The sequence below is a fragment of the Stegostoma tigrinum genome, chromosome 37 (genome assembly GCF_030684315.1).
Source record: "Stegostoma tigrinum isolate sSteTig4 chromosome 37, sSteTig4.hap1, whole genome shotgun sequence".
Taxonomy (NCBI): Eukaryota; Metazoa; Chordata; class Chondrichthyes; order Orectolobiformes; family Stegostomatidae; genus Stegostoma; species Stegostoma tigrinum.
Genome location: NC_081390.1, coordinates 1,299,018 through 1,587,375, shown reverse-complemented (window position 1 = coordinate 1,587,375; position 288,358 = coordinate 1,299,018). Strand labels below are relative to the sequence as shown.

Here is a 288,358-nt window from a genome sequence, read left to right as displayed (position 1 = left end):
CCTGAAAGATGGATGGTGAATAGTGGACAGTCAATTTAGCATTCTGATCTGAAGTAAAGAAACAATGCGCAGAAACTGTCCTGCCATGGAAATATGTGGTTATACTATCCACATCTCAATATAAGTCACTATTCCAAATTAACCATTATCCAGTGTTAATAGTCTGTAAAACTTCCGGTAAGTTAAGCTTTGGTGTACAAGACAAATCTTTTGCAGTTAATACCTTTTTATTCTGTTGTTTAAAATCACAGGATGTGAAATATTGATAATAACATAAACTATTTTGTGTACTTTATCCTCTTACGAAGTGACACTAGCAAAAGAGGGTGGAACATCTATTTTGGCACTCGCTATTGCCATTACGCTCTGTCAGGTCAAGTAACTGCAAGAGTACTGTTCCCTTCTGTTTCATCCAAACCTCAGTGTTATCTCTTTGCCTCATTGCAATATTGTTTTATATCCAAATCAGTCCTGTGGCCAAGTGAGATTGCTGATTTAGTACTGAGGTGTGAATTTTTCTGTAGACCTATATCCACAGGAAACTGGATTGATAGTTTCCCAAAGGCATTCTAAATAGAAACTTTTCAACCAGCTAACGGAAAACTTGCTATTCATCCATTTGGGTTGAGCTTAAAACTTGATAATATGCCTAATTGTGCAAACGTGGAGCCACGTTCACCCTCCTGTTACAGTTGTGATCCAGTACCTGGATCAGGCCGGTCCGCTGTATTCCAGAACACTAACTGAGTAGAAAGTCTGATTTGTTGAAACCTGAAGTTGGAAACTAATTGTGGTGTGGTCTTGGGATTCTTTGGAAACTATACTGTACACTATTGTATGTTATTATATTCTGTAAGAAGTGGTAGAGATAACTCAAGTTGTTGAGCATATGATCACTTGATTACAAGTAAAAATATAATGCTGAAAACTATGTTGGATCAAGGGGAATTTCATGGCTGGGCTGCTCAGTGTTCGCTAGATGTCTGGTTTTATTTCAAAATTGTACTTTTATCTAATCTTTTTTATGAAAGTATTTCAGGGAAGGTTACATTCTCACAGCAGTAACTCAGGGAACTAATGATAATTACCCAGTCCTGGTCTATTTGATGTTTTTATTGTGTGTAGAATGATTCTGATGTAATTATGGTGGAATATATTGGTAAATGTTATTTCACTATTTAGCTCTTGGTTTTTGTACCAGAGCTTAGAACTGCTTGCTAATAAAATAAAACAGCACGACAGATCTAGAGCTAGACTGAGCTGGTACTTATGAACTATCAGAGGTGTACACCAGTGGTGCGCACCCAATTGATAATGCATGCAAAACCTTGAAATGTCTGTTTACTTGTCATTCCTGTTCTGTTTACATTGAAGGTATTCGATAAATTGTTACATTTCGTCTTGCAAATTATATGTTTAGAAGCAATTTATTTTGAACCAGCCACTGTTTAGTAGAGGTGCTGGGTGGGTGATTATAAGAAGGTCTTTTGCTCACCTAAAAAGCAGAGCAATAAACATTGTAATAGCTGTATAGTGTATTGCAGAATGTTAGTTTGTAGTCGAGGTAAATTGGAAGGCAGAGGGGGTTATTGAGAGGAGTTACAGGGAGGTAGTTACCTCAGGTACAATAAAAAGGCAGATGGGTTACGGTCAAGGGACGGAAAGGGAACCGGCAGGCAGTGCGGGGATCCCTATGGCCATTCCCCTCAACAATAAGTATACCGTTTTGGATACTGTTGGGGGGGGGGGGGGACTTACCGGGGAAAGCAGTGGGGCACAGGTCTCTGGCACAGAGTCTGCCCCTGCTGCTCAGAAGGGGACAGGGATGAGGAGCAGAGCAGTAGTCTTTGGGGACTCCATTGTTAGGGGGACAGATAGGAGGTTCTGTGGGGACGAGAGAGACTCACGGTTGGTGTGTTGCCTTCCAGGTGCCAGGGTGCGTGATGTCTCTGATCGTGTTTTTGGGATCCTTAAGCGGGAGGGGGAGCAGCCCCAAGTCATGGTCCACATTGGCACCAACGACATAGGTAGGAAGAGAGTTGGGGATTTAAGACAGAAATTCAGGGAGCGAGGATGGAAGCTGAGAGCTAGGACGAACAGAGTTGTTGTCTCTGGTTTGTTGCCCGTGCCACGCGCTAGTGAGGCGAGGAATAGGGGGAGAGAGAGGAGTTGAACACATGGCTACAGGGATGGTGCAGGAAGGAGGGTTTTGGATTCTTGGGTAATTGGGGCTCTTTCTGGGGTACATGGGACCTCTGCAAGCAGGATGGTCTTCACCTGAACCAGAGGGGTACCGATATCCTGGGGGGGACGTTTGCTAAGGTTATTTGGGTGGGTTTAAACTAATTCAGCAGGGGGATCGGAACCAAAATTGTAGAAAAAGTTGAAAGTAGGGAGATCCGAAATAAAGTTTCAGGGACGCAAGATGGCTCCGGCAAGCAAGACACTTGGTTTGAAGTGTCTACTTCAACGCATGGAGCTTCCGGAATAAGGTGGGTGAACTTGCAGCATGGGTTAGTACCTGGGACTTCGATGTTGTGGCCATTTCGGAGACCGGGATAGAGCAGGGACAGGAATGGTTGTTGCAGGTTCCGGGATTTAGATGTTTCAGTAAGAACAGAGAAGATAGTAAAAGGCGGGGAGGTGTGGCATTGTTGGTCAAGGACAGTATTACAGTTGCAGAAAGGATGTTTGGGGACTCGCCGGCTGAGGTGAGAAACTCTCCAGGAAAGGAGAGGTCACCCTGTTGGGAGTTTTCTATAGGCCTCCGAATAGTTCCAGAGATGTAGAGGAAACGATAGTAAAGATGATTCTCGATAGGAGTGAGAGAGAGACAGGGTAGTTGTCATGGGGGTCTTCAACTTTCCAAATATTGACTGGGGACACTATAGTTCGAGTACTATAGATGGGTCAGTTTTTGTCCAGAGTGTGCAGGAGGGCTTCCTGACACAGTATGTAGATAGGCCAACAAGGGGCGAAGCCACATTAGATTTGGTACTGGGTAATGAGCCCGGCCAGGTGTTAGATTTGGAAGTAGGTGAGCACTTTGGTGATAGCGATCACAATTCTGTCATGTTTACTTTAGTGATGGAAAGGGATAGGTGTATACCACTGGGCAAGAGTTATAGCTGGGGGAAAGGCAATTACGATGAGATTAGGCAAGATTTAGGGAGCATAGGATGGGGAAGGAAATGGCAGGGGATGGGCACATTAGAAATGTGGAGCCTATTCAAGGAAAAGCTCCTGTGTGTCCTAGATAAGTACGTACCTGTCAGGCAGGGAGGAAGCTGTAGAGCGCGGGAGCCGTGGTTTACGAAGGAAGTGGAATCTCTGGTCAAGAGGAAGAAGAAGGTTTATGTTAGGATGAGACGTGAAGGCTCAGTTAGGGCACTTGAGGGCTACGAGGTAGCCAGGAAAGACCTAAAGAGAGAGCTCAGAAGAGCCAGGAGGAGACATGAGAAGTTGTTGGCGGATAGAATCATGGTAAACCCTAAGGCTTTCTATAGGTATTTAAGGAATAAAAGAATGATGAAAGTAAGGTTAGGGTCAATCAAGGATAGTGGTGGGAAGTTGTTTGTGGAGTCAGAGGAGATAGGGGAAGCACTAAATGAATATTTTTCGACAGTATTCGCTCTAGAAAACGACAATGTTGTCGAGGAGAATACTGAGATACAGGCTACTAGACTAGGTGGGATTGAGGTTCACAAGGAAGAGGTATTAGAAATCCTTCAGAAGGTGAAGATAGATAAGTCCCCTGGGCCGGATGGGATTTATCCTCGGATCCTCTGGGAAGCCAGGGAGGAGATTGCCAAGCCTTTGGCATTGATCTTTAACTCGTCATTGTCTACAAGATTAGTGCCAGATGACTGGAGGATAGCAAATGTGGTTCCCCTGTTCAAGAAGGGGAGTAGAGACAACCCTGGTGATTATAGACCAGTGAGCCTTACCTCAGTTGTTGGTAAAGTGTTGGAAAAGGTTATAAGAGAGAGGATTTATAATCACCTAGAAAAGAATAAATTGATTAGGGATAGTCAGCACGGTTTTGTGAAGGGTAGCTCGTGCCTCACAAACCTTTATTGAGTTCTTTGAGAAGATGACCAAACAGGTAGATGAGAGTAAACCTAGTGAATGGACGCTAGGATGCTAGGAAGTTGTTTCTGTTAGGCGGGGAGACTAGGACCCATGGGCGCAGCCTTAAAATTAGAGGCGGTAAATTTAAAACTGAAATGAGATGACATTTTTTCAGCCAGAGAGTGGTGGGCTTGTGGAATTCATTGCCGCAGAGTGCAGTGGAGGCAGGGACGTTGGATGCCTTCAAGGCAGAGATCGACAAATTCTTGATCTGAAAAGGAATCACCGGCTACTGGGAGAGTGCAGGGAAGTGGTGTTGAAATGCCCATCAGCCATGATTTAAATGGCAGAGTGGACTTGATGGGCCGAATGGCCTTACTTCCACTCCTATGTCTTATGGTCTTATGGTCTTATGGTCTAAACCAGTTGATGTGGCGTATATGGATTTCAGCAAGGCGTTCGTTAAGGTTCCCCACAGTAGGCTATTGTATAAAATGTGGAGGAATGGAATTGTGGGAGATATCGCAGTTTGGATCAGAAATTGGCTTGCTGAAAGAAGACAGAGGGTGGTAGTTGATGGGAAATGTTCATCCTGGAGACCAGTTACTAGTGGTGTACTACAAGGGTCGGTGTTGGGTCCATTTGTCATTTCGTCATTTTGTCATTTGTGCTGTTTGTCATTTTTCTAAATGACCTGGATGAGGGCGTAGAAGGATGGGTTAGTAAATTTGCAGATGACACTAAGGCCAGTGGAGTTGTGGATAGTGACGAAGGATGCTGTAGGTTGCAGAGGGACATAGATAAGCTGCAGAGCTGGGCTGAGAGGTGGCAAATGGAGTTTAATGCAGACAAGTGTGAGGTGATGCACTTTGGTAGGAGTAACCGGAAGGCAAAGTACAGGGCTAATGGTAAGATTCTGGGTAGTGTTGATGAGCAGAGAGATCTTGGTGTCCATGTACACAGATCCTTAAGTTGCCACCCAGATTGACAGGGCTGTTAAGAAGGCATACAGTGTTTTAGCTTTTATTAATAGAGGGATCGAGTTCCGGAACCAAGAGGTTATGCTGCAGCTGGTCAAAACTCTGGTGCGGCCGCACTTGGAGCATTGCGTACAGTTCTGGTCACTGCATTATAAGAAGGATGTGGAAGCTTTGGAAAGGGTGCGTAGGAGATTTACTAGGATGTTGCCTGGTATGGAGGGAAGGTCTTACAAGGAAAGGCTGAGGGACTTGATGCTGTTTTCATTAGAGAGAAGAAGGTTGAGAGGTGACTTAATTGAGACATATAAAACAATCAGAGGGTTAGATAGGGAGAGCCTTTGTCCTAGGATGGTGACAGCGAGCACGAGGGGGCATAGCTTTAAAGTGAGGGGTGAAAGATATAGGACAGATGTCAGAGGTAGTTTCTTTACTCAGAGAGTAGTAAGGGAATGGAACGCTTTGCCTGCAACGGTAGTAGATTCGCCAACTTTAAGTACATTTAAGTTATCATTGGACAAGCATATGGACGTACTTGGAATAGTGTAGGTTAGATGGGCTTCAGATTGGTATGACAGGTCGGCACAACATCGAGGGCCGAAGGGCCTGTACTGTGCTGTAATGTTCTATGTAAATGATGTCAAGTTCAGCATAAATAAATTGATGGAATGTGGAAAAGAGGGAGTATTTTTTGAGCTAGCTGAGCTAACATCTGCATAGTTTAGGACTGTAACTGAAATGTGCTGAAAAGACCAGGTTAAATCAGGAATTTCTTCTGGGCAAAGTTGGGCAAGAGAGTTTCATAATTTGCGATCCTGGACTGAAGAAAACCACAGTGGGAAAATATTAAGTGAACCTTAATTTCGGAAGAGATTTGAAACACTTTGAAAGTCTGACAAAAAAGAGAGAATACAAAACTCACACTTGGGAAAGATCTTATTGTGTCCCAAATGTTTAAATATTTATCAGTTTTGTGTAGGTAGATACAGCATTATCATTTTGAACACAAGAAGTCCTGCAAATAATTTGTCATCAGTTGGTGTCTACTTATGTTAAATCTGGGCAGATCAAACAGCATATCTCAAACATAAAAGCAAGTGCTCCAGATATAACTCACTTGAGTGGAAGATATTACAATGAAGAGCTTCAATGAGAAAATAGAACAAGAGAAGAGAACTGTGAAAACCATCTCTTTTTTAAATAAGTTAAAATGAAAAATGTGAGGTGATTAGAGTGGGGGAATCATGATACAAGACCTTTTCTGTTTTTTCAGATTTCAAGTAGCTGCGCTATTTATGATGGAGATGATTGCGGAAAGAATGTTGATTCAAAAAATGTCCTGCTTTTGGTACGAGTGTGAAAATTTAAAAACCAATTTGAACCTCTTGAACAGCTGATAAGCCTTGGTTGAACATTGTCTTCAGGAAAACACTTCTACCAGCTCCCTGAGTGCTTTGTTGCAGTTTCAGTTTGAATTATACAGAGGGGGGCAAGAAATGAGAGAAATCACGTTTGACTTGGAAATAATCCAGTGACCTATTACTTAGAACAGAGGGTTGCTTTTAATCTGCATTTTAATTCAGGTGGATTTCATTTTTTTTGGAGATTGGTGTAAGTAAAATGTGTGACTTGAGTAGAGTGCAACTGTTTTAAGGAGAGGTGGAATGCAAGAAACCCTGTTTATAGAATAAATAATTTCTAAAATTGAACAAGGGTATGGAGCAGGATATTTAAACTAGTCCATTGGAAACAACAGAATTTTCCCTTTTAATTTTATTCACTATGTTTCTTTCTGTTTAAAATATTACAGAGCTGGAGGTTTAGATGGGCTTCTTTTGACTGTGATGTGACAATGGTGAATTAGAAAGTCAGTCCACAGCCTTAATTCTGTTAAATGCAAAATTCAAGATGGCAATTAATCAAGCATTGACTTCAAGTTCATTGATCCCAACATTGAGAATGGGATATTTTTCAAGCCTCCACCGCCAGTGAATTGTTTAATTCTCCACCACCATTGATGACAGGATGTGACAGGACGGCTGGACCTAATATGCCATGTTTATTGCGTGTTGCGTCTGCTGTTTGGCATGCAGGTAGTCTTGTTATAGCTTTACCAAGTTATTGCCTCAATTTTAGATACCTTTGATGTGCTCTTCATTGAACTGGGGTTGAACTCCTGGCTTGGTGCTAATAGTAGATTGTGGGGATATGCTGAGCCGTGAGACTGTAAAATGTGGTTAAAAATAGTTTTATTGTTGATGGTGCACTGTGCCTCATGAATGTGGTGTTCTGTGTTGGTAGATCTGTTCAAAGTCTGTGCCATTTAATGCTGTGTCAGTGCCACACAGCACAATGTAGGACATCCACAATATGACTTTGTCTCTGCATTCTGACCATATGGACAGGCACGTCAGCAATAGGTAAATTAGTGGGGACAAGGTCAAATGTTTTTGCCGACTTGTTGAGTGAAGGATCACAGAGTAGCTTATACTCAGCAGGATGTTGCCTTGTCTATGTTTGACCTGATGCTGAGAGAATTTGTGGAGTCCTGAGTCAATGTTGAGTCCCATCCTACTGACTATAAACCATTGAGCCAACACCTCTGGTGCAGATGGGACAGATGAAAACCAGAAGTGGTGGTGTCTAGGACATTGTCAGGTATGATTCAGTGAGTATGACTGCCACGCTGTTGCATGACTAATCTGTCAGACAACTCCGAATTTTTGGGCAAGCTCTCAGGTGTGAGAAAGGGAGACTTCACAGGATTAACAGGACCAAGGTCAGTGCAGTGGTCTGTGAGATTTTCATTCCTTTCTTTAGACCTTCTAACAGTTTTGACAACTCAGCGGATGGCAAGGCTGTTTCAGAGGGCAGTTAAGAATCAGCCGTATTATCGAAGATCTAATGCCAAAAGTAGGCCAGGTGAAGGAAACATGATGTCTTTCCTAACTAGAAAATTAGCGAACCATATAGGTTTTACAACAATCCACAATGTTTACGTGGTAATTTCGTCATCAGCCATGGTAGAATTTGACCCCATGTCCTCAACATTAGCCTCGGTTTCTGTAGACTGTTAGTTCTGCTTCATCACCACCTTACACACGTTCTGGGAATTGTCTGAAAGAATTCAATTTAAGGACCTGAAAGAACTATCAAATTAATTCCAACGCTCTTGTGGTTTGCTCCATATCAGAATTATTTTCTTTTTCAAATGGACGCTCAGGCTCATTTTTGAAAGTTATGAATGGATCTATTTCTGCCACTGTTTTAGACAGTGCAATTCATATCACAACAACTCACTGTGTAAAATCGTTACTCCTAATTTTTGTACTTGTTCTTCTGTTACGGACCAGTGTGCCCACTGCGTTGCAATCTTTTTGCTGCTGAAATAAACCTCCTAACATTTGACAACTTTGAACACCTCAGTTAAATTTCTTTTCTGCTATAATGAGAGCGAATTCTGCTTCTCTATCCCTTTGATTAACTAAAATCCCTCATCACTGATACAATTGAGGTATATTTACAACGCACCCTCACAATTGAATGATGTCCAGATTTGTGCACTTAACTATGAAGCATAAGCAGTGATTTACAGAAGTTTACAAGAACAACTTGTATTTATAAAACACCTTTATACTGTCAAAATGCCCCAAGACACATTATCAAGCAAAATCAGAGGCTGAGCCATTTGGGATATAACAGCATGTGACTAATGTCTTCACCAAAGGGGTTTTTTTATATACGATGTATCTTCAAGCAGGGGGGAGAGAGAGAGAGAGAGAGAGAGAGAGAGAGAGAGAGAGGCAAAGAAGTGTTACACTTTCTTGCTTTTGTATTCCCTGCTTGAGGATCCCTTTTGCTGTTTCAGCAGCCTCATTAGCTTATCCCACTGCTTTTAAACCTGTATACCATTTAGTTTTGAGGCAAGCCTTTCTGCTTTGGATACAGTGAAGTTCAGCATAGCTGGAGCCGCTAGAAGAGACTGCTCTGCTTTCACAGTTCAGGATTTTTCCTAGTGTTTATATCTGGTACTGTTAACAAAGAATGGTGTTCTAATGCAGATAGGTCTCCTGTGTCTCAGATAATGCCTCTGACCCAGAAATTATCTAATATTTTTAAATCATTTTATTGAAATAATGTTGGATACCCATCAGCGCCTTTACTCTTTTCAATAGAAGACTTGTAGTCAACAATAGGTAAGACAAGTAAACTTTTGTACAAGTGGAATTTGGAGAAACAACGGGACAAAACATGTTACTGGAAATACAAAACTGTGATAAAGCTGCAGTGATGTTAAGGGTCAGTATGTATTTTCAAAACCTATTTCTTGCCATTTAATCAACTTTGTGTAAATCTTAACAGTGCAAGGTTGCACAGGGAAATTGCCATTTATATTCCATTGAGTTCAAATTTTCAAGTAGAAATGAATCTCTGTGATTAGAACACCCAAGAAACTTGACAGCAAATTAGAAGTCTGGTGTGGATGACTATTAATTTTAAGTACTAGTTAATCAGTGTAGAGGATTATTGAAGCAGCATCTGACCTGTACATTTTGTGATGTGGAACTGCTCCACTGGCAAGCGTTTTCCCCAGTATTGACATGTGCTTGTGAACTGATGATAATTTGTTTTGAAATGTGAGAGGGAGATGAGCATTTTTTATTTGTCATGACATAGGACTGAGGCTCATAGTACAGGTGCCAAAGATTGAAAGTCAAAAGTTTAGAGTTGGTCTGAATTCGGAACTTGAGTAGGCCATTCGGTCTCTTAAGACTGTTCCACCATTTAGTAAGTTCTTAGCTAATTTGATCACTTCACGTTTCTGTTTGCCCAAATAAAAGTTCTACCTGACTTATCAAAAATCTATCTATATACAATATATTCGAAATATTCACTCTGCTTTCAGGGAAGGAAATTCCAGAAATGCTCAATCCTTTGAGAGAAAATACTTATTCTAGCCCCTTGATTTAAATGGTGTAATTTATTGTTAAACTGTGAAGCTTCTGTTTATTTTTCTATAATTTTGATTGTGTGCTGAAATTGAATGAACTGGTTTAAAAGCCAAGGATTGTTGAAAGATTTTTAAAAAACAGGTTTCCTGGCATTAATTGGTAAATGCCATTTACACAACGGCTTGTTTGAGCAGTGAGGGAAGGTCAGTTGCAGATTAGCTGGAGCCAAGGAATGTTTTATGTATCAAAGTATCTGATAGCTGATAGGCCTGTGGGCCAGTCATCAATAGCAAACTTGTCATTGACTCCCAGATAGCCGAATAGTTCAGCGTGTGAATGTTCAGAAATTATTTGAACTCTGGAAGAGGAAGAAAACTGTTTTTGCTCTGCGATTTTAAAAAAAATAATCTCAAACCCAAAGATAGCCCGTTTATTTTCCCTCGTCAGTGGCTGTAAGCTGTTCATGAATGCATTAAAGAATTTTGTAAATATGAATCAGTCACCCTGTGCCTCTTGCAAATAAGTAATGTAATCAGAGAAGGAAGATTGAGAAGGAGCATTCTGTTCGACAAAAGGATCATCTTGGCAAACCCTGTGGACAGGCACCACTTAAATGCTTTCCCAGTCTTTTACTTCGTACATAATAACAATTTCTTGGATCTATCTATATACATGTTTCAAAGTGGAGTTAAGTGGGTGGGGGGGTGGTGGGAATAGATTTTTAACTGGTACAGTGGTAGTTAATAAACTGTTTATCTATTGATGGAAACTAGTTCCTTGAAATGTGTAGTAACTTTTTCTAAATAGAGAGCAGCCCTATTGTCTGCTAAAGTTATGGTGACTTTGCCTTCATTTTAACCTGTGTTCCTCTTGCCAAAGTGCTTTACCTTACATTTGCAGAGTTATTTTCCTTCTGTTATAACTGTCCTATTAATATAATGAAATTCCTTCATCCTCACTTCTCTAATCTTCTTGTAATTTCCTGCAGATTTGCTGTTCTTGTCTCTTTTCCAGTACAGTGGCCATTACCCAGAAGTGAAATGGCTCCTCTATTATTTCTTAGTTATAACCAATATATTCTGCCTATATGCTGGAGTGTGTGATCTACCAGTGCTGTAACGATTTCTTCTACAGAAAATGCCAAAGTCTCCCACCTTTCTTTCCTTCCTTGCCATTCCTGAATACCTTATCGGGAAAGTAAGTTCACATTCCTCTCCTGATTTCAGCCAGGGCTTTGTTAGTTTTGATATATCACAGTTCCAATGTGTCTGCTCAGTAGCAACGTTATCATCATGTTGTATGTGTTTAAGCAGACTGAGCCCGAACCTTACACAAACACTGGCCCTCAACAATATGCAAAGCACAACTATAATACTGACTCACCGAGTGTTCCCGATATGACGTCTATTTTGTGATTCCTTCCACTCTCCAATCCTAGGTTTACATAGACCAACAGCATATATACTTCATCGACATACTGGTGAGCAACATTGCAGAATTCCACTGGACAGGTGCCTCCTAGATTATATGATGTGGGTAGTTTAATGATTGATTTAGTACAGTAGGTATAGTGACATGGTGAACGATCCTTACCTGGAATAGATATTGATTCTGGACAGTTACATCATGAGTGACCCTGGCTATGAGTAACCAGTGGTTCTGTACAGTTATACAGTGAATGACCCGAAACAGGAACAAGTCACCTGATTCAAAACATATCACTGTTTCTTCATTGTTGTTTAGTCAAAATTCTGGAATTCCTTTCCCAACGACATTGTGGGTCTACCTACAGCATATGGAGTGCAGGAACTCAAGACACAGCTCTTCATGAGAACAACAGTGGCTCTTAGTTATCAAACTCCTACATGAGGGATAGATGTGAACATACAAATAAGCTACAAGAGTAGGCAACTACTCTTGAACCCTGTGAGCCTGCTCCATCATTCAAAAAGAGCAGGGCTGATCTGATTTTAACTTCAATTTTATGTTCCTGCATATACCTAACACTGTTTTGTTTGCATGGTAATCGAGAATCTATCTTCTACTTCTGTAGATATATTTAAGGATTCTGCATCTGCTGCCTTTTGAGGAAGGGAATTTCAAAGACAGTCAACCTTCAGGAAAGTTGTTTTCTCACATTTGTTTTGTTTTAAATGGTTACCTCTTGTGGTTAAGCTATAACCTCTAGTTCTGGATTGTCCCATAAGAGAATCCATGTTTTCAACATGCACCCAAGTCAAGTTTTCTTGTGATCTTAATTATTTCAATTAATTCACATCTGACTACTAAACTGTAGAGGATACAGGTCTAGCTGTCTAATTTGCTCATTCCAGTTACTAGTCTAGTAAACTTTGTCTGAACTGCTACCAATGCATTAACATTTGTTCTGTAAATGTGGTGACCACTACTGTGAATAGTATTCCAGTTGTGATCTCAACAATGCCTTGTATAACTGAAATGTAACCTCCATACTCTGGCATTCAATTCCTCTTGGAATAAACCATTACATTGTATTAGCTTAGCTGGTTATTTGCATTCTTTCCATTCATTCTTTTCTCAGAACTGAGGGAGGGTCACCAGACCCGAAACGTTAACTTTAACTTTAATTTTTCCTTCACAGATGTTGCCAGACCTGCTGAGCTTTTCCAGCAGTTCCTGATTTACAGCATCCATAGTTCTTTCAGTTTTATTTTTACGTGCATCCCAAATCCTGGACCAAAGCAAGCAACACAATTTTCTGGATTCTTGCTCTTCTCTGCAGGAAACAGTATCAGTCCGCTTCACTACACTATCTTCCCCTAACACTATAATGTTCCTTTTTGCAAAACTCACTGAAATGCGTTCCTGTACCACTGTGCCATAGTTGGGTATCTCGTCCTCCCTGCAGTCCCCCACTCACATCCAAATAGCCCAAAATAGTGTCAAACCTGTTGAATAATTGCTGGGGTTCCCCCAGTTGTTGCCATTTGGGTCCCATTAACTGCCTCACCTGCAGCCACACTTCCTTAGCCCTGACCACTGATTAAATCAAAAGAGCCCCTCCTATGTAGTATGACCATCTCCTGGTTTTTAAAAAAAATCCAGAGACACAACATTCAGAATTAACATGGGAAGGACACTGTGATTGTACAGCCCTCGGCACACCAAAAAGCTAATGAAATCAGGACAGATCCCACAGACACCTGGGAATCACAGGCCCGAGTCTGTCCAAAGTGGAGGACGGCCATCCAGGAAGGCAGTGAGCACCTCTATACTTGCCACCGCGGTAAAGCAGAAGCCAGGTGAAAACAACAAAAGAAGCGCGCTTCCGTACCAGTGCCCCACCCACCCCTTTCCGCACCCACCTTCTGCAGTAAGTGTCACAGAGCCTGCAGAAGCTGCATCAGACTGAATGGCCACCTACGGATTCGCCCTGAGTGGAACAGAGTCGTCGTCTGGAAGGGACCGCCAGTGATGATGATGAGATCTTACTGTAATGCAGGAAAAAGGAAATGACAACTAACATCACTGCATAGCTAACTTCACAGCTCAGGCAATCAAATGAATTACTGAAGCAGCGAACAAGTTGCTTACGAGCAGTGTCCCATTTTAAATGCAAACAGAATTGTTAAACAGCAACGTAAAGGAAAATGAAATGCAACAACCAATGCTGAAAGGAGACACATTAAAGGGAGCTTGGGTGATAACTGCTCAGCACAGTTGGACTTCCACTGACTTAGAGAAGACTGTCAAAATCTTGCCCTTTGAAGCTTGTAAATGGTTGACATGATGCAGTGATCCTTAAGATGCAGGAACGGAAGCAGACCATTCAACTCATCAATTGCACCACCATTTAATGAGATTATCTGATTAGGTAAGATAATCATCAACTCCACTTTCTTGCCGCCTCCTCCCCATCCCCCAACCCTCAATTCCCTTACTGGTGAAAATCAGTCTCTAACTTCATGGTCTCTTGAGAGAAATACATTCTCAGGCAGAGAAAGTGTTCAGTATAATCCAGAACAGAGAAGCTGAGTTTCCTATAACAAACAGTGAGAATGTTACAGAAACTGGCCAGCATATGTGAGGAGAGGAACAAAATTAACATTGAGTCTAGTATGCTGCTGCTTCAGAATGAGTTTCCAACGTGCAAGATTGAAAAGATCAAGGCCGACGTGCAAATCTGGTGCAGAGTGAACAATAACACTGCAGCCACTGCAACCGGATGGCTCAAGGGAGAATATTGAAAAAGCTGGCCCTGAAAGTAAAGATTATAAGGTGTAGAGCAGGCCAAGCAGCATCAGACAAGCAAGAAGGCTGTCGTTTCAGGCCTAGACCCTTCAGAAAAGTTTTTTTTTTAATCAGCACTTCGATTATTTGGATACTGAACAAACTTGGCCCAGATGTGGTCTGTATTGCTCAAGTTGCTGACGAAACAAAATCAGCCATCAATACAATAGAGTTTTCTAAAGTTGATTGGGAGCAGATATTTGCAGGTAAAGGGACAGCTGGAAAACAGGAAGTATTCAAAAATGAGATAACAAGAGTCTGGAGACAGTGCCTTCCTGTTGGGGTGAAGGGTAAGGCTGGTAGAAGTAGGGAATGCTGGATAATGAGAAAAGTTGAGGGTTTTGATCAAGAAAAAGAAGGAAGCATATGTCAGGTATCGACTACAGGGATCAAGTGAATCCCTAGGAGAATGTAAAAGCAGTAGGAGTATACTTTTTTTTTAAGATTCCCTACAGTGTGGAAACAGGCCCTTTGGCCCAACAAGTCCACACCGCCCCTTGGATCAACCCACCCAGACCCAACCCTATAACCCACACACCCCTGAACACTATAGGCAATTTAGCATGGCTAATCTACCTAGCCTGCACATCTTTGGTCTGTGGGACGAAACCAGAGCACCTGGAGGAAGCCCACGCAGACATGGGGAGAATGTGCAAACTCTGCACAGTCGTCCGAGGTTGGAATTGAACCCAGGTCCCCGGTGCTGTGAGACTGCAGTGCTAACCAGTGAGCCACCGTGCCGCCCCAAAAAGGGAAAAAAATAGCTTTATCAAATAGGGTAACTGAGAGTATAGGGCCCCTGCAAGACTGACTAAGTGTGGAAATGCAGGAGTATGGTGAGAACCTAAACGAGTATTTTCCATCAGCATTTACCATGGAGAAGTTTACGGAAGATTTAGAACATGGAGAAACAAATAGCGACATTTTTTTAAAAATCCATATTATAGAGAAAGACGTGGTGCAGGACGTCTTAAAATACATTAAGTTAGATAAAACCCCGGGACTTGATCAAGCATACCCTAGAACCCTGTGTGAAGCGAGTGAAGAGATTGCTGAGCACCTTGCTGAGATACTTGTATCATCGATAGCCACAACTGAGGTGCCAGAAGACTTGGAGGTTGGTTAGCATGATGCCACTATTTAAGAAAGGTAGTAAGGAAAAGCCAAGGACTAGGCCAGTGAGCCTGACGTCGGTGGGTTACACGTTGTTGGAGAGAATCCTGAGGGACAAGATTTACATATATTTGGAAAGGCAAGGACTGATTATGGATAGTCAACATGGCTTTGTGAGTGGGAAGTCATGTCTCACTAACTTGAGTTTTTTGAAGAAGCAGTGAAAGGCATTGATGAGGGCAGAGTCATCTAGATGGACTTCAGAAAGGTGTTCGACAAGGTTCTTCATGGTAGACTGCTTAGCAAGTTTAGAGCCTGTGGATACAGAACTGGATCAAAGGTAGAAAACAGGGCGGTGGTAGTGGGGGGTTACATTTCAGTCTGGACTCCTATGACCAGCGGAGTGCCACAAGGATCAGTTTTGGGTCCACTGCTTTTTGTCATTTAGATAACTGATTTGGATGTGAACTTAGGAGGTGTGGTTAATAAGTTTGCAGGTGACACCAAAATTGGAGCATTATTAGCAAAGAAGGTTACCTCAGAGTACAGCAAGACCTTGATCAGGCCAGTGGGCTAAGGAGTGGTGGTTGGATTTTAATTTCGATAAATGAGGTGCTGCATTTTGGAAAGGCAAATCAGGGCAGGACTTGTACAATTATTGATAAGTTCCTGGTGAGTGTTGCTGAACAGAGACCTTGGCGTGCAGGTTCATAGTTCCTTGAAAGTGGAGTCGCAGGTAGATAGGATAGTGGAGAAGACATTTGGCCCATAAAGGCAAGCATACCAGTACGTTTAGTATATGAGTTGGGAGGTCATGTTGCGGTTGTACAGGACATTGGTTAGGCCACTTTTGCAGTATTCCGTGTAGTTCTGGTCTCCCTTCTATAGGAAGGATGCTGTGAAACTTGAAAGAGTTCAGAAAAGATTTACAAGGATGTCGCCAGGGCCGGAGGGTTTTTAACTACAGGGAAACACTGAATAGGCTGGGGCTATTTTCTCTGGAGTGTTGGAAGCTGAGGAGTGACCTTTATAGTGGCTTTTAAAATCATGACTGGCCTGAGATGGTGTTGTCATGTGGTGACTAAACATTTCACTCATTTGGGTACATGTGATGAAAAAACTAATTCAATTCAATCCAATCCAATCTCCCCTCACCACCTTAGAATTATGCCGTCTTGTTTTGAACTCCCCTACCCTAGGAAAAAGACATCTGTTATTCACCTTATCTATGCCTCTCTGATTTTATAAACTTCTTATAAGGTCAACCCTTAACTTCTTATACTTCAAGGAGAAAAAGGTCCCTACCTATCCAGCCTCTCCTCATAATTCAAACCCTCCAGTCCCAGTATTGTACTTGTAAATCTCTTTTGCACGCTGAAATAACTGCGCAGAAGCCAGTCTCCAGTCCCAAAGTCACCCTTTATTTCCATGAGCTGAGTACATAGGTTCTAACCAGCCACCTCAGAGCCTGTCCCTAGAATGAAGATAGTTTCTGAATCTCCTGTTCATACGTTAGCCAGGACTCCCTGATTGGCCCAGGTTAACAACCTCAGTCAAGGATCTCATTATCAACAGGATCCACGTGGCCTTCAGTCCAATCACTTCTTACACTTCATAATTTAATAACATCCTTCCTATAGCAGGGCAACCAGAACTGTACACAGTACTCCAAAAGTGGCCTGTCCCAACACCTATACTCACTGTTTGGAGCAATGCCAAATGCTGCCTTTACCACCCTGTCTACCTTTGACACAACTTTGAAGGAACTATATACCTGAACCCTAAGGTCTCTGTTTGACAATACTCTTCAGGCCCTACCACTAACTTTCTAAGTCCTGCCCTTGTTTGCCTTTGCAAAATCCGACATCTCGTATTTATTTAAGTTAAACTCCATCTGCCACTTCTCAGCCCACTGGCCCAGTTGGTCAAGATTGCTTTGAACTCTTAGATAACCTTCACTGTCTACTATACCAGCAATTTTGGTGTCATCCTCAAACTTGGTATCCATGCCTCCTTTATTTTCATTCAAATTGATTTATACGAATGTCAAACAACAGCGGACACAACATCAATCCCTGCAGAACACCACTGGCCACGGGCCCCAGCCGACAAACAACCTTCCACCACCACCCTCCGTCTCTTAAGGTCAAGCTGATTTTTGTATGCTGTTGGCAAACTCTCCTTGAATCCCACGTGATCTAAATTTGCTAGCCAGTTTTCCATGTGGAACCTTGTCAAAGGCCTTGCTGAAGTTCATGCAGACAACATCTATCGCTCTGCCCTCGTGAAACAGCTTGATCACATCCTCAAAAAAACTGAGTCAGGCTTGAGGTGCAATTTCCCAAGCACAAAGCCATGCTGATTATCCTTAATCTGTCATTGCCTCTCCAAATGCTCAACTTATCCAGCACTCACTTCACATTCACTGGTCTGTTGTATATGATTAATACTTTAGAGAGAATAAAATGAAGCCAGTCTGAAAACTGCAAAATGTTACATAAAAAGTGCTACCTGATATAAATAATCCTTTCCACTTGTTGGCTTAATGGTGATGTTTGTTGTTCTATGATTCTGTCTCAGTCTTGCGTTGTTACCGGGTCCAGATGAAGATTTGCTGTATGAAACTTAAATAGATTTGTTCTGAGGAACACAAAACAATGGAACTTAAATTCTTCTCTGCTCAGTCTCTCCCTTAACCAGTTTTACTCTTCTAAAACACAAACTTGTCTGATTTGCAGCTTTGAATAGACTGTCGAGAATTGGGCAAGGTAAATCTTCATTCTTCTAATAAATTAGTTTGTTTATACTTCATATTTAACTGAAATTTAGTACTTAAAATCAGGTTCAAGTCCCACCTGTTCCAGGGACGCATAGTAACATCTCCAAACTCGTTGATTGGAAAATATCAATAAACTCAGCACCCCAGTGCAACTTTAAATTTAGTAGAGTTGGGCAAGCAAGGGGAAGAGATACTGCTTGCTTCTCCTAGCTTTTTCATACTGTAGGAATTGGTTCTTAATTAGCTTTCTTACCTGTAGTAGATTATTTAGTGAGCATCTGGTTAAAGTGAATTATAGTTTTAAGGAAAGGTCGCTATTGTCAGGTCCTGCTTTTGTTTGTTACCATTTGTTTAGCATATTGATGACATGTCTTTCACCCTGCAATACCCACAGTACATTGCTAAAAGGAAATGTTTGAGGAGGAAGAATCAAATATCTGCCAAGTACTGTACTGTACAATACTGCCAAGTCTATTATGAAGACAAAATAAAATGTCTGGAAATGAAAAAAACTGAGCCTGTGAAAAGCTAGCATGCAATTTAACCAGTGTTCTAAACTTCTAAAATGTTGCAAGAATTAAATCAGTAACCCAGCATTCTGTCAGTGAAGACTGAAAGCAGAAGGATATTCAAATTCTGTTTCAAGGATAGGACAAATAGTCGAGGTCTTGTCTTCTGTGGTAGAGGAGTCCAAGATTAGATTGCATAGGTTTAAGGTGAGAGGAGAAAGATTTAAAAGGCACCTGAGGCATAACTTTTTCAGAGTGTTGCACGTGTGGAACGAGCTGCCAAAGGAAGAGGTCAGGATAGCTGCAATTACAGCATTTAAAAGGCATTTGGATGGGTATCTACAACATATGCTCTAAGCAAATGAAGTAATTTAAACTAAAAATGTTCAAAAGGCCAGCATTAGAAAAGTGCAAGTACCTGAGGGTTTGGGGGCTGCAGTCGGGTGTAGAGAAAAGGTGGAATGATGCCATAAGTTAGAACCTTGGAAATTGAACATACCTTAATCAGAAGCCATTGTAGTTCAGAAAACGTAGGGGTAACGTTTGAGCAAGATTTGATTTGGTGTGAGTCAGGACATGGATAGTAGAGCACTGAATGAACAAGTTTATCTATGTTAAAATATGGAAATATGTTGAATCGGTTGAAGAGTGATAAAATGGGATGAGGGGTTTTAGCAGCAGACTTGCCTTCATTGCCCAGTCCTTTTAAGTATAGGAGTTGGGAAGTCATGTTGACGTTGTGCAGGACAGATTTATATTTTAAAGTGGAATACGGTGTCCACTCTCGTTGCCCAGTTATAGGATATTGTTAAGCTGGAGAGGGTTCAGAAGAGATTTATCAGGTTGTTGCTGGGTATGGAAGGTTTGAGTTATAAAAGAAGTGCTGGACAAGTTAGGACTTTTTTTTTCTCTCTGTAGCATTATAGGTTGAGTGGTGACTCGATAGAAGTTTATAAAATAATGAGGGGTATAGATGGAGTTAATGGTGGCTATCTTTTCCGTAGGATGGTGGGGGTGGGGTTTCAAGACTATGGGCATATTTTCAAGCTGAGAGGAGAAAGATTTTAAAGACATGAGGGGCAGATCTTTTACATAAAGGGTAGTTCACATGTGGAATGAACTTTTTGAGGAAGTGGTGGATAAGGGTACCATTAAATCATTTAAAAGACAATTGGATAAGTGCATGAAAAGGAAATGTTTGGAGGGATGAGAGTCAGAAACTGGCAGGTGGGATTGGTACAGTTTGGGATTGTGTTCGGCATGGACTGTTTAGACCAAAGAGTCTTGTTCCCATGCTCTGTGACTCTGATTGTATACGGATTGAATTGAGCATGTGGATTTTTGTTTCTGCCTTGAATGTGCAGTCAAATATTACTGAGGTTAAGAACAGACTAGTTTCAGTTGCCAGTATTAAGATCCTAGCTTATGGTATTACTTGGTTAGGTTAGATCCCAGATTGAAATCTGGTTTCATAGATCATAATTTGTTTTGTTTTGATTTTAATGGGATGGCTGCTCATTAAAACATCAGCATGCAGTGTGGCAGATATTTGATTTTCACAGTAAAATAAGTTGATTTCATGAAATTAAAACATAAAATAGATTAAACCCAAACTATGTACATAGAGAACATGGGGTCAGTTAGCTCAGTTCTCTGGATGGCCAGTTTGCAGTGCAGAGTTATGCCATCTGGGCGGGTTCGATTCCCTCACAGCTGAGGTTGCCATGAATGACTCCCCTCCTTAACCTCTGTCCTTACCTGAAGCATTGTTTCTCTATCCAAAGAGAGAACAATGCTCTGGTAAGACTATTTTGGCTTTACTTTCATACGTCATACAATTTTAGAGATTTCAAACATGGTAAAATATAATCCCATTTATCCCAAAATATTCCTTTAGATTCTAAAAGCACTCCTTTTCACAGATTCCAAAAGCATTTCTGAACAGTACCCCAAAATGCCCATTGTACAGTACCTTTTCCAAATGCCTCAATGGGTTTAATTAAAATGTGTCTACGCTTTGGAAAATCTAATTGCCTAGTGACTGAGGGGATTAGCAGAGGTTTAATATCGCTGTCTCGGTCAGCTGGGGTTCAGACATGGTTCTGAACCTGGCTTTTCCTGCCTAGAAGAGAAATAGTGGATGTTTCGTCGAGGAGGGAGGGACATCAGGATTCGCTGCATTGAAAAGTTTTTTGTTTAGGCGACGCTTTCCTCCTCCATGAGGTGACAAGTAGTGTGGCATCCTGAATCGCTGTCTATTTCTTTCAAAATCGCTAAAACCCTTTACCAGCTTCCCAGTGGCAGCCTGGTTTGCCCCCTAGGGGGAAGGGCAGCATCGATGTATAGAGGGTTCAAAAAAAAGTGCATCTTTTGAGCCAAATGTGACCCTCTCTTTCACCTGAAGAGTATTCCTAGCATTCTTTTAATGTTTTAAATTTCAGCTTTCTAGCATCTATAGTATTTTTTGCTTCTTTTCTTTGTAGAAAATTTATCCTCAGACCCAGAAAGGAAGTGGATCAAAGCTGAAATTTCCCAGACTTGGTGATACAATGTCATCTACCCATTCTGTTTTGTCTAATCAGTCTGTTAGAGATGTTATTGCACCTCTGGAGCAGGTGGGACTTAAACCTAGCTACCTTTATAAGGACTGCCTGACAGTTGTTTAATGCAAATTAATTTACCTTCTAAACAACTTTCGAGATGCCCTTCAGGGCCATTAGTTTCTGATAGATTTTGAATACCACAAAATTGAACAAGCTGTAGATTACTGAGAATTATGTGACATTTTAGATCTGAAAGTGAATAGAATACTTATTAATTCATTGTGCAGTCTACTTTTAAACAATACATTTCAGTATTTATTAGTTACAATAATCATGAGTTTTGAAGTTTGATTTTTGTCTTGTTAAAAGAAATAGGATTAACATACTGGTACTGGTGAGAGTTTTTATATAGTGGGGCATGGCATTGCTATTACCCTGAGCATCAGGTATGGGAAGAAAGTGAATAAATACTTCATTAATGTTGCTGTGATTTGATGGTTTAGTCTTTATTGCAAGTTGATCTAAGTAGATCCACGATTGTTTACTCCTGTAAATTTATATCCTGAAATGGAACCTAGCCCAACAGCAGGCCTGTATACTGTGGACTTTCGGGAAGGGATTTGCTTGCTTCCAATTTCTCTTAGGCTCTCATGGGTTTATTCTGTTAGCTCTGAGCTGATTGAAATTGAAAGGAACATGAAAGCAGCAGCATGCAAATCTGTCAAGTGCATGATTACAACTTTTGCTGAGCAACACGTGCCTGCAGATACGTCTTTGTTTTTGTATGTTCTTATTTGCTGTATGTAGTCAGGGCAATATTCTCTTCAAGTGTTACATCCTGGATTGAACTTTCAACAAACTTCTTGGTTTTAAACCTTTGCCAGTGTTGATTTTCTCTGAATAAAACCTCAGCAAACTGATGGACATCAGTTACAAGCTGGTTGCCTGAGATGGAGACTGAGAGGTCCAGGAAGGTGAGGGATGTGCTGGAGATGGCTCAGGTGAACTGAAGGTTGGGGTGGAAGGTGTTGAAGTGGATGAACTGTTCGAGCTCCTCTGGGGAGCAAGAGGCGGCGCCGATACAGTCATCAATGTACCGGAGGAAGAGGTGGGGTTTGGGGCCTGTGTAGGTGCGGAAGAGCGACCTTCCTGGACCTCTGTCTCCATCTCAGGCAACCAGCTTGTAACTGATGTCCATTTCAAGCCCACCGACTCCCACAGCTACCTAGAATACACCTCCTCCCACCCACCCTCCTGCAAAAATTCCATCCCCTATTCCCACTTCCTCCGCCTCCGCCGCATCTGCTCCCACGACAAGACATTCCACTCCCGCACATCCCAGATGTCCAAGTTCTTCAAGGACCGCAACTTTCCCCCCACAGTGATCGAGAACGCCCTTGACAGCGTCTCCCGTGTCTCCCGTATTTCCCGCAACATGTCCCTCAAACCCCGCCCCCGCCACAACCGCCAAAAGAGGATCCCCCTCGTTCTCACACACCACCCCACCAACCTCCGGATACAACGCATCATCCTCCGACGCTTCCGCCATCTACAATCCGACCCCACCACCCAAGACACTTTTCCATCCCCACCCCTGTCTGCTTTCCGGAGAGACCACTCTCTCCGTGACTCCCTTGTTCGCTCCACACTGCCCTCCAACCCCACCACAGCCGGCACCTTCCCCTGCAACCGCAGGAAATGCTACACTTGCCCCCACACCACCTCCCTCAACCATATCCCAGGCCCCAAGATGACATTCCACATTAAGCAGAGGTTCACCTGCACATCTGCCAATGTGGTATACTGCATCCACTGTACCCGGTGTGGCCTCCTCTACATTGGGGAAACCAAGCGGAGACTTGGAGACCGCTTTGCAGAACACCTCTGCTCAGTTCACAACAAACCACTGCACCTCCCAGTCGCAAACCATTTCCACTCCCCCTCCCATTCTTTAGATGACATGTCCATCATGGGCCTCCTGCAGTGCCACAATGATGCCACCCGAAGGTTGCAGGAACAGCAACTCCTATTCCGCCTGGGAACCCTGCAGCCTAATGGTATCAATGTGGACTTCACCAGTTTCAAAATCTCCCCTTCCCCCACCGCATCCCTAAACCAGCCCAGTTCGTCCCCTCCCCCACTGCACCACACAACCAGCCCAGCTCTTCCCCTCCACCCACTGCATCCCAAAACCAGTCCAACCTGTCTCTGCCTCCCTAACCTGTTCTTCCTCTCACCCATCCCTTCCTCCCACCCCAAGCCGCACCCCCATCTACCTACTAACCTCATCCCACCTCCTTGACCTGTCCGTCTTCCCTGAACTGACCTATCCCGTCCCTACCTCCCCACCTATACTCTCTCCACCTATCTTCTTTTCTCTCCATCTTCGGTCCGCCTCCCCCTCTCTCCCTATTTATTCCAGAACCCTCACCCCATCCCCCTCTCTGATGAAGGGTCTAGGCCCGAAATGTCAGCTTTTGTGCTCCTGAGATGCTGCTGGGCCTGCTGTGTTCATCCAGCCTCACATTTTATTATCTTGGATTCTCCAGCATCTGCAGTTCCCATTATCTTAGATATGATGAGAACACATTTGTGGGTATTTTTGTTTTGTTTGGTTACAGACTATGTGGAGTCATATAATATGTCAGTTTCTTGCCAATTCCTAATTCCCCCTTGAGAAGACTGGCTGCTGCTTTGAATTGCTGCAGTCCATAGTGGAGTTGAAACAGGCATAGTACTGTTAGGATGGCAACTCCAATATTTTGACAATGAACAAATGGTAATGTAATTGGTTCGGCCACATTTAGAGTACTGTGTACAGTTCTGTTCGCCACATTACCAAAAGGGTGTGGACGCTTTGGAGAGGATGCAGAGGAGGTTCACCAGGATGTTGCCTGGTATGGAAGGTGCTAGCTACAAAGAGAGGTTGAGTAGATTCGGATTATTTTCATTAGAAAGACGGAGATTGAGGGGGAACCTGATTGAGGTCTACAAAATCATGAGGGGTATAGACAGGGTGGATAGCCAGAAGCTTTTTCCCAGAGTGGGGGACTCAATTACTAAGGGTCATGCGTTCAAAGTGAGAGGAGGAAAGTTTAAGGGAGATATGCATGAAAAGTTCTTTACGCAGAGGGTGGTGGGTGCCTGGAACGTGTTGCCAGTGGACGTGTTAGACGCAGACATTTTAAGATGTATCTGGACAGGTACGTGGATGGGCGGGGAGCAAATGGACACAGACCCTTAGAAAACAGATGACAGGTTAGACAGAGGATCTTGATTGGCGCATGCTTGGAGGGCCGAAGGGCCTGTTCCTGTGCTGTAATTTTCTTTGTTAATCCACATCAGAATGGCTTGTGACTTGAATGTGAACTTGCAGGTGGTGGTGTTCCGAATGCATCTCCTGCCACTGCCCTTTTAGGTGATAGAAGTTGATAGTTTGGAATGTGCTGGCAAAGGAGCCTTCATGAGTTCCTGCAGTGCATCTTACAGATAACTCACACTGACCACAATGGCAGTAAAACAATAAATGTTGAAGATGGTGGAAGGGGCACCAATCAAGTGGGCTGCTTTTCTTGGATGGTGTCAAGCTTCTTGAGTGGTGTATGAGCTATATCCTGCCAGGCAGTGAATAGTATTTCATCAAACACACCAACACCAGCATCCTCAACCAGGCCAACATCCCCAGCATCAAGGCACTGACCACGTGTGGTCGGCTACAGTGGGCTGGGCACGCCATAGAACATGGAACAGTACGGCACAGTACAGGACCTTTGGCCCACGATGTTGTGCCAAACTTTTACCCTAAGTCTAAGGTCTATGTAATCTCCACCCCTATGTTATACTACCATCCATATGCCTATCTAATAGCAGCTTAAATGCCCCTAATGAGGCTGACTCTACTACCCTCCCCGGCAATGCATTCCATGCCCCGACCACTCTCTTTAATAAAGAATCTACCTCTGTCTCCCCTATATCTACCTCCACTCACATTAAAACTATGCCCCTTCATACAGGAAAGATATGGAGGCATTGGAAAAGGTGCAGAGATTATATACCTGGATGTTGCCTGGAATGGTCTATTAATGAAAGCTAATACACCATATGCCTCTTACCTCTCTCCACCTGGGAGGCAGCTTTCAGGTAACTGTGGACATGAACACCAAGATCCCTCTGCTCCTCTGCACTGCCAGGAATCTTTCTGTTAACCCTGTATTCTGCTTTCAAGTTTGTCCTTCCAAAACAAACCACCGCACACTTTTCAGGGTTAAAATCTGTCTGCACTTCTCAACCCAGCTTTGCATCCTATCAATGTCCCTTTGTAACCTAGAACAGCCCTCCACACTATCACAACTTCACCCACCTTCGTACTGTCCACGAACTTAGTAATCTACCCTTCCACTCCTTCATCCAAATCATTTACAAAAGTCACAAATAGAAGTGGACCCAGAACAGATCCTTGTGGTACACCACTCGTAACTGAGTACCCTGTTGAATATTTTCCATCCACTACCACCCTTTGTCTTCTAAGGTTAAGCAATTCTGCAGGAGTGACATGAGACTCCCCAACCAGGTGCTGTACTCTAGCTTTGAAACAGCAGGTGACCCCCAGATGGACGGAGGAAGCAAATCAGTGAATTAAGGCCTCGCTGGCAAAGTGCAACATCCCCACAGACACATGGGAGTCATTGGCCTGAGGCTGTCCAACTTGGAGGAGGGGCATCTGGGAAAGTGGAAAGAACCTTATGACTTCGCGAAAAAACAGAAACCAGCCAAAAACAGCATTAGGAGCTTGCTGCTGCACCAATGCCCCACCCACCCTTTCCCACGACCACCTTCTGCACCAAGTGTAACGGAGTCTGTGAAAGCTGTGTCAGTTTATGCAGTCATCTACGGACTTGCCCTGAGAGTGGGAGAGAATCTCCTTCACATGCAAGGGACCGCTGATGATGATGACTATTACATTGTGCGGCTGGCTTGCTGGACAGGCATTGGGAAGTCAGGTGGTGAGTTACTGATTGCAGAGTAACTACTAGAAACAATTTAGAAAGGTAGAGGATGATATTAAACAGGAAATTGAAACATGTAACAAGGATGCTACAGTAGTCAGAGATAGTAGGAACTGCAGATGCTGGAGAGTCTGAGATAATAAGGGTCTTTCTGAAGAAGGGTCTAGGCCCAAAACGTCAGCTTTCTTACTCCTATGATGCTGCTTGGCCTGCTGTGTTCATCCAGCTCTACACCTTGCTACAGTACTCATATGGTTTGCGCAGAGTCAGACTTTAGCAATAAGACAGTGACAGATTTTTTTGCTTAATACCTGCCTGGCCCGGAAGTCCCCAGCATCACTGATACCAGTCTTCAGCCAGTTCAATTCATTCCATATGATATCAAAACAAAGTTGGAGGCACAGGATACTGCTAATGTTATGGGTCCTGACAACATTCTGGCAATAATACTGAAGACTTGTGCTTTAGAACTTGCATCCCCTTGCTAAGCTCTTCCAGCACAGTTACAATGCTGGCATCAATCCAGTTATATGGAAAATTGCTCAGGTTTATTTTGTGCACAAAAAGCAAGAAAAATCCAACCTGGCCAATTACCACTCCATCGGTGTATTCTTAATCATCAGTAAAGTGATGGAAGGTGGCATCAACAGTGCTAACAAGCAGCAGTTGCTTCCCCAAACATCATGGCCACATTCAACCAAGTGTGGTATCAGTGAGCCTTATTCAAACTGGAGTCAATGGGAATCAAGGAACAAACCCTCTACTGCATATAGGCAGATGGTTGTGGTTGTCGAAGGTCAGTCATCTCAGCTCCAGGACATCTCTGCAGGAGTTCCTCGGGGTACTGCCCTAGGCCTCTTCAGCTGCTTCATCAATAACCTTTCCTCCATTATAAGGTCAAAAGAATGGACATTTGATGACCAATGCATAATATTCAGCATTATTTCCGACTTCTTAGATACTGAAGCTGTCCATTTTCAACTGCAACAAGACCTGGACAGTATCCAGGCTTGGGTGACAACTGGCATGTGACATTCATCTTACTCAAATGCCAGGCAAAGACTACTTCCAATAAGAGACAATCTACCCACCACCCTTGAACATTCAATGGCATTACCATTTATATGGCTGGTCTAGTTCAGTTTTGATTCAGTGCCCATCCCCCTGCACTATCCCATCATCATCCATATGCTTACCCAGGGACTGTATAAATGCCCCTAATGTGACTGAGTTAACTACTTTGGCAGGCAGGGCGTTCCATGCCCTTACCACTCTCTGGGTAAAGAACCTGCCTCTGACATCTGTCTCAAATCTATCACCCCCCACTTTGTAGCTATGCCCCCTTGTACAAGCTGAAGTCATCATCCTTGGAAAAAGACTCTCACTGCCCACCCTATCTAATCCTCTGATCATCTTGTATGTCTCTATTAAATCGCCAGGTTGGCGCAACATTGAGAGCCGAAGGGCTGTTCTGCGCTGTATTGTTCTATGTTCTATGACTCCCAAGTTGTATTTGAGCTGTTTAATGAAAGGCGGCAGTAATGGAACAAAGAGATAGTCAGAGCAAAGAAATGACAACTGGCAGGTGGATGACACTCTGCCTACCCTGAAGGTTATATCGCTAAGGCTTGGTAGTATACATATAGATGTATTTTGGCATTAGAAGCTGTTTGATATATTTGTGTAAATGTTGGAAATCTGTTTTCTGAGGTAACAGTAATTGAATGGAATGGTAAGTTGCAAGATTTTGCTCCCAATTAATATTCTAAATAGTACTCCAATTGTTATCCAAGGTACATGGACCAAAAGGTCTGCAACTTGGAGAAACCCTTCTTGCTTGTTTCTCTCCTACCAACCGTAGTGATGATACCTCACGGTCCTAACTTAGCTTCTTTACAGCTTATTGGCAAATGCCACCTCTAAAAGACATTCCCTTTAAAGTGGTTAATTTACCTTTCTCCACTAGATAACACTTATTTGAGGAATTTTATTTTTCAAAATTTCCTGCAGTGTTTTAGTCAAAATGTCCACTGTAATTGAATCTTTGAATTGGCGAATCTATTTGTTGGATTAGCCTACATTACGTCTGAACTGTTGCTAACTTTAATCTTCTGACTTTATTTTTTTTTCCCAGTATGCAGATAAAGAGGAAGTAGTCTTATGGATGAACACTGTTGGACCCTACCATAATCGACAAGAAACGTACAAGTACTTTTCCCTACCTTTTTGTGCTGGGAAAAAAAAGACGATTAACCATTACCATGAAACCTTAGGAGAAGCTCTTCAAGGAGTAGAGCTGGAGTTCAGTGGTCTTGAAATTAAATTTAAAGGTAGGATTATGAACTCGCTGCTTTTTATTCTAATGTGTGATTGTAAAATACCAGTTAAACCAATTATGACAATAGAGCATGTGATTACATACTTAATCCTGATCCTGGAAGGGAGGCTGTCGTTGAGGCAGAAAATGACCAAAGAACCCACAGATAGGGAGAATATCTTGTAGTTTTGTACCTGACCTTACTAAATGGCTGGAGGAAAGGCTGTATGGCTGATGGAACTGAGTACAGTCCCCACCAATCAGGAGGAGGAAAGGTTGACAATTTGTGTTTGCAGAGTACTGGCCTGTGACCTGGACCCATATCATCTAGGTCTTTGATGTTATTAATTCTGTGCCCTTTTACACTTCCCTTAGAAACAGTAAGCATCTCTTTCAAACATCTGTTAACTCATTGTATCTAGCTTTTCTGGTGTGGACAGTTCAGCGTTCTTAAACATTGTGAAGAATTGGCTTGGCAGTCTTCTGTGTTAATTTAAATTACATATTTCCTTCTCCATAACCCATGAGCCATGATCGTTTACACCACAAAAGGAGGCCATTCCATGCCTGCCCACAAAAGCCTGTCTACACTAATTCCATTTTCTTGCTGTTGTTTCATTGGAGGATAAGGGAACACCAGTACATACCTAAAAACAACTAACATGTTACAAGAGTTTCTGATTCATCTAACTGTTCAGGCGGAGATATTCAGACTTCCAGCATTCTTTGGGGAGAGAGGACTTTTTTTTCTCTTACAATCTCTTGACCTTCTACCTAGTACCTTAGTATCCAAACTGTCCATGCTCTGCAAAATCTTCTCTATCAAATCTTCTCATCTCTCAACCTTTGCTACTGCAAGGAAAACAACCTCTGATATCTCATCTTTCCTTAACCCGCAGGCCGTCTAGCCCAGCCATCACCCTGAGCAATGTCCTTTGTACCTCCTCCAGTGTAATCACATTCTTCCAACAATGTGTTGACCAGAATTGCGCTCACTGCTCCAGTTGTAGCCTAACCAGTGTTTGATTCAGTTCCAGTGTAAAATCCCTGCTCTTATATTCTGACGCTCAGCTAATAAAAGCAAGTGCCCCATATGCCTTAACCCACTTCTTTATTTGCCCTGCTATTGTCAGGAATCTGTAGATATGTGCATCAAGGTCCCTTTCTGATCCTCAGTACTTTTCAAGGCCATATGACAGGTGTAAACCTTTTTCTTGTTAGTTCTGTCAAATACATTCTTACACTTTTTGAGGTTGAATTGCATCTGTCACTGTTCTCCCCTGCTGACCATTCCATTAATATTCTCCTATAGCTATCCTCTTTTACTATTAATAATTTAGAGTTAATGGTAATTGCAAACTTTTTGACCATGTCTCCACTTTTACATCCAAGCCATGAATGTACACTACAAAAAAGAAGGGGCCCAGCGCGGAGTGCTGTGGAATACCACTGGAAACCGTTAGAGAAACACCCCTCTGCCATCACCCTGTTTCCTTCAGCCAATTTTCCATCTATCATGAATATTTTGTATCTATTTTGTGTATTTTTTTTACAGCTGTCATTCTTGCTCATATTCTTTGACCTTGTGTTTGCTGTTGCTTTGTATTTGATATTGATTCCAGCCATTCTTCTGTACCATAATTGTATTCAGTTATTACCGCTTTTTAGCATTCCAAGGCTGTGTACTTGATTTGTAATCCACTTGTTGAATGGGATCCACTTTGACCTGCAAATTTACATAATAACAGTTTCTTCCACCCTACATCTGTTGCTTCTTTGTCAGTTCAAAATAACCACTTGAGCATTGATCCCAAATGGCATCAAGAAACAGCACATAAATTGTGTATTTCATTGCCTTCTGGATGATGCCAAACACTTACACTACAGAAGTATTTCTGAAATGTAGTCACAGTAGTAATGCAAGGACTAACTGAAGCAGTAAGATCATGATCAAATAATTAGTTTTTAATCTTATTTATTATGGAATAAATACTCACTAGGATGCTGGAGAGATCTACTCTTTTGAGTATGAACATAGTGCCATGAGATCCTTCCATTTCACCTGAAAGAGCAGGTGTAGCCTCAGCATTCACTCAAAAGATCATGCAGTATTTCAATACTGTAATGGAGTGTAATCCTAAACATTTATGATTAATTCTCTGGAGTGCTACTTGAAAGCCAAACCATCCTGTTGTTCAGAAACAGGTTATTTTAACAGGTAATTGTGCACATTTTGAAATGTGTGGAATGAATGAGTTGCTCATCAGTATAGAATGGAAGACTTAATTAATTTTTGACATGTAAGCTGTTGTTTGCATTTACAGACCAGTGGGAATGTTACTAAACTAGTAACCCAGAGACCAGTATAATACTCTGGGGACGCAGGTTCAAATCATATCATGGTCGCTGTAGAATTTAAAACTAATGAATGAACCTGGAATATAAAGTTAGTCTTAGCACTGGTGACCAGGGAGCTATCATTGTTGTAGATCAGACTTGGTAAGGATGCTTTTTTTACATGTGATTCCAGATGCACAGCAATTTAGATCTCTGTTAACTGCCCGTTGAAATGGCTGTCTCAAATTAACTCAGTTCAAGGACAATTAAGGATGTACCACAAATTCTGGCCTTTCTTGAAGTGCCTATATTTAATGAAGGAATAAAGAAAAATTGCATACTGCTAGTTACTGGTAGAGATTGTAGTGGTCTGTTATCTTGAACTGTGATAGTTAGTAGAATGAGATCCTAATGTGATGCAGGAATGGTGTCTAGCTATGTTGGACCTCCCCATACCAGCTGCTGATACCTTATGAAAGGACTGAAGAAACGTTCAGATGTAAAATGGAGTGTGTAACAATAGGTTATGATGAAAGTATATCTGTAATACTAAACTGTGAAACTACAAGAGCAGGGCAGAAATCCCCAAATTCAAACTAATAAATGGCAAATTTAGGAGATATTGGCAATTTTCTCTAACATCACTAAATTGAATATATTGAGTTCTAAATTCATGCTTTTTCAAAGCAAGCTACCATGTTAATGTTGCATTCATGTGGTGTATTTACAAAGCTCCTGGAATTATGCATTAAATTCCGGTCAAATTTGTAGAAGAATCTTCATCTTGGTGCTGCAAAACTGCCTCAGGAAGTGCAGCTCAATTCCCTAATGTCACTATCCTTGATCAGCGGCAGTTGATATGTGTGCATGACTCTTTGAATTAGATTTAAAATTAATCAGGTAAGCACTTCAGATGGAGGGTAGCTAAATGGCTTTCGGAAGAGGAAAGGCAATGGTAGCCTTAATGGAATATTTGAAAATATAGACGCCAGTGCTTTTTATGAGCTGCATCATGGGTTGCTGAAGGATAGAACTTGTGAAGATTCTGGCAACAAAATGCCAATCCTCAAATCCTCAAATACTCGAATGGCAGCAGAGGACAACTGTGGACCAATAAGAGTTCTAGAGATGTGACCACTGCTGTTCTTGATGTTTCTTGATGGCTTAGATTTAACAGCATAGGGTACAAATTTAAAATTTGTAGATGATGCAAATCATGGGAAGTATAATCTGCAGTAAGAGAAAGAGTTTTGGAGGGTATAGTCTGGTGCAAGAGATGGGCATATGGATGCAGTTTGAAAAGCACGATGTGATTGCCTTTTGTCCAAAGGATGGTGCGATACCATCCAAACTGATTGGAACAATCTTAAAGGACTGCAAAAATAGTGAAGTTATTGAGTGTGCACAGATTTTGTGAAGAATGAAAAGTCTTGATTTACTTCATACCAAACTTTGTGGCCATACCTGAGTACTCTGTGCACTTTTCATACTGGAAAGGCATCCATGCTTGGAAGGAGTGAAATGAAAGTTCACTAGATTGATTCCCTGGTATGAGTGTCTTTCAGAAGAGAAATGGAATAAATTAGGCTGGTATTTCCTGAAGTTTAGTAGAACAAGAGATGATCTCATTGGCATGAAGTATTCTTGTAAAGTTTAAACAGGAGAGATGGGGAGAGAGTTTTGAAAAGGTGAGCATCAGGCTGAATATTCTGGAATGCAGGATCACAGTCTCAGAAGAAAAAGTTAGCCATTTGGGATTTAAATGTGTTCAAGACTTAAATTTTAATTAGATTAGATTGATTCCCTACAGTGTGGAAACAGGCCCTTCGGCCCAACAAGTCCACACTGCCTCTTGGAGCATCCCACTGACCTATCCCCCTATAACCCACACACCCCTGAACACTATGGACAACTTAGCATGGCCAATCCACCTAGTCTGCATATCTTTGGACTGTGGGAGGAAACTGGAGCACCTGGAGGAAACCCACGCAGACACAGGGAGAATGTGCAAACTCCGCACAGACAGTTGCCCGAGGCTGGAATCGAACACGGGTCCCTGGTGCTGTGAGGCTGCAGTGCTAGCCACTGAGCCACTGTGCCGCCCAAGTTGCCAAATTTTTTGGCATTAAGAAAGTACAGAAGAGGTTGAGGGTTGACTGGTCTGAGGACAGTTATTATGTTAGTAATTTGATGAAATTGGGATTAGGGCAGTGAGGGATTACAAGGTTTAACAGCTATATATTATATATAACATGATCGTTAAAAATTAATCCATGTCAATACCAGTATTTCAGGCTGCATTGGTGTAATAGCACCATGTTGTCCCTCTCAGCAGCTTTACAGTCACTCCATTCTCCATGCCCTCTCCTCTGTCACTTATTTCTGTGGTGCAGACTCTCCTTTCGTTCTTTCCAGTCAGTCAATAAATGTAGCCAGTAACTACATGTAATTCTACATGTGCATGTGCATGTGCAGGAGGAGAAGGTAGTCAGCTCAACGTAATTGAGGTTCAGTTCTAATGTCACCATGATTTGATTCATAAAATTTTCATTTACTCAAGCTTCAATGCATGTTGACAACATTTAGTGTTGGAGATCAGAGGATGGTGAGGGATATGGAGGCTCTGGTCAGGTAAAAGAAGGCAGCATACATTGAGTTTAAGCTATTGGGCTCAAGTGGATCCTTTGATTATAAAAAATGGAGGAGCACACTTAAGAGGGAAATCAGAAGACCGAAAAGGTATGAGATGAAACTGGCAGATAAGATTAAAGATAACTCCAAGAGGTTATGTAGCTATGGTAAGAGTAAAAGGGTGGCTGGGGAGAGAATAGGCCCCCTTATAGATCAGTATGGCTGTCTTATGTGTGGAGCTACAGGAGCTGGGGGAGACTTTCAATGAATATTTCTCTCAGTGTTTGCAGAGGAGAGAATCATGGATTCTAAGGAAATAAGGGAAATAAGCGGGGATGTTTTAGACTGCATACACATTACCAATGAGAAGGTACTTGTAGCCTTAAAGCGCCTTATGTAGATAAATCCCCTGGGCCTGATCAAGTCCATCCTTGGATGGCATGGGTGACTAGGGACAGGATCAACCAACATTTGGATAGTCAAGATCTGATTAGGGATAGTCAGCATGGATTTGTTTGTGGGAGGTCATGTCTGACAAATCTTTTAGAGTTTTTCAAAGAGGTAAACAAGAGGATGGATGAGGGTAGGGCATTTGATGTTGTCTATACAGACTTCAAGGTCCCACATGGCAGGCTAGTTGTGAAGGTTAGGTGGCATGGAATCCAGTGAAAGCTGGCTAATTGGATTCAAAATTGGCTCAGTGGTAGGAAGAAGAGGGTGATGGTTAAGTTTGTTTCTCAGACTGGAGAAGTGGTGTGCCAAATTGGTCAGTTCTGGGACCTTTGTTATTTGTTATGAATGTACAAGGCATGGTTAGTAAGTTTTGTGGATGATACAAAATCCGAAGGTATCGTTGAGAGTGAGGAAGGTTAGCAAAGAATACAGAGGGATCTTGATCAGATGGGGAAATGTGCTGAGGATTGGCAAATGCAGCTCAATCCAGGTAAGTGTGAGGTGTTGCACTTCAGAAAGTCAAACCAAGGACTTTTAAAGTAAATGGTAATGTCCTGAGGAGTGCTGTGAAACACAGGGACCTTGGAGCACAAGCACATAGTTTATTGAAAGCAGTGTCTCAGGAAGCTGATGTTTCGGGCCTAGACCCTTCATCAGAGAGGGGGATGGGGAGAGGGAACTGGAATAAATAGGGAGAGAGGGGGAGGTGGAGCGAAGATGGAGAGAAGAAGATAGGTGGGGAGGTAGGGAGGGGATAGGTCAGTCCAGGGAAGACGGACAGGTCAAGGAGGTGGGATGAGGTTAGTAGGTAGGAGATGGGGGTGCGGCTTGGGGTGGGAGGAAGGGATGGGTGAGAGGAAGAACCGGTTAGGGAGGCAGAGACAGGTTGGACTGGTTTTGGGATGCAGTGGGTGGGGGGGAAGAGCTGGGCTGGTTGTGTGGTGCAGTGGGGGGAGGGGACGAACTGGGCTGGTTTAGGAATGCAGTAGGGGAAGGGGAGATTTTGAAAGTGAAGTAGTCCACATTGATACCATTAGGCTGCAGGGTTCCCAGGCGGAATATGAGTTGCTGTTGCTGCAACCTTCGGGTGGTATCATTGTGGCACTGCAGGAGGCCCATGATGGACGTGTCATCTAGAGAACGGGAGGGGGAGTGGAAATGGTTTGCGACTGGGAGGTGCAGTTGTTTGTTGCGAACTGAGCGGAGGTGTTCTGCAAAGCGGTCCCCAAGCCTCCGCTTGGTTTCCCCAATGTAGAGGAAGCCACACCGGGTACAGTGGATGCAGTATACCACATTGGCAGATGTGCAGGTGAACCTCTGCTTAATGTGGAATGTCATCTTGGGGCCTGGGATAGGGGTGAGGGAGGAGGTGTGGGGGCAAGTGTAGCATTTCCTGCGGTTGCAGGGGAAGGTGCCGGGTGTGGTGGGGTTGGAGGGCAGTGTGGAGCGAACAAGGGAGTCACGGAGAGAGTGGTCTCTCCGGAAAGCAGACAGGGGTGGGAATGGAAAAATGTCTTGGGTGGTGGGGTCGGATTGTAAATGGCGGAAGTGTCGGAGGATGATGCGTTGTATCCGGAGGTTGGTAGGGTGCTATGTGAGAACAAGGGGGATCCTCTTGGGGCGGTTGTGGCAGGGGACATCTGGGATGTGCGGGAGTGGAATGTCTTATCGTGGGAGCAGATGCGGCGGAGGAATTGGGAATAGGGGATAGAATTTTTGTAGGTGGGTGGGTGGGAGGAGGTGTATTCTAGGTAGCTGTGGGAGTCGGTGGGCTTGAAATGGACATCAGTTACAAGCTGGTTGCCAAAGATGGAGACTGAGAGGTCTAGGAAGGTGAGGATGTGCTGGAGATGGCCCAGGTGAACTGAAGGTTGGGGTGGAAGGTGTTGGTGAAGTGGATGAACTGTTTGAGCTTCTCTGGGGAGCAAGAGGCGGCGCTGATACAGTCATCAATGTACCGGAGGAAGAGGTGGGGTTTGGGGCCTGTGTAGGTGCGGAAGAGGGACTGTTCCACGTAACCTACAAAGAGGCAGGCATAGCTGGGGCCCGTGCGGGTGCCCATGGCCACCCCTTTAGTCTGTAGGAAGTGGTCCGCCATTTACAATCCGACCCCACCACCCAAGACATTTTTCCATCCCCACCCCTGTCTGCTTTCCGGAGAGACCACTCTCTCCGTGACTCCCTTGCTCACTCCACACTGCCCTCCAACCCCACCACACCCGGCACCTTCCCCTGCAACCGCAGGTAATGCTACACTTGCCCCCACACCTCCTCCCTCACCCCTATCCCAGGCCCCAAGATGACATTCCACATTAAGCAGAGGTTCACCTGCACATCTGCCAATGTGGTATACTACATCCACTGTACCCGGTGTGGCGCCCCCTACATTGGGGAAACCAAGCGGAGGCTTGGAGACCGCTTTGCAGAACACCTCCGCTCAGTTCGCAACAAACAACTGCACCTCCCAGTCGCAAACCATTTCCACTCCCCCTCCCATTCTCTAGATGACATGTCCATCATGGGCCTCCTGCAGTGCCACAATGATGCCACCCGAAGGTTGCAGGAACAGCAACTCATATTCCGCCTGGGAACCCTGCAGCCTAATGGTATCAATGTGGACTTCACCAGTTTCAAAATCTCCCCTTCCCCTACTGCGTCCCTAAACCAGCCCAGTTCGTCCTCTCCCCCCACTGCACCACACAACCAGCCCAGCTCTTCCCCCCTCCCCCGCCACCCACTGCATCCCAAAACCAGTCCAACCTGTCTCTGCCTCCCTAACCGGTTCTTCCTCTCACCCATCCCTTCCTCCCACCCCAAGCCGCACCCCCATCTACCTACTAACCTCATCCCACCTCCTTGGCCTGTCCGTCTTCCCTGGACTGACCTATCCCCTCTCTACGTCCCCACCTATACTCTCTCCACCTATCTTCTTTTCTCTCCATCTTCGGTCCGCCTCCCCCTCTCTCCCTATTTGTTCCAGTTCCCTCTCCCCATCCCCCTCTCTGATGAAGGGTCTAGGCCTGAAACATCAGCTTTTGTGCTCCTGAGATGCTGCTTGGCCTGCTGTGTTCATCCAGCCTCACATTTTATTATCTTGGAATTCTCCAGCATCTGCAGTTCCCATTATCTCTTATTGAAAGCATTGTCAGGTGGGCAGGGTGGTAAAGATGGCATTTAGCCTGCTGGCCTTCATCAGCCGAGACATTGAGTATAGGAGTTGGAGTGTTATGTTACAGTTATGTGAGTTGTTGGTGAGACTGCACTTGGAGTATTGTGTACAGTTTTGGTTACGCTGATAAACGAAAGTCACATTTAAGCTGGAAAGTGTGCAAAGAAGATTTACGAGAACGTTGCCAGGACTAGTAGACCTGAGTTGTAGGGAGAGATTCGTCCGGATAGGACTTTATTCCTTGGAATGTAGGAGAATGAGAGGTGACGTTATTGAGGTGTATAAAATCTTGAAGGGCTTAGATTAAATGAATGCAAGGGATGGGTACTTGAAAACTAGAGGGCATAGGTTTAAGGTGAGAGGGGTATAGGTTTAGAAGGACCTGAGGGATGACAACTTCACATACACAGTGGTGATTATGTGGAATGGGCTGCCAGAGAAAGTGGTTGAGGTAGATGTAATAGCAACATTTAAAAAATTTGGATGGGTACATGGATGGGAAGGGATTAAAGGGATATGGACCAAATGCGGGCAATTGGCATTAGCTGAGTGGGCACCTTGGTCAGAATGGATGAGTTTAGACCGAAGGGCTCCATACTATATTATTCTGACTGTATAATGTTCATTGTAACCCTGCAGCTGCCGCCCTTAAGCAAGTGCTGTACCAACTAAACACTTCACTATCTGACTATATAATATTGTGGTTAAGCCAGAACACACTCCAGTCCAATTGTCAAGAACAAAATTACCGTGTATCGTCGTCATCAGACATTCCACACCATTGCAACGACTCCATTCCCTTTGGCTGCTGAGACTGAATCCAGTAGTACATCATAATTATAGAGATGTACAGCACAGAAACATACTCTTCCGTGAAACTCATCCATTCTGACCAGACGTCCTCAATTAATCTAGTCCCATTTGCCAGCATTTGGCAAAGATCCCTCAACCCTTCCTATTCATATACGCATCCGGGTGCCTTTTAAATGTTGTAATTGTACCAGCCTCCACCACTTCTTCTGACCACTCATTCCATACACCCGCTATCCTCTGCAAGAAAAAAGTTGCCGCTTAGGTACCTTTTAAATATTTTCCTCTCACCTCAAACCTATGCCCCCTCGTTTTAGAATTTCCCACCCCAGGGAAAAGACCTTGCCTATATAACCTATGTGTGCCCCTCATGATTTTGAAACTCTGTAAGGTCACCCAACAGCCTCTGTTCCAGTAAAGTAGCCCCAGCCTATTTTGCCTCCCCTTTATAGCATGAACCGTCCTACCTTGGCAACACGCTTGTAAATCTTTTGTGTACCCTTCCAAGTTTCATAACATCCTTTCTATAGCAGGGAAACCAGAATTGTACTCAGTGTTCCAAAAGTGGCCGAACCAATATCTTGTACAGCCACTACATAACCTCCCAACTACTATACTCAATGCACTGACCAATAATGGCAAGTGTACCAATGGCTTCTTCACTCTCCTATCTACCTGTGACTCATATGTGACCTTGTCCTGAACCGTTTTGGTCAGTGCTTAAAACCCTGTCAATGCAAACACTAAAGCACTCCACTCAGCCCCAAAACATTTTTCATTTACATCTTAGTTTGTGATTGCTACTGATTTAATCCAGTGTGTAACTACCCCTACAATCAATACTGAATGAATGCTAAGAGGTTGTAGCCCTTGGACTGCAATTTCTTTCTGAAATCTTCTGGCCTTTATCCTATCCTAACTTTGAAGAGTACCCTAAGTTCCATCATTTTGCGAATCTTATGGTCACCTTCCTTTTGTATTCGATATTCCTGCCCATGACCAATCAACCCTACTTGTTAAGCAACAGCGATGCTGTTAATGGAAGTGTTCGTAGTTTTTTTCTGCTGTAGATGTTTATTTTGAAGCATAGAGTTACATGAATGAACATTTTATTTTAAGTTAGATGTGAATTCAGATCCCAGAGGTGAAAAGCAGCAGCACAGATCAATTGCAGCTAGCTTTTGATCTTCAAAATCAAAATCAAAAAGTTAGTGCTGGAAATCTGAAATAAAAGAAGCAACTGCTGGAACAAGTCTGGTCATGCAGCATCTGTTGAGGGAGAAATAGTTAATGTTCACTTAGGTGAACTTGCAAGTTTTGAGGAAGAAGATCATGGTCTCAGAATGAGGGATCAGGCTTTCAGGATTATCATGAGAAATTTATGACTGATTTTTTTTCGTGGTCAATCAAACTTGTATTTGGAATCATGGAGGAACCTGTTAGGTCCAGAATGTTGAAAATGAAACTCTGGTATATGAGGATCATAAAGATAAAAACATAGAAAGTGCTAAAAGTGTATAAAGTCATCCAGTTTAATATTTCTGTCCTGCTATGTTTGCGATAGTATTTAATCTTGCATTGTTTTTATCTAGAGGATGTCATGCAGAGTACTTACTGTGAAATTGAGCTGGATAAGCAAAAACGGGATGCTTTTGTTTATGCCATCAAGAACCACTACTGGTACCAGATGTACATCGATGATTTACCAATTTGGGGTAAGTGACTATTGGAGTTGAGTTTAATAAATGATGTTTCACAAGGCATGCTGAAGATTGATTGATTTTTCCATTTTGCAACCCCCCATTCTTCATGACTTGCCATCTACTTCAACCCCACCTTCCTCTCTCCTCACTTTTCCCTTTAAATATGTCTTCTCATTGTTCAGCTACTTTCCCCCAGTCTATCTCCTGTGTCCTTGCTCCATTCACTCATGGATGGATGGATGTATGGATAGGAATGGCTTAGAAGGATGTGGGTGCAAACACTGGACTCAAGGGTTTGTTTCCATGCTGTATGATTCTGACTTTCGGATGCGTTGATGAATTTTCAATGGCAATATCTCTGCTAGAGTCCACTTGCCAACCAATCAACACCCTTCCTCTGAACAGTAAATTGATGTTCTGTTTGAAGAGTTTTTTTTGTTTTTGCAGCCTGTCCTAGTGAATGCAAGATAAAGAAATTTTATGGATTTTAATTTTTTTCAGTAATACTTATCTATAACTCCCTTTATCAACAAATTTTGACTCTATCCACTCAGCCTATATTCTGTAAGTTACATACGGAACACAAGTAAATATAGATTTGAACATGGGTGGACAGCACTTCCAACTATTTTGAAGATTCACCCCTGACACTTCCCACCACCTCTTAGTTGTTTGCTCCCCTCATTATAAATTCCCTGTTTTGTAACTTTAACCAAAAAGCCACCTTATTTGTCAAAGATTTTTCTACAGTCCAGGTAGACATCATTCACTGCTGTCACCCCATTTTATGTTACTTCTTCAAAGAATTCTTTAACATTTATGGAACAAGATCATTCCCAATGAATTTTATGCTGACTGTTTCTAGTTGTTTTTTTTTGCTGTATGCATGGTAATTTAATTAATTAAATACATTGCAGGATGTGGTACAGGATATGACGAATGGCAGCCAGCTGAGAGACTGGATTAGTCTCAGTGGGAAGAATAGTCTGTTGGGTGTATAGTGCCATTGCAATTATGGTAATTTCACTTGCTGCCTCCTGATACATCTTTAATTGTTGGAAATCTCAAATATTCATGCATAACGTCTCATCTTTCTAAGCATTTCAGTATTTGAAATAGTGGTTTGGTGGATGCCATTCTGCATGCAAAATGAAAAGCAGTTCATTGATTTAGATTGTTGGTGTCAGCTTTATCTTTTGACTAAGCCACTTGTTTGTGAACACAACATTAGTTAAAAATGTTACATTTGAATGCAGAAGAGGCATTGGATAAGTGTACACAATGCACCAATCTGCTGTGATCTATTGTTAGTATTAACTTGCTGCAGTTGGGTTCAATGAGTATTGAAAAGCTTTTGATTCATAGTTAAGCCCACCCTGATCTTCAATTATCCACTTGTGCCACTGACCAGCAAGTAGGCTGGAAATTTGTTGTATTTTGTTTGATTTTGATTTTTCTATCCATTGCCTATTGTAATGAAACCACTTCTGGTTGTCCAGCAGCTGTCTGCACTCAGGTGTATTATCATAACATATGCTGCTGGACTTTGTATTTATTGTCTGTAAGCTTCGTGTTATGCTAGGAGGTTCCCTTGCTCACTTAACATTGTGCATTGGTTATACATGAGAAAGCACTATTAAATGTTGATGAAATTCCAAAGTTTCCAGAAAAGAAGGTACTTTTTTGTTAAGCTATATGATACAACGCATTTCACGTTGCGTGCAGGAATCGTTGGTGAAGCCGATGAAAACGGAGAGGATCATTTCCTCTGGACTTACAAAAAACTTGAGATTGGCTATAATGGCAATCGAATTGTAGATGTGAACTTGACCAGTGAGGGAAAAGTCAAGTTGGTGCCAAACACAAAAATCGCAATGTCGTATTCCGTAAGTATTGTTTATTTTATTTTTTACAATTACAGCTAGAAAATACTGGGAATACAATTAAATCAAAAGGCAAGTTAGCACTTTGGGTGGAAATCATTTGTTAATGCTGACCATTCATGCCATGGTCTCTGTCTTTGCATTTTAGCAACACACAGTCAGTTTCTCTTTATTTGTATGTTTTTTCAGAGTAAAATAAAACAAACAAAATTACTTTTATTTTGTAGTTTGTGATTTTGACTGAAGTTAAGCATGGTCCTCCGAAATCAAAACCGATGGTTAAATCACCCAAAGAATATACCAATATCATCTTGTGTATGAGCAATCTACCCACATTCCATTTATTTGCTCTGCTTTTAGTTATTTTAATAACTTTCTTTCATGCAATTAACATCTAATCTTTCTCTACCTTTATGGTTATTAGTTCAATAATTGTCCTATCTGAGAAATCCACATTGAGGACTTTGTTAAAAATGATTTTCTTTAAAAGCATTGGATAGCTTCAGTGTTCTTGCTTATAAACTCTGGGATGAAAATTATCCAGTTCTGGAGATTTGCCAGTGTTTAGAACTGGTATTTTCTATTCTACTATAGATACACATTAATTTTGATAATTCCCTTTCACTGACTTATTATTAATTTCCTTGATGACAGCATGCTGCTATCCTCTTTCCCATCTGGAAGTACTAATACTAATATAATTATTTACTGTGCCTGTCATTTCATTGTTTTCATTTGTAATATTGTCATTCACAGTTTTAAACTGTCCACATTACTCTTAATAAATTTGTCCTTGCAAACTGATATTCATAACTCCCTTTCAGAGCATGTAGTCAGTAGGTAAATTAGCCTCCATAACCTACGAAAATTCCCAGAGTAAATTAAATCGGTGTGCATATGAGAGGATATGTCAGCACACTGAAGGGAGAGTGGACAGAATGTGTCGAGAGGTTCTCCTGCATCACAGGCTTGTTCTGTCCTGGGCTTCATGATAACTTGCTCATACCAAAACAAGCTGATGACAGTGAGGCAATCACCAAGGGACTGGAGCCATCTTGTAGTCCCAAAGTCTTGAATTTATACTCCGAGCATCTGCAAGCCTTTCCTACCTGTGTTTCCTTCATCGAGATGAATTTTAACACACTTTGTTAGGCCAGCATTTATTATCCATTCCTAGTTGCCCCTGAGGAAACGGTGATGTGCTGCTACCTTGAACTGCTGCAGTCCGTTTGGTGCAGGTACACCACTGGGGAGGGAGTTCCACAATTTTGATCCAGCAACATTGAAGTAACAACAGTGCATTTCCATATCTGATGCTGGGATGCTTGGAAACTTGCAGGTGTTGGTGTTCCCATGTATGTGCCCTCATCCTCCTATGTCTGGAAAGTGCTGTCTAAGGAATCTTTTGACCTTCTGCTGTGCATCTTATGGAATTCACTACTTCTGCTGAGCATTGGTAGTTTAGGTTAGATTCGTAACAGTGTGGAAACAGGTGCTTCGGCCCAACAAGTCCACACTGCCCTTTGGCGCATCCCACGCAGACCCATCCCCGTCCCCCTATAACCGACACACCCTTGAATACTACAGGCAATTTAGCATGGCCAATCCACCTAGCCTGCACATCTTTGGACTGTGGGAGGAAACCGGCGCACCCGGAGGAAACCCACGCTGATGGGGAGAATGTGCAAACTGCACAGACAGTTGCCCGAGGCTGGAATTGAACCCAGGTCCCTAGTGTTGTGAGGCTGCAATGCTAACCACTGAGCCACCGTGCCGCAGTTGAGGGTGTTAATGTTTGAGGACGTTGTGCCCGTCAGGTGGCAGCTGCTTTAGTCCTGGGTGCTGTCAAGCTTAAGTGCTTCTAGGAATTATGGTATTCTAGGAAACTAGGGAGTACTCCATCACTGTCCTGACATAAGCTTTGTAAGTGGTGCACTGGCTTTGGGAAGGCAGGTGATGAGTTGCTGCAGAATTCTGAGCTTCTGATATGTCTCTGTTGCTGCAACTTATGTATGGCTAGTCCAGTTGAGTTTCTGGTCAGTGGTAACCCCCAGTGTGTTGATAGTTGAAGATTTAATGATGACTTTTAATAGCAACACCAAGGCACAATGCTAAGAGTATCCCTTAATGGAGATGGTTATTGTTTTGCACTTGTGACCTGAATATATCTTGTTATTGGTCATCCCAAATGCGGATATTGTCTAGGTTTGTAACATTGGATATGGAGTTCTGTGGTATCTGTAGAATCACTAGTGGTGCTAAACACTGCGCAGGATTCAGCAATTGTCCCACTTCTGACATAGTGTTGATGAGAGGTCATTGAAGCAGTTGAAAATGACTGGGCCTAGGATATTCCCTCCAGGAAATCCAGTAGGGATGGCCAAGAGCAGAGATGACCGACCTCCAATGACTCGAGCCATTGAAGACTTCTCCCGCGATTGCCATTGACGCCAGTTTTCCACAGGTTCCTTGTAGTTAGACGCAGTCAAATGCAGCCTTGATGTCAATGACAGTCACTCACTCTCAGCTCTGGAATTAAGCTTTTGTCTGCAAGTTTGAACCAAGTCAATAATGAGGTCAGGAGCTAGTAGTCTTGCGGAGCCTAAACTAGGCATCAGTGAGCAGGCTATTGCTGAGCAAGTGCTGCTTGATAGCAGTGTTGATGATGCCCTCCATCTCTTTACTGATCAAGAGTAGATTGCTGGGGCAGTAATTGGCCAAGTTAGATTTAACCTGAAATGAAAACAGAAATAGCTGGGGAAGCTCACCAGGTCTGGTAGCATCTTTGAAGAGAAAGCAGAATTAACATTAAAGCAGAGTTAAGGGTCCAGTGACTCCTCTTCAGACTCTTGGCCTGAATATTAGGTGTCATTCTCTCCACAGACGCTGCTGGACCTGTTTTTGTTTCTGTTTCAAATTCCTAGTATCTGCGGTTCTTTGTTTGTTTAGATTTATCCAACTTCTTGTCCTGACGCATCTGGGCAATTCTCCACAGTAGATGCCAGAGTTGTAGCTCAGCTTGTTCAAGTTGGCTAGGGGCATGGTAAATTCAGGAGCCAAAGTCTTTAAGACTCTTGGCCTGAATGTTGCCTTTGTAGTACCCAGGTGCCTCCATCACTACTTCATATTCTAGGTAGTCTTCAGCCAATTCCAAATACTATGATGTCAGAGACTACCAAATTGGACCAAGATGGATCATCTACTCAGCACTTCTTGCTGGAGATAGTTTTAAATGCTTCAGCCTTCTCTTCTGCCCTAATGTGATGAGTTCCCCCCATCATTTGTGGAACTACCTCTTCCAGTGAGTTGTTTAATTGTCTGTGCAAGTGGCAGGGCAGCAAAACTCGGACCTGATCAACGGTTTTGGAATTGCATGCATGTGGTCTTGTTCTGTAGCTTCACCAAGCTAATGCCCAGTATGCAGGCGGCTGCTGCTGTACTCTTCTTTGAAGCATGGTTGACCCCGTGACTTGATGGTGATGGTAATGTTGTTGTGAGTGCTATGCTGTGCCATGAGGCTGGAAATTGTTTTGGACTACAACACTGCTACTGATGGCCCACTCTGCCTCATGGATACCCAGCCTTGTGTTTCTAGAACTGTTTGAAGTCATAGTGCCATAAAACATGACGGAGGGCATCTTCAATGTGAAGATGACACCTTGTCTCCACGTCTGTGTGGCGGTCATATTTACTGATACTATATGAACAGATGCAACTGGAGAAAGCAAATTGTTGAGAATGAGGTCAAATATATTTTTCTCTTATCACCTACTATAAGCCCAGTCGAGCAGCTATGTCCTTTAGTGCTAGAACAGCTCGATCAGTAGTGCTGCTGTGAGCCACTGTTAGTGATAGACATTGAAATGCACCATCCAGAGTGTATTGTGCACAGTACGGTTAAATGGCAGAGCAGTGAAGCAGTCGGTCTATGTTTGGTGGTGACAGTGATGTGTTGCTCACTGAAACTCCCTGCAATCTCACTGCGCTGATTTACCCATTGCTAGATGGTTATGTTACTCTGATACTTCGAAAGATTGAATGGCTGTAAAGATTAAGAAGGTGCATACTTTGCCCCAAATTACCCTTACTGTTTGAATCGTTTTTTTGGCCAGAAATCCCAACCACATTCAGTCCAATTCTGCCAATTAACCAAGCAAGCATGTCACTCCAGGGGAACAAAATGTCATGAAATTAAATGATCTGACTTTCTGACAATGTAGCAACATTTTAAATGTTAGAAAAGTCTATTCCGTTTAAGATTTATATGTACATACAATGTGGATTAACTGAAACTGTAAGTCCTCATGACCAGATAAATCAAATTATACAGTCATGCTGAAACAAAGTTGATAATATTTCAGCCATTTGAACTTTATGTTCCACAGTGTATTGTCTGAAACTAAATTATCTCTGTTTTGTTTTGCTTAAATTTGTCTTTTCTGCCTCTTAGATGAAATGGAAGAAATCTGATGTGAAGTTTGAGGATCGATTTGACAAGTACCTTGACCCATCCTTCTTCCAGCACAGAGTATGTTGCATCTTTAAAATAACTATATTGTAACTTGCTGTGGATTAGAATTTGAATCTGATTATTTGTATAGCCATTGTTATGTTGTATCAAGTTTTTTTAACTAATGGAGTGACTAGATTGTCAAGAGTTGTTGATATTCTGCACGTGATCTTGGTTCATATAAGTTTTAATAATAGTCTATCTATCACAGCATTGTTTGTAATGAGCCAGAGACAATGTCTGAAGGTAATTTACTGTGTGAAAGACGTATATTTGCAAAGCACTGTTCACATCCTCAGAACATCCCAAAATACTTTACAGACAGTGAATTTTCTTTTGAAGTGTTGGAATTGCAGCAGCTAATTTTTACAAAGCAAGTTTCCACAAACAATGATGTGAAGGTCAACAATTGCCAATTCAGGACACGGGATAAAAATTGGCAGGACATGGTAGAGAACTCATCTACCCTTCTACAAAGTTATGCCATGGGATTTTTTTATGTTCAGCTGAGGAAGTAGACAATGCTTTGTCTTAGTGTCTCACTTTAGAGACAGGATCTCGAATGATGCAATGGAGTGTCAGTTTTGATATTTTCGCACAGATCTCAGGCATAAGACTTGAAATCACAACTCTTTGAGATGAGAGTGCTACCAACTGAACCACAGTTGACACAATTGTGCAATGTAGGATTCGGTGGATAATAGTTTGATTGGCAGAATTCATCTTACTGGAGCATTATAGTGTAGGCATATTCTAATGCTATTCACAGCTTTGAACATTAGCTCTTCTGTGGAGTTTCTCACAGTTAGTTGAAGAGATATTATATCTGGCAGCTAAAGCTTAAATCACTAAACCAGTACTTTTTGGTTGAATAGTAAAATATATTTGAAGTGTTGATATCATACATTAAAAGCATTATAAGCATATTGTGGGCCTCCTTTTTTGTTTCTTGTTATAACAGAGCTAGACTGAAACATTGTGTATTGCAAAATAAAATTGATGCATTAGTTCTCAGTTAATTAAAGTTCATGCTGAACAATAAATGTTCTTATTACATAATCAAGTATCTTTTATTTCCCGTGATACTTGGTAAAAATTTGCCCAGTAGCCACAGTTCACCGTGAATCATATGGTTCACATTAAGTAAAATTATTCAATAGTTAAGTTAGCGCATAAATTTCTAGTGCTAACTGTAAATCAGCAAAATGCTGTGTAACTGTTTTGTTAGTCATCTAATGTTTTTTCGTTAATGTTTCCACTTTCCTTCTCCTGAAGCTGTTGACTTCTAGCCAGATTGACTCTGAAGGTTGGTTGTCCTCATCTCTTCTGTGTCCAGTTTTTGGGTATTGGCATGATTTTTAATCATGATGGTTGTCATTGCTGAGCCTGCCCCAGGAGCACAGTTTCCAGTAGAAGCCTTTGAAATTTCTTTTCCTGTCTCTCCCTAACACAGAGGTCCCACAGACAATTGTACTTTGCTGAATTGAACTTCACACAGGCTAAAAATTTAATTTAGGACCTCTGGTCAATTGCTTGGCCTGGCAGCTCCAAGCCAATGCCACAAGTTGTTCTGTAAAAACTAGATAGTAATCTTATTGAATAGTGGTATTGAGTAGTGAAATTCAGCTTTGCAACATTAGCCGTTCTGTGGAGTTTCCCTTAGTTATTTGAAGAGGACATTGAATCACTAAACAGATATTTAGATTCTGTCAATTTTGTAAAGTGAAATTATCACTGCAATTTCTTAACATGCCACTTTTTTTGTGCTAACAGATTCATTGGTTTTCTATCTTCAACTCTTTCATGATGGTTATTTTCCTGGTTGGATTGGTCTCCATGATTTTAATGCGCACTTTAAGAAAGGATTATGCTAGGTATAGTAAGGAAGAAGAAATGGATGACATGGTAAGGATCTTCAATGATGGTCATTTTGGCAATAATCTTTCATACTAATGATCACTTTGATCTCTTGGGATATGGGAATAGCTTGATACTTGTGAGAACCATGAGCCATCTTCTGCCTTGTGCTATTCTGGTAACAGTTCCTTTAGACAGCACCTAGTAAACACGCTTTTTTAAAACAAATCTGTACAGCTTCTGCCTGTGTGGTTTCATGCTACAAGGTTTGTCCTCATGAGTGATCTGCACCTTACTGATAACTGGGAACCGTAACACTTTATTTTCCAAGAGATAGTAAGAACTGCAGATGCTGGAGTCGGAGATAAGTGTGGAGCTGGAGGACCACAGCGGACCAGGATACATCAAAGGAACAGGAAAGTTGACGTTTCAGGTCGGGACCCTTCTTTGGAAATGGGGGAGAGGAAGGGAGCTCCAAAATAAATAGAGAGAGGAGGGGTGGGGCTGGGAAGGTAGGTGTGTGCAAGTAGGGAGGGGTGGGGCTGGAGAAGGGAGGTGAGTGCAGGTAGGGAGCGATGGGGATTGGTCAGTGAGGTGGGAGAGAAAATGGACTGGTTGCGTAAGGTCAAAGAGAGGGAAGGTTGATCATGGTGTACAGGCCAGGGATGGGGAGATTTTGAAACTGGTAAAACCCACATTTAGGCCATTGGGTTGTAGGCTTCCGAGGCAGAATGAGATGTTGTGGGTGGAGTCTGGAGGAAGCCCAGGATGGACATGTCACTCAGGGAGTCTGTGTGGGTTGGGGGTTAAAATGGTTTGCGACTAGAAGATGTTGTTTGTTGTGAACAGAGCACAGGGTCTCAACAAAATGGTCTCCAAGCCTCTACTTGGTCTCTCCAATGTAGAGGACGCCACATTGGGAGTAGTGGGTGGATGCAGTAGACCAAGTTGACGGATGTGCAGGTGAGCCCCTGTCTAATGTGAAAGTTTTGTTTTGTGCCTTGAATGGAGGTGGTGAGTTGAGGAGAGGAGGTTGGAGAGACGTGGGGGCAGGTGTAGCACTTTGTGTGGTTGCAGGGAAAGGTGCCAGGGGTGGTGGTGAAGTGAGTGTGGAGCAGATAAGGGAGTTGTCAGATAGGGCAGAGTAAAAGCGTTGGTTGAAAGTTGGGGATCCCGCACAGAATGAAAAACATAAGAGGTCCTTTGCAGGTCTGGGACGCCCTCATCTGGGCTAGGGTTGATTGCAGTGCCAGAAGATGCTTGGTGCATTGCTGAGAGTGTGTGCTTGAGGATCTGTGGAGAAAACCGTTTTTGGAGGCTCTGGATATTGTGTATGTAGAGGTTACACAGAACCTGATCTTCCCCAATGGACTGTACAGGTCCCAACCGGAAACTTCAACCTTCCTGCTCTGCTGATGCTGCCTGGCCTGCTGTATTTCTCCAGCTCCACACGGTTATCTCTGACTTCAGAATCTGCAGTTCTTATTATCTGAGTTATAACTCCCACTGTGAAGCCTTTTTCAAGGATGCCCACCTTGAAGAAGTTGTCCTCCTCCCTCCAGGAAGACCTCAGTGGGTCTCTCTCCTGCTGCAACCCTCTGGTAATCTCTTCGGCCCTGAAACTGCTTGACCACATACAGAAGCAAACCAGGTACTACAGTCACACTGCCTTTGAGTGCCTGCCTACAGAACTGGATCATTCTCAATGGACTCCAATATATATTCAGGCCATCCTGATATGGCCCTGACCACGACAACCTCTACATACACAACACCCTCAAGCACACACACTCAGCAATGCGCCAGCATCTTCTGACACTACAATCAACCCTACCCTAGCTTAGAGACTTCCTCTCCCAGACCTGCAAAGGAGCTTTTCCGTTTTTCATTCTGCACAAGATCCACAACCTCAGTTATAACTTTTACTCTGCCCTATCTGATGACTCCCTCAACCACTCCACACTCCCCACTCCCCACTAACCCCACCACTCCCCTTGCATCTTTCCCTGCAACTGCACAAAAGTGCTACACCTGTCCCTACACCTCTCCCCCCACCCACCTCTCCTCCATTCAAGGCACAAAAGAAACCTTTCACGTTAGACAGGGGCTCACCTGCACCTCCATTAACTCGGTCAACTGCATTCGCTGCTCCCAATGTTGTCTCCTCTACATCAGTGAGGCCAAGCAGAGGCTCGGAGACTGTTCTGTGGCACATCCGTGCTCCATTCACAACAAAGGACAACACCTTCCAGTTGTGAACCATTTTAACTCCCCCTCCCATTCCCTGGGTGACATGTTTGCTTTGATTAGATTAGATTCCCTACAGTGTGGAAACAGGCCCTTTTGGCTCAACAAGTCACACCACCCTTTGAAATAACCCACACACCCCTGAATACTACGGTCAATTTAGCATGGCCAATCCACCTAGTCTACACATCTTTGGACTGTGGGAGGAAACCGGAGCACCCGGAGGAAACCCACACAGACACGGGGAGAATGTGCAAACACAGACAGTCACCCGAGGCTGGTATCGAACCCGGGTCCCTGGCAGTGTGAGGCTGCAGTGCTAACCACTGAGCCTCCGTGCCACCCTGATGTTCATCCTAGGCCTCTCCAGTGTCACAATGACAACTCCTGCAAACTGGAGGAGCAGCACCTAATATTTGACTTAAGGAGCCTAGAGCCCAATGGCCTAAATATGGATTTTACCAGTTTCAAAATCTCCCTAATACCGGCTCCATCTCTTGACCAACTCTGCCACCTTGACCTGACACAACCTGTCCATCCTCTCTCCCAACTATTCATCCCCACTACCTGCAGTCGCCTGTCGCTATCCCACCTACCCTCCTCAGCCCTACCCCTCCTCTTTATTTATTTCAGAGCTCCCCTTCTTCTCCCCTATTTCTGATGAAGGGGTCGACGCGCAACGTCAGCTTTCCAGCTGCTCTGATGCTGTCTGGCCTGCTGTTTTCCTTCAGCTCCACACTGTTATCTCTACTTGATTTTCCAAGACACAATTTTTCGGTCATGGATTCATGATGTGAAAATGCTGGCGTTGGGCTGGGGTAGACAAAGTCAAAAGTCACACAACGCCAGGTTGTAATCCAACAGGTCTTTTTGAAATCACAAGCTTTTGGAGTGTAGCCCCTTTGTCAGGTGAAGGGTCCAGCTTCCAAAAGCTTATGATTTCAAATAAACCTGTTGGACTATAACCTGTTGTCAGAGCCTTTAGTTCTTTGGGAAGGTGACCACATAGGTGGATGAGGGTAAGGTGGTTGATGTGGTGTATATGTATTTCAGTAAAATGTTTGATAAGGTTCCCCATGGTAGGCTATTGCAGAAAATACGGAGGCATGGGATTGAGGGTGATTTAGCGGTTTAGATCAGAAATTGGCTATCTGTAAGAAGACAGAGGGTGGTGATTTTTGGGAAATGTTCATCCTGGAGTTCAGTTACTAGTGGTGTACTGCAAGGATCTGTTTTGGAGCTGCTGCTGTTTGTCATTTTCATAAATGACCTGGATGAAGGTGTAGAAGGATATGTTAGTAAATTTGCGGATGACACTAAAGTCGATGGAGTTGTGGATAGTGCGGAAGGATGTTGCCGGTTACAAAGGGACATGGATAAGCTGCAGAGCTGTGCTGAGGGGTGGCAAATGGAGTTTAATGCAGAAAAGTGTGAGGTGATTCACTTTGGAAGGAGTAACAGGAGTACAGAGTACTGGGCTAATGGTAAGATTCTTGGTAGTGTGGATGAGCAGAGCGATCTGTGTCCATGTGCATAGATCCCTGAAAGTTGCCACCCAGGTTGATAGGGTTGTTAAGAAGGAGTACAGTGTGTTAGGTTTTATTGGTAGAGGGATTGAGTTTCGGAGCTATGAGGTCATTTTGCAGCTGTACAAAACTTTGGTGCGGCTGCACTTGGAGTGTTGCGTACAGCTCTGGTCGCTGCATTATAGGATGGATGTGAAAGTTTTGGGAAGGGTGCAGAGGAGATTACCAGGATGTTGCCTGGTATGGTGGATGGTCTTATGAGGAAAGGCTGAGGGACTTGAGGCTGTTTTAGTTAGAGAGAAGAAGGTTAAGAGGTGACTTGATAGAGACATACAAGATGATCGGAGGATTAGGTAGGGTAGACAGTGAGAGCCTTTTTCCTTGGATGGTGATGGCTAGTATGAGGGACATAGCTTTAAATTGAGGGATGATAGGTATAGGACAGATGTCAGAGGTAGGTTCTTTACTCGGAGAGTAGTAAGGATGTGGAATGCCCGGCCTGCAACAGTAGTAGACTCGCCAAGTTTAAGGGCATTTAAATGGTCATTGGATAAACATATGGATGATGATGGAATAGTGTAGGTTAGATGGGCTTCAGATTGGTTTCACAAGTCGGCGCAACATTGAGGGCGGAAGGGCCCGTACTGTGCTGTTATGTTCTATGTGACTTCCGACTTTGTCATGGACTTAGCAACTTTTCAAGTGAACTTTTATTTTCGTACTTAGAAATTAGTGTATGTTTTGTTCTGCCAAAGCACTTGTTCATTGCTCTAAAATAAATCACTAGTTCAACAGTTTGGTTGTGATGTTGTTTATAACTGGAGAGATGGTATAGGAGGTACATGTTTGACGGAGGCTTTTGTAGGAGTCGTGTGGTACTATGTTGCATAGATAGTAAGATTAATTAAAAGCCTTTCAAAGACATGATCACCTAGAAGACCCCATGAACCAATAGCGAAAAATAAAGACCAAGCTAAAGCTAAAACAGATTATGTCAAAAGAATTTCAGCCTCAGTTAGGTGTGTACATTGGTATAGTGGACTCATACTTTCACTAGGAACCCAGGGGTCTTGATTAATAATTAGAAAAGTTAGTTAAATGTTAATATGATAGCTAATGAATTTAAATTCAGTTCCCACTTTTGTTCTTTCATGGGTATGGGTATTGCTGGCAAGACAAGTATTTATTGTCCATCCTGAATTGCCTTTGAGCTGAGTGGTTAACTGTGCCATATCAGAGGGCATTTAAGAGTATTTCACATGGCTGTGGGTCTAAAAGCCTGGGTTAGCATGACAGATTTCCTTCACTAAAGTATATTGGTGAACCAGATGGGTCTCTATGGCAATCAGTACTGGTTCTATGGACACTATTACTGAATGTGGTTTCCACCTGCAGTTTTTTGTTTAGAATTTTAAGCTAATTCTTGACCAGTTCATAGAATTATAGAATCCCTACAGTTTGGAAGCAGGCGATTTGGCCTGTTGAGTCCACACCAACCTTCTGAAGAGCATTCCATCCAGACACTCCCCATTCCCCACCCTTTCCCTGTAATCCTGCATTTCCCATGGCTAACCCACCTAGCCTGCACACTGTGGCCAATTTAACATGGCCAATCCCTACCTAACCTGAACATCTTTGGTTGAACCCAAATGTTTGCATATGGTTCTAAAATTCTGAAACAGTGAGATTATCACCTGGTCACACTTCCTCTATTCAAAATTCTGGAATTAAAAAGCTGGTATGTAAGGGTGGCTGTGAAATTTCCACATTGTCGTATAACCTATCTGGTTCACTAATTTGCCTTAGGTTAGCAGATTTGCATTCTTACCTGGTGTGATCTATCTGCAAATACAGGCGCATAGCAATGTGCTTGACTTTTAATTATCCTCTGAAATAACCTAATAAGCCCTTCCAGTTATGTCAAAAAACTTGAAAAGGCCTGATATGAATAAAACTGTAATGACCATCTTATATTGACTGATATGCCCAGCCCAGCCAGCTGTGCGTAATTCCCCTCATTAAAGTCTGTAGAATTGTTGTACAAGAGGATAGTTGAAGAGCAATCTGATAGTGGTGGTCTCAAAACTGTACCTTTCCTGCCAGTGCGCCAGACTCTTCCATTCACCTTGTTATATTCATTGGAAACTGAAGCATGAGAGCCGACAGTGTCAGCTCTCTGATGTAGCCAAGAGTAAATAAAGTCTTAAAGTTATACAGTATAGAAACAGATTCTTCGGTCCAACTTCTCTGCAGCGACCAGATCTCCTCAATGCAGTCCCACTTGCCAGCATTTGGCTGATATCCCTCTAAACTTGTCGTATTCATGTACCCGTCTCGGTGCCTTTTATATGTTGTAATTATACCAGCCTTCACCTCCTCTGGCAATTTGCTCCATACATGCAACATCTGCTGCATGAGAAAGTTCCTCCTTAGAGCCCTTTTAAAGCTTTCCACTCTCACCTTAAACCTATGCTGTCTATTTTTGGATTCTCATGTCCCGGGAAAAAGATCTTGGCTATCCACCCTATCAGTGCCCTTCATGATTTCAGAAACCTCTATAAGGGCACTTCTCATTTTCCAACACCCCAAAGAAAAATATCCCAGTCTATTCAACCTTTCTCTATAGCTCAAACCCTCCAATCCTAGCTACATCCTTTTAAGGCTTTTCGGAAGAATCATAGAATTCCTACAGTTTGGAAGCAGGCCATTTGGCCCATTGAGTTACGCTGGCCCTCCAAAGAGCATCCCATCCAGGTGCACCCTCCTACCCAGTCCCCATAAACTTGCATTTCTCATGGCTGACCTACCCATCCCTGAATACTTGGGCAATTTAACATGGCCAATCCACCTAATCTGCATATGTTTGGACTCTGGGAAGAAACCAGAGCACCTGGAGGAAACCCACACAGAAGCAGGGAGAATATGCAGCCTCCACACAGACAGTTGCCCAAGGGTAGAATCGAACCTGGATCCTTTCCACTGTGAGGCAGCAGTGCCACTATGCTGTCCTCATTTTTCCTGTAGCAGGGAGACCAGAATTGCATACTTTCCTTCTCTGGGTTAATTTCAATAACTTTCTACTTCACTGCACCTACCCCTCACTACTGCCTGACTTAAGATGATTATTGTACGCCCTGCTGGCCAATGTAGTTAACTCAGCCACATTAGGGGCATTTAAACAGTCCTTGGATAAGCATATGGATGATAATGGGATAGTGTGGGGCCGTGGACTTAGATTAGGTCACAGGTCGGCGCAGCATCGAGGGCCGAAGGGCCTGTTCTGCGCTGTATTGTTCTGTGTTCTATTAACGCACTCCTAAACAATGTTCTCTGGTGTTCCCAACATTGATTGAAGGTCACACACACGTCAGATCACACATACCATATCTAGCGTTAGCAAGGAAATCTTGCCACCTACCTCTTCTTCCTTAGTTGATAAATGAGCACTCTTCCATGTGAACACTGACTAGAGTGGCACTGAGTGTAGCAAGGACAGAGAATGTTTGGATGCTACAATGCAGATGATCAAGGGTAGGTTATAGCACTTTGTGAACAGGCTGACCACGTCCTGAATGGCATATCTACCAAACTAAGCCTGTCACACATTGGTGAGAGGGCATGAGGGAAAACCCCACTTGGTTTTGTCCTTATCACTTTACCTATCGTAGATGCATCTTGTCTATCACAGTACTGGTGAGTGCGATCACGAAACAGTAGTTGCAAAGATGTTGTCTCATCTGCGGAAAACTGCTGAGCTACATCCTCTGAACAAAGTTGAGGTGAATCCAAACCAGTCAGTGTTCCAAAATCTGATGCTCCGCTCCTAGGAAAAAGATCTTGTTGAAATGGCGAATGGGCTGAAAAATGGCAGATGGAGTACAATTTGAATAAATGCAAGGCATTGCATATTGGTACAACAAACAAGAGTAGGGATTATACAGTTAAAGGTACAGCTTTGGGTAGTGTTGTAGAACAGTGGGGCCTATGGCTACAGGCACATAATTCTTTGAAGTTTACATTGCATTTAGGCAGGAGTGTTTAAAAAGGTGTTTGACACGCTTGCCTTTGAATATAGGAGTTCGGAAGTCATGTTGCGGTTGTACAGAGCATTGGTACAGCATCTTCTGGAACACTGTGGCCAGTCGTGGTCGCCCAGTTATAGGAAGGATATTATTAAGCTAGAGAGGGTTCAGACGAGATTTACCAGGGTGTTGCCGGGTATAGAAAGTGTGAATTATAAAGAAAGGCTGGATAGGCTGGAACTTTTTTCACTGGAGTGGAGTAGGTTGAGAGGTGACTTGATAGAAGTTTATTCAATAATGAGGCATGTAGACAAAGTTAATAGTTATCTTTTCCATTGGGTGGGGAGGGGTTTCAAGAGTACAAGCATATTTTTAAGTGAGAGGAGAAAGATTTTGAAAAGACAAGATGCGCATCTTTTACGCAAAGGGTGGATCACATATGGAATGACCTTCCTGCAGAAGTGGTGGGTGTGGATGCAATTAAAATGTTTAAGAGAAATTTGGATAAGTACATGAATAGGAAAGGTTGAGGGAAATGGGCCAGGAGTTAGCAGGTGGGACTAATTTAGTTTGGGATTATGTTGGGATTATGGGTTGCTCCGGGAAGCGAGAAAGGAGGTTGCTAAGCCGCTGGTGAAGGTCTTTGCTTCCTCACTCTCCATGGGAGTCGTACTGGAAGATTGGAGGGAGGCACATGTTGTTCCTCTTTTCAAGAAAGGGAATAGGGAAATCCCTGGAAATTACAAACCAGTCAGTCTTACGTCTGTGGTCAGCAAGGTTTTGGAAAGAATTCTGAGGGATAGGATTTATGACTCTTTGGAAAAGCACAGCATGATTAAAGGGAGTCAGCATGGCTTTGAGGGGCAGGCCATGCCTCACAAATCTTACTGAGTTCTTTTGAGGAGATCACGAGACAGGTTGACGAGGGTCAAGCAGTGGATGTGGTGTACATGGACTTCAGCAAGGCATTTGATAAGGTTCCCCATGGCAGGCTCATTCATAAAGTCAGGAGGTATGGGATACAGGGTGATTTGGCTGTCTGGATTCAGAATTGGTTGGCTGACAGGAGGCAGAGAGTGGTTGTAGATGGTAAGTATTCTGCCTGGAGGTCAGTGCTGAGTGGTGTCCCGCAGGGCTCTGTTCTTGGGCCTCTGCTCTTTGTAGTTTTTACAAATGACTTGGATGAGGAGGTTGAGGGGTGGGTTAGTATGTTTGCTGATGACACAACGGTTGGAGGTGCTGTTGATAGTATCGAGGGCTATTGCAGGCTTCAGCAAGACTTTGACAGAACGCAGAGCTGGGCTGAGAAATGGCAGATGGAGTTCAACCTGGATAAATGCGAAGTGATGCATTTTGGAAGGTCGAACTTAAATGCTGAATATAGGATTAAAGGCAGGATTCTTGGCAGTGTGGAGGAACAGCAGGATCTTGGTGTTCAAGTGCATAGCTCTCTCAAAGTTTTCACCCAAGTGGATAAGGTTGTTAAGAAAGCATATGGTGTTTTGGCTTTCATTAACAGGGGGATCGAGTTTAAGAGCCCTGAGGTTTTACTGCAGCTCTACAAAACCCTGGTGAGACCACACTTGGAATATTGTGTCCAGTTCTGGTCGCCCTATTATAGGAAGGATGTGAAGGCTTTGGAGCGGGTGCAAAGGAGGTTTACCAGGATGCTGCCTGGACTGGAGGGCTTGTCTTTCGAGGAGAGGTTGAGTGAGCTCCGTCTTTTCTCTCTGGGGAGGAGGAGGAAGAGAGGTGACCTGATCGAGGCGTACAAGGTAATGAGAGGCATGGATAGAGTCGATAGCCAGACTTTTTCCCCAGGGCAGGATTGACTGCCATGAGGGGTCATAGTTTTAAGGTGTTTGGAGGAAGGTATAGAGGAGACATCAGAGGGTGTTTCTTCACCCAGAGAGTTGTGAGCGCATGGAATAGTTTGCCAGTGGTAGTCGTGGAAGCGGAGTCATTAGTGACATTTAAGCGACTGCTGGACATGCACATGGACAGCAGTGAATTGAGGGGAATGTATGTTAGGTTATTTTATTTTTGGATTAGGATTATTCCACGGCACAATGTTGTGGGCCGAAGGGCCTATACCGTGCTGTACTTTTCTATGTTCTGTGTTTAGCAAGGGTTGGTTGGACCGAAGAGCCTGTTTTCATGCTGCATGACCCTGACCCTGACTCTGATTGCATGTCTCCAGACCTCTCAGCTTCTCTACCAGCTACAGGTTGAGTCTGGTGGAATATTCTCCATTCAGATGGATGTTTGTTACTCTAAAAGCGGCACTCAGACACCTTGTGGAACAATGCAGACTACTTGAACATAACCACATCTATCACACTCGTTCCTTCCGCTATTGGTGCACTGATTACCATCTATAAAATGCATGAGACAAATTGCCTATGTTGCTTCCACAGCAAATTTTAACCTGACGAACTGTACTGCCTAAAAGGCCACACGTAGCAGGTACAGGGAACTATCATCCGTGTTTCCCCCCAACACACTCAAATTTTAATGGGGAAGTATACTCCTATGCTTCATAATGTTGCTGGGTCAAATTTTTAGAACTCCCTCTACAACAGCATTTTAGGTGTACTATATGAACTGCAGAGGTTCACTACCTTCTCGAGCTGTTAAAGAGCTTGGTAATAAAGGCCTGCATCTTATGAACAGATTTTTATCTTTCAGAATTTTTGCTCTGTGCTATCAGAGATAGAATTTTTTTTTTTCCCTGCGGTTGTAGAGCTTTGGAACTCTGTCTTAGAAGACATTGTCAGTGAGATCATTGAATTGAGGCCTTCAACCAAAGTGTACACCAGGCACTACTTGCCCACTTTGCTGTCTAAGAGTTTGAATTATTCATGGAGTGTCTGCTCCCAACTCTAACATGACTGCAGTTATCCATCTGCATTTGTGTAGTTGCTGACACAATATAAAATTCTAAACTGGTTGTAAGATCTGGGCAAATGTAGCAATAATTATAATCCATCTGTAAATTTGTTTTGTACTATTGGTGAAGGTTAAAATAGCAGTGTCTCTATGTAGTGTTAAAATGGTAACTCCAACTGTTTTTGATTGGTTAATTTGCTCTTGGCATTTTCTCTGGAGTCAATAAGAATATCCTTCATTTTAGTTGTAGTTTGTATGTTTTATTCCGTCCTTTTCTTTCTTTAGCAGAGAATGTAGTGCCTAGAAAATAATTGCACTCAGGAAAACAGCTGTGCTTTTTTTAGGATTAGATTAAGGTTCAGATGGTCCTAAGCATTTACAAAATCACAGCATTTATATTGTCCCAGTTTTGCATTTGAGTTATTACTATCTTCAAGATCAAAATATTCTTATTGTGGCTGGTCAAATCTGATCCACTGACTGATACAACATTTGGATTTAATCAACATCAAACAAAAAGGTTTTGTGCTTTACGTCAAAAGGGCCATTTAAGTTTTCACACTATAGGAGGGACAAACACAAAAACAATTCACCCCGTGAGTGATGTCTCTTCAAAGTAATCTTGAAAATGGCTCACACCCCTCTCCAGTATTGACATTGGATCTTTAATATTTCTTAATACTTTTTTACTTTTGCCCAGCTTATTGAAATGCAGAGATCTAACCCATTGTGAAATTATATTTTACAGGACAGAGATCTGGGAGATGAGTATGGCTGGAAACAAGTTCATGGTGATGTATTCAGACCATCTAGCCACCCGCTAATATTTTCATCACTCATAGGATCTGGTTGCCAGATATTCTTTGTATCCTTCATTGTCATTGTTGTGGCAATGGTTGAAGACCTATATACAGAGTAAGATTTTTTTTTTGTTTTAGTCATGAGTGCAGTGTGTATTTTAGAAAAAGAACGTGCAGTGTTTTGTTTAATATGAGAAAGTGGAAGTTCCGACTGAGGGGGAAAAGTTAGTCTTCGAAGATGTTAAATGGATTTGTAGCTTTCTTCTGGCTGAGTAGGTGATTGTATTATGTGGTATTCTGTTGTTGTGACACTTGACCTCGGACGAGCTAGGCCAATAAGGCATGTAGTACTTTTCTTAATCTCCTAATTTAGGAGCCACTTTGGGTTGGTGCGGGGAAATGAGCTTTTGTTCCTCACTGTCCCATTATGTTAAAAAGTTACAAGCAAATGTTGCCCATTCAGCTCTGCAACCCTCTTCTGCCACTCATCAAGATCATGGCAGATCTGTCTTTATCGTGAATTCCTCATTCCCATCTATTTTCAATAACTTTTGATTGCCCTGCCTAACAAGAATTTATTTAGCTGTACCTTAAAAATATTCAATGATCTCACCAACAATGTCTTCTGAGACAGAGTTCCAAAATTCGATAACCTCAGGGAAAAAAAAGCCTTTACACTTACTTTACACTTTACACTAAAGGGGCTAACGTAAATTTTTAAATTATCTGTTAGCTCTGGACTCGGGTACAAGACACAACATTCTTTCCACAACCACCTTGTTGAGACATTCATTTTTGTATACTTCAGTATGAAAATTTTCCCCTTATTCTTCTAAACTGCAATGAAAAAGTGACACTCTGCCCAACCTTTTCCTCAAAATATCTGCTCATTTGGACTATCAAACACACAAACTCCTCTGAGCATTGCATGCACAGTCTTCTTCAGAAAACCAAAATTTCATAGTGTTTGAGACGTAGACTCACCAATGTCCTGCATAACTGAAATAAAACTTGCTTAATTTTTTAAAATTTCATCCACCTCTCAACACTGTATATTAAGTATTCATGCATGTAGATCACATAGGAATGGACTGAGCACAGCAGTAACAAACCTGAGATAGTAAGAACTGCCGATGTTGGAGTCAGTGTGGAGCTGGAGAAGCACAGCAGACCAGGCAGCATCAGAGGAGCAGGAAAGTTGGTCAGGACCCTTCTCCAGAAATGGGGAGGGGGAAATGAACACCGAAATACATGGAGAGAGGAGGGGTGGGGCTTCGGAAGGTGGATGGGATGGTGATAGCTGTGTGCAGGTATGAAATGAGGATTGTTCAGTGAGGTGGGAGGAGCGGATAGGTGGGAGAGAAGACGGACAGGTGTGTCAGGTTAAGGAGGTGGGATGAGAGGGAGGGTTGGTTATGCGATGAGGCTGGGATGGGAGATTTTAAAATTGGTAAAGTCCATGGTCTCAAAGTGTTGTGAATCTGTGGTTGTTGGGACTTCGAGTAGATTTAAAGAGGTTATAGTTTTTTTTATATTGGTAATGGGTTGAAGGGTTATGGAGAGCAGGCAAGAAAATGGAATTGAAACCAAGATGAGATTAACCATGAGTGTATTAAGTTCGAATGGCTGAATTGTCAACACACTGTAGGCTTTCACAATTTTACCTCTGATTTTCCTGTGCGACCCAGGATCCTGAAACTTCACACTCTATCTCCCACCTGACTGTTCTGTGGACTTGAGGAATGGTAGGATGTGCCTTCACTTTCCTGGTTCCAAGCTGCATTTAATTTCTCAGTAAACAATTTGGTCTCAGATGTTGCTGCTGGTGTCTGCCAGCAGAGGGCAACATTATCATGTGAATACAATTGAACTTTTTACTCAGAAGAATCTTCAGGTTGCATCAAGCAAACTCATCTGGCCAGGGTTCCTGTTCTTGATTACAGTCCACTCTGTGCATAAGCACACAATTTCACACAAGGATGTCAGGTGATAATATGATCAGACTTGGTTGTAACAGCACCTGTACCTGGGCAATCTGCAACTAAGCCTTCTCATATGAAGATTTTTTTCTTGGGTGAGGTGCTCCCAGCATCATCAGAGAGATGTGGAGAAAAATAATTTTTTAAACTATTTTGAAATATTTTTAGTGACTAAGTCACTGTTTTCAGACTGTCTTTAAGGGGTGTACTTAAGGCCCCCTGCTCAACATTTATAATTCAAAGCTTATGAAATGTTGTGGTTTTCTTGTTATAAAGTTCTGTATGCCATTGCTATTGGCATTTTGGATCTGAAACTTGCTGTAGATCCACTTTCAAAGTTAACTTCTGAGGAAGGGTCACTGGGCCCGAAACGTTAACTCTGTTTCCTCCTCCACAGATGCTGCCAGACCTGCTGAGCTTTTCCAGCAACTTTGTTTTTGTTCAGAGTTAACTTGTCAGTTGTTTATACTATGATCATATTCCTTTCCTCACTAAACAGCTGATTTTTTACAATGTCCTATTGCGTTACGTATTGCCCAAGTTAGTGAGAAGACAAGTCATCAATTTCCAATCTGGTTGCCTTCTGATCGTCCAAGCTGGAAATACATTTATCTGAATAGGATTCGGCTTAGCAATGATGGCGTGTCATGTTGAATAGCGTGACTTTTCTGTTGGGGTTGATATGAAGACTGGCCACTAGGATAATGTATCAAACATTATTGTAGATGTTTCTGTTTCCTCCAGAGGATTTTGGGGGTTTTATAGAAATAATATTTATTTATAAGCCATATTTTGCAAGTTCTTGGTATGCTGACACATTCACAGCTAACTTTTGAATGTCGGGAGAAAGCAGTGAGATTATGTACATTGTCTGTAAACAACAATGACCCAATAATTGAAGAGTAGCTGCTAATGATTCAGACTTCACTTAACAGAATCATCTGGTAATGGCAAAGGTAATTTTGGTTGATAAATGCTTGGCCAGAAATGGGGCCGACAACTGTTTTGCTTCCTGTTTTTCTTGGGCGATGTATCGTTCATTCCATTTCGTAAACGTACAATAGAAGGTTTTTGGCATGAAAAGTATGATTTCTAATCTGCTGTAATTCAGCTTCAGTGATGTAGAATATTTCTGACCTATTAGCTTGATTCAGTCACACTGATCTTGTTTCTTGAGTCAGAGGAACTTTGAACAAACATTCATGATGTTCTTAACAGCAAGTCATGGCATTTTAATATTTGGTAAAGGCATGACCTCACATCTTATGTGGTTTGTGATGCCTGCTTTGCCACAAACTAAATTTGCCATTGACAATTCAGATTTACTTAGTGTAATTGTAGACACTTCCTATGGTATAATATTTAATGTAAGTTAGGCTACTTCCTTCTATAAGACTGGACTATTATGGTTTGAAGCAAGAGAGAAGTTCATAGTTGCTGTGCTGAGTCTCTATGATTCTGTGAACTGCCTGTGAAAGTGCTGTTGAATTTTTAGTTATGATGTCACTTCTGTTTTCCTCTTTTTGTTCTTCCAGGAGAGGATCAATGCTGAGTACAGCCATATTTGTGTTTGCAGCAACATCTCCTCTGAATGGTTACTTTGGAGGAAGTCTGTATGCACGACAAGGAGGTATTTTATGCATTTCATTATGTATTTTGCGCTTATGATTTCTTGCCTCACTTCCTGAGTGGTAGGGTCCAGTATAACAGCTGATTATCACCTTGTAGTGTTTTACCAGTGTGCAGTATTGATATGTGAAACTGACTGCTGAATGTTAGTGCTCCTTGACTTTGGGGCATGGCATGGAATGGTGATGTGACATGTGGGAAGGGAATATAGCAAAGAGAGGCAGATGACCTTTGATCATCTGGCAGGGATAACTGGAAAGCAGCAGACAATTAACCGTTCTGTTCAGTACCTTTTTAGGATACGCAGGCTAACAGCAGTATTGTGAGAGCTTGTGTGTTATGTGCATTCCAATATTAGATTGAAGAAATTATCTGTAATAAATAATTCATCTATAATACATTAAAGCAGAAATATGTGATAGTTGACTGATTACTTCTGAATGACAACTACAGTCAAGCTGATCTTCTCCGGCTGTATAAGTCAGTGTTTCTTTTCCAAGTTTTGTTTCTTGTCCCTGTCCTCATGACTGCTATAGGAGAAACTTCAACTTTGTGTTACTTTTTAGCTGTGTTTAAATGTCTTCTGGATCCTTTCAATCTTCACCACATTCCTCCTCAAATTGGCAACCAGAAATGGATATAATTCTTCAGATATCTATCGAGAGGTTTATAAAGGTTCAGTAGAATTGTTTTGCTTTACAATTCCTCAATTGGCATCATCCTCATTGTTTGTCACACCTCCAACTTTGATATCATGGAAGTGTTTTGAAATTTTACTGTATTGCAAAGGCTAGGTTGATGTTTTTTCAAATCTGCTGAGTGACAGAGAGCCTGGAGGAAGAGTTAATACCGAGGAGAGAGATTAGTAATTATACAATGACTGAATAAAACAACTGGGTGTAAAAGCTACAGAAACTTAATAAATATTAAGGTGTATAAATTCTGAATAACTTGTTGAAGTAAACGTGAGTGAAGTTAAGAGATTAGAAATTCTTGATAGAGTCAACATTCTATGTTGACCCCTGTGGAACATGACTGATAAGGTAAACACAGCTGAACAATTTTGAGCAAAGATTAGTATATGAATTAAAGCAGCATATCCGGTTTTGGTTAATAACACCATCGAAACACATTTGCATTTGGATACCAGTGATGAAATGGATTTGACTGATTTTGTTGACTGGACGATCAGTGCCAGGTTCAAGCCTTTAAAATGTAAGACAATTTCAGAAAGCACTTCACACACTGATCAACAAATGGAAGGATTGTTCAGGATCTCACATTAAAAATTCTGGAATCATTTATGAAACTGTTCAGTGCTTTATTTGAATTGGAAAGATTTTTGATTGCACGAGCCTGTGTGGCGTCTGGCTGCAGCTAACTGTTGATTTTTACAATTAGGATAGCTTCGATTTTTCTTGGGCTTTGGTGCAGCATGCATGTGGAAAGAAGCTGGTGATGAACACTACTCCATTCTTGGAGCCTTCAATAAAGAATTCTTGGAATAGGTTAATCCATAGACAGTTTAAAAATAGGAAAATTTTGAGATGGCAGAATGGGCATTTTTAAGATTGAAAAGAATTAACATGATTAAATGAAGCAAATTTATAAAAGCAAAGGTTTCAGATTCAAGACAATAAGTCTCAATGAAGTCTCTTTAAATCTCAATGAACTAGGAACCAATCTATGATGCTCTTGTAGAATAGAGAGGAGGTGTGAATTGAGTCTCATAAGAAAAGAATCAAAGTAGATGACATAAAGAGGTTAAAGACAAAATTCATGGTGAGAAGGAGAGCTTGTTCACTAAACAAGGCTGGGTCTGTTCGGCCAAATGGTTTTTTCCTGTTGCTAATTTTGTTAGCACCATATGGTATTCCATTAAAGTCTAATGATCACTGTGGTAAGGTAATCTGTGGGCAGCTGGATTTTGATAGTGTGGGACCTGCTTAAATTTTACTGCATACGGCAGCTGAACTGGTGTTTGTGCTGTTACTTGAACACTGAAAATTTCAGGGAATTTTAATATCATTACTGGAGTGACTTTCCTTCTCTGGAGGAAAGAATAGTAAAGTCTTGAAGCTAACGTTCATATGTCGAATTTTAGTAGATAGCTTATTGGAAGAATATTGATCCAGTAATTTTCTGTAGCTTACATTAAAGTTTTACCATTATGATGCTGCAAAACTCCATGGCTGCTCATGGCACTAATTGATCCTTTATGGGACATCCCTAAAATAAAACAAAGAATTGCAGATGCCAGTAATCTGAAACAAACAAAACAGAAATTGCTGCAGAAACTCAGCAGGTCTGGCAGTGTCTGCGAGGAGAAAACGCGTAACGTTTTGAATGTTAGAAGAAGGGTCCCTGAACTCTAAACGCTAACTCTGTTTTCTTTTTACTGATGCTGCCAGACCTGCTGAGATCCTCCAATTTATGTTTTTGTTTGTATCAAGCTCAAACATAACCTTGTAGTTGAGCTGAATATTGGAAAAAATTTGATTTTCTAATTGCTATTGTGAATCAGAACTAAAACATCTGTTACAATATTTTTGAATCCACCTAGTGTTCTGTACTTGGGATAAGCATATTAAGACAGAAGATCCTTCCTGGAGCTTGAACAGTGCTTACTCATCCACTACACGGAGCAATTCACACTCTCCCAATTAAAACTAGGTCTTTTTTTATCCATAACAAAAATATTGTGTCACTGTTTCATACTAGTTCCTTTGTGATAGTGGTTAATGTTTTCACTTGAATGCAAATGCCTAGCAGCAACTGCAGTATTACATCAGGGGAAACCACAAACATATAAAGGAAGATTAGTGAAGAATAAACAGAAATAAATTCAACAGATTTAAGAGTGCCTTCCATACTCCATGAAAATATTTCCAGTGACTTACCAGGCTGTCTAATCAAGATCAGAATGTCAGTTTGGGATTCAGTTAGAGGCTCATGGTGCTAAGAAGTGAGCTTCGTGAGGTTGAATCTCTGTTTTTGGTGTTCATGGAAATGTCATCACCAACCCAAAGAAACCTAAATATATAAATAGAAAGCGGGACATAACACCAGCGCTTCGTCGGAGGCTCACTGATGATGTTACCTAGAATGGTGACGAAACGTCTGAAAACTAACCTTCCAGCTCAGCGAGCAAACTCAAATCCAGAATCTTTAAGGTAATTGAATCACACATTTGCCATATTTTCACTTCCTTCCAATAATAGATTTCTGTTACGGCTGAAAGACTGGGGAATGGAAACTGCCCTTTGGTTCCCCTCTATTGCTGTTTAAACAATACCACTTGTTTCACACTATCTTAAACAGAGTTTATGTAACCTCCGGGAATAACTGACCCCTGGCGTACTTTTATGATTGGAATACCAAGCACTGTCTGAGGTTCCTGTGATTTAGCTTGGCTTCCATTTGGTCTGTCGCATTTCTTATGCTTGCATGATCCTGTCACTTCCACTATTCCTTTGCTGCTTTTATTATTTACAATATGCTACCACCTAAAATTCAGTGCCACAATTTACTATCATACACAAAAATAAAAGAATTGAAACACTGAGCCTTGTGTTCAATATCCTGTCTCCTCTCATATTATTTTCTACAAGAATGAATTCTGCCAGGGTGCTGTTTGAGTATCATGATTCACTTTCCCAAACTTCGTACTATCTCCAGATATTATAATGCTTTTCCCTGCAACCAAATCTAGATCATCTATAAGAGTTACAGACCCAAAGCTGATGCTTTGGGTGCACCAGTACAAACCAGCTTACTGTCAAAAACATCCATTAACATCAACCCTTTGTTTCTGGTCAGAGTATCCATTATGCATGCAAACATACCACATTGCCCTCAATTAAAAAGACTTCCATCTTAAACTACCTTCGTGGCACTTTGGTTGAATGCCTTCTGAAAGTTCCTAGATGCAATATTTACTGCATTATCTTGATTGTCCTTTCTGTCACCCTATCAAAGATCAACTGTTTGCCACAGTAAGAACGAGCAGGAGTAGGTCCATTCAGCCCTTCAAGCCTGCAGGGGCATTCAATATGATCATGGTCGATGAGCCAAGTCAGTACCATGTTCCTGCCTTCTTCCAACTGATCTCTGAGAATTATATCTGATTCATGCTTGAAATCGTGAAATATTTTATTTGGAATTGTTTTTTCCGAAAGAGAATTCCACATGCTCACTACTGTTTAGGTGCTGAAATCTCTCCTCATCTCAGTCCTAAATGACCTACTCCGTATCTTTTAGACTGTGATTCCATGCTCTGGACTCCCTGGCAGTGTTCTCTCTAATCTTTCCTGCATGCATCTCCAAGTGCAGAGTTTTACTTGACTTTCAGAAGGCTTTTGATAATGTTCCACATAAGAGATTATTGTTTAAATTTAAATTCAAATGGGAATAGGGTTGTTTACAGGCCTGGACAGAGACCTGGTTGGCATGCAGGAAACAAAGAGAAACAATTTTTCGAACTCCAATCCCCCTTATGAGTTCTACTAGTTACATCCTCTCAAAATTCCAGTAGATTTGTAATTGATTTCCTGTGCAGAATCCGTGCTGACTGTATCTGATTTTATCTATCTTTTCCAAATGTTCACTACTAAATCTTTTATAATGAACTCTGACATTTTCCCTGCTACTGTTGGTAGCTAACTGGTCTATCATTCCCTGTTTTCTCTCTAACTCCTTTTTTAAAATAGTGGGGTCACGTTAGCTGTCCTGCAGTCCACAGGACATGTTCTAGAGCCCAAAAAAATCATGAAAGATGACCACAAATGCGTCCACTATTTCCAGAACTGCTTAAGTACTCTAGGATGTAAATTATCGAGCCCTGATACTTATTGAGCCTTTGATCATGTGAGTTTCCCCACTGCCATTCCCCTCATTATGATTTTCTTTATTCTTCCCTTTCATTGGATCCTGTGTTTCCCCAACATTTTTGGGGACAATGTTTGAAATATCATTGTGAAGACAGACCAAAATATGTATTTAATTAGGCTGCTATTTCTTTGTTCTCATTATAACCTGCCCCACCTCTCACTGTACGGGACCTATATTTGTCTTCAGTAATCTTCTTCAGTCCACATACCTATAGGAGCTTTCACAATTAGTTTGTATGCTCCATGCCGGCTTACTCTTGTATTCTATTTTCCTGTTGTAATCAATCCCTTTGTCCTCTGTTGCTGAGATCTAAACTGCTTCGAATAATCAGGTCTGCTTTTTTTAAGCCAGTTTGTATTTCTGTTTATCTACTTATCTGTTTGTGCTACTAATTCATCCACTTTATTGTGAATGCTGTGCATAAGAGACACCTGGCCTTAAGACTTGTCTTTTCAACGTTCTTTGTTCCATTTGCTTTACTCTGTGCTGTGGTCATATTTGATTCTTGCCCTTGAATCCATTCCAACTTGTTTTTGCCCTTGTTTGCCTCACTTCTGTCAGCCTACATGTGTTGCCATCCCCCTGTCAGCTGAACTCTCCCAAGTCCATGCCACCTGCTCTCTTTTATTAACTCATTCCTTTCTAAATGACAACAGACTCTAAAAACATCCCTGTACCAATGTTACACTGCCTGTAGTTTCTCGGTTTCACCTCACTTCACATGTAGCAGAATGAATACGGTATACTAAACTGAAAGAGATACAAGTAATTTATTATTTAACTGGAGACCTGAATAAATTTATATAGTCACAGACAATATGACCAAAACAAGAGCTATTCCACGTATCGCAAAAAGCACAAGCAGGTTTCCACATCAACATCCTGCATTGGGCTGGGCACATTGAAAAAAAAAGGAGAAATCATTACCTGTGACAACAATTCAACTCGGGTGGGGTGAAGTGTGAATGGGTTTCTAGTCAAAAGAGAAATGATATACCTCCCCACCTATACTCTCCTCTCCACCGATCATCTCCTCTATCTACCTTTGGTCCGCCTCCACCCTCTCCCTATTTATTCCAAAACCCTCTCCCCATCCCCCTCTCTGATGAAGGGTCTAGGCCCAAAACGTCAGCTTCTGTGCTCCTGAGAAGCTGCTTGACCTGCTGTGTTCATCCAGCTTCACACTTGGTTATCCTGTAACCCTGGAGCCTTCCTGCTCTAGAAGATGACCAGTGAAAAGCCAAAAGTAGGAGTTAGGGAGCAGTGTCATGACAGATGATACTGAGTCACAGATGGGTGAGTAGAGAATCGACAAGATGCAATAACATTAGTTGTGAGTGATGAAGGATATCTTCTCAAAAGTCGCTATGAAGGATAATACACAGAACAGGTTAAAACAATGACCTCGTGGAGCAGTCCTGTTTAAGGATCCAGGAAAGAGGGCAGAAATAGCCTCTGTGGATTTGGGGATGCTGCTTGGATGTGCTGGACAAAAGATTTCCAAAAGAGATTGCTTCAAAGATTGCCACTGGAACAAAGGCTGGACATTGTGGTGGCGGTCATGTTCAAGGTGGAGGTTAGAGGAGATATCCAGGAGTCGACGTTCTACCTGGACCAGGCAGAGGTCAATTTGCCACACAACAGCAACACATTTCAGTGTCAGGATTGGGGAACTTGAGAGAATGGAGCCCTTGCAGCAAGTTGGGAGGAATATAATTTATTAACTGGAAAGTCATTTGAGTTGTTCTTGACCTGTGAAAGAATTTCTGTAAATACAGATCCTTACTTTGTCTCTGAGTAGGTGAAGTTGTTTGAAACAAGTTTTAACGTTGGTTTTCTACTTTTTTAAAAATAAATAGGCAGAAGGTGGATAAAGCAGATGTTCATTGGAGCATTCCTGATCCCAGCCATGGTGTGCGGAACTGCATTCTTCATAAATTTCATTGCAATGTATTATCATGCATCACGAGCTATTCCTTTTGGAACAATGGTAAGCATGTTAGATAGTATTCAAAAATGGGTATAAATGTACAGTCACATCTTATCCTCCTGTTGAAAATTGTTTCCCTACACCGAAGTTTTACTGCCTTGAGGTAGATTTGACCAGCACCCACTTCTCTTGATTTCTTTAAGTACTGAATTACGTTGTGAGCAGATTTCTTCCTTCCCTATAGACTGAGTTTAGTCTTGAACTTATTAACTGGTATTTTATGTATCTCGTAAATAATTTTAAAACTGAAGTATCAAGATTTTGCTCTCTGTATTCACTCTCAGTAAAGCCCTCTAATATTAAGGGTTATCTGTATAACTGTTGACTCAGTTTCTAAAACTGAATGGAGCATGCAACATGACTTATTTGGAGAAATGTAAAGTTTTAGCAAGATAACCTTCATTTTATCTGCTGATTTTTGTGATTATAAGTGATATGTTTCTTTACCTTTTAATAGTGGATGTTCAGCATCAATTATCACCTGCTATCATTCTCAGATCATCCACCCTCTCTGCAACTATGTCAATGGCAAATGATAAATTCATATTTCTTATTCTTCCTTCCAGCACTTAATATCCTGTACATATTGAATTTGTTCTGCTGTACCCTGGCTTTATCAAACTCAATCGCAATCATTCAGTTGGGTATCAATTGCCAGCTACTGCTTGTACGAATTGAAGTTTTTTTTAATCACCGAGGCGATGCAGCCATTCTTGAGGAGCTCTCCTCAGCATATCATCCCAAGGTGATAGCTTTCCCCTACTAGTGCATGGTAGCTTTCACGCTGTTTCTTACTCTTGAGTTTTCATCAAGGATACCATAGCATTTTGTTTTGTTCTCTTGTGAGGCATGCGTGTCTTTAGTAAGTCCCCCAATTTTTACTCATATCTAATTGTCCTCGAGCCAAGAGTAGTTGACAGTCAATCATGTTGCAGTGAATCTGCAGACACACTTGTGCCGACCAGGTAAGTATGGCAGATTTCTTTCCCTGAAGAACATGAGTGAACCTCGTGGCTTATTACAATCAATCAATCATAACTTTGTGCCCCCATCACTGAGACGAGACTAGCCTACTCTTCCAGATTTTATTAACTGTATCTAAATTCCATGAGCTGCTGTGGTGGTGTTTTAAACACTCGTTTCCAGAGCATTTAACCTTGCTCACTGAATTAGTAGACCAGTGGTATAACTAATAAGTCACCTGCCGTCTTCCTAATTGTATCAAAAGGAATAACTTTAATTTATATTGGGCTTTTCAGAATATCCCCAAATACTTCATTGCTGATAAATTACTTGGGCAATATGGTTGCCTGTATTTTAGACATACAAAGCAGCCAAGGTCTCAAAAACAACGAGATGAATGGCCAGTTTGAAAGATGCTGTTGACTGGGAGAAAAGTGTTGACCAGGACACCAAATGGTTTTACTCCTTTTTTTTTCAGTAAAACATTTTGTATCTTTTACTGCAGATAGTTTGATTTAGTGGCCCTTGGAATCTATCACCTTTCATTGCGGCACTGAAGAATCAAGCTAAGTTATATCCTTTTGGGATAGGGCCCGAACCTAAAGCCTTCGTACCCTCTGTCCTATAAGAATGGTTTCATTAAGCCAAGCCAAACCAACATTTGTCAGAGGCTTCACATTATCAGGAAGGACCTCTTCTTGCTGAAACCATCTTGACTGCCATTTATTAGTCTACTTTAACACCGAGTTTTTTCTAGTTTTCTTGTGATTAGTTTTATTGATGCAATACTCTACTTGCTGTGTTGCTATCTTGAAATACTGGTTACTGTTTTATATTTTCCCAAGCCACTAGGCATATGTATTAGAAGCAGGAGTAGGTCATTTGGCCCCTTAATAAACTTCAGTGCAGATAGACTCAACCTTTCTTGATAGCACAACACCACCTCTGAATTGCTTCTAAGGAGATCAAACAGTGCACGTTGGCTAGATGTCTCAATGCCCTTTACAACAGTGGAAAAGCGTCCCTGCTTTTGGGATTTATTGCTAATGAAATACTTTATAATTGAGGGAATATTGTTGGAAATGTACAAGGCATTAGTGAGACTGCATCAGAAGTGCTGCGTGCAGTTTTGGATCCCTCTCTTGAGGAAGGATGTAATTGCATTAGAGGCAGTTCAAAGAAAGTTTACCAGATGAATTCCAGAGACGAGAGGCTTGTCTTTTGAAGAGAGTTTGAGCAAAGTAGATGTAGAGGATGTTAAGGGGATCAATTTACGGTGAGAAGTTGTAGTTTTCAGATGAAGGGATGGTCAATTTAAAACTGTGATGGGGAGGAATTTCTTCTCCCAAATGATAATGAATGTGTGGAATCCACTACCGTAGAGTAAATTGGATGGCAGGACACTAAATAAATTCTGAGGAGAAAGTGGACAGATTTTTATTTAGTTAAAGGTTCAGCGGGAGCAGGCAGGAAATTAGACCTCTGGCCACGGTGAGGTCAGCTGTGATTATATTGAAAAGTGGAGCCGACTTGAAGGGCTGAATGGCCTGGTCCTACTACTAGTTCTTATGTTCTGCTTTTATATTCAGTTACCCTTGCAATAAACAGCAACATTTCACATTTCTTAATCACTGGCTGTATCTGCATGCTACCTTTTTGTGACTTGTAGACCAAGTCGAGATCCGCAACCTTTTTCCATCTAAATAATCTGTTTTATCTGTCAAGTTGATCATGTGTTTCTCTTCGTCCAGGTAGTAGGTAAAGGTTGTGAATGATTGGAGCCCCAGTGCTGATGCCTTTGAATTTTGCATCTTGCCAACCTGAAAATGACCCATTTTATGCATGCTTTTGCTTGTTATGGACCCAATTATTCCTTCATCCCACCCCTATCCTCATGGTCCTTTCAGTGCTTTCCGTTGTGCAGTATCTGTGCTGAATCATGCTTCAACCACTATTGTCACTCGGCCTCTGCTTCAGAAGCCCTCTGAATAATCCAAAATCATTATCATATTCAAGTGGATGGTTTTTTCAGGATGATGAAATCATGATTTCACTGCACCCAAAATAAGTAAGAGGGGTGTAGATGGCTCAGGAGGTAGGTTACTGTGCAGAATTGTAAGCATGTGCAAGAATATCAAAAACAGAAACAAGGCATTGATGCATCAGTTTCAGAAGTGGCAGAACTTTCAAGCATGAGTCTGGGCAGCAGAGGGAAGAGGTCTAATGCTTGAAAATTCTGTGCAAGAAAGTATTCTTGTGCATCAGGATGTACCTAGTGTGCAAAGGACTAGAAGACTTAATTTGTCTTGAATTCTCTTTGACTGCCTCCCTGCCATAATCCAGACAGTGAGACTCAGTTACCAGCATTCCAGTCTGAATCAAGATGTTGTGGTTTCAATTCCCATTTCAAGACTTCAGCAAAGCAATCTAGGCTGATACTCCAGTGTAGTTTTGAGGGGTGCTGCATTGTTAGTAATGCCTTCAGGTGCAACATTAAACTGAGGCCTTGTTTGTTATTATGGGTAGAAATTATTGATTTCATTTTGGCATTAATTTAAGAAGTGCAGGTGAGTTAACTCGAGGGGCCCTCTTGTGGCACAGTGGTAGTGTCCCTACCCCAGACTAGGAGGTCTGGGTTCAAGTTGTGAAATGACTGAGCAGAAGCCAGTTCCTGACACCAACATACCCTTCATCTAATAAGACAGCTTGGAGTCAGTCCTCAACTGAGGAGATTCTAATCTCCTGATTGGTCCAGGTTGACAACCCCAATTAAAAACCTCATAGTCAGTACGGTCCACCTGGTTTCAATCAGTACACGTAGATTAGGAAAATAGGTTAAATAAAAAAGCCAGCCTGTTCAGAGATGTTATTACACACGTCTGGAGCAGGTGCGACTTGCACCCAGGTGCTACAGTCCAGGGGTAGGAACACTACTGAAGGCTCACTGAACAAGTTGATTTGTTTTAATCCTTGCAGACCCCTCTGTCTGTGTAGTCGCTTTGTTCAATTGGTTTCTGCTTGATATTAACAGCAATTCACTAATCTTTTATATATTTCCTGATCAGCCTGTCCAGAGACATTAATACACACCACTGGAGCAGGTAGGATTTGAATCCAGGTCTTTTGGTTCATGGGTAGGGACACTCTTGCTGCACCACAGGAGCCCCCTTAAAAACCATTAAAAATGGTTTTTAAAAAGAAAAGTCTGTAGTCTGGCCAATATGTTGATTATAGGAGCTTGCTTTGTACAAATTTCCCACATTATAACAGTGACTGCATATCAAAAGTAATTTTTGATTTTGGCATGCCTGATTCATATATTCATACAGTGCAGAAAAGGCCATCAGCCCATCGAGTCAGCATCTACGTAACTGCAATGAAAAGTTTGGTAATCCCACTTACCTGCATTTGTCCCATTTCCTAATGTTGATATTTGAAGTATTCCTCCAAATATTTTTTAAAAGTTGAAATGTTCCTAGCCTCCACTGCTTTCCAAGGTAATGCATTCCAGATTCCCTCCACCCTCCTGAGTGAAAATGTTTTTTTCCCCCCTCATATCCCCTTCGAATCTCCAGTCCCTTACCCTAAAACTATGCTCCCTCATGATTAATTCTTCAGCCAAGGGGAACACCTCGTTTCTGTTCACCATCTCTATGCTGCTCATAATCTTAAACACCTCAATCATCATTCCTCCCCCCAATGCCCAACGCCTTCCCTGTTCAAAATAAAACTGTCTAGGCCTATCCAATCTCTCCTTATAGCTCAGTTGTTGCCTGGAATGAAGTGTCCTGTGAACCTCCTCTGTATCCACGCGTGCAGTCATATCCTTCCTGTAGTGATGTGACCAGAACTGCACACAGTACTCCAGTTGTGGCCTGACCAGCGTTCCGTACAACTCCAACATTACCTTCTTGCCAAATCCGATGAAAACAAGCATCCAATGTGCCGCCTTAACCATCCTATTCATATGCTCTGCCAACTTCAGGGATCTATAAATAATAACCCCAAGATTCTTCTGTTCCTGTAAGCTACCAAGTGCCCTGTCATTCATTTAATACCCTCTCATCTTATTCCTCCTTCCAAAGTGCATCACCTTGCATTTATCATGGTTAAATACCATCTGCCATTGGTTTGCCCATCTGACCAACCTATGTATAATCTTCCTGAAACTTAAAACCATTTCCTTTGCTCTTTCCACTCCCCCAATCTTGGTGTCATCTGCAAATTTGCTTAATATTCTTCCCACTTATCATCTATTTCATTTCTGTTTATAACAAACAATAAGGATCTTAGTACTGATCCTTGTAGTACACCACTGGACACCGATCTCCAGTCACACAAACATCCTTCTACCCACAATCCCTTGCGTACCAATACTAAACCAGTTTAGATTCCATCTCACTAAGTTTCCCTCCATTCCATGTGCTTTAACCTTCTCAATCAGCCTCCCATGTGGGACCTTGTTAAAAGCCTTGCTAAAATCCATATAAACTATATCAGCTGACATCCACGCACTTAATCACTTCAAAAAATTTTATCAGATTTGTTAGGCACAACCTCCCTCTGACAAAGCCATGTTGACAACCCCTATTTAACCTATGCCTTTCCAAGTGGGTATTAATTCATTCCCTCAGAATGTTCTGCAGTAGTTTTCCTACCACTGACATGAGGCTCACTGGCTATTTCCTCGTTTATCTCTACCACCGCTCTTTAAAACGTGGAACTACATTAGCCATCCTCTGGCATTTACCCCGTGGCTAGAGACAAATTAAAAATATGTCTGAGCCCAGCAATTTCTTGCCTTACCTCCGACAGCAGCCTGGGATGCGACATATCCAGACCAGGGGATTTGTCTGTTTATAAGCCCTTTTTATTTAATTTGATGTTTGTAAAAGAAGCTACATATAAGCAAGTTTTTGTTTTTGCTTAGTGCCATTGAGTCATAGACTTAGACAGTGTGAAAATAGACCCTTCGGTTCCATTCATTCATACCAAACAGATATCCTAAACTAGATCTAGCCCCATTTGCTAGCATTTAGCCTGTATCCCGCTAAACCCTTCCTATCCATGTACCCATCCAGAGGTCTTTTAAATGTCGTAATTGTATCCATCTCCACAACTTCCTCTGGCAGCTCAGCCTGTACATGCGCCACCCTCTGCATGAAAAAGTTGTCCCTTAGATCTCTTTTTAAATTTTCTCCTCTAACCTTAAGTTTTCCTTAAGCTTCCCCTCTAACCCTCTAGTTTTGGACTCCCCACCCCAGGAAAAAGACCTTGCTTATTCACCCTGTCCATGCCTGTCAGATTTTATAAACCTCTGTAAGGTCACCCCTCAGCCTCTCATACTCTAAGGAAAAAAGCGCCAGCCTGTTCATCATCTCAAACCCTACAATCCCACCAAAACCCTTATAAATCTTTTCTAAACCCTTTCAAGTTTATTAATATCTCTCTTATAGCAGGGAGACCAGAATTGAACACAGTATTCTAAAAGTGGCCTCACCAATATCCTGCATAGCTGCAACGTGATCTCCCAACTTTTATACTCCGTGCATTGACCAATGAAGGAAATAATGCCAAACACTGCCTTCACCACCCTGTCTGTCCATGACTCCACTTTCAAGGAACTATGCACCTGTACCCCAGGACTCTTTGCTTGGCAATGTGCTCCAGGCCCACCATTAGTATTAGCCCTACCCTGGTTTGCCTTACTAAAATGCAATATCTCACATTTATCTAAATTAAACTTCATCTGCCTCTCCTCTGCCCATTGGGCCATCTGATCAAGGCCCTGTTGTACTCTCAGGTAACCTCCTTCACTCTCCACTACACCACCAATTTTGGTATCATCTGCAAACTTACTAACCATACCTTCTATATACACATCCAAATCACCTGCAGAAATGACAAAGAACAGTGGACCCACCACCGATCCTTGTGGCATACCACTGGTCACAGGCTTCCAGTCCAAAAAACAGCCCTCCACCACCATCCTTTGTCTTCTGCCTTCAAGCCAATTTTGTATCGAATTGGCTAGCTCCCTCAGATTCCACATAATCTAACTTTGTTAATCAGTCCACCATGCAGAACCTTGTCAAATGCCTTGCTGACGTCCATATAGATGACGTCTACCACTCTCCCCTCCTCAATCTTCTTTGTCAAATCAGTGAAATACTATTTCCCGTGCCCACAGATATGTTGACTATCCCTGATTAGTCCTTGCCTTTCTGAGTGCGTTTAAGTCCTGTCCCCATCTCAGAATCCCCTCGAGGAACTTACCCACTAGTGACATCAAGTTCACCAATCTGTAGTTCTCTGGCTTTTCCTTACCACCCTTTTTTTAAAAAATGGCACCACATTAGCCAGTCTTCCAGCACCTAACCCATAGCTGTCGATGATGCTTCCAAAGCGTGGGATCTCTTCCCAACCATACAACCCTGAGTTAAGAACTGAAGACTGATCTTATCAATTAAGATAAATGTGAGAAAACCACGTGCATACATAAACAGCGAAAAGTTGGCAGTATAAATTCCCCTTATTGCCTTAAGAACCTCTGTTTTTGACTGCTACTTAGGCACTGCTGTTGTCTTAAACTGCTGCTGGATGGCGCATGTACACTGTCTTTCTAATGGTGTACAGAGGATCTCACGTTGGATAAGTGAATTAACCAAGGACATCTAATTGAACCTCCTTTTTCTTTTCCATTCGCTATGTCAGATCTTTTTCCTCAGTGAACCAGATATAGGTTATTGCGCTTTGCCAGGACTGATGTGACATTCCAATCTGAACTGCACTTTTGTTATTTTAAATTGTTTTATTAACCTAAATATTACAGGGAAGCTTCTATTGGATTCGCTGTGAGTAAGCAGTGATGTTTCGGGCGTGTTTTATAAGCAGGAAGTGGTACAATAAAGGACAAAAACCTGAGGCCAGAGTTGTTCTTTTTTTGAAGAAAGACCGATCGGTTCAGCTTTTCCATATTTTAAAATCCAAGAATGACTGAGAGAGACTCATGGCCAATGTTTCCATCTATAATAGCCTAGACCAAGAGAACACTACTTGTTTTAAAAGTAGTCTTAGTGATCAGGAATAGACATTGCAGATCACTTAGGAGCTTTGTGATGTTAGGATTTTTTACGTCAAGTTCATACCTGAATGATTTCTATTCTTATATTTGAATCTTCCCATCTTGATTGATCCATTGTGACCTTTAATCATTTCCTATGTTGTACAAGGAAATTCTCAATAATCTCCATCTTTATCGATTGAGCTCAGTTTTTATAAAGACTGTACAGCACTCTGTTATCCATTACCTATATGCGATCTTAATGGGTCCTGGGCGCTCTGGTTTCGAATTACACTTTATCAAAATGTTTCCAACATGCAGTATATGTCTAACGAATGCAGGAAGTTAAGTTTATTTTTTATATGTTCTTTTATCTTCACAAAGGTTGCTGTGTGCTGCATCTGTTTTTTTGTCATCCTCCCACTGAACTTGGTGGGCACTATTCTTGGTCGGAACATGTCAGGGCAGCCCAACTTTCCATGTCGTGTTAATGCAGTACCACGCCCAATTCCAGAAAAGAAGTGGTGAGTACGAAGGAAAAGCATTAAATATGGGGCTATGGATGATTTGTTCTTCAAAAGTAAAGATATATGAAATGCTTTTTTTCATATTTCAGATCTGTTAAACTCCAATATTCCACGTGTGGAGCTAAATTTTATTGTGACATTCAGAGCAGATTGCAGTTTCACTTGTATTGTTCAAATGACATTGGACACCATCAGATGTGTTTTGTTTAATTCTTGCATGGGAAATGGCATCACTGGCAAAGCCAACATTTGTTTTTGGCAATTGCCCTTGAGCTGAATGGCTTGATGAGTCATTCGAGAAGGTAGTTCAAAGTCAACCACATTGCTGTAGCCCTGGAGTCACATGTAGGCCAGACCAGGTACAGTAGATTGCATTCCTTAAAGGACACTACTGAACCAGACAGGCCTTTATTACACTTGACAACAGGATCGCCATTAGACTAGATTTAAGTTTCAGATTTTGATTTCAAGTTTCATCCATCTGCTAGAGAAGGACTCAAACTCTACCCAAGAACACTACAACAGAAAGTTGCAGAAACTCAGCAGTCTGGCAGTGTGTGTGAAGAGAGAATCAGTATTAAAGTTTCAAGCTTGATATGACTCTTTTTGTCAGTATTCCCCCAGATTATTAGCCTGGCAGTCTGGGTTGCTAGTACAATGACATAACCCCTATGCCACTGCTTCTGCTTCTTCAGGACATCAGCTATACTGTTCAGAATCAACCTTATGTATTCTGTAGGATGTAGTCACAGGAAGTTGTTGCATGTGGTGCTAGCCTGGGGCATACATTACTGAGTACGTGAGCAGATGTTCAAACTATTGATGAACGGTAAACGGAAGAACAGTTATCAAAAATATAACACTTATCCATAGAAAATAACATTCGATTGATGGCTACAAGCCTGGTTAAAGAGGCAGGTTTTGAGAAATATTTTGGGAAAGAAAAGAGAGGTGGAGATGTTTCTGAAGAGAACTCCAGAGCTTAGGACTGAGGTAAGTGGGGGCACAATAGCTAGTCATAGTCAGAAATGTGCAACATGAAAATAGACCCTTCAGTCCAACTTGTCCATGTTGACCAAACATTTGAAATAAATCTAGTCCCATTTGTCAGCATTTGGCCCATATCTCTCTCAACCCTTCCTATTCATATATCTATCCAGATGCCTTTTTAAATGTTTTAATTCTACCAGACTCTACCACTTTCTCTGGCAGCTCATTTCATACACATACCACCATCTGCATGAAAAAGTTGTCCCATAGGTCCTTTTTAAGTCTTTTCCTTCTTATCTTAAAGCCATGCCCTCTAGTTTTGGACTCCCCAACCCTGGGTAAAAGACCTACTTGAAATCAAAAAGCAGAACTATCAACTGTGCTGATTCACTGCTGGGTCACACAGCATTGCAGCTTTATTTATCAGTTTGATTTACTTCCCTAGTGGTCACTGCCTTTGTCTATCTATCTAGCAATGCAGCAGTTTATAAAACACTAATTACTGTTCCTAGAATTCAAAGAAGTCAACTCCAATGCTGAAAATACCTCAAAGAAGGAGCAACACTTATAGCCAGTTTTTTTTTTTCTGTCTTTCATTTTGGATTACTCAAAATCTTATTGGAGTGATTAGAATCATAGAGTGGGGGAAGAGACAACAAAGGCCAGAATTGGAGGAGTGCAATCATCTCTGCAAATTGTCGGGCTGGGGATGAAGAGATGGCAATGGCAAAACTCAGAAAAATTTAAAAACAATAGTCAGAACCTTTTTAACTGCGGCATTGTTTGAATTAGGGACCAGTATAGATCACTAATAGGGTGAACAAGAGAGGGGAATGGTAGCGTATGAGCAGCTGAGTTTGGATGAGTTCAAAATAATGGATGTAAGGAGACAATCTTGGTGATGGAGAAGATATGCAGAGACACCTGCCCACAGCCCCGGACACACTTGCTCCCTCAGTCACTGCTGCAGACAACAGATTGGTCTTCCTGGGAGTCAATCCAAGGAAAGCGATGGGCCCACACGCTGTCCCTTGCCGAGCACTCATTTCATGTGTGACCCAACTGGCAGAGGCATTCACTGACACCTTCAGCCTCTCCCTCCTACAAGCCGAAGTCCCCATCTGCTTCAAGAAGACCACCATCATGGCCGTACCCAAGAAAGCGCATGCAATGTACCTTAGTGACTACCACCCAGTGGCTTTGACCTCAATAATCATGAAGTGTTTTGAGAGGCAGGTCATAGCCCTTGTCAACTCCAGTCTTCCCAGCCTGTCTTGATTCCCTGCAATTTGCCGACTGACATGACAGGTCCACAGCAGATGCCATATCCATAGCCCTGCACTCATCCCTGAAACATCTGGACAACAAAGACACCTACGTCAGACTCCTGCTCATTGACTGCAGCTCCGCCTTCAATACCATTATTCCCTCCAGGCTGATCTCAAAACTCTGACCTTGGTCTCAGTTCTGCCCTCCGCTATTAGATCCTCAGCTTTCTGACCCAAAAACTGTGATCAGTGAAGATGGATAACTGCACCTCCACAATAACACTCCACACTGGAGCCCCCCCCCAAGGATGTGTCCTCAGCCGCCCAGTGTACTCCCTGTTCTCCTGAACAGCCGTGTTGCCAAATTCCAAATGAAAGCCATCTACAAGTTTGCTGGCCACGTTGCCATAGTGGGACGGATATCTGACAACAATAAGTTAAAATACAGAAGGGAGATAGGGGGCTTGGTGACGTGGTGCAGTGGAAACAACCCCTGTTGTAGCATCGGCAAAATTAAAGAACTAATCATTGACATCAGAAAGAAAAATGGAGACTCTGCTCCCATCTGCACCATTGGAACTGGCGTTGAGAGCATGGAGAACGTCACGTTCCTTGGAGTCACAATAACTGAAAACCTGTCCTGGACTTCCTGCGACAGTCAAGAAGGCACAACAATGCCACCTCTTCTATGGAAAGGCTGATTCATTTTCACGGAGCACTGGTATCAGTAGTGGAACTAGTGGGATCTGTTAGAGGCCTGAACACATCTGAGACCAGTGTTCTGGCAAAAAGGGTAAATAGGGTGGTCAAGAGGACCTTAAACTAGAAAATGGGGGTGGGGGAAAGGGATTGGTAAAATGCCAAGAAGTAGAATGGTCATTGGGAAACAAAGCAGCAGGTTAACATCTGTGGAAGTGGATTCAACTGCTTGGAAAAATATGAAAAGAGAGAACTCAGGAGAGGTTATTAAAGTCTCCAGCACACAAAATGTGACAGTCTGTTTGGAAAGGGTTAGGAATCAAATTTCAAGTACACAGGATAAATGAATGACAATGAGAAGAGGGACAGTCAGTACAGGACTGAAGGTGTTGTATCCGAATGCACGCGGTGTATGAAATAAGGTAACTGAGCTTCTGGCGCAGATCGAAATTGGTAGTTATGATACAGTGGACATCATCGAAACATGACTGCGAGTGGATCAGGATTGGGAGCTAACCATCCAAGGATATGCGTCCTGTTGAAAAGACAGGCAGGTGGGCAGGGTGTGGGATTGTCTTATTTGTAAGAAATAAAATTAAAATTAAATCAATAGCAAGAAACAGTAGGGTCAGATGATATAGATTCTGTGTGGGCAGAGTTGAGGAACCACAAACATTAAAAAAAAAACATAATGAGAGTTGTGTACCAGCTTCCTAACAGTAGTCAAGATTTGGAGCACAGGATACACCTGGAGATAGAAAAGGCATATAAGAAAGGCAAGATTATACTGATCATGTGCGATTTTAGTATGCAGGTAGACTGGGAAAATCAGACTGGTAGTGAATTGCAAGATGGCCTTTTGGAGCAGTTCATGGTGGAGCCAGTAGGGAACAGGCACAACTGGACTTAATGTTGTGCCATGAGCAGGCGTGATAAGGGAGCTTAAGGTGAGGGAACCCCTAGGAGGCAGTGACCGTGATACAATAGAACTCCCTCTGCCGTTGGAGAGGGAGAAGGTGAAATCAAGTGTAATGGAATTCCAGATAAATAAAGGCAATTACAGAATTGGCTGGGAGAGGAGCATAGCAGGAAAGACAGTGGAACAGCAATGACAGGGGTTTCTGGGGGTAATTTGGGACCCACAGCAGAAATTTGTCCCTAGGGAAAGAAGCATAACAAAGAGAGGATGAGGCAACCACAGCTGACAAGGGAAGTCAGGGACACCATAAAAGCAAAGGAGAAAGCATATAATGTGGTAAAGGACAGTGGGAAGTCAGTGTTGGGAAACCTACAAAGATGAACAGAATCAGCGAGAAAAGAAATAAGCAGGGAGAAGATTAAATATGAGGGTAAGCTAGTCAGTAATATAAAAACAAATTGCAAGAGGTTCTTTAGACATGCAAAGGACAGAAGAGAGGCAAAAGTGGATATTGGGCCACTGGAGAAGTAGTAATGGGAAACGAAGAAATGGCTGAGGGACTGAATAAGTACTTTGCATCAGTCTTCATGATGGAAGACGTGAGTAATATCCCAAAACTCCGAGAGTTGGGGTGCAGGGGTGAGTATGGTGGCCATTACTAAGGAGAAGGCGCTAGAAAAACTGCAAATTCTTAAGGATAAATCACCTGGACCAGATGGCTTCATCCCAGACTACTGAAGGAAATAGCCGAAGAGATAATTGAAGCATTAGTAGTGATCTTTCGGGAATCACTGGAGTGAGGGAGGGTCCCAGAGGACTGGAAACTTACTAATGTAATACCCTGTTTAAGAAGGGAGTAAGGCAAAGAGCAGAAAATTTATAGACCAATTAGCCTGACCTCGGTCATTGGTAAGATTTTGGAGTCCATTGTGATGGATGAGATTTCTGAAAACTTGGAAGTGCTGGGCAAAAACAGCATTATTTCATTCAGGGGAGATCATGTCTGAAAATCTGTTAGAATTCATTTGAGGTGTTAACGAGTACGTTGGACCAGGAAGACCCAATGGGTGTCATCTATCTGGACTTCTGGAAGGCCTTTGATAAGGTGCAGCACAGGAGGCTGCTGAGTGAGATAAAGCCCAATGGTGTTGGAGGTACGAGCATGGATAGAAGATTGGTTGTCTGGCAGAAAGTAGAGAGTGGAGATTAAAAAGTTCCTATAAAGGGTGGAAGCTGGTGACTAGTGGTGTGCAACAAAGGCCATGACTTTTCACTTTACGTATTAATTATCTAGATGAAGGAGTTGAAGGTATTCTGGCTAAGTTTGCAAATGATTCAAAGATAGGTGGAGGGACAGGTAGTATTGAAGAGGTCGGGTGAAGGCTGCAGAAAGATTTAGGTTAGGTTAGAAGTGGCAGATAGAATACAATGTGGGGAAAGTATGAGGTCATGCACTTTGGTAGGAAGAATAGAGGCATGGACTATTTTCTAACTGGGGAGAAAATTCAGAAATCTGAAGCGCAAAGGAACTTGGGAGTCGTAGTCCAGGTTTCCCTTAAGGTAAACTTGCAGGTTGAGTTGGTAGTTTGGAAGGCAATTACAATGTTGGCATTTTTCTTGAGAGGACTAGAACATAAAAGCAGGGATGTACTTCTAAGGCTTTATAAAATTCTGGTCAGACCACATTTAGAATATTGTGAGCAATTTTGGGCCCCATACCTTACAAAGGATGTACTGGCCCTGGAGCAATTCCAGAAGAGGCTCTTGAGAATGATCCCAGGAATGAAAGGCTTGCCACAGGAATATTTGACGACTCCAGGTCTGTATGCAAGTGAGTTTAGAAGCACGACGGGGGGATCCAGTTGAAACTTACAGAATACTGAAAGACCTGGACGGAGTGGACGTTAGGAAGATGTTTCCATTGGCAGGAGAGACTAGGATCCGAGAGCACAGCCTTAGAGTAAAGGGAAGACCCTTTAGAATGAAGATAAGGAGAAATGCCTTCAGCCAGAGAGTGGTGAATCTGTTGAATTTATTGCCACAGAAGGCTGTGAAGGCCAGCTCATTTTGTATAGTTATACAGAGATAGGTTCTTGATTGTTAAGGGGATCAAAGGTTTCAGGGAGAAAGCAGGAGAATGGGGTTGAAAAACTTAGCAGTCATGATTGAATGGCAGAGCAGACTTGAAAGGCCGAATGGGCCTATAATTTCTGCTCATATGGTCCTATGGACTTTTTGAGTATGGGAGTTGAGATGTCACATTGATGTTCAACAGGACATTGAGGCTTCTTCTGGACTTCTGTATGCACTTCTGGTCACACTGCTGCAGGCAGGATATTGTTAAATTGAAGAGGATTCAGATAAGATTTACCAGGATGTTGTTGGGAATGGAGGGTTTGTGTTGTAAGGAGAGGCCAGATAGACAGATCTTTTTTCCCTGGAGCATAGGAAGTTAAGGGGTTACTGTATAGAGGTTTATAAAATGAGGGGCATAGGTAAGGTCAAAGGTAATGGCCTTTTCCCAGGGTGGAGTAGTTCAAAACTCTGAAGGGTCTAGGCCTGAAACATCAGCTTTTGTGCTCCTGAGATGCTGCTTGGCCTGCTGTGTTCATCCAGCCTCACATTTTATTATCTTGGATTCTCCAGCATCTGCAGTTCCCACTACCTCAAAACTATGGGGCTTTTTTTTATGGTGATAGGAGAAAGTTTTAAAAAAGGATGAGGGGCAACTTTTGATTTACACGGAGTGATTCATGTGTGAAATGAACTGCCAGAGGAAGTGGTGGATGCAGGTACAATTACAACATTCACAAGGCATTAGAATAAGTATTTGAATTGGAAAGGTTGAGAGGCATACAGACCAAGTGGGACTGGTTCAGTTTGGGAGCATGGTTGGCCTGATCCTATTTGACCTCAGGATCTGTTTCCATGCTGTATGACTCTGTGACAAGGTCTGTGTACCCGCCCCCCGCATCAGCTGATCCTGAAGATTAAATCACATGGCATCCAATGTAAGTTGGCAGGTTAGATACAAAACTGGCTTATTTGTAGAAGACAGAGGGTAATTGTGGGAAGTGTGTTTTTCTGGCTAGAGTCTGTAACCAGTGGTTTTCTGCAAGGGTCAGTGCTTAAACTATATAATGTTTATATTTTTGTAATGTTTATAATATATAAATGAATTGGATGAAAATGTGAGTGTTCTGATCAGTAATTTTGCAGACGGCCCAAAAATTGGTGGTGCTGTGGATAGTGATGCGAGTTGTCAAAGGATATAGCAGGATATAGATGAGTTGGAAGGCTGGGCAGAGAATTAGCAGGTGAAGTTTAATCTGGACAAGTGTGGTGATGCATTTTGGGAGGTCAAATGTAAGAGAAAAGTATACAGTAAATGGCAGGACCCTTCCACGCATTGGACCCTTAGAGTGCAAGCCCTGAAAGTGGCAATACTAGTGGATAAAGTGGTTAAGAAGGCATATGGCATTCTTGTCTTCATCAGGCAGGGCATGAAGTACAAAAGTTGGCAAGACATGTTGCAGGTGTATAAAACTTTATTTAAGCCACATTTGGAATACTGTTTGCAGTAGGATGGATGTGGAGGCTTTGGAGAGGGTGCAGAAGAAGTTTACCAGGATTTTGCCCAGATTGGAGTGCGTTAACTGTAAGGAGAGGTTGACATACTTGGGTGTTTTTCGCTTGAGTGTTGGAGGCTGAGGGGAGACCTGATAGTAGATAAAATTGAGTGGCGTGGATGGTTGAAGGCCTTTTTCCCCAAGGTAGAAATGCTAAATACTGTGGACATGTATTTAAGGTGAGATGGGGAGAATTTAAAGGAGATATGCAAGGAAAGTTTTTGCTTTATACAGAGGGTGGTAGGTGGCTGGAACACTTTGCCACAGGAGGTGGTAAAAGCAAAGCTGATAACAATGTATAAGCGGCTCTTAGGGCTGGGAATAGACAGATATGGACCATGTACAGGCAAGTGGGATTAGTTTAGAATGCCATCAGACATGGTGGGCAAAAGTACCCGTTCCTGTGCTTTACTGTTCTATGTTCTGTGATTGTGCACGAACCAAGGCTAATTTGTGCCGTAATACTAAGTGTAGAAAATCATACAGAAGGAAAGTGATCAGTTTTGCACGTTTCATTGGCTTTTTCCTATTGCTATAGTGTAGACATGAGTCATACTTCATTGCCTAGCACAAATTGTTACTTCATGTGTTTTAAAAAAAAGAAATACAAAGTTGGACTGTCAGCATGTGTACCTGAAAGGTATTACCCAAAGATTATGATTTCAAATCCCACCCCCAAGAATTGAGCACCTAAAACAGGCTGAAACTTCCATTGGAGTTATTAAGGAACTGTCTGAAGTCGCCTCTTTCAAAGGAAATACTAAATAGAGTGAGCATCTGCCAACACATCATGTAGATGTAAAAGGTTTGATAGTGCTTTAAGAGAAGAGATCTTCCTCTCTTCCAGGTGTTATTTATCCATCAAAAAGCATCATTCCCAGAATCTCAGAGTTACTAAAGTACTGAAGGAGGCCCTTTGATCTTTCACGTTTGTGGAAGTTCTCTGAATGAGGGAAAAAAAGCACCATTTTCCTACCACTTCTTCCCGTAGCCCTGCGTGATCTTCTCTTCCTTGGTCATCCTTCTCAGATAAAAATCCAATTCCCGTTAAATACCTGAATGAACTCGCTGCTACCTACTACAAGAATTATCAAGGCAAATTGGACCCCCTTTTCACAGCTTTCAGCTGCCCTAGTTTGAAAGTTAAACATCCTGACAGGCGCTTTGACGGCTACAGTACAACAATAGGTACATGAAGTAAATGTGGTGTTAGGGTATTGGCAGAATAGGGTGGCAGCTGCAGAAGTGGTAAGATGCCAGGTGAGCAGCATGTCAAATGGGAAAAGAGGTAGTGTGTAAGGTGGCAAGTTAAGTAATGCACTGTTTAGGGCAGGTTGGGTTGGATGAGCGGGAGAAATCTGGCCCAGCAAACTGGGTGGAAAAGGTTGGTGTCAGATCTGAGGGGATTTGTGGCTAGCAGTTGTGTAGAGGTTTGTTTAGGCCCTGGGTGCTGTAAGGGTTCTGGAGGAGGTATAGTTAAGGATGTGAAAGATACGTAAGAAGCCAGTTTAGTAGTTAGTTGAGCACTCAATAATCTAACTTTTCCTGCATAACTATTTTACTTAATCATATCAAAAACATCCACCAAATCCAATTTAAATGAGACTTTGAGGGTTCCAGCTGTAGAGGAACTGCCCACTGGAACGTTCAGTTTCCTGGACAATTTCTTTGGAGAGCCTTCACAGGGTCCCATGCACAACTCCGATCAAAACTGGCATTATGACCTTCTGGTCAGAAGAAAATCTGAGCCAGAGTATTTTGTGGGGTGAAGCAGGTTGGGATGTCCCGAAGTTGTGGAAGATATTATTTACATGCTAGTCTTTCAGTTTTTAGAAAAATTAGTTCATGTTTGAATTTGCCCTTTATAAAGCTGAATAATTTACTTCATTCTTGTGATGTGGCGAGGTCTGCATTTATTGTAGGTTGTGGTTTTACTGCTAACTTGCCCAGGCCACTTCAGAGGATGTTGAGAGGCAATTTATCAAATTCACATTTGCAATTTGCCATGACTTGAACTTATGACCCCGTCTTGCTTGTTCAGAAACTAAAGTAGCATACTCTTTAAAATGAGGGAGGTAGAGAACTAGGAGAAAGAAGCTAAGAGTGCTAAATATGAACTGCCATAATGTAGCTAGAGGTTAACAATTTAGGATTATTTTATATGAACGAACTCAGAAAGATGAATTGCTGCGTGACTGAGAAATTATCTCAAGCAGTGAAAATGCAAGAATTAAGCTAGCTTCAAAAAGGAAGGGAATGAAAAATAAGTGGTCACAGACCTCTTGTTTTAAGACCTTTAGTGATTTTAGATCTGATTTTTCTCTACTGCCTTGCCACCCCCATCCCCACCATAACCGGTGTTTCAGCCTGACTTAGTTATCATCTCCAGTCTATGGAAGACTTGATACAATGTAGTTGCAGCTGTCACATATTTGCTTATAGCGCTCACTAGCATGCAACAGGGTGCTTATGCTAGTAATTTAACATTTTTAATAGGCTTGTATTAATGATGAGTGAATTGTGGAAAACAATGTTTATCTAGCTTTACTTCAGTGCTCTCACAAGGTTTGAGAAAAAATTCAGTTTTCTTCATTGGAGTGAAAAAAGAATGCTTCCTCTGTTGGTAAAAATATGCAAAAGCTGTTAAAGTTCTACCCTTGCTGGGCCAAAGAATGTGGAACGCAACCAAAAGAAAAAGCATCTCCATAGTAGGAATCTCTTCTGGAAAGTGCCAGATCAACAGATGACACTTTTGACATCCTGTGTTAAATTGAATATTGCTAATTTTTGTCTTATTAAATAGGTTCATGGAGCCAGCTGTTATAGTATGCCTGGGTGGAATCCTGCCTTTTGGATCCATTTTTATTGAAATGTAAGTTTATTTGTACTTTGGAATATTCGTGGTACTTCAGTGCACGTTCATTATGTTGTGCACTTTCAAGGCTGAATTCATAACTTTGCTGCTGCATGATATATTGAATGTTACATTCATGTGCAATTGGCATCAATAGTTAAAATGGCCTCAGGATGAAAGATTGAGACAGTTGATATTTTTGTAATACTAAATGAATAGTCAACTAACTTTTAATAATTGCTTAGATCAAAATTTTTAGATGAAGAAAATTCCATTCTGTTAGCCACAGTAAAACAAACATGGCAGATGTTAGGAATATTTGACTTAGAGTTTTATTGGGACTTGATATATCGTCACAAATATACCGGAGGGAAACATTGCATTGAAGTCGATACGTCTCCAGGCGTTGTGTGATTCACTTCATTCATTGTCACATAGGATTATTATATGTACTTCGTCAGTTTTAACAAACTGCTAACCGCAAGTGTTCTGCACATCCAAGTTCTTATCCAGATTTAAATGTCTGTTACCACTGAAGTAGAAATTTCATCCAGCCACCTGTCGTGAGACAGTTTAAGTTTCTAAGTCACACTGCATTAGGGAAATTTAATATGGAAGAATTTAGAAAATTGTGAAACTCGATGTTTGTTTCATTATGTAGAGATGTGTTGTCAAATAAAAACATGTTTCATATAATTTTTGTTCTAACTTGCGTTCCCCTTGGCGGGGGTGGGGGGGGGGGGTAGAATGTCCAAGCTAATCCAGTTCTTGATTTGGTTTAACTGAAGTAATTCCCATTCCGAAATCAGCGCTAATGGGAACTGCAGATGCTGGAGAATCCAAGATAACAAAGTGTGGAGCTGGATGAACACAGCAGGCCAAGCAGCACCTTAGGAGCACAAAAGCTGACGTTTCGGGCCTAGACCCTTCATCAGAAAACGGGGTTGGGGAGAGGGTTCTGAAATAAATAGGGAGAAACGGGGAGGCGGACTGAAGATGGATAGAGGAGAAGATAGGTGGAGAGGACAGTACAGGTGGGGAGGTAGGGAGGGGATAGGTCAGTCCAGGGAGGGCGGACAGGTCAAGGGGACGCGATGAGGTTAGTAGCAGGAAATGGAGGTCTGGCTTGAGGTTGGGAGATGGGGATACATGAGGGGAAGAACAGGTTAAGGAGAGGGGGACGAGCTGGGCTGGTTTTGGGATGCAGTGGACATCAAGCAGATGTTCACCTGCACATCCGCCAATGTGGTATACTGCATCCGCTGTACCCGGTTTGGCATCCTCTACATTGGGGAAACCAAGTGGAAGCTTGGGGACCGCTTTGCAGAACACCTACGCTCGGTTCGCAATAAACCTCCCAGTCGCGAACCATTTCACCTCCCCCTGCCATTCCTTAGACGACATGTCCATCCTGGGCCTCCTGCAGTGCCATAATGATGCCACCCGTAGGTTGCAGGAACAGCAACTCATGTTCCACTTGGGAACCCTGCAGCCCAATGGTATCAATGTAGATTTCACAAGGTTCAAAATCTCCCCTCCCCCACTACATCCCAAAACCAGCCCAGCTCGTCCCCGCCTCCCTAACATGTTCTTTCTCTCACCTATCTCCTCCTCCCACCTCAAGCTGCACTTCCGTTTCCTACCTACTAACCTCATCCTGCCCCCTTGACCTGTCCGTCCTCCCCGGACTGACCTATCCCCTCGCCACCCATACTCTCCTCTCCACCTATCTTTTCCTCTATCCATCTTCGGTCCACCTCCCCCTCTCTCCCTATTTATTTCAGAATGCTTACCCCATCTCCCTCTTCTGATGAACGGTCTAGGCCCGAAACGTCAGCTTTTGTGCTCCTCAGATGTCGCTTGACCTGCTATGTTCATCCACCTCCACACTTTGTAATCTCTAATTCCTATGCTTCTTTTTTTTGAAATTGGACGCCTACATCTTGAGACCATCCTTACCTTATATCTGAACTTGTGCTTCAGTGATCAAAGAAAGGGCACAGTTGATGAAGGGTCTAGGCCCGAAACGTCAGCTTTTGTGCTCCTGAGATGCTGCTTGGCCTGCTGTGTTCATCCAGCCTCACATTTTATTATCTTGGAATTCTCCAGCATCTGCAGTTCCCATTATCTCTCTGTCAAATCCTGGCTGGATGTGAAATGAATACAATTGGAGACATTTTGCTTTGTCCTTGACCTCCAACAACCACAACAAGTTTCCTGCTTGTTAGGAATGATTCTATTGTTATGTTCCCAGCTGATGTTTCTATTGGACAAGTCAGATGTCAGACTGAAATTTGCTTAACGGATCGTATTTTGTTCATTTAAAGTAATCACTCACTGAAACATAGGTACATAAACCTGCAGATTTTCTTAACAATTATTGTTATTGTAACAGTAATAACAATAAGAATATTGCACATAACAAACCATGGTAAATAAATATAAAAACTTAGTTTTCTGTGTGTTTTAAGAGTTTTCAAAATCATATCTGTTCACCAACACTATTACCTTGCAGCATTTCAAATCCGAAGAAATTATCCTTCCATGTCAAATCTTTAGGTTTGACTTAACTGCTTCTCCCCAGTTCTGTCCCGTTAATTGTGAAGTCTGCATATCTGAATGTTCATAAAACAGAAAACTTAGACTTTGAGATAACAAGGTATAGAGCTGGATGAACACAGCAGACCAAGCAGCATCGGAGGAGCAGAAAAGCTGACGTTTCAGGTCTGGTCCCTTCTTCGGAATTGAGGGAGGGGAAGGGGATTCTGAACTAAATAGAGGGGGACGGGGAGGCAAATGGAAAATGGATAAACGCACAGATAGGTGGAGAGGAGACGGACAGGCTAAGGAGGTAGAGATGGAGCCAGTAAAGGTAAGTGTAGGTGGGGAGTTAGGGTGGGGGTTGGTCAATCCAGGGAAGATGGACAGGTGAAGGAGGTGGGAGGCGTGGATAGGTGGGAGAAAGAATGGACAGGTTAGGCAGGCGTGGACGAGCTGTGCTAGTCTTGGGATGCGGTCAGGGGACGCATTTTGAAGCTTATGAAGTCCACATTGATACCATTGGGCTGCAGAGTTCCCAAATGAAATATGAGGTGCAGTTCCTGCAGCCTTTGGGTGATATCGTTGTGGCACTGGAGGAGGCCCAGCATGGATATGTCATCCAAGGAGTGGGATGGGGAGGGGAAATGGTTCGCGACTGGGAGATATAACTGTTTGTTGTGAACTGAGCGTAGGTGTTCCACAGAGCGGTTTCCAAGCCTCGGCTTGGTTTCCCCGATGTAGAGAAGGCCACATCGGGAACAGCAGATACAGCATACCACGTTAGCAGATGTGCAGGTGAACATCTGTTAATGAGGAAGGTCATCTTGGGGCCTGGGATGGGGGTGAGGGGTAAGTGTTGGGGCAGGTGTAGCACTTCCTGCGGTTGCAGGGAAATGTGCTGGGGGTGGTTGGCCTGGTGGGGAGTGTGGAGCCGACAAAGGAGCCATTGGAGAAAGGGGTCCCTCCAGAAAGCAGATAAAGGTGGGGAGGAGGAAAATGTCTTTGGTAGTGGGGTCTGATTGCAGATGGTGGAAGCACTGGAGAATGATGCATTGGATCCGGAGATTGGTGGGGTGGTACAGGAGGACAAGGGAGATTCTGTCTTTGTTGTTATTGCGGGTCTGGGGTGAGGGATGAGTTGTGGGAAACGCAAGAGAAGCGGTTGATGATGTTTTCGACCACTGTGGAGTGGAAATTGCGTTCCTTGAAAAATGAGGACATCTGCGATGTCTTGGAGTGGAATGTCTCCTCTCGGGAGCAGAGGCGGAGGCGAAGGAATAGGGGATGGCATTTTTGTAGGCAGGTAGATGAGAGGAGGTGTATTCTAGAAAGCTGTGGGAGTTAGTAGGCTTGGAATGGATATCTGTTTCCAGGTGGTTGCCAGAGATAGAAACACAGAGGTCCAAGAAGGAGAGAGAGGTATCGGAGATGGTCCAGGTGAACTTAAGGTTGGGGTGAAAGTTGTTAGTGAAGTGGATGAACTGTTTGAGCTCCTCGTGGGAGCACCAGGTGGTGCCGATAAGTCATCAGTGTAACAGGACGAGGTGGGGGATAAGGCCAGTGTAGCTTCTAGAGGGATTGTTCCACGTATCCTAAAAAGAGGCGGGCATAGCTTGGGCCAATGCGGGTACCCATGGCCACTCCCTTTGTCTGTAGGAAGTGGGATAGACTTAGACTTTCTCAGTTTCTTCATTCTCTGTTGATTTCTAACCAAATGCTCCAGTCTAACAGTGTTAGAATTTAGTCAGTTATACCAAGCTAACCGAGCTTTCTATGAACTGGCCTATATTTCCTAGGAGAGAAACCAAATTTGCTTCTGCCCCAGTCAGATCTCTCCAAAACTGCCCTAAATGCTTTCAATCTTTCGATTTTTAAGTTTAAAATCAATCCTAGATTGTTCTAACCTAAAGCAAGCTAATGCCTTCAGTGTTTACTTCCTGTGTCGTAAACCACACAGTATCAACAATCTTTCATGAACATTCCTGGGGAGTTGTGGTCACCTGCTGTCAGACGCATTGCTGCATGAGATCATTGTTCCACTGTTTCACAAAATTAACCAACATTAGTTTGAAACGCAAGCTCTAAAAATGATGTTAACACAAACACACAAATCACATACCTTCAATCACACTATCCAGTGGAGCATTTTCAACCAATCCCATCGACTTTAACCTTACTACTCTGGCTCTTCATGCCATGCTTGACCAAAGATTGTTTGTCAAGGGCGGTCGCTCACCTGAATGCCTTTCTCTGTTTTTGGAACAAGACTATAATGATGTGTGGAAGTGAATATTTTTCTGACAAAGTCAGTGGAGAATTGGTGAGCAGGAATTTCTATATATTCCGTGCAATCAATAATGTTTTAATTTCTTGTGAAGTGAATTAAATTGACTGAAGATTGGCCACTATGATTCTGAGCATCTTAGAAGCGGAAATGGATCATCTGTTTCACGATTCTGGTTGGAGTTGGCCACAAGTACTTCAACATTGTCATATTCATATACATCTCTGTGTTAACGTTATTCATGGAGCATCGTCTCTGGTTGATCAATTGTCTATTCCCATCCACAAATGGATTAGGTGGGATTCCCAGAGCCTGGATCTGATGGATTAGGAACAGGAGTAGGCCATTCAATCCCTCGAGCCTGCACAACCATTCATTGAGATTATAGCTGATCTGTGGCTTGATACCATGTAGGCCTTTGGCCTTAATGTTTGTTCTGAATAAAACTTTATCTCATGAACAAAAACAAAGTTGCTGGAACAGTTCAGCAGGTCTGGCAGCATTTGTGAAGGAAAGAAGAGTTAACATTTCTGGTCTGGTGAACCTTCCTCAGAACTGATAGTGGCTGGGAAAACATCAGTTTATGTGCAGAGAATAGGGAGTTGGGTGGGGTAGAGAGTAAACAATAGAGTAGAACCCAAAGAGAGAGAAAGACCATTGGACAGACAAAGAAGTTGCTAACGGTCGGGTTAGGAGGGTGAATAGTTGTTAATGGGGACTGTTAGTGACGAACAACAGAGGGTGTGTAATGGCAGGCTTTGTGGTAACAAGGCCTGATGTGTGGGGCAGGGGGTTGGGACATGGGATAATTTAGGCACAAAAGTTATTGAACTCAGTATCGAGTCCGGAGAGCTGTGGGGTCTCCAAGTGGAAAATGAGGTGTTGTTCCTCTAGCTTGTGTTCTAGCGAAGCCCAACACTGCAGCAAGCCAGAGACAGAGATATTGGCCAGGGAGCAGGGTGGTGTGTTGAAGTGGTAGGCAACAGGTAGTTCAGGGTCTTCCTTGCATCCGCAGTTCTTCGGTTTTTACTTAAAACATTATCTCAGATGGTGCGGGCCTAGTTTACTCTGTCTACTGTGTGCTGCTTCTGCTGTTTGGCATGCATATGCTGTGTTGAAGCATCACCCATGGTGGCAGATCATTTTTATCTCCTGCTCCCTTGAAATGCTGTTCTACACACATTGAACAGGATTGGTCTCATGACTTGATAGTGATGGTACAGTGATAATACTGGATGGTTAAGTTAAATATTAAGATGAATAAAATTCTGTTGATGTTGGCCTATAGCATTTCCTGGATGCCCAGTTTTGAGCAGCTAAATTAGTTCAAAAATCACCCAGTTAGCACAATCGTGATGTCATGCAACATGACAGAGGGCATCCTGTGTGAAAGTTCTGAAGTGGGCACTCCTCCTGATATGATCGTGGACAGATACGTTTGTAACAGACCTATAACATTCAGGCTAACTAAGTTTTTCTCTCCCTTTGCTGTCTCCACAAGTCCAGTCTGGCAAATATGCCCATACACTGCTGGGAACCATTCTTGGTGATGAACATTGTAGTCCCCAAACTGTGTCCTTACACTTGATATTCTATATGTAGTACCAATTCATTAACTGAAAATTCATTAACAATTGGATGGTAGGTGGTGATCAGTCTCATCTATTTTTGACTTCATACTGTGAGGCTTCTTGGGAATGCTGAGGGGCCACTTCCTCCTGACTGTACACTCTTGACAGAGTGCTGCCATCTCAGTTAGAATAGGATATATCCAAATATATTATTGGCTAAAATAAGTCTGAAATGTTATCTTAAAGGCATGATTCTGCAACTAGACAATTGATCTGATGCTTTACTAGTAGAATAGAATCATAAAACCCCAAGTTTGGAAGCAAGCCATTTGGCTCATCAAGTCCACCCCAACCCCCCTCCCCCCCCAAAAACCATCGCCCGGACCCACCCCCACAATCCTGTCCCTGTAACCCTGCATTTCGCACGGTTAATTCACCTAACTTTGACATTGTGGGCAGTTTAGCATAACCAATCCACCTAACCTGCAGGTCTTGGATCGTGGGAAGATACAGGAGCACACAGAGTAAACCGATACAGACGCAGGAAGAATGTGCAAACTCATCCACCATTGTGACACAGTAGCGCTAACCATTGAGCCACCATGTTGCCCTCAGTCTCTGACTACTCGTCTGGTTCTGAAGAAGAGCCACTAAACTCAATATTTAACTTTTTTTTCCTCTCCGCAGAAGCTGCCAGACCTGCTGGGTTTCTCTTGCAGTTTCTACTTTTGTTTCAGATTCCAGCACCCTCAGTTTTTTGTTTTATTTTAGAGGTTTTTTTAGACCTCAACTGGGTAATTGCATCCAGCTTTGGATGCCACACTTTAGGAAGGATAGAAAGACAGAGAATGCACAAAAGGTTTATGAGAAAGGTTCCAGAGATTCAGTTATGTAGAGATATTGGTGAAATTGAGGCTGCTGTATTTGAAGGGAAGATTGAGGGGAGATTTGAGTAAGACATTCAAAACTGAGTGGTCTGGACATTTTGGATTAGGAGAAGCTGTAATTAGCAATGGTGATATGGAAGCTTATTTTTTGCACTGAGTGGTTAGAATCTGGAGTCGAGCTGGATGAACACAGCAGGCCAAGCATGCTGCTTAGCCTGCTGTGTTCATCCAGCTCTACACCTTGTTATCTTGGATTCTCCAGCATCTGCAGTTCCTATTATCTCTAGAATCTGGAGTGTACTGCTTGATGGCATGGTTGAAATAGGGTCAAGTGAACCTTTTAAAAATGGCTTGCATAACTATCCACACACAAAATGTTTGCAGGGCTATAGGGGAGATGCATTAGTTGAATTCTCCTTCACTCAGCACAGACGCAACAAGCCAAATGACCTCCGGTGCAGTAACCAATCTGTGATCCTCAGAGAATATACAAATTTGATTGGGCTAGGTGTAATTTTGTAAAGTCCATGCGTGTGTGTGACCCAGTGATGTGTCCAGTTTTAGACTTTTTCAGGACCATATAATGTAAAGAAGTGGCTTGCTGGCTGCTTCAGAGTACTCATAATCATCCTCATTGCTTGGTATCTGGAGTCATATGTAAACCAGACTGGATTAAAATAGGTTTATTTCACCATAAGAAAATACTTACTGAACCAGAAGAATATTTTACGAATTTGCAGTAGTTTTGTAGTGCCAATTCATAGTAAATTTTTATTAGAGATTGTTTTGAATTACTGAATTTAAATCTTGCATCTGTCTTGCTGGTATCTGTATATATACTTTATTAAAATATCTCTAACATTTAACTGTAATGATGTAAATTCACCTGAAAGACCCAGAAGCCATACTTGAGGTATTTGGTCAAGAGAGTTTTCAGTACCTTTAAAGGTGAAAAAAGAGACCGAGAAATATTTGAGAACTCGTGTGGAAGGAGACGAGGGCATGGCCATCTCGTGCTGAAGAATGAGATGAGTGTAGATGTCTGAGGGTTTTGGGACTGGCACAGGTGAGAGGTTAGAGCTGAAAAGAGACAAGATCATGAAGGGAGTTGAAAACTAGGAGATGAAAATTTTAAAAACAAGGTGTTGCTTCACTTTCGGTCCAGATTGTCAACCCAACTTCTAGATGACTGACATTGAATAAAAATTCTGGAAATATTCTAAAGGTCTAACAGCATGTACAAATGGAGAAACGCAACTACCACTGCCAGTTGATATATTTTTGTCAGAATTTGAATTACTGGCCTTGAAACACAACCAGTAAGCTACTATACCCACTGTCATTAATGCAGGCCTATCAGTGGCAATTGCTGTAGGTAATTTGAGGTGATTGCTCAATAAATGTCTCAATATTAAATGGAATTAGTTTAAATATTTTTATGGTATGTTTTGCTACTTGTTACTAAATTAATCGCAGCAGTATAAAGTAGAAAATTAGGTTTGTCATTCAATTTGTATTATGATGTAGGAGAACATAATTGTGTGCAATATTGTATTGCCACTGGGTCTAATCATTTGATCAGATTAATCGGAAATGAAATTTATTTTGAGTAATTTCTCTCCGTTTTTTTAGGTACTTCATCTTCACTTCTTTTTGGGCCTACAAGATTTATTATGTTTATGGCTTTATGATGCTAGTCTTGGTAATTCTCTGCATTGTGACAGTCTGTGTGACCATTGTCTGCACTTATTTTCTGCTCAATGCTGAAGATTATAGGTGGTAAGTTCAAATTCTCCTATATCCTGTTTAAAACTTGGTAATAATTCATCCTACCTGAGTCTGAAATTTGTTAGAGTCGTAGAGTTTAAAGTACAGAAACAAATCCTTTGGTCCTACTCATCCACGCCAACCAGATATTCAAAACTGATGTAGTCCCATTTGCCAGCATTTAGCCCCTATCCCTGTAAAACCCTTCCTATTCATGTACCTATCCTTATGAATTTTAAATGTAGTAATTGTACCTGCCTTCACCTCTTCTGGCAGCTTGTTCCATTTGTCCACCACCCTCTGCATGAAAAAGTTGCCCCTCATGCCCATTTTAAATCTGTTCCCTCTCGCTTTAAATCTGTGTCGTCTAGTTCTGAGCTCCCCTTCCCTGGACAAAAGATCATGGCTATTCACCCTATCCTCATGATATTGTAAACCTCTATAAGGTCACTCCTCAGCCTCTGAAGCTCCAGGGAAAAAATGCCCCAGCCTATTCATCCTGTCCCTACAGCTCACACCCTCCAGCGTCTTTGTAAATCTCTTTTCTGAACCCTTTCAAGTTTAACAACATCTTTCTTATAGTGGGGAAACCAAAATGAGAGAAGACTGCCACTATAATGAGCCATGTTCATATAACAATTTGATTCTGTCTCATCTTCTGATGGGTGCACTCTTGCAGATAGTCCAAGTTATAGTTCCTGTGGAAACCTAAACAGCACATTTTATCAGGCTTCGTGACCTTGAAGTGTTTTACGGTTGAACCCCCTGTCTTCTATAGCGCCACTTGCTCACCTAATGCTGTGGAATCCTGGCCTTGCACACAAGATACCCATTTCCTGACATGGTTATCCTGATCTGTGATTGTACAAATTTATCTTTTAACTTTTCTTGTGCTGTGTAAGGTGCTCATGAGTTTAAACTTCATATCAAAACAACCTTTTAAATATCATGATCAAAACTGACATTGTATGAGTTGCATTTAAAGCTGACATTTTGTATGATAAACATGGTGGGATTCTTTGACATTCATTGCGAAAGCATCAACCTTGAACCATTCACCTCCTTCCCACAGCCTGTTGCAATAAAGAGCCCCGTACAGAGTGGGGTCAGACCTTTGCCATGTGACTCTGCTTTTTGAATTAGATGCAGCTTTTCATTCAAGACAAAAACAAAATCTATCACACAAAGATCTGTTTCTAAGACAAGACAGGCATAGCTATCAGAATTTGGACTGTGTTTTACATTATAAAATAACGGCTGGTTTAATACAATTGTAGCACTGTTCTTTTCTCACACTAAGCTCCACAGATGAGTGCATTTTCTACCTAAAGCTTGTATTGTCCTTGGGTTTGTCCAGTTCATAGAATGTTTTCATTCTCAATAGCATGCTGGCCATCATTCTTGCTTAATGAGTCATTTTTAAACAATACACTTGTTGCTATTGCAGGCAGTGGACAAGCTTCCTTTCTGCAGCATCCACTGCAGTCTACGTTTACATGTACTCTTTCTACTACTATTTCTTCAAAACAAAGTAAGCAATTACATTTTATATTTCATATTTCCAAAATAAGTTGTTCATGTTGTCTGGTATTTAGGACTATTTAAACCAAAGTTGGAACAAATTGGTTTAACAATTATCTAAAAGAATTAATATACTTTTTGCATATCTTATTCAACTCAACTACTTGTAAATTTAAGCTTGATTTTGTCAGAGTAACACTGCAATGAATTGACAGCAGCGTTTTAATATGCAGCCTTCAATGTAAACAAAATAGTGCACTGTGTTTCACAAACACATATAGAAACAAAAATTTTATGTGAAGCCACATAAGGAGATAGCAAAAAAACCTGGCCAAAAAGGTAGATTGCAGCATGTCGCTTAAGAGGAAAGAGAGACGGAGGGGGGAGGTGCAGAGGCAGTTCCAGAGCTTAAGGCTCAGGCAGCTTGTCGGAAAGTTCACCAGTGATGGAGCAATTCAGAGCAGGCATGTGCTCAAGCTGAGAATTGGAGAAGCAGCACGGGTAGCTCAGTAGTTAACAGTGCTGACTCACAGTGCCAAGGGGCCCGGGTTTAATTCCATCCTCGGGCAACTGTCTGTGTGGAGTTTGCACATTCTGTCCATGTCTGCATGGATTTCCTCCAGGTGCTCTGCTTTCCTGCCATAGTCCAGAGATGTGCAGGCTAGATGGATTGGCCGTGCTGAATTGCCCATAGTGTTCAGGGATATGCAGATTAGGTGGGTCGTAGGGGGATGGGTCTGGGTGGGATGCTGTGAGGGCCAATGTGGACTTGTTGGGCCAAAAGGCCTGTTTACACACTGTAGGGAATCTATGATCATAAATACCCAAGGGTTGTGAGACCAGAGAAGATTTTGGGTATAGAAAAGGAACAGACTATGCAGAGTTTGAGAATAAGGTCAAGAATTTTTAAATTTGAGGTGTTTTAATCAGGTTAACAACTGAGCACTCGGTGATGTCAAGGATGATTGGTGAATAGAGTTTATTGCAAGGTAGGAGCAAAAGCAACAGACCTCTGGCTGATGTCAGTTTAGAAGAGTGGAATGTGGAAGGCCGGTTAGGACTGCTTTGGAATAGCCACATCACCTTTGGTGAACAGAATGAATTGTACTGGAGATAATAAACTCCTGCTGCTGTAGAAAAGAGATTCCCCTGAATGACAGGTAGTAAAGGTTTACTTTTCAATTAGTGGTGCTAACCTGATTACTTGTGTAACCCATCTGTCATTTATTCCTCAACTTTATTAGATACTTCACCAAAAAGATGATGGGCTTAAAATTGATGGTGTCTATGAAATGCAAGTTGTTATGTGATTGAAAATGCAGTTTTTGTTGCTTCATCCATATTCCTTAATCGCCTTCCCCAACTAAAGTCTGTTCATCTTGGCCTTTCAGTTGACAGAGCACACATAACAATTTGGGTAATGAGTTCCAGATTTCAGTTATCATTTTCTTTAACAGTGTTTCTTGTTTCATTCACGGACAGTGAGTATCTTTGGCTAGTCAAGCATTTGTTGCCCATTCCCAGTTGCCTTGGAGAAGGCGGTGGTGCTTTCTTGAACCATTGCTTTCCTCTGGGTGTATGCGCATCCATGCTTGTTAGGAAGGGAGTTCAAGGACCCTCTGACACTGAATGGAAGGCAATATAGTTCCAAGTCAGGGTGGTGTATAGCTTGAGGATTTGCAGGTGGTGGTGTTTCCATGTTCCTGTTGCCCTTATCCTTTGAATTGATAGATGCCACAGGCGTGGAAGATGCTTTGAAAGACCCTGGTTGAGTTGCTGCGATGCATCTTGTAGATGGTGCACACTGTTGCCACTGCATTGGTGAAGTGAATGAATGCTGAAGGTGTGAACAAGTTGCCAATCTAATGAGCTACTTGATTGTCACGAAACATGTTGAGCTTCTTGAGTGTTGTTGAAACTGCACTCATCCGTGCAAGTGGAGCATATTACTTTGCACTCCTGACTTGTGCTTTGTGATGATGTGCAGGATTGGCGGAGAGAGGCGACGTAAGTTAATCACCACATAATTCTTAACCCTTGGTCTACTCTTGTATCCATGGGGGTATTTCTCAGCTTGTCCAGTTTCTGATCAGTGGTAATGCCATGCTGCTTTTGGAGGAAGATCCAGAGATAAAACCACTGAATATTGGTAACAGCCATTACTTGACAATCAGATGGTGTGATTTCCAATGCACTTGAGCAATTTGCGTGGTTTCTTAGTGCAGAGAGATAATTCCAGCATTCAGTGAAGTCTGAAAGTTTAGTCATAACTTATCTTCAAATTTGTTACCATTTCTTTATTTCCAAGCCAAGATATTTAAGCAACTCTTATAGGTTTGCCTTGTCTTAATTCCCATTATTTATTCAATTGCCTTTGCTTCTGTTGCTTAAATTCAATAACATCATTTTCAGGTTCCTTTGTATGGCAAGTACTTTAACCTCTTACACTGTGACAATGTACTGCCAATTTACACTGATGCTGTATCAGTGCCTGCATTTGTGTACGCTCAATGTATGTACTAAATCATTTATATTCATTATATTATATGCACAAGTGTCAGAAGTTTGAAATGTAACAATTATGCTTCATCCTCCGATGATGCCACATCACCAGTTTCTTAGAGTTTTCCTCCCAGTTGTATTCCTGAGCTGTCCACAGAGGTGTTAAGCAGAAACACATCTAACAATATCTATAACCACTTCCACAATACCCAGCAAGGAAATAGGAAAGACAACTTCTAATTGAATGCAAGCTAATCTTTCGTACTTTCACAACTTGCTCCCTTCATTTTAAAGAAATGTCTAGGAGGAGAAAAATTAACAAAATCACAGATAAAGGGGGCATTCTGCCCTTCTGCTGGTGCCACTTTAAATTGCACTGGATTGTGGCCCACAAGATGACCCCATTTTTACAGGTCCAAAAATTGTTTTTGCATATGCGTAATATACAAGTCATCCTCCCCTTTTCATTAGTAACATTTTATACTCTCACTCATAGTCAACCTCAACTTTTCTTTCTGCAAGTGGGAGTTCTATTTACTGGCACCTTTATTGCCTGTGAGATCCCAGTTGTATGGCTGTGAAGCAAAGATGTCTGGGTTTTTAAAACATATCTAGACAGACTAAACCCTGTGCAGTGAACAACAAAAATTGCAACTACCCATGCTGGTGAGTCTTTATTACACTTGGCACATAAATTGGCCCTAGATTTTGGAAGCATTTTTCCAGACATAAAAAGACTGTTTGTATTCCAGCATTTCCAGTACTCAAGCAAAGTCCATTTCCCCGTCCTTTCTCATTTTTCTATATACTCATCCAATTCCATTTATAGTCTGTTGCGCAGGTTACCAGATAACTGAAGGTGTTAATGGAAGAAACACTTACCTTAATTCAATGCTGGTTATTCTGAGGTTGGTGCAGAACACAAAGTTTTATTTTTTACCTGGTTGTGCTCTGACATGTGACGTAGGATGCTATCTGGTGCCTGACATGATAAGAGTTCCATTCCCCAGTACTAACCTATGAGCGTCCTTTTCATTGCACTCAAACCATTCAAGGTCTGTACACTTTTGCATTCTTTGAAGATCTTTCCATTTGCATAATTTGTTTCTTCCAAAATTCCCTACTCTGCATTTAACAATGGACAAAAGATGATCAAACGGTGGACCAATTGCCACATCCAAATTGGCTGCTTCATTTGTCAGTGTAAATGACTGGAGTTCAGAAAGTGATTTTGAAGCACTTGGAATTGTCCTAGAGACTAATAAGTCACTTTACAAAGGCAAATGCATTATTTCTGGTCAGTTCCACCTTTCAGTTGCTTGGCTGAGAGTACCTGCACCAAGCCCATAGCGAAAATCTGCTGTGTTCCTGTGATTTGTTTTTGTTTCAAAGTTGTAATGTTTTTGAACAAAAGCCATTACGTTTGTATTCCAGTTTTGGTGTAATGATACACTTGTTTGCCTTTCATGTAAAAGAAAATGAATAAAGTAAAATTGAAGAATTTTGAGGGAGGATCAAAATTTACACTAGGTCACATCAAGACATACAATTCTGTGTGTTACAGATTGAATGTGTGCTACTTCACATTTTATTTTCTTCCCATAACAGGATGTATGGACTGTTTCAAACAGCGTTCTATTTTGGATACATGGCAGTATTCAGCACTGCACTTGGGATCATGTGTGGTAAGTACAATGAAATGTACAAAACAAGGATAAATTCAAATGCTAAAGTGTTATTGTTGATAATTCCAGAGTGGATTTTACGTGGATTTTATTAAGGCATTTGACAAGGTCCCACATGACAGACTGGTCTAAAAAGTAAAAGCCTTTGGGATACAGGTTAATGTATTGAATTGGATCCAAAGTTGGCTCAGTAACCGGAAACAAAATATAATGGTTGATGGCTGCCCTTGCAAATGGAAAGCTGTTTAAAGTGGTGTTCGGCTGTGCTGTATGACGGGACCCGTGCTGTTTGTTCTTTACATTAAAGATTTGGACTTGAACATTGAGAGCACAACTGAGAAATTTGCAGATGACTCAAAAATTGGCCATGTATGGATTGTTTTCCTATAATGCAATAGTTGGTTTCTTGTGTGACCTCATGCCATAGAACATTGCGTTATAGGGAAATTGCTGTAGAAAATTGCTGTACCTGTACAGCATAAAGTTTGCATTATTCAGATAGTGTCCACTATTCATCAATCACATTACAGCCAATTTGCGTTAACAAAACATGCATTTATAGAAGAACTACCTGTAGCGGATAGTATAGAGGATAGCTGTAAGCTCCAAAATGATATAAATAGGTTGGGGTGGGGGCAGGAAAGTGGCAGACGGACTTCAGCGCTATGTGTGAAGTAATGCACTTAGGGCAGTTAGACAGTAAATGGGAATGCACAATAAACAGGATTACACTGAGGAGGTAGATTAATTGAAAGCTTTTGATCTGCAAAAGTAGCAGAACAGATAGATATATGTAGATAAGGTTATGAAGAAGGTATGTGGAATGTTTTCCTTTATTGAAAAATCAGAAATTACACGACACCAGGTTAGAGTCCAACAGGTTTATTTGAAAACACAAGCTTTTGGAGCCTTACTCTTCCTCCAGGCGTTAGTGAGAGATGAAGTATCAGACAGACAATTTATAAGTAAAAGATCAAAGGGTCACACCACTGATGAAGATGTACAAAACAAACCTAAGATGCTGTTGAATCTTTAATCAGTTAGAATGTTTTAGTTGATTAATATGTAAATCCCCAAATTCCTTTCAAGTCACTGTCCTGTGAGAACTAAAGGTTTTGTCAGTTTAAAGAAGGGCTGACATTTTAGGTCAGAAAGTGCATATTTGGTGTGAGGTCTTCTTTAGGATCAGTTTGTGTTTTAGTTTAGAGTCACACTATTTTTAAAATAGGAATTTACAAAATGCCACATTGACTGACTGTCTATAAATTGTGTACTCTTTTAAACAAATCAAAATGTATCTGGAAATACAAATTCACCCTAAAGGGTTGTGTGTTTGTGTGCGTGTGCGCACAGTGAGATAGCATATGTTGGTGGGGGTGGAGGGGAAGAGACTGAGCAAGAAAGAGTGCGTGTAGACACAGAGAAAGTGTGTGCACGTGTCTTTCTCACTGTACATATCCACAGCACCTCCACTTCATTGTAAGAGATATAGAATACAAAAAAACTGATGTCACACTGGAGTGTAGTCTGCAGTTCTGGTCACCACATTACAGGAAAGATGTAATTGCTCTGGGGAGAATGCAGGAAACATTTACTAGAATGTTTCCAGGGCTGGAGAATTTACTTATGAGGAGAGTTTGGAGAATTTCGGGTTTTTCTTGGATCAGGGAAGGCTGATGAGTGACATGATTGAGGTGTATAAATTTGTGAACGGTAGAGATAGAGTAGAAGGGAGGAACCTGTTTCTATTGGCAGAGTTCAAAAACAGCGATCGTAGATTCAAGCTAAGTGCTAGAAGGACTAGAGGGGACGTAAGGAGCAATATTTTTATGCAGAGGGTGGTGCGTGTCTGGAGTTCGACGCCCGAATTGGTGGTGGAGGTGGAGGCAGAGGCAGAGGCGGAGGCGAAGGCTTTAACCTGTTAAAGGACCTGGATCTGTACCATAAGTGCTGTGGGCTGTGTGAAAGAAGATAAGAGTGGAAAGGGCACCTGGGTGTCTTTGGGTCCGCATGGACAAGATGAACCGAATGTTCCCTTTCTGTGCTGGATCATTTCTATGGTTCTGTAGTTACTGATTCAAGTCCAGGGTCAATTAGAATTAAAGCATGAAACTATCTAAAATTATCATTGAAGGTTAACTTGAATTAGTGGCCAATCCCTTATCCTGAGACTACACCCCTTGTTCTCAATTTTCCAATCAAGGGAAACATTCTGCAAGTTCTTAGAATCTTGTACATTTCAATTGATTATCTCTCATTTTACTATACCCCAGAGGCTGCAGGCTCGTTTGTTTAATCTCTCCTCATTGAACAGCCGTCTTATCCCAGTAATCAATCTCATGAACCTTGGTCACACTGGCTTCCAAAGGTGTGGAGACAAAAATGTACACAATATACTCTGGGTGTGGCCTCACCAAATCCCTACACAATTGCATCTAGGCTTCCTTACTTTTGTGTTCCAAGCCATTTTCTGCGAAAGTCAGCATACCATTTTCCTTCCTATTTACTTGATATATCCCCATGTTAGCATTGTGTTCCATGTTTGGTGACACCTAAATCTCTTTGAACACCATCAGTTATTCACCATTTCAAAAGCTATTGTACTTTTCTGATTTTTGCCAATGCAAATTACCTCGGGGGAAAAAAAACAGATGTTGCTAGAAAAGCTCAGGAGGTCTGGCAGTGTCTATGGAGAGAAAATCAGAGTTGACGTTTTGGGTCCGGTGACTCTCCTTCAGAACTATTACCTCAACTTCATCTGCTTTCTTGATCACTTAATTAACCTGTCTACACCTGTTTGCAGGTGCATTTTTGTTTCTTTACCATCTAGTTTACCCACTTACATTTACTCCATTTCTTCATCCGTGACATTAATGTAGATTGTAAATGGCTGACACCCACACATAGTTCCTTGCACAACCCCACTCGTAATAGAGTGCCCACCTGGAAATGACCCATTTATTCTTCAGCTATTCTCTGTCCCTTATCCAGTTCTCTCTCCATGCTACCTTGATCCACCATGAGTCTGTATTCTGCGACAATCTTTTACATCAGGTGTGTTTGAGCATATTGCCCTGCAAAATCACCTGACTTTCTAAGTTTCCTTTAAGAATTCTTTAATTCTATTTCAGTATTTTTCAACAACTGATGCCAAGTTAACTGGTCTTGTATATTTCTATTTTCTTTTCTCTTCTCTTCCTCTCTTGATATGTTATCCTTGGTATCTTTTGAACCCACTGGGACTATTCCAGAAATCCAATGCATTTTGAAAGATCACAACCAATGCATTGACTATCTCTGCAGCCACCTCTTGTGTGACCCTTAAGATACGGTGGGACTTGTTGACTTTTGAATTGTTTAAAGCAAAAGCACTGGAAAAATTACTGAATTTTGTTGTTTTGAGTTCCTCACTTAAGTTTGACTCTTGGATCCCTTTAGTTTCTTATTAGTTTACTCCATCCTTTGGTTTCTAAAGCACTCCCATTCTCGGGCTTCCTATTCTTGTACTCTTGGCAACAGTTAAATTTTTAAATGCTATACCCAAAGACTTTAGTTCAATACACATTGATCACTTTCCACATGGAGTTTTTAATTTTTCAGTGGAATTCATGTGTTATGAGAATTTGCTTTCTAAATGTTGTCATTACTTATTTATTGTCCTTGTATTTTCAGTTTTTCCTCTCAATCAACCTGAGTTAACTCTGCTCGCATACCACTGTTTGTCAAGTCTGGTTGCAGACTAATCACTGCATTACAAAAGCATGTTTTAGTGAGATGAATTATGAGTCCGTAAGACAAAGGTGTAGAAGTAGGCCATTCAGCCCAACGAATTTGCTCCACCATTTTGAAATCTGATTGATCCTCAACTCTACTTTCCTAACTTTTCTCCACCGTGGCCCTTGATTCCCTTACTGATTTAAAAAAAAATCTATCTCAGTCTTGAATATACTTAATCACCCAGCAGTGACAGCCCTCTGCCGTAAACTATTCCACAGATTCCTTGCCCTCTGAGGGAAGGGATTACAACTCCTTTTTTGGCTCCTTACTGTATCCCTTGATTCTCCCACAAGGGGAAACAGCTTTCCTCTATCTGTCCCATCAAGTTCCCCAAGAATCTTAAATAAAAACCAAAAGAACTGTCAATGCTTTAAATCAGAAACAAAAATGGAAAAGCTGAACATGTCTGGCAGCATCTGTAGAGAGAAATCACAGTTAACGTTTCAGGTCCAGTGGTCCTTCCTTGGAACTCAATTCTGGATGGGAACACCACCACCTGCAAATTCATTCTAAGTCACTTAGCTCCTGACATGGAAATGTTTTGCTGTTCGTTCACTGTCACAGAGTCAAAATCCTAATCCCTCCCTTATACCATTGTGGGTCTGCCTGCACCACGTGGACTGCAATGATGCAAGAATGCAGCTCGCCACCAGCTTCTCAGGGCCAAGTAGGGGGTGAGCATTAAATGCTGACCTAACCAGCATTGTTCACGTCCTAGTAGGAATTTTTTTTTTAAAAACTCGCTTCGAAGGATGAGCCCTGTATACCTGGTGTAAGTCTAGTGAATTTTTTGATACTCTTTTGATTTTTTGCTAACATTTATCCCTCAACCAACATAACAAAATATGAAATTGCTGGAAAAGCAGAAATTGCTGGGTAATCTCAGCTGGTCTGGCAGCGTCTGTGGAGAGATGTTAACGTTTTGTGTCCAGAGACCCTTCCTCAGTCTGGAGGCTGAGCTCAGCTGGTATGGCAGGATCTAATTTCCAGTGTCTGAAGTTCTTTTGGTTATTAACGAAAATATGACGTGGAGCACATTGTTGTCTATGGGATCTTGCTGTATTTGCAATAGGTGCAGGCGTACTTCCTACACTACAATAAGTGCACTTCAAAAGCGCCTGTAAAGCAGTTTGGCACACGCTGAGGTTTAAAAATGCAAGTCAGCTTTTCTTTCTATGAACAGAAAAGTCTGTCACTTCATAAAAGCGACTTGTAAAATGTGTAGTGGGCACGAGCAGCAGTTGCCACGTAAATTTTTAAAAGATTAGAACAGAACTGAGACTTTGTAAGCATTTTAATTCTGCCATTGTTTCACAGGTTATCAGATAGTGGACTAAGGTGGGAAAGAACAGTGTAAATTAAAAATTGCAATTCGGGCATACTTAGCCCTGACCTTGATTTGTTATATCAAAAATGTTTTTTCTGTCCCAATGATTCAAAAGTCTTTCTGCAAATTGTATTGTACACCATATTATTGTTGAAAACAATACAGGATTTTACTGAATTGAGCTAGTCATAGAGAAAATAAGGAGTCAAGGTGGTTGGAGTAAAACTGGTTTTTCTGTGTGAATTAAATGGTCAGATGAGAACCTCATAACTGCACCAAATATTTCTCATCAGATCAAGCTATCCAAAAATTAGAGATAATGGGAACTGCAGATGCTAGAGAATCCAAGATAACGGTGAGTGTAGCTGGATGAACACAGCAGGCCAAGCAGCATCCCAGGAGCACAAAAGCTGATGTTTTGGGCCTAGACCCTTCTTCAGAGAGGGGGATGGGGAGAGGGTTCTGAAATAAATAGGGAGAGAGGGGGAGGCGGACCGAAGATGGATAGAGGAGAAGATCGGTGGAGAGGAAAGTATAGGTGGGGAGGGGATAGGTCAGTCCGGGGAGGACGGACAGGTCAAGGAGGCGGGATGAGGTTGGTAGGTGAGAAATGGAGGTGCGGCTTGAGAGGGAGGAGGGGATAGGTGAGAGGAGGAACAGGTTAGGGAGGCAGGGATGAGCTGGGCTAGTTTGGTGATGCAGTGGGGGAGGGGACGAGCTGGGCTGGTTTTGGGAAGCAGTGGGGAAGGGGAAGATTTTGAAGCTTGTGAAGTCCACATTGATGCCATTGGGCTGCAGGGTTCCCAAGCGGAACATGAGTTGCTGTTCCTGGAACCTTCGGGTAGCATCATTGTGGCACTGTAGGAGGCTCATGATGGACATGTCGTCTAAGGTATGGGAGGGGGAGTTAAAATGGTTCGCAACTGGGAGATGCAATTGTTTATTGCGATTCGAGTGGAGGTGTTCTGCAAGGCGGTCCCCAAGCCACCGCTTGGTTTCCCCAAATGTAGAGGAAGCCACACCGGGTACAGTGGATACAGTATACCACATTGGCAGATGTGCAGGTGAACCTCTGCTTAATATGGAAAGTCATCTTGGGGCCTGGGATGGGGGTGAGGGAGGTGGTGTGGGGACAAGTGTAGCACTTCCTGCGGTTGCAGGGGAAGGTGCCAGGTGTGGTGGGGTTGGAGGGGAGTGTGGAGCGGACAAGGAAGTTTTACGGAGAAAGTGGTCTCTGCGGAAGGCAGACAAGGGTGGAGACGGAAAAATGTCTTGAGTGGTGGGGTCGGATTGGATTGTAGATGGTAGAAGTGTCAGAGGATGATGTGTTGTATCTGGAGGTTGGTGGGGTGGTATGTGAGGACGAGGGGGATTCTCTGAGGGCGGTTATTGTGGGGGCAGGGTGTGAGGGATGTGTTGTGGGAAATGCGGGAGACACAGTCAAGGGCGTTCTCGACCACTGTGGGGGAGGAAGTTGCGATCCTTAAGAACATGGACATCTGGGATGTGCGGAAGTGGAATGCCTCATCCTGGGAGCAGATGTGGCGGAGGTGAAGGAATTGGGAATAGGGGATGGAATTTTTGCAGAGGGGTGGGTGGGAGGGGGTGTAACCTAGGTAGCTGTGGGAGTCTGTGGGCTTGAAGTGGACATCAGTTTCTAGCTGGTTGCCTGAGATGAAGACTGAGAGGTCCAGGAAGGTGAGGGATGTATTGGAGATGGCTCAGGTGAACTTGAGGTTGGGGTAGAAGGTGGTGGTGAAGTGGATGAATTGTCCGAGCTCCTCTTGGGAGCAAGAGGAGTCGCCGATACAGTCATCAGTGTAACGGAGGAAGAGATGGGGTTTGGGGCCTGTGCAGGTGCGGAAGAGGGACTGTTCCACGTAACCTACAAAGAGGCAGGCATAGCTTGGGCCCATGCGGGTTCCCATGGCCACCCCCTTTGTCTGTAGGAATCGAAAGAGAAGTTGTTGAGGGTGAGGACAATTTCAGCTAGGCGGATGAGGGTGTTGGTGGAGGGTGACTGGTCGGGCCTGCGGGACTGGAAGAAGCGGAGGGCCTGCAGTGCCACAATGATGCCACCCGAAGGTTGCAGGAACAGCAACTCATAGTCTGCCTCCTTTTCTTCCGAGCCAGAAAGCTAGCCATCTTCTGAGAATGATTTGTTCCTCCTCACAAGAATTCTCTTTCATTCGCAGTTTCTGTTTATTATCCGTGTCTGTGTCAATATACTGATCACCTTCATCCTTCACCTCCACTGCATCCCTCCTTTGCGACTACCAGCCGTACAGCTTTTAATTTCCTTCATGTTGGTGGTGCTTTCCGGTCAACCACACGGACCAGCATTTCTATTTGTCCAAGAAGATTAATTTGTTTCGATTTATTTACTGTCGCATGTATTTTGTTATAAAGTGAGAAGTGTTGCATAGTATTGCCACTCTCCAGTGCCATCTTAAAACACAAAAATAAACCAAAAGATAGAACACAAAGGAGAAAAATAAAGAAATAGTGTTCAACTTTACAGTCCTATTGTTAAGTGCTCCACCATGGCTCTGGTGGCCAGCCATGAGTCCTCTTCATTGTGCCACTGCTGCTGGAACAAGATTTGCTGCTGTTCAGCACCATCTTGCCTCCACCAATGCCCTCGCTGTGAGTCCTCGTTGGACGTTAGTACGACTGTTGGGTACTGCACCAGCCCAGACTTGACCCCGTTGCTGCCACGAGTCTGTGCTGGACACGTTCGCCACCAGGAACCCAGAATCACAGCAGGCAGGAGTTGGCACTAGGACCACCTCGTTGATGTAGAAGCACTGTACTCACTCACCACTATTAATGATAGTCCCTATGCAAATTCTTGGGTCCTTAATTACTTATGACAAAGTGAGTGAGCTAGCATTCTCAATTCTGCAAGAAATGAACTATCAGTCACTTTAGAATTCTCTGCACATTTTGAGAATGACCGTTATCAGTTTCCTTTTAGCCTGAACTTTCAACTAAGTTGTTGTTCTTATAATCATTATTATAATGATTTTAAGACACCAAAATAGAAACTGAAAGTTGCAGTGTTGGTATGAAACAAAATGATACCATTGAATTCTCAGCTGAAAATAATGAGTGTGCGTTTGATCAGCCAAATGTTATTGGAGTAGGTAGACATCTAAAAGTAAAATAAAGTCCATGGTCCAACAAGTCTTCGTCCTGTGCTGAATTCTATCTCTTCTTTAAAAATAATTGCTGGTGTGATTCCATGAACAAACCTGGTGCCTTGTGTAAACGAGTGTTCTTCATTGTAAAATGTGTAGTTGAGCATGGAGTGGGCATGGGCATATATTTGATCTTCGGGGTTTCAGGCATGAATATATTCTCTGTTTTCCCCCCCAACTCCTCATTGTTCATGTGCATGGATCCTATTCAGGTAGGGAGTCACTGGAGAGCAATCAAGCAATCAGAAATGGGCAACATTGGCTGTTCTTTCTTCTCCTCTAGTCCATCAAGATTGATAACTTAGTGTGCTGCTTCTACAAGACATAGGTTAATTTTTCATCAGATGTTGCATTACAGTATATACTCATCTTGCAAATAAAATGTTCTTTATTTCCAGGTGCCGTTGGTTACATGGGAACAAGTGCCTTTGTCCGAAAGATCTATACCAATGTGAAAATTGACTAATGAAGGCCAGAGTCCCAGGGAGCTGAGGATCACTTACTGCTTTTTGTTCATTCGGCTGGAACTTGCACAGTTTAAACTGCAAGGAGACATTGGGTTAACACTGGGTAAAGTGTGGGTTCCATTCTTGGAAGCTTAAAGCAACATCTGTTTCCTTTGATCCTGAGCTCATATTGACTGCTTTAACCAACTGTTCAGCAAAACGCTTGGATTATATGCAGTAAGCATTACTACAATACAGTGCTAATCTTCCCACATAAAACATAGCTTATTAATGAAGAATAGACTAGCTCTCTTCAATGAAGAGGACAAACAGTTTATTTAAAATAATTTGTTCCATTGAGGAGGGAAAAATCTGACTAGTTTAAAGTTATTCAAGCCTCCATTTGAGAAAGTTACCTTTCAAGTGGATCAGAGAGGTGGCTTTTGAAAAACTGAGCATTCTGGTTTTTGTGACCGTTACCCAAAACCTGCTATGTTTTTGTACTTTATCAATGGGAGCTTATTGCATTTATTTTAATTTGTAAATCTGACACAGTTTATATACTACCTTCAGTAATAGGATGCACATCAGTCATGATTATAATTGGACCAACTCAATATCTGTATCGAATAGTCAAGTCTGAGATTTGTAATAAATTAGTTCTCAGCTACAGTCCATCCAAAGAGTGAAGACTAAGGACAGAGATGATCATCTGCACTGAAATTCACAGTAGTTAGCATATAAAACAAACTGGGAATATACGTTTTGAAAGGCTGGTGGTCTGTTAATGGTTTTTATTAGAAAGATCTAAGTGAAATATTTTAATTGGGCGTATAAACTGATTTATTTTGTTTTGTTTTGTTTTCCTTCTCTCCAAGATTTAGACTTGCAGCTTAGTCTTGTTTTATGTTGCGGTGGGAATGAAGGCTTTACTTAAGATAATATGAAAGGGGGTAATAAATGTATATAACCTTATAATGTAACTTTAGGTGTAGAACCCAAATTTATTTGGATGTACAGATTTATTACATAGTACTTTTTCTGATAACAAATTAATTTGGTGTATAAATGTGTGACAATTTTTTGGGTGGCTTTTTACATCTTGCCTGCCATTGCATGAAAATGGTATCTCCATTATATGTGTGGACGTTACTCTGACTTCTTTAGTATTTTTCCAATTCTGTCTCTGAAGGCTCAACAAAATTGTAATTTAGAACCTAAAATTTTGTTAATCCTACCTGAGCACTCAACATGTGCATCATCTGGAGCGTTATTGCTTGAAGGAATGTTCAGGAATAATGAAAACAATAAAAACTTTTCAGACATAAGATTTGCTGTCCTCCTTAAAGTGAAATGGTTATACAGAATGCAAACTGATACCATGAGAAATAAATGTTTGGTAATACAAATCTCACCTTTAAAGAGAGTTGCTGGAAAGCTTGTTGGTGTTTAACAGGAATGAAGCATTCTTAAAACACAATGGAAGGAAAAAGACACAACCAGTCAAGGAGGAAATAAAGTGCTAAACTTCGTGCGAGAGTACTGCTCTCTCCGAGAGAACTTGTGGTGAGTTTAGTGAGGGTCACCACACTTCACGCAAGGTTGATACCGACGGAAGTCACTATGAAAGTCTTGCTGTATGGAATTTGAATCTATTAGAATCTGTTAAAATTCTTAGAGGAGGTAAAGTGCAAGTTAGGGAAAGGAAAAACCAGTGGATGTGATCTATTTGGATTTCCAGAAAGCATTGACAAGGTGCCACATGGGAGGCTGCTAAATAAGGTAAGTCCATGGTGTTAGGGACAAGATGCAGGTATGGATAGAGGATTGGCTAACTGGCAAGAGATAGGGAGTGGGGATAAAGGTCTTTTTCAGGATGCAGCTGATGAATAGTGGACTTCGACAGGGGTTAGTGTTGGGACCACAAATATTCGCGTTATACATTAATGATCTGAACCACGGAGGGCATTGTTGCTAAATTTACAGATGACTGAAAGATAGGTGGAGAGAAGGAACAGGTAGTGTTGAGGAAGTGGAGAGGATGTAGAACATAGGCTAAGAGAGTGGGCCAAGAAGTGGCAGACGAAATACAATGTGGGAAAGTGACACGTTATTCACTTAGGTAGGAAAAATAGAGGTGTAAAATATTTTCTAAATGGGGAAACGCTTTGGAATTCTGAAGCTCAAAGGAACTTTGGAGTCCCATTTCAGGATTTTCAAGGCTAACATGCGAGTTAATTGGCAGTTATGAAGGCAAATGCAGTGGTAGCATTCATTTCAAGGGTGTTAGAATACTAGAGCAGAGATGTACTGCTGAGGCTGCAAAAGGCTCTGGTCAGACCACACAATATTGTGAGCGGTTTTTGTCGCCATGTGTCAGGAGTGATCTGTGGTCTTGGAGGTGGTCCAGAGAAGTTTACAAGAATGATTCCAGGGATAAAGGACTTGTCGTATGAGGAGCAGTTGAGGACTCTGGATTTGATTTGCTAGAATTTAGAAGGATGAAGGATCTGATTGAAATTCAGAGAATACTGAGAAGCCTGGATAGAGTAAAGGTGGAGATGATGTTTCCACTAGTAGCAGAGACTAGGACCCAAGGGCACAGCTTCAGAGTGATGGGATGAACCTTTAGAACTAAGGTGAGGAGGAATTTCTGTGGAACTCGTCACAAAAGACTGTGGAGGCAAAGTCATCGAGTATATTTAAAACAGATTCTTGATTCCTAAAGAGATAATGGGTTAAGGAAGAAGGCAGGACAATGGGAATGAGAAATACATCCACCATGATCGAATGGCAGAGCAGACTTGATGGGTAGAACAGCCTAATTCTGGTCTTAAATTTCAGTCCTATGTGAATGTAAGCTTGTTGCAATTACCACTTGTTGAGCACTTGTTTTCCTGCTGTTCTAAAGAATTGTTCGACACGAGCCCATTTCTTCAAACTCCTGTATGCTGGCTGATAAGAGACTGTCCACCTTATTTCATTCCTCTGTTCTTTTAAATTTGTTTTCTCAACGTTAGAAAGATTAGCCCATGCTACACTCTCAACACTATTTGCCTCAGTTTTGCTTGTATGCTGTCTCTTCATTTGTAACTTCCTGATCCCATTGAGAGAACTTACTGCCCCTAAACAATGAAGTTTCCAAATCTTCTAACCCTAGCTTAATCCTGTTTCTTTAATAATGATATCGAGCTCAGGTTCAAAGTACTAGAAAGATGATGGACTTTGGGACTAGTGGAAAGTAATTTAGTGATAACATTTAGCTAGAAGGTTGCAGGCAGAGCTCTGTTCTGTATTACTAGTCGAGTAATGGTACCTCTATGCCACCACATTCCACTTTGTACAGGATGTAAAGCAGCTGATTTTGACAGAGTACTAAGGACAGCAGTTTTGTGATTTCATTGTGGAAGATGAATGTAAGCCATGAAATCTAGAGTTCTTGGTGACAATATGTTTAATGTTTAGCCACATAGTTGTAACAGTGGGCTCATGCTCAAACCAACCATGCACTGTTGTGCTGCTTTGGGGCTGCTGGCATCAGGTAGCTAGCCAGAGGTGTCATTGTCCACAGCAAGAGTTGGACTGCTCAAATATCCAGCACATTGAGATTCAGTGACTCATTATACTAGCCCATTGGAGATACTTGTGTGGGAATAGCCTGGGAGGGATACTAAATATACAGTGAGTGACCAAAAAGTTGGGTTCTGTTGGGTCAAACATTACAAGAATAGGTGTGTGAGGGGAATGAGGTTAGTCTGGGTGACATAACTAATAGCACATCTAAAATAATGAAACCTGTCAAAGTGCTTCACTAGTGTATTATAAACCAAAATATGATGTTGCATCACACAAGGAATAGTTCAAAGAGAACTTTTAAGCATTTTTAAGGTGGAGAGATATCTGGAGGGAATTCCAGAGCTGTGCCTCAGGCACCTGAGGATTGTAGGGCTGGAGGAGACTGGAATTTGGAAGCAGGGGAGGAGTAAAGAATTTTGAGAATAAAGGCGAGAATTATAGAATTATACATTGTCTGCATGGGCTGTTAGTTAAGCAGTGAACATTGGGATGATTAGGGAACTGGACTTCATTGCAAATTATAGACAATAGGTGCTGGAGGAGGCCATTCGGCCCTTCGAGCCAGCACCACCATTCATTATGATCATGGCTGATCATCCACAATCAGTATCCTGTTCCTGCCTTATCCCCATAACCCTTGATTCCACTATCTTTCACAGCTCTGTCTATCTCTTTCTTGAACGCATCCAGAGAGTTGGCCTTCACTGCCTTCTGGGGCAGAGCATTCCATATATCCACCACTCTCCGGGTGGAGAAGTTTTTCCACAACTCTGTTCTTAATGGCCTACCCCTTATTTTTAAACTGTGTCCTCTGGTTCTGGACTCACCCATCAGCGGAAACATGCTTCCTGCCTCCACAGTGTCCAATCCCTTAATAATCTTATGTCTCAATCAGATCCCCTCTCATCCTTCTAAACTCAAGTGTATACAAGCCCAGTCGCTCCAATCTTTCAACATATGATAGTCCTGCCATTCCGGGAATTGACCTTGTGAACCTACGCTGCACTCCCTCAATAGCAAGAACGTCCTTCCTCAAAGTGGGAGACCAAAACTGCACACAATACTCCAGGTGCGGTCTCACCAGGGCCCTGTACAGCTGCAGAAGGACCTCTTTGCTCCTATACTCAATTCCTCTTGTTATGAAGGCCAGCATGCCATTAGCTTTCTTCACTGCCTGCTTTATCTGCATGCTTGCTTTCATTGATGTACAAGAACACCTAGATCTCGTTGTGCTTTCCCTTTACCTAACGACTCCATTTAGATAGTAATCTGCCTTCCTGTTCTTGCTACCAAAGTGTATAACCACACATGTATCCACATTAAACTGCATCTGCCATGCATCCGTCCACTCACCTAGCCTGTCCAAGTCACCCTGTATTCTAATATCATCCTCCTCACATTTCACACTGCCACCCAACTTTGTGTCATCAGCAAATTTGCTAATATTACTTCTAATGCCTTTGTCTATATCATTTATATATATTGTGAACAGCTGTGGTCCCAGCACTGAACCCTGTGGTACCCCACTGGTCACCACCTGCCATTCCGAAGGGACCCGTTTATCACTACTCTTTGCTTCTTGTCAGCCAGCCAATTTTCAATCCAACTCAGTATTTTTCCCCCAATACCATATGCCCTAATTTTGTTCACCAATCTCCTATGCGGGACTTTATCAAAGGCTTTCTGGTAGTCCAGGTACACTACATCCACTGGCTCTCCCTTATCCATCTTCATAGATACATCCTCAAAAAATTCCAGAAGATTAGTCAAGCACGATTTCCCCTTCGTAAATCCATGCTGACTCTGACCTATTCTGTTACTGCTATCCAAATGAGTCATAATTTTATCCTTTATAATTGACTCCAGCATCTTTCCCACCACTGACGTCAGGCTAACTGGTCTGTAATTTCCTGTTTTCTCTCTTCCCTCCTTTCTTGAAAAGTGGGACAACATTTGCCACCCTCCAATCCGCAGGAACTGATCCTGAGTCTATAGAACCTTGGAACATAATTACCAACGCGTCCACAATTTCTAGAGCCACCTCCTTAAGTACCCTGGGATGCAGTCCATCAGGTCCCGGGGACTTAGCAACCTTCAGACCTAACAGTCTGTCCAACACCATTTCCTGCCTAATATAAATACCCTTCAGTTCGTCCATTACCCTCGGTCCTTCAGTCACTACTGCATCTGGGAGACTGCTTGTGTCTTCCCTAGTGAAGACAGATCCAAAGTACCTATTCAACTCATCTGCCATTTCCCTGTTCCCCATAATAAATTCACCTGTTTCTGACTTCAAGGGCCCAATTTTAGTCGTAACCATTTTTTTTCTTTTCACATACCTAAAAAATTCATACACAAGTGGTGGGATTTTGGATGCCATCAAGTTTATGCAAAGCAGAATGTAGGAGTCAAGCCAGGGATACACTGGAATAGTTGAATCCAGTAATAGGCCACTAAAGATCAGAATTCACCGAAGACCAAAATCCTGGAATTCTCTCCATAAGGGCATTGTGGATCAACCTACAGCATGTGAACTGCAGCAGTTCAAAAAGGCAGCTCACCACCACCTTCTCAAGGGCAACTAGGGAAGGACGATAAATGTTGGCCACTGGTGATGCCCACATCTCTCAAATGAAATCAAAGCAGGTGGCAACGGACTTGGAGAGTTGTGGCAGCAAATCAGCTGAGCTGAGTTAAATCAGGTGTAGTTATGAAGGTGGAAATCAGCTTGTCTTTCTTCTTCCCTATTTTGTGCTGTGTAATCATAGAATCCCTACAGTGTAGAAGCAGACCTTTTGAACAATCAAGTCTATGATGGTGGGAGATGCATTTATTTAGAAGTATGGTGTTAAAGACTGAATCGTAGTCAATAAGTAGGAGCCTATTGTAGGCATCCTTGCTATCCAGATGTTCCAGGCATGAGTGTAGGGCCAGGGAGATGTCATCTGCTATGGACCTGTTGTGCCAGTAGGGGAATTGGCAGGTGGGGACTTCAATGAATACACCTGCTGGCTGGTCCACACAGGATCTAAGTGCACAGCCAGGGAATTCATCCAAACAGTCACTTTCTTGGGTTCATTCTCATGAAGGCTGATTTAACGTCCCAGAAGCTGGTGTAAAGTTAGGATTCAGGAGGACTCGTGAATGTCCTGGAAGCCAGTAGGTGTAGCTAAGCATGTGGGCTTGGGAAAACAGCCTGGGAGCCATGGATGGAAGGTTCAGAGGAAACCTGTAAACCAATAATAGATCATAGATCAAAGTTTAGTGCAACAGCACTGTCAAAAGCCCACAAACAACATTTCCTTAGTGCAGTTGAGCAAGATTACAACTGTGAAAAACCTAGAGTTGTGTTTGTGAGTGGGTGCTGGAGAGAGGTTTCTAGAATTCAGAGGTGTAATCTCAACAAAGCAAAGGTGAACCACCAAGAGTGGGAAAAGTCATTGAGAGAGTATGTGACAGAGTAGCTCTTGAGGGAATTTCAAGACCAGGTTCTCCAAAGTGAGCAACTGGAATAGGAGATTGATTCACAATCTCACTAATGTCTTGGAGTGGGCTGATTTTTGGGAACTCCATAAGATCTATTCACAACAAATTTCTCTACTGATTAGATTGAGGGGAGACAACAGCCTAGTGGTATTATTGTTGGACCGTTAATCCAGAGACCCAGGCAATATTCTGCGAGACGACAGATGGTGGAATTTGAATTCAACAAAAATCTGGAATTAAGAGTCTAATGATGACCATGAATCCATTGTCGATTGTCAGGAAAACTCAACTGGTTCACTGTTGTCCTTTAGAAAGGAAACTGCCCTCCTTATCTGGTCTGGCCTACATGTGACTCCAGACCCACAGCAATGTGGCTGCCTCTTTACTGCCCATTGAGCAATTAGGGATGGGCAGTAGATGCTGGTCTGGCTAGTGATGGCTTCATTCCATGAATGAAAAACAGAATGGAGCCAGATGAGAGCAGTCCCACCCAGTCAAATGACAGCAGAGAGGCACTGGAGGAAGATAGTGAGGTGATCACTGCCTTGAACACAGCAGACAGGCTGAGCAGGGTAACGAAGAGTTTACCTATGCCTCAGTCACATAGCATAAAATATTAAAGGGTGTCAAGGGTGAGGGGGAGAGCAGGGATTGGAATGAGGGATATTAAAGGCTATGCAGAATAACTTGAGAAATGAAATTAGGTTTTATGGGATCACAAGTATTTAGCCTATCCAGTGCATTGCAGCTGTTCTCAATTACAATGTTGATGCTTCTTTCAACATCATTATTTAGTCTCATCATTCCTAAATAAATTATATCCTATGCCCCTGTTTTAGCCTGGTAACACCCAAGGGAATCTTGGTTGCACATTTCCCACTGCACTTGTTCCATTCTCCAACAATATGCCCAAATCCATACCAAATATGTAGTTAGAACATCTAAAAGACATATGAATAAGTACATGAATAGGAAAGGTTTGGAGGGATATGAACAATACACAGGCAGGAAGGACTAGTTTGATTTGGGAACATGGTTGGCCTGGACTGGTTAAACTGAAGAATCTGTTTCCATGCTGTATGACTCTGTGGCTCAAACACTCCATCTGTGGAAGTTTTAACACTGACTTCCTTCCATTTAATATTTGGTGCCTTGTGACTGAAACACATCATTTTCTTTGTTATCATTCTGAAAGTGACTGTCAGCTTAAGTTGTTTATTAATGCACAGGGAGTTCTCATAATTTCAAAATGCAGAGGTCCTCCTCTGAGATTCCTGAAGATTTGTTTGGGAATAATTCAATCTAACTGGTTGTCATGTGTTCTAACACAGTAAACATTACCTCCACACACAATAATATCACCTGTGTACTCGTGTCCCAGTTTAAAAACTGTTCACTACAAAGGGTACCCCAGTAATGTGGAAGGAATAAAACTTTGTGTTAAAATCACAGTTTCTTAAAAAGGCTCTCCTGCTCTATGTAACCTGTCAATGATTCATTGCTCTGTGGTCCTGCCTAATAGTGTGGCTTTTGCAGCTGATATCCCAGCTGTCCATCAATCTCCCTCATTGACCTCCTCACCAGGTTTACCAGCCAGGGACTGATCCCATCCAACTCACCCTTTCCACATCTTCCTCAAAAGATGTCTCTTCACTCACAAGCCAAGCTCTTACTGCCAGTTCAGATTGTCCTTGGTTACTGCCTTTGTCTATCTGCTTAAAATAGAAGAATCAAGCTCTCTCCTTGAAAACAAATCCCACTCTTTGCAAACTACTTCCCTGTCTACATCTTGATTTTATTCTCCCCAAAGATCTTGAATGTATTGTTGTCCCCAAATCCATGCCTATTTTCCTGGAATTTCATGCAATCCATCAGGATTCCACCCCATCACAGATCTCTAACGGTTTCTAACCAAAGTCACAAATTGCATCTCCTGTGATTGAAACAAATGTACTCTTGCCTGCCTCCTCCTTTTCAAACTGTCTACAGCTTTTGACACCACTAACCACGCCATCCTCCTCCAATAGTTCTCCAGTGTTGTCTAGACTGTTCCATTCTTACCACCGACAATGGCTTATCTTCTGCTCTTGCGCTGATACCTCTGGTAACCGTGATAATGGGAACTGCAGATGCTGGAGAATCCAAGATAATAAAATGCGAGGCGGGATGAACACAGCAGGCCCAGCAGCATCTCAGGAGCATCTCAGGTAACCCTTGGGATTTATCCTTGCAATACAAACAACATTTGAAATTATCATGTCAGTTTTCAATTCGACACTGACCTCCCCCAGCTATACTTCACCCCCGACCTCTCAAGACCTCAACTATTTCTAAATTATCAGACGTTTATCTGACATCCAATGCTGGATGAGCAGAAATGTCCCTTTAATAAATGATGAGAAGACTGAAGCCATCTCAAATTCTGCTCCCTCATCTCTCTGGCAACTATATCAAGTGGAATCAAACTTTTGCACTAATGTACCAACTATCTAAAAGAATATGCACATCAGATGTTACATTAACAAGAATATAACCATTTATTATAATTAACTTGATTTTAACCAATGGTAAAAAGAAACACAAATTACTAACTTACAACGCTATAATTTAAATTTCCCCTTTTTAAAATTCCCAAACGCGTACAGATAGACACACAAAGAAATAACAGTATAGGTGGAGGCGTAACAAACAAAATGTCAGTGAAACGGTTCTGGCACATGTTCAAATCACAGAGGCTGATGAGTTATCTTCCTTCAGGGGTTTAGACTCATTTTGACTTTTTGGTGAGAAATTGTGAACACGCTATTCTCAATCTTTCATTCACTGGTGCCCAGCAAGATTGTGTACTCAACACCTTACTATACTCCTTATACGCTCACAACTGTGTGGCCATATTCAAATCTACCTCCGTCTACAAATCTGTCGATAACACCACTGTAGTGGGTTGGATCTCAAAAACAACTCCTTCAATGTCAGCAAATTGAAAGAGCTGGTCATCGACTTAACGAAGCAGAGTGGAGGTCATGTCCCTTTCTATGTCAACTTTCGATCACCTGCAGAGACTTATCATCTGACCCGCCACTCATCATTTGTATGATCTTTTGATCTCTTTGCCCTTGATCTCTCTCTGCCTATGAATTCTGCGCCTGTGTGCTCCTCTTCCACTTCACATGATGAAGGAGCCTATGCTCCAAAAGCTTCTGATTTCAAATAAACCTGTTGGACTACAGCCTGGTGTTGTGTGATTTTTGACTTTGTCCACCCCAGTCCAACACAAGCACCTCCACATCATGTATCGATGGTGCTGAGGTTATCAAGAGCATCAAGTTCTAAGGAGTAAATACCACCAATGTGTCCTGGGCCATCCACATTGACCTACAGTCAAGAAAGCATACCAAAATCTCTACTTCCTCGGCGGGCTAAGTAAACTCTGAATGTCCGCAATAACTCTTACCAGTTTTTATACATGCACCACAGAAAGCATCCTGTTCAGATGTATCACAACTTGGTATGGCAACTGGTCTGCTCAAGACAGCAAGAAATTACAGGATAACAAAGTGTAGAGCTGGGTGAACACAACAGGCCAAGCAGCATCTTAGGAGCACAAAAGCTGATGTTTTGGACCTAGACCTTCATCAGAAAAGGGGGATGGGGAGAGGATTCTGAATTACAGGAAGTTGTGAACATGGCCCAGTCCAGCACAAAAACCCAGCCTTCTTTCCACTGACCCCATCTACACTTCCCGCTGCCTCGGGAAAGCAGCCAACATCATCAAAGACCCCTCCCACCCTGGTTACACTGTCTTCCCCTCTCTCCCATCGGGAAGAAGGTACAAAAGCATGCCACTGTTATCAGGTTTATATTCTCATATTAGAGTTTGTCTTTCTCTGTAACTTCTCCTGTAGCTGTACCATTATATTCTGAATTCTGTTCTATTATCCCGATGTATTAATGTAGGGTAGGATTTGTCTGGATAGCGAGCAAGACAGTACTTTTTGTTACATCTTGGTATGTGTGACAATAATAAATTGAATCAAAAAAGATGTGACCTTTCAGTGTCTCTGAAGGTGTTTTTTAAATCACTTTTTTCCTTCAATGAATTTGCAAAGAAAACAGTTTACAGAGAAATGGTAATTGAGAACAGCTATCAGGAGATTTGCTGATAATTCTCCACACATGAGGAAGGGAAAGAGTTTGAGTACATTTTCCTTCACAGAATAGATAATTCTCCCATTTTGTCTGAACAAAGCAGCAGGAACTAATCGCAAAGTTGTTACTATACCGAGCACTGCTGAACACACACAATTATTTTGATCAATAAACCAATATGAAAACTGGCTCTGGGCAAGGCTCCCCTGAACACAGAGCTAAGGTGTCTGGTATTCTCCCACACTGCTTCAATAAAGACAATGTTATAGATACAAGTCACAATGAGCTTCAGTAACTCATGTCAAAAACTGCAACATCATCTTCCATGTTTTCCTTAGTTTAAAATTGTACCTTTTACCATTTTTTAGCCTGAAGTGCAAAGTAAAAGTAGTCTTTATATTTTCTTGCCGCTTTGGTGTCTTATTTGACTCCAAGATGAACTACCAACCACTTAGTTCTGCCATTACTCAGACCAAGTATTTCCACCTCTGTAACAGAGCCAGTCTTCACCCCTTTCTCAGAGATAGTAAGAACTGCTGGTGTTGGAGCCAGAGGAACACAGCAAGCCAGGCAGCAGCAGAGGAGCATGAAAGCTGATGTTTCGGGTCGGGACACTTCAGAAAATTTTCTGAAGGGTCCTGACCTGAAACGTTAGCTTTCCTGCTGTGTTCCTCTGGATCCACACTGTGTTATCTCTTCAACCCTTTCTCAACTTCCGTCGCTGAAAATCATCATCCCATCCTGCACTGACCAGCTTCAACAATTCCTGGCTGGTCTGCCACACTCTGTAAACTTGAAGCCATCAAATCTCCTGCTGTCTGTGACCTACTTGCATTACTCCTGACCCCTTGTGGTTGCTGACCTACATTGGCTTCCAGTTAAGTAATGCTTTGATTTTAAAATTTTAAATTTCTATCTTCATTTTCAATCCGTCTATTAGAGAAGGGGATGAGCTGGTACCCGAGGATGCAGAGATGGAGATGGCACATCCTGGCCTGTATTGAAATGGAGGAGTTGAGCTGTAGATAATACCTGCACAGGTTTCTGAGTAGGTTGTAATGGTTGACACCAGCAGTCTTCGGATTGGTTCCACAAGCTCAATGGCCACGTCTTGGTAGGGATTTTAAACTCCTGGCTGGATCCTGGCCCACAATGAGCTGAAAACTTTTTGGAATTCAGATTCCTGCCTCCTCATTGAGCCTTTGTTAAACTGAACATGTCCCAATTCAGGTTTTGGGCCTGAGACTACAGACTGCACTGTATGAATCACAACTATTACAATGCCGAAGGAGACCATTTGGCCCATCATGTTTGTACTGGCTCAATTACCCAGTCCAGTTGTATTATGCCATCTCCTGCCTTTTCCCCGTATGCCTACACAACTTTATTATCCAAAATAAAATTCCAATGACCTTGAATCTTCACAACTGAGATTTGCTGCTGTTTCCCACTGAAATAATTGGTTAATTTAGCTAATCATTCAATCCAACAACCCTAAGTCCAGCAATATATCGCCACGAGTCAAACACCACACATAAATCTGATCATGGTTTACAATAACCAATATCTAAATTTGAATATTGAATGTAAATTGGATTGACCACTGTTTCCAGTTTGATTTTGTGGTTATGACTTCTTGAATTTTTGAGATTTCTAGTTGTGTACATAACTAATTTTCAAAAAAAAAGGAAATTTCAAGGCAGGTTGAGATTGTGTTCTTCGTTTTTGGTGTAAAATGCAGTTCCGTTGCTTCCTATTCTATTTATTGTGTTTGCTGTTGAAGTCAAATTAATGACCTAGTGCCTTTTAAGGTTATTAGAACCAGCACATATAAAACGTTGAAAACCTATTTTTACTTTGTAGTTTCAAATACATGAAAAGGAGAAATTTGTAGGGCAATGGGAAAGGAAGAGTTTAGAATGTTTGTAAAAGTACATATCAAAGAATATCTGCCTAATACAGAGTTGTGTGACAGAATCTATTAAAAGGAATAGGGTGAGTGCCATTGAAAAACTTAGTCGAGGTGTTGAGGAGGAAGATTTGCTTTTAACCAAGAAACAACAATAAATGTGTTAATAATTGTTCAAGGTGTTGAGAGGGAAACCACCACTTGTGACGCAGTGGTAGTGTCACTACCTTTAAGCCAGAAGGTCCAGTTTCAATTCTCACCTGCCCTGCAGGTGTGCAATGAAATGTCTGGGCTTATTGATTACACATAATTATTATGAGTGAATTAGATTCAAAGGTTTATTGTTGAGTAGAATGATGGACTATCAAGAGATTGATGTATTGCATGTTTCCTATGCTGCAGCAGAGGCCAGAGGCACAGGACAACAGGCAGCAGGCTGACAGTCCTCTAGAATACATGCTCCAGATGATCACTCTGTAACCACAATGGGTTCAGGAGGATAGTATCCAACTGGAAGGAATTATTTTTTGTGTTTTGATTCATTCACGGGATATGGGCTTTGCCAGATGGGCCAGTATTTCTTGCCCATCCCTAGTCCTCTAGAGAAGGCGGTGGTGAGCTGCCTTCTTGAATCGCTACAGTCCATGTGCTGTAGGTTCATCCACAGAGCCCTTAGGGAGGGAATTTGAGGATTTTCACCCAACAACAGTGAAGGAACAGCGATCTTTGCCGTGTAAGGATGGTACATGGCCTGGAGGGGAAATCGCAGGGTGTGGTATTCCCTTGTATCTGCCGCCCTTGTCCATCTAGATGGAAGTAATCGTGAGTTTGGAAGGTGCTGTCTGAGAATCTTTGGTGAATTTCTCCAGCACTTCTTATAGATAGTACACACTGCTGCTATTAAGGGTCAGAGGTGGAGGGAGTGGATGTTTGTGTATGTGGTGCCAATCAAGTGGGCTGCCTAGGTTCGTGAGGTTGTTGGAGCTGAACCCATCCAGGCAGTGGGCAGCATTCCATCACACTCCTGAATTATGCTTTGTAGATGGGGGACAGGATTTGGGGAGTCGGGAGGTGAGTCACTTGCTGCAGGATTTCTAGCCTCTGACCTGCTCTTGTAGCCGCTGTGTTTATGTGAATGTTCCAATCCAGTTTCTGGTCAGTTCTAACCCCAAAATTTTGATAGCAAGAGATTCAGTGATGGGAATGCTGATGAATGTCATGTCATGACACTAGTTAGAACTCAGCTAAAGTGACATGAGGAAAGGTTTTCCAGCAGGTATGGGATGCACTGCCTGACAGCATGATGGAAGAAAGTTCAATTACAACATTCAGAAAGGAATGAAACTGTTACATGAATGTATAAATCAGAAGCTCAAGTAGACAAGTTAGCTGCTTTAGCCTGTACCAGCATTTTAATAAGGTCACAGTTAATCTGATTATTCCATGGCTCTTTCAGCCCCTCGCTCGCCAAGAATCAACATCTGCCTTAAAATTATTCAACAACTCTGCCTCCACCAAGTATTGAGGAAGAAAGTTTCAAAGAATCATAACCCTCTGTGAGAAAAAGAATTCTCCTTTTGTTTTTGATTTTTTTGTCTTTGACTTCTGTCTTAAATTACCAGCCACTAGTATTTACACAGTGACCTCTAATTCTAAATCATCCCTGAAGAAGAAACATCCTTTTCACCAGTGCCCTGCCAATACTCCTGAGGATCGTATATGTTACACTTACTCTTCCAAACTCCATTGGACGCAAGCCTAGTCTCCCAAACCTTTCATCATAAGTCAATCATATATTTCAGATATAGCCTAGTGAATCTCTCGAGCACAGTTACATCCCTCCTGAAATAAAGTAATTGATACAGTACACAATATTTCGGATGTGGTCTAACTGATGTCCTGTATAACTGAAGCACAGCCTCCTTCCTTTCCTATTCGCTTCACCTAAAGACAAAAGAGAAAACATTTTACTTCTGGTAAGATGCAGTGGAGTAGAGCTTCTAAGTATGGGATTCATCCACTCCATTTGCTTTTCTTTTGTGATGAAGGGTCTAGGCCCAAAACGTCAGCTTTTGTGCTCCTGAGATGCCGCTTGGCCTGCTGCGTTCATCCAGCTTCACACTTTGTTATCTTGCTTTTCTTTTGTTGTTTTTTTTCTCTCTCTTCTCTTTTCTCCCTCTTCTATTTTATTTTACTTACCTCTTGGTAAAGAGTTGAGTCACAGCAATGGCAGCGGCAGTGGCGAATGGACCCAGCGGCGTGGACTCGAGCAGGCCCAGTAGCACGGAATCGAGCAGGCCCAGCGGCGCAGACTCGAGCAGGCCCAGCGGCACGGACTCGAGCAGGCCCAGTAGCATGGACTCGAGCAGGCCCAGTAGCACGGACTCAAGCAGGCCCAGCGGCACGGACTCAAGCAGGCCCAGCAGCACGGACTCGAGCAGGCCCAACGGCGCAGACTCAAGCAGGCCCAGCGGCGCGGACTCGAGCAGGCCCAGTGGCGCGGACTCGAGCAGGCCCAGCAGCACGGACTTGATCAGGCCCAGCGGCATGGACTCGAGCAGGCCCAGCGGCGCAGACTCGAGCAGGTCCAGCGGCACAGACCGGAGCAGGCCCAGTGGCGTGGACCCGAGCAGGCCCAGTAGCATGGACTCGAGCAGGCCCAGCGGCGCGGACCCGAGCAGGTCCAGCGGCACGAACTTGAGCAGGCCCAGCGGCGTGGACTCAAGCAGGCCCAGCGGCATGGACTCGAGCAGGCACAGCGGCACGGTCTCGAGTAGGCCCAGCGGCATGGACTTGAGCAGGCCCAGTGGCACGGACTCGAGCAGGCCCAGTAGCACAGACTCGAGCAGGCCCAGTAGCACGGACTCGAGCAAGCCCAGCGGCGTGGACTCAAGTAGGCCTAGCGGCGTGGACCCGAGCAGGCCCAGTAGCATGAACTCGAGTAGGCCCAGCGGCACAAACTTGAGCAGGCCCAGCAGCACGAACTTGAGCAGGCCCAGCGGCGTGGACTCGAGCAGGCCCAGCGGCGTGGACTCGAGCAGGCACAGCGGCACAGTCTCGAGTAGGCCCAGCAGCACGGACTCGAGCAGGCCCAGCGGCACGGACTCGAACAGTCCCAGCGGCATGGACTTGAGCAGGCACAGCGGCATGGACTCATAGCAGTAGCAGAGTTGAGTTTGGGTTCCCAGTATGAGTCCAGGTGGCATCAGTAGCATCGGCAAGGTGGTCCAAAGGGGACTCATGCTCGCGGTAGAGTCGAGTTTGACCCGGTTCAGTACCCAGCAGCATTGATGGTGCCTGCATTGCTGAGATCCAGTGAGGACTCATGGGGATGAATGTGTGAATGGAGGCATGATAGTACCGATGAATGGCAACTTTTGTTCCTGCAGCGGTGGTGTGGTGAAGGGAATTCATGCCTGGCCACCAGGCCCATGGCCCATGACAGAATACTTAATAAGAAGGACTGTAAAGTTGGATACTTCCCTTATTTCTTCATTTCTCTAACTTTATATTTCTTTGTTTTAGTTTATTTTTCTGTGTTTTAAGATGGCACTGGAAGGAAGCGACTGAGACAACACTTTTCACTCTATTTTGTATCAAGATACACGTGAAATAAATAAATTAAATAAATAAATGATAACATTTTATCAGCTTTCCTAATTACTTGCTGGACCTCATACTAATCTTTTGTAATTCATGCACAAGGATGCAGTTCGTTCTGCATCTCTGAGTTCTGTGATGTTTCACTTTTGAAATAATATACTGCTTTTTATTTTTCCAGCTAGAATGAACAATTCACATTTTCCTGCACTATAGCCTCATTATATCCTATTTGCCAGATCTTTGCCCATTCTTGTATCCTCTTTACATCTTACTTTTCTTTGTAATTAGCAAATTTAGCTACTATATCTCCCATCGCTTCATGGAAGTCATTTATATAAATTTTAAAATATTGAGACCTGAGTAGTAATCCCTGTGGCACAGTGTTATACCTTGGCAACCAGAAAATGACCCACATGTCTACTGTTTCATGTGAGAGAATCTTCTTTGTATACCAATATATTCTACCTACACCATGAACTTTTATATTCTGCAATAATCTTTGATGTGGGATCTTAAGAAATAAGTTCTGGAAATTTCAGTACAGTACATCCACCAGCTACCCTTTATCCAGAACATGTGTTACTTTCTCAAATGTCATATTTAGTAATAGTTTCTCCCATTTTCCCTAACAAATATTCAGCTAACTGGCCTGTAGTTTCCTGCTTTTTGTCATCTTCCTTTTTTGAATAAAGGCGTTGGGTATTTGCTAAATTTCAATCTATTGGAACCTTCCCAAACTCTAGGAAATTTGGGAAAAGTAAATTCAAGGCATCAACTGTCTCACTAGCTATTTCTTTTAAGACCTTTGGATGAAGTCCATCAGGAGCCCAAGACTGGTCAGGCCACAGCTCCAATAATTTGTACTTCCCCGGTGATTGTAATTTGCTGGAGTACCTCCCTCAATTCCATTTCCTGATTTTATAGCTTTCTCTAGGACGATACCTGTATTGTCTATCATAACGACTGATGCAAAATAGCTGTTCATTTCATCTGCTAGGTCAAAATACCAGTCTTGGTCCCATTCGTCTCTCTTTAAATGTAAAATTCAATCATTTTGTGGTCACTACCACCAAGGGGTCCTTCTCCATAAGGTCATTAATTAATTATTCCTGTCTTATTGTACAGTACTGGGTCTAGCCTGGTCTGCTGTCTGGTTGGCTCCAAAATGTGTTGAAGTAAGAAAGATCCTGAAAGCATCCCAGACTTCTGGCCTGGGGCCTGGGCTACCTGCGCCCATCTGGTATTTCCAGACTATAGGTAGATTACGATCCTTCATGAATGTCAGCCCGCCTTTCTGATAAATAAAAACAATCTTGGAAAATCTCAATAGATATGACACCATCTGTGGAGAGACACATAATTAATGTTTTGTGTCTGGTCATAGAGTCATACAGCATGCAAACAGACCATTCGGAGTCCCAAACTGAACTTGTTCCTTTTGCTTGCGGTTTGGCTATATTCCTCTAAATCTATCCTATTCATGTACCTGTTCAAATATCTTTTAAATGTTGTAACTCCACCTACATCAAGCACTTCCTCTGGCAGCTCATTCCTTTTGTGCACCACCCTCTGTGCGAAAAGGTTGCCCCCAAGTTGCCTTTTATATCTTTCCATTCTCACCTTTGACCTCTGCCCTCTGCCCTCTAGTTTTGAACGGTCTCGTTCGTTGTTAAAGACCTTGCTATTTACCTTATCCAGGCCTGTCATGATTTTATAAAACCTCTATAGGGTCACCCTTTAACCCCCTACAATCCAGGGAAAAGAGTGCCAGCCTCTCCTTATAATTCAAACCCTTCAGTCCCGTGTAAATATTTTCTGCACCTTTCCAATTTAATAATATCCTTCCTATAAGGAGGGTGTCCAGAAATGTACGCAGTAGTCTGCTAATGTGTTGTATAGCCTTGACAATGACATTCCAACTGCTGTGCTCAATACACCGAGCAATGAAGCCAAGCGTAGATTGTCAATTGCCAGTACACTTCCAAGGAACTATGTAATTGCACCCCTGGGTCTCTGTTCAACAACACTCCCCATGACCCTACCACTAACTGTATAAGTATTGCTTTACTCCTCAGAACTGAGGAGGAGCTGCTGAATTTCTCGGACACTTTTTTTCTCAGATTTCCAGCACTGTAGTATTTTGCTTTTCCGTACCACACTCTGTGCCCAGTGCCATAAGCTATTCCTGAATCTCACTGCCGCTCGGTTCACAGTGAGAGAAGCGGGGAGCTCTCGGGGAACAGTGGTGCTGGAACCCGGCCGCTCTCTCATTCTCAATGGGGAATGAAACCGTGACCAATCCCAGCCCCAGCGCGGTCTCCGTTCGCATTTAAAAACCGAAAGGACTGCGGAAGCTGGAGCTCAGAAACAAAAACACAAACTGCTGGACGAACTCTGCCAGTATGTGTGGGGAGAAAGGAGAGTTTTAATGTTTGGTTGCCCCTCCCTCAGAAACCCTGCCTGTATTTGTCTGGGGAACCGTGCCTGCTTCCTTACGCTGCCCAGCCCCAGGCTCCCGGCTTCGGGACTCAGACACCGACAACCCCCCCCTCGCCCCCGGACTCTGGGGGACGGGCCTGGAGTCTCTCCCTCTGGATCGTCAGCTTCATTTCCAGGACCTACCCCGGGATCTGGTCGGCTGCTGGTTGGTGGATCTCTCTGTGTTTGAGACGAGGCGGTGAAGTGGAACCGGCTCATTGATCGGGAGATTCCCGGGAAAGCGACTCAGAGCCCCGGGATCCTCTCACTCTCTGACCCCCACCCCCCCGGTACCCGCTCACTCACTGACCCCCCCCCCCCGGATCCCCTCCCTCTCTGACCCCCCCCCCCCCCACCCCGGATCCCCTCACTTTCTGACCCCCACCCCCCACGGTACCCGCTCACTCTCTGACACCCCCCCCCCCCGGATCCCTTGACTCTCTGATCCCCCCCGGGGTCCCTTCACTCTCTGATCCCCCCCGGGGTCCCTTTACTCTCTGACCCCCCCCCCCCACCCCGGATCCCCTCAGTCTCTGACCCCCTGCGGGGTCCCCTCACTCTCTGATCCCCCCCCCCGGGATCCCTTCACTCTCTGACCACCCCCCGGATCCCCTCAGTCTCTGACCCCCCGCGGGGTCCCCTCACTCTCTGACCTCCCCCCCCCCCCCGGGTCCCCTCACTCTCTGTCCCGCGGGTTTGCAATGGTTGTACTCCGTTTGTTCTCCGCTGTCTTGCTGCTGCTCATGTTTTCTCCGGGATTGGGATCAACTGCGGAGATCGTCACTCCGGATCAGATCGAGTACAAGGATCCCTGCAAAGCTGGTGAGTAGGATTTGTTCTGGAATCCGGCGGCGAGCGGGATTTGGATCACCTGTATCTCTCAGGTTTCCCGGTGTGTCTGCGGTTCCACCCCCACTCCCTCGTTCAATGAGATCTCTTGCACAGCAAGAAACCTGTCTGAGAAACTGAGATCTCTTCCTGTGACTGGGATTACTTCCACTGGGGGACCTGGCATCTTTTCATGTGGGATCTGAGACCTCCCAGTAATCTAGGATCCAACACCACCGCCCCCCCCCCCATCTTTGAACTACTTTCCCCTACAGGGGATCTTGGATCTGTTCTTCTGAGGATCTGGGTTCCCTGGGATCTTCCACACTGTGGAGTAGAATCGTCAGGGATCTAATATTTTCTCCTGGTATCTGGGATCTCACCCCCCAGTTAAGTCCTGGTAGCTTTTTCTTCTGGCTTTGGAATCCTTTCCCCTGTGGTGTCTGAGGTCTTTAGGATCCTCACTCTCAGGGATCTGTGATCCTCTTCGCTGCTGATTAGGGGTTCCTCCCTAATCAAGTCCTGGAATCTCATCCTCTGGGGATCTAGTGTCTGCTCCCCCTGTCGATCCAGGAATTTTCTCCCACCCCTATGTCTGGGCTATGTCCCAATCCTGGCCTTATACACTCTTTACCAGTTCTTGCCTACATTGACCCCCAACCCACTCCTCAATCACACAATAAGGATCAAACTTATCGGCAATGAAACAAAATCCTCATGGTGCTGATTTGCACACAGCTGTTGGAAATGTTATTTGGAAGGATGATTTGATCTGCCTTACACTGTGCTGGTGTAGCTGGAGTCACTCAGGGGCACTGAAAGAGACTTTGCTGCCTGGATCCACTCTGAGGTTCTGAGTATTACTGTTCCTCTGTGTGTGCACACCCCTCACTGTTTCTGACCCTTACAGAATCATTGCCTATCTCTTGCTGTCATGTGTCTTCATGCATCACTATACTGCTTGGTATGTAAGTCTGTGATGTTGGGTTCATACAGGTTTATTAAGAAATATACATTCTCTGCCTGCATTAACCCCTGCCCTCCCTTCCCCTGTGTTTGACAAACCAGCCCTCTGTCTCTCCATAACAAATCAGAAACTGTTGAAACTTGGTAGGTCTGGCAGCGATGTGGAAAATAAATCAGACTCAATGTTTCGGGTCTTCTTCAGAACTCTCTCCCACTAATTGTTTAGTAACCAGAGTGTTCACCATTCAATGACTGGGACTCGCTGGTCTATGCTGAGCTGCTGCTTGGGGTCAGTGTGGTGCTTTCCTTCAAATTGTCTTGGTTTTGAAGCATAGACTCTGAGGTGTTGGGCAGGCTAAGTTGAAAATGTTGTTGAAAAGACTGCAGGATCTCTGGTTTTATAAGGAGCAAGAGAGAGGACAAAAGCAAGCAAGTTATGCTCAGCTGTTGGAAATCACAGTTGGTTTCAAATAGAGAACCATGACCAGTTCTGGGGGCTTCTGTTTAGGAACAGGCTGTAAAAGAGATTTGCTTGAATGTTGCAGAGGATGAGGGTTATGTGGAGAGACTGGTGAGGTTGAGAGTAGAGAGGGTAAGGGAAGATTTTTAAAAAGTGTTCCTGAGGTTATACAGCATTAAGAGGCCATGCACTCCGTTGTGCCTATGCTGACTCTGTGAAAGAGGTGATCCAATGAGTCACACTGCATGTCCCCAAAGCAGCTCTGTGAAACGCTCCTTCCTCAGTGTACATCAAATTCCGATTTGAGACTCCCTATTGAATCAGTTTCAACTGCCCTTTCAGGCAATACATTCTGAATCATAACACACTGAATTCTTACAAAATTATCCCTTTTGATATATTCACCACTTGAAAAAAAATCGTCTCCTCTGGTTACTGACTGATGGAAACAGACTCTCCCTTATTTATCCTGCCAAACTTCTATCAATTTGAACACCACTGTGAAATTTCCTCTTTATCTTTACTGCTTTAAGGATCCCAGCTTCTCCTATTTTTCTCCGTATGCCAACCCTCTCTCCTACCAGCGCACCGCCCCCCCCCCAAAAAAACTGGTCTTGTTGAACCTCCTGTAAATCCAAAAAGTTGAATCATGCATTGGAATCAGCTCAATTTGCTCAATCCCAGGGGAAAATATTCCACATATTAAAACACATGGGAGTGCAATGACATTCTCAATGTCATTCCCTCCTGTCTTCATTACTACCTTGTAAATCTCAAGATCCTGGTGTCAAGATCTGGTTCATTCAGTCAGTATTTATCAATTGAATCGCACTTCACATCTGTCCCTGAAAAAATATACTTTCCCCCTTGTTACCCCGTCCCTCCCTGCTCTGAGGTAGTGTCATTAAGACACTTGTTAATGTCTTAGCTAACATTGTACCGTTTAACTACTACTTTATAAATTTTCTACCTCAGAATAAGACTCCTTTGAAAGCTGACAATGGGGCTTCTTTTTATTAAGAATTTGTCCCACATACCTTCACTATTTCCCTACAGTTCTGCTGCTGTACTTATCTGACATCCTGGATCACTAACGCCAGATGGAGTGATCTAAAGGTGCCCCGATTTGAGGACCTTGGCCATTGGATTTAGTCTGTGATGTATACGCAGAGCTGTGATGTCCTTTTAAGGCAGGTTTTATTTTTCCCCCTGTGATTATATGGATACACAACAGCGTAAGGATAAGTTAACTTTTCCACTCCATTGCAGAACTGCTAATGTGCAAGTTTCCACTGACAGGTCACATTAATAGGTGTGTGAACAGGCTGCCCATAAACAACATCAAAGCAGACTCTGGAAAATGCTTGATCCCGGGCTGCTATTGAGTTAAACTGATCTCAGTGGCAGCTCTCTCATTGGACTCATTATTTTGTGTTAACAGGGAAATCAGCCTGTGTCCGTGCTCCTCAGTCACCTCAGGGCTGGAGGGAAAGGAATGGAGAGGATGAGAGAGATGGAGGAAAAGAAGGGGCAAGGAGAGGATGAGATTAGAAAGCAAGAAGGTGCGGGTGGAGAAGGAAGAGGATGAGGGGACAAGAGGTGGGGGAGGGCAGGCATACACAAGTACAAATTATCAGGCAGACAGTGCATATGCACTATCACAGACAGACTGGCAGACACATAGGCAAACACATGCACAAACACTGATGGTCAAGCAAACACAAATGGACATGCACACAAACATACAGATTGTCAGGTAAGCAGACAGGTGCAGTCGCACAGAATATCAGGCATACAAATGCGCAAATACATTGTCAGGTGGGCACAGAGATAAATCTATTAGGTTGTCAGGCAGACACAGAGGTACAATCTGTCAGACTGTCAGGCAGGCAGGTACACACATACCTTCTAACTGCCCTGGGTTGATTCACATACTGAGGTACCTACGGAGGTTCAGTCTGATCATATTAGGACCACGGAAGCAGCCAGTGCTAAATGCACCCAGCCTCTTCCCCCAGCAAGTGTAAGTGGAGTAAATGGAAAAAAAATGCAGGTGCTGGAAATCTGAAATGGTCTGGAAGCGTTTTGGAGAGTAAGAGAGTTAATGTTTTGAACCCAATGTGACTCTTTTTGGAACTGATTTGAAACATTCATTCTGTGTCTGTCTCCTCAGATACTGACAAAGCTGCTGAGTTTCTCCAGCATTCTCTGGTGCACCTGGTTTGTGATGGACTTCATAGCTAACCAGCACCTAGTACTCATCGAGGTGATAAACCGTAGCCCAGTTAATGGAAGGGTTCAGCTCCCAGCCATTTGGTGTAGGAATAATCTTTCAAATCCAACCCATGCACTAGTAGTGAAATATTGCTTAAGAACACAGGCCATTCAGCCCGTCTTCCAGACAATTGGCTGTAGTCAATCTGGATCTTAATTCTATTCACCTACATTGGTTCCACATTTCTCAAAACTCTGACTGGACAATGGTTCATTGGTCATAACTCTTTAAAGCTCCATTTAAAAGCTTGTCCCTGTGTCACCCTTACATGTTGTTAGATTTTGTGCTAGGATGGAGAGAGGGGCTCACCCTCCCACAACACCAGCTATGAGTGTGTTGTTTGGAGAGAGATGCTGTCAGTTTATTATTCTGTTTGTGCCTGTCTGTCTCTCAGTCTGACCCTTGGTCTATTGATGACAGATGCAGTTATGAGCTGACCAGCAGGAATATGCACAAATTTCCTGGGAGTGAGGGTGAGGAAGCTGGGGTTATGTGTGTATGTGTCTAGCTTGGGCGTTGCAATGCATATAGAAACCTTTCTTAATTTATAGCTTGGCACATTTAATAGGTGTTCCAAAGGCAAGGGGAAAGATCAAACAGAGCTTTATGGTTCCAGCTTGCTGTGCGTCTTTTACTGGGGACCAATGACTGGTAGGGATCAGCAGCAGCTTTAATTAGAATTTGCCTTTTAAAGGGGATTGGCAGAAATGAAATTTCTCTTGGCAAATCCAGGTGTTAACTGGACCTTCCCCAGCAGGTGGGTAGCTGTATGATACTCCCCTTTAAGAGGATTGGCTTTAAGAAAATAAAAAGTGCTTTTAAAAACAGCTTTCAGCTACTTTAAAGGAAGTCATGTTTTAAACACATGGCATCTTTTCATGCCAGATTCCCCCATAAACATCCACTCTGTCCTGTAAATATTCCCTTTATCCAAAGTGACCTCTTCGCCCACATCTCTTTCCTCCCAACACCCTCCACATACCACCCAGTCAACCAGGGCAGGTTGGGCTATCAGTGAAGGGACTGAGAGAAGAGCTCTCATTTTTGAGTGTGACATTGGGATCTTTCTAGTCATTTGTGACGTTTGGTTTTGATTGGGTAGTAGATCCAGTTGTACTATGGGATGGGCCCACAACATGCCATGGAGGGGGGTACTCAACAGAACAGGAAAACTCTCCTTTGACGTGTTTTGTGGAATTCTGTTCCATGAGTTAACAATGACTTGGGACCTGCCACCTCCCTCCCCACCAATCACCCCCCCCACCCCGCACCCCCGCCCCCACCACCACCATCTCCCTGTGAGCCTTATCTATGTGTTAGGCACAGGGCTAGGGTGATTGGCAAGAAAGAGAAACTGTCGCAACAGTGCTTGATGCAACAAGTGAAGTTAATGTGATGTGGGCATGTTGTAAAAGGTTAATATTGAGTTGAGATAATAAGGGAATTCTGCCTGTTTGTAAATGATTGCTGTGATCGCATTTAGAGCACTGTATTGGCATCTTGCCATGATGTGAAAAGGAGATTGAAGAAGTTGGAAGGATAGAGGAGAGGAATGAGCTTGAGTGAAAGGATGGAATGATACAAACTGGGCATCGTCCCCCTGGGGAAGAGAAGGGTGAGATGATATGTTTGCTGATTTGAAGGTTGTAAAGAGGTTAGAGAATGGAGCCGATGATCAGCTCTTTCACCTTGGTCAGAGCATCGGAACTGCAAGAGGACAGTGGAACAGTATTCCAGTGAGTGCAGTGGAACACACTTCATTGGGGTGCCATTCAAATGCAAAGATACGTAGTTTTCTTTCAGAGAAGAACACGTGGAATGGTAGATCTGAGTAATTTTAGACTTAGAAACTAGGAGAGAGCCTGTTCTGCCTTTCAGTACAATCCTGACTGATCATTCAACTCAGTTTCCTGTTACCACTTTCTCCCCATACCCTTTGATGCCCTTAGCCCTAAGAAATATTTAACTCTTTTTTGAACACACTTAATGTTCTGGCTTTAACTTCTTTCTGTGGCAGATAGTTACACAGGATGACCACTCTCTCAGAGAAGAAATTTATCCTCAGCTCTGACCTAAATGGCTTATCCTGCACCCTTAGATTGTGACTGTTGATTCTGGACTTCCCTGGTCATCAGGAATATCCTTCCTGCATTAAACCTGTCTAATCCAGTTATCGTCCACATGTTTCTATATAAGATTCCCCTCATTCTTCTAAACACCAGGGAATGCTGTCCTAACTGATCCAGTCTCTCTTCAGACATCATGTTGCATTTCAATAAGATCACTACTTATTTTTCTAAAGTATAACGAATGATGGTCAAACCTTCATCAGTCAAATGGTCAACACAGACAAGTTGGATCAAAGAGTCTGTTTCTGTACTGTACGATTCTACAATTTCATGAGTAATCTTCCTCAATTTGCCAATCCCTTCATCCCAAGAATCTGCGTCATGAACCTTCAGTAAAATGCCTTCAATGCAAGTATGACTCTCCTTAAGTAAGGAGACTAGAACTGCATGCACTGCTGTGTTGTCTAATCTATGCCCTGTAGCAAGATTGTTTTTATTTTATATTCTATTTCCCTTGCAATAAAGACCAACATTCCATTTGTCTTCCTCATCATTTGTTGCATCTCCAAACTGATCTTTTGGTGAGTCCCAGATCCCTCAGTGCCACAATATTCTCCATTTAAAGAATATTATATTTTCTTTAAATATTCTCAAAGGGAACAACCTCATTTTCACACCTAAGTCTGTCTGTTAAATTTTAGGCCTTTACTTAAGGTTTGTAAGTGCCTTTGCAGACTCTTTGTATCCTCCTTACAACGTGGTTTCTGCCTATCTTAAATCATCAGCAAATTTGCCCAAAGTACACAAAGTACTTTATGTAAATCAATTGTGTGGATTGTAAATAGTTGGGCTTCAACTCTGAGGGAGCACAGTGGAGATGAGGGAAACAGGTCAGATACAATTTTGAGCTATTAGGCTGTTAGGAATCTAGGACGATATACACTCATTGTTTTGGAGGAAGGTGCCTCTGTCAATACATTTCTGTAAGTAGTTCTTATATCTGAATATCAATACGTAGGCTATTCACATCTGCTCTGCTATTCAATGAAGTCATGGTTGATCTGTTAATCTCCAACTCCACTTTCTTGACGTTTCCCCATAACCCTTGATTCCTTCCTGATTAAAAATCTGTGTAGCAAGACTTGACCTAGCCTTTATCAATCAATGTTGGCTCCCTTGCTCTCTCATCGTCTCAAATTTCTCTTTTAGTGCTGAGGTAAAATTAGATTTCAATAATTTTTCCGCAAAATATATTAGATCAACAGGTTTATAATGTCTTCCTTTTTTCCGTCTCTATCACCTCTTTTCTGAAAATAGAATGTTTACAATTTTGCAAACCTGAAGGGGTAACTCCTGAATTGAGAGTACTCCAGAAAATCCAAAATACAGTGAATAGTAGAAATTGGGGGAAAAAAAAGCAAAAATTTCTGAAAACTCTCAGGCAGCAGCCATAGGGAAAGAGACAGAAGGAAATGCTTAGGTCAATAATCTTTTGTCAGAATGAATCTGATAAAAGTCATCGAGCTGAAGTGTTAATCTCTTTACAAATGCTCCCTGACATTGGGGAAGATTGTGGTTCAAGAACCTGTAATGTCCTGATCGGACAAAACGATCAGATATGAGGATTTGTCAGCCTTTAGGACCGTTATTTTTCTAATGCTGATTTCTCACATGTGCCTATTTCAGTTTTTAATTCACTGTTAATTTCCCTTCAGTTTCAGGAACATAATCCTCTCCTGTGAACACTAATATGCAGTAATTATTCAGCAACTCTGCTATTTCCATGTTTTCATTTACAATGAATTCCTCTATTTTTAAAGGATCATATTACTTTTTTCCTTTATCATTAGCTTTTAAACTCCTCACTTGTTGCTTGTCGTGCCCCCTTTAACACTTGCTTCCTGCAGCTCCACGCTGTTTAAGTTCCAGCCTGTTTGAATGAGCTGGTTTATTGTTTTTGCTGTTGTCTGGGGAAATCTGAGAATGAGAACTGTTGAGCTTTGTTTTGATTGTCAGTTTGCAATGAATGAATGGGTTCTGTTTGTGGAGGGTGGAGCTGATGCTCAATCGAGGCATCAAACAAAAGAGACTGTGGGACTGTTACAAGACAGAGGGTAACAATTTTTGTTCTCTTTACAGTCTCTTTACAGCGCAAGTCATCTTGTCTCACTCTAAGCCCCTTTCCCAATTGTCTGATGGTTGTAGTGATTATTTATTCTGGTGCTTGTCCAATTCCCGTTAGGAAGGCAGCGTTGGGGGTGCTCTTGTGGTGCAGTGGTAGTGTTCCTACCCTTGGACAGACAGAGATAATAGGAACTGCAGATGCTGGAGAATCCAAGATAATAAAATGTGAGGCTGGATGAACACAGCAGGCCAAGCAGCATCTCAGGAGCACAAAAGCTGACGTTTCGGGCCTAGACCCTTCATCAGAGAGGGGGATGGGGAGAGGGAACTGGAATAAATAGGGAGAGACGGGGAGGCGGACCGAAGATGGAGAGTAAAGAAGATAGGTGGAGAGAGTATAGGTGGGGAGGTAGGGAGGGGATAGGTCACTCCAGGGAAGACAGACATGTCAAGGAGGTGGGATGAGGTTAGTAGGTAGCTGGGGGTGCGGCTTGGGGTGGGAGGAAGGGATAGGTGAGAGGAAGAACGGGTTAAGGAGGCAGAGACAGGTTGGACTGGTTTTGGGATGCAGTGGGTGGGGGGGAAGAGCTGGGCTGGTTGTGTGGTGCAGTGGGGGGACGGGACGAACTGGGCTGGTTTAGGGATGCAGTAGGGGAAGGGGAGATTTTGAAACTGGTGAAGTCCACATTGATGCCATATGGCTGCAGGGTTCCCAGGCGGAATATGAGTTGCTGTTCCTGCAACCTTCGGGTGGCATCATTGTGGCAGTGCAGGAGGCCCATGATGGACATGTCATCTAGAGAATGGGAGGGGGAGTGGAAATGGTTTGCGACTGGGAGGTGCAGTTGTTTGTTGCGAAATGAGCGGAGGTGTTCTACAAAGCGGTCCCCAAGCCTCCGCTTGGTTTCCCCAATGTAAAGGAAGCCGCACCGGGTACAGTGGATGCAGTATACCACATTGGCAGATGTGCAGGTGAACCTCTGCTTAATGTGGAATGTCATCTTGGGGCCTGGGATGGGGGTGAGGGAGGAGGTGTGGGGGCAAGTGTAGCGTTTCCTGCGGTTGCAGGGGAAGGTGCCGGGTGTGGTGGGGTTGGAGGGCAGTGTGGAGCGAACAAGGGAGTCACGGAGAGAGTGGTCTCTCCGGAAAGCTGACAGGGGAGGGGATGGAAAAATGTCTTGGGTGGTGGGGTCGGATTGTAAATGGCGGAAGTGTCGGAGGATAATGCGTTGTATCCGGAGGTTGGTAGGGTGGTGTGTGAGAACGAGGGGGATCCTCTTTGGGCGGTTGTGGGGGGGGAGGGGGGGGGCGCGGGGTGTGAGGGATGTGTTGCGGGAAATACGGGAGACGCGGTCAAGGGCGTTCTCGATCACTGTGGGGGGAAAGTTGCGGTCCTTGGAGAACTTGGACATCTGGGATGTGTGGGAGTGGAATGTCTTATCGTGGGAGCAGATGCGGCGGAGGCGGAGGAATTGAGAATAGGGGATGGAATTTTTGCAGGATGTTGGGTGGGAGGAGGTGTATTCTAGGTAGCTGTGGGAGACGGTGGGCTTGAAATGGACGTCAGTTACAAGCTGGTTGCCTGAGATGGAGACTGAGAGGTCCAGGAAGGTGAGGGATGTGCTGGAAATGGCCCAGGTGAACTGAAGGTTGGGGTGGAAGGTGTCGGTGAAGGGTCTAGGCCCGAAACGTCAGCTTTTGTGCTCCTGAGATGCTGCTTGGCCTGCTGTGTTCATCCAGCTCCACACTTTGTTATTTTGGACTGACAGACCCAGGCTCAAGTCCCAGCTGCTTTAGAGGTGTGTAATTGCACTTATGAACAACAACAAAAAAAAAGCCAGCATTAAGTCTGCCTCCCCAGGCTCTGAGCCAGATCCTATACCTTTCACTTTTCAGGGATTTAGCTTAGATAATAAGGATAGTGCTAGGTCTCCAACCCTGTTGCAATTTGGTAGGTCAGAGCTGCTGCATTTGAAACAACTTGCCAAATAGAGACACTCTGGTCCAGTCTCCACTTTGGTCATTCCATAACACTTAACACTCTGGTCACACAAAAATTAATCAACCTCGGCTGACCTTCACTTGACCTGGATTCCCCTAGCTAGCCTTCACTTGGACAGGGGCCGATCTTCTGTGGCTCAGGTTTGGCAATAAGGCCCCTGGTTATTTCCAGCAGTTGGCAGCTTTCACCTTGAGGATACAAGTAACTATGAACAATGCCAGAGAAGAATTTCAGGAAAGAGAAAGATCCTGCGTTTCTTTACTCCCCCCCCCACCCCACCACACACTCCAACACTGCCCTCCCCCCCCATTTCTTTAGCACCTTTTGCCACCTCAGAATGTCCCAAAGTGCTTCACACCCAATTAAATGCTTTTTGAAATGTAAATCACAGCTGCAGTGTAAAAACACAATAGCCAAGTTAAGCACTGCAAGCTCCAACAAAGACAATGCGATAATGAGTGGATAATCATGTTCTAATGTAGGAGCAAATGACTGCAGATGCTGGAACCTGTACTGAAACTAACAAATGCTGGAGATCTCAGCGGGTAGGCAGATCCATGGAGGGAGAGCAAGCTAATGTTTCAAGTCTAGATGACTCTTCATCAGAGTTTCACTTCAGCTTTCCTGGTCTTCAAGTAGTGCCAAAAGTTCTCTTATCTTCCAGAATAAAAACTGAAAGAATTGCGGATGCTGTAAATCAGGAACAAAAACAAAGTCACTGGAAAAGTCAGCAGGTCTGGCAGCATCTGTGAAGGAGAAAACAGGGCTAATGTTCTGGGTCCAGTGACCCCTCCTCAGAACTCTCTTATCTTCCTGACAGACATCATTGTTTCATTTGGAAGACAGCTCCATCATCCCCCCCACCCCACTGACAAATGTCACCCGCCGTTTCCCCCACCCCCCGCTACCAACTACCCCTGGCAGTGCCCCCCACCCAGTGTCACTGCTTTCACAGTGCAGCGCTCCTTCCAAGTTGTAACTGAGTGTCAGTTCAGTTTAGACTTTGTCCTCAAGTCTCTAGAGTAGCTCTACCTGTTAACACACACACACACACACACACACACACACACACACACACACACACACACACACACACACACACACAATCAGAACTGAGTCCAGTGTGGCAGTCACATTTTGCAGTTATGTTCATGTGTAGAAAGCATAAAGCCTTAGGCACCTCGTTTGCATGCTGGAATTTGCTCAAAGCGTCTTTGTGCAGGCCACATGTCTCTGCAGTGCAATTCCAGCCATAAACCATGCCAAGTTGATGAGAGGTCTGTATGTTCTGAATGAATCAGTCATATCAACGACTTGAAACAACAGGAACTGCAGCAGCTGGAGAATCCGAGATAACAAGGTGTGGAGCTGGATAAACACAGCAGGCCAAACAGCATCTTAGGAGCAGGAAGGCTGACGTTTCGGGCCAAGGCCCTTCATCAGAAATGGGGGAGGGGAAGAAGGTTCTGAAATAAATAGGGAGAGAGATGGAGGCGGATAGAAGATGGATAGAGGAGAAGATAGGTGGAAAGGAGATAGACAAGTTAAAGGGGTGGGGAAGGAGCCAGTAAAGGTGAGTGTAGCTGGGGAGGTAGGGAGGGGATAGGTCAGTCCAGGGAGGACGGACAGGTCAAGGGGACAGGATGAGGTTAGAAAGTAGGAAATGGGGTGCAGCTTGAGGTGGGAGGTGGGGATAGGTGAGAGGAAGAACAGGTTAGGGAGGTGGGGATGAGCTGGGCTGGTTTTGGGATGCGGTGGGGGGAGGAAGATTTTGAGGCTTGTGAAATCCACATTGATACCTTTGGGCTGCAGGGTTCCCAAGCGGAATATGAGTTGCCGTTCCTGCAACCTTCGGGTGGCATCGTTGTGGCACTGCAGGAGGCCCCGTATGGACATGTCGTCTAAAGAATGTGAGGGTGAGTTAAAATGGTTCGCAAATTGGGAGGTGCAGCTGTTTATTGCGAACCAAGCCTAGGTGTTCTGCAAAGTGGTCCCTACGCTCAGTTCGCAATAAACAGCTGCACCTGTCAGTCGCAAACCATTTCAACTCCCCCTCCCATTCCTCTGATGACATGTCCATCCTGAGCCTCCTGCAGTGCCGCAAATTCCTACCCAAAAGTTGCAGGAACAGCAACTCATATTCTTCTTGGGAACCCTGCAGCCCAATGGCATCAATGTGGATTTCACAAGCTTCAAAATCTCCCCTCACCCCATCGTATCCCAAAACCAGCCCAGCTCGTCCCCTCCTCCCTAACCTGTTCTTCTTCTCACCTATCCCCTCCTCCCACCTCAAGCCATACCCCCATTTCCTACCTACTAACCTCATTCCGCCCCTTGACCTGTCCATCCTCCCTGGACTGACCTATCTCCTCCCTACCTCCCCACCTACACTCACCTTTACTGGCTCCATCCCCGTCTCCTTGACCGGTCTGTCTCCTCTCCACCTATCTTCTACTCTATCCATCTTCGATCTGCCTCTCCCTCTCTCCCCATTTATTTCAGAACCCTCTCCCCCTCCCCCATTTCTGTGAAGGTTCTAGGCCCGAAACGTCAGCTTTTCTGCTCCTAAGATGCTGCTTAGCCTGGTGTGTTCACCCAGCTCCACACCTTGTTATATCAATGACTTGCTCTGTTGGCCTGCACTTTGAGCTGGGTGTCATAGGACAGAAATGTTCAGGATTCCACAAACATGAGGCAAGAGATATTCAGCCAGTTTCTTACCTTAGTCACTCCACCTTAATATAGATGGTTAGATCCTGCCCCTGGGTGAGATTCACTGGTTTGCAGAGCCCCTGGGGTATTCCTGAAAGCAGCTGAATTCTCCACTTGGCAGCTTTATGTTGGCGGGGTAGAACTCACAGGCTGGTGCTGCTCCTGGCACGGGACCCCGACATGAGCCTTGCAGCCTTCCCCTAGCACCACCACCAAACCCCCTCCCTCCCCAAGTTCTGGGCACCCAGTTACTGAGCCCGGACATACCCCCTACTATAGGCCTAGCATGTTGGCACTGTGCCAGCCAATGTCCTTTTCTGAAGTGACAGCAAATACCTGAGCTCAGTTACTATGTTGCTCAAGAGGTTGTACAGCCTGAATGATTGTTGGTTGAATGTGTGAGAATGAATAGATTAGATTAGATTCCCTACAGTGTGGAAACAGGCCCTTCGACCCAACAAGTCCACACCGCCCCTTGAAGCATCCCACCCAGACCCATCCCCCTATAACCTACACACCCCTGAACACTACGGGCAATGTAGCATGGCCAATCCACCTAGCTTGCACATCTTTGGACTGTGGGAGGAAACCAGACCACCTGGAGGAAACCCACGCAGACACGGGGAGAATGTGCAAACTCCACACAGACAGTTGCCCAAGGTTGGAATCGAACCCGGGTCTCTGGCACTGTGAGGCTGCAGTGCTAACCACTGAGACACCGTGCCGCCCTTATGGGGATGATACCTCTGCATTGTAAAGTTTTCAGCCTTTCTCAAAACACACAGGACCTCCCATTAGGACTAGTGTGAGGTGTTTCTGCTGCTGTAACTGGCGCTAACGTGAGGGGAGGGAGAAGCTGGTGGTGGTGGGGGTAGGATGTTGAGGGCAGTAGGTGTTGTTTGTCTAGGTTTTGCTGAGTTTCAGAGGGCAGGAAAAAGAGGGGAATCACTCTGAATTGGAAATCAAAACTTGGTGAGTTCATTCCATCTGGGATTCCTCAAAGACGGGCCGAGGGAAGGAATTGCTTTGAGTTCAGGATGTAGGAAAGCACCTGCTGCCTTCAGGCAGAAGCTACGGACCATTATTCCAAAGGCACTGTCTTAGGTAACAAATCCTGCCAGGGTACTGGAGTCCAAAACCTGAGGTTTAAGGTGGGAGGGGAAAGATTTAAAAGGGAACTAAGGGGTAACCTTTTCACACAGAGGATGGTGCAAGTATGGATAAGCTGCTAGAGGAAGTGGTGGAGGCTGGTACAGTTTACAACATTTAGAAGGGATCGGGATGAATAGGAAGGGTTTAGAGGGATAAGGGCCAAATGCTGGCAAGTGGGACTAGATTTATATACGGTATCTGGTTGGTATGGATGAGTTGGACCAAAGGGTATGTTTCCAGCTGTAAAGCTGTATGACTGTAATCATCTAATTGGTGCATTCTTAATAGCAATGCATCTACCAATCAGTTCTCCTCTCTCATATAGCGTACATGTTATTTTCCTGTTAGTCTGTAATTATTGCATATTGTCCTGATGTGTGCAGGATGAACAGCTTCAACACAGTGTTAAGCTGGATGAACACAGCAGGCCAGGCAGCATAAGAGAAGCAGGAAAGCTGACGTTTCGGGACCCCTGATGCTGCCTGGCCTGCTGTTTTCCTCCAGCTGCACGCTGTGTTATCTCTGACTCCAGCATCAGCAGTATCTATTATCTCTCAACACAATGTGTCTTTTTTCTCTACTCATAATTGCCATTACACACAATATTCCCATCACCAAGATCACCATAACACTTTTTGCTTTTTTTTCCCTTTTCAGACTTTACTCACCACCAATAAAACACCGATGTAGCCAATTAAATATTTACAAGCAAAGCCCATTATGGGCAATGCAAACCATCAAAAGTAAAGGTGTAGGTGTAGGGGAGTTGGAGCAGGAAATAAAGCATTATACCAGCTGTGGCGCCCAACTCTCTGTAAAGGCATTGAGAGCATTGATGCACGCTGTGTGCTCCATCTCCAAGGAACAGTAATGCCTCATGCCTGCGAGATTTGTTAAAAAATAAATGGGTTCTAGAATAAAATACTGCTGCTGGCTTCTTCCACCATTCATTATGAACATCATACGGAAATGGTTCCCTAAACAATATTGGTCAGGATCTGGGTCACATTGTCACTCTGACAATGGTCCAGCTCATGTGTTTGAGCACTCTTGGTTGAAGGTTGGAGCATTAGTATTAACTGAGGGTGCTGTATCACTGAGAAGTTGTGATAAGGAGACAACCTTGTTACTTCAATGCTGGAAGATGATTTAGTTTGGGGTTTTTTGTGTGTTCAGTGTTCTTCTGCTGGAGTTACCAGGTTCTATAGCAGTATAGAAGGGGCAAGGCTTCTATCCCAGTGTCAGATAGGAGAGGACCTTCAGCCCATCTAGCCCACAGTAACATAATTATATGAATAATGAATCACTTTCGACAACAGCCTGCCTGGTTCCTTGTTGAAGCTCATTAAGCTTTGTTGTTGCACTGCCTATGTCACTAATCTGCAAAAATTACAGTTTCTGTCCACGCCAATAAAAAAAGTGGCTAGGATTGACTCAGCCCAAACTTTTGAAATTCAAAATACTTCCATCAGTTGGCAGTGAAGGGGGAGTCAGTGACCACTGTGTCAGTAGGGGAGGTGTCCAAAGTCCACCAGCTACAAGATGCACTGGAGAAATTTAGCAAAGATCCTTAGACATCTCCTTCCAAACCCAAACCTATAACCACTTGCATCTAGAAGGACAAAGGCAGCAGATTTATGGAACACCAGCATTTTGCCCTCTAAGTCTCACACTGATTTGGAAATATATATCATCATAGAATCCCTAGAACGTGGAAAGAGGCCATTCGGTCCAACAAGTCCACACCACACCTCCAAAGAGCACCCCACCCAGACCCACTCCCCTACCCCTGCATTTCCCATGTCTAACCCACATAAACTACACATCCCTGGACACTATGGGCAATTTAGCATGGCCAATCCACCTAGCCTACACATCTTTGGACTGTGGGAGGAAACCGGAGCACCCAGAGGAAACCCACACAGACATGGAGAGAACGTGCAAACTCCACATAGACAGTTGCTCGAGGCTGAAATCGAACCCGGATCCCTGGCGCTGTGAGGCTGCAGTGCTAACCACTGAGCCACCGTGCCACCATTCCTTTAAAGCTTTAGCAAGATTTGTAGCTCAGGTAGTGGGTGAGGTTGTTGATTTGCTCGCCGAACTGGCTTGTTTTTGTTCATCAGCGGCCTCACTGATGATGTTACCTAGCATGTTGACGAAATGTCAGAACAAAAACAAGCCAGCTCAGTGAGCAAGTCAACAACTTCATATTGCCATTCCTTTACCGTCAGTGGGTCACAATCCTGGAATTCCTTCCCTAGTGACATTGTGGCTTAACTGACAGTAAGTGGACTGCATCAGTTCAAGAAGACAACATACCAGCACCTTCTTAAGGGTAATTACTGATGGAAAATAAATTCTGGTCCAGCCAGCAACGCCCATGTCCTCTGATTGAAACAAAAAGATTAGTAGGGAAAAGGATTGATCATTGTTTCAGTGATGATGTTGGTGTGTAATATGCTTATGAATGTGCCTCCCTTACAGCAGAGAGAAAAACAATAACATCAGACCAATTCAGCCTGTTAGGCTTATTCCCAAATGGTGAAGATGATGGTTGGTTCTGCGGTTGTTATAAACACAAGTGAATCGCCTGGAAATTCTTTACAGATTGACTCCACTCAATTGAATAGCAAGTGGAGTTGGAGATTTAATGGAATCTATAGCAGAGACAGAGTTAATCAGAGAGTCAGCATGTCTAACCAAGTTAGTTAACTATTTTTTGAATTCACTTAGCACAGTGAATGGTGTCATGTCTATGGATTTTGTTTAAGTGGATGTCCAGGAGACATTTCAGAAGGTACTTTGCAATAGATTGTTACTAGAAATGAGTGTGTATAGTACTGGATATAACCTTGTGAAATGGATAGTGAAACATTTGAGATGCAGGGGTCAAGTAAGTGGGTCTAAAGGGAGGGGAGAGCATTCTGATGAATGGCCATGACTCTTGCATTCCCCAAGGTTTTGGGGCCTCCCAGGACTTAGATGGGGAAATAAAGTGTGATATATTCCAAGATAACAAAGTGTGGAGCTGGATGAACACAGCAGGCCAAGCAGCATCTCAGGAGCACAAAAGCTGACATTTCGGGCCTAGACCCTTCATCAGATAGGGGGATGGGGAGAGGGTTCTGGAATACCAGTCATGTTTGGACATAGAGCAATTTTTCCACCGCTTTCGCCTCCACGCTTACTTCTTTAACCGGGAGCCCAACCCTCCCTCCACTGACCCCTTCACCTGCCTCCAACACAAGTTCTCTTCCTGGACACCACCGCCAGGCCTCCTACCCTCCCTCGACCTCTTCATCTGCAACTGCCGTTGAGACATTAACCGCCTCAACCTCTCCACCCCTCTCACCCACTCCAACCTCTCCCCCGCAGAACAGGCAGCCCTCCGCTCCAAACCCAACCTCACCACCAAACCTGCAGACAAGGGAGGCGCAGTGGTAATATGGCACACTGACCTCTACATCGCCGAGGCCAAACGCCAACTCTCTGACACCACCTCCTACCGCCCCCTTGATCATGACCCCACCCCCGAGCACCAAACTATCATCTCCAATACCATCCATGACCTCATCACCTCAGGGAACCTCCCACCCACAGCCAACAACTTTATTGTTCCCCAACCCTGCACGGCCTGTTTCTATCTCCTTCCCAAAATCCACAAACCCGCCTGCCCTGGTCGACCTATTGTATCAGCCTGTTCCTGCCCCACCGAACCCATCTCCACCTATCTGGACTCCATTTTTTCCCCTTTGGTCCAGGAACTCCCCACCTACATCCGTGGCACCACCCACGCCCTCCACCTCCTTCAGAACTCCCAATTCCCTGGCCCCCAACACCTCATTTTCACCATGGATGCCCAGTCCCTATACACCTGTATTCCTTATGCAGATGACCTAAAGGCCCTCCGCTTCTTTCTGTCCCGTAGGCCCAACCAGTCACCCTCCACCGACAGCCTCATCTGCCTCGCCGAACTTGTCCTCAACAACTTCTCTTTCGATTCCTCCCACTTCCTACAGACGAAGGGGGTGGCCGTGTGTACCCGCATGGGCCGAAGCTATGCCTGCCTCTTTGTAGGTTACGTGGAACAGTCCCTCTTCCGCACCTACACAGGCCTCAAACCCCACCTCTTCCACCGTTACATTGATGACTGTATCGGCGCTGCCTCTTGCTCCCACGAGGAGTTCGAACAGTTCATCCACTTCACCAACACCTTCCACCCCAAACTCAAGTTCACCTGGGCCATCTCCAACACATCCCTCACCTTCCTGGACCTCTCAGTCTCCATCTCAGGTAACCAGCTAGAAACTGATGTCCATTTCAAGCCCACCGACTCCCACAGCTACCTAGAATACACCACCTCCCACCCACCCTCCTGCAAAAATTCCATCCCCTATTCCCAATTCCTCCGCCTCCGCCGCATCTGCTCCCAGGATGAGGCATTCCACTCCCGCACATCCCAGATGTCCACGTTCCTCAAGGACCGCAACTTTCCCCCCGCAGTGGTCGAGAACGCCCTTGACTGCGTCTCCCGCATTTCCTGCAACACATTGCTCACACCCCGCCCCTGCCACAACCGCCCCAAGAGGATCCCCCTTGTTCTCACATACCACCCCACCAACCTCCGGATACAACGCATCATCCTCCGACACTTCCGCCATTTACAATCCCACCCACCACCCAAGACATTTTTCCATCCCCACCCTTGTCTGTCTTCCAGAGAGACCACTTTCTCCGTAACTTCCTTGTCCGCTCCACACTCCCCTCCAACCCCACCACACCCGGCACCTTCCCCTGCAACTGCAGGAAGTGCTACACTTGTCCCCACACCACCTCCCTCACCCTTATCTCAGGCCCCAAGATGACTTTCCATATTAAGCAGACGTTCACCTGCACATCTGGCAATGTGGTATACTGAATCCACTGTACCCAGTGTGGCTACCTGTACACTGGGGAAACCAAACGGAGGTTTGGGGATTGCTTTGGAGAACACCTCCGTTCGGTTCACAATAAACAACTGCACCTCCCAGTCGCAAGCCATTTTAACTTCCCTTCCCATTCCTCAGACGACATGTCCATCATGGGCGTCCTGCAGTGCCACAATGATGCCACCCGAAGGTTGCAGGAACAGCAACTCATATTCCGCTTGGGGACCCTGCAGGCCAATGGTATCAATGTGGACTTCACAAGCTACAAAATCTCCCCTTCCCCCTACTGCAACCCAAAACCAGCCCAGCTCGTCCCCTCCCCCCACTGCATCACCAAACCAGCTCAGCTTGTCCCCGCCTCCCTAACCTATTCTACCTCTCACCTATCCCTTCCTCCCACCTCAAGCTGCACCTCCATTTCCTACCTACTAACCTCATCCTGCCTCCTTGACCTGTCTGTCTTCCCTGGACTGACCTATCCCCTCCCTACCTCCCCACCTATACTCTCCTCTCCACCTATCTTCTTTTCTCTCCATCTTCGATCCGCCTCCCTCCTCTCCCTATTTATTCCAGAACCCTCTCCCCATCCCCCTCTCTGATGTGTCTAGGCCTGAAACGTCAGCTTTTGTGCTCCTGAGATGATGCTTGGTCTGCTGTGTTCATCCAGCTTCACACTACGTTATCTTGGAACCTCACATCTGCAGTTCCCATTATCTCTTATCTGTGATATATTCCAGTCTGGCGATGAAGTTTTAGGAGTTGGTGATTTCTCTGGAAGGATGGGGGAATGTTACAAAGCAGACAGAGTTGGCCAAGCAAAGACAGATAACGTTCAATGTGAATCTACTATGAAATTTTGAGATAAGTGAAAAATTTGATACAGTCAATCAAGGCCAATTTCCTCTGATGGGCGAATCAACACAGGAACGCCGTCTTCAACACAGATAAAGCTCATTTTAGTGGGAAAGCCTTTCTCACAGAAAGGGTAATGATTACTGAGGGATCTCCGAGCTATTTGTGGAAGAGTGGAATGGTTGGAATGGTGCGAGTGTGTTAATGGGTAGGAAGGTGTGGATGATAAGAGTGGAGAGTGGCTGCCTGTGAGAAGGATCGATGGTAATTTTGGTTGTGAACTGTGGCTCATTAGTTGAGACAACAAGAGACTGCTTTCCCTGGCTGGAGAGTCCACAACTCGGGCACTGCCACAGGGTAAGGGATTGGCCACTTAATGCTGGAAAAAACCTTGAAGCTTTGGTTTTGAATGAAGATTTGAGGTTGTCCTAAACTTTGCTGCCTGTGACTTAAAGTGCATCTAGCTTCATTCTCTCATCAGCCCTGTGCTCACTGACCTGCAGCAGCCCCCACTGAAGCAACCTCTTGATTTTTAACCTTCAATCCCCCCCTCCCCATTGCCTCTGGCTCTTTCCATCTCCATAACCTCCTGTCTATCCCAGGGTCCTCTGATACTGGCCTCTCGCGTATTCCCACTGTTGATAACTTGTGGCTTCAGTTGCCTGCATCTCCCAAACACACCTAGCCCTCCCCCACTCCATCAATTTGCCCAGAGTTCCCTTTCTCCACCTCTCAGCCTCTCTACCTCACTTTCCTCCTTTTAGTCTCCTTTTAAAACCGACCTTGACTGAATTACTTGGTCATATGACACAACATCTCCTTTATATGGATCTGTGCTATGCTTTGTTTTATAATGAGCTCCTGAGTTGTGCCTTAGGAAGTGAAAAGCAGTATAGAAATTGACGTTCTTGTTAAGATAGGGGGAAAGGAATTTTTTAAAGAATTGGTTTGTAGATCTTTAGAATTATGTAGTCTTGAGGGCTGAGGTGACTTCACCACTGAGCAGGTCCAAGACAGAGCTTGAGAGGTTTCTATATATTAAAGACATTAAGGAAGTTGGGAATAGTGTGGGGAAAGTGGAGCCAAGGCAGAAACTGAACCATGATTATGTTGAACCGTGGAAGCTTCCTACAAAGATCCAGGAAGCTCCATGGTGGAGTTATCCTCTTCTTCTTGATCCCAGTTTAAATCTGGTGCAAGCTTTCAACAGGCAGTAGCCTGTAGTTCACCTGCACATCTGCCAATGTGGTATACTGCATCCACTGTACCCGGTGTGGCTACCTCTACATTGGGGAAACCAAGCGGAGGCTTGGGGACCGCTTTGCAGAACACCTCCTCTTGGTTCGCAATAAACATCTGCACCTCCCAGTCGCAAACCATTTCCACTCCCCCTCCCATTCTTTAGATGACATGTCCATCATGGGCCTCCTGCAGTGCCACAATGATGCCACCCGAAGGTTGCAGGAACAGCAACTCATATTCCGCTTGGGAACCCTGCAGCCCAATGTTATCAATGTGGACTTCACCAGCTTCAAAATCTCCCCTTCCCCCACCGCATCCCAAAGCCAGCCCAGTTCATCCCCTCCCCCCACTGCATCCCAAAACCAGTCCAACCTGTCTCTGCCTTCCTAACCTGTTCTTCCTCTCACCCATCCCTTCCTCCCACCCCAAGCCGCACCTCCATCTCCTACCTACTAACCTCATCCCACCTCCTTGACCTGTCCATCTTCCCTGGACTGACCTATCCCCTCCCTACCTCCCCACCTATACTCTCCTCTCCACCTATCTTCTTTTCTCTCCATCTTCGGTCTGCTTCCCCCTCTCTCCCTATTTATTCCAAAACCCTCACCCAATCCCCCTCTCTGATGAAGGGTCTGGGCCCGAAACGTCAGCTTTTGTGTTCCTGAGATGCTGCTGGGCCTGCCTCACATCCAGCCTCACATTTCATTAGCCTGTAGTAACTGTCAGTCTCATAGAAATATTGATGTGCACACACACATATGCCCACATACATACACACACACACATGCACACATATATGCACACACACAGATGCGCGCACACACGTACATACACACACTCTCACGTATGCACACACGTGCATACACACACATGCATACATACAGGCACACACACGTACACACACGCAAACACACACGCGCACACAAACATGCACAGTGGCATTATTAAGCATGCTTAATAACGCAGGCTGCTTAAAGCACTTCAAATCCTGCACATTTTAATGGAATTATCAATTAGCAAATACTTGTTTGTCAGGATCATTTAGACAGTATCTACGGAAAATGAGAAATTTTAACAATTTTAGTTTTTAAAATCTGTGGGATTTTAATGACAAAATTTTACATTCCGCTAGTAAAAAATTAAAATAAGATTTCCAGGGCCAGTGAGAATGTATAATGTTGGAGGCATCTAGGATGTGGATGACAGATTTCCTTCCTAAGGGAATATTAGTGAATCAGTTGGGTTTTCATGACAATCGCTCAACAGTCATTATTTTCATCTAACCCACATGTTATCAAATTGAAATTCCACTGTCCACCATCTGGTGGGTTTTGAACGCAGGTTCCTGAATGTTACCTGTGCCCCTGGATTATTGACCCAGTGAAAATATCAATACACCCCGAAACGTCAACTTTTGTGCTCCTAAGATGCTGCTTGGCCTGCTGTGTTCATCCAGCTCCACACTTTGTTATCTCGGATTCCCCAGCATCTGCAGTTCCCATTATCTCTGATACACCATAGCCTCCCCTTTTGTACATAGAATAGAACCTCTACAGTTTGGGAACAGGTCATTGACTCAACAAGTTCACATCACCCCTTCAAAGAGCATCCCACTTTGACTCATTCCCCTACCCCTGCATTTCCCCATGTCTAACCCAAACATCCCTGGACACTACAGGTGATTTAACACAGTCAATCCACCTAGCCTGCACATCTTTGGACTGTGGGAGGAAACCAGAGCAGCCGGAAGAAACCCACGCAGACACGGGAGAATGTGCAAACTCTGCACAGACAACCGCTCAAGGGTGGAATTGAACCCGGGTCCCTTTGAGGCAGCAGTGCTAACCACTGAGACACCATGCCACTCATGATTGATGAGAATAGAGCGGAAGTGTTGCCAAGCAGAAGGATATCTCTGGATTTATGAAGGACTCTTTTCACAAAGGTGACTTCTTTTGGCCACAACTTGCTCAATGGGCCGAAGCCATTTGGTGGCACCTTAATCAGGAACTGGGAGCGAGGGCACTTTCTTTTTGAGTCACATGTTTCTTCTACCTCCAAAATGCTTGTCCTTTTCACTGGGCCAAACACTTTCTAATCTCCAATAAATGTCTCTCACCAATATAGACATTCAGTAAGGATACCGGCAAATTCTTTAATCTTGACCCTCCCGTTGGCTCTTCCCTGAAATCTTCAACCAACAACTACAACATTCATTGATATAGTGCCTTTAATTGTTTAAAAAAAAGCTCAATGTTCTTCACAGTAGCAAATAAGAAATTAAATTTGACATGAAGACTCATCAGGAAACGCTAGACGATAAAGAAACTAAGAACTGCAAACCAGAAACAAAAACAAAAGATTACTGGAAAATCTCAGCAGGTCTGACACCATCTGTGGAGAGAAATCAGAGTTAATGCACAGTAACCCCTCTCCAGAACTCCTAAGTTTTTGTTTCAGGAAATGCTAGGTTACACGATGAAAAGATTGGTCAAAGAGAGAGAGGTTTTCAGGGTGTACTGCAAGAGAAAAATGGAGGATAAGGGAAGGAATTGGCTGAGTGACAGGAAACCGAGAGAATTGGTCAACGGATATTTTTTGGGCTGGAGAAGGGTTTGTGGTGAAGTTCCCCGGGGGTCTGCATTGGAAGCGTTGGGTTCAAAGGGTAAGGAATTCCTTCCAAAGGGTAAGGAATGCACTGCCTGGAAATGTGGTAGATGCAGGATCGGTTGATGCATTCAAGAGAAGCATTAGATGATTATTTGACAATAGACAATAGGTGCTGGAGTAGGCCATTCGGCCCTTCAAGCCAGCACCACCATTCATTATGATCATGGCTGATCATCCACAATCAGTATCCTGTTCCTGCCTTATCCCCATAACCCTTGATTCCTCTATCTTTAAGAGTTCTATCTATCTCTTTCTTAAAATTATCCAGAGAGTTGGCCTCCACTGCCTTCTGGGACAGAACATTCCATATACCCACCACTCTCTGGGTGAATAAGTTTTTCCTCAACTCTTTCTAAATGGCCTACCCCTTATTTTTAAACTGTGTCCTCTGGTTCTGGACTCACCCATCAGCGAAAACATGCTTCCTGCCTCCAGAGTGTCCAATCCCTTAATAATCTTATACGTTTCAATCAGATCCCCTCTCACCCTTCTAAACTCAAATGTATACAAGCCCAGTCGCTCCAATCTTTCAACATATGATAGTCCCGCCATTCCAGGAATTGACCTCGTGAACCTACGCTGCACTCCCTCAATAGCAAGAATGTCCTTCCTCAAATTTGGAGACGAAAACTGCACACAATACTCCAGGTGGCGTCTCACCAGGGCCCTGTACAGCTACAGAAGGACCTCTTTGCTCCTGTACTCAATTCCTCTTGTTATGAAGGCCAGCATGCCATTAGCTTTCTTCACTGCCTGCTGTAACTGCATGCTTGCGTTCATTGACTGATGTACAAGAACACCTCGATCTTGTTGTGCTGCCCCTTTGCCTAACTTGACTCCATTGAGATAGTAATCTGCCTTCCTGTTCTTGCCACCAAAGTGTATAACCGCACATTTATCTACATTAAACTGCATCTGCCATGCATCCGTCCACTCACCTAGCCTGTCCAAGTCACCCTGTATTCTCATAACATCCTCCTCACATTTCACACTGCCACCCAACTTTGTGTCATTGGCAAATTTGCTAATATTACTTTTAATGCCTTCGTCTATATAAAAAATTTGGATAGAAATGATGTGCAGTGATATGTGGAAAACGCAGGACTTGAAGAGCCAGTGTAGGCATGATGGGCTGAATGGCCTCCTTTTGCACCATAACAATTCTGTGATTCTGTGACTTGTGTAGTTTAGAGTCTGGACTGAAGACACAACAATCAATGGCAGAGTGATTTAAAGCCGAGGTATAGGACAGTGTAAGCCAGTGGTCCGTGGCAGAAATTGGTTGCACTCGGATTTCTGGAGCACAGACTGTATGGCCAGTTCAGAGTGCATTGGGATGCTCAAGTTCCAAAGGACAAAAGGCTTCGATGTGGCACATGATCTGGGATATGGCTCGAGCCTGTGATGTGACAGAGTTGGGAACAGTTGAACTTCGCGATGAGAGCTGTATGGTGGTTGACAGCTCATTTCCGGTATGAATAAAACAACTACAAGTGCATGAGATTTAAAGGAATGTGATTGTTGCTTAAGAAAGTGGGGACTGTCTCCCCCGTCTACACCGTAATGCCTCCTTCCCCCTTCCCATTCAATCCCCAAACAAGTGCTTCTCCCTGCTCCTCCACAAGGCATGATTCTTCTATTGATTTTGCACTGTATCATGATCTGTTTCTTTGCCCCTTGATCCTCTGGAACATGTTGCCAAGCACTGTCTGTGAATGTGATGTCCCTTTAACGTAAATAGATCTCACAGTTGCAACTGTTTGTTTCGGGATTTGGTTCGACAGTCCCCAGCGTGTGAATGTGAAGTGTAACAGTATGGCAGCACAGTGTGCTGGACAAACCCTGTATTGTACAGATACAGGCTGCTGCCAAAGACTTTATTAATGTGACCTGAATATTTATCTAGTGAATGACTGCGCTCAAGAACACTATTAAGTCAATACAATATTGCTTCTGTGGCTTTCGGTGCTTAGAACATAGGACGTAAAGTCACAGAGCCATAGAGTCATACAGCATGGAAACAGACCCTTCTGTCCAACTAATCCATGCCAATCTTGCTTTTGGCCCAAAGCCCTCCAAACTGTTCATGAACTTATCCAAATGTCTTTTAAATGCTGTTACTATATCTGCATCCACCATTTCCCCTGACAGTTCATTTCCACACATGAACCACTCTGTGTAAAAAGGTTGCCCCTCATCACGTCTTCTCTCACCTTAAAGTATACCCCCTAGTGTTGAACGCTCCCACCTTGGGGAAAAGACATTTACTATTCTTCTCAACTAAGACCCTCATGGTTTTATAAATCTCGACAAGGTTACTCCTCAACCTCTTATGTTCCAGTGAAAAAAGTCCCAGCCTATTTTTGTAACTTAAACCCTCAATTCCTGGCAATGACCAGGTAAATCTTTTCTGAACTCCAGTTTAATAATGTCCTTTCAATAACAGGGCGACTAGTAAAGCACACAGGACTCCAGAAGAGGCTTCACCCTGTACAACCTTAACATGACATCCCAGCTCCCAGATAGGAACAGAGTTAATAACTTTTCTTTAGCGATATTCTTACACTTTCTGCACTTTTCATTCAGACTGTATCTGAATAATCACAGTGCTCAACTACATTGCACCAGAGACTCACTCTGTAGGCAGAAAGGCTAGTATTTATATAGCACTTCTCAAAATTAGCAGATGTCTCAAACACTTTACAGCCAATGAGGTCCTTTTGAAGTGTAGTTGCTCACATAATGCAGAAACCACAGGAGCCAACTTGCCAATAATAAGTTCTCCGAAGCAGCAATGTTGTGTTTTTTTTGTTTGAAAGATGATTTTTGGCCAAGGCACTGGGAATAACTCCCCTACTATTCATTGTAATGCTGCCATGGGCTCTTTTCTACCTGAGCAGGCAAAATGGGGCCATGGTTTCACCTCTCATCTGAATGATGGTACCTCCCACAGTGCAGCACTCACTTGGTCCTGTTACGGTAGTGTGCCAGTCTTTATTATCGTGTTGATACCCTGGAGTGGTGTTTGAGCCTGGAACTATTAACATCTTGGTGGTAATCATTGACCAAAGGTTGAACTAGACTTGCCACATGTAAACACAATGGCTATAAGAGCAAGACAGAAGTTTGGAATTCTGCAGTAAGTGACTCACCTCCTGATTCCTCAAAGCCTGCCCACCATCTGCAAGGTATAGTTCAGGAGTGTGATGAAATGCACAGTAACAGCATTGCGTGCCATCTATAAGTAACACTGCAGTAACTCATATAGGCTCCTTCAGTAGGGGTTTCGTTTATATTGCCTTCCCTCTTTCTTCCTTGTAAAATACATCATTTCACACTTCTGTGTTAACTTAATCCAGAATATGTCCAGTTGTTTCATCAGTCTGTCTGTGTCCTCCTGAAGCCTGTTATTATCCTCCTTGCTATTTACTATTTGTTCAAATTTCACATCATCTGCAACTTTGCAATTATACCCAAGACTGGGTCTTTAATATATATCAAATAGGGAAATGCCCTCATGTTGACCCCTAGGAAACAACACTGCACAGTTGCATCCAGTTTGAGAAAGAAAGCTGCTCATCATAGCTATGAGCACATGGATGCTGAAGATCAGCAATATAAACAGACAATGCTGCAAATATTCAGTTGTTGAGGCAGTTGCTAAGGAGAGACAGGAATGGAGTTAATGTTTTAGCCTATGTCATTAGCTTCCCAAGGGCATCTCCATTTTTGCCCATTATGACCTTTCCCTTTCTTTTGATGATTCTTTCATTACATGTGGGCATCACTGGCTGCGTGAATATTTCTTTCCCTTCCCTAAATGCCCTTGAGCAGTGGTGGTCTGCTACTGATGCCTTGTCAACAACTAGGTCTTTTTTGCAGGATAGTTAAAACTCAGCCACATTTATGAGCTTCACAGTTTAGGAGTCACATAGTGACAAGAACTGATGAGGACTGTTCCAGATTTCCATCCCAAAATGATATGAGTTGACATTATTTGGCTGTTATAAAAGACTTTAGTATTCCTATAATGTTAGCTGCCATCCTGTTTCTGACTCTCTCTCTTTGCCTTTCTTACTTCCTTCTCCATGAATGTACAAATTGGGAATAGATATAGGCCATTCAGCCCATTCACCCTGCTTCACATTCAGTAAACTCCTGGCTGATTGGATTACTCCAATCCTGGACTACCCTGAGAACTTTTCACACTACCCCTCCCCAAAACCCACTTGCTTATCAAGAATCTATCTACCTCCATCACAGAAGTATTCAAAAACCTAGACTTTCAAAGATTCACAATCCTCTGAGAGAGAAAAAACATTCTCCCCATCTCTGTCCTGCCTTAGATTCTCTGTGTTCAGCCTTATTATGGTGATACTGATAACGAGCCTAAACCCCTCAATTTGTTTTAATCTCACCTGTTAGGTTCCACTTATTGTACTTGCCAAACACCTCTCTCATCACCCCCCCACCCCGCTGCTGCAAGCCCAACCACCATCATGGGTATGCACCTAGTCAATGGAATAATAGAATGGTGACAACACAGGAGGCCATTCGGACCATCAAGCTCATGCTGGCTCTCTGCATGTCAGTCAGTCGATTCCCTTGCCCTTTCTCCTTAGCCCTGCACGTACCTCTGTTTCAATATTTTAGTGGCAATATGACTAGACTAGGGATCCTGAGTCTCAGATTCATGCTGTAGGGACTTGGATTCAATAAAAAAATCCCACAAATTCAGTTTGTAAAAATCTGGAATTGAAAGCTACTCTGTTATCGCAGCCATGAGACTCACCATCTGTCACAAAAGCCCAGGTTCTTGTTCACTCCTTTCCCACAGAGAAGGCAATCTGCTTTCCTTCCCTGGTCCAGACCACAGTGATGCAGTTGAATCTTAACTGCATTCTGATATGATCCAGCAACACACACAGTTCAAGGATAATTACAGATGGTCAAAAAATTACTGGCCTGGCCACATGTTGTAAAAGAATGAAGGGGAAAGGATGCTTTATCCCCATTGGAATGCCATGATTGAACATGTCTGTACCATACCCTCTGTCAGTATGCCCCAGACCCTAACCGCTCACTGTGTAAAGAAAGGATTTTCCTTTTAGTTGTTGTACAAATTGACTTAGTTTGACCTCTCAGCAATGGAATGGCTTCTCTCTATCTACTCTGTGTAACCACTTCATGACTTTGAACACTTCTGTCAGATCAGTCCTCAATCTTCTCTGCAAGGAGAGAAGCTCTGGTTTCTCCGATCTATCTACATCTCTGAAATCCCTCAACTCTGGAATCATTCTCCTGAATCTTTTCTACACTCTCTCTAAAAGCTTTCACATCTTTCCTTAATTAAGTTTGCTGTCTAGAATTTGACACCCAGCACTAGTTGAGGACAAAGCAATGTTCTTGATAAATATTCTCATACCTTTCTTGATAGTCAGAGACATTTTCCCAGGGCAGAAATGACTATTACGAGGGGGCATACTTTTAAAATGAATTGGAGGAAGGTATAAGGGAGATGTCAGAGGTAGGTTCTTTACACAGAGAATGGTGAGTGAGCGGAATGCGCTGCTGGCAGTGGTAGTGGAGTCAGATATTTTAGAGTCTTTTAAGCGACTCTTGGATAGGCATGTGGAGGATAGTAAAATGTAGGGTATGCAGGATAGATTGATCTACGTAGGATAATACATCAACACAACCTCGTGGGCCGAAGGGCCTGTATTATGGTGTACTGTTCCATGTTCTATGTTCTTTCGTGTGCTTGCTTTTTCTACTTAAGGTCAGGACTTTTGAACAATTTTCTCAACTTGACCTGCCATTTCACTTATTTGATGCAGATCCCTTGGATCCCTTTCTTCTGTATCTCCTTTGGAGCACCTTTCTTCTCCATGTTCTTCGCCCCCAAAGTGAATCACTTCACATTTTTCAGCATTAAATTCCATCAGACTCACAAGCCCTCTCCTCTCATCAGCCTATCTGTGTCCTCTTGAAATCTATCTCTATCCTCACAGTTTACAATAACTAAGTTTTTACTTGCCTGTATATTTAGAAATTGTACTCAGTATACCAAAGGCAAAATTATCAACGTATATTCAAAAAAGCATTGGTCCTTAGCACAGGGTTGGCACAAAACTGCCATCTAGTGCTAGGGACCCGGGTTTGATCACAGCCTTATGTGGCGGTCAGTGCCGGTTTGCATGTTCTGTGTGTGTGTGTGTGTGTGTGTGTGTGTGTGTGTGTGTGTGTGTGTGTGTGTGTGTGTGCGCGCGCACTTGGGTTTCCACCGGCTGATCTGGTTTCCACCCACAGTCTAAAGATGTGCAGGTTAGGAGTATTGGCCATGCTAAATTGCCTCATTGTGTTAGGGATATGTAGGCGAGATAGATTAACCATGGGGAACACAGGGTTAAAGGGATTGGATGGAGGTGTGGGTTTGGTCAGTGCAGACTTAATGGGTGAATGGCTTCTTCTGCATTGTAGGGATTCTATGACTCTAACATCAATCCTTGAGAAACCCCACTGTGAACTTGGCCATTTTTGTATCCATGTTGCCCTTTCAAATGCCTTTTGAAAAGCCGTGCATACCATTACCCTCATTAACCTTCCCTGTCACTACACTACATATACCCAGGGAAAACATTTTCCCATTTTCCCATTTCCCCACAGGAGCCATCCCCTCAATCACTGTAGGATGGTTGTATTGTGAGCTGGGCCTATGGTTACAGAAAGCCAGAGTATAGCTTGCCAAGATGAAAGTGCCTAGTGTACTGTTCAGCCTCTAAAAGAAAGATCTCCGAGATTAGAGCCAAGTGTTTGATGGGATGATCTAGCTGATGGATTGTGCTGCTAAAGACCAATGTTTGGTCATTAGGTTGTTGATGCTGGTCATGATCATGCACTGACCAGAGTAGGCCATATAAAAGCTGCCAACTTGTCTGTGGATTGTAAGCTGAACAGCATCAGCACTAGTTCTTATGTACTCTGTAACGGTGTATACCCTGTGGACATAGCCACATCCCCACCTATTGATGTCCAACTGACCACTGCAATGCTGTGTATTACTGGAACCCTCAGGTGGATCCCAGTATCCTTCCTTAATTCAAACAAAACAAAAATTGCTAGAAAATACCCAGCAGGTTTGGCGCTATCTGTGGAGAGAAAGCAGAGTTAACATTTTGGGTTCAGTGACCCTTCTTCAGAACTGAAATGTTAACTCTGTTTTCTTTCCACAGATGTTGCCAGACCGGGAGAGTTTCTACAGCAATTTCTGTTTTTGCTCTGTATTTCCAGCATCTGCAATGTTTTGGTTTTTGTTTACCATTCCTTGTTTATACTGCCACATGTCATTACCCCTGCCGGTTTGTGGTGCCACCACAACTTAGGAAGTGATGTCCAGCCAACTGAGGAGAGGAATTATTTCACTACCCACTGGGATGCCAACAACACCCCTCAACACCAGTTCAGATCTCACACACCATCTGCACCCATGTTTAATCCTGAGCCGTGTGACGTCAGTCCTGATGAAGCTTGTGAAGCTCAGTGGAAACATCAAAAGTACCTTCTGAAAGCCCCCAGTGCAGAGGTTCCTCAGCTTCAATCTTCTACAAGTCTCGAGGAGAACGTAAAGCTGCTTCCACACAGACCACAGCAAGTGTGGATGTTGGATGCCCAAGTGGAAAATTTAAACTCTTTCATGTGCGACTGATCGCTCCGAGCCGACCATTAAAAAAAATTACAACCCCATGCCTGATTACCAAGAACACAGGAGGAATCAAAGTGAGGCACTGCAGGAACTCCACTGCAATTATCTGGCTTAACCCCCTCAATATGCCACTAGACTCGTTTCTCCACATCTACATTAGCAGAAGACAGACCAATTAGGTTGTTAAATGTACACAGAAAGACTCAGCTGCTTTCTACTGGATTACACTTTACTTGTGGCTTCGTGAATATGTCACATTATTCAAAGACAGGCAGCCAGTGATATCCATCTGAATGGTCAGTTGCATTGCTCTTGTGTTTAACAGCTCTCTAACATAGCTCGACCAATCCTTCGTTCTCTTGTTATTAGCCATAACAGCTGGCATTTAGACAGGGCTCAAAAGTACTGTAGTGGTTCACCTGGGCAGCACTCCAATAGGATTTGACGTTGTAACATGTAGGGAGCCAAATCCCTTTTCATTTCTCCAGCTGCTGTCTGTGTGTGTGTGTGGCAACAGCTGGATAAAGCAGGAGTTGAATGCGTTGGCACAGAGATTGGCATGTGCAGGTTCTTGGGACAGATTAGATGGAGAGTGATAGGGATTAGTTGAAATAAAAACCTTCATTAAAGAGATATGTGCGTGCACCAAACAGTTAGGAAGGCACTGACTTAGTGGCTTTTATTTCAAGGGCAGTGGAGCACAGGAACCAAGGAGTCTTGCTGCAATTATAGAGAGACCTCCACTGCTGTATTGTTGTACAGTTTTTGTTAATAGACAGATGCACTTTCCAAACTGACTGCCTCCCCTCCCTCTCCAGCTGAACTTGGAGGTAGGCATTAAATCCCACTCTTTGACACTAAAAGCACAGAAACATTTGGAATGAAAGAAACGTCAACCACATTTGTAAGTCTTATGTATTCCATCAATTATTTTTGGTGTAAATTTTTTTTCCTTGTCTGTCAAATTCACTGATGCTTCCTTTTACTGTATTTTAACAGTGCGTTTCTGGGGAGATATTGCCTTGGATGAAGAGGATTTGAAATATGTTCACTTTGATGAAAGCACAGAATTAAGAAAACAGCAAGTTAGAAGAATGGGCCATGTATCTAGTAAGTTCTCCTGAACCAAAAAGCCTTGGAAGAAAAGAATAAAAACTGCAAACAAGGAAATAATTTCCACTGCACCAAAACATATTGTACTGAGAAAGTAAACCGGTCTTTGAAGATGCTTTGGTTAAATAAAGAAGCTAGAAATCAGTTTAGAAGAGGCATAATGAGAGCTGTAATAAGGGGAAAAATATTAGGAATTAAATGGCACGGTGGCTCAGTGTTGCCTCATAGCACCAGGGACCCGGGTTCGATTCCATCCTCAGGTGACTGCTTGTGTGAAGTTTGCACATTCTCCCCGTGTCTGTGTGGGTTTCCTCCAGGTACCCCAGTTTCCTCCCACATGTGCAGGTTAGGTGGATTGTTCATGCTACGCTGCCCTGTATTGCCCAGGGATGTGTAAGCTGGGTGGGAAATGAAGGATTAGGTGGATAGGTTGGGGGGTGTGGGGTTTTGGTGGGGTGCAGACATGAGGGGCTGAATGGCCTCTTTCTGCACTGAAGGGATTCTATGAAAAGTATTTCACTAATGTACCAGCAAATTGGAATTGTTATAGATGAGACAAATGGGAGAAGAGGACTGTTAGCTTGGAAAAGCGAAGCTGTTTAATAAATACTTCACCCTGATCACTAATAACAGGATTATAATAGCCCCTGTTTGAGTTTCAGGGAGGAGGGGAATACTAATGTGGTTGAGAGTAAAATGTGCTATTACTATAGCTGATAAGAGGAAAACTTTGATTGAGATTATTAAATTAAATGAAAATTTTTTAAAAAGTAGTGCTAACAGGATACATCCTTACATCCTAAAGGAGGAGAATGCAATTCCTGGGAATCCTTTAGTCCAGGTTGGTCTGTGTGTGGATGAGATCTGAGGACTAGAGACCAGTCATTAAAAGACCTGTTTACAAACAGAGATACAGCGCTAATCCAAACAGACCAGTTAGCTCAATATCTGTGAATGAGAAAGAGAAGATCAAGCCTGGAAGTACCACATATTGGGATAAAGGTAAAACAGTTAGAAGTAGCAGGATGGGTTTTGGAAGAGGTAATCACCAGTTAATAAGGATGGGGAAGTGTGGTAGATGTGGTGAATATGGACTTTCAAAACAGCACCTCACAAATTTGAAAAGATTTCAGTTATGGAATTAATGAGAGGGATGGCACATTGGATTGAAAATTTGACTGGAGAGAAGTATTTTGAGATGAACAATTCAGGGCAATTTATCAGAATAGAGTGTAGTGGGTAATGCTTTCCCATAGGGTTCAGTTCTGCGATCTCTTTGATTCACAGGGATGATCAATAAATGGGATTCAGATTGATGGGACTGGGGTCAGAGCTTGTAAATGATCCCAGAATAGGAACTCAAGTCAATTCTTCTGAAGAACTGAGAGAAATGTTTTTGTATGTGAATAAATGGAAAAATGGGCTAAAATGCAGCAGGCAAAATTCCATGTCGGTAAATTTGAGGTGGATATGATTCAAACCAAATATTATTTTGTGAATAAACTTGACTGTTGAGATAAATAGCAGCAATGAATATATTCTGATGAGAAGTGAGCTAACACCATGGGAGGGCAGAGATTTGAAGAGGAGGATCATAGGATTTTATGGCTTGTGGTGAAGGAACTGAAATACAATAATTAATATTTTTGATTTAGCATGGTTTATAAATTAAGGATACTAAGAGCTAAGTGTAAAACTTATGTGTGTACGAGTTTGAAAATTATCTGAAAATTTGGATTCAAAACCAGAAAGAAAGTAAATACCTGGTTTGTTGCAGCACCTTGTTCTAAATTGGAATGCTTTGAAGTACAATCTAGCCAGTGAGGTACTTTGTGAAGTGTAGTCATTGTTAGAGTGGAGTGAAACAGGCTAGCTAATGGCATCAGAGATAATGGAAACTGCAGATGCTGGAGAATCCGAGATAACGAAGTGTGGAGCTGGATGAAGACAGCAGGCCATCAGCATCTTACGACCACAAAAGCTGACATTTCAGGCCTAGACCCTTCACCCTTTTCTGATGAAGGGCCTGTGTGTTCATCCAGCTCCATACTTCGTTAACTCTGGCTAATGTGCATGCTCAGTAAACTCCCACAGTTGTCAGTAAGGGAGACAATGGTGTCATGGTTAACAGTCCCAATCTTTAAGCTTTTGTTCTGAGGTCATGTGTTCAAAACCCTCGTCACCTGAAGGAGCTTCACTTGGTTAATAGGTGATTGTTCTAAAAATCCATCTTGTTCACTAAAGTCCTTTGGGGAAGGAAATCTATCACCCTTACCTGGTCTGGTTTACATGTGACTCAGACCCACAGCAATGTGATTTCATAACTACCCTCTGAAATATGTCAGTGAGAAACTCCGTTGAAGATCAATTCGGGACGGATTAAGAAGTGTTGGACCAACCAATAACATGCACATACCATGAAAGAAAAAAATGCGCTAGTGACAAGATCATTCATTTTTAATGTCTCGAGACCTGGGGGCAATCTCCTTGTTGTTCTTTTAAATGAAGGATGGGATCTTTTTGCATCCAGATCAGAGGGCAGATAGATACTTGATTTATCATTAATCTGAGCACGTTGAAGCTTTTAAAAAGGGCAGAGCATAAATTACTGGAGAGCCATGTCATGCGAGAAAATAAATATACTAAGAAAATCTTGGAGAATGGATCTGATTAAATTGATGGCAGGTTATGGGGCAACAGGATGGTTTACGTGGGAAATAGACTCTTTGCAATAGATGAGAAACCTGGAAAGCGAGAGAATAGATACAAAGAATATGGGCACAGTTCAGGAAATTTAGTCAATACCTGTTGTGCTTGGTTCCTGCAGTCCTTGACAGACAGTAATAGGAAAGTTTCACCAAAATGACAGAACTTTACTGAACTCTGCTGTCCAACCTCCAGCTGCGTCAAGACCCACGGGTGGATGCGAGATTACCTGATTCTCCGACAGTACGGCTCTCCCTCAGCACTGATCCTCCAACAATGCAGCTCTCCCTCAGCACTGATCCTCCGACAGGGCGGCTCTCCCTCAGCACTGATCCTCCGACAGGGCGGCTCTCCCTCAGCACTGATCCTCCGACAGGGCGGCTCTCCCTCAGCACTGATCCTCCGACAGGGCGGCTCTCCCTCAGCACTGATCCTCCAACAATGCAGCTCACCCTCAGAACTGATCCTCCGACAGGGCGGCTCTCCCTCAGCACTGATCCTCCGACAGTACGGCTCTCCCTCAGCACTGATCCTCCAACAATGTAGCTCACCCTCCGTACTGATCCTCCAACAGTTCGGCTCTCCCTCAGCACTGATCCTCCGACAGAGCGGCTCTCCCTCAGCACTGATCCTCCGACAGGGCGGCACTCCCTCAGCACTGATCCTCCGACAGGGCGGCTCTCCCTCAGCACTGATCCTCCAACAATGCAGCTCACCCTCTGTACTGATCCTCCGACAGGGCGGCTCTCCCTCAGCACTGATCCTCCGACAGGGTGGCTCTCCCTCAGCACTGATCCTCCGACAGGGCGGCTCTCCCTCAGCACTGATCCTCCGACAGGGCGGCTCTCCCTCAGCACTGATCCTCCGACAGGGCGGCTCTCCCTCAGCACTGATCCTCCGACAGTTCGGCTCTCCCTCAGCACTGATCCTCTCACAGAACAGTGCTCCCTCAGCACTGATCCTCCGACAGTGCGGCTCTCCCTCAGTACTGATCCTCTCACAGAACAGTGCTCCCTCAGCACTGATCCTCCGACAGTGCGGCTCTCCCTCAGCACTGATCCTCCGACAGGGCGGCTCTCCCTCAGCACTGGCCCTCCAACAGCGCAATGTCAAGTAGACAGACATATTAACCTTCAGTTGGGCAGCTGACCGCATGTGTACAATAATCCATACCTGACTCTTCCTGGCTACATCACGCCTTTTCCCCTGCACCTCACCCCTAGCTGGTCAGGCGCCAGTTTAAATAGGCCTGTGATATAAGATCATTCACACATGTGGCTTTGTGTCAAACATAGCCAGTGATGATTACACTGTACAGCACCTACATGATGGATCTTTGTCTGCAGTGTGGTGACAGTATGACAGACCAATCAAGTGAGTCAATAAATGTGGAGCTGGAAAAGCACAGCAGGTCAGACAGCATCTGAGGAGCAGGAGAGTCGACGTTTCAGGCCAAAACCCTTTGTCAGGACTGAGGAGGGGAAGGGAGCCCACAAATAAATAGAGGGAGGGGGGTGTGACTTGTGGGAGGGAAAATGAGATGGAGATAGGTGGATGCAAGTAGGGGGTTATTGTGGTTGGTCAGTGGGAAGCGTGGAGCAGATAGGTGAGTCAAAAGATGGACAGGTTTGGGGAGGAGAGAATTTGAGGCTGATGAAGTCAGTGTTAAGGCCATTGGACTGTAAGCTCCCAAAGCGAAATATCAGATGTTGTTCCTGCAGTTTGCATTTGGCTTCAGTCTGACAGTGGATAAGGCCAGGGAGTCACCAGGGAGTGACAGTTGTGGTCAAGGAGGTTTAGGACAGAGGAGAAAACCAGGGGTTTGCAGCGGGAGAGAGATTCACTGAGATCTCTTCGGAGGGAGGAGGAAAACTAACAGACTGCTTCTGAGGTTAGTGAGAGAGATTAACCCTTTCACAACCACAGCACTTCACAGAATGCTGAGGTCCTTTTGAAACATAGCATCCTAGTATTTACGCCCTATTAAGTTTGAGCCCTATTTCGCCCTCTACGCCCCTATTTCCTTTGAGATTGGCCCATTCATTCTTACCCATATGACTGCACATTCTTTTCTTTCAAATATTTGCCTTATTTGCTTGAGAGCAGTAAATCCTGCCTTTGTATAGCGCCTATCAAGATTGTCAGATGTCTTGTTGTGTTTTCCGACAATGAAGTCATTGAGTCATACAGCACGGAAACAGACCCTTTGGTCCAACCAGTCCATGCTGAACATAATCCCAAACTAAACTACTCTCACCTACCTGCTTCTGGCCCATAAACCTCAAAACCTTTCCTATCCATATATCCATCCAACTTTCTTTTAAACGCAATTGTACATGCGTCCACCACTTCATCAGGAAGTTCATTCCATACACGAACCACCCTCTGTGTAAAAAAGTTGCACCTTATGTCTTTTTTAGATCTCTCGCCTCTCACCTTAAAAATATACCTACTAATCTTGAAATTCCCCATCGTAGGGGAAAGACAAGAACCATCAACGCTACCTATGCCTCACATTATTTTATAAACTTCAATCAGGTCACATATCAAACTTTATGCCCCAGTGTAAAGAAGTCCCAGTCTACCCAGCCTTTCTTTATAATTCATACCTTTTATACCTGGCAACAACCTGGTAAATCCCCTCTGAACCCTCTCCAGCTTAATAATATCCTTCCTATAACAGGCCGACCAGAACTGGACACAATATTCCAGAAGAGGCCTCGCCAGTGTCCTGTATAACCTCAACATAGCATCTCAACTCCTATACTCAAAGGACTGAGCAATGAAGGCAAGCGTGCTAAATGCCTTTTTAACCATCCTGTCTATATGTGATGCAAACTTCAAAGAATTATGTACTTGAACCCCTAGGTCACACTGTTCTACAACACTATCCAAGGTTGGACCTTTAACTCTATAATCCCTACCCTTGTTTGTTATACCAGTATGCAATATGTCACATTTATCCAGATTGAACTTTATCTGTGGGATTATGAAATAAGAACAGTCTTTCCCCTGGATAATAAAATGTGAGGCTGGATGAACACAGCAGGCCAAGCAGCATCTCAGGAGCACAAAAGCTGACGTTTCGGGCCTAGACCCTTCATCAGAGAGGGGGATGGGGAGAGGGAACTGGAATAAATAGGGAGAGAGGGGGAGGCGGACCGAAGATGGAGAGTAAAGAAGATAGGTGGAGAGAGTATAGGTGGGGAGGTAGGGAGGGGATAGGTCAGTCCAGGGAAGACGGACAGGTCAAGGAGGTGGGATGAGGTTAGTAGGTAGCTGGGGGTGCGGCTTGGGGTGGGAGGAAGGGATGGGTGAGAGGAAGAACAGGTTAGGGAGGCAGAGACAGGTTGGACTGGTTTTGGGATGCAGTGGGTGGGGGGGAAGAGCTGGGCTGGTTGTGTGGTGCAGTGGGGGGAGGGGAAGAGCTGGGCTGGTTTAGGGATGCAGTTGGGGAAGGGGAGATTTTGAAACTGGTGAAGTCCACATTGATACCATATGGCTGCAGGGTTCCCAGGCGGAATATGAGTTGCTGTTCCTGCAACCTTCGGGTGGCATCATTGTGGCACTGCAGGAGGCCCATGATGGACATGTCATCTAAAGAATGGGAGAGGGAGTGGAAATGGTTTGCGACTGGGAGGTGCAGTTGTTTGTTGTGAACTGAGCGGAGGTGTTCTGCAAAGCGGTCTCCAAGTCTCCGCTTGGTTTCCCCGATGTAGAGGAAGCCGCACCGGGTACAGTGGATGCAGTATACCACATTGGCAGATGTGCAGGTGAACCTCTGCTTAATGTGGAAAGTCATCTTGGGGCCTGGGATAGGGGTGAGGGAGGAGGTGTGGGGGCAAGTGTAGCATTTCCTGCGGTTGCAGGGCAAGGTGCCGGGTGTGGTGGGGTTGGAGGGCAGTGTGGAGCGAACAAGGGAGTCACGGAGAGAGTGGTCTCTCCGGAAAGCAGACAGGGGTGGGGATGGAAAAATGTCTTGGGTGGTGGGGTCGGATTGTAAATGGCGGAAGTGTCGGAGGATGATGCGTTGTATCCGGAGGTTGGTAGGGTGGTGTGTGAGAACGAGGGGGATCCTCTTGGGGCGGTTGTGGCGGGGGCGGGGTGTGAGGGATGTGTTGCGGGAAATACGGGAGATGCAGTCAAGGGCGTTCTCGATCACTGTGGGGGGAAAGTTGCGGTCCTTGAAGAACTTGGACATCTGGGATGTGCGGGAGTGGAATGTCTTATCGTGGGAGCAGATGCGGCGGAGGCGGAGGAATTGGGTATAGGGGATGGAATTTTTGCAGGAGGGTGGGTCATCCTCCGACACTTCCGCCATTTACAATCCGACCCCACCACCCAAGACATTTTTCCATCCCCACCCCTGTCTGCTTTCCGGAGAGACCACTCTCTCCGTGACTCCCTTGTTCGCTCCACACTGCCCTCCAACCCCACCACACGCGGCACCTTCCCCTGCAACCGCAGGAAATGCTACACTTGCCCCCACACCTCCTCCCTCACCCCTATCCCAGGCCCCAAGATGACATTCCACATTAAGCAGAGGTTCACCTGCACATCTGCCAATGTGGTATACTGCATCCACTGTACCCGGTGTGGCTTCCTCTACATCGGGGAAACCAAGCGGAGGCTTGGAGACCGCTTTGCAGAACACCTCCGCTCAGTTCGCAATAAACAACTGCACCTCCCAGTCGCAAACCATTTCCACTCCCCCTCCCATTCTTTAGATGACATGTCCATCATGGGCCTCCTGCAGTGCCACAATGATGCCACCCGAAGGTTGCAGGAACAGCAAATCATATTCCGCCTGGGAACCCTGCAGCCTAATGGTATCAATGTGCACTTCACCAGTTTCAAACTCTCCCCTTCCCCAACTGCATCCCTAAACCAGCCCAGCTCTTCCCCCCCACCCACTGCATCCCAAAACCAGTGCAACCTGTCTCTGCCTCCCTAACCGGTTCTTCCTCTCACCCATCCCTTCCTCCCACCCCAAGCCGCACCCCCATCTACCTACTAACCTCATCCCACCTCCTTGACCTGTCCGTCTTCTCTGGACTGACCTATCCCCTCCCTACCTCCCCACCTATACTCTCTCCACCTATCTTCTTTACTCTCCATCTTCGGTCCGCCTCCCCCTCTCTCCCTATTTATTCCTGTTCCCTCTCCCCATCCCCCTCTCTGATGAAGGATCTAGGCCTGAAACGTCAGCTTTTGTGCTCCTGAGATGCTGCTTGTCCTGCTGTGTTCATCCAGCCTCACATTTTATTATCTTAGATTCTCCAGCATCTGCAGTTCCCATTATCTCTGATACTACAGTCTTTGCCCTGGGTTGCCTCCGGAAATCTTGTTAAATCTGTGCTTCCTGGCTTTATAGCACTTGCTGTTTCTTAACAAATACAGCAAGATCCCACGACCAGCTAACTAGTGTCCTGCTATATCACACAGATATTCCCATGATCTGGGAGCTAGAATTTGGGCACACAATGATGTGAGGCACTGATGTTTGTTGTTCTGATTGTAATGCATGTCTCAGAGGCTGATCTGTCCCCTCAAGCAGCTAGTGATTACCCCTCACTCCCTGCTGTTTGCCTGCAAGCAGGCAGCTTTCCACGTCTCTACTCTTTATAAAGTTTTTACTGCAGGTTAGTTATTAGGGTGAGTGGGTACTTTGCTCTGCAGGAATGTGGAATAATAATTATCAAGCCAGTAAAAGGGTTGAGGGGAGCTTACAGAGCAGCATTCCAAAGATAACATTCCTAAATTAGAGGGCACTATTTCACAGTGTCTCAAAATTCCCACACTTGCTGCTGCTTTATCCCCATCAGCCCTCACTAAATCTGCCTCCCTCTGCGCTGGCGCCAGAGGGACTGTTCTCCTATAGAGTTGCAATAACACTTCCTTGCTCTTATATTCTACACCCAAAACCGAAAGGACTGCAGATGCAGTAAATCAGGAACAAAAACAGAAGCTGCTGGAGGTGTTCTGAGGAAGGGTCACCAGACCCAAAACGTTAACTCTGAATTTTTTCTTTCACAGATGCTGCCAGGCCTGATGAGCTTTTCCAGCAACTTCTATTTTTTGTTAATGAAAGCAAGCAACCCTTACGCCTTCTTCACTACCCTGTTTACCTGTGCCAACACCTTCAGGGATCTCTGCACCGGTGTTCCTTTGTTTCCCAATACTCCCTAGAAACCGACCTATTCATTGTGAAAATCCCTCCCTTATTTGACTTCCAAATGCATTGTCTCGTTGTTGTCAGTATTAAATTCCATCTGCCATTGCTCTGCCCAATTTACCAGCTGATCAGTATCAGTCTTTAGCCTGAGCCCATCCTCTCTCACTATCAACAACCCTCCCAATTTTCATGTCAACTGTAAACTTTGTAATTGTACCTAGTACATTCACATCCAAGCTGTTTATGAACTTAAGGTTCCAGCACCAATCCTTGTGGTACTGTACTGGTCACTGATTTCCGATCACACGAATATTCCTCCACCATCACCCTTTGCTTCCTATTTGCCAAACAAGTTTGGATCCAGTTTGCCAATTTGCCTTGGATCACTTGGGCTCTCACTTTTGGATAAGCCTTCCATGTGGGACCTTATCAAAGGCCTTACTGAAGTCCATATAAACCATATCTACTGCACTACCCTCATCAATATGTTTAGTCACTTTTTCAAAAAAAAACTTGATGAAATTCATCAGACAAAATCTCCCTCCAACAAATCATGCTGACTATCCTTGATCAATCTCTGCCTTTCCGAGTATTGATTAATCCTGTTCCTCAGAATTTTTCTGATAATTCCCCTATCACTGATGTCGGACTAACTGGTCTGTAATTACCTGGCCTATCCCTGTTGCTGTTCTTGAAATGGAAACCACATTAGCTTTTCCTCCAGTCATGTGGCAGTGCACCTGTGGCCAGCAAAGTATTAAATACCTCCACCAGGGCCTCAGCAATCTCCTCTTTTGCCTCCTGTAGCAACTTGGGATAAATCTCATCAGGCCCCAGGGATTTATGCATCTTTATGCTGCTGAAACATCTAATACCTTATTGTTATTACTCTTAACATGCTCTAGATCCTCACGATCACAAGTGTAATGTCTGGCTACAATATCTTTCTCCTTTGTGATTTAGATGCGAAATATTCATTAAAGAGTTCAACCACATCATTTACCCCCATGCACAGGTTGACTGTTTGGTCTCTCATAGACTCCACCCTTTACCTGGTAATCTACTTACTCTTAATATCCTACAAAAAGCCTTAATATAGTCTGCCAAAGCTATTTTGTGGCCCCTCTTTGCCCAGCTAATTTTTTTTCAAGAACCTCCTGTGGTGTCTATATTTTTGGATGGCCTTCCCTGTTTTTAATGCATGGTAAGGTTGACATATGCTTCCTCCTTTTTCTTAAACAAACTCTCAATGTCCTTTGACATCCAGTGTTCCCTGGACTTGCTAACCTTGCTCCTCACCCTTGGAGGAACGTGCAGGCCCTGAATTCTCACTATACTCTTTTCAAAAATCTCCCACTTTCCAAATGTAGACTTACCTGCAAGTATCTGCTCCAGTCTGTTCGCCAGATCCTGTCTAATGATGTAGAAATTGACCTTTCTCTAGTTTAGACACTTTGCTAATATCCGTATCCCATTTCAGAATGACTTTGAAAGTTAGAGTTATGGTCACTATTCCCAAAACATTCACCCACTGAAACTTTGACCACTGACCGGCTTCATTTTCTAGGAATAAGTCTAGCACTGCCCCATCTCTTGTGGGACTATCTACATGTTGACATAAAAAGATTTCCTGGATGTATTTTAAAAATTGCATCATATCTAATCAGAGTCATACAGCACACCTTTTGGTCCAACTTGTCTATGCTGACCAGATAATCTAAATTAATCTAGTCCCATTTAGCAGCATTTGGCCCATATCCCTCTAAATCCTTCTTAGTCATGTTACCCATCCAGGTGCCTTTTAAATGTGGTAATTGTACCAGCCTCTACTACTTCCTCTGGCAGCTTGTTCCATACACACACCACCCTCTACATGAAAAGGTTGTCCCTCAGATTGCTTTTAAATCCTTATCTTCTCACCTTAACCTGTGCCGTCTAATTTTGGACTCCCCTACCTTTGGAGAAAGATCTTATTCAAGCTTTCCATGCCTCTTGTGATTTTATAAACCTCTATAAGGTAACTCTTCAGCCTCCAATGCTTCAGGTGGGAAAATCCCCAACCTACTGAACCTCTCCCTGTAGCTCAAACTCTCCAACCCTGGCAACATCCTTGTAACTCTTTTCTGAATCCTTTCAAGTTTCACAACGTCTTTTCTATAGCAGGGACACCAGAACTGAATGCATTATTCTAAAAGTCACCCCACTATTGTACAGTAAAGCTGCAGCATGACATCCCAGCTCCTATACTCATTGTACTGACCAATGAAGACGAGCGTGTGAAAAGCCCTATCTACCTGTGACTCCACTTTTAAGGAACTATGCACCTGAACCCCTAGGTCTCTTTAATTGGCACCACTACCCAGGGTCCAACGATTAACTGTATAAAGCCCTGTGCTGATGTGCCTTACCAAAACACAACAATATTTGCCACTGCTTGGCCCATTGGCTCATCTGATTAAGGCCTTGTTTTACTCTGAGGTAACTTTCTTCGCTGTCCACCACACCTCCGGTTTTGGTGTCATCTGAAAACTTACTAACTGTATCTCCTATGTTCACATCCAAATTTATATAAAATGTCAAAAAGCAGTGGACCCAGCACTGATCCTTGCAGCACATCAATGGTCACAGGCCTCCAGTTTGAAAAACAGTCCTGTACCACTGTGCTCTGTCCCCTATCTTCCAACCTGTGGTACAAGAACAGCACTGCCCAGATATAAGTTGGAGAAAAAACATAAACTATTTACTACCAGCTTTGACCGTTCTAAATGACTGTCCACAGCTCTTTCAAATGCAGGAATAATCTCACTTTGTAAAGGTGTACTCTTTCATTAACTTGCAGTTTGAATTCATATATATCATAGCCAGCTATCACAATTAGCTAATGATGATGTGTTCTCCGGCTGATAGGTTCCTGTTATGGTCCTCCATGTACTTGAACGCAGGCTGATTTTCTATCTCTCAGAACTATGGGCACTAGGAGAAGGACCATCCTGGACTGTGGTAGTACCTGGAGAGTAGGATGCAGCATGTTTCTCCAGTTGTTGCTATTCTGAGCGATTGGTGTGAAGCCTTTCCCCAGTCATTAAGGCCCAACACTGCTGGTCTATAGGAAGAGAGATAATGGGAACTGCAGATGCTGGAGAATCCAAGATAACAAAGCGTGGAGCTGGATGAACACAGCAGGCCAAGCAGCATCTCCGGAGCACAAAAGCTGACATTTCGGGCCTAGATCCGTCTATAGGAAGAGTGCCTTTGTAGTGATTGCTTTGTCTTCCCCAGAATGCTGGCTGTTTGGGAGGAAACAGGACCTGGCTGGGGAGACACTTTTTCAGCCAACTAGGGCACAGGAGATGGGTTTTCAGGAGCTTGGTTCAGAACGATGTTCATGTAAGTTTGACGGTCTTCCTGTTGAATCCAGGGAATGTGGGAGAGGCACTCCTTGTGGAATTACTCCAACATTGTTGTGAATCACTGATACACAGTCCAGGTCTCACTGCAACATAGTAGTGCGAATGATAACAACTGTTGTGTACACAAGGACTTGTGTTCACTTGAGGAAGTTTAACAATAGTTAATAACATATCCATAATACAATGATAATGTATCACCGTGGATCATTAGCGCACATTTATTTATTTGACTCTGGCATTTTGTTTCAATAAATTGGTCAGAGTGTTTAAAGATTTATCTCATTACAGCAAGCTCTATTTCTGTTGATCAGCACTTGTGCCAGATGGCTTATCTGCTACACCAATCATTGTTGATGTGAAGAGAATCAGTTAGAGAATAACTCGTAACCATGTCCAATACAAGCTAAGCGTTAGGATTAGTTACAAACCTCCCTGACTCTGCAGCTAGCAGATTGCATTAACACCAAAGAGACCTTTATAAACTGTGGAGAACTCCTTGCTGCATAGCAGAGAATTTATTTTTTACTCACTCATGAGCATTGCTAACCAGGCCAGCATTTAGTGCCTGTCCCTAGTTGTCATTGAGAAGCTGCTGATTGAACGGCGACAGTCCACATGCTGTAGGCAAACCCATGATACCTTTAGGGAGGGAATTCCAGGACTGACCCCAGGATGCAGTAACTCCCCTCACCCCCCAACTCCCCCATTTGCTATGTCATTCAGTGCCCCCTCCTCAGTTCAGTGCCCCACTCACCAGCCCACTTCCTACCTCCCTGGTCATCTTGCTGCCAATCCCTTTCCGTCACTCACTCCTGGGGAGAGGGGAGCATCGGGGAGCATCAAGGAGAGGGAGGGGTCAGATGGATAAAGAGGGGTGGAAGGGGGGGAGGGAGGGAGTGAGGCTGTGAGGGATCAGAGACAGAGGGAGGGAGGGAGGGAGGGAGTGAAAAGGTCTCTAGCAGGAGGTGCAAAGAGTCATTAATGGGAGGGAGTGAGCAGTCAGAAATGGAGGAGATACATACTTGAAAATGTGCTGAAGAAGATCCACATTGGATTTGAAATTTTAACTGTTTCTCTCTCCACAGCTGCTGCCAGACTTCCTGAGTTTCTGCAGCCATTTTTTGTTTATGTTCCAGATTTCCAGTATCAGTGCAGTATCTTATTTTTTATTTAGACAAGTGTTGAGTGTGGGACAGCGAGCATAGAATCATACAGTGCAGATACAGGCCATTCAGCCCATCAAATCTGTACTGACTGTCTGAATTGCATCCCCAGTGCACCCCCACACCCACAATTAAAGGGCTTTTACATTGAGTGCTGTGACTGAAGGTCCAAGATCCTCCTGGCTGGAATCCATTAATGGAAACGAGCTTGGCTCCAGCCATCCATCTCTCACAGGGAGGGATAGGTCTTGACTCTGGGACCGCATTTATTGGCACCACAATGACAAGAGGCCTCTCGTCTCCCATGTGATTGCAGTGCCGAAGGTATCTCTGCCACAGACTGAGGTAACTGCATCAAAGGATAGGAGCAATGAAATGAGTGCATCCCCAGATGCACCCCCACACCTTGTCCCTATAACCCCATATTTAGCATGGCCAATCTAATTAACCTGCACATCTTTGGACTGTGGGAGGAAACCGGAGCACCCGGAGGAAACCCAACAGACACGGGGAGAATATGCAAACTCCACACAGACAGTCACCCGAGGATGGAATCAAACCCAGGATCTCTGGTAGTTTGAGGCAGCAGTGCCACCCGAAGGAGTGAATTCTGATCCCAGGATCTGAACAAATTTAAAACATTTGTAAAGCACTCATTTCATTGCTCCTATCCTTTGATGCAGTTACCTCAGTCTGTGGCATGTGAAAGGCAGCTGCTGGATTTATTGTGATGGGCAGTGAGAGGGTGGGGAATAGTTAGCAGCTTGTTGTGTACACTCTGTGTTCTGTACACACTGTCAGGATAGGGGCTGAGTCCTCATACCACAACCATTGGTGATAAGCTCTGGTGCACGTCAATGAGCAACATCAGAGCTTCTGCCATGTGTTGATTCATCTTTGATTAATCAAACGTCTGTCGTGCAGGCTACTATCAATGCAGTTCCACAATTACAAGTCATCCTTTATAACTGAGGAATGGTATTTTGGAAGCTGACATTTCATCACTCGCTCTGGTTACCTTCGCCTCTCTGGGATGAGCAGTTCGTTCTGTCTCTCTGCCTGTCACGGGCTATCTGAATATCCGCATAAGGGTGGCATGGTGGCTAAGTGGTTAGTGCTACTGTCTCATGGTGTCAGGGACCTAGATTCAATTCCAGCCTCGGACCACTGTCTGTGTGGAGTTTACGTATTCTCCCTGTGTCTGCACACTCTGGGACACTCTGGAGGCAGGAAGCAAGTTTCCGCTGATGGGTGAGCACAGAACCAGAGGACACAGTTTAAAAATAAGGGGTAGGCCATTTAGAGCAGAGTTGAGGAAAAACTTCTTCACCCAGAGAGTGGTGGATATATGGAATGCTCTGTCCCAGAAGGCAGCTGAGGCCAACTCTCTGGATACTTTCAAGAAAAAGATAGATAGAGCTCTTAAAGATAGTGGAATCAAGGGTTATGGGGATGAGGCAGGAACAGAATACTGATTGTGGATGATCAGCCATGATCATAATGAATGGTGGTGCTGGCTTGAAGGGCCGAATGGCCTACTCCAGCACCTATTGTCTATTGCACAGGTTTCTGCCAGGTCTTCTAGTTTTCTCCCACAGTCCAAAGATGGACATGGTGGATGTGGGTACAATTACATAATTTAAAAGATGTCTGGGTAGATACATGAATAGGAAAAGTTTGAGGGATAGGGCCAGAAGCAGGCATGCAGGACTAGTTTGGGATCATGATTGGCATGGACTGGTTGGACCAAAGTGTCCATTTCCATGATGTATAGCTCTGGCTATATGTGCAGGTGAGTTGGATTGGCCATGGGAAATGAGGGGTTACAGGGTTGGGTGTGGGCTGAGTTTGGGTGGGATGTTCTTCCAAGGGTCAGTGGAGACTTGATAGTCTCTTTCTTCACTATAGGATTCTGACATGACTGCATTGCCCCTGTACAGAGAAGGGAGAGACTGGATTGCAGGAGTTCAGGGAGAATGACAAGATATCCTGAAGCTGAGTTCTGAGGAAGGGTCACCGGACGCGAAGTGTTAACTCTGTTTTCTCCTCCACAGATGCTGCCAGACTTGCTGAGCTTTTCCAGCAACTTCGTTTTTGTATCCTGAAGCTGGTTGTTTATATCGTGGCTGTTTGCCTCTCTATGGCAGGCTGATCAAAATGTCATAGAGGCCCTGCACAAAATGACTGCACTCCAGATGACTGAGCCAGCAGTCCTTAATTAAAATGACAACTGCAGAACATGCCAGATTTCTCACCCTCACACCCCTGTTTTGACATGAGCTTCTTCCAGCACAGCCAACCCACTCTCGCCTCCTTATGATCTCCATTGTCAGCTATTCTTTCTCCTGAGCATACTACCATCATCTCTTTGTCTGCTTAACTGTTGTTCTCTCTCTCTCTGTCTGTCTGTCTCTCTCTCTCTTTCTCTTTCTGTCTGTCTCTCTCCAGGTCCTCTTCACCTCTCTGCCCACCTCTGCCTTCAGCATACATATCAACTTTTCTGAGCTACTGTCAGCTCTGAAGAAGGGTCACTGGACCTAAAACATTAAGTCTGTTTTCTCTTCGCTGATGCTGCTAGACTAGCTGAGTTTTTTCAGCATCTGCTGGTTCTGATTCAAAGTTGCAGCATCTGCAGGTCTTTGTTTTATTTTAACTCATATTTCCTTCACCTCCACTTTCTACCCTCCCCAACTCTCCCTGCACCACCCCTCAACCCCCAACCCCCGCCTTTTGTTTTCAAACAAAGTGGGGTGTGTGGTGCATGTGCAGAGGGTGACTTCCTCTCTCTCTGCTACACACGCACGTGCACACCCACGCACACACTGATTTGCCACGACATTATTCTGTGAATTTTCCACACTGCGTTAAAATGTTTATCCCCATGTACTTCCTTTACCCCTGACCTTAAATCTCTGTCTTTATCCATCACTCAGCAGTTTCAATCTATCCTGTTTAGTTACAGACACTGCCCTAATGGCAGCTTCTCCATTCTTCCCGAGCCTGCTCTTTCATCTTCAGTTGCTTGTACAAGGCTCCCATTTCTGACATCAATAAACAATATGATATCATAAAGGAATACCTTCCACGTTTCCCTTATTTTCCTCACTTAAAGGAAACAGGAGCCTCTTTCTGATCTGATCCTCCGCCTGTAAGCAGCTGACCTCCCTCTTCCATTGTCATCACCAAAACCTGCTGGCTCTACCGTAGCCCATGGCTCGTTACCCTGACAACAGGCTCCTTACTCCAGCCTGGGCTACCCCTCAATAAGAGCAGGGTGACCATTCCCTGAGGTCTCAGATGATCCTGGTATCCTTCTCTGCCCAGACCACTCAGGGTTTTAGAACCTCTCTCAACCTTCTTTTGGTCAAGGAGAATAGTCCCAGCTCTCTGGTCTATCCGCACATCTCTGGAGCAGCGTCTATTCCATACAGCCCAAGATCTCGTGTCGTTGCACTCACAACTGCACTCCTTGTAGAAGTGACCGCTTTATCTTGTCTGCACTCTTTTTCTCACGTGGGACGAGGGAACTGATGAGAAGTCCATGTTACAACAGAACAAGTTGAGGAACTGGTGCCGGAAGCAAGGATTTAAATTCTTGGATCACTGGGGTATGTTTTGGGGTAAGGATAAATTATACAAGAGGGACGGGTTGCATCTTAATAGGTAGGGGACCAGCATTCTGGCAGGCAGGTTTGCCACTGCAACGCAGGTGTGTTTAAACCAAGTAGTGGGGGGGGGGAGAGGCCAAACTGGAAATTTAAGAATGAAGTTAAAGGGAAAGTGAGAATAAGAGAAGTTAAGAAAGACGACAGAATCAACAGAGCAGAAAACTCAAGAAGGGATTGTACAGTATGGCCAAGTGAAATAGGGATTGATAGCAAGGGTGAGGGGAGAAAGAAATTAAAAATATTATATATGAATGCACAAAGCATAAGAAATAAGGTGGATGAGCTTGAGGCTCAGTTGGAAATTAGCAAGTACGATGTTGTGGGTTTAACTGAGACATGGCTTCAAGTGAGCAGGGCTTGAGACATGAATATTCAGGGCTATACGTGGTGTCGAAAGGACAGACTGATGGGCCGAGGGGGTGGGGTGGCCCTGTTGGTGAGGAATGATATTCAGTCCCTTGCGAGGGGGGACATAGAATCAGGAGATGTAGAGTCAGTATGGATAGAGCTGAGAACTTCTAAGGGTAGAAAGACCCTAATGGGAGTTATCTACAGGCCCCCAAACAGTAGTCTGGATGTAGGGTGTAAGTTGAATCAAGAGTTGAAATTGGCCTGTTGCAAAGGTTATCACTACAGTTGTTATGGGAGATTTCAACATGCGGGTAGACTGGGAGAATCAGGGTGGTACTGGACCCCAAGAAAGGGAGTTTGTGGAGTGCCTCCAATATGGATTCTTAGAACAGCTTGTACTGGAGCCTACCAGGGAGGAGGCAATTCTGGATCTGGTATTGTGCAACGAACCGGATTTGATCAGGGACCTCAAAGTGAAGGAGCCATTAGGAGGTAGTGACCATAATATGATAAGTTTTAATCTGCAGTTTGAGAGGGAGAAGGGAGAATCGGAAGTGCCAGTATTGCAAATTAACAAAGGGAACTATGGAGCTATGAGGATGGAGCTGGCCAAAGTTCAATAGTACAATACTCCAGCAGGGAACGACAGTGGCAGGTATTTCTGGATATAATGCAGAAGGTGCAAGATCAGTTCATTCCAAAGAGGAAGAAAGATCCTAAGGGGAGGTAGGGGCGGCCATGGCTGATGAGGGAAGTTAGGGACTATATAAAGATAAAAGAAAAGAAATATAACATAGCAAAGATGAGGGGGAAGCCGGAGGACTGGGAAAGTTCTAAAGAGCAACAGAAGACAACTAAAAAGGCAATACGCAGTGAAAAAAAATGAGGTACGAAGGAAAACTGGCCAAAAATATAAAGGAGGATAGTAAAAGCTTTTTTAGGTATGTGAAAAGGAAAAAAATGGTTAAGACTAAAATTGGGCCATTGAAGTCAGAAACAGGTGAATTTATTATGGGGAACTAGGAAATGGCAGAAGACTCAAATAAGTACTTTCGATCTGTCTTCATTAGGGAAGACACAAGCAATCTCCCAGATGTAATAATGGCTGAAGGACCTAGGGTAATGGACGAACTGAAGGGAATTTATATGAGGCAGGAAATGGTGTTGGACAGACTGTTAGGTCTGAAGGCTAATAAGTCCCTGGGACCTGATGGTCTGCATCCCAGTGTACTTAAGGAGGTGGCTCTACAAATCGTGGTCGCATTGGTAATTATTTTCCAATGTTCTATAGATTCAGGATCAGTTCCTGCGGATTGGAGGGTGGCTAATGTTGTCCCACTTTTCAAGAAAAGAGGAAGAGAGAAAACGGGAAATAATAGACCGGTTAGCCTGACGTCAGTGTTGGGAAAGATGCTGGAGTCAATTATAAAAGATGAAATTATGACTCATTAGGATAGCAGTAACAGGAAAGGTCAGAGTCAGCATGGATTTACGAAGGGGAAATCGTGCTTGACTAATCTTCTGGAATTTTTTGAGGATGTATCTATGAAGATGGACAAGGGAAAACCAGTGGATGTAGTGTACCTGGACTTTCAGAAAGCCTTTGATAAAGTCCCGCATAGGAGATTGGTGAACAAAATTAGGGCACATGGTATTGGGGGCAAAATACTGAGTTGGATTGAAAATTAGCTGGCTAACAGGAAGCAAAGAGTAGTGACAAACGGGTCCCTTTCAAAATGGCAGGCGGTGACCAGTGGGGTACCACAAGGTTCGGTGCTGGGACCACAGCTGTTTACGATATGTATTAATGATATAGACGAAGGCATTAAAAATAATATTAGCAAATTTGCTGATGACACAAAGTTGGGTGGCAGTGTGGAATGTGAGGAGGATGTTATGAGAATACAGGGTGACTTGGACAGACTAGGTGAGTGGACGGATGCATGGCAGACGCTGTTTAATGTGGATGAATGTGTGGTTATACACTTTGGTGGCAGGAACAGGAAGGCAGATTACTATCTAAATGGAGTCAAGTTAGGTAAAGGGGAAGCACAACGAGATCTAGGTGTTCTTGTACATCAATCAATGAAAGCAAGCATGCAGATAAAGCAGGCAGTGAAGAAAGCTAATGGCATGCTGGCCTTCATAACAAGAGGAATTGAGTATAGGAGCAAAGAGGTCCTTCAGCTGTGGTGAGACCGCACCTGGAGTATTGTGTCCAGTTTTGGTCTCCAAACTTGAGGAAGGACATTCTTGCTATTGAGGGAGTGCAGCATAGGTTCAGGGGGTCAATTCCCGGAATGGCGGAACTATCATATGTTGAATGATTGGAGCGACTGGGCTTGTATATACTTGAGTTTAGAAGGATGAGAAGGGGATCTGATTGAAACATATAAGATTATTAAGGGATTGGACACTCTGAAGGCAGGAAGCATGTTTCTGCTGATGGGTGAGTCCAGAACCAGAGGACACAGTTTAAAAATAAGGGGTAGGCCATTTAGAGCAGAGTTGAAGAAAAACCTCTTCACCCAGAGAGTGGTGGATATATGGAATGCTGTGCCCCAGAAGGCAGTGGAGGCCAACTCTCTGGATGCTTTCAAGAAAAAGATAGATAGAGCTCTTAAAGATAGTGGAATCAAGGGTTATGGGGATAAGGCAGGAACAGAATACTGATTGTGGATGATCAGCCATGATCATAATGAATGGTGGTGCTGGCTTGAAGGGCCGAATGGCCTACTCCAGCACCTATTGTCTATTGTCTATAACAAGCCCGAACCAAAACAGCAGCAATGTCAGAAAGTGTAAGCCTAGCTGCAGGTTTGGGTATTTCTGTTTTTACTGTTAGCTACTGTTAAAAGCTGACAAAACCACCATCAGTGTCATAAAGGACCCAATCCATCCCTTCATCCTGATCCATCCATAAACATGTTCCTGTTATCTGGATACCCAGTAAATTCCCCTTTAAAATCCATTTGAAAACTAGTTGTGTGCTTTTGAAGTACCACTGTATTTGACAATGCTTGATATTGCTGATTTATGTTCTCTGTCTGTCTCTCTCTCACTGTGTCCGACTCTGTCTGCCTGTCTCTTCTTTTACTCTCTGTCTCTGTATCTCTCGCTCTGTCTCTGTCGCTTAGTTTGTCCGTCTGTCTCGTGCATTCCTCACTCCTCTTAGTCCTGATCTCCTTCACTTCCTCTTATTTCCTCATGTATATGCCAGAGTACACTTATCAGTGGATCTTCCAGTCTATTACCCACATGAAGTTGGAAGATTAGCTGCTGAAGAGATGCAGTTGGCAAAGACGATATTTGAGCTGTGGGTGGTTGGTGGGTGACGTTAATGGAAGTTATTTAATTTTAAATCACAGCCTGGAATGGAGCAGCAAGTGAAGGCTGAGTGGGGTGGTGAGTGAGGCATCAGCGGGCAGGGATGGACAGCCCTTGAGTGCATGTTCTCTCGATGCGGGATTGTACCCACAGTGTCGCTGGCAGTGATGTTGCAGCCGTGGTGGCTGCCCAGGTGGTGAGGTCGCTGTCCGCAGCTGAAACAAATGCAGCCAGACACTCTCTGATGAAGGGTCTAGGCCCGAAACATCAGCTTTTGTGCTCCTGAGATGCTGCTTGGCCTGCTGTGTTCATCCAGCCTCACATTTTATTATCTTGGAATTCTCCAGCATCTGCAGTTCCCATCATCACAGCCAGACATTCATCTTGGTGTCTCCATTTCTCCTTCCTTTTTGTCATCCTTTACTCTGTTTGTCCCTACCTTTCTTATTTTCACATTTATCATTTCCTGAACAAGAGCATAAGATAAGAAGGAATATGAGCATGAGTAGGCCATTCAACCCTTCAAGCCTGCTGCACCATTCAATATGATCATGGCTGATCTGGTTGTCATCTTTGTTCCACTTTCCCATCTGTCCCTTTTAGCTCTTGAATTTCTTGTCAATCAAAAGTCAATCTAACTCAGGCTTGAATGTATTCACATCTCCAAATTCTGTGTGAAGGAGAATTCCAAACATTCAGGAACCGCCTTCTCCCTTGTTTCTGGAATGGTCTTCCCTGACAAGGAGACATTTGTGAGGGGATGTGAGGCCTGTTTTTTACATCTAAAGGTGCCAGACAGTGTAATTCATGGCCAACTGTTCCACTTTAATGGAGAATGTAAACGCAGTGGGCATGACCAGCACCGAGAGGAGGGAAAAGTTCAAGAGAAACTGGCGACTTTGTCAAATGGCCCCAAAGCTGCTTGGGACATCTTGTTGTCTCATCACTTCAGACTAATCATTCTGTGAATAATCAATGACTCCATTATTGTTCTGTTGTGGGACTATCGGGATAGTAAAAGGTGAATTTGATGACCCGTGATCATTTTCTCTAGAAATTTCACATTCCAACATGTTGCCTTTGTTGAGACTTTGGGTGATTCAGTCAATGATGACCGACGAGGGTCGAGGTAGTGAGGGCAAAAGAAGACTGAGTTCTGGAGGAAATGAAGATTGTTGTTTAATCCTTTCATGGGATGCGTATATTGCTGGAAAGGGCAGCATTTGTTGCCCACCCTTTGTGAATGTGGTTGTGAGCCATCTCCATAATGATTGGTAAGATCTGCAACTTAAAAGTTTGTTGGTAGGTAAGTGAGGGCTGTTTGGCCCTGGGGCAGTGTGTGAAGGTAATTGTATTGTTAGTGGGATATGAAGGTTCTGACTTTGATCACTCGTAAGATCTCATTGAATCTCTTGCGCCACTGAGTCTAGATCTATTTGGGTGCCACAGCTGTTTGTGTTTACTGCCTTGACCAAAGTCAAAAATCACATGACACCAGGTTATAGTCCAAAGGTTTATCTGAAGACATAAGCTTTTGGAGTCTTGCTCCTTCTTCAGGCATCAGTGAGAGAGGTGGCATCAGACTCTGAATTTATAAGCAAAAGATGAAAGGGCCATAGAACTGATGTGAATGTGCTGATCAGACCTGCGATAGCTGTTAAATCTTGAATCAGTTAGAAAGGATTGATATGCAAGTTCCATAATTTCTTTCAAGTCACTGCGGCGAGATAACTAAAGGTTTGATCAATATACCACAGGTAACATCCCAGGTCAGAAGATGCATTTTAGCTGTGAGGCCTTGATAGGATTCTGGCTGTGTAATAAGTTGGAATAAAACTGATTTCATTTCCAAAGCAGGAATTTATAAAATGCCACATTATTGTCTGCAAATTGTGTGTTTTTGAACAAAATGGAATGTATCTACAATTACACATCTACAAATGTAAATTCACCCCATATATTTAAATATATGTGTGTGTGTGTGTGTGTGTGTGTGTGAGAGAGAGAGAGGGTATGTGTGTGTGTGTGTGTGTGTGTGAGAGAGAGAGAGGGTGTATGTGTGAGGGGGAGAGAGAGAAAGAGTGTGTGTGAGAGGGGGAGACAGAGAAAGTGTGTGTGTGTGTGTGTGTGTGTGTGTGTGTGTGTGTGTGTGTGTGTGAGGGGGAAGAGAGAGTGTGTGTGTGAGGGGGAAGAGAGAGTGTGTGTGTGAGGGGGAGAGAGAGTGAGTGCGTTTGAGGGGGAAGCAGAGAGAGTGCGTGTGAGGGGTAGAAAGAGAGTGTGTATGTGAGGGGTAGAAAGAGTGTGTGAGAGAGGGAGAGAGAAAAAGTGCGTGTGGGGGTGAGAGAGAGAGAGTGTGTGTGTGTGTGTGTGTGTGTGTGTGTGTGTGTGTGTGTGTGTGTGTGTGTGTGTGTGTGTGTGTGTGTGTGTGAGAGAGAGAATTGTGTATGAGAAGAAACGAGGGAGAGAACTAGGAAAGGTAACTGGACCTAAAACATTAACCCTGATATTTTCTTCACAGATGCTGCCAGACCTGCTGAGCTTTTCCATCAACTTCTGCTTTTGTTCCTGATTTACAGCATCTGCAGTTCTTTTGGTTTTTAGACCATTGAAGGAGAAGTTAAATTAGCAGGTGTAACATGTTGCATTTACACCCAGGGGAACTTTAAAGATTTTCACCATCGTTTATTTTTATTGATGTCTGTGTAGCACAAAATCCGATTGCAAAAATGTTTGTTAAAGAGGGAAAAGTGCCAGTGACTTCTTGGTCAATTGCTGTTAACTCCCTGAAGATCTTTGGAAAGTGGGCATTAATTACAGCAGGAGGACAGGCCAGGAGCGGGATGTGGGGGGTGGGGGTGGTTGAGGGGTGGTTTGCTCACTGGTCAGCAGGGCAGTGAGAGCCCTGCGTTCCTCCCTTTTGAGGAAGGCTCTTCCAGTACAAATGGGCTGTTAGGAAATCTGTCTCCAGCTCCACTCGTGGATAGCTGTGCCTGCGGGCCATAGTCTGACCAAGCATGTCAAGGAGTGCATCTGATTTGGTGGACTCGTCCTGCTTTTTTTGTCCTGATCTTCTTGTCCTGATCTTCAACAGCTGCATTTGTATCACACCTTCAGGATGTCCTGAATATCTAGGATGTGCTATTTGAGTCTTTGACTTTGATGTCCTGAAGCACTTTTCCAGCCAACAGTTTATTTTATAAATGTAGCAATTGTTCTATAGACAAAAGCAGCAGCTAATTAGCATGCAGCTGATTGGCTTAATCCACATGCGATGAATGGCAATGCATTTGTTTTTGGTCGTGATGTTTGAAGGATAAATGACTCCCTACATTGTGAATAGATATGGGCCAACCTGGATGTTTGCTGCTGAGTCCCATTTGGGGCAATATACAATGTACAATATTACACACTCTGACAAAGAACAAAGAATAATACAGAGTCTGCAACGTTGCAGAATATGCAGATAGCTACCACGGACACAGCACAGTTTAAAGCATAGAATGAGACTATTCAGCCCATCATAATTCATAGTGAAACCAATCCCACTGGCCTAACCTCTTGTCAGTGCCCAGGGCCTGCCACTCCAAATATTTATCCAATTTTCTCTTTGAAAAATGCAATGATCTCTGCCTCTTAGCAGCCAGAGCTGTATTAAAGTATCTCCTGTTCCAGAACCCCTTTTCTTTTCTCTCCTCGTTCATCCACTGACAGTTTTAAAATTGACACTCTCAGCCATTAGACCTGTTCCTAAGCTCAAACATATGATCATTCAACTCCTTGATTCTTTTTAATAACAGATTTGAAAAGCTAGACAGGGTAATATGTCTGACAATTAACACAATCTATTATCATTGCAAAACATTCATTTTAAGATTACACACAGAGCACTACATGCAGCCTACAACTGAGATCTTCCAGAGGATCATGAAATCAATTGAGGCTTAATTGTCAAGCTTTTTGTGAATGTAGGAGCCAGTGTGCAGGAATGAACCAACTATTTCTTAGAGCCATATCACTTGGACAAGCTATGACACAGTGTTATGTATTGCCCTTTTCTATCAACAGCAACTAATATTTTTATGGCTCCTTTTATGCAAACATGTAAGCCAGGACTAGGAGTAGGCTGTTTGCCCTGTTTGATGACTGGTTATCAAACAAAACTTCATGCTAATGCTCAGAGGTCAGATGGCCAGTATTTTAGTCACAGATTGGTTTCAAGGAGTGTCTTAATAGAGGAAGGCAAAGTGGAGGGGCTTAGGGTGTGAATTCCGGAAGTTAGCACCCAGGTAACCAATGGCATAGCCACCAATGTTGGAGCCGTTAAAATTGGGCCGGAGTCAGATGAGTGAAGATCCTTTGGAGGGTTGTGTCACTGGAGGAGATTCCAACGGTAGGGCGGGAGAGAGAATGGAGGAATTTGAAGAGAAGGTTAAAACCAAGTCAATGTCCACTGGAATGTAATGTTGATGAGTGAGCAGGAATTGGTGAGAGCTATGGCCATCAAAGGTTTGGGTGATCCTGGATTGATGAGGGAGGAATGTGCAACGCTAGCTGGGAATAGCTAATATGCCAATGGTGAGGGTTTCAGCAGCCAATGAGTTGTATTGAAGGCCAAAATGGATGATGATAGAATCTCTACAGTGTGGAAACAGGCCATTTAGCCCAATGACTTTATGCCTACCCTTCAAAAAGCATCAGGCACAGACCCACCCCTGTACCCCTGCATATCTCATGGCTAACCAACCTAGTCTACACAAGCCTGGACACTGAGTAAATTACCGTGCCAATCTACCTACCCTACACATCCTCGGTCTGCGGGGAGAGATCCAGAGCACCCAGATGAAAACCCATACATACAGAGGGAGAATGTGCAAACTTCACATAGACAGTCACTTGAGGATGAAATCAAACCCAGGTCCCTCGTGCTGTGAGGCAGCAGTGCTAACCACTGAGCAACCATAGCAGGGGCTTAACTTTTCTGGTTACAATGATGTTACAAGATGGAACCCCCTCAGTTGCCATTTGGGGACATGAGTTCCATAGCTGGTCATCACAATTCCTTATACGTGCTCTATCCCCTCCCCTGCATTCCATCCCCTACCCACTGGCTTGCAACAAAATCTGATCAGATTCAGCAAGCAGCTTAAAGCAGTTCTGCCTTTTCAGTTCTGAAGAATGTATAAAAACATGACCACCATCACCCATTATGGTGAGGACACATTGTGTAGGGAGGTTGAATCAGAGAGAAAGGCAACAGGTAGTCATTGTTTTTATTGGCTAGGAATTAAAGATGTCAAGGAATTTAGTGAGAGTGCAGGTATATAGCATTGTGATAGAAAAGCAAGATGAAAATGCTAAAATGTATATTTTTGGGTACCAAAACAAAAACAAAAATTGCTGGAAAAGCTCAGCTGGTCTGGTGGCATCTGTGGAGAGAAATTAGAGTTAATGATTCAAGTCTAGTGACCCTTCAGAACATTTTTGGGTCATGAAAACAAACTAGGTCATCAATTCTGAGGAAGGGCCACCAGACCTGAAATGTTAACTCTAATTTCTCTCCACAGGTGCTGCCAGATCTGCTGAGCTTTTCCTGCAACTTCTGTTTAGGTCATCAAGCCTGGTGGATGCTGCTTATACAGAATGTCCATTACTTTGTACACCTTCCTCCTTTCCCATCTCCAGGCACTGATTGGCTGTTATGTGCTAGTAGACTAGTAAGAATGTTCACAATCAGCTTCCTTAACAAATTCATTCCAGACACATCCTAGTTCCACAATCCTGAATTCTGAGGCGGGGTAATTTGACTGGAAACAGTAACTCTGATTTCTCTCCACAGATGCTGCCAGACCAGTTTTTCTAGCAATTTCTGTTTTTGTTTCTGATTTACAGCCTCTGCAGTTCTTTCAGTTTTTATCCAGTTCCACATTTGTTTTCGGATGAAGGGTCTAGGACCGAAACGTCAGCTTTTGTGCTCCTGAGATGCTGCTTGGCCTGCTGTGTTCATCCAGCTCCACACTTTGTTATCTCAGATTCTGCAGCATCTGCAGTTCCCATTATCTCTGATACAATTTTAACCTCACGGCGAAGCCTCTTCCAGGGATGCCTAACCTGAAGAGGTTACCCTCCTCCCTCTGGACCAACCTCAGGGGATCTCTTCAATCCGCCTCCCCTCTCTGTCCCAATTTATTTCAGAACCTCTCCCCATCCCCCTTTTCTGATGAAGGGTCTAGGCCCGAAACGTCAGCTTTTGTGCTCCTGAGATGCTGCTGGGCCTGCTGTGTTCATCCAGCCCACACTTTGTTATCCTACATTTGTTGCCCTAGCCTTTGCCCTCTCCACCTGCTCCCATCTCCTGGCTTTGTCATCCTTCTACAATTGCTGCAGGACAGTGTATCTGAGGGAGCCGCCTTGTCCCACAGCAACTGCTGAACTGATACCGCCCATTAATCCCAGCCTAAATTGCTGAGCCTTTAGAATATGAATGAGTATGCAGGTGTTTTTCTAGTTGGGAGGGCAGTGTCACAGAAAATGTGCCATTTAATGTTGAATAAGGGGTCAAAATTAACTCTATTCCTCCAAACCTTCCTTATCCCCCTCCCTCCTCATCATGACCTACCTTTGCCCAACCTCCCTGCCTCCTCAATATAAGCCATCTGATCCATCATAGATCATAGAATCCTTACAGTATGAAAACATATCGTTTGGCCCAACAAGTCCACCCCATCCCTCTGAAGGGCATCACACCAGTCCCCCACTCAATATTTCCCCATGGCTAACACATCAAACCTACACATCCCTGGCCACGATGGGACAACTTAGCATAGCCAATCTCTGCCCTATCTCCCTCCCTCCTCAATATAACCCACCTCTGCCCTATCTCCCTCCCTGCCTCAACATTACCACCACTGCTCTATCTCCCTCCTCCTACAACATAATCCATCTCTTGAGGGTTGTTAAACACACAGAAGACAGGGAGTTGGGATTAGTGGGCCAATTTCAGGTTGGAAAGACATAAACAGTGGAGTGCCACAAGGACCCCACTAGGCCCTCAATGATTTCCTGTCTAAATTAATGACTTGCAGGATAAGGTAGAGGTAAAATATCAACATTGTCTAACAACATAAAAGGCGGAAGGGCATTTTGTAGCGAGGACATTTGGAAATTTCAAGGGGCCATAACTAGGTTTAGTGAGTGGGCAAAATTGACAGATGGCGTTTAATGAAGGAAAGCGTGAGACCATGCTGTTGAGTAGGAAGAATCAAGAGGCAGGCTTATTCAAATGGAGAGAAACTCCAAAAAAAGTGTTGTGCAGAGAGATCTGTGTGTTCTCGTGCAAGAAAATTTGCATGCAGCACAGCATGTAATTAAGAAGGCAAATATTGGCCGTTATTGCCAGGGGCTTGGTGTTTAAAAATAGGGGAGGACTTGTTACAGTCATACAGGGTGTTGATGAGATTGCACCTGGAGCACTGTGCACAGTTTTGGTCTTCTCAATAGCAAAGGAATATTCTGGCATTGGAGGCATTTCTAAAGGGTTCGCTCGACTGATTCCTGAGATGAAAGAGTTAATTTATTGAGAACAGGTTACAAGTTAGACCTTTATTTATTAGAGTTTAGGAGAATAAGGACTGGCCTTATCGAAACATGTAGGATTCTGAGGGGACTTGGCAGGGTAGATACTGAGAAGATGGAATTTCAAATGAGGAGACATAATTACAGAATAAGAATACACTCATTTAAAATTGGAAGGTGAGAAATCTTGCCTTCTGAGGGAAGTGACTGCCCTGCACCCCAGAGATTTATGGAGGCTAGATCAATGAAAATACTTACAAAGGAGAGAGATAGAATTTTCAAATATTGTTGACAGCGTTGTGGCCTGAGGTATATTAGCCATGATATTTTTAAATGGAATGGCAGACTTGAGGGGCCGAATGGTCTATTTGTGTTCATATTTCTTATGTTGCTTGTATTTCAAACCTTTGAAAAGCCTGGAATGTTAAATAGATTAATGTCTAAACGTAAGTGCATGTTAAATATCTCAGGTAACGAGATTGGCTTTTACCATTTATGTCTCACGTTTCCGATCTACAGACTAAATTAGTTCACATTGAAGTCTCCTCTGTAAACCAGCCTAGAAGGTATTGATTATTGCTTTATAAATAGGCAGAGTGCTGCTGGAAGTGCAGCTTTCTACTTGCAGTTTGTATTAATGTACCAGTGGCTAGCTGCCAGTATGCATGCTGACCCTGGTAACGTGAATATAGACAAGGGCAGTCCCTTCCATTGATAATTGTCTGCCTGGCACTGATATCAGGTCCTTGCTCCTGATACACTGCACTATGGCTGTGGTGAGTGACGGATCCCTATTTTAACATTATTGGATCCGCTGCAGTTTTGGATTTGACTGATGGTCTCTCTCAACGACATGACATTGTTTCGAGCTGCCTTAATGTCTTCCTCTGTTTCTGGCACCTGCTGACTTTGAAAGAAGTAAGAACCTGGAGAGATGCCAAATCCCTTTTACACCATTGATAGTCAGGACTGACTTGTGTCTTTCTGCTTTGAAGCCTAGGATTGGGTTAATCATTGACCCTCACTGCCTCTCATCGATCTCAAACAGCACAACCTTCTGAAAACATTTTAAATTAATATCTTCTCCACTTTATAGTCTCCTTTCTGACTATCTTTCTGACTATTCTGACTTCTCATTTAAGATGCTTGACCTCAACCTTTTTATGGAAAACCCAGCTGCAAGTTACTGAGGTAATAAATTTGTCAGCTAGACTACTGTCAAAAAGAGACCATTCAGCTAAATTGAAATTAGACTTAGAAAAACCTCAGCTTCAATAATGTTAATTTTCCCTGTTTTCCATAAGTCCTTATACTGTTAGGGAAGACAATTTTGTTGACTGATTCTGACAATTAGCCATACCAGCAGGCAAGGACCCCAGCCTCCTTGGAGGACAAAGCTCTAACTGCTCAAACTGGGGCACAATTTGTCTTTGTACCCTTGTCAGAGCATTTGACGCGGGGTCCCAGAACACGGTCGGGTGGGCCAATGGTGGAACACGAGGACTGCACACCTTGCCTGTCTCACAGCTTCTTTAAATTTCCATGCTGTTGCAATTCCAACCTTCTGTTCAGACACACTGGTGTTAATGAGATGAGGCACCAACTCGATAGCCCCTGGCATCTGGCCAGCATTTGTGAGCGGGAACACCCAAAAAAACATTGAGTGAGTATATACTAATAGCGAAGGATTGAATCCTTCTCGTATCCTCGGGAGAGTCAACACATTCCCAATTATTGTTTACAAGAAAACAGGCTGAATTGGAAGAATTTAATCCTCCCACTATGCAAAAGTCATTGTGAAACTTGAGATCTGCATGCTGAAAAATAGTAATTTTAGATAAAGCTGTCGTTAGTACCTTCCTCATGGTGTGTCTGCAAAGAGGAGACAAGCTCCTATTCCATCAGATCATAACCATCCTTCCTGGTGAACGAGAGACTGCCTGGCCAGACTACAGTTGCAGTGACGCCTTGTTGAACTAGGCTGGAGGTATAATGGGAGTTTCTTGGCCAGGATGTAGGTCCAGCCAGGCCTGATAAAAGGTTTTGGCCCAAAACATTGACTTCTCTGCTCCTCGGATGTTGTATGACCTACTGTGCTTTTCCAGCTCCACATTTATTGACTCTAGATTCCAGCATCTCCAGCCAGGCCTTGTCTTTCTAGATTGTGGTTCTAGCTAGGCCTTGGTGGCCAGAATGAGGCAAAAGCCAGGCTTTATCTTCCAGGCTGGAGTTCCACCTTGGCCTTGTTGGGCTAGACTGGAGATACATTGAAGACTTGTCAGCCAGTTTGCGGGTACTATGTGTGTTTCTTGGTCTTCCACACAAGAGATTAGTAAGGAAAACTAAAGGTCATGGTATCAGAGGTAATGTATTAATATGGAGAGAGAACTGTGTGGCAGACAGGACGCAGAGAATCGAAATAAATCTGTCCTTTTCAGAGTGGCAGCCAGTGACAAATGGGATACCGCAGGGATTGGTGCTGGGACCCCAGCTGTTCACAATATCCATTAACACTTTGGACAGAGGAATTGAATGTCATATCCCCAAATTTGCAGCCAGCACTAGGATGGGTGGCAGCGTGTGCTGTGAGGAAGATGCTAAGAGGCTGATTGGGCAAATACTTGGTAAACGCAATATAATGTGGATAAATGTGAAGTTATCCAGTTTGGTCACAAAAACAGGAAGGTGGATTATTATCTAAATGGTGGCAGTTTAGGAAAAGGCGAGATGGAATTAGACCTGGGTGTCACGGCGCAAAAGTCGCTGGAGGTTGGCATGAGGGTGCAACAGGCGGGTGAGAAAGCTAATGGTATGCTGGCCTTCACAGCGAGAGTGTTTGAGTATCGGAGTAAGGATGTCTTGCTGCAGTTATACAGGGCTTTAGTGAGGCCACACCCTGAGTATTGTGCGCAGTTTCAGTTTCCTAGGCTGAGGAAGGATATCCTTGCTATTTAGGGAGTCCAGTGAAGGTTCACCCAACTGATTCCTGGGATGGCAGGACTGACATATAAAGAAAGACTGGATCAACTGGGCTTGTAGTCACTGAAATTTAGAAGGATGAGGAGGAATCTCACAGAAACATATAAAATCATGATGGGACTGGACAGGCTAAATGCAGGAAGAATGTTCCCAATGTTTGTGACGTCCAGAACTCGGGGTCGCAGTCTAAGAATAAGGGATAGGCCATTCAGGACTGAGATGAAGAATAATTTCTTCTTTCAGAAAGTTGTGAAGCTATGGAATTATCTCCCACAGGAAGCTGTTGGAGCCAGTTCATTAGATATATTCAAGAAGGAACTGGACATGGCCCTTGTGGCTAAAGGGATCAAGTGGTATGGAGAGAAAGCGGGAGTGGGATACTGAGTTGTATGATCAGTTATGATTGTATTGAACGGTGGTTCAGGGTCGAACGGCTGTTGGCCTACTCCTGCATCTATCTTCAAGTTTCTATGCTTCCTCGCCGGTATTCTAAAAACTTCATAAGAATTGACACAAGAGTAGGCCATTCTGCCCTTCTAACCTTCTCTGTTAATCAACTCACAGTTGATGCAATATTCCTCGTGTTTACTTTCCTTTTCTTTCCATGAGACCAGAAGATGTAGGAGCAGAATTAGGCCATTTGGTCCATCGAGTCTGCTCTGCCATATGATCATGGAGTCATACGGCACGTAAATTGCACCTTTGGTCCCACCAGTCCATGACGAATATAATCCAAGTTAAATTAGTCCCACCTGCCTGTTCCTGGCCCATATCTGCCCAAACTTTTCCTAATCATGTACTTATCTAAGTGCCTTTGAAACATTGTAACTGCATGAATCCACCACTTACTCAGGAAATTCATTCTACATGCAAACCACCCTCTCTGGACAAAGTTTGCTCCCGATGTGTGTTTTAAATCTCTCCTTCCACCTTAAAAATGTGTCCCAGAGTCTTGAAATCCCCATCCTATGGGAAAGACACCTATCATCAACACTATATCCCTTATGACTTTATAAACCTCTAACACAGCTGATGTGTTCCTCTTTTTTCTTATTCATTTGTGGGATGTTGGCGTCGCCAACTGGGCCCAGCATTTATTGCCTGTCCCTAGTTGTCCTTGAGAAGGTGGTGGTGAGCTGTCTGCTGAATCGCTGTAGTCCACCTGATGTGGATTGACCCACAATGTCATTTGGGAGGGAATTCCATGATATTGATCCAGCAAACTGAAGGAACAGGGATACATTTCCAAGTTAGAATGATGCTTGGAGGGGAACTTAGAGGTGATGGTGTTCCCATGTGTCTGCTGGCCTTGGCCTTCTGGGTGGAACTGGTTGTGGGTCTAAGAACCTGTGGTGAATTTCTGCAGTGCACTTTGTAAACAGTAATACCGTTGAGTATTGATGGTGGAGGGAGTGGATGTGGTGCCAGTCAAGCAGGGGCTGCTTTGTCTTTGATGGTGTCAAGCTTTTTAAATCTTATTGGAGCTGCACTATCCAGGCAAGTGGGGAGTATTCCATCACACTCCTGACCTGTGCCTTGTAGATGGTGGACAGCTTTAAGGAATCACAATATTCCTCGTCCCTGACTCACTCTTGTAACCACTCTGTTTATGTGATAAGTCCAGCTAAGCTTCTGGTCAATGGTAACACCCAGGATGTAGAGAGGGAGCGATTCAGTGATGGTAACACCATTGAATTTCAAGGGGTGGTGGTTAGATTTTCTTAGAACATAGAACATAGAACATTACAGCACAGTACAGGCCCTTCAGCCCTCGATGTTGTGCTGACCTATCATACTGATCTCAAGCCCATCTAACCTACACTATTCCATGTATGTCCATATGCTTATCCAATGACGACTTAAATGTACCTAAAGTTGGCGAATCTACTACTGTTGCAGGCAAAGCGTTCTATTCCCTTACTACTCTGAGTAAAGAAACTACCTCTGACATCTGTCCTATATCTTTCACCCCTCAATTTAAAGCTATGCCCCCTCATGCTCGCCGTCACCATCCTAGGAAAAAGGCTCTCCCTATCCACCCTATCTAACCCTCTGATTGTTTTATATGTTTCAATTAAGTCACCTCTCAACCTTCTTCTCTCTAATGAAAACAGCCTCAAGTCCCTCAGCCTTTCCTCATAAGACCTTCCCTCCATACCAGGCAACATCCTAGTAAATCTCCTCTGCACCCTTTCCAAAGCTTCCACATCCTTCTTATAATGCGATGACCAGAACTGTACACAATACTCCAAGTGCGGCCGCACCAGAGTTTTGTACAGCTGCAGCATAACCTCCTGGTTCCGGAACTCGATCCCTCCTATTAATAAAAGCTAAAACACTGTATACTTTCTTAACAGCCCTGTCAACCTGGGTGGCAACTTTTAAGGATTTGTGTACATGGACACCGAGATCTCTCTGCTCATCCACACTACCAAGAATCTTACCATTAGCCCTGTACTTTGCCTTCTGGTTACTCCTACCAAAGTGCATCACCTCACACTTGTCTACATTAAACTCCATTTGCCACCTCTCTGCCCAGCTCTGCAGCTTATCTATGTCTGTCTGCAAAATACGGCATCCTTCGTCACTATCCACAACTCCACCGACCTTAGTGTCGTCTGAAAATTTACTAACCCATCCTTCTACGCCCTCATCCAGATCATTTATAAAAATGACAAACAGCAGTGGACCCAACACCGACCCTTGCGGTACACCATTAGTAACTGGTCTCCAGGATGAACATTTCCCATCAACTACCACCCTCTGTCTTCTTTCAGCAAGCTAATTTCCGATCCAAACTGCTATATCTCCCACAATTCCATTCCTCCGCATGTTGTACAATAACACCTTGTATAGGTGATGGTCATTAGCCTGGCATTTGTGAGACTTGAATGTTACTTGCCACTTGTCAGCCAAGACTGGATAATGCCCAGATCCAGTTGCATTTGAACATGGACTGCTTCAGTATCTGAGGTGTCATGAATGGTGCTGAACATTGTGCAATCATCGACAAACATACCCACTTCTGACCTTATGGAGGGAAGGTCATTGATGAAGCAGCTGAAGATGGTTGGGCCAAGGACCCTACCCTGAAGAACTCCTTCAGAGATGCCCTAGAGATGGGATGATTGATGTCCAACAACCACAACCATCTTCTCATGTGTCAGGTTTAACTCCAACCACCGGTGAGTTTGCCCCCTGATACCCATTGATTCCAGTTTTGCCAGGGCTCCTTGATGCCACACTCGGTTGAATGCAGCCTTGATATCAAGGGCTGTCACTCACCTCACCTCTGGAATTCAGCTCTTTTGTCCATGTTTGAACCAGGGCTGTAATGAGGTCAGGAGCTGAATGGCCCTGGTGGAACCCAAACTGGGCGTCAGTGAGCAGGTTATTCCTGAGCGGGTGCTGCTTGTTAGCACTGTTAGTGACACCTTCCATCACTTTACTGGAGATCGGGAGGAGACTGATGGGGTGGTAATTGGCCGGGTTGGATTTGTCCTGCTTTATTTGTAAAGGACATACTTAGGCAATTTTCCACATTGCCAGGTAGATACCAGTGTTGTAACTCTACTGGAACAGCTTGGCGAGGGAGGCATCAAATTCTGGAGCACAAGACTTCAGTGCTTTGCTGGAATGTTGTCAGGGCCCGTAGCCTTTGTAGTATCCAGTGTCTCCAACCGTTTCTTGATATCAAGTAGAGTGAATCAAATTGTCTGAAGACTGGTATCTGTGAAGCTGGGGACCACTGGAGAAGGCCAAGGTGGATCATCCACTCAGCTTTTCTGGCTGAAGATTGCCGCGAATGCTTTCAGCCTTATCTTTTGCACTGATGTGCTTTTCCATCATTGAGGCTGGGGATATTTGTGGACCTTCCTCCACCTGTGAGTTTAATTGTCCACCAACATTCATGACTAGAACAGCAGGACTGCAGAGCTTAGATCTGATCCATTGGCTGTGGGATCGTTTAGCTCTGTCTATCACTTGTTGTTTATGCTGTGTGGCTCACAGTTGTCCTGTTTAGTATCTTTCTCAACCCCATTTTCCTGCCTTCTTCCTGTAACCTTTGATCCCCTTTACAACCAAGAACCTGTCTATCTCCGTCTTAAATACACTCAATGGCTTGGCCTCAACAGTTTACTGTGACAATGTGTTCTACATATCCCTTATCCTCTGGCTGAAAAAAATTCCTCCTCATCTCAGTTCTGAAGGGTCCTTCCTTCAGTCTAAGGCTGTGCCCTTTTGTCTTAATCTCTCCAACTAGTGGAAACATCCTCTCCATGTCGACACTATCAAGGCCTCTCAGCATTCTGTAAGTTTCAATCCCAGATTCCCTGTTATCCTTCTAAACTCCATCGTGTAACGGCTCGGAGTACTCAACCACTCCTCATATGACAAGCTTGGGATTGTTCTTGTAAACCTCCTTTAAAACCTGCCCAAGACCAACACATCCTTCCGTAGGTACAGGACTGCTCACAATATTCCAAATGCAGTCTGACCAGAGCCTTATATTGGATGTGAGTTTGCTCGCTGAGCTGGAAGGTTAGTTTTCAGACGTTTTGTCACCATTCTAAGTAACATCATCAGTGAGCCTCCGACGAAGCGCTGGTGTTATGTCCCGCTTTCTATTTATCTGTTTAGGTTTCCTTGGGTTGGTGATGTCATTTCCTGCGTTGGTGATGTCATTTCCTGTTCTTTTTCTCAGAGGATGGTAGATTGGCTCCAAATCAATGTGTTTGTTGATGGAGTTCCGGTTAGAATCCCATGCTTCTAGGAATTCTTGTGCGTATCTCTGTTTGGCTTGTCCTCGGATGGATGTGTTGTCCCAATCAAAGTGGTGTCCTTCCTCATCTGGTGGCTAGCTTTCTGCCTGTTTGTCCAGACAACAAGCAAAACGAGCGTCATCTACAAAATACCTTGCAAGAACTGTGACAAACGCTACATTGGACAAACAGGCAGAAAGCTAGCCACCAGGATACATGAACATCAACGAGCCACAAAACGACATGACCCACTATCACTGCTGTCACAACTCTCTGTCGCAGAGTTCCAAAGATCCACAACCCTCTGAAAAAGGCTCCCCTCGTCTTAGTCTGAAATTGGTGGCCCCTTCGTTCTGGAATTATGCCCTCTGATTGTAAACTTTCCCATGAGGGAAAACAACCTCTCAGCATTTACCCTGTCAAGCCCCTTAAGAATCCAACATGTTTCAATGAGATTAGTTCTCATTCTTCCAAACTGCAATAATTCTCAAAATGACTCTATTTCTGGCTATTTTATGAGCCTCTGCTTCTAATACTATGCATCCTTAGTTTCCTTTGCCAGTCACAGTTGACTGACCTATTTTGAATATTTTTCAGATTGACGGAATGTGTAGTTGCTGCAAGCTATGTGGTGATTCTTTAAAGATTACCCATTCTCTATGTACAGTAATACCTTTTAAGGTATTTTCTCAATCTTGCTCAGCTATTTTGTGCCACATGCTTTCACAATTTCCCTTATTCAAATTTAACACCCTCACTTCAGTTTGAACTACCTCACTTTCAAACACCAATGTAAAATTCTATCATATTGTGTTCACTTATCTCTAAAGGCTCTTTTACAACAAAATTACTAATTTGCTCCTTTTCATTACATAGTAACGTAGCTAAAGTAGGTTGATTGCCCTTAACTTTGTCTTTTTGACATCATTCTGCTTTCAAACAGCTTGATGCTCGGCTGTGTGCTACCCGGTCTGCTAGTCGCCCTCACAGTATTTCTGCTTATAGTTGCCTACTTTACTGTCTCCAATTTGGGTTTCCATTCCCCCAACAAGTTAATTTAAACCCACCCCACGATAACCACCAAATCTCCCTGTGAAGCTATCAGCCCCAGCCCCATTAAGGTGTACTCCGTCCAGCCTTGTACAGGTCTCTCCTGCCCAGAACTGGGTCCAATCCTTCAGGAATCTGATGCTGACCCTCCTACACTAGTTCTGTACATACATGTCAATCAATCAATTCTCCTGTGGCAGTGGGAGTAATTATGAGATGAGTGCTCTTGAGGTCCAGCTTTTTAATTTCCTTCCAAACTCCCTGAAAAATGTCTTCATGGCTTCGTCCTGCTTCCTAACTGTCATTCGTGCAACAACATAGGAAGAACAGGTCAAACCAAATCAGCTTCACTATTATAAGATAATAAAATGTGAGGCTGGATGAACACAGCAGGCCAAGCAGCATCTCAGGAGCACAAAAGCTGACGTTTCGGGCCTAGACCCTTCATCAGAGAGGGGGATGGGGAGAGGGAACTGGAATAAATAGGGAGAGAGGGGGAGGCGGACCGAAGATGGAGAGTAAAGAAGATAGGTGGAGAGAGTGTAGGTGGGGAGGTAGGGAGGGGATAGGTCAGTCCAGGGAAGACGGACAGGTCAAGGAGGTGGGATGAGGTTAGTAGGTAGCTGGGGGTGCGGCTTGGGGTGGGAGGAAGGGATGGGTGAGAGGAAGAACCGGTTAGGGAGGCAGAGACAGGTTGGACTGGTTTTGGGATGCAGTGGGTGGGGGGGAAGAGCTGGGCTGGTTGTGTGGTGCAGTGGGGGGAGGGGACGAACTGGGCTGGTTTAGGGATGCAGTAGGAGAAGGGGAGATTTCAGTATTACAGGATTTGCACAAAGTGAGTTTAAAGCATGCAATGTCCCTCAAAATTGTTCCAACCGAGAATTACAAATTACAGATCTTGGACACCAAGTTTACAACTAAAACAAAATTAGCAATTTATTATTAAGAATTCCATTTTAGTAGCTCACAGATAACACCAAGGCAATCTAATTAGTATCTCCAACCAAATCCCAATCTTCGTTGATCATAAAACCCTACTCTCACATCGACAGACACACACTGTTAAGGCATAAATATTTTTTAAAAATTGTGATTTGCCAATTTGATAATAATTTCAATGATGAATACCAGGCCTTTAAGAAATCCTTGGTTGTATTGCAGACATACAGGACTGTATACTTTGCTTAAATTCTGAAGTCACCAATCAGCAGCATCTGCAGATCTCTAGAGACTTTTTGCTTATTTCGTCCAGACTGGGGTTCTTTTCTCAGAACTTTTTACAAGTTGATAACTGGAACATAAATAGAGAGATCAAAACAGAAAACGGCTTCCAAAACAAAGCTGCCTCCTTCCAAAACCCCAGTCAGAGCAAGTTCTCTGTTTGCTTCTCTTTCTTTTTCAACATTCTCTCTGACTGGCCAGCACCACTTCTCCCTTGATTGATCAATTCAACATGCAACCATGTACCAGTCCCTGAGCATAATGACATCTCAGTGTTGAATCATTTGCAATGTTCTGACGGCAGTAATTACTTGCATTATCTTTCCAGGCCAGTTCTCAGCAGCAAACATTAGACTTTTGTTCGCTCCTCTTTTTAACACGAGCTGTCGTTCTAAAATGAGAAAAATAAAAGAAGAATATTGAATAATAGTCTCAACAGTATGTCGATGTGGATGACAACTTCTAGCTGGCTGATTCTCTTAGACTACCTAGTAGTCACTTACACCCTGTCTATGCACCTCTGATCTGTGTTGTGACCACCTCCCCCTTTGTGCTGTCCATGTAGTCCTCTGCCTTGTGTATGTTCACAGTGAATCCAGCCTCTGCTCACATTCCAAAACCCTGAGTTCCAGCTGATACATATATATTTGTCTGGGGCACAGAGTGTGTCCACGACTTCACACATTTCCCAGGATATGCACTCCATTTGGCTTAGCTGACCTGCCTTCCTATAAATCTAAGTACTATTTATCATCCTTAAATTAAGTATAGATTGTAATAAAACTTACTAGTAATATAACTTTACTTCACTTAGGTTAACTTTGTTTTCCTTTGGTTTATTTTATTATTTTGTTTTTCTCTGACTTGATTTAACTATACTTCCCTTCTGGTCATGTTTCTTACTGAAATATAGTTACCACATTAAATAAAACCTAATGCCTACTGATAACCAAGCTTCCTGTAATCATCATCAGCTCCAACTCTCAGACATGACTAAATGAGGAACAAGAGAATCCCAGGTAGTAATAGCACCTGGTGAGCAGTCATTTGGAAGATGAGCGGACAGGAGTACAGGCCAATAGGTATATTGTGTGTCTATTAGAGACAGTAAGAACTGCCGATGCTGGAGTCATAAGTAACTCAGTGTGGAACTGGAGAAGTACTACAGGCCAGGCAGCATCAGAGGAGCAGGTAGGTTAACATTTTAGGTCAGGACACTTATGAAGATTTTTCTGAAAATGGGTCCTGACCAAAACCATCAACTTTCCTGCTCTTCTGATGCTGCCTGGCCTGCTGTGTTCCTCCAGCTCCACTTTGTATGAGTATTATGTGTGTTTTGTCTGTGTGATGTGTGTATATGTGATGTGTGTGTGGTGAATGTACTACCTGCAGTAATGTGAATGTTCCTGTTCTTGTAGGAAACCTGGGCAATGTGCAGCGGAGAAACCAGCGCCGGCGAACACCGGTGGCACACAGCAGAGTCAGCCGGGCCGCCACCTCAAGGCCAGAACGGATCTGGCCCGGAGGAATTATTCCCTACATCATCGGAGGAAACTTCACTGGTCAGTGCGAGTCAGGCAGACACAGTCTAACTGCTCCAATCAGACAGCACAACAGGAGTGTTTTAAAATAGAACACCTTTGTATTTCATGCTTAATGATGGCATTAATCACAGCCAGAGAAACTATGGAAACAGCTGGCACATTTGATGGGGACAGTGTGGAAGAATCTTTACTTTTAATCTAAAGTGTACAGGGAGATTTACTCTGCATTTAACCCTGTGTTGGGAGTGTTTGATGCGGACAGTGTAGAGAACATTTACTTTCAATTTATGAGTACAGAGAGCTTTATTCTGTATCTAACATTGTGCTGTTTCTGCCCAGCGAGTCTTTCATGAGCACTGCATAGACGTACCTTTACTTTGAAGAATCATAGAACCCCTACAGTGTGGAAACGGGCCATCTGGCCCAACAAGTCCACACTGCCCCTCTGAAGAGCATCCCACCCAGACCCATTCCCCTACCCCTGCATTTCCCATGTCTAACCAACTAACCTAAACATCCCTGGGCACTACGGGCAATTTAGAACGGCCAGTCCACCTAGTCTGCACATTTTAAGAGTAAACTGGAGCACCTGGAGGAAAGCAAACATAGACATGGGGAGAATGTGCAAACTCCACAGACAGTTGCCCAAGGATGGAATCGAACCTGGGTCCCTGGCGCTGTGAGGCTGCAGTGCTAACCACTGAGACACCGTGCTGCCCACCATGTTGTCAGTTTAAACATTGTGCTGTATTTTTCCTGGGAGTATTTGCTGGAGACAGTGTAGAGGGAGCTTCACTCTGTATCTAACCCCATGCTGTCCCTGACCTCAAGCTGTTTGGTACTGCATAAATGAAGCTTCACTGTACTCCATCAAGTCTCATGCTCAGGCACAGAAGTCTGCTCCTCATGTGCAGTACGACCTCTTCAATATCCTTCAGTATCCTTTTGGAATAAGGATAGGGATAAGGTTAGAGTTAGGTTCCAAATGATAGTTCCAGATTGTCCCAGCTGTTAGCCTCAGTGAATCCAGGAACATCTGAAACATTCACCTGGACTGCAGTACAAATCAAGAGGATGACAGCAATGTCATTAACATGACTCAGGTTCTGAGAAAGGGTCACTGGACCCGAAACATCAACTCTGTTTTCTCCTCCACAGGTGCTGTCAGACCTGCTGAGCTTCTCCAGCAACTTTGTTTTTGTTCATTAACATGAGCCTTGTCTGGTGTACATGCAGCTGTAGGATGGTTTACAAGCTGCAGTTTCAACTTTATATTGATGGAATCTAACAGTTAGAATAGTCCTCAGCCACACAATGGAGCAAACAGGGCCACACAAGTTATCAGTGCAATCAAAAGTACAACTTACTCTCTAACTGTAGAGCTTAATGGGACGGGGTGTCATTGATTTGAGTATTTGCCATGTACGTGGTCTCGACTAAATGATTGTTTTGTTTGAAATGGTTCAGGAACCCAGAGAGCCATATTTAAACAAGCCATGAGACACTGGGAGAAGTTCACTTGTGTCACATTCGTGGAGCGGACCAATGAAGAAAGTTTTGTTGTTTTTACCTATCGACCCTGCGGGTAAGTGAACTTGGTCAGATTTTTATAAAAGAGTAAGTGTCTTATTTTATGGAGATAATGACCAGCAAAATGTAAGGAATATTACTGGTGAGTAATCCTGTGGCCTGCACTCATTTTGTTTTTCCATGGGATATGGACATCAGTGGCAAGGCCAACATTTGTTGCCCCTCCCTAATTGCCCTTGAGCTGAGAGCCTTGCTTGACCGTTGCTGTCATTTGGTGTCAGAAGTAGACCATAACAGGTAAGGGCATTAAAGAACAAGATACGATCTTTACAACAGGTGATGATAGTTCTGTGGTTGTTTTTAACCAAGACATTTTACTGAGCTTTGAGTTTAAATTCCACGAGCTAGGTTACGATGAACTCAAACCCGTGCTCACAGAGCATTAGCTGGGCGACTAGATTATTAGTCACCATGAAGCCAGCAGCTCCCCTTGAGGCACTGTAGGAAAACGGGAGGGTACATCCTGTCAGATGGTTCCCTGAAAAATCTGCCAGAGTTTCCAATCCAGTGCCAAGATGCAGCTTAGCTGATGGTGAGAAAGGCTGAGAACCTCCTCCCTGTGCACCTGCAATCTCATTCCTTCCTCACCTGAGGTGGCTGTAGTGGGAAAGGAAGAGACTGTCACAAATCTCCTTCTGGAATGTGCTTTGGCAAAGTTTTGCAGAAAGATGCAGTGGTGAGTATCCACGGGACACTGGACTCTGTGCACTCGTGGCTGTTGCCATTGACGTAAACCGAGACAAACCTCACCTGCACCTGGGAGACCATTAACTTTGTGAAAGACATGCTTCGAGTTTCCTGAAACTTATTGGAGTTTCAGTGCGATGAGTCGATAGTGACTTAGGTGCAGCCTGGCATATTCCAAAGTCCAGAACTGCATACCAAGGGATGCACTAAAGCTTGGGGCAGTGATAGCAGAGCTGCATTGCTGAAAGTCCTGCCACTGTATACACTGAAGTGACAAATAGACTAAAACCCCATCACGGTGGAATGTATATCATTTTTATAACATGCGATTGCACTTGGATTGTAGGACCTTAAAGTGCGAGGCACTGTGTGGACACCGTGTACTTTCAGTCATTTCCAGTTTGAGCTGCTGTAGAACTTTACTGTTACAAAATTATACTTTAACAATTGTATTTTAAAACACATCCCATGAATGAATGAAGAACAAATCACATTCAGGCCAATCCTAGCATGGATGGAGAGCTTCCCAGCTTCCTTTGTATATACAGGGACCTTGCACAGATTGCGTTCTTATCCAGTTTGTAAAGTGCCCACTTGCTTCAGTTGGCAGCTTAACTCTGAGATGCCAGGTTGTGGATTGGAGCTGCAGTGACGGGTATCAACCAGACAGACACTTCATCAAGGAACTGGTGTAATGTTACAACATTCCTCAGATCGGCCCTTCAGAGGTGAAAAATCCTGTAGTACTAATTTGAAAAGCAGGGGATTTCTCCCTTTATCTTACCAATATTTACCAACATTACAAAGAGAGATCATCGTCTCATTATTGTTTGATTGCAAGGTTAATGTCCATATTACAGCCTCGACACACTTACGACTATTGCATTGACTTTGAGATGGTGCTATATCAATCCAAGTCATTTTGGATGTCTGATTACAAAGTTCCCACAGGAATCTACTCAAAGCAGTGAGTCCTACTGTTGTCCCGATCAACATTCCTCCCAGATTATTTGGTCATTCACCTCATGTGCAGTTTGTAAGATCTTTCTGGGGAACCTGATTATCACGCTTCCTGCATGATAACAGTATTGCATTGGCTGTAATGCAGTGTCACAGGGTGGCTGTATAAATGCAGGTGAGGAGAAGATGTTTTCGGTGGAGAGACACACACTGAATGAGGGCCCAAGATCATGCAGCGGTTTGTTGCGGTTCGGTGAGCAGACTAAAACTGCATTGTGCCTCCAGGTGCTGTTCATACGTGGGCCGCCGTGGGGGCGGTCCGCAGGCTATCTCCATCGGCAAAAACTGCGATAAGTTCGGGATTGTTGTTCACGAGTTGGGACATGTGATCGGTTTCTGGCATGAGCATACCCGGCCAGACAGGGATGCCCATGTCAGCATCATTCGAGAAAACATACAGCCAGGTAATGTCCCCCTCCCTGTGTGTGTGTCTGTGTGCGTGTGTATTTGTGTTTGTGTGAGTAGCCTCTTGATGCAGGGGTGTGAGAGTAGGGAGTGGCCATGGGACGGAAGCCTGTAGAACAGGGCAACTGGGAGGTGGGGTGGTAGCGGTGAGGAATATTGGTGGAGAAACCTAGCTTCAAGTGGATCACTTGACCAAAATACCATAGGAGACTCTGGGATTCTGGGATCACCTGACCAAATTACCATAGGAGACTCTGGGATTCTGGGATCACCTGACCAAATTACCATAGGAGACTCTGAGACGCTACCCCAAAGCATGGGCAGAGAGGTAGGCTTTAATGAGGAAAGAGATGGAGAGGTTTAGAGAGGAAATTTACTGGATGCATATGGTGGACTGATTAAAATTGAGAATGCTCAAGATGTGACAATTGGAAGAATGCAGAGATTGTGGAGGATTGGAGAGCGCCATTGGTGAATGAGCTTTTAACCATCCGCCCTATGCTTCTCCACTTCATGTTCCTCCTTTAAGAATCTTTTTTAAAACCTACAGTTTTTGATCAAAGCTTCATTCATCTGACCCACGATCTCCTCGTGTGCTCTGAATCCTTTGGCTGTTTTGAGTGTTCCTGTGAAGCACTTTGGGATGCTTTATTACATTGATTGTGTTAGCAGTTGTGGTTGGTAGACATAACAGTGACTGGGACCTGGGGCAAGCCCATTGAGAAATTTGAAACCAAGAACAAGAATTTCAAAATGCCATATGTCTTCAACCTACCATACAACATGACCTCCCTCAACCATTCTAGCCATTTCTCTAAGGTGGCACAGTGGCTTAGTGGTTAGCACTGCTGCCAAGGACCTGGGTTTGATTCCACCCTTGGGTGACTATCTGTGTGAAATTTACACATTCTCCCCGTGTCTGGTCAGGTTTCCTCCAGGTGCTCCAGTTTCCTCCCACAGTCCAAAGAAGTGTTGGTTAGGTGGATTGGCCATGCTAAATTGCCCGTAGTGTCCATTATAAGGGTCAATTAGGTTATCCATGGGAAATGCAGGATTATGGGAGTAAGGGGTGGGATGCTCTTCAGCAGGTCAGTGTTGACTTGGTGGGCTGAATGGCCTGCTTCCACACTATAGGGATTCTATGATTTCCCTGTGCTCAGAGAAGTTTGTTAGACACCATTTCCTTTCAGATAATCCACTCATTTATTTACCAACATTCATCTACAGTTAGCGGCAAGACAAATAATCATTGGCATGGGGCCAGTTGGTCTGTAGTTATCTGAAATATCCCCATCGCTCTTTTGTGGACTTATGCAGTCAATTGTCTTTGGTACAGAGATAACAAAATGTGGAACTGGGTGAATACAGCAGGCCAAGCAGCATCTTAGGAGCAGGAAAGTTGACATTTCAGGCCTAGATCCTTCCTGCCCATTTCTGATGAAGGGTCTAGGCCTGAAACATCAGCTTTCCTGCTCCTCTGATGCTGCTTGGCCTGCTGTGTTCATTCAGCTCCACACCTTGTTATCACAGATTCTCCAGCATCTACAGTTCCAAATACCTCTTTGTTAGTTTCTTTATGCTAACACTCTACCCTTCAAATATTTGCTAAATCTTGCCGAGAGTGATTGGTAGGTACATTTTCTTTCTCATCTGAAAAAAGCCATGATGCATTTGCAGTTTAGCTAACTTTGGAAAGATCCCAGCATGCCTTCTGATTTCAGTCAGGCTTACTGCTTCTGTGTTCCTTCATTTATTTGCTAAATTCTGCTCCTTTCCCAAGTTCATGCTACATCCATTGCATGGTCCACCCAACATGATTCTTGATCCACAAGCCTGACACGAGAGGAGACTCAGAGGAGTCCATATCATGCTGTCAATTCCATTCCTGATGCTGTTTTTAAATTCTATATTTCACAGGTGTGGGTGACGCTGGTTAGCCCAGTATTTATTGTCCATCCCTAGCTGCCCTTCATAAGGTGGTGGTGAACTGCCTTTTGAAATGCTGCAGTCCATATGCTGTAAGTAGACCCGCAATGCCTTTCGGGAGGGAATTCCAGGTTTTTGAGCTAGTGCTACTGAGGGAACAGTGATATATTTTCAAGCCATGACAGTGTTTTCTTCATTATCCAAAATTCCTTCATGCAAAATGAGTTGATCTCAGCAGTGATCAGCTGTGAGATGAGATTGAACATTTCTGCTCCTGACCCATCGTCAATTCCTACCAGAGACAGTGTGGGTGTAGGTATTGAGTCAGCTTTGACTTTTCCACAGATCAATAATCACAAGACTCTCGAACTAACTTTGTAAGCTGCCCTTCCCAACATGAAGCATCCTGAGTCTGCAGTGTGGACCTTTTGAATAGGTTTATAGGATTGCAGTCCAAACCCCAATACAGAGTGGGTTACAGAAAGATCTCACAGCAGGATGGCAGCCCCATTCTCTGTTCAAGGACAGCAACAGGTTCTGAAATGGGATCAGCAACCTTCTCCCCACACTGAGTCAGATTACATCCAGTCGTAATCCAGCCAGCACCATGTTGACAGAGGCCTCCCTCCCACTAACTGTCCTAAGACTGGCCATATTCAGACACTTGTCTCCCTTTGACATTTTATACTGATTTCCTTTAAGTCTCTTAAACACATACAATATTGAGTATTAATAAAATTGATGGCGGTAAATTCAGTGGATTGCCAGATATCTCCCGGGCCACATCCGACGAAAATATCCTTAATTCCGCAAAAATATCTGCTGTAACTCCTCATTCTGTTTTCAGGGAGAGGAGTGGCCTGAGCACAAGTGTTCTTGAGGAAGGATTTTTGAAAGGCAGTCTTGACCCAACACACTCATATTGTAAGATAATAAAATGTGAAGCTGGATGAACACAGCAGGCCCAGCAGCATCTCAGGAGCACAAACGCTGACGTTTCGGGCCTAGACCCTTCATATTGTAATATGCTTTTGCTCTGCATTGTGTGCAAACCAGCAGCAAGTCATAGAGTCATAGAGTAATACAGCAGGGAAACAGGTCCTTCGGCCCTAACTAGTCCAAGCTGACCACAGTGCCCACTCAGCTAGTTCCAATTGCCCACATTTGGTCCATATCCCCCTAAACCCTTCTCATCAATATACCGATCCAGATGTTTTTTTAAATGATGCTATTGTTCCTGCCTCAAGCACTTTCTCTGGCAGCTCATTCCATATATGTACCACTCTTTGCATGAAGAAGTTGCCCCTCAGGTCCTTCTTAAAACTATCCCCTCTCTCCTTAAACCTATGCCCCCCTCTAGTTTTCAATTCCTCATCCCTGGGAAAAAGATAAATTCATCCTATCTAGGCCCCTCATGATTTTATACACCTCAATAAGGTCAGACCTCCTTCCCCTACTTCCCAAGGAATAAAGTCCTATTCTGGCCAACCTGTCCCTATAACTCAGCCTACTTGACCTGTCAACATCCTTGTAAATCTTCTTTGCACACTTTCCAGTTTAACTATGCCTTTCCTATAACAGGGTGACCAAAACTGTACATAACACTCCAAGTGCAGCCTCACCAACGGCTTGTACAACTGTGACAGAACGTCCCAACTCCTATACTCAATGCCTCGACTGATGAAGTCTATATAGATAACACCCACTGCCCTACCCCCATTTATCCTCTTGGTTACCTCTTCAAAAAACGCTAAAAGATTTGTCAGACATGACTTCCTGAGCATAAATCCGTGCTGACTATCCTGAATCAGACCTTGACTATCTAAATGTTGGTTGGTGGAACAGTATCCTCTCCAATAACTTGCTATCACTGATGTCAGGCTCACTTGTCTTTGCTACCTTATTTAAACAATGGAACAATATGAACCACCGTCCAGTCTTCGGGAACAAAAACAGAAGTTGCTGGAAAAGCTCAGCAGGTCTGACAGCATCTGTGAAGAAGAAAATCACTTCGGGTCTGGTGTTAACACTGATTTTGTTTCTTTACAGATGTTGCCAGAACTGCTGAGCTTTTTCAGCAATTTCTGTTTTTATTCCTGATTTACAGCATCTGCAATTCTTTCGGTTTTATTTCAGTCTTCTAGAACTTCACCAGTGGCTAAAGGTGAAGCAAAAATCTCTGCAATGATCTCTGCAATTTCTTCCCGAGCCTCCCACAATGTCCAAGGATGGACTAGATCAGGCCCAAGGGATTTATCCACCTTAATGCTCTTTAAGGCTGCAAGCATCTCCTGCCTAGTAATGTGTATGTGATCCAAAGCATCCCCATTTATTTCCCTTATTTCCTTAACATCCATAATTCTCTCCTCAATGTTTACTGAGGAGAAATATTCATTTAAAATCTCCCCCATCTCCTGTAGCTCCACACACAGATGGCCATGCTGATCTTGAGGGGACCTATTCTCTCCTGAGCTACCCTTTTACTCTTATTATAGCTATTGAACCTCTTGGGATTATCTTTAAACTTATCTGCCAGATCCATCTCATACCCTCTTTTTACTCTTCTGATTTCAGTTCTTGAGTGTGCTCCCACACTTTTTTTAGTCATCTAGGGATTTACTTGAGTCGGATAGCTTAAACCCAATGTGTGCCTCCTTCTTTTCCTGACCAGAGCCTCAATATCCCCTGTCAGCCAGGGATCCCTAAACATGCCATCTTTTCCCATCACCCAAACAGGGACATACTGTCCCTGGACTGGTCAGGACAGACCGCTGAAGGCTTCAGAATGAGTCAGACTAGATCACTTCAGGCACTGGGTCTGTTTCATAAATCAGTGTGTAAGTGGGTCATTCAGCCCATTGAGTCCACACTGACCCTACGAAGTATCCAGACCTACCTGTGCACCCTATCCGTGTAACGCTGCATTTCCTAAGGCTAATCCACCTCGCCTGTGCATCCCTGGACACGATGGACAATTTAGCATGGTCATTCCAGCCTAACCTGCACATGTTTGGACTGTGGGTGGAAAATGGAGCACCCGGAGGAAACCTAAGCAGGGCACTGGGAGAATGTGCAAACTCCACACAAACTGTCACCTGACTTTGGAATTGAACCCAGGTCCCTAGTACTGAAGGCAGCAGTGCTAATCACTGAGCCACGGTGCCAACTCCAATAAACTAAAGTCAAAGGGTGAGCCTGAGCTGGTAGGTGTTGATGAAATAAAGGAGTTTGAGTGTGCTCTGATCGATATGTTTTGCTGTTAATTGACAGGAAAGAAAACCAAGACCAGTTGTTGAGACTCCAATTTGAGTGTCTGGCTCTGACAAAGGAGCAGCTGGTCTCCCTGACAATACATCTACTATTGAGTTACAACACTATACAAACCACACAAGACATGAGCGTCTTACACTGAATTGTTAATTTTTTAGTGGGTTTTTCATTCAACTTTCATTGGTAAACTGCTGCCTTGCTAAAATTGCAAAACACTTGCTTTCCAAAACTAACTCAATTATTTGGTGAGTCCCTTTGAATTGCCAGTTTATTCTGATCGGAACAGTTGAACGAATTGCTGATTTATTTTTGAGGCTTATTTGTTCCTGAATAAAATGCTCAAGCTACTAAGCAATTAGATATCAAAGGGCCGATGAATGGGTGTGTAATGCGGCACAGTCAGTACCGACCCTTTGGAAAATAGATAAGCCTTCAACCTTTCACCTTTGACAAAACCTGAGACTGCAGTTCTCTGTGATGCCTCCCACAGTTACACAGTAACACTGGTTGTTGTCGTACCACAGGGCAGGAGTACAACTTCCTGAAGATGGAGCCTGCCGAGGTCAATTCCTTGGGGGAGACATATGACTTTGACAGCATCATGCACTATGCTAGGAACACCTTCTCCAGGTTGGACTTCAAGGTTCTGCCAATTTAGTTCTTCACATGCTTCCTGTGAATGGTAACAAGTACAGACTGAATGATCACTCAATGGACACTGAGCTATTCCTGAGTTTCCTCGTTTTGATTTTCCTCTCTCTTGTCATTGGGTTCATACCTTTTTCCCTTTTTTTTTCTGTCTATCTTTTAGTCTCCCATTAGATACAGGAACAGAATTAGGCCATTCAGCCCAATGAGTCTTCTCTGCTATTCTGTCATGGCTGAAATGCTTCCCAACCTTATTCTCCTGCCTTCTCCCTATAACCCTTGGTCTCCTTGCTGATCAAGAACCTATCTATCTCTGTCTTAAATACACTCAATGACTTGGCCTTCACAGCCCTCTGTGGCAATGGGTTCCATATATTTAACAGCCTCTGGCTGAGGAAAGTCCTCATCTCGTTTCTAAAGGGTCGTCCCTTCAAGCTGAGGCTGTGTGCTCAAGTCCTAGTCTCTCCCACTAGTGGAAACCTGTTTTCCATGTCCGCTGTATCCAGTCCTGTCAGTATTGTGTAAGTTTCAATCCCAGATCGCCATTTATTCTTGTAAGCTCTAATGAGTTCAGACTCAAGAGTTCACATCTGCTCCTCATATGACCAACCCTTCATCTCTAGGATCATTCTTGCAAACCTCCTCGGAGCCCCTTGAATGCCAGCACATCCTTCCTTAGATACAGGGCCCACAATATTCCAAATGCATTCTGACCAGAGCCTGATACAGCCTCAGCAGTACATCTCTGCTCTTGTATTTTAAACCTCTTCAAATGAATGCTAACATTGCATTTGCCTTCCTAACTGCCGACTGACCTTTTATGTTATCCTTAAGAGAATTCTGAACTAGGACTCCCAATTTCCTTTGTGCTTCAGATTTCTGTTGCCTTTCCCTTTTTAGAAAATCATCTATGCCTTTATTCTTCCTAGCAAAGTGCATAACTTCACACTTTTCCACATTGTATTTCATCTGCCACTTCTTTGGCCACTCTCCTAGCATGTCCAAGTCCTTCTCTACCTCGCCCACTTCCTCAATACAACCTATCTGTCCACCTATCATCTTTAAATTTAGCAACAATGCCCTTAGTTCTATTGTCCAGATCATTCATGTATAACCTGAATGGTTGTGGTCTTAACAGTGACCGCTGTGGAACTCCACCAGTCACTGAAAAAGACCCCGTTCTTGATATTACACTCTGACTTCCACAGGTCAGCCAATCCTCAATCCATACCAGTACCTTGCCCTTAGCACCATGGGGTCTTGTCATACTTAGCAGCCTCCTGTGCGACACCTTGTCAAATGCAATACATCACATCCACTGGCTCTCCTTTGTCTAACTTGCTCATTAACTCCTCAAAGAATTCTAACAAGTTTGTCAGCCATGACCTCCCCTTGACAAAGCTGTGCTGACTCAGCCCTATTTTACGAGCACTTTCAACTGCTCTGCAATCTCATCCTTAAACTCTATTTTGTCTACTTCTCTGCCTGTCTTTTACCACCTGTCGCTTTGGAGAGAGTCACGTTCACCCATTTCCTCCATGAAACTACTGAGGCTGCCTTGGTCAGGATAACCATAAATCTCAGGCAGTGCCAGAAAACATCCTGGTAAGGAGAAAAGGAACTGGTGCAAGTATAGACCATTTGGCCCTTTGAGCTTGCTTCCATAAAGTCATAAATAATCTGTTTCTCATCTCTACTTGCCTATCTGTTCCCGAACCCCACTACTCCATCCTGACTCCAGCTAGCCTCCTCTGCTACTAGGCCTTGCAAGGCTGAGGCCTTCTGTAGCTGATCTGATTTTGCAGGCTTTTGTATCAACCTGTAGGGTTCATTATCCTGGCTCTAATTGTGGTTACTCTGTCAGCTTCTAACATATCTAATTGCTACAGGAAGAGGAGGAAAGGACAGGGAGACAGTGAGAGAAATAAAGACTGTGAGAGAATGATAGATCCAGTAGAGGAGGGGGGAGACTGAAACAAAAATAATACTCTTGGGGCGGCATGGTGGCTCAGTGGTTAGCACTGCAGCCTCACAGCGCCAGGGACCCGGGTTCGATTCCAGCCTTGGATAACTGTCTGTGTGGAGTTTGCACATTCTCCCCGTGTCTGCGTGGGTTTCCTCCGGGTGCTCCGGTTTCCTCCCACAGTCCAAAGATGTGCAGGTTAGGTGGATCGGCCATGCTAAATTACCCATAGTGTTCATGGGTGTGTGGGTTATAGGTGGTTGGGTCTGGGTGGGATGCTTCAAGGGGCTGTGTGGACTTGCTGGGTCAAAGGGCCTGTTTCCACACAGTAGGGAATCTAATCTAAAGGATTAAAAAGTTGAGAAATAGGTTGGTAATTGAGTGCAGCGTTCAAACACTATTCTGCCTCACTTATACTGAGTTAATCTGACACAGCCTGTTCCCTATAGCCATGTTATGGACACCCAGCTCAGTGCACCAGTTCCTTTTGCATTTGTCGACAGAATTCTGACTTGATTGCTACAAAGCCATTGTATTGTAATGACCCCACCATTTCTGACTCTAACGTATTCATGGTTTGCTGCTCTCTGTTTGTTCCAAAGGGGTGTTTTTTTGGATACCATCCTTCCCCGTAGAGACGAAAATGGCATGAGACCTCCTATTGGACAGAGAGTAAGACTGAGCAAAGGTGACATTGCCCAAGCCAAGAAGTTGTACCGATGTCCAGGTAACTTGCCAAAAATCTAGCTCCACCTCTTCAAAATATTTGAGATTTAATCAGAAGAAAATATCATGTATAAATGTACACACCTCTTCAATATGAATGTGACTCATGTGACTGTGGTCAGTTTATATCCAAGCATTGCCCAGTGACTGTCTTTCAAAATAGAAACTACATTGGAACAAAGAACAAGAACAAGGAAAATTATAGCACAGGAACAGGCCCTTCGGCCTTCCGAGCCTGCGCCGATCTAGATCCTCTATCTAAACCTGTCGCCTATTTTCCAAGGATCTGTATCCCTCTGCTCCCTGCCCATTCATGCATCTGTCTAGATACATCTTAAATGATGCTATCGTGCTCTCCTTTACCACCTCTGCTGGCAACGTGTTCCAGGCACCCACCACCCTCTGCGTAAAGAACTTTCCATGCATATCTCCCTTAAACATTTCCCTTCTTACCTTTAAATCCTGATCCCTAGTAATTGAATCCCCCACTCTGGGAAAAAGCTTCTTGCTATCCACCCTGTCTATACCTCTCATTATTTTGTAGACCTCAAACAGGTTCCCCCCTCAACCTCCATCTTTCTAATGTAAATAATTCTAATCTACTCAACCTCTCTTCATAGCGAGCGCCTTCCATATCAGGCAATATCCTGGTGAACCTCCTCTGCACCCTCTCCAAAGCATCCACATCCTTTTGGTAATGTGGCGACGTGAACTGTATGCTGTATTCCAAATGTGGTTGAACCAAAGTCTGATACAATGGCAACAAGACTTGCCAACTCTTGTACTCAATACCCCGTGGAATGAATGAAAGCATGCTGTATGCCTTCTTGACTTCTCGTATCAACCTGCGTTGCCACCTTCAGTGTACAATGGACCTGAACACCCAGATCTCTCTGGGCATCAATTTTCCCCAGGGCTTTTCCATTTAACGTATAGTTCACTCTTGAATTGGATCTTCCAAAATGCATCACCTTGCATTTGCCTGGATTGAACTCCATCTGCCATTTCTTCACCCAACTCTCCAATCTATCTATATACTTTGCATTCTCCAACAGTCCCCTTCACTATCTGCTCCTCCACCTATCTCAGTGTCATCTGCAAACTTGTTAATCAGACCATCTATACCTTCCTCCAGATCATTTATGTATATCACAAACAACAGTGGCCCCAACACAGATCCCTGTGGAACACCACTGGTCACAGTTCTCCATATTGAGAAACTCCCTTCCACTACAACTCTCTGTCTTCTGTTTGCCCAGCCAATTCTCTATCTATCTAGCCAGTACACCCTGGACCACATGCAACTTCACTTCCTCCATCAGCCTACCACAAGGAACCTTATCAAATGCCTTACTGAAGTCCATGAATATGACATCTACAGCCCTTCCCTCATCTATCAACTTTGTCACTTCCTCAAAAAATTCTATCAAGTTGATGAGACACGACCTTCCCTGCACAAAACCATGCTGCCTATCACTAATGAGCCCATTTTCTTCCAAATGAATATAGATCCTATCCCTCAGTATCTTCTCCAGCAGCTTCCCCACCCCAGACATCAGGCTCACCGGTCTATAATTACTTGGATTATCCTTGCTACCCTTCTTAAACAAGGGGAAAACATTAGCAATTCTCCATTTCTTTGGGACCTCACCCATGGACAAGGACGTTGCAAAGACATCTGTTAAGGCCCGAGCTATTTCCTCTCTCGCTTCCCTCAGTAACCTGGGACAGATCCCATCCAAATCTGGGGACTTGTCCACCCTCATGCCTTTTAGAATACCTAACATTTCCCCCCTCTTTATGCCGATTTATAACCTATCCCTAACCTCAACATCCGTCATGTCCCTCTCAGTGAATGCCGACGCAAAGTTCTCATTAAGAATCGCACTCATTTTCTCTGACTTTTTGCATAACTTCCCTCCATTGTCCTTGAGTAGGCCAACCTTTCTCTAGTTACCTTCTTGCTCCTTATGAATGAATAAAAGGCTTTGGGATTTTCTTTAAACCCAGTTTGTTAAAGATATTTCCTGACCCCTTTTGGCCCTCTTAATTCCTCGTTTCAGACTGGTCCTACTTTCCCGATAGTATTCCAAAGCTACGTCTGTTTTCAATCGTCTAGTCCTTATGAATGCTTCATTTTTCCTCTTTGCTTGCCTCACAATTTCACCTGTCATCCATGGTCCCCTAATCTTGCCATTTCTATCCTTCATTTTCACAGGGATATGTCTCTCCTGCACTCTAATAAGCTTCTCTTTAAAAGCCTCCCACATATCAAATGTGCATTTACCCTCAAACAGCTGCTCCCAATCCACATTCCCCAGCTCTGCTGAATTTTGCTATAGTTGGCCTTCCCCCAATTTAGCACTCTTCCTTTAGGACCACTCTTGTCTTTGTCCATCAGTGTTCTGAAACTTATGGAATTGTGATCACTATTTCCAGAATAATCCCCTGCTGAAAGTTCAGCCACCTGACTGGGCTCATTCCCCAATACCAGGTCCTGCATGGCCCCTTCCTGAGTTGGACTATTTACGTACTGCTCTAGAAAACCCTCCTGGATGCTCCTTACAAATTCTGCTCGATCTAAACTCCTAACACTAAATGAATCCCAATCAATGTTGGGAAAATTAAAATCTCCCATCGCTACTACCCAGTTACTCCTACATCTTTCCATAATCTGTCTATATATTTGTACCTCTATCTCACGCTCACTGTTGGGAGGCCTGTAGTACAGCCCCAACATTGTTACTGCACCTTTCCTATATCTGAGCTGTGCCCATATTGCCTCACTGCTTGAGTCCTCCACAGTGCGCTCCTTCAGCACAGCTGTGATATCCTCTTTGACCAGTAATGCAACTCCTCTACACCTTTTACCTACCTCTTGGTCCTGCCTGAAACATCTATATCCTGGAGTATTTAGTTGCCAATCTTGCCCTTCCCTCAACCAAGTCTCAGTAATCGCAATAACATCATACTCCCAGGTACTAATCTAAGCCCTAGGTTCATCTGCCTTACCTACTACACTTCTCGCATTAAAACAAATACACCTCAGACCACCTGTCTCTTTGCATTCATCATCTGCTCTCTGCCTCCTCTTCCCCTTTGTCACTCTGACTTCATTATCTAGTTCCTTTACAGGCTTTAGTTACTACCTCCTTACTCTCAACTAACCTCCTCATTTGACTCCCATTCCCCTGCCACTTTAGTTTCAACTCTCCCCAACAGCGTTAGCAAATGCATCCCTTAGGACATTGGTTCCAGTCCTAGTTGGAGTAATGTGATTTTATGTATGGAAATCTGGTGACCTAGTCTGTGAACATTTGGTGATCAGGTGTGAATAAATCTGGTGAATGAATGTTTGGAAATCTGCTGAGCAAGTCTGTGCCAATCTGGTGATCTAGTGTGTAAACAGGTGTGAATAAATCTGGTGAGTGAGTTTGTGCTAATCTGGTGATCTAGTGTGTAAACAGGTATGAATGAATCTGGTGAATGAGTGTGTGGAAATGTGGTGAGCAACTCCATGCTAATCTGGTGATCTAGTGTGTAAACAAGTATGAATAAATCTGGCGAGTGAGTCTGTGCAGCGCAGACATTTTCTCAGGAATGTCTTGGGGAATCTTGTGAAACATGGAACACTGACTAACGGAGCTGGATATGTTTAGCTGATAGTTGGCAGCTTTCACAAAATGCTTGACGTGTGTGGGTGATGGAGATAACTGCACAGCTGCCAATTGGGTTCTGGTGTTCAACTTTTGCAAAAGATGGGGCAGAGCCAGCTACATTCAAATGAGCTCTACATTCACCTTAATCAATGTGTTGAAAGGAGCAGTAGAAAGGAATAGGGCACTATTGTTCTAAATGGAGAGATTGCAGGAGGTCAATCAAAATCTGAAGGCCTATTCAATGTCCAGGTTGTACTACAGGATGTAGGGAAAGCAGGAGGCACCACCCTATACCAGTCAGGACCCAACACCAATAGATATTTATCAATTCTTTTTGCTCCCCAACTACTAGCTGACACACATTGGCCAGCAGTGGGTAGGATTAGCACACATTGGGGTAACCACTCTGTGAAATACCAACCTATGCTCACAAACCTGACTCCAACACATGAAGGATATCCCTGTCTTCAGCCTGCTGCACTGCTCCAATGAGGATCAATGTCAGTTTGAGGATCAGCACCTCACCTTTCAGTGAGGGATTTTACAGCTATGTTGCAGTATGTAGTAAAAAGAAAGACTTAGGCTTATATAATGTTTTCACAGATGTCACAAGATGTTTTGCAGCTAATGAAACACATTTTGATGTTGACCCATTGTTGTAATGACAACTGCAGTCATGAGTGCACAGCAAGCTCCCACACACAGCAAAGTGATAGAGTTACGGGATGTGTTTCTCTGCTGGGGACAATAGAAGCAGGGGGCTCAGGGCGGTTGTTCATTCCATGTTTCTCAGTCTGGATTGTCTTGGGTGGGGGTGGCGAGTTGTCTTTGTGGCCCTGGTTCTTGTTGCTTGGAATGGCAATGCCCCCAAGTTAAAAAGGCCAATGAATTGACTGGACATGAAGATTGGAGAAGGCAGACCAAGTGTTTCCCTGGCAAGGTGCATGCGTGGGCCTGTCTCAGGAGGACAGCCCCTGGGCACCGCTCGGATCAAGGCATCCCTGAGATTTTTAGAAACCCCTTTGTGGGATGGGATGTCACAGGAATTTCCAATTACCTTTGAGTAGAGTAGCTTGCTGGGCCATTCAGAGTCAATCACATTGTGGCCATTGGTCTGGAGCCCCATGTGGGATAAGGATGGCAGATTTTCTTTTTGCAAAGGCATTAGTGAACCACATGGGCTTTTAATAACAGTCAACAGTAGTTTTGTCCCTATTACTGAAACTAATCTTCAATTTCAGATTTCTTAGCTAAATTTATGTACTACTGGCAGCTGCAGGATGATATGAACCTCTTTCTTTGATGTATTAGCCTGAAGTTCCGGATTCCCAGGCTAGTGACACTACTGTCATACCAACATCATTGGGGGTGGGGGTGGGGGGGGCAAGAGGGACCCCACTGTGGGAGAAATATGGTGGAGGGGTGGCCCTGGAGCAGAAGACGGCATGTCAGGAGTCGGCAATTAAGATGCTTCCCAAAGCTTAGAAAATTCTGAGACGGAGAAGCATACATTAACCTCTTTTACTGAGGTTGCTCCTGTCCTACAAACAGGCAGCTGAAGGAAACTAGCCTAGCATTCACTCTACAGGAGCTCGCACCTCACTAGGTTATCGAAGCCTGATTATCAATGGCTTGGTAATAACTGCGGGAACATAGACTGTGTCGGAGACAAGCTCTCCTTCATGTGTTGCTGCTGTTCACTGCTGGGAACAACCTGTGAAGCAGAACGTTATCACCTGGAGCGTAGTCGACACAAACGTTCTTTGAAGAATTCCCCCTCATTAACTGGCCTTAATTGTTGCAGGGTTCCACTGATGTTCTTGTAAAATATTTGATCAAAGGAGGGCCCACATTCCTCTCCAGCTGTGACTGGTATTGACAGGTGTCTGCTGGGAGCTTGACTTCCTGAAACATCGCCTGTTAAAGTATCAAAGCACAGGCCGGAAACTGCAACAAACACAAAGCAAAAGGGATGCATTAAAGTGTGAAACAGCCCAGTGAATAGCCCAGTGGGAGAGGCCAGCTCCCGCTCCTCACTTTGCAGCTTCAGTGAGCTGCTGGTGAAGTGTAAATGTTAAAACTTATCACAATGTCCTGCATTGTTTTGATTCACATGGATGTCTGTAATGTTCCATATGCTGATTTCTATAGGGTTATTGAGGAGCCCTGCTTTCCTGCATTTCCAAGTGGGCCTCTGGCCTGCTTATCAAACACACGGGTCCTGGGTTTGAAAGTCAATGGTTGAAATACTGGAGTACAAAGCATAGGGCGGTGCTGAAGGAGTGCTGCACTGTCAAGATGCCTTGTTCTGAGGTAAATGCTAAACCTAAGCCCTTCCTTTCCCTGCCCCTTGTGTGGATTTGAGACATTCTGGCACAATTTGGAGGAGGGGTGCAGAGAAATTCTATCCATATTCCAGGAACCAATATTTATCCCTCAAATAGATATCCCTCAGCTCCATTTATCTGCCTATAAATTCTAAGTCTGTGGATTTTTCTCTCTCATTGCACTTGATGAGGGGACTGCACTCCAAAAGCTTGTGATTTTGAATATACCTGTTGGACTTTAACCTGGTGTTGTGTGACTTCTAACTTTATCCCTCAAGTAAGCATTTCAATGCTCATTTATCAAGCCAGTGCAGGTTAAATGGGCCGAATGGCTGCCTCCTGCACTGTAACAATCCTGTGATCATGAAGAATAGATGATCCAGTCATTATCACATTGCTGTGTGTGGGAGCTTGCTGTGTACCATTTCTATTTCTGAATTCACAGTAGTAGACATAGTTCAGAAATATGTCATTGTCTGTGAAGCACCTAGAGCATAATTAGGCCATTCAGTCAGGGTGGATAAATTTCTCAACCTCCTTCTCCTGCCACCTCCCTGTCACCCTTGATCCCCTAACTAAACCAAGAACTTACCTCTGTCTTGAATATACTCAATGAGTTGATCTCCACAGCCCCCTGAGTTCCACAGATTAACGAGCTTCTAGCTAAAGAAACTCCTCCTCATCTCAGTTTGGAAGTGTCTTCCCTTCACTCCTAGTCTGTCCTGCCAGTGGAAACATCTTCTCCACGTCCACTCTATCCAGGCCTCTCAGTCTCCTGTAAATTTCAATGAGATCCCCTTCATCCTTGTAAACTCCATCAAGCACAGACCCAGGGTCCTCAACCACTCCTCATATGACACGCCCTTCGTCCCCGGGATCATTCTTGTAAACCTCCTCCGGACTCTCTCCAACGCCAACATATTCTTCTTTAGATAAGGCCCAAAACTGGGGCTCGCAATATTTCAAATACGGTCTGACCAGAGCCTTACACAGTCTGAGCCATCCTTGCTCTTGTATTCTAGACCTCTTGAAATGAACCCTAACATTGCATTTGCCAACTGAACCTGCATGTTATCCTTAAGAAAAGCCTGAACTCAGACTCCGAAGTCCCTTTTTGCTTCAGATACTGAAGTCTTTCCCCATTGAAAAAATAGTCTCCAACTCTGTTTTTCCGACCAAAGTGCATAACCTCACACTTTTGCTCACTGTATTCCAATTGCTATTTCTTTACCCACCCTCCAAGCCAGTTCAAGCCCTTCTGCAGTCTCACTGCTTCCATAGCACCACCGGTCCCTCCTACCTTTGTGTCACCTGCAGACTTAGCAACACTGCCCTCTGTTCCTTCATCCAGATCATTAATGTGTAGCGTGGATCTTGAAAATAACCCCTTTTTACCCACTCTCTGCCTTCTGCCAGTCAGTCAATCCTCTATACATGGCAGTGCCTTGCTCCTCACACCATGGGCTCTTGTCTTATTTAGCAGCCCCCTGTACAGCACCTAGAGACATATGGCACAGAACAGATCCTTTGGACCAACTCGTCCATGCCGACCAGGTTTCCCAAACTAAACTAGTGCCATTTGCTTGTGTTTGGCCCATATCCCTGGAGACCTTTCCTTTTCATGTACCTGTCCAAATGTCTATTAAATGTTGTAACGGTGCCTTCATTTTCCACTTACTCTGGCAGTTCATTCCACACACAAACCATCCACTGTGTGAAAATATTGCCGTTCAGGTGCCTTTTAAATGTTCTTGTTCTCACCTTCAAAATATGCCCTCTAGTTTTCAACCCCTCTACCCTTGGAAAAAGATCTTTGCTATTCTCCTTATCTATGCTTCTCATGATTTTATTAACCTTGCTAAGGCCACTCCTCAACATTCGATGCTCCAGTGAAAAATACCGAGCTTATCCAGCCTGTCCTTATAACTCAAACCCTCCAGTCCCAATAACATCCTTGTAAATCTTTTCTGCACCCCCTCCATTTTAATAATACCCTTCCTGTAGCAAAGCAACCAGAACTGTACATAGTACTCTAAGAGTGGGTGCACTAATGTTCTGTAAAACTGTAACATGAAGTCCCAACTCCTGTACATAATGGTCTGTGCAGTGAAGGCAAGCGTGTTAAATGCCTTCTTAACCACCCTGTCTACCTGTGATACAACCATCAAACAATTACCTGAACACCTAGGTCTCTCTGTTTGACAATAGTACCCAGGATCCTAACGTTACTTATGTAAGTCTGCCCTTGCTTGTCTTACCGAAATGCAACATCTCACATTTATCCAAATTATACTCCGTCTGTCACTATTTAGTCTATTGGCCCAATTGATCAAGATTCCTTTGTAGTCTTAAACAACTTTCTTCACCATTGACTATACTGCCAGTTTTGGTGTCATCTGCAAACTTACTAACTGTGCTGCCTAAATTCTCATCAAAATCGTTCATATAAATGAGAAAACAAGGTGGACCCAGCTCCAATCCCTGCGGAACACGGCTGGTCACAGTCCTCCAATCCAAAGAACAAACTATGTGGTAACATGGCCTGGTGTGTGGGGTGGGGGTCTGGGACATGGGAGATTTTAAGCCCTAAAATGATTAAACTCAATATTAAGTCTGGATGGCTGTAGGGTCCCCAAGCGGAAAATGAGGTGTTGTTGCTCCAACTTGTATTGGGTTCTTATTAGTCAGGAAGTGGTATTGGGGAAATTGATGGGATTAAAACCCGATAAGTCCCCTGGGCCAGAGATAATAGGAACTGCAGATGCTGGAGAATCCAAGATAACAAGGTGCAGAGCTGGATGAACACACAGGCCAAGCAGCATCTTAGGAGCAGGATTGCTTGGCCTGCTGTGTTCATCCAGCTCGACACCTTGTTATCTCGAAGTCCCCTGGTCCTGATGCTCTGTATCCCAGGGTACTTAGGGAAGTGGATAACTTCACATTTATCCACATTATATTACATTTGCCAAGTATTTGCCCAATCAGCCTCTTAGCATCTTCCTCACAGCACACGCTGCCACCCAGCCTAGTGCTGTCCGCAAATTTGGGGATATGACATTCAATACCTCCGCCCAAAGTGTTAATGAATATTGTGAACAGCTGGGGTCCCAGCACCAATCCCTGCGGTACCCCATTTATCCAGTTTGGTCACAAAAACAGGAAGGTGGATTATTATCTGAATGGTGGCAGTTTAGGAAAAGGCGAGATGGAATTAGACCTGGGTGTCACAGTGCAACAGTCACTGAAGGTTGGCATGAGGGTGCAGCAGGCAGTGAGAAAAGCTAATGGTATGCTGGCCTTCACAGCGAGAGGGTTTGAGTATCGGAGTCAGGATGTCTTGCTGCAGTTATACAGGGCTTTGGCAAGGCCACACCCTGAGTATTGTGCGCAGTTTTGGTCTCCTAGTCTGAAGAAAGATATTCTTGCTACTGAGGGAGTCCAGTGAAGGTTCTCCAGACTGATTTCTGGGATGGCAGGACTGATATATGAGGAAAAACTGGATCGACTGGGCTTGTACTCACTGGTATTTAGAAGAATGAGCAGGGATCTCATAGAAACATATAAAATCCTGATGGGACTGGACAGGCGAAATGTGGGAAGAATGTTCCTGATGTTGGGGAAGTCCAGAACTGGAGGTCACAGTCTAAGAATAAATAGTAAGCCATTCAGGACTGAGATGAGGAAGAGTTTCTTCATTCAGAGAGTTGTGAAGCTGTGGAATTATCTCCCACAGAAAGCTGTTGAGGCCAGTTCATTAGATATATTCAAGAGGGCGCTGGATGTGGCCTTTGAGGCTAAAGGGATCAAGGAGTATGGAGAGAAAGCGGGAGTGGGATACTGAGATTGCATGATCAGCCATCATCATATTGAATGGTCACGCAGGCTCGAAGGGCTGAATGGCCTCCTCCTCCTGCACTTTTTTTTAGGTTTCTATTGTTCACATCCTCAAAAATCTCAATGAGATTTGTGAGAGAAGATGTCTCACGCTGCGTATCCCTAATCAGTCCTTGACTCTCCAAATGCATGTAAATCCTGTCTCTCAGCATCCCTTCCAACAATATAACCACTACTGATGTCAAACTCACCAATGGAAAGTTCCCAGACTTCTCATTGCAGCCTTAGATAAAGACACAACATTAGCCACTTTCCGGTCTTCGGGCACCTCACCTATGGCTTTCAATGATACAAATGTCTCCTGCAATTTCTTTCCTAGCTTCCCACAATGTCCTGGGATACACCTGGACATTATGTATTTTTAAGCTTCTTAAGACCTCCAACACCCCCTCTTCTGTAATGTGGACTGTTTTCAAGACATCAATATTTATTTCCCGAGTTACCTAGCTTCCATGTCTTTTTTCTCACTGATGCAATATATTTGTTCTGTATCTCTCCTGACTCCTGTGATTCCACACATAGATGACCTTGTTGATCTTTAAGGGGCCCTGTTCTCTCCCCAGTTGCTCTTTTGCTCTCAATGTACTCGTAGCATCTCTTTGGATTATCCTTAGCCATATCTGCCAAGGCTATCTCATATCCTCTTTCTGCCCTCCTGATTTCCATCTTAAAAATGCCACTACACCCTTTATACTCTTCAAAAGACTCACTCGATCCCAGGTGTCCATGACTGACAAAGGTCACTTACTTATTCCTGACTAGAGATTTCTCAATTCATTCATTGTTCTCTACTCCTATCAGCTTTACCATTCACCCTAATAGGAACATACTGTCCCCGAACTCGCATTATCTCACATTAGAGAACCTCTTCCTGCAATCTCTCAAGGCACTGTCAGCCCCGAATTAAACATCCCTCGCCCTCTCCATCTCCTCCCACCCAATCCCATCAGAATGACCTTCCACCCCTTCCTTAATAGTATATTTAATGTGCTCCCTCCTCAGTGCCCATCATTTAAAAGGCCTCATTTTGTTTTGCAGCCTGTGGTGAAAGCTTGCAGGACTCACTTGGGAACTTTTCAACCCCAGGTTTTCCGAATGGGTATCCAACTTTCTCTCACTGTGTTTGGAGAATATCGGTGACACCAGGAGAGAAGGTGAGACTGTAATGGATACTAGTACCTGTTGGGCTGTTGGCCTCTTGCTGTTTGCTGGCTGTTATGTGAGATGTGGATCAACTGAGTCTTGGTGCAAATGGGTTTGGGCACACAATGGAATAATATCCACATACTGGCTAGTGTGGGAAATGGGCAAAAAGCTGGCAGCAGTAGTGCCATTGTGAGCTGGTTATGTGTAGTTCACACAGTAATTGGTAGCTCGAGGCTTTGTCCTTCCAATTGATCCATCTCCCCAGTTCCCAGATTTGGAAGGGACAATTCAGCATATCAGAACATTCCTGGCAGGGGTTTAGCACCACTGTGAGATAAATAATCCCCTAAATTTCACTAAATTTGCCATTTGAATTGAAGTAATATTTTGGGATTATTTGTCCCATCACATGATTTCATCACCCCACAGAGTCACACTCAGCCCATTCCTGCGTCACATCCGAACCTGCCCAGTCTCCATTCACAGTGGCTCACACTCTCAGTATAAATCTGTCCAGATCCCATTCTCAGCATTTCAATGGAATATATTATAAATCAGCAGGTTGTGAAAGATATGAATGTTTGTTGCAGTAGAACACCGCCTATGCTCACTAGCAAAAAAACAGAGGGTTTAGCATCATCAGCTCACAGGAGAAGTGAATTCCTCCCATCAAGGCTTTCTCACTCACCCCATCAAACACTCCCAGGACAGAGACAGTGTGGAGTTTGGTACAAAGTCGAGCTCTCTCTACATTGAACGTGTCCAACCTTTTGGTGAGGGTGGGTGAGATCAGGTTTCAAGTTTCTCACCCTGGTGTGCAATAAGCTAATCTTGGAAAGATTAAGGTTTGGCATAACAGCAAACATTAATTTGAGAGGAAAAGCAATTCTGAAGCAATAAATGAATGTATAATTCATAAGTAAAAACCGAAAGAACTGTGGTTGCTGTAAATCAGGAACAAAAACAAAGTTGCTGGAAAAGCTCAGCAGGTCTGGCAGCATCTGTGAAGACAAAGTCAGAGTTACTGTTTTGGGTCCAGTACCTCTTCCTCAATAAATTTCTGAGGAAGGTCACCAGACCTGAAATGTTAACTCTGATTTTTTTTTCTTCACAGATGCTCCCAGATCTACTGACCTTTTCCAGAAACTTTATTTTTGTTCCTGTATAATTCATAAGAATGACAATCAATAAAGAGCCAAGGAGCAGAGCAAACAATTAAGACCTTTTTTTTGCAAACTCTATTAACAAGAAGTGTTTTGAAAAACAGACTAGGCTGCAGATCATTATCACCAGGAAAGAGGTGAGTGTAAGAGATAACAAGGTTTAGAGCTGGAGGAACACAGCAGGCCAAGCAGCATCAGGGGACCAGGAAAGTTGATGTTTCGGACCTAGACCCTTCTTCAGAAATGGGGGAGGGGAAGGAGATTCTGAAATAAATAAGGTGAAAGCTGGAGGCGACAGAAGATGGATAAGGGAGAAGATAGGTGGAGAGGAGACAGACAGGTCAAAGGGGTGGGGGTGGAACCAGTAAAGGTGAGTGTAGGTGGGGAGTTAGGGAGGAGATAGGTCAGTCCAGGGAGGATGGCCAGGTCAAGGCGGGTGGGATGAGGCTAGTAGGTAGGAGATGGGGGTGGGGCTTGAGGTGGGAGGAGGGGATAGGTGTGAGGAAGGAATGGTTAGGGAGGTGGGGACAAACTGGGCTGGTTTTGGGATGCAGTAGAGGGAGGGAGATTTTGAAGCTTGTGAAGTCCACATTGATACTATTAGGCTGCAGGGTTCCCAAGCGGAATATGAGATGCTGTTCCCGCAACCTTGGGTGGCATCACTGTGGCATTGCAGGAGGCCCAGGATGGACATGTCATCTGAGGAATGGGAGGGGGATTTGAAATGGTTTGCGACTGGGAGATGCAGTTGTTTAGTGCGAACCGAACGTAGGTTTTCTGCAAAGCGGTCCCAAGCCTCCGCTTGGTTTCCCCGATGTAGAGGTGGCCACAACGGGAACAGCGGATGTAGTATACCAAATCAGCAGACGTGCAGATGAACATCTGTTTGATGTGGAAAGTCGTTTTGGGGCCTGGGATGAGGGTGAGGGGTAAGTGTAGGGGCAGGTGTAGCACTTCCTGCGGTTGCAGGGAAATGTGCCGGCTGTGCTGGGGCTGGAGGGGAATGTGGAGTGGAGTGTGGTGGGGTCAGATTGTAGATGGTGGAAGTGTCAGAGGATGATGCATTGGATCCGGAGGTTGGTGGGGTGGTATGTGAGTGAGCAGGGTTTGGCGTAAGTCTTGTTCTCTCTGTCTCATACAAGCTCCATTTGATTGGAGAGCATCTGGTCTTTCCCTGTCCCCACCCCCCCGCCTGCTCCCTGACCCACCCCATTCCAGGTCTATGTCCCACTGCCAGCCCAGTCTGTGACCCACTCCCGGGCTGCTCACTGATTCACTTCCTGCCCAGTCTATGTCCTACTCCCTGCCTGCTCGCTGACCTACCCCTGCCTGGTCCATGATCCGCTGACCCACCCATCAGCTTACCATCCCTCGTAGTCGTAGAGTCACAGAGTAATACAGCATGGAAACAGGCCCTTTCAGCCCAAAGTGGTCTATACTGACCATCGTGCCTACTCAGCTAGTTCCAATTGTCTGCATTTGGTCCACATTGCTCTCAACCCTTCTCATCCTTGTACCTTTATTAATGTTTTTACATGCTGTTCTTGTATCTGCCTCAACTACTTTCTGTGGCAGCTCATTCCATACATGCACCACTCTTTGCACGAAGAAGTTGGTCCTCAGGCCCTTCTTAAATCTACTCCCCAGTTTTCAATTCCCCATCCCTGGGAAAAAAGCCTTTATGCATTCATCCTTTCTGTGCCCCTCATAGTTTTATACACTTCAAAAAGGTCAGCCCTCATTCTCCCACGTTCCTATCTTGACCAACCTCTCCCTATAACTCAGGCCTACTAGTCTAGCAACATTCTCGTAAATCTTCTTTGCACACATTCCAGCTTAAATGTAACTTTCCTTTAACAGCGTGACCAAAACTGTACACAATACTCCAAGTGCAGTCTCACCAACAACTTGCACAACTGTACCTTAACATCCCGATTCCTATTCTCAATGTCTCGACTGATGAAGGCCAGCAGGCTAAATGCCATCTTTACCACCCTGTCCACCTGTGACACTGCTCTCAATAAACTATGTACTTGTACTCCAAGGTCCCTCTGTTCCACAGTACTCCTCAGGACATTACCATTTACTGTACAAGATCCACCTTGGTTTGACTTTCCAAAGTGCAACACCTCACACTTACCTGTATTGAATTGCATTTGTCAATCCTCAGCCCATTTCCCCATCTGAGCAAGATCCTCCTGTATTCTTTGATAACCTTCCTCGCCATCAACGATACCTCCTGATTTTGTGTCATCCACAAACTCGCTAATCATGCCTTGTACATCCATAACAAATAACAAAGGTCTCAGCACCGACCTCTGTGGCGCACCAGTATTCATAGGCCTCCAGTCTGAGAAATAAACTTCAACCATCACCCTCTGCTTCCTACCACCGAGCCAATTTTGAATCCAATTAGCTCTCTCTCTGTCTGCATCCCATGCCACCTAACCTTAATGACTAACCTGACGTGCGGGATCTTGTCAAAGACCTTACTAAAGTATAGACAACAGCAAATGCCCTACCCTCATCCATCCTCTTAGCTACCTCTTTGAAAAACTCTAAAAGATTTGTCAGACATGACCTCCCACAAACAAATCCATGCTGACTATCCCTAATCAGATCTTGACTATCCAAATGTTGGTTGACCCAGTGCCTCAGTATCCAGTCCAATAACTTGCCTACCACTGATATCTTTCTGCTGTCCTGTGCAGGATACCACTACCTGTCCCCTCCCCCCGTTTGCTGCTGTTCCAAACAGAGGGGCAATATCTTTTGTGTGTTTGCTGCTGACAGTTTCAAACTGAGCCTCCTGACGTGATACTGGGACATGTGACCAAAAACTTGGTCAATGAGAAAGGTTTTAAGGACCATCTTACAGAAGGTCCAGATGTTTAGACAATGTTACACTGTGAACAAGTTGCTGTGTGTCTTACAGATCATATTAAATTTCACAACCATGGACGTGTATAAGAGCAGCCTATGCTGGTACGATTACATTGAGGTACGCAATGGATACTGGAGGAAGGCGCCACTCCTGGGTATGATCTCTAACCTCCTGCTTTTAAACAGCAAGAACCCAATTCTTTGTGCAGTGTGTTTTTGTTAACCTCTATAAAGTCACCCCTCAACCTCCTGCACTCCAGTGAATGGAGTCCCAGCCTATCTAGCCTCTTCTTATATCTCAAACCCTCCATTCCCAGCAACATTCTAGCAAATCTTTTCTAAACTGTCTCCAGCTTAATAGCAAACTTCCTGTAACAAAGTAATCGGAACTGGATGCTGTATTCTAGAAGAGGCCTCACCCAATGTCTTGTGCAAACTCAACATGACATCCCAAATCTCACAATCAAAGTTGTACTAAACACCTTCTTAACCACCCTGTCTATATGTGATGCAAACTTCCATGAATTATATACCTGAACTCCTAGGTATCTCTGTTCTACAGCACTACCCAAGGCCCTACTCCATCTGCCACTCCTCAGCCCACTGACTCAGTTGATCAAGATCTCTCTGTAACCTTAGATAACCTTCTCCACTGTCCACCATACCACAAATTCTCGTGTCATCAACCTTCTTAATCATTTTCTCTACCTGTCCTCATACCTTGAGAGTCCAGTGTACATGCACATCAAGGTCCCTCTGATCCTCATTGTTTCCCAGTGTCTTACCATTCATCATGTGTTTCCTTGCCTTGTTTGTCCCAGCAAGTACATCACCTCACACTTCTCCAGATTGAATTCCAATCGCTATTGATCAGTCCATCCGACCAGCCTGTCTATATCTTCTTATAGTACAAGGCTATCCTCCTCATTATTTACCACCACACCAAATTTTGAATCATCTGCAAACTTTCTGGTCAACTATCCAACATTTAAGCCTAAATTATTTATATGACTCACAAGCAACAAGAGCCCCAGCACTGATCCCTGTGGGACTCTCTGGACAAGGATTTCCATCACCCTCTAATTCCTGTTACTCATCCAATCATAGACCCAATTTGCCAAATAAAATTACATCCCATGGGGTCTTAACTTTGTTATCAGTCTCCCTTGTACCATATCCTGGTAAATGATGTCCAAAGCATTATCCTCATCTATATGCCTGTTCATTGCTTCAAAATATTCAATCAGAGTTGGTTAGATGTGACCACCCCTTAACAAAATCATTCTGACTTCTCTTGATTAATCCCCGCCTCTTCAAATACAGATTATTTCTTCCCTCTGCATTGCTTCCAGTAGTATCCCCAACAGTGAGATTAGCTTGACCAGCCTGCTTTATCCCTTGTTTTCTTCTTGTGGCCCGAGGGAGAAATTGAAAAATTATTACCAGTGCCCCTGCTATTTTCTCCCTTGCCTCACTCAAAAGCCTGAGATTTAATTCATCTGGCCCTGGAGGTTTAGCTACTTTTAAGCTTGCCAGACCACTTAGAACCTCCTCTCTGTGCTAATTTTCTTCACCATATCACAGACCTTATCCCTTTCACATACAATATTCATTTAGAATCCTACCTACATCCTCTGATTCCATGCACCAATTTCTGCTGTGGCCCTTAGTGGGCCCTACTCTTTCCCTTGTTATTCTTTTACCCTTAATGCCTCAAAATAATATAGGATTTTCCTTTGCTTTATTTGCCATTGTCCTTTCATATCCACTTTTAGCTCTCCTAATCTTCTTTTAAAGCTCCCTCTTACATATTCTATACCCCATCTAGGATTCTGTTTTTTTGAGCCATGAACATCTGTTAAAAGCCTCCCTTTTTCTCTTAATCCAATGCTGCATATCCCTGGTATCCAGGGCTTGTTGGATTTTTCAGTCCCATCCTTTATCTTTATGGAACCTGTGCTCGTCTTGAATAGGTTCCTCTGTTCTAACGCATTACCTGAAAGTATCTACTTCCAGTCCACTCTGGTCAAATTGTTTCTGATCTTATTAAAATCGGACTTCCTTCAGTTTAGAACTTTTGAGCCAAGGCCCATTCTTGTCCTTTCTCACAACCATCTCAAATTTAACAGAGTTATCATCACTGACTGTAATATGCTCCTATCTGATGCTTCAACCACCTGTCCAGCTTCATTACGTGGGAGTAAGCCAGGGCCTCCTCTCTTCTATGTACTGACTGAAAAAGCCTCTCCTGGACACATCTCAAGAATTCTGCTCCCTTCAGACCTTTCACACTCTGGATACCCCAGTTAACGCTGGGGATGTTGAAAGCTCCTACTGTCGCTACCCTAATATTTTACAATTCCCTGAAATTTACTTCCAAATCTGCCTTCTATTTCCCTCAGATGGTTAAGGAATCTACAGTATACTCACAGCAATGTGATTGGTCCTTATTGATTTTTTAGGTGCTACCCTCATGGCTTCATTTGAGGAGCTTTCTCAGATGCCATTTCTCCTTCCTGCTCTGTGGGTCTGAAGTATGAAGAGAGACTGACTAGGTTGGGATTGTTTTTGCTACAGTTCAGATGAATGAGGGGGGATCTCATCGAGACTTTTAAAATTCTAACAGGACTAGACAGGGTAGATGCAGGGAGGATGTTCCCGATGGTGGGTGTGTCCAGTTCCAGGGGTCACAGTCTGAGGATTTGGAGTAGACCATTTAGGATGGAGATGAGGAGACATTTCTTCACTATCTATCCTATCTACGTCTAGAGTAGTGAGCCTGTGGAACTCATTACCACAGAACTCACTTGTTGTCTCATCTAATTTTGACCATTCAACTTTCCCTGATGAACATACTTTCCAGATCCCACGCCCTGCAAAAATAGTTTAACATACATCTTTGGGTCCCAGGCACAGAGGATTGAGGTGTCAGTATCCAGTGGTAGGGGTTGTCAGGTTCTGGGCACAGAGAGGGGTGAGATTTCGGTATCGGCTAGGAGGGATTATTGGGTCCTGGGCACAGAGTGGGAAGTGGGAGCTGTCGGATCCCAGGGTAAGAGGATCAGTTCAGGGTCTAGGGGCCCACAGAAGCGTTTGAAAGCTGGGAGAATCAGTTTAATTATTACTCAGAAGTTAGACTCAGTATTTAATAGTATAACTATTTCTGAGTGACGATTTACTTAACGTTGGTGGAAACTTCCAATATAATGGATACTTTTGAGGGATTCCATGTACAGTGGTATTTTCCATGCCATTCCTCTGGAATCTGCTACAATGGGAATTCCACAGGGCCCATCTAAAACTCACATTTACATTTCAGAAATAACTATGTGGTTATTGGGAAATCCAGACCATGATTTCCCAGGTATGATTTATCTTGTCTCTGCTTCAGAGGGACCTTGTTTACTTTAGCTACTCTCTTACTTTTCATATGTTTCTAAAGGCTCTTATAGTTTGTGTTTATTGTTTGCTGTCTTTCAGTTTTCTTCCTCTTTGTCACTTCTGAGGTCATCCACTTTTTTTCTAAAATCATCCCACTACTCATTATTACTATTCTCCTTTTAATCTCTCCTAAACTTCTCTGGTCAAAGCCGGTCCTCTTATCCAATGGCATTTTATTCCTCAAATGGATTTACATTCCTTGTGAATTATGAACTATTTGTATATACTTAATATGAAACCTCTCATCAAAATGCAATTCCTACTCAGGGAGCTGGATGTCCAGCCATGTTGGATCAGAAGCTAGTGGGATTCCAATATTCCTACCTTTGTGCCTGTTGCGTGGGAATTTTATGGCTCTGAGATAAAGTTTATGACAGCAAATCCCGGCCAGCAATCTCAGCCTCTCCTCCTACTTGTGGAGTTTTAGAGTTGCTGCTATATCCATGAAGGGTGTGTTGGGAGACCTTGCTCATGGCAGCTCAGAGGAGAGGTGTACTATCTGCAGTTGGGAAGCTTTTGACGGGGAGGAGGTTTCCAGCTGTAAAATTGGAGACATCATCTTAATTTAACGGCGGGTAGTTCTGGTCAGACATACATAGCAAACACCTAGTATGGGAATTTGTTCCAGAATCACAGAATTATTACTGTACAATAGGAGGCCATTCAGCCCAATGTGCCTTTACTGGCTCTTTGAATGAGCATCATTATTTAGTGCCAATCTCCTGCTTTTCTCCATACCCTTGCACACTATTTCAATTCAAATAACGATTCAATACTCTCTTAAAAACATCTGCAATGTCTTAATGATGGGTCTAATGGCTTTATTTTAAAACGTCTGGAAGAAATTGGTGAGTGCTGAGCAGAGTTTAGATTATTTTATTAGATTATATTCCCTACAGTGTGGAAACAGGCCCTTTGGCCCAAGAAGTCCACACTGCCCCTTGAAGCATCCCACCCAGATCCATGCCCCTATAACCCACACACCCCTGAACACTACGGGCAATTTAACATGGCCAATCCACCTAGTCTGCACATCTTTGGACTGTGGGAGGAAACTGGAGCACCTGGAGGAAACCCACACAGACACGGGGAGAATGTGCAAACTCTGCACAGTTACCCGAGGCTGGAATCGAACCCGGGTCCCTGGCGCTGTGAGGCTGCAGTGCTAACCACTGAGCCACTGTGCCGCCCCAAGGTCCAGTCTGCCCTGCTCAGGTTTAGCAGTTTGCTGTGGCCGAGCCAGCATCTGCTTTGGTGCTTCTCAGTCACATCCTCAAAGCTCTTCTTCTGAGGCAAATAGAGATCCTGCAGGCAGCCGCCAGCTGCTTGTCTGGAAGATTTAAGCGAGGCCTGGTGGCTACTTTTGGGCCTATCTGGGTGCGTGTTGCTTTCATCATGCCCAGCCTGCATCTGAAAGTAGGCCCAGGTGAATTTCTATCCCAAAACTTCTGATGCTACAGACTGCCTGAGTACAACACTCAAATATCAGTCAACATTGCTTGAGTCTCTGGAGTGAATGCACTGTCTTCTGACTGAGCCAAACATCCTGTAATACTACCCCTTTGTGCTCCCACCTCAATGAATTTCAGGCATGACAGTGAGATTGAATTCTTTGCCCCCACCCAGTCACATCTTATTTGTATCTTTTGCTTTCAGCAGACATTTTCTTTTTTCATTTCTATCATTTACCTGTATTTTACATTTCAATCTTCCCCTTACCATCATGAGCGTATTCTTTCTCTTTCAATCTGACCGTCCTTACCCTCAGTTCCTTATGCACCCCCTCTCACACTGTCTACAGCAAAAACCCCAGAAGCAGTCATATCAGACATGAAACTGTTTCTCTCTCCACAGATGCTGCTAAACCTGCTGAGTTTCCTCAGTATTTTCTGTTTGTGTTTCAGATTTCCGAAAACAGCAGCATTTTATGTTTATGCTACTGTCCGCTGAGCCTTAAGGACAGTCATATTCACAAATGAGGCATTTTTTAAATAGAATCTCTTTTATTTGTTAATGAGCTGACTTCAAGTGGGGCAGCACAGTGGCTCAGTGGTTAGCACTGCAGCCTCACAGCACCAGGGACCCAGTTCGATTCCAACTTTGGGTGACTGTCTGTGTGGAGTTTGCAAGTGTGGAAGGTATAGAGGAGACGTCAGAGGGAGGTTCTTCACCCAGAGAGTTGTGAGCGCATGGAATATTTTGCCAGTGGTAGTCGTGGAAGCAGAGTCATTAGTGACATTTAAGTGACTGCCAGACATGCACATGGACAGCAGTGAATTGAGGGGAATGTAGGTTAGGTTATTTTAATTTTGGATTGGGATTAATCCACGGCACAACATCGTGGGCCGAAGGGCCTGTACTGTGCTGTACTCTGCTATGTTCTATTCTCCCCATGCCTGCATGGGTTTCCTCCGGGTGCTCCAATTTCCTCCCACAGTCCAAAGATGTGCAGGTTAGGTGGATCGGCCATGCTAAATTGCCCATAGTGTTCAGGGGTGTGCAGATTATAGGGGAGTGGGTCTGGGTGGGATGCTTCAAGGGGCAGTGTGGACTTTTTGGGCCAAAGGCCTGTTTCCACACTGTAGGGATTCTATAAATAAATTCAGTTTTGATCCCCAGCTTTAGATTTCTGACCTGGCCGTATCACACTTGCCTGCCTGGATAGTGTACTATCTCCAGACCTAATTACTTTCTAACGTTAAAGAAAGGAAAATGTGTATTTATAAAGCAAATTAAACATCTTCAGAAAGTCACAAGTATTTTACAACTCATAAAGTACTACTCAAATATAGTCACTGTTGTAGTACAAGAAACAAGGCAGTCAATTTAGCTGCAGCAAGTTCCTGCAAATAGCAATGACCAGATAATTTGTTTTAATATGTATAACTTTATGATTTTTATAATATTTATGGGGTGGAGGCAAAGCCGACCTATTTTGCCCACCCCTAATTGCCCCTGAACTGAGCACCTTGCAAATGCATGACTGTGGGCCTGGAATCGCATGTAGGTCAGACTGGATTAGGATGGCAGATTTCCTTCCCTAAAGGTTGGTAGTGAGCCTGATAGGTTTTCACAACAATCGATGATTGTTACCGTGATTGAGACTTTGAAATTTGTTTTCAATTCCGAATCGATAGGTTGAATTTAAATTCCACTAGCTCCTGTGGTGAGAAGTAACCCTGTAATCTCAAATTACTAACATGGGCCTCTGGATATTTAGCCCAGTCGCCTTACCCTATACCACCATCTCCCCCAAGGGGGAGGTAGGAAAATGCACCTAATGAGGTACATTGAAACAAAATTCATTTAAAAAAATGTGATTGTCAAGTTGACTCATTGTATGTGGCCAGTGATTAATGTTGCTCTTGGGCTGTCTCATTTCAGGTCGATTCTGTGGTGAGAAACTTCCGGAACCCATCATTTCCACTGACAGCTGGCTCTGGATTGAGTTCCGCAGCAGCAGTAACTGGATGGGAAAAGGCTTCTCTGCTGTGTATGAAGGTGTCGATGTTTTTATATATTTTCTTAATGTTTCTGTATTGATGTTTTTCAAGAAAACCATATTTTCACAGGTGATGTTTTGCCAATGATTTACACTAACAAAAATGACCCCATGAACCTTTACGGAAAGTTGAATTGTTTAGGACTGTTATTTTAAGTGGAAAGCTGAAGGCCAATGTTTGTATCAGTGATCATTTAAAAGTTAATAAAAGTCAGCTTTTGCACAAGATTAAAACCTGGAAAATAGGAGCAGGAGTAGGCCATTCAACCCTTTGAGCTTGGTCTGTCATTCAATATGGCTGATCATCCAACTCAGCACCCTGTTCCTGCTTTCTCCCCATTTGATCCCTTTAATTCTAAGGATTATATCTGACTCCTTCCCGAAAATATTTAGTGTATTGGCTTCAATTGCTTTCAGTAACAGAGAATTCCACAAGTTCACCACTCTCTGGGTGAATAAGTTTCTCCTCATCTCAGTCCTAAATGCCCTACCCTGTAACATTAGACTGTGACCTCTGGTTCTGGACACCCTGTCATTAGGAGTGCCCCCTGCTCCGTGCGTTTATCCTGTCGAGTCCTGATAGAATTTTAGAGATTTTTGTGGTTCCCCCTCATGCTTCTACACTCCAGTGAATGTAACTGTTACTGATTCTATACCTACACCAGTCCTACCATATCAGGAAGCAGTAAACCTTTATTGCACCCTCTCCCTGGCAGAACATCTTCACTTACATCAGGAAACAGAAACCACAGGCAATGCTCCAGGTGTGGTCCCACCAAGGCCTTGTACAATTGCAGCAGGCCATCCATGCCCCTGTACTCCAATTGTCTCACTATGAAGGCCAACATAATATTTCTCGTCTTCAGCGCCTGCTGCACCTGCATGCTCACTTCAACACCCAGGTCTTGTTGCACCTTCCTCTTACCTAGTACCGATGAGTATTTACAGTAGATCTTCAGACAATGTTAGCACCAATGATGCCCTCCACACCCACTTCGACTCCAACCTTTAGAGCTCAGTTGCCAGTTTTAGAGCTGATGCTAATGTGCCTGGCACTCAGAGACGCTCCGCTGCTCAAGAAGGTTAAATACTTTTCAAACTCTGGCACAGGGGCTTTACATTTTGGAATGGGGTCCAAAAGGGAAATAGACCCATCTGTGAAGGAGGAAAGCTAATAGGAGAAAAATTGTGAGGATAGATGAACAGTCTTCTGTTGGCACAGACCTGTTGGGCTGAATGGCTTCTATGTGTGGAGTGCTGATTTTTGATTTACAGTGTTTGAAACGGGAGAGTGGGACAATGTATAACTGTGAATAGGAAGGCAGTGATGTGAATGAGCTGGCTGACAGAATCATCTGCTTTTTGTCCAGCAGGATGTGGTAGTAAGGGAGAGGGGCACATTGAAGGATATGAACTGGGTGAGGTATGAAGAGAAGCAGTAGCATGGGCCAGGCAGTGGCTGGAATATGCTCCTGACCCAGTGATGTCCCGAAGGATGGAGAGTAGGGAGTCAGCATCTGGCCTCTCCACTTGCCCCAGGCTGACACAATCACTTTGTGTGCTGCCTTCTCTTGCTCCACAAGAGACGGCGTGTCCATGGTGGACTTCTGTAACATTTTTGGAGACTTTGTGCCTGTGCCGTAGCTGCTCAGGTCCTGCAGGTGTTGGATGAGAGCTGTGAGTTTCGATAGTGGTGAGAATAGCAGGTGCTATGTGAAAGTAAAGATAGATGCACTTGCATTTCTATAATGCCTAATACAACCTCAGGACATCTCAAAATGCTTAGCAACTATTGAAGAACTTTTTGAACTGTGGTTATTGTTGAAATGTTGAGGTGCATAGCAAGCTCCTGCAGAACAAAATGAACGTGCCCAAGGAGTCTGTTTTGTGATGTTCATAAATATTAGTCAAGACTTCATGGAGCACTCCTCTGGTTTACTTCAAATGGTGTCTTGGAATGCTCTCCATCCCTGCAGGGAATGTGTGTGCCCTCAACTTGATGCCTGATCCTCATGACACTGTGCCACTTCCTGAATACTCCATCAATCTTAGACATTCGTACTCAAGGCCCTGGAGGAGGATTTGAGCTCACAAAATACGACGATATACCATTGCTTACAGCTTATAGAATCCATAGATTGCAGTGTTACAGCTCAGTATAAAAGGGCAACAGGTTTATTTGAAAGCACAAGCTTTCAGAGTTTTGCTGCTTCTTCAGGTGTCAGGGAGAGAGGTGGCCTCAGACAGAGAGTTTATAAGCAAAAGATGAAAGGGTCATAGAAATGATGTGAATGTATCGAACAAACCTAAGATGGCTGTTAAATCTTCAATCAGTTAGAAAGGATTATTGTGCAAATCCCAGAATTGCTTTCCAGTCACTGCCCTGAGATGACTAAAGGCTTTGTCAGTATACCATAGGTGACATCCCAGGTCAGATAATGCTCTTTAGCTATGAGACCTTGTTTAGAATCTGGCTATGTATTAACTTGGAGTCAGACTGGTTTTGTTTCCAAAGTAGAAATTTGTAAATGCCACATAGACTGTGTACAGATTGCGTGCTTTTTGAACAAAATAGAATGTATTCGCAATTACAAATCTGCAGATGCAAGTTTGTGTGCTTGTGCGTGTCCCGGTTGAGGCTGTCCTCATGTGTACTGAACTTGCCTATCAGCCTCTGCTCAACGACTCTGCATTATTGAGTATCCTGAAGTGTGCCTTGGAAGACGCTTAGCTGAAGTTCCAAAACTGAATGTCTTTGACCACTGGCGGAGGGGTGCTGATAAAACCTTTAGTTATGTCAGGGCTCTAATAATGTAATAGGGGTTATAACAGGGTCATGATGTAATAGGGGCTGTTATGCGGCCAGAGTGTAATACCAGCTATTATAGGGCCTCAGTGTGAAAGGGGCTCTTACAGAGTCACAGTGTAATTGGGGCCATTACAGGCCCACAGTGTAACATGTGTTATTACAGCAGCCCAGTTTAATGGGAGGCTCATTGCCCATCCCTAGTTGCCCATTGAGAAGCTGGTGGTGAGCTGCCTTCTTGAACCGCTGCAGTCCTCCCGGTGTAGTTTGACCCACAGTGCTGTTAGGGTGAGAATTCCAGGATTTTGACCCAGCGACACTGAAGACGCAGCTATTAATTTCCAAGTCAGGATGGTAAGCAGCTTGGAAGGGAATGCACTGGTAATGGATGTGGAAGAGAAATGCTTTTTCACATAGTGAGTGATTAAGGCCCGGGAATGCATTTCCTAAGAATGTGGTGGAGGCATGATCAATCAATGCTTTCATAAAGCAATTAGACAGTTCCTTTTCAAAAGTTGTACATTATTACAAACACATGAATTAAAAGCAGATAAACGGCAGAGAGTTTCAAAGTTGCAATAGTCTTAACAGGAAGATGTTTTCCTCATCGTTGCCCTAAATGGGCGGTCCTTAATTTTAAAATAGTGTTTCCCAGTTCTGGGACTGACCCACAAAGAGGAACCATCCTTTCATATCCACTTTGTGAAGACCATTCAGGATCCTATACACTTCAATCAAGTTACCCCTTACTCTTCCAAACTCCAGTGTAGAAAAGCCCAGTCTGTCCAAATTATTTGTCAACTCAATCATTCAAGTAAATCTCCTCTCCATTGCCTCCAATCCATTTACATCCTTCCTCAAATAACTATTTGAGATGTGGCCTGACCTGTAGAACTGAAACATAATCTCCATACTTTTATGCTCAGTTCCTCTTGTAATAAAGTATAGCAGACCAATGCCCTTTTTGATTACACGCTGTGCTTGCACACCAACATTTTGCGGCTCATGCACTCAATCCCTCCGTTCCTTGGAGTTCTGCAGTCCGTCCTCCATTTAGATTATGGGGAGGAGGCAAGAGAATGGCACTGAATGAAATGTTCATTCAGTCAGCAGGTAGACACACAGTGGGCTGAATGGCCAGGTAATTCTGTGATTCCAGGTAAGGACAGTTGAAGGGCAGAGGAGACATATTGAACCAGTTAGGGTTTTACAACAAACCCACACATTTAGAAATATCTTGAAACTGAATTAAGAGGCTTGAGTTGTCCTGGTGGCACTTAAACTGGCATTGTCTGGATGACAAGATGGTGTTGAGACCACTAGATTACTGCCTACTGCTCCCAGCATCTGCTGACTGACTCCAGATCTCCAGGATCCACTTACATCCCTATACCTGAGTCACACAACATGGAAACTGACCAGTCATTGCCGACCATAAACCCGAAGTAAATTAGTCCCACTAGCCTGCGCTTATCCCATATCCCTTCAAATATTTCTTATCCAAACATTGTAACTTTACCCACATCCATCTTGTCCTCTGGCAGTTCATTACACAGGTGAACCACTCTGTGTAAAAAAGTTGCCCCCACCATGTCGTCTTTAAATATTTCTTCTCTCACCTGAAAAATATGCCCCCTAGACTTGAAATCCCCCACCCTATGGAAAACACTCCTGCTGTTTACCTTATCTATCTATGTGGTTTTGTAAACCTCTGTATTGTCACCCCCCAACCTCCGACACTCTAGTGGAAAAAGTCCCAGCCAATGCAGCCTCTCTTTATAATTCAAACCTTCCATCCCTGGTAAACCACTTCGGAATGCTTGACTGTTGGCATGCCCCTTGGGGATTCCTGGGATGGCAAACACAGTCCGGGGGCAACTGGTCCGATTGTCCTTCAAGGTCAGGCTAGTGGGTCCCTGTCCCCCATCCCATTGTGCTCAGCTCCACCACATGGGGCTCCTCAAGAGGAGTTCAGCACCAAGATCAAGATCCAGTCAGAGCACACACACCTCCCCCAAACCCCCATCCACCACCCCCACCATCCACCAGTCACCACCACTTCCCAGGACGAGAGAACGAAGTAGGTCAAAGACCAGGTGGGATTAGAATGTGCAGCTAGATTATTCAGTCAGCACAGGCACAATGGGCTGAGTGGCCTCTTTCTGTGCTGTAATATTTCTATGGTTTTATGCTGTTTTTGCCCAATCTAATTTAATTTCCTTTAAAGGAATATCCCTTTAGACTTCATGCTGCCTCGAGGGAAGACTCTCCTTGAGGTGTACACTCCACTCACATTCCATTCTACTTGATAGTCCCCAGAATCAGTTGCTCACCTGGACCCTGTCAAATGTGAAGAGGATGAAATGATGGTTCCATCACTTTGCGGAGTCTGGGCCCTGTGTGTTGGGCACCGGTGGCCACCTGTGCCCTGTCCAGAGCTTGGAGAGGGCTGGCCAAGGGGCCCCTCCACAGCACTACCCTGATGCTGGGACTCCCTAGTCCCTGATCCTTCCACAGGTCAGCTGAGCCTGGGCATTTTAGAGAGCCTCCCCCTGCCAGTTGTGTCAGAGCAGTGATACAATTCAGTGGGAGAACAGCTCCCTCAGCCAGAGTCACCATCAGGAATATTCTTAATCCTTCCTTACACCTTTCTTAATCTCGTTACGGGCTTGCCTAGACCTCAAACTCTGAAAGCCCTTTCCTAAACCTCTTCAAGAAATGTCTTCTGATTATATAGGTTATTGGAGGAAAGCTGGAATGTGGAGTAATCAGATCAGACACGGTCTTGATGACTAGCAGAAGAGACTGGAGGGGCTGAATGGCCACCTCCTTTTAATTTCTGGGTTTTTTTTATGTAAAGAGAGCTTCTGGTCCCCCACCCTGATATGATGTTCTGAGTCGTGGTGTGTCATTTTGTCTGGTAACTCTCAATGATGCACCTTAGATATTTTAGAGCTTTAGTATGAATGTAAATTGTACAGTGTATTTATGTAAATTCATAGAATCTGTAACAAACATTCCTTCCCCACAAAGCGCATGACACATTTCCAACTCTCCTTTACTCTGCAGCAATCTGTGGGGGTGATATTCACAAGGATACAGGTCAGATTCAGTCTCCGAATTATCCCGATGACTACCGGCCATCCAAGGAATGTACCTGGAGGATCACTGTTGCGGAGGAGTATCATATAGGCCTCGTTTTCCAGGCCTTTGAGGTAAAGCCAAGCTTTCATTCTGTGTGTGCGTGCATGTGTGTGTTTGTGTGTGTGTTATTGGTGGTGGTGGTGGGGGGCACTGGATTCCTGCTTGGCGTGCACTGGGGGGACACTGGATTCCTGCACTGTGTGTGTGAGAAACTGGGGCACTGGATTCTCGTCTCTGTGGATTTAAAGTACAATTGTTGGCATTAATAGGGGCTGGAATTGCCCCAACCTCAGCTGCTTGGGGTTGGGGGCTGTCAATCCGAGATCCAGCTCCATGTCCCAGGGCAGTTAATACCCGAAAGTTCAGCTGGCTTCCTCACACCACAGGAAATTTGTGTCCATTCAGCGACAGGGGACTGTGGAGAGGTAAAGTCGTGGCGTGCGATGAGAATGTTGCTGGGATTGACTTTCTGGAATGTTCTGTGACTTGTCTGACTTCCATTGACTCTGAGATCGATCTCTCCATAAAGAGCTTCCTGTTTGCTCTTTCCAGATTGAAAGACACGACAGCTGTGCGTATGACTACCTGGAGGTGCGTGATGGAGACAGTGCTACCTCACCACTGATTGGCCAGTTCTGTGGTTATAATAAACCGAGTGACATCAAGTCCAGCTCCAACAAACTCTGGATGAGGTTTATGTCGGACGGCTCAATCAGCAAGGCTGGTTTCGCAGCAAACTATTTCAAGGGTGAGTTTGCCCCTTCGCTGAGATTGAAGGCCATTCACCCATCGAGCCAATGCTGGCTCTCCAAACAACCAGTCCAGTTTGCCTCACGCTCTAGGTCCTTTGCCATAGCTTCTACTAATTTTGTTCTGTCTTCATTTATTTCCTCAATTCTGTTTTGAAAATGATAATCAAATCTGTTTCTACTGTCGTTCCAGATAACGCATTAGTTCTGTTTAGTTTTAAAAGTTGTATCTTGGAACAATATCTCATCCCTGAGTCTTCTCCCAGTATTCCAATGACCAGGTTTCCATTCTGCTGAGAGAGCTGGGTTTGAGCAGTGCAGTGTGTCATTGCCCCCAAGATCAGTGACTTGCACTGAGCCAGAAGGTACTGGGTTCAAGGCTTGCTGCACAGACTTGTCCAAAAGGGCATAAGGCTAATACTTTAGTGCAGGGCTGAGGGAGTGCAGCACTGTCAGAGGTCCTATCTCTCGGATGAGCTGTTAAACCAGGCCTCATGCCTCCCCTCTGTTGTACCAAGTAGCCGGGTCCAGAGAGCACTGTCCCTTTAATTGTCCTCCTGGCCTTGCCCAAGAGCTCCACCTGCTGTCATAATGGGGAACTGACAGCGGTTACAATGCTGGAATTGAGAGCTTCCCAGCTTTGTGGTTTTTCGAAGTTAGCAGCCCTACCTCCACCACCACTGCACCCGCCCCGCCACCGTGTGCGTCAGTTTTGTGAAAGTGCAACTCATAGAACCACAAAGCTCAGAGAGAGAGATCATTTGGCCCTTCGTGCCCACGATGGCCAAAAAACGCACTTGATGTACCTTACTGCCGAGCTCGGATTGTAAATCCAAGTATGTTTCTGGCTGGTGCTGAGGGTATCTGTCACCATTAGCCTTTCAGTGAGTGGGTTTCAAACACCCCCCACACCCAGAGGGAAAATATTTCACCTTTAATCCTTCTACTGACCCCTTTAAATCAACATCTCCTGGTATTAGCAAGGGAAACCAGTCTGACTGGCCCACTGTGTCAAAGCCCTTCCTATTTTATCCACCTCCATTAAATTCCCAGTTCATCTCCTTGGTTCCGAGCAAAACAACCCCAGCCTGTCCAATCCTTCCTCATCGCAATCCAATCTTAGTAAATCTGCTATGGACCCTTTCTTGTGCAGTCGCATCTGACCTTTGATGTGGTGATCAGAACTGTGCACAACACGTGCTGTGATATAATTGTTGTTTTACATGGTCCCAGCATAACTATACCCTCTCCCTCTCTGCTTTTATATTCTGTACCTTAATCATCCTCCCCACCTGTCCAGTCATCTCTGAGGTCTCTAATTTATTTCTTTGCCTCGTTAATCCTTCTTTAGTTGTACTGTCTCAGACTCCCCTGGTTTGAACTCCATTTGCCACTGACCCAATAACCCGACAGCTATGTTAGAGTCTCCCTCGAGCTTTCTTAATCACCAGGCAGGCAATTTCTGTATTCTTGCAAGTTTCTCAATCATATGGTGGCTCAGTGGTTAGCACTGATGCCTCATAGCGCCAGGGACCCGGGTTCGATTCCATCCTCAGGCGACTGTCTGTGTGGAGCTTGCACATTCTCCCCATCTCTGGGAGGGCTTCCTCCAGGTGCTCTGGCTTCCTCCCACAGTCCAAAGATGTGCAGGTTAGGTGGATTGACCATGCTGAATTGCCTGTAGTGCCCAGGGATGTTTAGGTTAGGTAGGTTAGACCTAGGAAATGTAGGGAATGGGTCTGGGTGGGATGCTTTTCAGAGGGTTGGTGTGGACTTGTTGGGCTGAATGGCCTGTTTCCACACTGTAGGGATTCTATGATTCTTTCAGAATCAAATCATTGATGTAAACCATTCCCAGAAAGCCTTGTACAGAGTCCTGCAGAACCTCACTGGAAAAAGCCTCCCAAACATAAACACCCATCAGTCAACACCCTTAGCTTCTAGTCTCTGAGCCAATTCAGATCCAACTCATTTGGGTTCCTTGGACTTTTACTTCTGTGAATGGCCTGCCATTTAGGACATTCCTAAAAGCGTCCCCAAAACCATCAGCTGTAGGGTATGCAATGGGCTAGTGGTATTATCGCTAGACTATTAATCCAGAAACCAAGTGAATGTTCAGGGGACCCGGGTTCAAATCCCATCACGGCAGATGGTGGAGTTTGAATTCAATTTAAAAAAGTCTGCAATTAAGAATCTACTGATCGTCTGGTTCACTAATGTCGTTCAGAGAAGGAACTCTGCCATCCTCACCTGGTCTGGCCTACATGTGACTCCAGACCCACAGCAATGTGGTTGACTTTCCATTTCCCTCTGAAATGGCCTAGCAAGCCGCTCAGTTGTACCAATTGCTAAAATGTCTGAAAGATTTGGAACTGGACGGCTCACCTGGCATCGACCTAGGCAGCGGAAAATACAATAGCAGAAACAGTGCTGTCAACCCTGCAAAATCCTCCTCACTAACATCTGGGGGCTAGTGCCAAAACTGGGAGAGCTGTCTCACAGACTAGTCTAGCAACAGCCTAACATAGTCATGCTCATGGTATCTTACCTTACAGACAATGTCCCAGGCAGCACCATCACCATCCCTGGATATGCCCTGAGGATGTTACTGTGTTAGGAAGTACTATAGGGTCTGGAGGATGTTACCGACATAGGCAACACTGTAGGGGCTGGAGGATGTTCCACAGATTGGGAGGAGTATTGGGGCTGGAGGATGTTACAGAGATAGGAAGGACTATAGGGGCTGAGGGATGTTTCAGAGATTGGGAGGAGTATAGTGGCAGGAGAATGTGACAGAGATAGGAAGGACTCTCGGGGCTGGAGCATGTTACAGAGATAGGAAGGAGTATAAGGGCTGGGGGATGCTACAGAGAAAGGGAGGAGTATCAGGGCTGCATGATGTTACAGAGATAGGAAGGACTATCGGGGCTGGAGCATGCTACAGAGACAGGAACGAGTCTTGCAGCTGGATGATTTTACAGAGATCGGGAGGTCTATAGGGGCTGGAGGATATTACAGTGATAGGATGGAGTATTGGAGCTGGAGGATGTTACAGTGATAGGGAGGACTGTAGGGGCTGGAGGATGTTACAGAGATTGGAAGGAGTATAGGGGCTGGAGCAAGTTACAGATATAGGGCGGAGTATTGTCGCTGGAGGATGTTACAGAGATAGGGAGATCTATAGGGGCTGGAGGATATTATAGTGACAGGAAGGAGTATCGGAGCTGGAGGATGTTACAGAGAAAGGGAGGAGTATAGGGGCTGCAGGATGCTACAGAGATAGGAAGGACTCTCGGGGCTGGAGCATGTTAAAGAGATAGGAAGGAGCATAGGGGCTGGAGGATGTTACAGAGATTTGAAGGAGCATAGGGGCTGGAGCATGTTAAAGAGATTGTAAGGAGTATAGAGTCTGGAGGATGTTACAGAGATTTGAAGGAGTATAGAGTCTGGAGGAAGTTACAGAGATGGGAAGGACTATAGGTTCTGGAAAATGTTAGAGATTGGGAGGGATGATAGTGCAAATTCTGAGATGCTGTTGGTGCAGAAGTCTCTGGATCCAGGCAACAGAGTTTTCACTGTTGTGAACTTTAGGAAGGCTGAGATGGATCGGTAGTTTTTTTTAATTAGTGGAAGAATCAAAGTGCCTGGGGATAAGGCAGAACAATGATTTGAATCAGCCTAAATCTAGCTCTGTTGCAGTGAATGGGAGAGCATACATAATGGCATGAATGGTCTGTTCCTGCTCCAAAATGGGGTGGTGAGTAGGAGTGGAAGAGTCTGGAAGGGACTGCGCATTATCATTGATTCAATTCCTGATGGAAATGTGGCCAATGGAAATCAGGATGGGCTCACGGGAAAGGGGAGAGTTAAAAACAATCCCTTCTCTGAGTAGCTGTGGGTAATACGTTTCTGTTGTTCCTTACTTTTAAACTTCCATCATCTCTCTTCTTCTCCCCTTCCTTTCCCTCCTTTTCATGTCACTCCATCTTTCTGTCCCTCCTCTTTTCTTCCTTCTCTCCATCTCTGTCCCTTTCTCTCTCCTCTTCCATCTCCTCCTTCTCCCTGCTTCATTTTCGGCCAGTCACTCTCTCTCTCTGTCCCACTCGTCTCCCTCTCTCTGGCCACTCCTTCCTCTCTCTCTATCTCGCTCTAGACCCTGTCTCCTAACCACACCTTCTTTCCCCCCCTTTTCTTATCCCTCCTTCCTTCTTCTGCTCCACCTCTCTCTCCCTCCTCTCCCAGTCTCCCTCCTCCCATTCCCTCTCTTTCCCTCTGTCTTCCTCCTTCCTGCCTCTTGCTGTCTCTCTCTCTCTGTCTCCCCCTCTCTCTCCCTGTCCCCCAACCTCTCTACTCCCCGTCACCATCCTTACCTCTCCCTCTCCCAGCCCCTCTCCTTTCCCTCCTTTGCTGTCCAAGGGTGATGATTCCTGTTGTTTGAATTTTGTTGTTGTAGAGATGGATGAGTGTGCTCAGCAGGACCGTGGTGGGTGTCAGCAGCGATGTTTGAACACTCTGGGCAGCTATCATTGTGCGTGTGAGCCAGGCTTCGAGCTGACCTCAGACCAAAGGACGTGTGAAGGTAACTCTGACAGCCCACGGTCCCATCGCTGTCTGAAGACCCCACGCACCACCACCATTGTCCATCCCTCACCCTGGCCCTCCCCTTTCCCTGTCCCTTCACTCTGCCCCCTTCACTTTGCCACCCCCTCACTCTGCCCCACCGCCCCCTCACTCTGCCCCTTCCAATCCCACCCTCACACTGATCTCCCCCCGACCTGACCCCACGTCTCTGCACTGACCAATAATGGCAAGTGTACCAATGTCACCTTCACTATCCTGTCTACCTGCGACTCTGAACACCCCCGCCACCCTCTGCCCCCTCACTCTCTCCCCTTACACTCTCCCCCACCACAAACCTCTGACCCTCTATTCTGACCCCCACACTCTGTCCCCCTTCACTCCAGCCCTCCCTCACTCTCTCTGTCTCCGCCTCTCTCCCCCTCCCCTCCTGCATACTCCACAGTAGGTGGTGGTTTCTGCTGGGATCAGCTGGGATGTCTCAGGTTGATTTGCTGCCACAGTGCCCCTTGCTGGTCTTCTCCAGAGTTCCCAATACCAGGCGGGGAAGGATTCTAACACCAACACTTCAGCAGAACTGGCGCCTTCCTAGTTAAACAGGAGATGTTTATAACATAGTAATTAAGGGCTAGTTACATTATATCTGAGACACGTGATTGCCTCTTGTGAGGCGCTATGTTGCAACTTCAGATTAAATTTACATTAGTCCAGCTGAAAGGCGTTCACACGAAATATATATACACACACGCACATGTGCACACACACGCACACTTGCACACACGCACACACGCACAGGGAATGGTTAGCACCTCCCAGCAACGGTCTGCCATATCCTGAAGGGTGGAACTTATCCTGTGGTGTCTGTTAACACTTTCAGGTGCACCAACACAGCCCTCCTGCTCCCTCCCACTTGCTGCTGTCCTCCTCATTACCCATTTTTTAAGTGCTGTTTCTTTTATCCCCATTTCTGATCAGTGGTTCTGGGTTCAAGCCCCACTCTGTGCAGTCTGGCCCACATTTGGGTGCAGTCCTATCCAAGATGCTGTTCTCTGAAAAGACCTTACCCCAGCGCCCCAGCTGGGAAGCGGTCACTCAGGCTGTTGTTGTGTGTGGGATTTATTTGTGTAAAATGCCTGTAACAATCTGCACTGCTGTTTGCTGATGTCGCAGAACCACAGAATTATTACAGTGCAGAAGGATGCCCATTGGCCCGAGGTGCCTGTTCCTATCCCCTAGTGTCGGTCTTCTGCCTTTTTTCCAAATTCCTGCCTACAATTACTATCCACAAAAAATCCCATGTTCTCTTGGATGCCTCAATCGAACCTACCTCCGCCACATTTCCAGGCAGTGCAATCCAGTTCCTAACTACGGCCTGTTTGAAAAAGTTACTTCTGTAAGTGTCTTAGTATTTTCGAGCTGTGCTCTGGTACAGAATCAATATCCCCCTGACTACACCCCCCTGCCCGGGATCTGACTGATTACTCTCCATGCAGTAGGGGTAGATGGCCGAGTGGTATTGTCACTGGGCTGTTAATCCAGAGACTCAGATAACGTTCTGGACCCGGATTTGAATCCTGCCACAGCAGTTGGAATTTGAAATCAATAAATAACTGACATTAAGGATCTAAAGATGACCATGAATCCATTGTTGATTGTCAGGAAAAAGCCGTCTGGTTCACTAATGTCCTTTAGGAAATGAAACTGCCACCCTTACTTGGTCTGGCCTACGTGTGACTCCAGACCCACAGCAATGTGGTTGACTCTTAACTGCCCTCTGGGCAATTAGGGATGGGCAAAAAATGCTGCTTGGTCAGTGAGGGCCTCATCCTGTTAATGAATAAAGAAAAAAAATCCCATGCTCTAAATGTTGAGTTTTCAAACTACTCCAGTTGGAGTGAAGCAATAGATCAAATAGAGTCACAGTGATGTAAAGCACTGAAACAGATCCTTTGGACCAACTCATGCGGAGGAATGGAATTGTGGGAGATATAGCAGTTTGGATCGGAAATTGGCTTGCTGAAAGAAGACAGAGGGTGGTAGTTGATGGGAAATGTTCATCCTGGAGACCAGTTACTAGTGGTGTACACTAGGGTCGGTGTTGGGTCCACTGTTGTTTGTCATTTTTATAAATGACCTGGATGAGGGCGTAGAAGGATGGGTTAGTAAATTTTCAGACGACACTAAGGTCGGTGGAGTTGTGGATAGTGACGAAGGATGTTATAGGTTACAGAGAGACATAGATAAGCTGCAGAGCTGGGCTGAGAGGTGGCAAATGGAATTTAATGCAGACAAGTGTGAGGTGATGCACTTTGGTAGGAGTAACCAGAAGGCAAAGTACAGGGCTAATGGTAAGATTCTTAGCAGTGTGGATGAGCAGAGAGATCTCAGTGTCCATGTACACAGATCCTTGAAAGTTGCTACCCAGGTTGACAGGGCTGTTAAGATGGCATACAGTGTTTTAGCTTTTATTAATAGAGGGATCGAGTTCCGGAACCAAGAGGTTATGCTGCAGCTGTACAAAACTCTGGTGCGGCCGCACTTGGAGTATTGTGTACAGTTCTGGTCACCGCATTATAAGAAGGATGTGGAAGCTTTGGAAAGGGTGCAGAGGAGATTTACTAGGATGTTGCCTGGTATGGAGGGAAGATCTTACGAGGAATGACTGAGGGACTTGAGGCTGTTTTCATTGGAGAGAAGAAGGTTGAGAGGTGACTTAATTGAAATATATAAAATAATCGGAGGGTTAGATAGGGTGGATAGGGAGAGCCTTTTTCCTAGGATGGTGACGGCGAGCACGAGGGGGCGTAGCTTTAAATTGAGGGGTGAAAGATATAGGACAGATGTCAGAGGTAGTTTCTTTACTCAGAGAGTAGTAAGGGAATGGAACGCTTTGCCTGCAACGGTAGTAGATTCGCCAACTTTAGGTACATTTAAGTTGTCATTGGATAAGCATATGGACGTACATGGAATAGTGTACGTTAGATGGGCTTGAGATCGGTATGACAGGTCGGCACAACATCAAGGGCCGAAGGGCCTGTACTGTGCTGTAATGTTCTATTTCTTACTGTTACTTTCTATTGACCAGATACCGTGAACAAATCTAGTTCCATTTGGCCCATATCCCTCTAAACCCTTCCTGTTCATATACCCATTCAGCTGCCTTTTAAGTGTTGTATTTGTACCAACCTCCACCATCTTCCTCTGGCAGCTCATTCCATACACACACCACCCTCTGCATGGAAAGATTAGTTCCTTGCATCCCTTAAAGATCTTTCCCCTCCCATCTTTTTGGACTCTCCTACTCTTGGCAAAAGACCTTGGCTATTCACCCTATACATGCCCCTCATGATTTTATAAACCTCTATAAGGTCACCCCTCAGCCTCTGATGCTCCGGCGAAAATAGCCCCAGTCTATTCAGTCTCTTGCTATGGCCCAAACCCTCCAACTCCATCAACATCCTTGTAAATCTTTTCTGCACCCTTCCTAGTTCCACAACATCCGTCCTATAGCAGGGAAACCAGAATTGACCACAGTATTCCAAAAGTTGTCTGACTAATGTCCTGTACAGCTGCACATGACCTCCCAACTCCTGTACTCGATGCACTGACCAATAATGGCAAGTGTACCAACGTCATCTTCACCATCCTGTCTACCTGCGACTCCATTCACTGCAAATGAATCGAACAAGATAACTTTTGACCTAAAGGTATGTGGGAGAAGGCAGTGAGGTTTGAATCCTGAGACTGTGTTGATGTGAGGGAGGTATTTTTTATATCACACTGTCTGCCAAGACCACTTGTAAACGTGCGCTCTAAATTCAGGTAAACCTTGAGCCATTGACAGTGACGCTGTGTGAACTCTTCCTTGCTGTTTTGGTGGTGACTTCTTTAATTTTCCATTGTGCCACAGCTGCTTGTGGTGGTTTTCTCACCAAACTCAATGGCACCGTCACGAGCCCGGGCTGGCCCAAGGACTACCCGACCAACAAGAACTGTGTGTGGCAGCTGGTGGCACCTGCCCAGTACAGGATCTCCCTGCAGTTCGAGGTGTTCGAGCTGGAGGGCAATGACGTAAGTAACACCTTGAGTTTCCTAAGGGGGAAGGTGTTGAGGCTGTCATAGAACATAGAACATAGAACATTACAGCACAGCACAGGCCCTTCGGCCCTCGATGTTGTGCCGACCTGTCACTCAGACGATTCCCAACAACAGCAGTTTGTGCCCCGGTACAGTCGGGACCCTCTTCCATAATCTACTCCAGGTACCAACAGCCACCGTGCTGTCATGAGTGGGTCACTCGCTGACCCTCCATTAGGGGGAATGGGGGGAAATGGTATTCCTGCCTTTGCTCGGGTCTCCCTCCATATCTTATCTAGACAAAGGTGAACATCCTAGTCCAAGTGCAGACTGCACCCTCTGGAGTGGAGGAAGTCTTTGGGAATGCAGTTGTTATCTCCAGCCTGGAAGGTGCCTGTCTATCACAGGATGATTAGAGGTTTTGGAGAGTCACTGTTATAGTTTTCTGACTGATGAGTGCATGCTCACACACAGTGAGGCTGCATGTTTACAGTCGTCTCGCGTTTTGCATAATTTGCTTATATCCATCTGCTCATCTCCACAGTGTCCTGTATCTGGGGGTGGGGTGGGTGGGGAGATCAGTTAGCTCAGTTGGCTGGATGGCTGGTATGTGATGCAGAGTGACACCAGTACCCTGCGTTCAATTCCTGTATTGGCTGAGGTTACGATGAAAGACTGTCCTTCTCAACCTCCCTCCTCTCCCGAGGCATGGTAGCCCTGAGGTTAAACCACCACCAGTCATCACCATCTAATAAGAGAGCAGCCCTATGGCCTGATAAGACTGTGGCAACATTGCCTTTAAGTTTGTATTAAATCTATCGGCAAATCCACCTCTGACAATCATTGAAAATACGCACCCCTCACAACATACTCCAGCATGTGTCCAACACAAGTACACGCAAACCCCCCCAAAACCCTCCACACACACACACACACACACACACACACACACACTTTTGAAGAGGTTTATGTTGACACCCTGCTCAGCACATATCGATTCCAAAACCAGCTGTGCACATTTCTTTTTATGTACGTGATACTTAATACTTGTTCACAAGTGATTGCTGGTGACAATGGTTTATTTAATAACTCATTTGATTAACTCACCATTTCATGCAGAACAGTCAGTATGTGACAGAGAAACTAGTAAAGCAGATTTTAAAAGGTCTGTGACCCTCACATCACCAGGAACTTGGTGCAATGCCACTCCCTCAGGTCATGAGCATTGGGTATGAGGAGAGGGAACAGTCACACAATCAGTATCAGTAATCCCTCCCTCCATTCACTGAAAAGTCAGTGAAGAGTACGGGGGTCTCAGTGAGCTGTTGCTTGCTACAAAAATGATCACTTCTTGCATTCACCATAAACAGTGGATGGATTGACATTGTAAAGAAATGTATGAAGCCTATATGTCAGCGTTTGTAAGTCTATAAAGTATATTTGCCAGTGCTTGCCAACATTTGAAAATAATGTGCAAACAACATAAGGATGATGTAAGAAAAATCTTTTTTGCTCATCAGGTAGTTGGTGTAGGGAATGCATTGCCTGCAAATGTGTTGGAGACAGGTTTAATTGAGGCATTCAAGATGGAGTGCATTGATGATTAATTGGATAGATATGGTGTGCTGGGATATGGTAAAAAGGCAAGAAGTTGGCACAAGGTGATAAAACCTGTACTAGCATGATGGTCTGAATGGCAGCCTCCTGCGCTGTAACTATTAGGTGAATCCATGCGGCAGGATTAGTTTGAGCTTCTGAAAGGCAGTCTGACGGGTATTGGCTCTTGCTTTGTGTGTAGTGAGTGGCTGCAGATTGAATACTGAGGGAGAACACGTTGTGTGCTTGCTTTGCTAGGTCTGTAAGTATGACTATGTTGAGATTCACAGCGGCCTCTCCTCTGAATCCAAACTACATGGCAGATTCTGTGGCTCCGAGAAGCCCGACATCATCACATCACAGTTTAACAACATGAGGATCGAGTTCAAGTCTGACAACACGGTATCCAAGAAAGGATTCAAGGGCCAGTTCTTCTCAGGTGAGCCTGGCTTTGATCTGAAGGCTCAGCACTGTTGGACCACTCAAACGCATTAGCAGTTGAGCAGGGGGTGAGATGGCCAGAATGGGGCAGGATCAGCAAAGGCCACCCGGGAGCAGAGGAAACCAAATTAGCTGCAATCGGCACCTCTGGCCTCTTTAGGAGGATGATGGACTCCCCAACAACAGTAAAGACCTGAGAACTGTCCACCACATTGCTTTCCTGCGTAATAACCCAGTGCTGGTGTCCCAGGGCTGCCTAAAAGAGACTGAAAGCCATTGTGAGGCCCCATTCCCGAAAATGGCCAGCCCTGAGTGTGGCCTGCCCTGTCTCTAACTGCTCAATAGGTCCTCAGAGGGACTGCTGTAGGCCGCTACCAAAAGTTACACTTTTAGAGACATGCAAATCACCTCACAACAGCCAGGAGAGAGTCACCACTCCCCACACTGCTCCCACCAGCTGCCCTTGTCCTCCCCCCAACAAGAAGACTCACTCGGCTTTCTAGAGATGGCCATGACAGTTTGACTGCTATGGCCAACTAACATTCCAACCAGACAAGTCAGGTCCCAGAATGAATTCTGGCTTAAAAACAGAAGTTGCTGGAAAATCCCAACAGGTCTGGCAGCGTCTGTGCAGAAAAAAATCAGAGTTAACATTTCTGATCCACTGACCCTTCCTCAGAACTGACCCCAGAAAGTTAACTCTGATTTTTTTTCTTCACAGATCCTGCCAGACCTGCTGAGCTTTTCCAGAAACTTCTTTTTGTTCCACCATCCTCAGTTCTTTCAGTTTTTATTCATGAATTCTGGCTTGTCGACTTTTTATTTATTAACGTCAATGAAACATATTTGCATGAGGTGACAGCATTTCTTTACCAACAGAAGCTTATTGTACAAAAGGAGAAATACAATAAAAGTCTTAAAAAAAGTTTTAAAATGCACAGGAAATCAAAGCTTTCAATCTGTTTCCTGACATTATCCATTACCGAGACTTACCCAGAAAATTACCCGCCAATATCAAATCTTAAAGTTCTACTTAACTGATTCTTCACAGTTTGTGTCTTGTGAAGTGTGGAGGCTTCTTGCATAAATACTCACAAAGCCAAGAGCTTAGACTTACTCAGCTCCAAATAACTTGCAGACTTCTAACCAAACAAACCTGGTTTGGAAGTTGACAGACTAAACCTCTCACCTGAATTAACTATGTTTTCCCTGACCTGCTCTAAAACAAATTCCTTTCCACTACAGGAACTATGTTTGTGTCTGACCCCAGTCACGTCTACACTTCACTACCCTGAAAGTTTTCAATCTTTCTAAACCTGAAACCTATCCTTGATTATCTGGAACTGATACGTGCTGCAAAATTCCCTATATCTGTTGTCATATACCACAGTAAACAATTTGCCATTAACACTTCAGGGGTCCACAGTCACCTGCTGTCTAACACATTGCTTTCGGTCACTGGTCTGAGGGGACTGTCTGACTCAGCTTCATTAAAACAGACCTGCTACAAACATGACCAATGCCCAAAAATCACTGTTTTGAAACACAGTAGTGTGGAGCTGGAGGAACAGGCAGCATCAAAGGGGCAGGCAAGTCAACGTTTTGGGTCAGGACCCTTCATCAGAAATAGAAAGGTCCTGATCCAAAACATCAGTTTTTCTGTTACTCTGATGCTGCCTGGCCTGCTGCGTTCCTCCAGCTCCACACTGTGTTATCTCTGACTCCAGCATCTACAGTTCTTGCCATCTCATTTTGAAATGCAAGTTCTAAAAAATGATGTTCATAGGCACAGCTCATCAGAATATGAGAAATGAGGCCCAAATTGTTTGGCTTCTTTGGATGCTGCTGGTTTATGGGTGAGGGGGTGGTGGTTGGGCGGGGGGGGGTGCGCGATTATCCCGGGGTGAGAGCTAGGTAACTGTACTGGGTAGGGGAGAGGTTCCTTCTTCATTGCCATAGCTTTGGCACTTGACAATGTACCCTCTCTTGCGGTGTGTTAGCTGTTGGCCAACTCTGTGGAGTGTCTTGGTGAAGCGCAGTATGATCTCATCTTGTTAACTCCAAGTGTTCAAACTATTGGCTTCCAGATAAAGACGAGTGCTCGGTGGATAATGGTGGCTGTCAGCACGAGTGCCTGAACACGCTCGGGAGTTACATCTGCCAGTGTCATAATGGCTTCATGCTGCACGAGAATGGCCTTGACTGTAAAGAAGGTCAGTGAGCTTGTCTCTGTCTCTCATGTTCTGCTCAGTTACTGGGTGCAAGGCAGTGAATTCCACTGGTGAGGAGATGGTTTCCCCCTTCCCCTTCTGATCCTCCAAGCCCGTGCTTGCATGAGGCTGGAACTCTGTCCTTACAAATCTTGTAGTTCTCTGTAATTTTCTCAGAAAGAGCGAGTGTGTCTTTATAAAATCTCATCTCGTTTTCACATTGCTCCACCATTAAAGAAGGAGCTTGTTAAGGAGGGGACACTTCCTGTTGGATCACACCTTCTAATGTTTAAAATATGGAGCAATTATTATGTTTTGAAATTTCTCCAAACACCATATTGGCCAATTAAAATGGCCGCCTGGATGCCCCATCACATGTGCGTGCACACAGACAGAAAGAGGCCACAGTGTGTGTCCGCCATGCATTGCTGACCTCACCATGTCTGTGCGCAGTGATGTCAGCACCAGTGCTGCCTTAGCCCCTCCTTTATTTCACATCCCTTTGTTTTTCCAAAAGGAACGACCAGTCCCAGGACCACCACAGTCATTCCATCTCGCGCCAGTTCAGTCTGAGCAGTGGCAGGGATAGATGCACCAGTTCATCCTTCACATCCTTATTATATCTCTCCTTGAGGCTCATAATTCCTCGTTGCTGAATATTTCGGTTGTTTAAACTTCGAGGGCTGTAGAGACTGGATCATTAAGGATATTCAAGGCTGAGATAGATAGATTTTTAGTCAGGAAGGGAATCGAAGGTTATGAGGAAAAGGCAGGAAAGTGGTGTTGAGGATCCTCAGGTCAGACATGATCTCATTGATTGGTGGAGAAGATTCGATGAGTTAAAAGACCTACTTCTGTTCCTAACTCATTCAGAGTCTCAGTAAGAACTGTCTGCCATGCTGCTTCCTGTTTTATTTTTCTCAGGCACTTGACACTGCCCAGATAACTTGGCATAAAAATCTTAGAGGCAATAAAACATCAGATGAACTGCAGCAGTTCTAGAAAACAGCTCACCCACCATTTCCTCAAAGGAGTAACTAGGGAACAGACAATAAATGCTAGACTAGCCATAGACACCCATGTCCCACAAGTCTAGAGAAGGAATTGTCAGAGATAGTAGGAAGTGCAGATGCTGGAGAATCTGAGATAACAAGATGTAGAGCTGGATGAAAACAGCAGGTCAAGCAGCGTCAGAGGAGCAGGAATGCTGATGTTTCGGGCCTAGACCCTTATTCAGAAAAAATGAAAATTTCTTCAGAAAAAATTGTTGGGTTTGATTTCATTTGAAAAGCTTTTCCTAATTACAGTCATTATACAAAATGCCCATCATTTCCAAATGACGAGAACTTCCTATTTGTGTTGCCTAGAGGTAATTGAACTCAGTTGCAGCTTTTAAAATCCCCAAGGAGTTTCTCAGAGGGATAACAAAATAAGATGATGGTATCGGAAGGTGTAAACAAAGGTTAGTCTTGAGGAAGGGCCTCACAGGAGATGATGAACTGGGCAAAGTTTAGCGACAGAATATTCCAGAATATACGGCTCTAAAGGATCTGTGGGCAATTGAGAGCGTACGAAGGGACGTGCCCAAGACACGAGTGGAGTGGATATTGGGAGAAAACATTCCAGAGATGAGAATGGGATACCTCAAAGGGGACACTCAAAGACAGGGAGGATGTTATTTAATTGTGAAATGTTGGGGATTTGGGGTCAAATCTAACAATTAGGTGTAATATTTACCACAGAAATAGATTGCTGAATTCAAATTTGTATTTTCAGTGGTTGGATGGTGTAGATTTTTACTTTCTCATGGGTATTGCTAACAGGGCTAGCATTTATTGCCCATCTCTAACTGCCCATGAGAAGGTTAATGTGGAGCTGACTTATTAAACAGCTGCAGTGAGCTGGATATTGGTCATTCACTGTCACCATGTGAGCGAACAACACCAGGCTGTGTGAACATCACTTCTTACAGTGGATAAAAAGAGAGGACAGTTTAGCCAAATCCCACAATTCCACTTGATTTGATAACACGGCTCCTTTGCACTTGCTTAGTAGCATATACTTTCATGGCTTCCATTTCTTAAATAGAGAGAATCTTGAGAGTGTTGAGCTTCAAAGGGACTTGGGTGCCATAGAACATTACAGCACAGTACAGACCCTTCGGCCCTCGATGTTGTGCCGACCTGTCATACCGATCTGCAGCCCATCTAACCTACACTATTCCATGTATGTCCATATGCTTGTCCAATGACGACTTAAATGTACCTAAAGTTGGCGAATCTACCGTTGCAGGCAAAGCGTTCCATTCCCTAACTACTCTCTGAGTAAAGAAACCACGTCTGACATCTGTCCTATATCTTTCACCCCTCAATTTAAAGCTATCAATTTGATGTCTGTGGTCATGAGTCACTGATGTTTGACATGCATGTACAACAAGCAATTCAGACAACATAGGAAATAGGATTTGGCCATTCGACACCTTGCGCCTGCTCCACCATTCAATATGATCATGGCTGATCATCAAGCTTAATACCCTAATCCCAGCTTCCCTCCATATCCCTTGATCCCTTTAACCACAAGAGCTATATCTACCTCTGTCCTGAAAACACTTACATTTTTTGGTCTCAGCCGCTTTCGGTGGGTAGCGAAGACACTTTGTTTGTTAGCCTTTATCCAAAGATAATTTAAATATAGGAACAAAAGTGCCTAACTGCAATTATATAGTGTCTCAGTAAGAGCATGCCTAGAATATTGCACAGTTTAAGTTTCCTAGGAAAAGGTAAACTTGCCATAGAGGGTGTTCAGAGGAGGTCCACCAGAGTAATCCTTGAGATGACTGGATCATCCTGTGAGGAAAGATATAGGAGACTGGTTCTAAATTCAGAATGGTTTTGAACAGTGAGATGTGTTCTTGTTAAAATTTCCAAAACTCTTGTGCGGCTGGATAGAGCAGGTGCCAAGAGGACGTTGCCCCTGGTTGGGTTGGTGTAGGGATTGGGGAGTGGTGTTTAGATCCTGGGCCCATAATCTCAAAGTAAGAGACATGCCAATGAGGAGAGGGAGAGGAGGAGTGGGGATGGAGTGATTCTCTGGAAGTCTCTCCCCATGAGACTGTGCAACCTCAGCCATTGAGCAGGGTTTAAGATAGATTTCGATTAAAGATATCAAGGGATACAGGAACCGTACTGGAGGATTTTGTTGATGTAGAATTTGACCCATCAATTGGTTGAATGACAGACCAGGCTCAAGTGACCAAGTGATCTACTCCTGCTCCTAGTGCAAATGTTCTTATATTCTGAGAATAAAGACCAGTTTTCATTTTTGTGAACAGGTCTACAAATCCACACTAAATGGGCTGAAGACACCTGTGTTGAACTCAACTCATAATCATTGTGCAATGACTCAGTTCTATCTGTGTGCAAGTCTGCCCATCCGTCTATGTATGTCTGTGTATGTGATGTGCATGCCTGTACGTGTGTATGTGTCTATGTGCGTACATGTCCATGTGAAGTCTGTGTGCATACATGTCTGTGTGAGTCTCTGCATACTTGTCTGTGTGAGTGTGTGCGTGACTGTGTCTGAGCATGTCTGTGTGCACATCTCTGTGTATATGTACGTGTGTCTATTACAGTGTCAACCTAGATTAGGTACTGAACTCCCTGCAGTGTGAATGCACACTTTGTGAATTCCTCCTTGATCAGGTAGCTGCTGGCTGTGTACAAGATTGCAGAGATCTCAGAGAACAGGTTAGCAGTCCGGCTTAGTCTGTGTCTCTGTGTTAAAATGTCGAAGTTCTAAATTGAATTTAAACAAAATTCATGATTTTTCTATAAAGCTTTTCCACTGCTTCCCTTCTAGCTGGCTGTGAGCATAAAACAAGCAGTGCCGAGGGAGTGATTACCAGCCCGAACTGGCCTGACAAGTACCCCAGTCGTAAAGAGTGTACCTGGGTCATATCTGCCACCGCGGGTCATAGAGTCAAGCTGGTAAACATTTTCATTTTACACTGAGCTGCTGTCCGACTCAAAATATGAACCAGAGAGTAGGAATGTCCTTTTATTCATTTACTCATAAGACGTGGATGTTGCTGGCTGGACCAGAATTTATTGCCGATCCCTAGTTGCCCTTGAGATCAAAGAACAAAGAAAATTACAGCACAGGAACAAGCCCTTCAGCCCTCCAGGCCTGCGCCGATCCAGATCCTCTATCTAAACCTGTCGCCTATTTTCCAACGATCTGTATCCCTCTGCTCCCTGCCCATTCATGTATCTGTCTAGGTACATCTTAAATGATAATATCATGCCCGCCTCTACCACCTCCGCTGGCAATGCGTTCCGGGCACCCACCACCCGCTGTGTGGAGAACCTCCCAGGCATATCTCCCTTAAACTTTTCCCCTCTCACCTTAAAATCATGATCCCTAGTAACTGAGTCCCCCACTCTGGGGAAAAAAGATTCTTGCTATCCATCCTGTCTATACATCTCATTATTTTGTAGACCTCAATCAACCTCCATCTTTGTAATGTAAATAATCCTAAACGACTCAACCTCTCTTCATAGCTAGCACCCTCCATACCAGGTAACATCCTGGTGAACCTCCTCTGCACCCTGCCCGAAGCATCCACATCCTTTTAGTAATGTGGCGACCAGAACTGTATGCAGTATTCCAAAAGTGATCAAACCAAAGTCCTACACAACTGTAATATGACCTGCCAACTCTTGTACTCAATACCCAGTCCAGTGAATGAAAACATGCCATGTGCCTTCTTGACCACTCGATCAACCTGTGTTGCCACCTTCAGGGTACAGAGGACCTGAACACTATTACTCCATACTTCCACTATTACTCTCTGCTTCCCACTATCAAGCCAGTTGTGTATCCAATTTGCCAACTCTCACTGGATGCCATGTGATTTAACCTTCCAGAGAAGCCTACCATGTGGTACCTTATCAAAGGCCTTACTGAAATCCATACAGGCTACGTCTACCGGCCTACCCTCATTAACCTTCCTGATCATTTGATTAAAGATGTCTAACAATTCTGTGAGACATGATCTCCCACACATGAAGCCATGCTGACTACTCTTAATCAAACCCTGCCTTTCTAAATACATGTATATTTAATCCCCCAGAATCTTCTCAAGTAACTTACCTACCACAGATGGTAAGCTTACTGGTCTATAATTCCCGGGGTTTTCTCTGCAGCCCTTCTTGAATAAGGTCACAACATTTGCCACCCTCCAGTCTTCCAGGACCTCACCTATGGCTAACGATTATGCAACTAAACCAACAGGGTCCCTGAAATTTCTTTTCTAGCCTCTTGCAGAGTTCTTGGATATATCTGGCCAGGACCAGGAGATTTATCCACCTTCATATATTCTAATACTTCCAACACTTCTCTGCTGTCACCAAGATATTGCCACTAACTTTCCCAAATTCCCAAATCTTTGTCTTTTTTCACGGTAAACACAGAGGAGAAGTATTCATTGGGAACCTCACCCATCTCACAGGATTCCACACATACATGTCCACCTTAGTACTTGAGGGGTCCTATTCTAGAACATAGAACATAGAACAGTACAGCACAGAACAGGCCCTTCAGCCCATGATGTTGTGCCGACCATTGATCCTCATGTATGCACCCTCAAATTTCTGTGACCATATACATGTCCAGCAGTCTCTTAAATGACCCCAAAGACCTTGCTTCCACAACTGCTGCTGGCAACGCATTCCATGCTCTCACAACTCTCTGCGTAAAGAACCTGCCTCTGACATCCCCTCTATACTTTCCACCAACCAGCTTAAAACTATGACCCCTCGTGCTAGCCATTTCTGCCCTGGGAAATAGTCTCTGGCTATCAACTCTATCTATGCCTCTCATTATCTTGTATACCTCAATTAGGTCCCCTCTCCTCCTCCTTTTCTCCAATGAAAAGAGACCGAGCTCAGTCAACCTCTCTTCATAAGATAAGCCCTCCAGTCCAGGCAGCATCCTGGTAAACCTCCTCTGAACCCTCTCCAAAGCATCCACATCTTTCCTATAATAGGGCGCCCAGAACTGGACGCAGTATTCCAAGTGGGGTCTAACCAAAGTTTTATAGAGCTGCAACAAGATCTCACGACTCTTAAACTCAATCCCCCTGTTAATGAAAGCCAAAACACCATATGCTTTCTTAACAACCCTGTCCACTTGGGTGGCCATTTTAAGGGATCTATGTATCTGCACACCGAGATCCCTCTGTTCCTCCACGCTGCCAAGAATCCTATCCTTAATCCTGTACTCAGCTTTCAAATTCGACCTTCCAAAATGCATCACCTCGCATTTATCCAGGTTGAACTCCATCTGCCACCTCTCAGCCCATCTCTGCATCCTGTCAATGTCCCGCTGCAGCCTACAACAGCCCTCTACACTGTCAACGACACCTCCGACCTTTGTGTCGTCTGCAAACTTGCTGACCCATCCTTCAATCCCCTCATCCAAGTCATTAATAAAAATTACAAACAGTAGAGGCCCAAGGACAGAGCCCTGTGGAACCCCACTCACCACTGACTTCCAGGCAGAATATTTTCCTTCTACTACCACTCGCTGTCTTCTGTTGGCCAGCCAATTCTGTATCCAAGCAGCTAAGTTCCCCTGTATCCCATTCCTCCTGACCTTCTGAATGAGCCTACCATGGGGAACCTTATCAAATGCCTTACTGAAGTCCATATACACCACATCCACAGCTCGACCCTCATCAACTTTTCTAGTCACATCCTCAAAAAACTCGATAAGGTTTGTGAGGCATGACCTACCCCTCACAAAGCCGTGTTGACTGTATTTGATCAAGCTATGCTCTTCCAGATGGTCATAAATCTTATCCCTCAGAATCCTTTCTAACACCTTGCAGACGACAGATGTGAGACTTACCAGTCTATAATTGCCGGGGATTTCCCTATTTCCTTTCTTGAAGAGAGGAATTACATTTGCCTCTCTCCAGTCCTCAGGTACGACTCCAGTGGAGAGCGAGGATGCAAAGATCTTCGCAAGTGGCGAAGCAATTGCATTTCTCGCTTCCCAAAGCAGCCGAGGACAAATCTGGTCCGGGCCTGGCGACTTGTCAATCTTAATGTTTGACAAAATTTTCAGCACATCAGCTTCCTCTATCTCTATCCATTCCAACATGCACACCTGCTCTTCAAAGGTTTCATTCACTACAAAGTTCGTTTCTTTCGTAAAGACAGAAGCAAAAAACTCATTTAGGGCTTCCCCTACCTCCTCAGGCTCCACACACAAGTTCCCTATGCTATCCCTGATCGGCCCTACTCTTTCTTTGATCATTCTCTTATTCCTCACGTAAGTGTAAAATGCCTTTGTGTTTTCCCGGATTCCTTCTGCCAAGCCTTTCTCGTGCCCCCTCCTGGCTCTCTTCAGACCATTTTTGAGCTCCTTCCTTGCCTGCATGTAATCCTCTCTAGCTGAACTTGACCCTAGCTTCCTCCACCCTATGTAAGCTACCTTCTTCCTTTTCACAAGAAGCTCCACCGCTCTCGTCATCCAAGGTTCCTTTATCTTACCCCTTCTTGCCTGTCTCAGAGGGACATATTTACTCATCACTCCCAACAACTGTTCCTTAAACAGTCTCCACATGTCTATAGTTCCCTTACCATGGAACAACTGCTCCCAGTCCATGCTTCCTAACTCATGTCTAATCGCATCATAGTTTCCTCTTCCCCAATTAAATATCCTCCCATTTTGCCTAATCCTCTCCTTCTCCATAGCTATGTAGAATGTGAGGCAGTTATGGTCACTATCACCAAAATGCTCTCCCACCACAAGATCTGATACCTGCCCCGGCTCGTTTCCGAGCACCAAGTCTAGAATGGCCTCTCCCCTCGTCGGCCTGTCAACGTACTGCGTTAGGAAACCCTCCTGAACACACCTTACAAAAACGGCTCCATTCAAATCTTCTGCTCGAAGGAGGTTCCAATCAATATTAGGAAAGTTAAAGTCACCCATTACAACAACCCTACTGCGTGCACACTTTTCCAAAAACTGTTGACCTATGCTTTCTTCAATCTCCCTGCTGCTGTTGGGGGGCCTGTAGTAAACCCCTAACGAGGTGACTACTCCCTTGCTGTTCCTAATTTCCACCCATACTGACTCAGTAGGCAGATCTTCCTCGACAATGGAAGCTTCTGTAGCTGTGATACCCTCTCTGATTAGTAGTGCTACACCCCCTCCTCTTTTTCCCCCCTCCCTATTCTTTTTAAATGTTCTAAACCCTGGAAGATCCAGCAACCATTCCTGCCCAAGAGAAACCCATGTCTCTGTTATGGCCACAACATCATAGCACCAGGTACTGATCCATGCTCTAAGTTCATCACTTTTATTCCTGATACTCCTTGCATTAAAGCAAACACACTTTAACTGATCCCTTGGTTCCTTCCCAGGAAAATCCTTCCCACTAGCTGGTCTACCTCTTGCTACTGCCTCACCTGCATCAACGCTCACCTCTGGTATACAGCTCAGGTTCCCACCCCCGTGCCATACTATTTTAAACCCTCTCGAACTACTCGAGCAAACCTTCCACCCAGGACATTGGTCCCCTTCCAGTTCAGATGCAACCCGTCCTTCTTGTACAGGTCCCACCTTCCCCAGAAGGCATCCCAATTATCTACATATCTGAAGCCCTCCCTCCTACACCAGCTGTGTAGCCACGTGTTCAGCTGCGCCCGCTCCCTGTTCCTCGCCTCGCTATCTCGTGGCACCGGTAGTAAACTAGAGAACACTACTCTGTTCGTCCTGCTTTGCAGCTTCCATCCTAACTCCCTGAAATCACTTTTTATATCCTCAATCCTATTTCTGGCTATATCATTTGTGCCAATATGTAACACGATTTCTGGCTGTTCGCCCTCCCCTTTTAGAACCTTATACACCCGATCGGAGACGTCCCGGACCCTGGCACCAGGGAGGCAACATACCTTCCAGGAATCCCGATCTTGACCACAAAATCTCCTGTCGATTCCCCTAACTATCGAGTCCCCTACCACGAGTACTTTTCTATTCTGCCCCCTTCCCTCTGCCACAGTGTCAGGCTCAGTGCCAGAGAACTGACTACTATGGCTTTCCTCTGGTAGGTCATCCCCCCCAGCAGTATCCAAAACGGTATACTTATTGCTGAGGGGAATGCCCACAGGGGATCTCTGCACTGTCTGTCTGTCCCCTTTCCTCCCCCTAACTGTAACCCATCTATCCTCGTCCTGAGCCTTTGGAGTGACCAACTCCCGATAACTCCTCTCAATTACCCCCTCTGCCTCCCGAATGATCCGTAGTTCATCCAGCTCCAGCTCCATTTCCCTAACACGGTTTTCAAGGAGCTGTAGTTGGGTGCACTTCCCGCAGATGTAGCCAGCGGAGACGTGTGCCACATCTCCCAACTGCCACATTCTGCAGGAGGAGCAAGCAACTGCCCTAGCATCCATACCCCACTTATCTGAACACCCACTCAATACTAAAGCAGAAAGCTTACTTCAAGTCATAATAACAAATTAATAACAAACTTATATTCAATAGAGAAAGTTTAGAATGAACCTTACCTTATTAACTAGGTTAGAGGAGGAGGGCGGGTGGGAGACTCTACAGCTGTAGAGTCTCGGGTTTAGCCGCCTTGCTGATATATATGGTCACTGCTTTCCTTCCCGGCTGCCCCTCTGGTCCTCGTCACTTCCTCTGCTGCTCCCGCTCCTTCTCTGAAAGAGGAAAAACACCGCTGCCCACTACCGGTAAGTAATTTTAAAAATAAACTGCTTTACCTTTGCTGCAGTCTTCCGGGTCCGTCTTACCTCCGCTGCTGCTCGCACTCAAAATGGCCGTTGGCGTCGAAGGGTGAGTATTCTCTCTCTAGTTATTCTTTTTCTTTTAAAATACTTAAAGAATCTCTTTGGATTCACTCTAATCTTGTCAGCCAAAGCTATCTCGTGCCCCCTTTATGCCCTCTTGTTTTTCTTTCTCAGTAAACTCCTGTATCCCCTATATACCTCCAGGGATTCCCTTGATCCCGGCTCCTGAACCAGAGTCATGCCTCCTCTTTCTTTTTCTGGTCAAAGCCTCAATATCTCTTGTCATCCAGAGTTCCCTATTCCTATCAACCTTACCCTTCAGCCTCACAGGAATTCTAGCTATCACACTTTTAAAGGCCTCCCAATTGCCAGAGGCCCATTTCCCTGCAAACAAACTACGCTAATCAACATCTGCAAGCTCCTGTCTAATTCCATCAAAAATTGCCTTGACTCAATATTGGACTTGAAACTGTGGACCAGTTTTGGCCCTCTCCATTAACTATTTTAAAATTAATAGAACTATGGTCAAGGGTCCCAATGTCCCTGCCCTATTTCCCAAGAATAGGTTGAGTTTTGCCCTTTCCCGAGTCAGACCCTTTATATACTGCTTGAAGAAACTTTCCTGAACACATCTAACAAATTCCACCCCATATATGCCCTAAACACTATGGCAGTCCCAGTCTATGTTAGGAAAATTAAAATCCTCCACTGTGAGAACTCTATTTCTCCTACAAATCTCCACAGTCCCCCTGCATATTTGTTCCTCTGATTGCTGTTGATTATTTGGGGGCCTAGAGTGCAACCCCAATAACATCATCTTATTCTTATTTCTTAGCCCCACCCACAAAGCCTCACTGGATGATCCCCCAGTTATTTCATCTCTGACCACTGCTGTGATACTCCCCTTCATCAAAAATGCAATTCCCCTCCTCTCTTTCCTCCATTTCTGTCCCGCCTAAAGCACCTGTACCTTGGCATATTAAGCTGCCACTCCTGTCCCTCCCTGTTTCTGCAGTGACTATAATACCCCACTCCCATGTACCTAGAAATGCCCTGAGTTCATTGGCTTTACCTGTCAGCCCTTTTGCATTGAAATAGATGCAATTTAATCCAAAACGCATTCCTCGCTCCCTGTCCTGTTCCAACCAGACCTGTCTCTTGAACTTGCTATTTCTGATTACTGTATCTCCTTCCTGCCTTGCACTTGCCTCCCTGCCAATCTAGTTTAAACCCTGCTTTGCAGCAGTAGCCAATCTGCCTGCCTGGACATTGGTGCCCCCTCCAGTTCAGGTGCAACCCATCCCTCCTGAATAGGTCACCTCTCGTCATGAAGAGACCCAAATGATCCAGGAATCAGAATCCCTGCCCCCTGCACCAACTCTTTAGCCATGTAGTAATTTGTCATATTCTCCTGTTCTTACCCTCACTAGCATGTGGCACTGGAAGTAATCTGAAGATTACCACTGTCAAGGTCCTGGTTTTTTAACAATTTTCCTAGCTCTCTATTCATCCCTATTTCTACCTATGTCATTTGTGTCAACGTGCACAATGACTTCTGGCTGCTCCCCCTCCCCCTTGAGGACATCCTGGACCCTGGCACCTGAGAAGCAACATACCATCCTGAATTCTCGTCTGCAGCCACAGAATCTCCTGTCATTCCCCCACCCCCAACTATCGAGTGTCCTTTCACTAAGGTCCTGTTTACCTCTACTCTTTCTTGCTGTGTCCCAGAGCCAGTTGTAGTGCCACTGACCTGGCTCCTGATGTTTTCCCCTGGATAGACATTCCCCCCAGCCATACTCCTTGATATCAGGACCATGGCAATCTGCTACTCAGTGCAGGTGACTGCTTCCAGGCTCTAATGTATGCAGCAAAGTGATGCCTCTCCTTGTAAGTCACTCTGTACTGGACGGATTGATCAGACCTGTTGCTGTGCAGGTCACCTCTCCGTCAAATAATGCAACTTAACAATTCTCATCAGTCTTCGCCTTGTGTGGTTTTGACTCACCATCAGATAGGTTGAGGAGAGGTTTGTGGGATCATGGTGGTAAGACGTCACTCACAGGGATTATTACTGTCGCACCTGGAGTTTCTTTGATGAAATGTGGTGATGTGCAGACTGACTACAGCACACGAGGGACAAGAGGGTCCACTGACAGGAGCAACAGCACCATCAAACCCTAAAAATACCGAGGGAGGGTCCAAAATTACATCAGAGTTATAGAGCAGGAATGTGGTGGTTGAGTCTATTAACTAGATGTACTACAGTTGGTGAGTTAACATGGACCTCCAACTGGCTATTGGGCTTCATCTCCAATAGTGTTTTCCCTTGGGAATCACCCTGTTGGGCTTTTCCTGTTATTACATCACTGTCATTGACCTGGGTGTTGGGACCTGGTGCTACTCAGAGTGAACATTGGCCACTTTGTCAATTTTCCATTTTCACAGGATGTGGGCATCATTCCCTAATTCCCCACAGAGCAATTTAGGGACAACCGCATTGCTGTGGGTCTGAAGTACCATGTAGGCAATAAATGCCGGCCAGCCAGTGACACCTATGGAGCACAAGTGAATAAAACATAAAATAGGGACAGCAGCTTCCTTTCCTAAAGAACATTAGTGAACCAGATGGGTTTTCTCCCTGACAATAGTGTTATGTTCATCATTAAACTCTTAATCCCAGATTTTTATTTAATTCTAATTCCATCTGCCATGGAACCCCAGAACATTACCTGGGACTGGGATTAATAGTCTACTGATAATACCACTAGGCCATGACCTCCCTATGTTGAATGGGATAAATATCTGTCTCTGTGGCTGTACACACTCCACAGCAAAAAAACATTGGAATCTTCTCTGCAGCCAGCTCCTTGCCCAGATAATGGTGTTAAGTGGGCAAACCTGTTGGCAAGACAGTCTGGGAATTTGGGAAACATTTCTTGGCATTGTGGGAATGGACACTGTTTGAAAGGTTTCAGATCAGAAGGAATCCATTCTGTCCATGTACCAGATTGTATTGGATCACTTTTTTACATCCTTGGCAGTGCTTAATATTTGGAACTTTTACCCAATAGGCCTTTGACGAGTTTGAAATCGAACAGCACCAGGAATGCATTTATGATCATCTGGAGATTTATGATGGAGCTGATGATGAGTCCCCAATTCTAGGGCGTTACTGTGGGAGCAGAAAACCCAAACCTGCCATTTCCACTGGCAGCAAAATGTTCATCAAGTTCTTCTCTGACGCTTCAGTCCAGAGAAAGGGCTTTCAGGCCAAATACAGCACAGGTGAGAGCAGTGACTACAACTCACACAATTAGCTCATCTCAAAGAGTTTGCAAACTGTCCTGCCCTTAAATAAAATCCCTATTCCTTACCATGCAGTCTGAGGACCACCCCCAACTCCTGGAACTTCAGCCAGTCTCCTGAGATTGTCAGGTTACCAGATCTTTGTTCATGCATTCTCGCCCTCATTGTCTCATTCTAGTCTTCTCTCTCAACAGCCAACTCCAGTGTCTGGTGTCATACCTTGGAGGTAAATATCTAGTCCCAGTTTGTGCCCTTTATACTCAGAGCCTCTAGCGCCAGGCTGCACACTTGGTGTAAAGGCAGGCACAGGCTATTCTGAACCAAATCAACCCAGCTGATATATATCAGTCTGGTGAATGATGAGAGTTTCTCACCTGCCACGACCTTGGATTGAACTGTACCAGCTCACAGGAATGGGCTTGCGCTGTGTTCAGGAACACACTCCCCAATGGATATGAACTATGTTTCCAAGCTGCCTCTAATACAGCCCAAAGCCATGCCATGTTCTTCCAAAATTGGATCTTTCGGGATCGAATGGGCACATCTTTAATCGGAGTTTGGGAGTATTTGACGTTTGAGTGGCAGGTGTTGTGTTGAAGGTGCTAAACCCACCAGTCAGCAAAACGTGGATGGGATATGATTCCCGTTTGTATTTCCAGAGATCAGCATCAGAACTAAGTCTACCCATGAATGTGCTTTAACACAACAATTCATTGCATTTCAGAATGTGGAGGACACCTTAGGGCTGAGGTACGAACCAAACACCTGTACTCGCACGCACAGTATGGGGACAATAACTACCCAGGACAGTCACACTGTGACTGGGTGATAGTGGCAGAGGACGGTTATGGTGTGGAACTGATCTTCCAGACATTTGAAATTGAGGAGGAGGCAGACTGTGGATATGATTACCTGGAGCTGTACGACGGTCACGAGAGTGTTGCTCCCAGACTCGGCAGATTCTGCGGATCAGGGGTAAGGGTCCAGCACTAACTGAGCATGTCCAGAGCTGCTTGCAGTGTGTGGGGCTGGTCTCTGTGTTGGTGCTGGCACACACAGACAGGCATGTGCATACACACTTACACACATGTACATTCACACACACGTACATCCACTCACACATATGTTCACACACACGTACATACATACTCGTTCACACACACTCATTCACACACGTGTTCATGCACATATGTTCACACACACACACACACACACACACAAACACACACCCTGTTTTCAAGCTGAGACACATATATACTGTGCTGTGTGCTAGTTGAAGTAGCAGCATTATTTGCCTTTGATGCCTGACATGGCTGAATATCCTAAACACTGACAATAAAGTCATAGAGATGAAGTTTCAAAGGAAACCAATGCTGCGATTGGTATCAGAATCCAGCAACAGCCATCACATTCAGGAGAGTGTCAGAAGTCACACGACTCCAGGTTATAGTCCAACAGGTTTATTTGAAATCACAAGTGTTTGGAACATTGCCCCTTCGTCAGGTGAAGTGAAGAAAAGCACAGACACAGAATTTATAGGCAGAGAAGTCAAAAGATCATACAAAAAGTGTGAATGGAGTTTTGACAGGCTGAATAGTAAGTCTCTGCAGATGATCAAGAGTGTCAGATGGTGTGAGTAAAGTGCCAATAGCTGAGTAACATCACCTCGATAATTTGTTGTGATCGCTCTACCTTAGTTAGTTTGTGCAGTTTTGCATTCCTTGTTACTTTGGTTAGACCTGCAGCATGCAACTCGTGTTATTCCAGCCATCTGGTTTATCTCCAGCACCACCTTATTTTTAATTTTGTGCAATTATCTCTCTGCCTCATTTAATCAGATTTTAGGCCATCCCTTCGCTTGCTTCTCAGCTGTTGACACTTTATTCACATCGTCTGACTCTTTTGATCAACTGCAGAGATTTAACATTCAACCTGCCAACACTCCACTCACACTATTTGTGTGATCTCTCTGCCGATAAACTCTGTGTCTGTGCTTCTCTCTCACTTCACCTGACGAAGGAGCAAAGAAAGCTTGTGATTTTTAAACCAGTTGGACTATATCCTGGTGTCATGTGACTTCTGACCTTGTCCACTCCAGTCCAACACCTTCACCTCCACTTCCGGAGAGTAGGATTAGTCTGGGTGGGATTTTAAAGGACGTGGGGAGTGAAACTCCCCTCCCTTTTAAAATAATCTTACCACAACGAGACCCCTGGTTTTTGGAGGTTTCACTTTGTTTTGATCGATTGAACTAACTATCTTCATTGTCCATTTGCCCTAGCCCCCAGAGGAGATCTATTCTGCAGGAGACTCCATAATGATTCGATTCCACACTGATGACACTATCAATAGGAAAGGTTTTCATGCTCAATACACCAGCACGAAATTTCAAGATGAATTGCACACAAGGAAATAACCGAATAGGATCCTTAACAAAGGACTGCATTGAGAACATTGTGTCTTGCTACTGTCATACCTTGGGCACAGGGGAGTCGGAAATGAAATCCACAATCCGCCTTGGTTGAACTTGACGGTGATTCAGGAATGGAAACAAACCCTCTCTGTAATCTGAGCAACTTATCTGCCCCCATTCTTTCTGAAAACATTTCATTTATCCAGTCACTGTAGCCCAAAAGACACCAAAGTAAAATGCTGTGGCTCCTTTCAATTTAGCTTCCCACCCCTGCCTTTCCCAACTTCTTCATTCATATTCCCACCATTCCCATCCCCACATTCCCATTCCTACCTTTCCCGTCCCATATCTGTAACAATTCCTTCCCATGCTTTTAGGATGTGTTTCCACGTGAGCAGCACAATATTTGGAAGCGCGGTGCTTAATGTATTAGTGGTCATTTCATCACTATCTGCTGTTTAAATACTGGAAGAACACAACAGGTCGTGGAATTCTCACCATTACTACAGATGTACACTTGAAATTTTGGAAAAAAAACTGGGAATAGTTCTTTCAGCCCCTTGCTATGTTACATGAAGTGAGGGGTAGGGAGATTAACCACTGATCTTCGAACAAATTTGTTAACAATAAGCTTTTGAAACTCCTCAAACATTGAATGTAATGAGATTAGGAGAGCAATTAACAGGTGCTGTAATATCTAAGATTAGTCGGAGATGTTTTCCACCTCAGAAGCCTGCAACAAGTATCTGCAATGTGGTTATAACATTTCATTGAAACAGAAGAAAAGTGAGAAATATTATTTGAAAAGTATACTTAAGATATATTCAGAAATGCAAAATGTCAAGAGGTCTAGCTGCTTGCATGTAAACTACTTGTGAATCTGCTCTGAGAGCTGTTTTTAATCCAACATATATATGCATGGAAGAAAAATCCTGAAAGATAAGCCTTTATTCTGGTGAAATATTGTACAGTACTGTACATCAGAAGCTGTGTTGGAGATATTTGGTAGCTGGTTGTAGATAAATCATATTCTGTTTATTATTTATTCCTAAGAAGGAACACAGCATAACAGAAAGGCGGTTGAGCTCTTGAACCAACTCATTACATTTTGGCATTGTATGTAAAGGAGTGAAATTCTTTCCAAACACACACCACGTATTTAACACACTGCTTCAGAGCTGCCCTATAAGATTTTTATAAAAACAGAATTTCCTTCAAGAACTACATCATCAACTCTCTAAAATATTCAAAACAAGTTCTCTACCTGTTTGATCCAATGGGCTGGCTATGGAGTGTAAGTACCTAAAAGGTTTAATGTTTACCAAAAATGTATTGATTCTTGATTCATAGTTTCTTTTCTCTGATTGCCCTGAAATTTAAAAAAATGTTTTTTTCTTAAAATGTTTAGTAAAGAAGTGACATAGACCATACAGTGATGAATGCAGGGGTGAGGCAGAATTCACTCAGTGGGCTGAATGGCCTTTTAGTGCGAAAACGACTCTAACACCATGATTAAATTACTTGGGAGAGAGTCCATTTTGATGTTTGTCCTTGTAATATCCCACCTTAACGTAAGAATATGAAAAAATCACCATCTGGAACCATTTGGAGAAGGACTCATTGAAGACTAATGCAGGTCGTGCAGAGATGGTTGTTGTGTGCAGCTAAACTGAGCCTGCAGCTCACCACCCTCCCTCAGTGTAGGGATTTCCAGTATCCATTTAGATTAGTGTAGGAGAAATCTGGTTCCTGGTCTAACAACAAGTGGCTCTTATATCGAACAAGTAGCAGTTTAATACATGTTAGCAACAAGTGGCAGGTTACAGTGTTAAACATTGTTACAGAAACTATAGGGAGGACCTGGGTGTCCACTCTCACTCCTTCGAGATCCTGCCCACTAGTCCATCTGAGATCATCCTAGATGGTGCTTAAAACACTGCTCTATATTAACCCTTTCCGACCTGTGTACCCCTTTCCACAAAGGAGAATGTCCCAAGAGTCGTCTGCAGTACCCTGTCCATAATGTCTTTGTATAGATTCCAAGATGGTCAGGCAGTACCATTTGGGAAACCGTGAAGAGATAGAGACTATCTGACAGGGTGCAGCAACTTGGTTCTTGTATTTCAAAACCCACCTTGGCAGTTGCTGGAAAAACCCCCTTGGTTCACTTAGAGAAGGAAACTTTCATGCTACCTGGACTCCAGACCCACGCACTGTGGTTGACTTTTAACCTTATGGTTAATTAGGGATGGGCAATAAATGCTGGACCAGCCAGCAATGCCCTCACCCTTAAATGATTAAAAATAATTACTAAGGACACAGCTTTAGAATGAATTCACTCCTCTCTCAGAAGCGATACTCCAATAAGTGTTGAAATTTGTTGATACTTCACTCGAAATTCAGACTATTAGCTGAGTGCAGGTAGCCACACTTGAATGAAGGGACTTTTGGTTCCATCACTTCAGTGGTTTATGTAATTATTAACAGCAAACAAGACCTGCCACATTTTTATAGCAACTTATCGGGGCTCCCAACCCTTCCACTCACAGGAAATAGCTTTTGTAGGTTATCACCACTGCAGACGCGATGCAGAGACGTGTACACACAGCAAGATCTCACAAAAGGTCAACATGGTGGCTGACTACCCGAAACGTCAGCTTTTGTGCTCCTGAGATGCTGCTTGGCCTGCTGTGTTCATCCAGCCTCACATTTTATTATCTCTGACTACCTAGTTAGTCTGGTTTTGGTGGAAAGAGACAGCACAGTGTGCCTCCTTCTCAAACGGGATCTTTTATATCCACGTGAACAAAGGAATGGCGAAGGAATTGAATAGGTGGTCTTCATGGTGGAAGACACCAGCAGCATACCAGAACTTCAAGAAAGCCAGAGGGCAAAGGTGAAAGTAGTTTCTATCACTCAGAAGAAGGTCTTGGGAAGCTGATAGGTCTGAAAGTGGATATTTCAGCTGGACTGACAGCTCCCAGAGTTCTGGAGAAGAAAGCTGAGGACATTGTAGAGACATTGGTGGCGATCTTTCTCAAATCACTGGAGTCCAGGAGGGTCCCAGAGGATGCCAGCATCATTGGCTCCATCAGCATTCATCACCTAGCCCTAACCGCTGTCACATGTACGTCAGACCTGTTAAAATTGGCAGTTTCCTTCCTTAAAAGACATTAGTGAACCGTTTTTTCCTGACAATGGTTTAGTGGTCATTATTGGACTTTAAATTCCAGATTTTTATTGAATTCAAATTCCACCATCTACTATGGTTGGATTTGAGCCCAGATCCCCCGAACATCCACTGAGTTTCTCGATTAATCGTCTAATGATAGCACCACAAGGCCATAGCTGCCCCCTGCTGGAAGATGGCTAATGTAACACCTCTGGTTAAGAAGGGAGGGAAGCAGAAGACAGTTATCCTGACAGATATGTCAGTTATCCTGACCTCAGTCTTTGGCAAGATTTCAGAGTCCATTTTTAAGAATGTGATTAGAGAGTATTTGGAAGTACATGGTAAAAGAGGGCTGAGTCAGCATGGCGTTGTCAGGGAGAAGTCATGCCTGACAAATCAGTTAGAATTTTTGAAGAGCTAACAAGGAGGTTAGACACGACAGAGCCAGTGGGCATGACGTATTTGGATTTCCAGAAGGCCTTTGACAAGGTGCCACACAGGAGGCTGCGAAATAAGATCAGACCCCATAGTTTTACAGGCAAGTTAGAGAGTTGGATAGAGAATTGGCTGATTTGCAAAATGCAGAGAGTGGGGATAAAGGGGTATTTTCCAGGATGTCTGCCAGTGATTCATAGTGTTCCACAGGATTCAGTGTTTGGGACCACAACTTATACTTTAATGATCTGGATGAAGGAACTGACAGCATTGTTGCTAAGTTTACAGGTGACACAAAGATAGGTGAAGGGGCAAGTAGTGCTGAGGAAGTGGGGAGGATATAGAAGGATTTGGGCTGGCCAAGAGACTGGACAAAGAAGTGGCAAGTGAAATACATTGTGGGTAAGTGTGAGGTTTTGGGCAGAAAGAATAGAAGCATAGACTATTTCCTACATGGGGAAAGGCTTCAGAAATCTGAAGCACAAAGGAACATCAGAGTCCTAGTTCAGGGTTTTCTTCAGGATAATATGGAGGGTCAGGTGGCATTTAAGAAGGCAAATGCAATGTTAGCATTCATTTCAAGAGGGCTCGAATGCAAGAGCAGAGATGTACTGCTGGGGCTGTATCAGGCTTTGGTCAGACTGCATTTGGAATATTGTGGGCCCTGTATCTAAGGAAGGATATGCTAGCATTGGATGGGAAGGGTGGGGTGTGTAGCGGGATGGCCAGAAAGGTCTGCAAGAATAATCCCGGTGATGAAGAGTTTGTCATACGAGGAGTGACTGAGGACTCTGGTCTGAACCCAATGGAGCAGAATATTGAGAGGCCTAGGTAAAGTGGACATGGAGAAGATTGTTTCCACCAATAGGAGAGACTAGGACACAGATAGGCTATGACTCAGAGTGAAGGGACGATCCTTTAGAACCAAGATGATTAATTTATTTAGCCAGAGAACGGTGAACCTGTGGAACTCATTTCCCCAGAAGGCTGCGGAGGCTAACTCATTGTGTGTCTTTAAGACAGAGCTAGATAGATTTCCTTGGCAGTGGGGAAGATCTTAGAATAGATCATAGAATCCCCACTGTGTGGAAACACACCATTCAGCCCAACAAACCTATACCAACCTTCCAAAGAGTATCCTATCCAGACTCATTCCCCTACCCTATCCCTGTAACCCTGTATTTCCCGTGGCTAATGTGCCTAACCTACATATCTCTGAACACTATGGGTAATTTAGCATGGCCAATCCATCTAACTTGCACATCGTTGGACTGTGGGAGAAAACCGGAGCACCTGGCAAAAATGCAGGCAGACACAGGGAGAACATGCAAACTCCAACCAGACAGTCACCCAAGGTTGGAATCGAACCTGGGGCTCTGGCACTGTAAGGCAACAGTGCTAACCGCTGAGCAGACCTCCAGCATGAACAGTTCTTATTGTTATTTTTTGTTAATATGTTCTTCATTAGTAAGGAGATCAAGGGTTACAGGGGAAAGGCAGGAGAATGAAGTTGAGAAACATTTCAGCCATGATTGATTGGCCTAATACTGCTTCTGTAACTTATGGCCCTATGAACAGGCCACTGGCTCTCAGTTTAAAACTACCTTAATGGCAGCATTCAGTGTTTACCTTCTGCAGTAGGGTATAAAACCCAGTTTTAATTTAACCAACTGGTCAAAGTTTGAAGCATAACCATTTCTCCGATCTTTCTTGAACACGTGCTGGTATTGATTCTACAATTTTTCTGGTTATTTCTTTTCCAGTCGCTATCCCTTTGTGCATTATGCACCATTTTATTGAGTCTCTTGTGTGCTCACAGGCCTTCCCTTTTCTTTTGTCCCTGCATCTATCTCTAGTTTAAATTGTGTCCCCACTCTCATGTTTCCAATTTGGACAAAAGATCATCAAACTAAAAGATCAACTCAGTTTCTGATTCTCTGATTGATTGTCACATGGACCAAAATACAGTGAAAAGCTTTGTTTGTGAGCAGTACAGGCAGATCATAGTAAGCAAAGGGCGTAGAGACCAAAATGACAGAGGCATAAAGGTTACATTGCACAGGGCATGTGCAATCAATATTAACAAGGTCATCATTATTTGAGGCAAGAGAGTCCATTCATCAGTCTGATAACAGCAGGGAAGAAACTGTTCCTGAACCGGCTGTGTGTGTGTTCAGGCTTCTGTATCTTCTGCCTGATGGAAGAAGTTGTAGGAGATCATTAACGGGTTGCAATGTGTCTTTGATGATGTTGCCAGCCTTTTCGTGGCAAGGAGCCTTGTAAATTGATTCACATGTGCTGCCTTGAGCTGCAATTCCAGTTTTATTTTGGGTTTTCAGTATATGCAGCATTTTGCTGCTTGTTTTTGCAGTGGGACAGCCTCGAGGACTGGCTGGTCCACACTGGCTCTTCACTGTTTCAGGTTCTAGAGAGACCCAGGTGCAGCTCTGTTCCCGTGCTGTCACCTCAGTCTGTGCACATGAATGCAAGGGCCTGGACTGATTAGCTTCTGAATCTTTAGTGACAGTGGAAGGAGGGGCAGAAGATGAGGTAGGGCTTCCAAATCTGATGATTCCATTGGGTAGTGTGGACAGAATGCAGTGCCCAAACCCTCTGACACCCACTTGCTAGTATTAGACATGAGCACTCATGGTAAGTGCTTGGTGAGGGTCAGTGCCCAAGTGAGAGTTGCTGCCCAATGAAGGTCAGTGCACAATGAGGATCAGTACCAGGTGAGGGCCAATTTCCAGGGGAGGATCAGTGCCCAGGGGAGGGTCAGTGCCTAGGGGAGGGTCAGTGCCCAACTGTCTGAATGAAGAATTGAGCCTCAGTTGGAACGCTCTGAATGATTGCCTCCAGTGTGTTTCATGATTTCCCGTCCCAGAATTTCACTTCTGGTTACGAAACAATGTTGCATTGCAGGCGAAACACATTGTTCAGAATGCCTCGCTGGAATCATTTCATATGCAAAGTATTTCAATGATGCCCATATAGAGAAAGCCATAGGGTTTAACTTCCTCATTGATTTACAATCTTGAGTTCCTCACAGATTCTTTGACCTTTGGGTTGAGCTGTGTTTCTAGCTGGTGACAAATGTTCATTGTTGAGCCACTGCAGCATCCAAAATTTGGGGATGGTAAGTTTGTGACACTTTCCTTGCTGCAGTACATTCAGAATATTGATCGGAGGAGACTGTGTTTTGAGAAAGGTTTAGGTTGTAACAAAGGGAGATGTACTGAATAACAGGCTTGAACTGTGACTGAACTTCAGAATCACTGTCAATCAATTCATCAGATTCTGGTGCAGAATCTTTATTACAGAATCTATCACGTTTTGTAATTTTAAGCTGACTGCTCTCTTGCTTTAACTTTGCTGCTGTTAATTTTACCTTGGGTCCTTGTTGTAGAATGCTGTGGATTGTTGTCATGCTGAAGGGATTAGACCCAATTATTCTGGAAGAAACTGACTGCATCAGTTGATGCTGTTATTATGGCATTGGGCAGTATGAAAAGAAATCACCAATTTACTGCTGAGGGAGCCAAAATTCCCATCTCAAACATGGGATCCTGTAATTAAAATCACAGCCCAGAAATAGACACTTCCAGCATTATTTAGAGGGACAACTTACCTACTCTCCCTGTGAACATTTTGCAGATATTTTTGGGTGTAAATTTATTGTTAAATCTTGGCGGTGGGTTGGTGAGTCTGTGATGGAACTCGATTTAATGCACTGGACAAACTGCTGAAAGTGGATTCCTTTAGGCCTCTCCAGTCCTGCTGGTGAAGGGGGCTATTTGAAACTGTAACAGCGACCACCAGAGAGGAGGAGGAGAGAGTATCCGACATGTTGCTGTGTGAAATTCTGACAGTGTCTCAGGAAGCTGTGGATCTTCAGGGAAGTGTCACAAACCTCTTACAACACATTTCAACATCTGGCCGAATGTGGTCAGTGTTCGTTATCTCTGGCCTTTGCACGGGTGTCAGCCTGTACTTGAGTGACTAATGATTGATGCTGGCAGTTTCCTAAGAGCCTGTGGTTTACACAGATTGGGGGACACACTGAGGGTGGGCCGAGGGTTCCGGTGCACCTCTCTTACAGCTTTACTGAGGAGTTCAAATTGATCTCTCACTGTGTACACTTTCGGATGGAGGACAAATAACTTGCATTTATAAAGCACCTGTCACAATCTACAACAACTTGCTGGTTCCTCAGCAGTTCCAAATGTACAACCATTTCCATCTCGAAGGATGTGGCCAGCAGATGCATGGGAACACCATCATCTTCAAGTTCCCCTCCAAGACATGCACCATCCTGGCTTGGAAATATATTTCCATTTCTTCATTTTTGCTGGGTCAAAATCCTGGAATTCCCTCCCCAATAGCATTGTGGGTCTACCTACAGCACATGGACTGCAGCGGTTCAAGAAGGCAGCTCACCACCACCTTCTCAAGGATGGCTCGGGACAGGCAAGAAATACTGGCCCAGCCAGTGGCACCCACATCCCTTTAAATAACAGAAAAAACTCAGGGGTTTTCAAATCACTTTATAATCTAATCTTGAAAGTGTCATTGCGATTATAGAAAATATGGCAGCTGATATTTGCACAGCAAGATCCCATTAGCAACAATGTGACAGTGATCAGATAATCTGTTTGAGCTGACAGATAAAATCCTGACAGGATACAGGGAAAAGCACTCCAGCTTTCTTTGAGCAGTGTTGAGAGATTCTCTATTCTCCTAAATATGGACAGATTTGGTCAGTTTAATTTCACAACTGAAAGATGACATATCTGAGAAGCAGAGATAGTAGGAACTGCCGATGTTGGAGTATCTGAGATAACAAGGTGTAGAGCTGGATGAACACAGCAGGCCAAGCAGCATCAGAGGAGCAGGAAAGTTAATGTTTCGGGTCTAGACCCTTCTTTAGAAAATCTTCAGAAATTTTCTGAAGAAGTGTCAAGGCCCTAAACGTCAGCTTTCCTGCTCCTCTGAAGCTGCTTGGCCTGCTGTGATCATTCAGCTCTACAACTTGTTATATCTGATAGTGCTGTTGGATGATGATGCTATCCAGTGAACCGAAACTAATACCCCGAACATCATTCACCACCTGAGTAGATCCAGTGGCTTCCTCAACTAGATCTCAAGGACAGATCCATATCCAAAGCAGACCAACATTGATCTCTCCATTACCTGATATTCCAGGAGTGACAGGAGCTCACTATGGAAAGGATTGAAATGTGCTGATCATTTTACTCAGATATGTAAATACCAAACTAAATATGAATCGTCAGAATGTTTTGATTCCATATGTCCACATTGATACAACAGTGTACATAGGCTGCGACCTTTACAATGAGCCAGAATATAACTGTAGCAAAATTCTTTGTAGCAAAATGTAAGGAAGTCTAGGTGTAATCTTTTTTAATATTCCTTATTTGGATTGTGGATCAAAATGAGAAAAGAATACTGCTGTAAACCAAGGCAACTATGGAAGGAGATGCCTCACATGGGGTCTAATGTTTTACACAGAGGGTGGTTCATTATGTAGAATGAACTTCCTGAAGAAGTGGTGGATTTAGAACATAGAACATAGAAAAGTACAGCACAGTACAGGCCCTACGGCCCACGATATTGTGCCGTGGAATAATCCTTATCCAGAAATAAAATAACCTAACCAACATTCCCTTCAATTCACTGCTGTCCATGTGCATGTCCAGCAGTCGCTTAAATGTCACTAATGACTTCGCTTCCACGACTACGACTGGTAAACTATTCCATGCGCTCACAACTCTCTGGGTGAAGAGCCTCCCTCTGATGTCTCCTCTATACCTTCCTCCTAACACCTTAAAACTATGACCCCTCGTGGCAGTCAATCCTGCCCTGGGGAAAAGTCTCTGGCTATCGACTCTATCCATGCCTCTCATTACCTTGTACACCTCAATCAGGTCACCTCTCTTCCTCCTTCTCTCCAGAGAGAAAAGCCCGAGCTCAGTCAACCTCTCCTCGTAAGACAAGCCCTCCAGTCCAGGCAGCATCCTGGTAAACCTCCTTTGCACCCTCTCCAAAGCCTCCACATCTTTCCTATAATAGGGCGACCAGAACTGGACACAACATCCCAAGTGTGGTCTCACCAGGGTTTTGTAGAGCTGCAGCATAACCTCGCGGCTCTTAAACTCGATCCCCCTGTTAATGAAAGCCAAAACACCATATGCTTTCTTAACAACCTTACCCACCTGGGTGGCAACTTTGAGGGAGCTATGCACTTGAACACCAAGATCCTGCTGTTCCACCACACTGCCGAGAATCCTGCCTTTCATCCCATATTCAGCATTTAAGTTCGACCTTCCAAAATGCATCACTTCACATTTATCCAGGTTGAACTCCATCTGCCATTTCTCAGCCCAGCTCTGCATTCTGTCAGTGTCTCGCTGAAGCCTGCAATAGCCCTCGATACTATCAACAGCACCTCCAACCGTTGTGTCATCAGCAAACTACTAACCCACCCCTCAACCTCCTCATCCAAGTCATTTCTAAAAACTACAAAGAGCAGAGGCCCAAGAACAGAGCCCTGCGGACACCACTCAGCACTGACCTCCAGGCAGAATACTTACCATCTACAACCACTCTCTGCCTCCTGTCAGCCAACCAATTCTGAATCCAGACAGCCAAATCACCCTGTATCCCATACCTCCTGACTTTATGAATGAGCCTGCCGTGGGGAACCTTATCAAATGCTTTGCTGAAGTCCATGTACACCACATCCACTGCTCGACCCTCGTCAACCTGTCTCGTGACTTCCTCAAAGAACTCAATAAGATTTGTAAGGCATGACCTGCCCCTCTCAAAGCCATGCTGACTCCCTTTAATCACGCTATGCTTTTCCAAATAGTCATAAATCCTATCCCTCAGAATTCTTTCCAAAACCTTGCTGACCACAGACGTAAGACTGACTGGTCTGTAATTTCCAGGGATTTCCCTATTCCCTTTCTTGAAAAGAGGAACAACATTTACCTCCCTCCAATCTTCCAGTACGACTCCCATGGAGAGTAAGGAAGCAAAGATCTTCGCCAGCAGCTTAGCAACCTCCTTTCTCGCTTCCCGGAGCAACCTAGGATAAATCTGGTTTGGCCCTGGGGACTTATCAATCTTAATGTTTGCCAAAATTTCCAGCACATCAACTTCCTCAATCTTGATCTGTTCAAGCCTGTTTTCCTGCTCCTCAAAGTTCTCATTCACAACAAGGTCCCTTTTCTTAGTGAAAACCGAAGCAAAAAACTCATTTAGGGCTGCCCCTATCTGCTCAGAGTCCACGCACAAGTTCCCTACGCTATCCCTGATCGGCCCTACCTTCTCCCTGATCATTCTCTAATTCCTCATGTATGAGTAAAATGCCTTCGGGTTCTCCCTAATCCTTCCTGCCAAGCTTTCTTCCTGCCCCCTTCTGGCCCTCCTCAGTCCACTTTTGAGCTCCTGCCGAGCAAGCCTGTAATCCCCTAAAGCTGTGCTAGACCCTTGCTTCCTCCACCTTACGTACGCTGCCTTTTTCTTTTTGACAAGAAGCACCTCTGTTCCCGTCATCCATCTTACCCCTTCTTACCTGTCTCAGAGGAACAAATTTATACATCACTCGCAACAACTGCTCCTTAAACAGCCTCCACATGTCTGCTGTGCCCTTTCTGTGGAACAATTGCTCCCAATCTCTACTTCCCAACTCCTGTCTGATAGCATCATAGTTTCCTTTACCCCAGCTAAATATCTTCCTCTGGTAACTGCTCCTTTCCCTTTCCATGGCTATGGTAAATGTGAGGCTGTTGTGGTCACTGTCGCTAAAGTGTTCTCCCACCACGAGATCTGACACCTGTCCTGGCTCATTGCCGAGCACCAAATCCAAAATGGCCTCCCCCCTCGTCGGCCTGTCCATATACTGAGTAAGGAAACCCTCCTGGACACACCTGACAAAAACAGCTCCATCCAAACCATCTGCACTAAGGAGGTTCCAATCAATATTCTGGGCGCCCTATTATAGGAAAGATGTGGATGCTTTGGAGAGGGTTCAGAGGAGGTTTACCAGGATGCTGCCTGGACTGGAGGGCTTATCTTATGAAGAGAGGTTGACTGAGCTCGGTCTCTTTTCATTGGAGAAAAGGAGGAGGAGAGGTGACCTAATTGAGGTATACAAGATAATGAGAGGCATGGATAGAGTTGATAGCCAGAGACTATTTCCCAGGGCAGAAATGGCTAGCACGAGGGGTCATAGTTTTAAGCTGGTTGGTGGAAAGTATAGAGGGGATGTCAGAGGCAGGTTCTTTACGCAGAGAGTTGTGAGAGCATGGAATGCGTTGCCAGCAGCAGTTGTGGAAGCAAGGTCATTGGGGTCATTTAAGAGACTGCTGGACATGCATATGGTCACAGAAATTTGAGGGTGCATACATGAGGATCAATGGTCGGCACAACATTGTGGGCTGAAGGGCCTGTTCTGTGCTGTACTGTTCTATGTTCTATGTTCTATGTTCTAATATTGGGAAAGTTGAAGTCACCCATAACAACAACCCTGATACGTTTGCACTTTTCAACAATCTGCCGGCCATTGAGTTCTTCGATCTCCCTACTGCTATTTGGGGGCCTGTAGAAAAGCCCCAGTGAGGTCACTGCTCCCTTGCTGTTCCTAACTTCCACCCATATTGACTCAGTCGACAAACCTTCCTCGGCAACCTCAACCCATACCATCTCAGTAGACGAGTCCTCATCACAGGTCCTTTCGGCTGCCGTTATACTGTCCTTGACCAACAAAGCCACACCTCCCCCTCTTTTACCACCTTCCCTGACTTTAATGAAAGATCTAAACCCTGGAACCTGCAACATCCATTCCTGACCCTGCTCTATCCATGTCTCCGAAATGGCCACAACATCGAAGTCCCAGGTACCTAGCCAAGCTGCAAGCTCACCTACCTTATTCCGGATACTCCTGGCATTAAAGTAGACACACTTCAATCCAGCTTGCTGTCTGCCAGAACACTCCTATGACTATCCACCCGAATAGCCCTAGCGAATTTCCCACCCAGGATATTAGTGCCCCTCTGGTTCAAGTGGAGACCGTCCCGTTTGTAGAGGTCCCACCTTCCCCAGAATGAGCCCCAATTGTCCATGTACCTGAAGCTCTCCTAGCTGCACCATCCCTGCAGCCAAGTGTTCAGCTGAAATCTCTCCCTGTTCTTTGCCTCGCTATCACGTCGCAGGGGTAACAAACCAGAGATGACCACTCTGTCTGTTCTAGCTCTCAACTTCCACCCTAGCTCCCTGAAATCCTGCCTGACATCCCTATTCCTCTTTCTGCCTATGTCGTTGGTGCCTATGTGGACCGTGACTTGGGGCTGGTCACCCTCTCCCCTCAGGACCCCAAAGACACGATCCAAGACATCATGGACCCTGGCACCTGGGAGGCAACACTCCAATTGTGAGTTTCTTTCGTTCCCGGCAAACCTTCTATCAGTCCCTCTAACTATTGAGTCCCCAATGACTGTCACTCTCTTCTTATCCCCCCTTCCCTTCTGTGCAAGAGGGACAGACTCTGTACCAGAGACCTGCACCCTACTGCATGCTCCTGGTAAGTCATCCCCCCCAACAGTATCCAAAACGGTATACCTGTTTTTCAGGGGAACGACCACAGGAGATCCCCGCACTGACTGCTTTTCCCCCCTTCTAACAGTTATCCAGCTTTCTTCACGCTTAGGAGTAACTACTTCCCTGTAACTCTTGTCTATCACTGACTCTGCCTCCCGAATGATCCGAAGTTCATCCACCTCCCACTCTAGTTCCCTAACGCGGTCAAGGAGGAGCAAGAGTTGGGGGCACTTCCTGCAGATGTATTTGGATGGGATGCTAATGGTGTCCCTCACCTCATACATCATTCAGGAGGACCATTCCTCTATCTGCACTCCCATCCCTGCTAATCCCTGAAACAGAAGGTAAAAAAAGAGAAGTTTACCTTGATTTGTCCCTGGTGTATAAGGTTACAGGAGGTGGATGGGTGGGAGGCCCTACAAGGGAAGGGTCTCGGGTTTACACAACGATCAGCTATGTAGCTGAGGGATGAAAAAAAAAGGTCACTCCCTTCCCAGAAACCTCTGCTCCGAGGTGCTGCTGATCAAGGTAAGTCTTTTAAAGATTCAAAAGCAGTGACTCACCGACTTCTCGACAGGCTCCTGGTCCAAGCTCCCGCTCGCGCCGCTGCTGCAACCGGAAAATTTAGGCAGAATTACAACATTTAAAAGACATTCGGATAAGTACATGAATAGGAAATGATTGGAGGCGCATAGAACATAGAACAGCACAGCACAGTACAGGCCCTTCGAGCCACAATGCTGTCCCGAACTTTTACCCTCAACTTAAGGTCTATCTAACCTCCACCCCTACCTTATTCTGTCACCCATATGCCTATCTATAGCTGCTTAAATGCCTCCAATGATGCTGACTCCACTACCCTGTCCGGCAATGTACTCCACACCCCCACCACTCTCTGAGTAAAGAACCTAACTCTGACATCTGCCCTATATCTACCTCCATCACTTTAAAACTATGCCCCCTCGTAATAGCTACTTCCAAGCTCTAGCTCTCTCAACATTACCTCATAAGACCTTCCCTCCATTCTAGACAACGTCCTGGTAAATCTCCTCTGCACCTTTTCCAATGCTTCCACATCTTTCTTGTAGTGAGACGACCAGAACTAGACATAGTACTCCAGATGAGGTCGAACCAGGCTTTTGTATAGCTGGAGTATAACTTCACGGCTCTTGTACCCAGTCCCTCTATTAAAGAAACCTGATACCATACGCCTTCTTAACAACTCCA

At 44.0% G+C, this 288,358-nt stretch overlaps 2 protein-coding genes across 3 annotated transcripts in view; both read left to right on the top strand.

Moving 5' to 3' along the window:
* Positions 1-113,609, top strand: part of tm9sf3 (transmembrane 9 superfamily member 3) — a 114,895-nt gene extending 1,286 nt beyond the window's left edge. The window contains exons 2-15 of the mRNA XM_048563575.1: positions 28,354-28,549; positions 39,529-39,651; positions 41,365-41,525; positions 45,973-46,050; positions 47,806-47,937; positions 59,322-59,488; positions 62,888-62,982; positions 69,731-69,861; positions 78,272-78,411; positions 88,723-88,791; positions 97,689-97,835; positions 99,271-99,354; positions 103,455-103,531; positions 112,234-113,609. Of these exons, the coding sequence (XP_048419532.1) occupies positions 28,354-28,549; positions 39,529-39,651; positions 41,365-41,525; positions 45,973-46,050; positions 47,806-47,937; positions 59,322-59,488; positions 62,888-62,982; positions 69,731-69,861; positions 78,272-78,411; positions 88,723-88,791; positions 97,689-97,835; positions 99,271-99,354; positions 103,455-103,531; positions 112,234-112,301 (1,668 nt within the window). The 3' untranslated portion in view covers positions 112,302-113,609. The remainder of the gene's footprint in view (positions 1-28,353; positions 28,550-39,528; positions 39,652-41,364; positions 41,526-45,972; positions 46,051-47,805; positions 47,938-59,321; positions 59,489-62,887; positions 62,983-69,730; positions 69,862-78,271; positions 78,412-88,722; positions 88,792-97,688; positions 97,836-99,270; positions 99,355-103,454; positions 103,532-112,233) is intronic.
* An 18,491-nt stretch (positions 113,610-132,100) lies between these two features.
* Positions 132,101-275,316, top strand: LOC125467640 (tolloid-like protein 2). 2 transcript variants are annotated; one of them, XM_048563770.2, is made up of 20 exons: positions 132,101-132,304; positions 164,467-164,577; positions 204,384-204,527; positions 205,977-206,094; positions 208,032-208,210; positions 213,932-214,037; positions 216,621-216,745; positions 227,663-227,778; positions 231,869-231,971; positions 238,642-238,758; positions 244,635-244,780; positions 245,262-245,457; positions 249,912-250,037; positions 253,947-254,107; positions 255,968-256,148; positions 258,238-258,363; positions 262,219-262,346; positions 271,256-271,469; positions 272,215-272,465; positions 273,772-275,316. In XM_048563770.2, exons 1-20 carry the CDS (start codon positions 132,184-132,186, stop codon positions 273,904-273,906), a joined length of 2,904 nt encoding a protein of 967 aa, XP_048419727.1. In that variant the 5' UTR covers positions 132,101-132,183; the 3' UTR covers positions 273,907-275,316. The 2 variants fall into 2 exon arrangements, with proteins under 2 accessions (XP_048419727.1, XP_048419728.1); XM_048563771.2 differs by lacking the exon at positions 164,467-164,577.
* The last annotated feature ends 13,042 nt before the right edge of the window (positions 275,317-288,358 follow it).

Bases quoted from the DNA above. Each gene is read 5' to 3' on its own strand.
- LOC125467640 (XM_048563770.2), top strand. From the start codon at position 132,184: ATGGTTGTACTCCGTTTGTTCTCCGCTGTCTTGCTGCTGCTCATGTTT. The intron at 216,746-227,662 runs GTAACTTGCCAA...TTTGTTTTGCAG, and splicing joins GAAGTTGTACCGATGTCCAG to CCTGTGGTGAAAGCTTGCAG. The intron at 250,038-253,946 runs GTAACTCTGACA...ATTGTGCCACAG, and splicing joins AGACCAAAGGACGTGTGAAG to CTGCTTGTGGTGGTTTTCTC.